The following is a 256,833-nucleotide window of genomic DNA, read 5'->3' on the forward strand; positions in this document are numbered from 1 at the left end:
CTGTTGGAAATCAGAAAACTCTGAATCAAGTGGCTCTGGTCCTTGTCTTCTTCCAGCCAGATCTGTTTTTTGCTGCCATACTTCTGAGCTTTTGGGAACACTGATACAGTTCCAGTGACTACAGGGAATGGGGATCATGCTGAAGGACAAAGAGGGACCTCCCTTGCATCTTGCCTTGAAGGGGTTAGAGAGGTATCTTCTCAAGACATTTTAGCAGATTTTGGGCCCACAGAGGGCAGGTAGGCAGGATTCCTACTTCAGGACTGGGACAAAGGATGGGTCTTCCAGGTCTGTAAAGGAGGTAAACAGCCCTTAGGCTTGGCAGAGAGAGGGAGAGGCATGAGGGGAGGCTAGGTCAGTTGCCATGCCACAGCAAGGGGTCTTTATTGGATGTTCAGGGCACATACAGGTGGATGCTAGATTGTATAGCACACCTTCTCAGGGTGGAGTGGTGCCCGGATGTCCAGTTTGTGGGTCTTGCTGTCCTTATCGATGATCTCCAGTCGCAGCTTGGGTGGACGCTTCTCTGTCTGGGGTGAGGGCAGATCAGGACTCTTGAGGAGCTGCTTGTCTGAGTCCTCCACAGTGATGCGCAGAGTACAGCCCCCGGGCAGCAGGTCCTGCTCATAGGCTGCCGCCAGCTGGTTCACCACACGGCGCTCTACCTGCAGGTGGTGGCAGGTGAAGTGGTTGTCACTGTCTCAGACTGTGCCCAGTCTGTGGCCTGCAGCCGGTATCTACCATTTGCTTGGGCAAGTCAGAGACCTTCTCTGAGCCTCAATTTTCTCATCTGCAAAGTGGGGTATCAACATCTACCCTACAGGATTGTGCTAAAGGTACACTGCTGTCAGTTACTGAGGCTCCCAGTCCCCTGCTTCAGGCAGGGTTCATGCTTGGCCATCCTCCAGATAGGAGTTTCAGTATTTTTGGTTCTGAAGGGGCATCAGCTCTGGGTATCGCCCACTCCAGCAGCAGGGGGCCCAGGCATTGGGTCTGGAGGGTACTGGGGACAAAGAGGTGGAGGTGCCTCCCTTCTCTCAGGCTCCTGTGCTCACCTCATGTTTGATGGAGCGGGCACCATAGTGCACGTTGTAGCCATCAACCAACACGTCTGCCACCTCACGGTCCCACAGCAGTGTGATGTTGTGCCTTTGTTTGGCCTGCAATGGATCAGAGAGGCCTGTCTGCGTGTGGCCCTTGCTTTCCATCTCTCACTACACTGGGCTGAGGCCCAGGACTGTGAAAGACAGTATGCCCCAGGGCTACTGGCCCCACACCAAGTGTTCCACCTTCAGGGGGAGGGATTGTTTCCTCCAGAGTTCCAGTGGACAGATGTCCCTTCCCCACCCATGGGCAGTCCCCTCTTACTCTCTTGGCCCAGAAGTTCAGTTCCTTGTTGACTAGCTGGATAAGCTCTGAGTGGCAGAAGGGAAGGAAGTACACGATCTCATTGATCCGTCCAAGAAACTCATCTCTCCGGAAGTGAGCCTGTAGGGCCAGGGTAGGGGCAGTATGAACTCAGTGGCCTGGGAAGGCAGGCACAGGAAAATTTCTGGACCCCACTGGGAAACATAGTGGCTTCCGTCTATTTGCTATGGTTAAGGCCCTGCTCCCCCAGCCCCAGGCTCCAGCTCCAAGAAACACTCTTACTTTCAGGATGGGGCGAATCACATTCTCCTTAAAGTTCTTTGAGATGGTGATCTTGTCACTCATCTGGACGTCTCCTGCAGAGACAGAATCATAAACTGCTTACTTCCCACACTCAAGGAACTTTGGGGGCTATACCTATGAGATCTTGGTCACTAAGGCTCGCTGGCCCTTGGTATGGTCTCCTCACCTCCCGAGGTACTTTCTGAGGCCCTTCTAGCTCTTGAGTGTTATAAAGCTCCAGGGTTCTCAAGTGGGAGTTGCAGGTGATGGGGAAGGACAGAAATCAGGGTCAAGGCTTGAGTTCTGACTCTGAAGAAAGTGGCAACAGGACTTATCCTGAATGGAAAGGTGAGAGGCAGAGCCTCTTGCTTGCTGAGGGCTCTACGACCCTCTAATGCGGGGAGCTGTACTGGCTGAAAAGGCTGTGCCCACTTCTGTGTGGCTTCTGACTTACTGTTCCTAAGGGTCTTAACTGTTGAGTTTGAGACTCTGGCTCCCTTCTGTCCCTCACCCTGGCTGCCTCTGTCCAATCCTCTGTCTGGAGCCTTCCTATCACCCAGGAGATTTGGGGCTTTCTTTCTTCCTTTTTTCTTTTGGTACTGGAGACTGAACCCAGAAGTACTCTACCACTGAGCCATATCCCCAGCTCTTTTTATTTTTTGAGACAGGATCTCACTCAGCTGCTAAAGCTGGTCTCAAACTTGTGCTCCTCCTGCCTCAGCCTTCCAAGTAGCTAGGTTGTGTGTGCTACCACATCTGGCAAGATTTGGGGCTTTCCTGAGTGGGGCACTCTTTGTCTGTCCCCCTCTACTCTCTGACATGGTGCCTTGTGTCTGCTGCCTACTAGGACCTCAATCCTACCCTTGTCCCAGAAGTGCCGGTGCTCAGGTTACTTGCCCATACAGCTCAGGTTATACACCATACCAAGGTTTTCAGCGATGCGGTTCCGGCTCATCTCCAAAGCTTCCTGCCTCAGCTGCAATGCGTGCTGTGCGATCTCGTCACTGGCCACATTGGAGGTCATGATGAAGATGGCATCCTTGCAGTCAATGGTCTTCCCCTTCCCATCTGTCAGTCGGCCCTGGGAAGGAATGGGGATGGTATGGTGAGGGAGCTGCAAGCCCGGACAGGCTTTAGTGCCCTCAGTACTCTTGTTCTCCAGGACACTCCCCCAGAACCCTGTGTTGCTGCCTCCCACCCTGAAGGTCAGCTGCTCCCCACTCCGGGTTCTCTGGGCACTGGACTCACAGCCTGGTAACAGTGCTCACTGCCTCGGGCAGCATCTGCTCCTCTGAGAGCACCTCTAGGCAAGATAGCACCTGCTTATAGACATCTCAGGGTGCCCAACTAGCCTTGGCATCCAGAAGTCAGTCTGATTCCCCACCCATCTCATTATCAGAATCCCACTCTGGGCAGGCTCTGTTAGGTACTGGGGACTCACTGCGACTTTAGCAAGCTCCCTGTCTAGAGAAGCCGAGACCCATGAAATGAACAATCATAACAAGAAGGAAAGCCCAGGTCACTGCAGGAGTTCAGGGGTGGGAATCTTAAGAGGGTGACTGTGAGGACTAGATGTGGTCATGTTGGTGAAAGCACCTCAGTACACCATGCTGTGCATGTGGCCAGAGCAGATGATGTATAATAAATTAATTGCTATGTCTTTGGAGCCATCCTCCATCCCAACAGAGGGAAAGCAAATTAGGTTTCTACTTTAACCACCTTGGGACATTCCTTTGGAATTTTAGCACTTTCAAGAAGTGACAGAGAAGACGTCATCTGTACTGAGACAGATGCACCAAGAAAAGAGAGCAAATGGCAGAGAGAAGATGAAGAACTAGAAGAACTATCCAAGAACATGGTTCTGTAACCAATCAGGTCAAGGTGACAGAGCCCTGCCCATTCAGCAAAGCTCAAGGGCATCACTGTACAATAGCTCTGGACAGTGCTGACAGTGATGATCAGGAATTGGCTGAGGGAAAGCAATTGAGTGCCAAGGGTGAGCACCAACAGGGCACTTCTGTTGTCACAGGTGCTCTTCTTGGTGCTTTCAGTGCACTATTTTATCATCTATTAGAAATTTGCTCCTTCAGGGCAGAGGCTGGGAACACCTCTGTGTCCCAGGACATTGCTGGGCACAGGGTAGCTGTTCAACACCTGCCTGTTGAATCCCTAAATCCTCAACACCTGCCTGTTGAATCCCTAAATCCTTGGAGGAAGGTGAGTTATGACCTCTGAAAAGAAACTGAAGCTCAGAGAGGTTAAGTAATTTTTTCTCACAGGTAGGTCTCAAAGCCAGAATACAGTACAGGGGAGTCTTGAACTATGTGACTCCAGAGCTACGCCCTTCCCTTTGCACCAGGCTACAGAGCGCATTACAATAGTGCTGGATAAATGAAGCCTTGTGTCATTTTCTTTCCCTCAACACAATTTTTTCAAAATTAGACCAAATTCAGTTTGCATCCTTTGGTCCTCACTGAGAGCACTGGGATAGGTGCAAGGAGAGGACACCTGCCTGGGAGTACCTGGGAAACAAGCCTCAGGGAATAGATCACTGAGCTCCGACTGGTGGCTCCTGCCTGAGCCAGGGATGCTGGGCCCTGCCCCAGCTCCAGCCAGTCACCATCCTCATCATGCTTTCCCCTTCCTTGTCAGGGTGGGCCTGATGCATGGCCAGCCTGGCAAGTCTAAAGCCCATGCCTGGCAAGCCTAGCCCTCCTTAGAGACAAGAGGAGACACGGTGCATTAGCTGAGCGACGTATGAGTGCTGGGTGTGCTTTCCAGTGTTGCTTTACTGGTCTAGGCCTCAAAGTTCCAAAGGGATCTATTTAGAAGAGGCATGGTGCTGCAGGTCCTGGAGCTAGTCACTCTGGTGGAAGGGGATATCTTGAGATTTTGCCACTAGCTCTTCAATCTGACTCCTGCTCATGGGTTCTAATTGCTGCTGGGGTTAATTCCGGATTGGGGCAAATCTGGGTTAGGGTGTGATGTGCCTAAGCATGTGTATAAGGCACTGTGTGTTCCACACTTACCTCGCAGAGCTCATCCCTGAGGACTGAGTTCACACTCAGTCCTGGCCAGAGCAATAACCTAGCAGCAATTTCATTCTAAGAGATCAAAGCTGTGCTCATAACTGGGCCTGAGGATGGGTCCCAGGTGGGCAAGGGGAGCAGGTGCAGTGCACAACTGACCCAAAGGGTGACTTTCAGTGCTCATCTCTCTCCTGTTTCCTTGGCAATAACGATGTGTCCTAAAGCGGGAGCTGTCCTCATCCCACCAGCAACCAGAATGTGCATATTCTGGGTGAGGCTCAAATGGTCCCCGCAGGGTTATGGAGCTGCTTTTCTACTGTCTCATGAATCCTTAAAGGGAGGAGGAGGAGATGGGTTCCCTGGGGACTGGTATCTTCCTGGGAGTTCTGCCCTGGGCTATAGGTTCTGAGGTAACCTAGAAGTGACCCAGCATTAGTCCTGTGTGGTATTTTGATGACAGCAGTAAGATTCTTGCTTTTCTGGTCCCAGGTTTAGAAGAACTGAGCTAAGTGAGGACTGGGGACTTCCCTCATAATTCCAGGCTGGATTTACTATCCTTACAACTTGCTATTAGACCCTAGTATGATGCCTGCCCCAGCAGACTGAACTGCCCTCTGGCTGCCTGTCTGCCCCACTCATTCATAACACAAGGCAGGGTATTTTGTCTGTGTCCCCTGCCATGCTCACCTTCCTGAGTGGGGGTCTTCCCTCCTTTGTGTGCTTCCCTGCAGAATACCCCCCTTTGCCGTAGCTGCACGTCAATTACTTAAGCTATTCTAGAATGGGACCACCTGGGTTCCAATGCTTAATTCCCCCTTCCAGCTGTGTAACTACAGATAAATTACTTACTCTAGTTTAAATTTAGTGCTCATGTCTATTAAATGGAGGCAGCAGTAGTTGCCTTCTTTCAGAGGGTGGTTTGGAGGGTTAGATGAGTTGCTACAGTGTATTTCTTACAAGGGTGCATGGCATGTAAAGGGCAAGGATGCGGAATATCACCACATCTCCTAAGCAGACTCCTCCAGAGGGTAAGGCTGGGTGTGGGCCACAGCTGTGACCTGAATCTCACCAAGAGGCTGGAACAGAGTGGGAGGCCTCACTGTCCCTCTATTCTCTGAGAACTGGTGGACTCTTTCACAGCAGGAGATCAGCTGAGTGGTTGGGAAGATGGAAGCAAATATGGGGCAGGGGAAGGATGCTGGGCCAGGTGGAGAAGGCAGTGGCAGCAGGGGACAGATTTAGTCCTCCTGGCTTGGTGTACCTTATGTATTGTTTGGGGAAGTTCTTCCCTACACCTATGTGACATGAGAAGCAAAACATTTCCTAGGGCACCTGGTGCTGGCTAATATTGCCCCTGTGTGGAGACGAAAGCTCAGCCCCAGTTCAGCCCTTGGCTCCTCATGTCCTCCTGGCAGGGCAAGGCCCCTTGGAGAAGGTGAAGGCCATTCTCTCCCAAGACCAAGACCAACCCTTCCCTTGGCTCACTGGTAAGAAGGTACAAAGGACTAGGGCTCTGAGGCCAGATATATCTGCAGTCCAAACTTGAATCCTCATACACTTGCTCTGTGTCCTTGTATACATCATTTATAACCTTTTGGAACCTCAGTTTCTTCCTCTGAATTAAAAAAAAAATCAGATAATTTCTGCCTTGCCCTGGCTATTGTTATGATTAGCACTAATGTCTGCTAAGACGTAAGCAGAAATCTAGCACATAAAATATACTGCATAAAAGCATGTTCTTTTCCCATTCAGAGTTCACCCCACCTAGTGGGGTACTGCAGTTTTGTCAGGGGCCTGGAACTCCCCCGAAGGATTCTAAAAGCCATAGTATTAACATCTCATCAGCAGTAACAATGTTGAGTGATTTAAAGCACTGGTGCAGACGAAATACTGTACACAGAGGCACAGAGCTGCTAGAGCCACGATGGTTCTCGGGAGTTTATTGATTCAGCCTCCTTGCTTGTCACATGAAGTCCCTGATGACTAGAGATGGGCAGTGAACTGCCAAAGCTACAAAGTCAGTCAGGAGCAGAGGGGAAACAAAAGTTCAGTGCTCCCCCAATGGAACCTCTGTCCTACTGTCCCTCTAGAGGACAGGCTGGGCAGCCATGAAATTGTCAACTATGGGTCAGTGCTGGTCTTCCCTGAGTGGCCTGCTTTGAGTCCTGTCCAGAGAGCCTCATCTGCCAAGTGACTAAATATATCCAAGGAGGAGCACTGAATAAGGATCAGACAGCCTCTGGGTCCTGGATTCCTGCTGTTCACAGCCCCCGATACCTCCAGATGTCCCCACAACTCCATCCCGCCCAGGCTGATTTTCACCTCATCAAACAGCTGCAGCATGATGGTGAGCACATCTGGATGGGCCTTGTCCACCTCATCAAAGAGCACCACAGCATTGGGGCACTGCTTTAACTTCTTGGTCAACTGGCCGCCCTCCTCATGGCCAATATAACCTGGTGGGGACCCAATAAACTTGGCCACCTGGTAGAAGGAGGAACATATGTTAGGAAGGCCTTTCTGTGCCTTTTGTCTGCAATATGGGGCCAGCATGGAAAGATGGCTTTATGAACGAGCAAATGCCTGTCTCAAAAGGTTGGTGGGCTATTTTTCCCCCCATTTGTACACCCCTCTCCCAATTCCCAGGGCTGCTGGAATTATGTCAGGCCCAAAGACCCAAATGACAAGTCATATAAAAACACCAGAACAGTCATGTCAACAGGACCCCCACATCATAGACTATCATTTCTGAAGAGACTCACCTCATGTCGCTCCTGGAACTCAGACATGTCCAACCTGATGAAGCCCTGGGTGGAAATAAGTCAAGAGGCGGGAAGGGCGTAGAGAGGTTAAGGTCATGTGGGGTAGGCACTGCTATCAGTGCACAGGACATGAGCCAGCAAGCATTTCCAGAGGGCCCCTGGTAGCCCTGCCTGCTGCGACACGCAGGCTTTGGGAGGGATGGAGGATGGCCACAGGAAAGCTGGGCGTGCTGCCCAGGGGGAGCAATGGCTGGAAGTCACGAAGTTGTCTCTGACATGTAATAGCTGGCTTTCACTGGTGCTTACCTGTGCCTGGCAATGTCCTAAGCAAGCTATGAAGGGCTTAGAATGTGTACGAGTCTGTGAGGTTAAGTGCTCTCATCATCCCCACTTTACAGATGAGAAACGAAATTACAGATTAGATTAACTTGCCCAAGGTCACACAAGCTTGGCCACCCAGCTCCATCTCTGTGCTCTAAACCATTATGTTCTACTGTCTCGTATCATCCCCATTGCCAACCAGCTGGGCTCTTGAAGGATTTTGAGCTTTGTGCTCAGACATCAATGTCCTAGGCTACAGGGAGTATAGACTCTAGTGCTCACTTAACGTCAAGTAACCTGGCTTTCCACCCTAGTTCTTTCTAATGATTTTTTTTTAGTTGTAGTTGGACACAATACCTTTATTTATTTATTTATTTATTTTTATGTGGTGCTGAGGATCAAACCCAGGACCTCACACATGCGAGGTGAGCGCTTTACCGTTGAGCCACAATCCCAGCCCCTCTTTCTAATGATTTATTAAGCAACTTTGAACAAGTCTTTGGGGTTAGTTTTCTTGGCTGGAATCACTTTAGTTTCCTAAGATCTTAGCTTGGTATTACCTACAAAGCAAGGCAAGAGCAATTAAAGCAGCATCCAACATACATCAATTGCTTATTATGTGTTAAGAATGGTGTCTAACATTTTACTTCAGCATCTCATTTAACCTTCATTATAATCCAATGGGATGGACACCATCATTGAACTAATTTTACAAATGAGAAAACTGATATACACATCATAGGGTAGAGCTGGGATTCAAACCCAGGTGGTTAGACTCAAATGCTTGCTCCTATGCCTTTCATCAGACTTCCAAGTAACTGCAATTGTTGGGCTCTGTCATCCCACCTCATGATGATATCATAGAACACCATTAGGGTCCTTCTCAAGGATTATGAACTCTAGTAATTAAAGTCAACAAAGCTGCTCTATGTAAAAGGAACACTAGAGGCTGAGAAAAAAGGCTCATAAATAGATCTGATTAAAAAAATTGTATATGGCTGGGGATGTGGCTCAGTAGTAGTGTGTCTGCCTGGGTTTGAAGCCCTGGGTTTGATCCTTAACACCATAAATAAATAAATAAATAGATAGATAGATAGATAGATAGATAGATACAACACTGCTTCCTGCTTTGTGTGGGTACCTGTGAGTACATAAGCTTAAAAAAAAAAAAAGTGTAAATGCAAAAACCATCTTGTTAGGTAGCAGGATCCAGAGGTATTAGTGTCCCTTCACAAATGAAGAAACTAAGGATCAGAGAGCCACAATTGGGATCTAAGCCACTAGCCTCCCAGGCCAGTGCCTATTTTATTTCATGAGTCATCTTGGTGAGACCCTGTTTACAAATAGGCTCTGAACTGGATTCTGTTTTTCCTTCTTTTTTTTTTTTTTTTCCTGTGATACTGAGGATTGAACCCAGGGCTAGGCAAGTGTTCTACCACTGAGTTAACACCCTCCAGTCCTTTTTATTTTTTAATTTTGGGACAAGGTCTTGCTAAATTGCTCAGGCTGGCCTCTGGGATTACAGGTATGTGCCACCATGTCTGCCATGAATCTGAGACTTTGTGTATATTGCTCCACATGAAACCTCAGGTATACTAGTTAGAAGGTAGCTTATAGCCTAGGACTCGCTTGGATTTTGTGGGTAGGCTTCAAACATGCCTATCACATGGCCAGAAAATTTCTGTTGAACATATTCTGCAATGAGTTGGTCACAGGGCTTGGTTAGCTCTGTTTTTCCTAGGAAGAAAGAAGTGAGAGGAGTTGGGTTAGGACTAAATGACTGGAAATGCATGGAGCAGGAGTGTAATTCATCACCTATGAGTTAAAAATAAAATGGATGATTTTATTGGGCTTCTCATGCCTCTCATCTCCCTATGTGAAATGGCGACAAATTGATAAGTTTACAAACTAGCCTCCCAGAGCAGCTGAGAACAATGGTGTTGAGAGAAGAGTTGAAGACTAGATTCCCCTGACAAGTGACCTTAGACAAGTCTCTTGATGCTATAGGGTCTGCTTTCTTATCTGAAAAGCAGGTCTAAGTTGCTGTCTGTGCTAGGTCCCTCACAGGATCAAATAAGACAGTGGTAGCCGGGTACTATGTGAGAAGGGAGTGAGGCACACATACAAGTCAAGGGAGCAGCCAGCGCTGAGCTAGCTATGATTTGTATCATCTCCCTTGACGATCACAACTGCTTCAGACACAGGACTGGACAGCCTGACCCTGAAGCAAGAGAGCTGAAACATCATGGAGGGCACGAGACTGAGATCTGGAACTTGAGCCAAAGAATGGCTGGCTCTAGAGGTTTGCCTACCATGTCCTGCTGCCTCCTGCGGTGAGTATGGGCGGATGATGATGTTATTTCTCTTTCTGGATGAGACATGTACAGAAGGACACCATCAGCCCACCTGTAGGACACCCTGCACTGGGACTGATCTGTCTCCCATTTTGATGTGCCAACTAAAAAATTATGTGCATCATCAGTTTTTAAAAAAGTCCCTTCTCCTTTCTACACCAGCAAGTCAGCAGATACTTTCCTTCTACTTCCACTGTGTATGAAGACATATTAAGACAGCTTGGATAAGGAGATTATAATTTGTAATTAAATATTAACCTTTCTGACAGTATTAAAATTAAACCACTCAGAATTCTTCATCCCTAATCAGGTGGTTCCTGCCCGTAACTGCATCTTCCCTAATAGTCTTGCTAGTTTATGGCCCTTTCCAGAGTGCTAATTGTTTCAATCGCTGCCAACCTGATAAATTGTCTTAAAAATGCTATTTCGGTTGAGCATATTAGCATGCCATGTGCTGCTTCTTGCCTGCCTGCATGTCAAGTGGGTCTGCTCTGGGTTTCGCTGAGGCAGAGCATAGCTGCTCGGCCAGTGAAAAGCCTTCTGCCAGTTCTTAGGAAGAAGGGGGCTCAGGAGGACATAGCCTGAGCGACCTTGTTTCTGTGGCTGCCAGGTTCTCTGGAGGGTGGCAAGAATTCAGGAGGTTACAAGTGGAATAGGAATCCAGGACTCTGCTTCTGGGAGCCACTTGGCTGGCAAGATCTAGGCAAGTCCTCATCATCTTGGTGGGGAGTGCATGGGGTGAGGCATGTCTTAGGCAACCTCCAGTGTGGGAGATCGACCTCCCTCAGCCTCATGCTAGGAAGGCTGGTAGGAAGTTTACCTTTCATTAGCTGTTTTGTATTCTCTCTAAGGATTGCTTTCTCCAGAGTGTTTCCTGTCAGCATGGACAAGAGTCAAACTGAGTAGGCTTTGGAAAGCTGAGTACAAACACACAGGGGATGAAGATGGCCCTTTCCTGTGGAAAATCTATGGCTCTGAGCCTTGTGAAGGAACATTAGAAGCAGCCAACACATAAGGCATTAAGAAACCAGGTTTCAGGGACTGGGGTTGTGGCTCAGCGGTAGAGCGCTTGCCTAGCACGTGCGAGGCTCTGGGTTGGATCCTCAGCACCACATAAAAATAATAAATAAATAAAATAAAAAAAAAAAAAAGAGAGAGAAACCAGGTTTCAAAGGTCATGCAGGATGAAAAGAAGCAACAGGAATCATCTCATTCCCATTTTCTCGGACAGCTGCCAAGACTTCCTTTGGCACAGCCTTGACTGTGTGGACACCTCCCCAGCCAGAGTGCCTGGGGAGAGAGTGCCTTAATAAACACTGCATTACGGGCATTCAGCACAACACCTGGCATGATGTGGGAACTTGACGATGTTGGATGGATGAATCAGACCTGGTTTTCCCAAGAGTCAGGTAGACCGAGGATTATTATTCTTATTTCAAAGATGAAGAAACTGAGACACAAAGAGGTTAGATAACTTCCCCAAATTCCTGGAACAACCGGTGGCCAGAGCTGAGGCTTGTTTCTGGGGGGGGGGGTGGGTACATCTTTTTGATTCTACTACTAGATTCAGAGAGCCTCAGATTTTTAAAAAAATATTTTTTAGTTATACATGGGCACAATATCTTTCTTTTGTTTGTTTATTTTTATGTGGTGCTGAGGATCAAACCCAGTGCCTCACATGTGCAAGGCAAGTGCTCTGCCACTGAGCCTCAGGTTTTTGATAGGTCTCTATGGTCTGTAGAAGATACCTCAGTCCCAGCCCTTACCTTTTTGGCATCTTTGTGCATATATTTGGCTGTCTGCTTGGCTAGCTCTGTTTTTCCTAGGAAGAAAGAAGCGAGAGGAGTTGGGTTAGGACCAAATGACTGGAAATGCATGGACTAGACAGCATGTCTTTTATAGATGGGAATACTGAGGCTCAGAGATTCTCCTCAGGTCACTTATGAAATTGCATTTTGACTTTTCTGCGGATGGTGTCGAGGCCATTTCTCTGTAGCTGCATCCTAAGAGTGGGGGGATGACTAGTCTAGAGCCAACTTGCCCTCTGAAGCCCACACAAACTTCATCCCTCCTGGGAGTGCACTGGCTTTCTTGCTCTCTGCCCCACATTTCTCTTAACTCCTATGGTTCTGTCGTTCAGTCAGACCCCAGAATCACATGCTAAGAAGCCACTGGGAGGGGATGAAGAGTACGTCTTATTGGCTTCACCGACCTTCTTTGTGATAAAAGGAAGGCACGATAATACCAAATTGGTAGCTCTGAAGGGCCATTGGGAATGGCCACTGGAAATCATTGTGTGGTACAAAAGGTCCACACCATCATGGTTGAAGGGTGGTACCTTTTGGGTTCCTACATCTGAGGAGAGCAAGGTCTATAAAGGTGTCTGAGGTGAAGATGAGACAACTAAGTCATGAAAGCCCTGTCAAGGCAATGGTGGGAGGTGGGAGTGGAGGTCTGTGAGGGTGGAGAGTGAGGAGCTAAGAATGCCTCAGACAAGGCAGCTCAACTGGCTAGAAAAATACCTAACCCATGTTACTGCAACCAGTCCTGCTGTGACCTCAGCACTGTGCTGCTCACTGGGGCTTTCTTTAGCTCCCTAAAACTAGGCTGTCCTGAATGCAGCTGGGTGCTGAGCAGTGGAGGTGGTTCAACTGTTCCCAGAGGGGAGCCTGTGGGGATGCAAGTACCTGGGCCAGGGCTAACAGGCCTGAGGCCTGGTCCTCTAGGTGAATTAGTCCTTATACCACAGCTTCCAGGGGAGGGTCATGATTCTAGCTGTTCACAACATGGCAGATGATTAAAAACTCAGAGTCCTCTTTTTGGTGGCTCTATAATTTGGAGGCAATTGCTTCTGGAGCTGGGATTTGAACTCAAGATGGGTGTCATGACCCCTGGCCCACAGCAGCTGGGGCTGTCGAGCGTGGGCCAAGCCCCTCCCCACCACCCCGCCCGTTCCCCTTCCCCAATGTCTGATTTGTTCCTGATTACCTATTCCAGATGATCCCAAGAAGAGGAAGACCAGAGGGTGTTCTTCATCGTACCAGCCATTCTCCTTCCTCCGGATCGCTATGGCCAAACACATAAGACGGGGGACGGGGAGGGAGGCAGATAAATCAATGACACAAAAGGCAGGATAATTATCACTAAGTATACAATATGTTTTACTGCTCTGCGCCCACTCAAAGTCCTCACTACCATTAGTGCTGCCTAATCTGATTAGCTGGCAAGGCCCCTAGAGACACCTAATCAGGTTAGCATGGATTTGGAAAGCTGCCCAGAGCAGATTTCGGATAAAGTTTTCCAGGATGAGCACTCAGCGTTGCCAGGGAAACTGAAAGGCGGGTGGATGGTGAATGGAGGTGAAGGGGGTGGGGGATTGGTGAAAGAGAATTTGAGAGGAACTTTAGCTTTCGCTGGCTACCCCTCTTCTTACCTATGCAAACATGAGAGGCAGAAGACCACGGCAGGTTTTAGCCATTTGGGGTGTGAGCTCTGGGCTCTTTCCCATTTGGGGAAACCAAGGTTTGGTATGCTGTCTGGATTAGGAAGTGGAAACAGCCATATGCATTTTCAGGAACTAATTGAGGGTAGTGTGGAGCTTAGAGTGCAGACGGAGTAAGCCACTTGGTCAGCATCCCTACTAACCATGGCATCCGGTGAGAAAGATCTGTACTAAGTTCCCTTGGGGTTTAACTCTGCTACAGCAAGCCCCGACCTCTTTTCTTCAGCAAGAAGAATGTAATCAAGGGCTATGCATTCAAGGTGAGGAAATGAAGTGCTCAACTACAAAATGGGAGAATCAGGCCCAGAAGCACCGCTCAAGGGTAAGCAGGGAGTGCTGCGAGGCAGAACCATAACAAGAATCACTTATTGAACATGCTGCGTGCTAAGCATAATTGGAAAATTCACCACCAATGTATTTACTCAAGACCCACACACCAATGCCCTGAAGGGTAAGTATTTTTTTAACTCCATTACACTGAGCAGGAAACTGAGGCAATAGATACATAGTACATAGAGGTACTTCTTTCTCTAAACCTGTCATCTTTTCAAAACAAAAATCACATAAGGTTTCTTTAAAAAGTGAATATCAACTTGGGTTGCATTAATGGAAACATGGCAGTCAGGAGCAGGAAGAGCCCTGTGTAATGTCAAGGTCTGTCTGCAGATGAAACATCATGTCTGGTCTGGTCTCCAGGGTGTTGAGGGGAGGGGAGGTGATTAGCAAAGGGATAAATGTTAGAGGGCAAAGCCTGGAAACTCAGTCAATCAAGAAAGAGTTGGCAGTCTTAGGGATTCTTCTGCCAGTCTTGAGGAGCCAAGCTCCTACCAGTTATACTGTGTGGCTTTCAAAGAAGCAACTGCAGATGTCAGGGAGGCCTCTTTGGAAGAAGTGGGACTATGGAGGCCTGGCAGGGTTTGGATAAGTGGCCAGTATGACAGAGGTGGAGAGATGGGAATGAACATGAGGAGCAGTGCGGGGAATCAGGTTATGAGGGTCTGGACTACCTGTCTTAGGAGTTTACCCCACGCTGTGGTCTTCCTCATTTTTTTTTCCCCCTGTGGTGCTGGGAATCAAATACAGAGCTTCATGCATGCCAGGCAAGTGCACTACCACTGAGCCACATTCCCAGCACTCACCTCTGTCTTTAATGTTGCCACCTAAAGCACACTCTGTCTTCACTCTGGTCTCAGTAGAAACAAATGAAAACTGCAACTTCATAGATGTTGGACAAGTCAATTTTGCCTGCCCTGGAGATGCTCTCTGAGAACCCTGAAAGAACTTAGAACACTCAGTCCACCTCTCTTGAGGCTAGGATCCAGATCTTCTCTAAGTGGAACTCACAGACCTCGCAGGTACCTGAACACTAGGGATGAAGCAGGGAAGTTCAAGTCTGGTTGAAGGGGAGTCCCTGGTGTCCCGGCAGAAACAGGGAGCTGGGGGTGAGGGTATCTGGAGGTAGTAGAGGTATTAAAATGGCAAAACCTAGACTTTCATGAATACTATGTGTGAACATGTGTGCATATGTGTTGGGGCAGGGGTGAGAGGGTTCACCTGAAAGGAGGTGAAAATTTGGCTAAATTGAGAATCTAGGTTGGGAAAAGGCTGAGTATGAACTCGGTTCAGGCTTGATGGGGCATCAAGTGAGGCAGGCATGGCTCAAACAGGTGACCTGGGGGGGATGGGGTTCCCCAGTTTATCATACATGAGGTTCTGATCTTGGCTCCCCCCCACCCCCAGCCCATCCAGAGCTGCACACTGCTGGGCTGTGCAGTATAACACACACCATGGAGAATGTGGAATTGAATTATGCCTGGGGCCATCTTTTTCCCCTTCTTTTCTAATAATGCACCTGGGAGAGAGCTCTTTATAATGCCATACAGACTCCACTGCACAGCTGTCCCTGGTCAATTCTGCCAGACCCAGGGCATGAGTCTGGGGTGGGCTTGATCTGGGCCCCCCATGAAACAGGTGAAATGCCAACCATTAAACAATTACAACTCTGGATATTTCTAATAATATCTGAAGAGAAAAACGGCCAAGCAGATGGAGTCCGACAGAATGAAAAATGGAAGCAGCTAGGAAGGACTGGGGAAGGTGAGCTCCAGGGTGTGCGGTGGGCAGGGTGGCTGGGGACCAAAGCTGGGGAGCCCAGAGGGTCCCATCAGGCCTGAGCAGAGGCTGGAATAGACCAAAGATCTGGATGGGCCCATGTGCCTGTGGCTGTTAAGTGCTGCTGGACTCATGATGGACCAGCAATGTGCAACTAACTCCGCCATCACTTTACAGTCTGTAAAGATCCTCTGTAGAAGTAATTTCATATCAGCCCCATTATGAGAATATAAGGCAAATAGGGCAGGAAACTGGATTCCTGTTTTATAGATGAGAAAATATGGACAAAGAAGTTAGGAAACCTGCTTGAGGTTACGCAGGTAAATAAGTGCAGACTCTAGGCTGCCCCTGGTTGACTCTCGAGCCTAAACTGGTGCTTCAGGAGCGCAGGGAAGGCGGGCAGCTATCCCTGGCTCTCTGCTGCTCTCCTCACATCCTTGTCTCACCTGGAAGAAGCTCCCTCTGTAATCTTCCTGTCTGCTTCACTCAGCCATTTGACACATGGCCTCAGGAGCCCCTGTCCTTGGCCTCACCACTGTTCTTAGACTTCAGATGGTATCAGGGCCTCCGCATGGGCAGCCCAGCCCCCTTCCCTGACCAGCCCCAACCAGGATCCTCTGCCTCCCATATGCTGGGCTGGTGCCAGCTTTGCTGGTGTCCTGTCCCTTTCCAGGTGCCTTCTCCTGGCCACATCTGTCACTACTGGATCATCTGAAAACTCACCTGCAACAACTCTTTACAATTCATTTCACAACAGCACATCTACCCCACTAATTCCTGGGTCTGCACTCTCTGGTACATGCTCATTTATAGACTGGTATGGTGGAGGGGGCAGGAGTTACAGGAATTAGCTCAAAGTCCTGTCTCTGTCATTTACTAGTTGAATGGCTGAATAAAACACTCATTCTTTTAAAGCCTCAGTTTCTTCATCTATAAAATGGAAACAGGTATGTCTCTGTGCCACCCCAATATGAAGATGAAATGAGTTAATGGTTATGAAAGCATTTTATAAGCTGTGAAGAATGAAGTAACAGTAAGAGTAAAAATAATAAAGTCATAGTTGTAGCAATGGCAGCAGTCACTAACTTTGGTATTTTATACATCTCTTTCCTCCTTATGATAATTCTAAGTGGATTCCTGAGGGACCCCTGAGACTAGCCCAACACGGTTTTAATGTTTGCTGACTAAATGAAATTATTCTTGGTCTTTCTGGAATCATAAGAGGGAAAGAGGAGTTTCTTCAACTCTCATTTTACAGAGGGGAAGAATGCAGCCGGGACCTGTCTGCTAGTGCTCCAGCTGGTTTCTACTCCCCTTGGGTGAAGAAGGCTTTCACTCCCATCTAAACCCTCTCTAGAGAGCCCTATGCACTGTTCAGCTCTTGCCAGGAGCAGGAAAACCCACAGAGAGGCCTTAAACAAGGTTTGTGCCTTTTAGAAAAACGCTGCTATGAAAACTGTGGGTTCCAAATGGGGTGGGTGGACCAAAACCAGTGTGGGAAAGCCATTTGTGCCTGAAGGGTGAGGGGAGACTGCCAGACAGTTGGGGGATGATATGATATTCCAAGAAGGCCCCAGCATGTGGAAAACTGGAGTGAAGAGTTGCCTCTTCCTCCCACCCCAGATCTTTGCCTCCACTCAGCTCAAGGCAGTGGGGCAGACTAGGGGGGCTGACTTGTGCTCCTTGATAAGTTCTAATGATCTAGCATGGAGGTTTTTTTTTTCTTTTCCCCCTAAACATAAGCTGGGGACATGACTGTTCCATGCTGAGGCATCTCCCAGGGAACCAGCCCTTTGGACTGACACTCATGGTTAAGTTCTCCTAGGGTCTAGCTACCAGCAGTGTCAAAAGGGGCTCAGACTTTATTTATTGAAGTTCAACAACCTTTATATATTTGGATGCCCAACCTTATAAACAGCTGATGGAAGTAGTACCTGACCATGGAGAGAGAGAAAGGCCCCTCAAACACAGCAGACCCACGTGGTAAGAGCAATGGAAGCTCAGAAAATGGCCTGAATTCAAGGAAGCACTGAAGTAGGGGCATCTGGGAGAAGGTGTAGGTCTTGAATGTGTCAGCAGGTAAAGAAGAAGTGGAAGGGCAGGGCAGCCTACGGAACCAGAACAGCAGAGCACAGGCAGGGACCCTAAAGCGACATGGTGAGGGTTTAGAGCTGCAAGCAGTTCTATAATTCAGGGATGACCTAGATACATTTCTCACATCAGATACCAGTTTTCAAACAAACAAAAAACCCAATCAATAAATGGGCAAAGGAACTGAACAGATATTTCACAGAGGAAATATGAATGGTCAACAAATATATGAAGAAATGTTTCAACATCACTAGCAACTGGAGAAATGCAAATTACAACTACACTGAGATTTCATCTCACTCCAGTCAGAATGGCAATTATCAAGAATACAAGTGACAATAAATGTTGGCAAGGATGTGGGGAAAAAGGCACACTCATACATTGCTGATAAAGACTGCAAATTGGTGCAACCACCATGGAAAGCAGTATGGAGATTCCTCAGAAAACTTGGAATGGAACTCCCAGTTGACCCCGATATCCCACTCCTTGGCATATACCCAAAGGACATAAAATCAGCATACTATAGTAATGCAGCTACATCAATGTTTACAGCAGTTCAATTCACAATAGTTAAGTTATGGAACCAACCTAGGTGCCCTTCAACAGATGAATGGATAAAGAAACTGTGGCATATATACACAATGGAATATTACTCAGCCATAAAGAAGAGTGAAATTATGGCATTGGCTGGTAAATGGACGGAACTGGAAAATATTATGCTAAGCGAAATAATCTAATCCCCCAAAACAAAAGCTGAATTTTCTCTCTGATATGTGGATGTTGACTCACAATGGGAGGGGATAGTGGGAGCAGTGGAGGTTGGGGGAGATGGGAATAGAAAAGACAGTAGAACAAATCAGATAAAACTTTCCTATATTCATATATGAATACATGACAGTATATCATATACAACCATATCATATACAACCACAAAAATGGAAAGTTATACTTCATGAACATATGATGATATCTCAAAATACATTCTACTGTCATGTATAATTAAAAAGAATAATAAAAAAAAAAGATAGCAGTTTTCAAAGGTAGGGCCCAGAAAGGTACAGGGCTTGGGAAGACTGCCCTTTTAGATTAGTTGATGAGGGAACTGGAGCATGAGAGGTCAGTGCTCCTGGTGTGACACATGGCTGATTCTGAGATTCTGTACATGGGCCAGACATTGACACTTCTAGCAGGGCAGTTGAGGTGGAAAAGTTTGCTTGAGGAGGCACAGGGGATTCATAGAGTTAACTGGGATTGGGTGGAATGGTACTAGGCATAGGCCCCTGGTCAGAAGAAGTTCCAAGGTGGCTGTCAGGTACATGCAGGTTGACCTGCTGCCCCAGAGAGGCTTCTTAGAGAAGGTCTGGAGAAAGGCTTGCCACCCGAGGGGTCAAAAGTCAAGCAATATGGCTGTAATTAACAATCTCACTAGAGTGTGGTTCCTTGTCATAGCACATTACAGAGCCTGACAAGGAGCCACAGCAGTAAATTAATTTCACAAACTACTCAGCATCTACTTTGACCAGATGCCATGCTTCGAATTGGGAAAATAACCAGGAGCCCACAGTGCACTGGTCCTAAACAGGGCTGGCCCAAGGAGAAAGCAGTCAGTGTGGGGGATGGGCTGGGGTGGGATGGCAATAAAAGGGCCAGAAGAGAAGGAACCACAAACCTACGGCAGCAATGACAGCAGAGATCAGCTTGGCGGCATGTGCAGGGAGGCAGAGGCAGGTGCTGTGGCTGGCCTTCTGTGCCATGTCAGGACAGCAAGGCCACTCAAGGTTTCCAATATGGGAGGGGCATTGTTAGATGTGTGTTTTCCAAAGATCAGTCAGCGAGGAGAACTGATTCTAGGGAAAGGAAAGGAAGCAAGAAGACCACTGCCATGGTTCAGGCTGCTTGTGTCTGAGCCAGGGCAATGGTATCAGGAACAGAGGGGCGAGGCCAGTCTTGATAACCTTTAAGGGGTAGAATGATAGAACTTGATATTTGGGCTGTAAGGGGTGAGGGGGTGGGAGGAGCCACAGATGAATGGATAAAGAAACTGTCTTTAAATGTCTAAATTCCTATTTAGGAGATCAGTGAATGTGAAAAGACAGCTGGCTGCTTTTCTGAGGATGATGAGGGGCTTAGAGGTGTTGGGTTCCCAGGAGGTCTGCCTGACAATGTGGGCATCTTCCCTTCCCCATAATTCACAGCTCTGGATTCTAGAAGAAGAGCCTCATTTTCTGTGCCAAGGCTCTGGTTTATCGTATGCAGGCTGGCCCTGCTTTGGCTCTGATGACCCTATGAGACCAGAGAGGTCATGGGGCCTGGGTTGTGGGGCTGGTGCTTTATCTCCTCTATTTGTAAGGTGGTAACTGTGAGCCAGCCTTGCTACAGGCCCTGCAGCTGGGGATCACACTGATAAATTCACTGTATTACTTTGCACAAATCAATATCCCAGCACTTACCAGGGGTTGATGTGACCGAAATTGGTTTCAGCCAATTCGTGAGGGTAATAAATGGCCATTTATCAAATCAATTCATTCTGCGGCACTTCTCTGGCTACCCACCCTCATGGTACCCATGGGGTGCCAGGCTCCATCAGCCAGTGCTTAGTACATATGTGATGCTATGCTAGAGGATCACGGAGGCCTGGCCTAGCTTCTAGATGCACCTTACTCCCCTGTACCTGCTTTGGTTTTGAGGTACTGGGTGCTGTGTGCCATCACAGTTCTAACCCACAGTGCCTCATCCTTTGCCTGGTCCTATACCTGCAATCACCAGGCTGGGGTCTAGGAGCCTCTGGGAGCTGGTCACAGGAAATGAACATGGCTTGGAACAGTATCATGAGACCCCAGTTATAGGGATTCTCAGCAAGATAGGTGCACAATTACTGCCTTATAAATGGAGGTTGAGCATCAGCCCTGCTCAACCTGGGCCCCAGGGGCCACTCTGTCTTTTCTAGGGTTTTTGTAGACATAGCAGGGTTGGTCTACATATGATGGCACATGGAACAGGGCCTTTCCACTGACCAGAGGCAGAGTTCAGGTAACAGAATGGAGGTTTTAAGTGGGAGGAGGCACTCAGGGTACACATTCTGACAAATCTTGGAGGTGAGGAATTGAGTCATCTACTCTTGCTCTGGGCCAACAGTAAAGACAGGCAAGATGGGTGACCCATCAGAAGTTAGTGTATAACCAAGAAAGTGGTGAGATGGGGCTGGGATTCAGTCTAGTGGAAGAAAACTGATCTGAGCTTGACTTTAGGAGCAGAGGATTCATGCCAGGTGTGGCATGAATTGCTGTAATTCCAGCAATGTCGGAGGCTGAGGCAAGAGGATCCCAAGTTTGACACTAGTCTGAATAACTTAGTGAGACCCTGTCTCAAATTAAAAAATAAAAAGGGTTGGGGATATAGGTCAGTGGTAGAATGCCCATGAGCATCCAGTAGTGTAATAAAACTATAAATAAACAAAAACAGCCTTAAGGCTGAACATTTTTTTTTTTTTTTCCTTCTCCCAGTGTTGGGGATTGAGCCCAGGGCCTGACACATTAGACAAGTGCTCTATCACTCAGCTACATCCCTAGCTCCCAAGGCTAAACATCTTAAGGATAGGGACTAGGCTGTATGGCAGACAGGAAAGAATACATGCTTAGAGTTCCATGGTCCTGGACTTGGTACCCTACTACACAGGTGAGAAAACTGATGTTTAGAAAAGCTGAGGAGGCTGAGCTGCATGGCAGGTGAGTGACAGAACAGATTGGTCAAATTAGCTCAGTAGCTCCCTGTTTCTGGGGAGTGTCATGGCTTGTGAACTTGAGGAGCTGGTGAGAAGTAGGAGGTCAAAGGACAGCAGGTGGCCTGCTGCAGAAGTGTGTAAGAAGCTGAGCGGTAGAGCGCCTGCCTCTCACATATGAGGTGCTGGGTTCAATCTTCAGCACCACATAAAAATAAATATATTAAAAAACAAAAAACACTGTAAGGGCAGCTGCAGTCCTGGTTCAAGTAGATGAGAGATTCTAGAAGGAGGTGCTTTATTAGATCTCCACCCAGGTAATCAGTGTCTTGAGTGGGCTATGCTTCTCCTCAACCCATGAGGGCTCTCAGAATCTCTGCTCCCTTCACCTCTGAAATAGCTTTGGAAAAGGAGTTGGGGTAGCAGCTGGGAAGAGATGTCTGCCTCCAGACCCCAAGGGGACAGTCTGGTGTGATCTGGCCTGCGTAGTGGGGCCCTATGCATTCATAAAAATTCTCCCCAGATCCTGTGTGTGCCAACATGACACTTTCTGACCTCTAGCTGGGGAAGCAGTTTCAGTCTATGGTCTCCTTTCCTCTGCTGATTTGGTCAGATCCCTGATGAGGGATTCACATGGGGTTAGATTCTTGGAGAAAATAATAAGCAATGTGTCAGTGAGACTGGTCAAGACCTCTCAGGGCAGTGAGTTTAAACTCCAGCCAAGCATCAGATCACCCGAAGAGCCTATTAAAACACAGATCCCAGCATCTGATTCCATAGGTGTGGGTGAGGCCTGAAGTCTGAATTCTTAAGTTCCAGGGGAGAGTGATGCTGCTAGGCCAGGGACCATGATTAGAGAACTCCTCTTAGGGGAGACTCTTTTGCTTTGCCTGGCATAGGATTCCTCTTTCCCAGCTCATACTCAGGGCAGTTGCTGTTATAGCTATGTATAACTGTCCAGCGGGCTTCACATGGGAAGGAAGGCCACAGATAAGGGTTACTGCCGCAGTCTGGCTGGGCACAAATCACGAGCCACTGAAGCAGGAACAAACTTTATTTTTAAACTGCAGGAAAACACTTCACACAGCTCCCGGGGAATCCTCCCGAACGCGCCACGAGGCTTGTCCAGGAACCCCCAGCCAGAAAAATCTCTCCCGGAAATCCCTCCTCCTGCACTTCCCCAACCAATGGGAACTCTCGGGGAATCCCCGGAAATCCCCACAAGAACTCCAAAATAGTGCGAGAACTCAAAAGTTGCGGCAGAGGCGGACAGGCAGAGGCGCCTGTCAATCAATACTGTTGGCAAAATGCCAGGGGCCATACAGACTCAGCCGTGGCTCTCAGCAGTTACAATCTGGTGTCCAGGAGCCAAAGTATAGGAATAAGGGCTTACAGGTGGGGAAGAAGGCATTCTATAATTGTTTGGGATGTTTTTCCTAAAATAGGACCAGTTGCTATTCTGAAGGGATGAGAAAGTCCTGGGCTGGCACAGAGAAACATACCTTAGTTGTACCCGCCACACCACTAGTGATGGACAGGCTATCACCTACCTCTGGGTCTCAGGTATCCCACCTTGAGAATGGGGCAGTAGGTAGAGGAACAGATGAAGGTGAGAGTTAAAATTCTAAGCACTGGAAAGCATCCTTGGGCAAATTATTGAATAATTATTGAATAAGCAATGTGTCAGTGGGACTGGTCAAGACCTCTCAGGCAGTGAGTTTAAACTCCAGCCAAGTTTAGTGTCTTATCTTGCTCACCTGTAAAATGCGAATTTGGCAGTACCAAACTCATGGTGCTGCTGAGAGGACTATTTTAGTCCTTTCAGGATATGCAAAGAGTTTATAATAATGCCTGGCATATAGATAGTACTCAACAAATGTTGACTTTTAATGTTAACTGCATCTCTCCAGTTTGGTGGCAGCAGGAAGTCCACCTCCTGGCAGCAGAGCATAAACTACTCTGCGTTTTCCTGCACTGGCTATGGTCTTGGTACTCACCAGCACCCACAGTGGCAATGGCACTCTCCTGGCCAATGATGTGCTCCTTCAGACGCTGTTCCAAGGGGAAGCGGCGCCGCTCCTCAGCTTCACGCTTCCGCTGCTTTTCCTGGTACTGCAGGGAGAGAGGGCAAATGGCTCAGGGGTGTCAGAACCTAGTTTCATTCTATCCCCCCAACTTAGGAGAAAAACACAGTCGTGGGACTACAGGGGTCCTGTGGCACAGGTCTGGTTCATGAACATGAGAGGATAACTTAGTTCTTCCCATCCTCCCCCTGTCTGTCTTGCCTGAGAAAAAAAGCCACACCTTGCCTTCAGGGAGCCCCAAGTCAAGAGCAGGCAAGGCAGGGTCTATAGACAAATGCTTCTCAGACAGAACCACTTTCCTCATGGTTTCAGAGCATAAATGCTTATCTCTAGGACAGTACCACACCAGACAGCTTGTAAGTCTCTCCACTGACTCTCTTCCGAGCTCCCTGAGGGCAGCCACTATCTTTCACTCATTGCTATTTCCAGCACAGGTCCTGGCCCAGCGGAGACATCTTGTGAGTATTTGCAAAACTAAATTTGATGACAGATACAAAGAGGAAGCAGCTATGCGGGTGGTGCAGAGGCACAGAGAAGGGAAAAATACACAAATATGGAATATTTGGGGGGATTTCTGGGAGATGGAAGGCTTGAAGAACCTGGAGGACCATCTGCTGACCAGGCAGGAAGAGCTGAGAGTATGGGCCTGACAGGAAAGCATTTTAGGAGGTTAGGAGCTGAGGAGGAAGGAAGCAGATCTTGAACTGGCAAGGAAAGACTGGGTCTACAGGAGGTTCCTTTCCCTGGAGCCCATGTGACACTGACATCTTTCTAGGAAGAGAACTGTCAAGGTAAGGCCCTGTCACAAAAGTTGTGGCTGCAGATTGTTCTTGCGGGCAGAGTGGATGAAAAATACCTGCTGCTTGGGCAGTGTTTTCCTGATACGGTAGTGACCTTGACAGAAGTTAAAAAAAATAAATAGCAAACAATCCAATTTTGGCTGTTGCTATCAGTCTGTAACTGAAAGCTCCCATCAGTCCTGGGGTTTCATATGGAGCAATAATTCGGCGCCGATCCCAGTGGAGCGACGCTTGCCGGCTGGAATCCAGAGTGTCACTGTGCAGCTCCCTCAGGCACCACATACATCACCTGGCTCTGCCGACTCCAGCCATATATCTGCCTCTTCCTCCTCCCTGCCCAGCAGCCTGCTCAGCACTTGGGTCTGTGCGCTGGAAAGCTGATGGGGAGATGCACACATTCTGGCTGGGACAGTGCTGGCCTGCACTGCAGAGTCTGGAGGGGAAGCTGGCTTGCCCATGTTTCTGGGGTACTTTAGTCACTTCTGGAAGAGGTGGCTATGGGCCAGGCACTGTACTCAGCACTTTATACACAGGGTCTCATTTAATTCTTATTGTTGTCCCCCATCTGAAATTTGACTCCTCTCTGGAGCACAATGAGCCAAGCTATGTGGCAGAAAGAACAAGCTTCACTCTAGACAGACCCGAGTTCAAACTCCATCTTATCCACTAGCTGACCTTGGGAAGTGGGTTCAACCTCCCTGAATCTTAGTTTTCTTCCTGTAACTTGGGATATACTCACCTTGCAGGAGCCTTGTGGGATGCTGATGAGGAGTAAATGAGATAATGGACAAAATACTTTGTCAAGTCTATAGGTATAAGTGGTAGTCTGGGCTGGGGTTGTGGCTCAGTGGTAGAGCACTTGCCTAGCATGCATGAGACAGTAGGTTTGATCCCCAGCACCACATTAAAAAAAAAAAAAAAAAAAAACAAATCAAAAACTAAATAAATGGTAGTCCGACTCAAACGGCTACCACAGTACCTGGACTTCATGAAGCTTTTGATAAATGTTATTTATTTCCCTTCTTCTTCACCGAATTTTGATAACTGATTGTCTAACTTGGTACTTTTTTTGGGGTACCAGATTTCTTTTGACTAATCCAATCATTTTTGGAGGTCCATGAATAAAAAGAAGCATTGCTCTGGCTTAAGCAGAAGCCAGGAGCAAAGTCCTCTGTGTGCCCCACTGCCCTACAAATGGCTCTGGAGGCTCCCTTCTAAAGGAACTTGCAGTGCAGCTACGGCAGCAATACTTACCAGGTTCTCCAGACTTCACTAAAGCCCGAGGCAGCTTATCTCTGGCTGACAGTTCTCTCTCTGGGGCTGAGAATTCTGCCTCTAGGTACTTTCCATCCACTTGTCTCTGGGGCCTCAGAGAACACGCCTTTTCCCTTTGCCCCAGGCAAAGGCTGTTTTGTTGACTTGGGTATGACCACTGGGTCCTCCCTATGCCTTCTCCAGGGAAATAGTTCTACTTCCTATAACTCTTCTTCAGTATCCTGATTTTAGGTTTTCTTGGTATCATATCTTCTTGGGCAAGAGGAAAAAGTCCTTGCTTTCTATTGGGGTGAGCATTGGGGAATGGTTACACCATGAACTGAGTTTCTCAGGCGTTTTCTAGATGGTCTTGGGAAAGGTTCAAACTATGGCCTATATCTCAGTATATCCTGATTTCCTTAAGCCTGGAATCTCAAATACCTATGCCTAGTCAGAAAAACCTCTGAAAATCAGTCTTCTTGATAAAACACTGGGATTATACCAGGTCAAAGGGTATTGCTGCATGTTTTTCTCTTAATGTTTGGCAAAGTTTGTACTAAATAGTGATTAAATGAATGAACGAATGAACAAGTGAATGAATGGCCTTGTGGAAAACTTATCAGTAGAAGAAACTAGAGAAGGAAAAGGCTTGGCTTGTGCATATTCATTTGGGAGAGGGAAAAAAGAAGGATGAGATGAGATTGGTAAGGACTCCACAACTGTAGGCTACTGTCATCCTTGGCGCTTGGAGAGATGGGAGGAAGCCTACAGGACTGAGCTCAAGGCTCTGCTTTAGTGGGGTTCCAGGTATATAGAGAAGTCAGGCAGGTAACCCAGCCTGCTGAAGCAGAAGGCAGTGGACTGAGGCACTGTGAATGGGACGCAGGAGAGCCGGAGTGGGGAGTGATCATCCTCTTAATAAAAGCCATGTACAATTAACTTCAGAAGCTCTCACCTGGAGCTGGCAGCAGCCAGTTTCCCATGCTGCATCTTGGCTGGATAATCGCAGCCACTGGTTTCCATCAGTCTTGATTTAATATGGCACCCCTCCTGGCTGTGAGTGCATTTACAGGAAAGGGCTGGGAGGCCGAGGCGAAGCCTAGTTGGGCTTGCTTGGCTCAGAGGTGGGTGGCTGGGCTGTGGGGGAGGGCTTGGGGAGAAGAGGTATGATAGGCATCCTGATAGGTGGGCATCCCTAAGGAGGCAGGTCTGGCAATCAAACTGGCAGTGAGAGGGCAGCTTGGGTGGGGGTGGTGAGTAGGCAGAATAAGACTCCAGGCAAGAATGGGATAGAAAGAGATGGAGAAGAGAAGAAAAGCCAAGTGCAGTTTGCCTCTGATGAAAAGATTAGGCCTACAGAGCCCAACTTACAGACAGAGCCAGATATGCCCCATACTCTTGACTTCCTGGTTCAGACCCTAACTCATGTCACTGTCAGGGTGTCTACTATGCCTTCAAATGGAATGACAGAAAGGACAACAAAAAGGATCAAGGGGTAACATATGAGGACCAAGGGGTGTGGGGGGTTCAACAAAGAAGTCTAGGGGTGGCAGAGTAGATGGGAACATGAGACTGGAGGATCAGAGAGGTGCCCGAGTGACTCCTAAAAGTCTACTGAACGAGCCCACAAAGTATGCATGCCTTTAGAGGAAGGCTAGACACAATGCATGTGTCAGCCCCAACATATGTGGTGACCACCAGGTCAGCATCTTGGATTCCATTTTCCTCTCCTTCTTTTGTTGCTAGAGCAATATTTTTAACATGTCAATGCCACTGTGTCACACCTCTGCAAATAGCTCTGTTGATCCTGAGATAAGACTGGTAGAGACTGAGAGGGGCATGGAGTAGCTAAAGTGAGAAAATGAAAATACGTTCTCAGAGCATCATATCAAGGGCATGTGATACTGATTCATCCCATAACTGTAGATGTTAACCTTGATCACTTGGCTAAGGTGGTGTCTGCCAGGGTTTTCCACTACCTTTTTTTTTTTTCTTTTTAATATTTTTTTTAAATTGTCAACAAACTTTTATTTTATTTATTTATATGTGGTGCTGAGAGAATCAAACCCAGTGCCTCACACATGCCAAGCAAGCGCTCTACCACTGAGCCACAGCCCCAGCTCTTTTACTACCATTTTTCCTATTTGCAGTTAATAAGTATTTTATAGGGAGAGATGGACACTATGTAAATATCCTGCCACTTCTCAAACTTCCATGCACTAGCTCTAGCATCTACTGGTGGGTCTTACCAGATCAGTATTTTGATCCTTACAACTCTATGGTAAAGTTGATAGTGTCATCATCCCCACTGTGGATATTAAGTAAATTCAAGCAAGGTTCCACTGGCAGCAAGCAAGAGAAAAAAGAACACTAACTTTTGCAGGCTGATTCTGGAGCCTGCACTTTACATCTGAGGATGAGAAAAGACCTGTTCCCCACATGCAGGTAGCTCAGAGTCTATTTAGGGAGATGAGATTTAAAACACAAATTTCCTTTTCCTACTTCTAGTCAGGGCTACCTAATGAATTTATTGAAAATAAACACCAGAGGGTGTTCTTGCCAGAAATACATAACCTGAGTTGAATCATAAGGAAACGTTACATAAACTCAAATTCAGGGACATTCTACAAAATAACCAGCCTGTACCTGTTAAAATGTCAAGGTCATGAAAGACAAGGAAAGACTGAGGAAGTATTCCAGATTAAAGAAGACCAGAGAGACCTGATTACTGAATACAATTTGGGATCCGGAATTTTCTTTTCTTTTAAGCAGAATTATTGAAATACTGGTGACATCTGAATAACATCTGTATATTATTTTAATATTAATATTAGAGTCCTAATTTTGATGATCCTACTGAGGTTATGCAAGAAAATGTGGGGTGGGAATGTAGTTCAGTGGCAGAACACATGCCTAGTATGTGAGTTTAATCTCTAGCACTGCAAAAAAAAAGAAAATTGTCTGTGTTCCTTGTTTTTTAGGAAATATATACAAGTATTTAGTGGTAAAGAGCATGATGTGTGTAACTTCTGTTTAAATGATTCAGAAAAAAAATATATTTATGAATATTATTTATGTATATGTGAATAATAAAGCAAGTGTGATAAAAATGTTTAATAGTTGGGGATCTGGGTGAAGAGTTTACAGTAACTATTGTCTACTCCTGAAATTATGCAAAAATAAAATAAAAAATATCAGGATAATGCTTCCCCTTGGAGGATGCCTAGTGACTGACAGTATGAGAGGGTTTCTGAGTGCTTATAATAGTCTATTTCTTGCTCAGGTGTGTGGTTTGTGAGTTAAGCATATATTTATGACGTGAACTTTATACAAATGTTTCCCCCCAAAAAAAGTATTTAAAAAGTTAAAAACAACAACAAAAGAGAAAATAAAAGCCACTTAGCACTGTGTCTGGCCCATAGTAAGCCATAGGGTAGAGCACAGGGCCCTGTACTGAGATGCGCGGCAGGAAACACAGGTGACAGGCTGAGTGAGGCAGGGACATGACCCCCCCCCCCCCATTTTCTCCTGTGTGCCCCACCCCTCCTCCTCCTCTATAGGACTTAGCTCAGCTCTGATGCGAGCACCCAGGTTCTCAGCCTGGAATATGGGCCCAGGGGAGCATCACATCCCCAGCTACCCCTGAAGCAAATGAAAAAATATAGAGACAGGAAATGTGCTTGTGATTCTGTCACTGGGATATGCAAATAAAATATATAGGATAGGCCTATCTGCCTAATATTCCTGCCAATTCATTCTCTGGGTGTGATTAAAATGAGCAATAAATTCCTCGTGAGTCTCGGTGGAGTGAGGATCAGGAGAGAAGATGCGGCTGGCATGCGTGCGTCCCCCTTAGCTGAATATTCATCATGGGATAGCTTCCTATATTTTTGTTTTATCTGCCATCATGTGCACAGAGATATATTTCTACCTCTCTTCCATCTCTTAGTTAAGACATGAAAATGGTCGGGGCGCCAAGTAGTAAACTATCTATTGAAATCATTCAATGTGAGAACCAGGCTACCTCCCCTACAAAGCTTGGCCTGCTCATTCTGCAAGGAGGCGGGTGAGCCACGCTTTCCTGGAACCCCACTCTGGGGGGACCCTTCCTAAGCATCAATCAGTCTGTGGGTATCAGAGTTGAAAGCACTGGTGGCTTCTCACACCTGTGGGTCTTCTCAGGGGGACTAGGGAGGCTTACGCTCAGGGACTGCTGAGAGAACTGAGGAAACCTGCAGTGAGGGGAAAACCATTCAGGGCACGTAAGGTGCAGAGATTCTTGTGTAAGTGACACACATTTTAAGAAGTAGAATGAATTTTTAAAAATGAGGCTTAAGGATAATTTTAAAATGGGAAAATCACTGATACTATTAAGTTAAAAAAAAAGAGGCAAATTTCAAATATAGAATAGGATTGTAACTCAGAGGCTTTCAAGGCTAAGCAGAAAACATAAATGCCTGGCAAGCAATGGCACAACATGGTAGGGAATGTGGCCGCAGAGTCCACACCCCCAACTCTCAGGGTTTTAAATTCACAATTTTGGAAAACTCTAGGTTGGCAAAATAAGGTATGTTTGCCAGCTTGAGACCTCTGATATACAGCAGGCTACCAGCAGGTTTAAACAAAAAGGCCATCTACCTACAGGTATGTGGATATGGCCAGAAAGAGAAAATACAGTACATGAGATCTCTGTGTGAGATCCTAATATGTACTTTTGTAACATCTTGATTTTCTGTAAGTCATCTTCTTTCTTTCTTGCTGCGTTAGTTTTCCCACCTGTGATATAGGGGTAATAAAAGCTACTCTGTGGATTTGTTATAAAATTAGAAAGAGTATATTAGAACATCTGACACAGTGCTTACATATGCTTAATAAATCTACTATTATTATAAATAAAAATACTGATAGTGGTTATGTGTAGGTCATAGGGCTAGAATGCTTTTACTAGAGATTAGGCTCAACTGCCATCTTTTCCAGGAAACCTCCCTTGATCAGTCACATCACTAATGATCAGTGGTGTCACAGTTCACTTGCTTGACTCCCGACAGACTATGGACTCTGGTAGTTGTTTACTTATCCGTTTTCTTCTCATCTAGCCCAGAACTTGGCACATGGATGTCATTCATAAATTCGTACTACATTATTTAATTCTCCTTGTCTTTTCTCTATTTCTAAAACTTCTATAATGAGACATGACGTAAATACTCACAAATTTTCTACAATGAACATAATTTGACTAGAGAGTGGTAAGCGAATGTGGAGGCGGCTGAGCTGGGTAACAGGGAGGTGCAGGAAGGATAGAAGGGGAATTGATAAGATCAGAGCGGCAGTAACTCATGTTTAGACAAAGCCAGGAGAGGAGGCCTCAGTGCCTTCAAGCTGAGTCACTATGTTATAGAAGCAGGGCCTGAACTTACAGAGGGCCAGCTGCTTCTTACTAACTGGCAGAGGGAGACAGAACCCAGGTCTGAAACAGTGTTCCTCCCACAACAGCCTGCCTTAAAGAGGAAGTTTTTGCAGCTTGGTGGAAAAATCTGAGCAGAAAAAATGGGAGGCCAAGTAGATGCTGAGCAACTGGGAGAAAGAAAAACACTGCTGACACACCGAGCTGGGGGGTGGGGTAGTTCACAGGGACAGAAACCTAGGGAGGACAGCAGAACAACCAGAAGGAGATGCACAGGGGACACCTGGACATTCAGCAAGAAGAAAGTATCAAATGCCTGAAGGGATCAAGAACATATAGGTAACAACAGATGAAATGGGCTTCCAGCTGAGAGGTCTTGGAATCCCTGGCTGGCTCTACATGCTCTTCCAGCCTCCAAGCAGCCCCCTCCACTTTGGGTCAGCTTCCTAGGGAGCTCCTCCCAGCAGAGGCATCCTAATCAGCCTGACTCTGGGCTAGCTTTACCACTGAGTGCAACCTATTCTCTTTACCCTGAGCCATTCCTGTGCCTAAATGCTGGCCCACCACCCCCCAGGCCAGATATCCCTGTTGCCTTCAGCTTTTTTTCACGGCACAGCTCCTCTAGCATCTACTAGAACGTGCTGTCTATAATTGCCCTTGCTGCTCCAGAAAGGTCTGACTCACACGGGGGACTACAACTATCATGTATTCACTCCGGACATTAGCCTTGTAATAATGTGGTCAACAACAAGCCACTTCCTTTAAACAGTCAAAATTTAAGCGTCTTTCAGTAACCTGGTTCCCTTCACCTGTGACGGCACCAAGAGGCCAGTTCTCTTGCTTCATATGGCCAGATTAGTAGCTGCCCTAACTCATACGACCTGACAAACTGTGGGTACTCTTGGCCAAGTCCGGTGCTTGTCTCTGGCAGGCAGCCATTGGGTTTAGTCGGAGAGATGAGGAGGGGAGCAGTCTCCACAGCTAAAGGTGTCAGGGACTCTTACCTGTAAGAGGATAATCTACTGACCATGTATTTCCCAATGTCCAGTAGAAGGCAATTAAAATAAAGGAAACTGCCAGATAAATATAATCATTTTTGAGATAAACAGTTGATCTGTGTTTGTATAAGAAAATTGTTGCTATGATTTGGATGAGGTTTGTTCCTTCTAAAACCTATGTTGAAACTCAATTCCCATTGAAGCAGCATTGAGAACCAGGATGTTTGGCCTACATATATCAGGTAATGAAGGATCTGGATTATTCTATTCTTGGATTAATGAATTAATGGGTTATCATTGTAGTGGCTTTGTTATAAACATGAGCTACAGCACGCTTCCTGTGTTTCACCATGTGTTGCCTTCCACCATGCTATGATGCAACAAGAAAGCCCTCACCAGATGCTGACTGGATTCCAGTGGCATATTCTTGAACTTTCCAGCTTACAGAATAGTGAGCCAAATAAACTTGTATTCTTTAAAAATAAAATAAAATAAAATAAAGGTGTCAGGGATTTCCTGAAGGCACTTGGGGAACTGACCTGGCTGTCAAGGCTGCTCCTAAGAGTGGAAAATCTAAACCAAGGGAGGAATGCACTTACTCTCTGGAATTTTACAGCTCTTTCTGGTCCCAAGGACCTCCTTGGGTGGGTTATGAAAAGCTAGTCATTCTTCCAAACTTCTTCCTTTTTCTGGTGGAAATTATTACAAAATAGTTGCTAAGGACACCAGGAAGGCAAATTATATGGTTGATGTTGTTCACCAAGAATTTCCAGCTTTCCCCTTCTAGGCTCATGGCATGATTACTCTTCTAAGCCCCTTGTGATTGGGTACGATCATGGAATTAATTCTGGCCAATGAGCTGTGAGGACAAGTAAAGGGTTCTACATCCAGGCTGAGCATTTAACTACACATTTAAGATACTTTAAAGTATCCTTTCCCTCTAGAAGCAAACAGCAACATTCCAGGGGTGGCTGCTTTGCCATTTGGGATCCCTGGATGCCTATGACGAGGAGAGCTCACCATCTTCCCCCAATAAGAATGGACATGCAGCATAAAGTAAAAATATATCTTTGTTCAGCTGGGTGGTGCATGTCTGTAATCCCAGAGATTTGGGAGGCTGAGGTAGGAGGATGGAGAGGAGTTCAAAGCCAGCCCCAGCAACTTAGCAAGGCCCTGAGCAATTAGTGATACTCTTCTCAAAATAATAATAATAAAAAAATGTTAGCCCAAGGCCATGCAGACAGTGAGTGGTAGAGCTGGGGTCAGAAACCAAGTCTCTTCTGTCTCAGTCTAGTGAGCTGAGTGTTCTGACTCAAGACAGTCTATCTGCCACACTGAATTATGGCAAGACACTTATGTCAATGTGTAGAGAAGAGGTCCTATGATCTGGGAAAAGCACAAGACAAAGAGCTAGAAACCAGGTCTTCCAAGCCCTGTCTGTCACTGAACCTACAACCTGACCTGTGGTCAAGTCTACTAGTTTCAGTTTTGATGCTAACTCACTCTGGGATCAAAGGCAAGCCACATCACATCCTGGGCTCCACTTCCCCAGGCGTAAAACAAGTCAGTTGATTTTAATTTCAGAGATTTAAAACTCACACTCACTGTAGAGCCCTGTCAGAGGCTTCCCCGGGAGGGAGGGGCCTGCTGCATGCGCAGCACTGGGCCATGGCTCCTTCAACCAGAACGCTCAATTTCCCTCTGATTTCTATGTTTATGCTTATGCTCTTTAAGATTTCCCATCACTGGACCTGATGACTTCTCAGGACCATGGCAGTTCTGAGATCTGTGATTCTAGTTCTTGGATTTAGTCCAGTCATTCCTGAGCTACAGCTTTGAGGCTGGGAGAAAGAGAAGACAGTCATATTCTCAGGGAGTTCAAAAATTTGGGTGAGAAGACTGAATTAAGATAGAGAATTTTTTTGGCTCAGATTCTGTACCAGGCTCTGGTGTGTATGTGGATGGGAAGGGTGAGGTACTGGAAAGTGAGATGATGGGAAAGATATGTAAAATGAGGCTGTGAGTATGTGAGGTCTGGAGAACACTCCTCAAGCGCAAGACTTTTTCTGGTTAGTCCTCCCCTCTGAAACAAAGCCGGAAGAACATCACCTCAAAATTTAATTTGAAAGTAGTTAATTCTCAGAAGCCAGAAGTGGACCAGGCCTCTCCCTCTCCCTGGTCAAGGACCTCCCAGGGCAGCTCCTTACTCTTGATATGAAGAGGGGCTGGATTTGCATTTAAACATAATAATCACCTAAAGAAAAGTGGCCTTTGGTGTGGAGCCTGACCTAGTCTACTTAGTGAAAGACTGAATGATGCATGTAGTGCTCACGAGCAGGCCACCTCCTTTCTCTGAGACTTACCTTGGTTTCAGAAGTCCTCAGAAGTTTCATCACCTCCCCTTCTCGAGCATAATCCAAGGGTGTGTGTCCCATTTCATTCCTCTGTAGGGGGTTGGCTCCTGGCAGGAGAAGAAGAGAGTCAGGGGCTCTGTAAGTGATCAGTGGGACCTTAGCCTTTGCTTATAGGTATTTGTGGTCCTGATTTCAGCATGAGGAATGCCCGTAGAAACCTTTGAGATTGTAGAATAATGGCAAAAACATGTCAAGCTGTTCTCGGAGAACTCTCAGTCCTCTCTGTCAGAGGTCAGGGTATCAAGGCTTCTACATGTGCATACACATGCCTTTAGAAACACACTTCCTATACAGAGAGGTTCTACACACTTGCAGATGTGTTGTACGTATACAAATACACCTAGCTGAAAATGCTAGCAAAATATACCAACCAAATACAGATTCACATACCCAACACAGATACATATAAATTCATATATATTCACTAAAATGTCTACATTTTCCAACACATCCTTACACCAATGAACACTCATTCACAATGCTGTATGAAAGGACTTCTTTCTAGAACAGAGAAGATTCCTAGTAGCAACTAAAAGGCCCTCCCTTCTGCTTGCTCTCTGCTCCTCTTTCTCCTTTAACACTCTTTTCTCTGGGCATTTCTTGCCACCAGGGTCACCTGAGCACTTTGGAAGGTTGTGGGCATCACCAGCAACCTGGCTCTGCCACTCTAAAAGCTGGTGAATGTGTGTGTGCCGGCAGGCACTTCCCCAACCATTAGATCCTATGATATGGAGACAAAGAACTCTGAGCATGACAAAAAGAAGAAGTTAGCTGGGGGCCTTGTATCTACGTTCTCTCTAAGTGCCAGCAGCACTTAAGATAAGATGGTTTAAAGGTCTACTGTGAGCAAGGCTTGGCAATTAGGGAGGAAGAGCTCCTTTGACCTTAGGCAGTGTCATAGTCTCCTTCCTGAAGCCCAGGTCTGAGCACCTCACTCCCCTCTTCAAACTCCACCCATTCCGTTCCGTTCCATTTGGCAAACCACAAGGGAACCCAGAAGAATCAGATCGGTCCTTGCCCCCAAAACCCTTCTCTCAAGGCAGGAAGACGGGAGCCTAAGCAAGCTGAGCTTTGTACATAACAGATTTCCAATAAATATTCCTTGAACTTATTTCTTGCTAGAAAAGTGTCTAGAAATAATGAAGGGTTAAGACCCAATCTCTGCCTTAAGGATAGAATGGGTTGTCTGGGATGTGTTCAAGCACAGGGCTTGGCTCAGGGTGGGTTTCCGACCACTGTTGTTGGACAGTGAAAATCAGCCTTTCTAAATCCCAGTCTGTGGAAACATTTATATCATGATATGAACCTCTTCCTACCGAAAGTCTCTGCTTTCTAAAAGACCCTATAAACTTGACAACAACAGTAAATGTTTATTAAGCATTTGCATGTGGCTGTCTGCCTGGGCTGCAGAAGAAAAGGCCAACCTCTACACAGGTGTGGAAGGAGACAGGGGAAGAGACAGAGCAGGAGGTACAATCTAGGCAAAGGAAACTTTTATTATCAATAAGAAAAAATAGTATTTTCATACATGATCCTATTTTCTATCAGGAATATAATACAAAATATTACTTGTGTTGATGTAATTCACATGCCATAAACTTAACCTTTAAAAATACACAATTGAGAGCCAGTCATGGTGGTGCAAGCCTGTAATCCCAGCAACATGGAAGGCTGAGGTGGGAGGATTGCAAGTTTGAGGCCAGCAACTTAGTGAGACCCTGTCTCAAAATAAAGAGAAGGTGGTACCCAGTACTGCCCAAAGGCCCCAAACAACATCAAAAACCAAACAAAAAACAACACAACTCAGTGGTGTTAAATACTCACAAGGTTGCACAATGATCATCACTATCTAATTCCAGAACATTTTCATGATCCTAAAAAGAAACCCCATACTCATGACCAGACACACCCCATTCCCTCTAGCTCTGACAATTGATGGTTTACTTTCTCTATAGATTTGCCATATTTTACACAAATGGGAGTGCTTAATATGTGTTTGTTTGTGTGTGTCTGGCTTCTTTCTCTTAGCGTGTTTTTGAAATTCTTCATGTTATAGTATGGCTGAACAATATTCCATTTTATTAATAAATTACACTTTATTTATCTACTGACTGAAGGACATTTGGACTACTACTTTTCCTTTTTGTCTGTTATGAAGTTTATATAGAATACAAGTCTTTGTGTTTTTTTTTTTGAGATGGGGGGGTGTCTTACTGTGTTGTCCAGATTTGCCTAGAACTCCAGGGCTCAAGCAATTCTACCACCTTAGCCTCCTGAGTAGCTGGGACTACAGGTGTGTACCACCACTCCTGCCTCTGGATATAAGTTTTCATGTCTCCTAAGTAGATACCTAGGAGTGGTGATAACAGCCGCACTGGTATTTACCAAGTACTCACTATGTGCCAATGTGCCAGGCACTGTACTCTGCACTTTATTTACATTTTATCATTTCATCCTCACAGCCACCTTGAGAGACCTAACCTACAGACATTGACAGTGATCCAGAGAAGTGAAATGACTAGCCCAAGGACACAAAGCTAGCTTTATTTGTTTGAAGCAGGAGTCCAACCCATCTTCAGATTTTCCTAACTACATGCTTTCACCAGGGAGGCTGTGACACACCCCTGCTGAAAAATCCTTCAACGGTCTTTGACTGCCTATGGGATGAAGCACAGCCTCCTCAGAGAGGAGTGGTCTTACTAACCAATGAATAATTCTTCACAAGCTCCATTGAGACTTCATGCTTTCTTTCAGATTTGCCAGCACTATCTGCGAGGCTCTGTATGTGGGATGACGTAGGACTAGCAGGGACAAACAACAGTCTATATATCTCCACTGCTCTGCAGCAACTGATATCTTTAATAGACCTTTGAGGTCTATAAAACCACTTTTCAGGTCTTCTCCGCACACCTGTGGCCAGGCCTCTTGCCTCTTTTGAAGGCTTTTCTTCCTGTCTTTAGAACTATGTCTACCTCAAGTTTGAGCCCAGCACAACTTCAGCTCAGATTAGCACACAATAGTAACACAGGCCAAGGGTTGATGGTGTGCTAAAGGAGGGACAGACAGGGACAGACAACACCGTCAGGGCTCAGGGAGGAACACAGTGCTCAGGGACTTGCTTGCCTGGCATGGCTTTCCCAGTCCATCTCTATACCTTGGGCACCAAGGGAAGAGGGCTAGTGTGAGGCAGCATCTTCCCCTCCCCACAAAGCTCCTGCAGCACAGGTGGGGCAGAGGGAGCCCCAATTAAGTGATGAAAAGGCCTCTTCTTTCTCTGGCAGCCTCAAGAAAAGCTCTGTCAACTAGATATGGGCTATGTGGAGGGGGATCAGGGATAGACCTCTAGAAGAAAAAGAAATTAGAGAAGGGAGAAAGAAAATAGAGAAGGGAAGAAAAACATGCAGGAAGACAGGGGAAAAAAAGGAGAGGAAGAAATGGGAGAGGGAAGGGGAGGGGGAGAGGAGAGAAGGTGAGAGAAGACAATAGTGAGAGAAAGAACAGAGGGTGAGATTAGCTGCTCCAAACAAGTGCTGTCAGTGATCTATATTTGCTTACAGAATGAAAAATGTGTGCCATAAACATTGGCCACTGAGTAATTTCTAGTAGGAGTCATGTCACTTCTCATAAAGGATGGGAAGGGGACAGGTAGGACATCTCTGCACCTGGGCCAGCCAGCACAGGGGCTCCTTTTAAAGCAGTGTTGGGACTGTCCCTTGCCCAGGAGGCTCTCAGGTCAGGCCACTCATTGGGGGATGCCAGCCAGGCTCCCCAAGGTTCTGGAGCCTGAGGGCAGCAGGTCTTCCCCACTTTAGGAAGGCTGCAGCAGGGGCACCATGGATAATGTCCACCTAATATTACTCCCCCATCCCCACGCCCTCGCTGACTTGACTAATTGCTGTAATAATTGATAGAACCTGACTTCTACCACTGATCGATTTCACCCCCACGACCACCGGCCACAAACCATTACATTACAATAAATAACCATGTTGGGTCTCACCCGCTTGCCCTCTCCGGGGGCATCAGGATGGCCCGTGCCCTGGCCTGACCTCCCGTTGCCTCCCACCCAGGGCCCCTTCGGGCCAAGCAGCTGGTCTAGAGGGCCAGGCCTCTGGGAGCAAGTGAGAGGGCTGGACGGAGGTGGGGAGTGCTAATCGCAGGCCATCCGTCACCTCCCACTGGCTGTCTGAGGCTGGGGCAAACACCTGGAGCACCCCAGGCAGTGTGGTGCAGGACCCTCCCCTCCTCTCCTGCTCCAGATTAGTGTGTCCCAGCTTATAATATCTGATAAATAGCAGACTGGCTTTCTGGCAGCACTGCTGCGGCTGCGCCTGCCTGCTACAGCTGTGGAAGGTCACTCATTGGGGAAATATGTTTCTGTCAGTGGTATTGAAAAAAGTTTAGTGGAGTGACAGGCCTCAATTTTTCAAATTTTATTAACTCCATCCTCTTAACCATTTGTCTTGAATTCCTTCAGATTCTGGGAGATCTGTCAATAGGACTTGGGTCAGGAAAAGTAGGATGTGGGGGGGTGGATGGTCACGGGGCTGGTGCTGGTTGGTGCCATGTAGCTGGTGGGGGCCTCATCACTCAGGGTAAGTAAGACAGTGGAAATAGTGTTGTTGGGAGAGAAGGCCTGGCCCACTGGGGCCTAGGGAGCCCACTGTTCTTCTCTGGTGCAGGCCTGCCTTTGATTTGACAAAATTAGAGATGCTCTATGTGGAAAAAGTCCTTAATGGTGAGCTCTCAACTCCCTAGGAAGATACTCCCTTCTGCTACATCTGAAACAGGTCACCTGGCTCCCCTGAATGTCCCCAGTACCCAGCTCTAAGCTCATGGCCCTCCAAGGGGTTTATCAATTTAAAGAGTGCAGATCCTTATTATGTGAGCTATCTGTCACCCCTCTCCTACCTTTGTCTTTTGCAAACCCTTGATCATCTTTTGAGACTCAGTTGGACTTCTCTGGGAAGCCTCTGTGCTGCACCCCCCCTCACCCCAGGTGGGGTCTACCTCTTATGCTGCTAGAGGTGCTCCTGCTTCTGTCTTACTGCATCAATCCCTCTGCATTAAAATCTGTCACATTCAAGACTGAGCACCTTTAGAAGTCAGGGACTATGCCTGATACACTGCCACCCTCCTGCTACGCAGCTCAAATGCTCAGAAATATGTGCCAGATAAATGAACTATGCTCTCTCTAGGTGCTATCTTCTTAGGCCATACTGAACATGGTGTTCTCGCTGCCCTAGAAGAGCCTTTCTGAGAGTAAGTGCATGACCACAGCCCTTATTTCTGAAGGTGAAGCCTCTAGCCTCTTTGTTGGTCCCAGATGCCTCCCTGCCTGGGTGGACAATAGGTCAGCTCAGGCCTAATACCCTCTGTGCACTATAGTGGGAAGTGGGGAAGGACAATTTGGAGAGAGAGGCCGACTTACTCTTCCTGTGAGGGTGTTAAAATTGGGGTGGGGGTGGCTTCAGATCTCTGTGCTGCTGGGACAAGCTTACAAGCTGGATGAGGTAGGAGATGGCTTGTCACTCACTCCCCTTCCTTGACACTATCCTGTTTAGCCCATGTAACCTCTGTGAATGTCAGAGAAGGTAATTAAGAGGATTTAAAAATCAACAGCATATGTGCTATACAAATGTGTTAGGCCATTATTATCAATAATATTGGCATACTTGCCCCTCCCCCCCAGTTCTGTGAGCCATACTGCCGTGCTAGCGATCCATTCTAACACAACTGCCATTTCCATAACTTGCCCCTTCCCTCTGACAGAGCACTGGGCTGGGGAGCCATCAGGATGAGGGATAACACCCACTGGCTGTGTGATCCAAGGCACTTGCTTTACTTTTCTGGTGGCAATGAATGCTGTTCTGCTTACCTCTAGGGGTTCTGTGAGGACAGAGTAAGATAAAAAGTTTGAAAATAATTAAATACATGATTGAACAGGGTGCAGTGTTCTCTGTAGGAGTGCTCACACCACTCTCTTTTCCACTTTTACTTCCAGCTCCTTTACCACCTTTATTCGGATTTTCATTATTTTAGCAGTTGGTTCACTCTCTCCAATTAGAAATTTTTGCTAAATATTAGAGAAATCAGCACATACCTGTAATTCTACCTATGTGGAAGTCTGAGGCAGGAGGATTCCAAGTTTGAGGCCAGCCTCAGGAACTTAGTAAGACTCTCTCTCAAAATAAAAAGAAGGTGGAGGGCATGGGTGGGAAGCTAGGGATATAGCTCACTGGTAGAGTGTCCCTGGGTTTAATCCCCAGTATTGGAAAATACAGACTATTAGAGAAATCATTTCCATGACCAGAGGTGTCAATGAAGATCAATTTATTCTTTTTGCTGGTGAGCTCCCCACCAAAGAAGTATTCAGAGACATGTTGTCTCCACCCTTATCCCCAGACTGTCCGGGTCACTCCTCACATTTGAAGTCCCAACCTTTGTATCCCTGATTACCTAGATCCTACTCATTGTTCAAAGCTTGGTGACCAGTGCTCCCCTTTCTGGGCTCCTGCTGTCCTTCCTGCTCACTTTACTCCCTTTCCTGGCCCTTGGCCTAGGGTCCTGGCCTGTCAGGTTTCAGTTTAATCTACATAGCTACTCTCTGTAGCTCCTGAAGGCCGAAGGTGAGAGAAGAGACTTGCTCAGCATATCACAGGCAACAAGCAGAAGTCCCCTCATAACTTATCTTGAGCTCTTCCCCAAAACCACACTACAGAGCACTACTCAACTTACACATGCAGATATATGCACCTGCAGATACACCTCCCCACATAATGCTTCACTGGGCACTTATTATATGCCATAGTCTCTAAATACATCCATGGATTTAATTCCTAACAATTTAATGAAGAAAGCAGGAGAGATGTTTTTTTTTTTTTCTTTCTATTTTCAAGATGACTTAAAGAAAAGTAAGAGAAAGGAGACAGACTAACATCTGTTGGGTATAAGACCTTTATGTACAGTGTCTGAATAATTAATCATACAAAGATTTTGAGAAAACAGAGGCTCAGAGACCTGAAAGAGTTTGCTCATGGTCATACAATGGATAAATAAGGAAAGATAGGATTTAAAGCAGGAACTTATATTATCCTCTCTTTTGAAATTTTATATAATAAAGAATTTTTTTTAAAAAAGAAACCAAATCTGCCTTTCCACTATAAAGTGCAATATCAAAGGCTTAATGACTCAAAAAGAGAGAAAAACCTTTCCTCCTTCCAGTATGTTCAGGTGCTCTCAGGTCAACAGAGAGGAGTTTCTTGAGGTAGGCTGGGCATAGAAAGCTTTGTAGAAAGGGCACAAAATGGGGCTCCTCTTCTTCCCACTCAAGCTTCCCCATGGTGAATGGTGACCCACATTAATTAATCTCCTAGGAGGTTGTCTAGAAGTGCTAACTCCCATGGACATGGTCAGATAGGATCCCTTGCCTCCACGAAGGCAGATGAATAAAGCTTAGGGAAGAGAGAGCTACTGCGCCAGGGCTACATTCAGCCATTTCACTAAAAACCCTCTGCACAGTTACTATAGGTCAGGGGTCAGGGGCTAGGGACTCAGTGGAAGCAGACTAGTCTTGTCCTCTGTCAGAATCCAGACAGGACAGAAACAATACAATATCGTCTGGTAAGTGTCAGGGGATGAGGAGGTAGAGATGATCGCTTCCCTCCACAAGACAGGTGAGCCATACACTGTCAGTGGGGAGATGGGAAGCACCAGCTGGGAAGACCAGATCATGTATATATACTAAGCACTTGGGGGAAAAAAAAAAAAAGACTGGAAAAGTGGAAAAACCTGGGGAAGGGAAGGTTGAAGTCCAAGAGCACGAAAACTGGGAATGGGAGAGTGAAAGCTAGAATCAGGCCTTCCAGGCATTCCCAGCTGCCCCCCCCCCCCCAAGCTCCCCTCACCCTTCAGTCCACTCCCCCAGCACTGACTAGAAGGACCAACTACATGGGGCTGCCACTGTCCTCTTCAGTGGGACCAAAACCCTTTTTACTTACTACTCAGACCTTACATTCTGTGAGTTTAGCCTCAACTTTTCCAGAACACTCTAGCCTAGGGGTCCCCTCCTCCTCTTTTCATGCAGATTGTCTTGTCTCCAGAATCAGATATATTAAGATGCTTTGTAAAAGCCTAGGAAGGGATTTGGGGTGATGAAAGCTAGGCATCAGGATGGGTCCACAGAAACCATGCCAGACTAACCACCATTTTTTTCTTTATCAGGATTACCTGTTTAGTTAGGGCAAAAGTGGACTTTGGCAGACTTTTGAAGGGATGTCTCAGAACAATCCCAGGGTTGCAATGAAGAAATGTGGGTTTGATGCTAGTAGTATGTGGAATGTCATTAAGTGATTGATGTACTAACTGGGTGGGGCACTGATGGATCATAGGTGACTTGGCGGGAAGTTTCTAGTGGCAGCAAATGGCTGTGGTCCTATTCAGCATGTTTATTTCTGACATGGATGGTCCATGCATCAAACCTGCAGATGTAATTAGGATGAGCAGGGCACCAAACACACCTGACACTAAGAGCCAAAACAAATGATATGAAAATTAACGGAGATAAATGGGAAGTCATGTATTTTGGAAGAGAGACAAACTGGAAATTGTTCTGGGAAATGTAATTAAGATAGGAAAGGGTTTAGAAGCCATGTGAGAAAAATGGTTTAAGGAACTAGTGGTTTAGGCTGTAGAAAAAACTGCTCTGGGGAACGTGCCTGCCATTTTCAGGTTTGAAAGGCCATCATGTAGAATTGGCATTAGACTCATTCTCTATGAACCCAAGGTTAATAATAAGACTTAGAAGCAGATTGCAGCTGACTTTCTAAACATCAGAACATCCAAAGATAGAATATGGGCAGCTCCAGGAACAAGTGGGTTCCCCATCACTGAAGTGTTCAAGCACCAAATGGATGGCCCCTCAGTAAGTTTACTTGTTACACTTTGTGTAGCTATTTTTTTTTTCAAGATTAACTGTTAGTATCTATTTACTTACCCATTCAATTCAAAGTTACATTTTGAGAGTCTCATCTACATATTTGGCATCACACTAGACACTAAAGATACAAAGGGGCTACAAAGACACTGTTTCTGCTCTTAGGGAGTGCCTGGTCCCCTAGTGGGGAGATGGACATGTTTATTTCAACAGTACAATGTGCCCTGAGTGTAGGCCTCAGCACCAGGAAGATGCCTGCAGTTTAGATTAAGTCCAAGGGTTCCTGTGAAAATTCACACACACATGTATTTGGTTCCTAAAGGCCAAAAATAGATCAATCAAGGTCAAGTCACTTAAACAAACTATACTGGCTGTGAGAATAGAAATGCACAATGAAACAGAATTTGAGAATTTTTGCACATGATATTTTGTTCTTACAGCCTGACTTTTGGTCTTCAGCTGGGACTTGTTTATGTACCTACAGATTGTCTTACAAGTGGCTGTGGTGTCAGGGTGAAGTGATTTAGCCAGCAGGGCTACCCAACTCTCCATTTCTTACCCACCCTATGGGGACTGCTTCAGCACAGACATAAACATGCTCCTGCCGTTACCTTATTGCACTCGTCACATGGGGAGGCTAGAAGGCTTGATTCAGGGATATGATTGGATTTTAAATCCCAGTCTCACAGGATTTTAATTACTGGTCTGGGGCAGCAGGGATAGGCGCTGGCTGCCTTTGGATGGAGGAGGTCGATACACCAGTCCACAACATATTGAGCCACAATGCCTGCAGACTCTATTGCTCTATTTAATCATCTTTTGCAAAATTTACAGTGGAACAGGAGAGATCAATACGGAATTTATCACATTCTCTTGTAAATATGAGCCAGGAAAGAGTTCCAGGCAGTTTGTTACTGAGTGGGAGGGAACATGTCTGTGTACAGCTGGGCATTAGGAGATGAGACAAAATCCATACTTCTTGGCATAAGCTACAGATGCTCAGCCAGGCCGTCTTGAGTCTGAAGGCAAGTTCAATGGGAATAACACTTATTCATTCACTCAACCAATCAACCAACCAACCAACCAACATTCCAAAGCACCTACATTATGCCAGATCCTGTGGAGGCTCTGGAGACATAGACTGGAATTCTGTTCATGAGATCACAATCATAAATATAGTGCAATGGCTCGTCCACTTACTAGGAGTGGACCCTGTGCAAGTTACTTAACAGCCTGGTGACCATGTTATGCATATGGAAAATGTAGGTAATAAGGGTCCCTATCTTGGGGAATCTGGGAGGTGGGAAGATCAGCAAGAAGGCTGGAGATTAGTCCAGGTGAGCAATGAAGCCTGAACCAAGGTAGTGGGGACAGAGGAGGGCATGTACTTGAGAGGCAATTCTTAGGGCTTGGTAGAAAGTGAGCAAGAAGTCTTCAGATTTACTGGTAATACATTCGTAAGACTGGTAGAACAACAACAACAAGACTGGTAGATGCCGTTCACTAAACATATGGGAACACAGAGGCAAGTGTACGGAGGGCTGTGTTAGATACACTAGATACAAGATGTTTACAGACTCAGCAACGTGGAGGGCTGAGGCAGGAGCATTGAAAATTTGAGGTCAACCTAAGCAATTTAGCGAGGACTTAAGCAATGTAGTGAGATCCCATCTCAACATTAAAAATAAAGGGCTGGGGATGTAGCTTAGTGGTAAAGTATCTCTGGGTTCAATCCCCAGTACCCCTTCCCTCCAAAAAAAAAAAAAAAAATGTTCACAGAATATTAAACATCATTAAAGATTTGAAAATGCTTTGTTATAATGTTTGTTATAAGGAGAATACATAGGCCATTGTGGTTAGAAAAGACATGGTATAAAAGCCATGGGATGAATGTTCAAGCATAGGTCACCATACAGAGTTGGGCAAGGAAAAGGGCAACAGCAAAATCTCCTGCCCAGGACTTCTGCTCAATACACACCTATGGTGGGGTTTTCCAAATGGCAGATAATCCTCAATATAGTGTGTGACACAAGTATATTAAGAGCAAGAATCCTCAGCTCATTTTTCTTTCTGGCAAGTTTCCTGGAAGTCATGGGCTTTCAGGAGAGCAGCCCATTTCTCCTTCTGTCCGCAATCCAGCACAGACTACCTCCAAGGTGGCAGAGTGCCCTGTGACCAAGAAGCAGCTGGGGGGCAACTGTCAGTGGGAAGGAAAGGCTCTGGATAAAGCAGAGTTTAAAGTGGACTATAAGAGCCTAGGTCCCTGCAGCCTCCCTTCCCCCTCCTGCAAGTGACAGCTGAGACCAAGGCAGCGGAGCCTGGGGTCTGGGCTGAATTTAGCAGTCATAATTATACTGCTGATGTCTGGGGCAAAGACAGAGTCTCTGCAGAAGGAAGCAGCTTTTGTCCATGCACTAAAAACACATCATCTTCAAACATGCTAATCGTATGTCTGCTTCCATCTAACAACATTGAAGGGAGGCTGAGGAAAGGGCACACAATGCCCACACATCTGGCTAATTCAGTTATAAGGCCAATCAATCTTGATGGGTTGTCTATAAAACACCAGCCACCCCAAAGGACTGAGCTGACCAGATGTTTAAGTGTCTGCTGACCAATCCCAGCATAATACCCATAGTAGGGAAGAGGGGGTAACAGGAGATGGCTTATGCTTCTGCTCACGTCTGTTCACAAAGCTAAGTCCAGCCTGCTGCTTGGAGGAGTGGCAGCACACCAAGACAGTGGCTGAGCCAGGCTACGAGAACACACAGACTTCCACTCTGAACTTCAAGAAGATGAGAAACCTTGTTTAGAGTTGGCTTTGAGAACACGTGGAGAAACAGAACCCAGTGAGATATTTTTGCTAACTGCACTTCCCATATGGAGAGAATCAAAAGTGTGGAGGGAACATCTTTGAAATGTCATCATATATTACAGACTATGGTTCTGGGCACAGGAAGTGTTTACCTGCTGATGTCTACTTTCAGCCCTCCATTAAGGCTGAAGGAATTACTCATCTCAAGCAATGCTTGTTTTAAAAACAGAAGCTCTGTCAACAAGAACTCTTTCAGTTTATGCTCCTTTCTTAATGCTCAACCACAGTTACCAATCACCAGGCAACCATCACCAAAAAATAAAAAGTGGAAGGGTGGTAGGGAAATGAGCAAGGAGAGGATGACGAAGAGACCACAAACACAGAGGGGACCATTTTGACCCACGATTCCTTGCTGGTACTAGGGATCCAATTTATCTCAAGAGTGCTTTTCCTTAATTAATTCTAAAGATTTTTTACCAGCTTTTGTCCCAGAGTTGGAGACAAACCAACTGACAAACCAGATGGATAGATTTGGGTAAAGGAAACTTCCAACATTTCAGCAAGTGGTGTGAAAGAACCACAAATTAAAAACGGGATCTTCTTGGGCATGGCAGCATATGCCTGTGACCCCAGAGGCTAGGGAGGCAGAATCAGGAGGACTGCAAGTTCAAAGCCAGCCTCAGCAACTTAGTGACAGCCTGTCTCAAAATAAAAAATAAAAAAAGGGTTAGGTCCAGTCCCTGGTACACACACAAAAAAAGTGTTTGTGTGTGTGTGTGTGTGTGTGTGTGTGTCTTTGTTGTTATACCCTGTGCCTAGGAGAGTGCCGGGAACTCAGTAGGAGTTTGATAAATATTTGCTGACTGAATAATTGTGCCCCAGTTACAACATACCAAGGCTGTGATCTTCACTTCTATGTGCTGGGAGTGGCCTCCTGAAGTTGCTGGCAATGCTGCTGCACAATATCACTGCAGAGATAGAGTCTTCTCTCTGCCTGTGTGAACACGGATGGAGTTGTGGTGGGAGGCAGGCTTATGGGCCTTATTACCACATCCAACAACCTCTTCCATCCTCCTCAGGTGCAGCAATCAATGCCAATGGCCAATCTGGCCTCTTTCTTATTTTTTTTTTCACCTTAATTTCCATAAAACACAACTTGCAGGACTGTTTCCTTTGAATTTTTCTATTCATTCTTTTGTCTCAATTATGGGTGTCATCCAAGGCCCAGTCCAGGGCCCTATCTTCTTCTCTCATTATACATTCTCCTTTAAATAACAGTTCCAATATACACGGTTTAAATCACCTCAGCAATTATCAATCCTAGCTATATGTTATAATTACATGGGAAGTGGCAAAACTATATCAAGTCAAAGTAGGAGAAAATATTTGCAATGAACACCACAGATAAAGGGTTAATATCATGGGATTTTTTCTGCCAAGGTTATGAACTGGGAGAGATGAGGGAAGAGTATTATACAGCTTGGTTACCGAGGGATGGAGTTGAACACAGTGAGGCACTTATTTAACAGGAGTTCCAAAAGTTCCTTCACTGCCTAACATTCACAGACTGCACTGCCCATGTTATAGAAGATGTTACTTCCCAGTGGTTTATGGGAGTACCTGTAAGCTAGGAAAAAGATGTGTGTATACAGGGTAAGCTGTCACTCTTCATTTTCATCTTGACTGCTGAATGTAAATAAAGCTACAACCCTCCTTTCTCTTAAAAAAAAGGGTTAATATCCTTTATATACAAAGAATTTTAGAAATCAAGAGAAAAACAAAGACCAAAAGTCCTGCAGAAAAATGAGCAAGATGCCAGGTGCAGTGACACATGCCTGTAATCCCAGTGGCTAGCCTCAACAAATAAGGGAGGCCCTAATCTACTCAGTGAGACTCTGTCTCAAAATAAAAAGGGCTGGGGACATAGCTCAGTGGTTAAGCACACCCCTGGATTCAATCCGTTGGTACCCCCCCCCAAAAAAAAATAAAATTGCAAGACATGAATAAATGGCTCATAGAAGGAGATATAAAATGGTCCCTAAACATATAAAATGATATTCAGCTTTACTTGTTATAAAAGAATAAAACTAAAACTACAAACGGGATACTATTTCTCATTCACTAGAATGGCAGCAATTCAAAAGCTTCACCATATACTGTTGGAGAAACTGTGAAGAGACAGAGGTACCCTCAGGCAGTGCTAATGTACAATGGTACAACTTCTTTTATTTATTTATTTAAATTTGTTTCACATGACAGCAGAATGCATTTCAATTCATAGTACATATATAGAGCACAATTTTTCATGTTTCTGGTAGAGTCATACCATTCGTGGCTTCATACATGAACTTAGGGTAATGATGTTCATCTCATTCCACCATCTCTTTTACCCTGGTTCCCCCTCCCTTTCCTTCTCTCTCCTTTGCTGTTATCTAAAGTTCCTCCATTCCTCCCATGCTCCCCACCCATCCCCATTATGGATCAGCATCTACATATCAGAGAAAACATCTGGCATTTGGCTTTTTGGGATTGGTTTACTTCACTTAACATAATATTCTCCAACTCCATTCATTTACCTGCAAATGCCATGATTTTATTCTCTTTTAATGCTGAGTAATATTCCATAGTGTATATGTATCACATTTTCTTTATCCATTCATCTACTGAAGGGCATCTAGGTTGGTTCCACAGTTTAGCTATTGTGAATTTTGCTGCTATAAACATTGATATGACTATGTCCCTGTAGTATGCTGCTTTTAAGTCCTTTGGGTATAGACCGAGGAGAGGGATAGCTGGGTCAAATGGTGGTTCCATTCCCAGTTTTCCAAGGACTTTCTATATGCTTTCCATACTGGCTGCACCAATTTGCAGTCTCACCAGCAATGTATGAGTGTGCTTTTTCCCCACATCCTCACCAACACTTATTGTTGTTTGTATTCTTAATAGCTGCCATTCTGACTGGAGTGAGATGAAATCTTAGTTTTGATTTGCATTTCTCTAATTGCTAGAGATGTTGAGCTTTTTCTCATATATTTATTGACTGATTGTATATCCTCTTTTGAGAAGTATCTGTTCAGTTCCTTCACCAATTTATTGATTGGGTTATTTGTTTTTTTGTTGTTAAGAAAAATGGTACAACTTCTAAGAAGGAGAAATTTGCTATAGATAACCAAAGAACATGTGCATTCATCCTCTCATCCAGTAATACCACTTCTAAGACTTCACTATAAAGACCTACCTCCAAAAATCCAAAAATGTTCATGCAAAGAAGTTATTCATTGTAGCATTATTTGTAATTGTAGAATATTAAAAACCTCAATGCTCAAACAAAGGTCAGGAATGAAGTACTAGGCAGCTATAAAAAGGAGGAGGGAAAAAAAGAGGAGGAAGAAGAGCTCTGTGAACCAATATGAAATGATTTCCAGGAAGTATTGATCAGTAAAAAAATTGACTATAGAAGAACACAATTCATAATATTATGTTATTTTTTTTTCTGTAGGAAGATCAAATAAGAAAACATACAGATATTTTATATGACAGAACAAAAGAAGGATAAACCAGAAAACAATAACACTTTTTTTTTTTTTTTTTCAGGGCTGGGGCTTGAATCCAGGGCCTTGTATTTCAGTCTCTAAGCAAGTGTTCTATCATTGAGCTACATCTCCACCCCTTTTATTTTGTCTTTTTATTCTCACTAAGTTGCTGAGGCTAGCCTTGAACTTGTGATCTTCCTGCCTCAGGCTCGAGAGCTGCTGGGATTACAGGCGTGCACCACCACACCCAGCCTAATCAGCTGACTTTGAAATGGGAAGGGTACCCTAGGTTATCCAATGTAACCACGAGGTCCTTCGAAGTGAAAGAGAAAGGTGGAAGAGTCTGTTAGAGTGATGAAATGAATAAATACTTGACTGACCACTGATGGCTTCAAAGGTAAATGGGCTACATGGAATGCAGGCAGGCTTTAGAAGTCTAACAAGGCAAGAAAACTGTCTCCTAGAGTCTCCAAAAATGAAGGCAGCTCTGTCAACACCTTTTTTTTTTTTTGGCTGTAGATGAACACAATATCTTTATTTTGTTTATTTATTTTTTTAATGTGGTGCTGAGGATCGAACCCAGTGCCTCACACATGACAGGCAAGTGCTCTACCACTAAGCCACAACCCCCGTCCCTCAACACCTTGATTTTAACCAGTGAGACTCATTTCAGACTTCTTATTTCTGAATTGTGTGATAATAAATTTATGTTATTTTAAGCTGCTGGTGATAACTTGTTTTAGCAACAAGTTATATTATCATCAAGTCAGGATACATAAGAAAAGTTACAGTGCTTGCCTCTGAGGAGGAGGACCAGGGACATGGAAGGGGGACTTCCTTTCCACTAAATATCCTCTGGCATTCCTTGAAACTATTATCTGTGTATTTTTTGGGGGGGCAGGGTATCAGAGATTGAGCTCAGGGGCACTCAACCACTGAGCCACATCCCCAGCCCTTTTTTGAATTTTATTTTAGAGACAGGGTCTCACTGAGTTGCTTAGTGCCTCATCATTGCTGAGGCTGGCTTCAAACTCGTGATCCTCCTGTCTTAGCCTTCTGAGCCGCTGGGATTACAGGCGTGCACCACTGAGCCCGGCTTATCTTGTGTATTTTTAAAAGGAAAATTTACCATGGTCCTTAAACAAACACACAAACAATAGATAACCACTTTAGGAACTCTCTACTGATTACAAGATTAAATCATCTGTCTTATACCCAAGTCTCCTTGCCCCATAACCCAGCAGGTGGCCAGTTTTCTTCACATCTCTAAATAACACGCAAGGGTAAGGTTCATTTCTGTTGCTGCTTCACTGAAAAGTTTCCCTCTTTCCTTTTGCTAGTTTGAATTCTACCTGTCCATCCGGGTCTGACTGCAGTCCCACACATTCCACGAAGCCTTCTACAATGCCAACACTGATCTTTCCCTTCCTCATTACCCATTACACTTTTTTTTTTTTTTTCCTGGCTCTTACTCTTTGTTTAGTTTAGGGTCCTGTTATCTTCTGTCCTGTGCTGTCCTCAGTGTGCCTTGTGTAAGGGCACTTTCACCAAACTATCACTCAAGGGTGCGGTCTAAAGGAAGAGCCTGTTATCTTTTTCTTTTCTATTCACTATAATGCCTAGTGCCATTTATGAATTAATTTATTCAACAAATATGTACTGAGCTCCTATCACATGCAATGGACAGTACAAGGTGCTAGGAATATAAGCATTACAGATCCATACTCTGCCTCTTGAGAACTCACTACATCGTGAAATAGAGATACATAAATCAAATAACTATAGAACTACATGCTGTGGTAAGGTTGAAAAGAATTCATATGGGATGTTTTGAGAGCAGATATTAGTGGAAACTAGAATAGGGATGATGGTGGCCAGATAAAGAAAAATTATAACTGATAAATAAATATGAGTTTTTAGATTGGCAATTAGATAAATTAGAGGGCAAAAATCAACTCAGAATCACAAAGTATACAAATGGGAGTTTTGAGACTGCAGTCCAACTTTCTTATTTTACAAACGGGGAAACTGAGACTCAGTGAGTGGGAAGAATTTACTCAAGGTTGCACAGTAGTGCCAGAATGATGTGCCTGACCCTGATATCCAGTCAGCATTTCCTATCACACAGGGCTCCATTACTTCAAAGGGAGTCCCTGAAGGGTTTCTTGCTTCCTTCTGCTATGTTTAAAAGAATTCATTTCCAAAATGCTATTCTGGAAGAGTTCACGGTCCAATCCTACATAGAACACTACTAGGCTTATGTCTAAGGGAAGAGAGCACAAGAATGTTGGGCACAACTCCTTTTGGGAAGAGCACTTTTGTTCTGGCCCATCTCAGTCTGACCTTGGGATGGGGCCTTTTGCTGGCGTTTTACAGGTGCTGGCCTTCAATTTGATATTCCCCTTTCTTAAAGCACAGTGCTGCCCTTTCCCTGTCCATTCTGCCCAAGAGCATGTGCAATGGAGAGGGTACAGCAGGAAGGCAAAGGGCAGTTGGCCCTGTCTTGGGAAATCTGAGTCACACGCAGCTGTTTCCAGGCGCAGTGCAGGTGAAGGAGAATGCAGGATACAGAACAGACCTGGCCCAGCCGATGCTGACCTCTCCTTCACCCAGGGGATCCTTGGCTTCCAGCTGCCACCATTGGCGGTGATGAGCTCATGCCGGATACCAGCCAGGCTCATCTGAAGACTGCTTGGAGCCGATTAAAGCCTTGATGAAATGCGGGTGCCCAGATGGCAGGTGGCTCTGGAGAGCATGGGCTCTGATGACCAGGCTCTCATCTCCAGCTCAACCGTACAGTGACGCCTTTATGTCCACAGGAGCTGGGAAACAGAAATACCTTTCCCTGTGGGGTGAGCAAGGATAGCTGCTCATTTTGCACAGGGTAAAGGGTTGAGGGTAGAACTCATAGACACTGAGAGCCCACGTTTGGTTCAATCTGCCACATGGACTACAATTATAATACTACAGAACATCTCTGTTCCCCAAAATGCCCCCCCGCCGATGGACTGCTGGATACCTTTGGATGACTGATGGCCATCCCTTTTTACAAGATCATCTCAAGCTAAGAGATGGCCTAACATCTACATTTCCAGTCTCAATATAAATACCACCTGTTCAGGGAAGGCATTCCTCACCCCCTTCAGACTAGGTTAGGTTCCTGTTCTGTTCTTCTTTTTCTTTTTTTGTTGTTGTACCAGGGATTGAACTCAGTGGCACACGGCCACTGAGCCACATCCACAGCCATATTTTGCATACTATTTAGAGACAGGGTCTCTCTGAGTTGCTTAGCACTTAGCTTTTGCAAAGGCTGGCTTTGAACTCATGATCCTCCTGCCTCAGTCTCCTGAGCCATTGGGATTACAGGCCCTGTGATATTCTTGCAGTGCCCTCTACTTTTTCTTAGTAGTACTTACATTATTAGCTAGTAATAATTTAGCCAATAATTGTCATTATTTGCTTAATGTCTCTATTCTGCCAGATTTTAAGCTTAGCAAGGGTAGAGTGCGATACGTATTTGTTAAAATAATAACAGAAAATCAATTTAAAGATCAGTCAGGGCAAGAAAGAGTTTACAGGTAAGTTTTTAAAAAATTTATTCTAATTAGCTATATATGACAGCAGAATGCATTTTGATTCATTGTATACAACTGCAGCACAACTTTACATTTCTATGGTTGTACACGATGTAGCCATGCACCATATGTGCAGTCATACATGTACCTAGGATAATAATACAGGTAAGTTTTTAATAGTATCCTATAAAAGGCCACTTACACATCTGGCAGGGGGCTAATCTTATCTACCACACTAGCTGGGGGGCCAATCAGGTCCTCCTGGCTTTCTGGCCTGCTCTTAGGAGGCATCACCCATCCAAGTCAATATTTTATGGTTTTGAGTAGAATGGAGGATTATCTTTTATTTTTCAACAACTTTACTGATATAATTTACATATTGTAAGGTTTGGCCATTTAAAATACACAATTTAATGATTTTTTTTAGCATACATGCAGTACATGAAGCCGTAACTACAATCTTTTCTTTCTTTATTTTTGTACTAGAAATTGAACCCAGGGGGGCTTTATCACTAAGATACATCCCCAGTCCTTTTTATTTTGAGACAAGGTCTTGCTAAATTGCTCAGGTTGGCCTTGAACTTTCCATCCTCCTGCCTCAGCCTCCTGAGATCCTCCTCTAATCTCAGCCAATGCACCCAGCACCACCATCAAAATCCACTGTTTATTTTCATCAACTCCAAAAGAAACTTTGTGTCCACTGGTGACAATCCCTCCCCAATCCTTTCCCCCAGACAACTGCTAGCATCATGGATTTTAGTAACATCTATGTCTAAACAATAAGAAGAAAACTTTAGCATTCAATCATCTGACATGATCTCTCATTTTAAAGATGAAAGAGTGAAGCCAAAGAGGGGTCAAGATCCACAGGGGTGAGATGGCAGAGCTGGGACTGACCACAGTCCCTGAGGCTACAGCCTTTGACTTTTCTGCCATGCAGTATAACTGTGTGTGCCCTGGACTATCTACCCCACGGAACTTTAAGTTCCTCGAGGGCAGAGGCTATATTCTGCTCATTTCTCTCCACTCTCTGCCCAGCAGTACCAAAACAGCAGTGATGCTTAATGTGATCTAGGGTTCTGTGACCTACTGTCATTCTGTGAACTCTGCTACCAGTCCTTGATGAGATAAATACAGAAACTGAGAGTATCTGGAAACTTTTATAGAAACTTGTCAGAGTAATTTTATGTCTGTGGAATCTAAGTATAAATTTGGGTCTGTATCTTGTATGCCTTTTAAAAATTGCATTTTTCTTTCTCTTTTTAAAATAAATTACTTTATTTATTTGTTCCAACTTGTTACACATGACAGCAGTATGTATTTTGATTCATAGTACACAAATAGAGCACAATTTTTCATTTCTCTGGTTGTACACAAAATAGAGTCAACACCATTTGTGTCTTCATAAGTGGATCTAGGGTAACAATGCCCATTTCATTCCACCATCTTTCCTACCCCCATACCCCCAACCCTTCCCTTCCCTCCCCTTTGCCCTTTCCAAAGTTCCTCCATTCCTCACATCCTCCCCCCATTCCATTAAAAATAGCATTTTTTTTCTGATGATTTATTTTCAACAAGTATTGGCTCATGACAGACTGCAAATTCCAACATGACCACCACCAGCATCAATAAAAACAAAAAGATGTCTCATAGATACTGCAAGAAGCACCGCATTAGAGCAACCCATCCCTCCTCTCTGCTGCTTCTCCTTCCTCTTGGTGTCCTGGAATCCTGCATGGCTTCTTTTCTTCCACTCACATTTGAAAGGTAGGTTCTCTCAGTCATGCCTTCAGGTCTCTTTAGTTCTATAACCTTCCATGGATAACTCTGAGACTCAGTTCAGTCATCCCCAAGATACTGACAACACTCAAATCTACATGTTCAATTCAGTCCTTTCTCTCCTCAGCTTCAGACCCATTTGTCTAATTGCTGGCTACTCATCTTGACAAGAGTATCCCAAGATTCAGTGGTCAATCGACCACTATTTATTAGAGACATATAAGTGCCATGAGGAAGGCAAAAGGGGGTCCTATGATAGGGAGTGGCAAGGGGAGTTACTTTTACCAGGTAGTCAGGGAAGGTCTCTTTGAGGAAGGAACCCTTGAGTTGAGACCTGGACGATGAAGTGAGGTGGACATCTCAAGAGGGAGAGTGTTCCAATCCCTGGGGGAGGCAGGTGCAAAAGCCCAGAGATAGGAAGGAGCTTGGCATGTCTGAGGGACAATGGAGTGCCATTGTTCCTGGAGGAGAGTGATTAGGTGGGAGAAGAACAGAGAAGAGGGTATAGAGGTCTAGGGTTTTCTGATTCTGGTAAGGAGGTTGGATTTAATTGTGGTTTCAATGGCAAGCCAAAGGAGGTTTTAAGTAGGAGAATGACACGATTTATGTTTCATAAAGATTACTTTGGCTATTATTTGGAGATAGGTTGAGAGGAACAAGAGTGGAAATATGCGAGAATGGTTGGAAACTGTGGTAATAGTTGAGAGATGATGGTAGCCTGAACTAGAGTTAAAGCAATGGAAATGGCAAAAACAGGGTTCAAGATGTACTTAAAGAGGGACAACTGACAAGACTTACTGAAAGACTTGAAATTAAGGGGGAAAAAAAGAAAGAAAGAAAGAACTTAAGGATGACTTGAAGATTCTGGGCCTGAAAAACTAGGTAGATGATGGTATCATTTAGGCCATGAGAGGATAAGAACTGGGGGAGTGAGTGAATACCAATCATTTGAGAATTTTAGCTATTAGGAGATGCAGAGCTGGAGGTAGATAAGGGGTGAAGGGGATTTTTTGTTTGCTTTGTTTTTCAAGATGGATGAGATTAAGGCATATTTTTATGATGATGCCAGTAGGAAAGGAAAAGAGATATGCTAGAGTGGCAGGCAATTAAGTGGTGAGCAAAGTCCTTGAGAAAGTAAAAGAGGAGGCAGAGGCTCGGAGCAGGATTTGGAGGTCTTCCACTCTCTGAGGCGGCATATAAATGCAGTAGACTAGTAATCATGATGATGGGAAGATGAGGCAGTTCCTTTCTGACTGCAACCTATTTTCTTCAGGAAATATGAGTGAGATGGTCAGGACGGGAAAGGAGGAGGCATTGGAAATTTTAGGAAAAGGCACAGAAAAATTGTTTTCATCCAGAATAAGAAAGTGATTTTGCTCATGAAGCACAGTGGCATGGTTGGCAACATTGTATTTGAGACTTATGGTTAAAAACACGAATGACTTGAGTACAGTTAGTATGGCTGTGTGATTTTTTTCTCCAGCAATATTCAGTTCCTTAGATATAGACATAAATTAAAATTGGCTTAACTAAAGTTCCCATCTATCAGGAGAGTACAAAGAAGAGCAAAAGAAGCAAGGAGGAATAGCTATAACACTGGACCATGAAATCCTAAACAAGGAGGGCGGGAGACAAGGAGGTAGAAAGTATGACATACAGATAAGACCAAAAAGCACACCATATAACCAGATAAAGAAATATCATTTCAGCACTTCAGAAGCACCCCATGCCCTCTCCTCTTCGAGGTTAACCGCTATCCTGACTTTTTACACCACTGACAAGTTTTGTCTATTTTGAATTTTCTTTCCATTTTGAATGGTAAATGCAGACATACAGCTAAATACTCCCCTATGTTTGGCTTGGAACCAGAATTGATGGCTTGTGAGATACATCCATGTTGCTATATAAAGCAATAAGAGTTCATTCATTCCATCACTGTGTATTATTCCATTGTGTGAACATTCCATAATTTATTTATCCATTCAGCAACTTAATAAACATTTTGGAAACTTCTAAACATCTTTCACAATAAACATAAGGTCCATCCTGTTCCTCCTCTAAATTGTAATGGTTTCCCATTAGAGGATAAAGTCCAATTTCCTTAACACAGCTTGCATCATGGACCTTCCTTCCTTACCAGTTTCTGCTTTCCATTCTTGTCTTCTGACCCTTCCAACAACCTTCTAGATCCAGCTCTTCTGAAATGCCTGCACTTGTACTGAAGTCAGACTCATACTGCATGCTTTTGAACATGTCATCCACTCTGCCCTTCTCCCTCAGCCACCGGGAAATCTTGTATCCATCCCTCAAGACTGATCTCCTACATCAAACTTTCTCTGCCTTTCCAGAGATATAAAAAGTCTTTTCTTTGTGATCTCACAGCACCTTCTATAGATCTCCATTAATGTACCAGATAACAATTCTTCGTTAAAATGTCTGATTTCTCACTGAACTATGAGTTCCTTAAGGGCAAAGGGCAAAGGCCGTGTCTGGATCATGTTTATTTCCCTGGTGCCTAAGGTGGGGCCTGTGACAGAAGAGATGCCCAGCAAGTGTTTAGTAAATGAAGGAAAAGACCTGCCTAGGGGTTATACAGGACACTGGGGCTAGAAGGGGTCCTTGAGATCAGCTACTAAACTTCTCAATTTTACAGAGGAGAAAGGGTTTCCTAAAGGAGAAAGATTTGTTGGTGGCAGAGTCAGAACTTGTAATCCTCAGTCCAGTGTTCATACCCATTCTCTGCATTGCTGGCGAGAATCAGAGTATGAAGTTTCAACAGAGCCCAGCCTGAGGCAAAGAAAGTTGACAGCTCAACATCTGGCCATGTAGACAGATGGATAGACAGTGAAGTGGAACAAGAAACAGGACTCTAAGTTTTGGGTCCTGACAACAAGTTAACAGGCTGCTAAAGGGAGGGTGTCAGGCTGGAAAGGCTCTGTCGGAGGCAGGCTGGTGGGAAACTGAAGGGCTTGGTTGTTGCTGGCTACTTAACACTGACAACTGAGCCATGCACTCAGAGAGAGGGGTCAGGAGGAGCCATGTGGAAACTAGAGAGAAAAGAGGAATAAAAGGAATCTCATGAAAATAGAAGGGAGACAGGCAGGATAGAAGGAGGAGGTGGGGGAGGGGCTGGGAATAAAATTGATCAAATTAAGTTATTATAAGTATAACTATGCCACAATGAAATCTACTATTCTATGTAATTATTATTTACCAATATAAAAATTTTAAAAAAGAAAGGAGTATGGGCTGGGGTTGTGGCTCAGTGATAAGAGTTTGATTCTCAGCACTGCATATAAAAATAAGTGAATAACATAAAGGTCCATCCACAACTAAAAAAATATTAAAAAAGAAAGAAAGAAAGAAAGGAGTAGGTAGGAAAAAATGCTGAGGGAAGCCCTGAGAAAGTAGTATTAAGCCTCATAAAGCCTGAGTTTCTAGGGTGAGGGGCACTGGTGGGTGAAAAGGAAGTGGATTACCAGAAGAAAGATAACTAGAAAGAGGCAGCTCATACAGGAGGCTCTATAAGTCCAGATACATAGGACATTGTGAGTGGGGGAGCCAGGAAGCAAAGATATCACATCTCCCTATAGTGCTTTTGGACATTTATCAGTACATCCAAAAATGTACTAAATAATGTACAGGACACTGTAGCAAAGAGAGACAAAAGAGACACAGTTTTTGTCTTCAATCTCTCTCAGTGTAATAAAGTAGTGCTGGGTAAAGTCCAGGGGACAGAAAATAATACCAGAAGGCAGGTGGCATGAGAGCTGAGGATGGACTGGTAGAAAAAAAAAAATCACAGCCTGAGAAACAAAGTCTTAAAGGGACACAAGCAATAGAAAGAACTGTTTGTGAAGCCACTGAGGCGAGAACACTGAATGGACACTGCAGGGTAGCAGAAGGTGAGGATAGCAATGGGGAAAAAATTAGGTGAGGCCAGACTAGAGCAGCTTTAACACCAGTTTAAAAAGGATGGTTCAGATTCTTTGTTAAACAGGTGAGCACTGAGGGTTTTTAAGTTAACAACAAATACTACGTGTGCAGTGCCTACCCTGTAGAATGTACACATGTCCTAATCTCCACAAAACCCCAGAAGGCATCACTCCTATTTCCAAATGAGGAAAAAGAATTTCAGAGTGGTCAGTACTTTGCCCAGGTCACAGCTACTAAGTGGCAGAGTTGATACTCAGATCATGACGCCAAAGATTATTACACTCTTTCTTTGTAGTTCTTCTCATCTGGGGTTTCTGTTTTGAACCACATTTGGAAAATTATGAGAAATGATTGTCTGAATTCTCCTAAGTGGTAAATACCTAGTTCCATTTTAGATGCCTGGGAGAGAAGTTAATTCCTTGTATACTACTGATGCCTAAGAGCATTGGGACTCAATTATTTGAAGGAAGCCTGGTCAAGAAAGGCTGTCATGATTAGAGATGATCTGCCAGCGGGATCACATCCCTGAGATGAAATGGTTACTGATGCACCCTAACAGCTTTGCAAATACTGGGCAGAGTCACCTCCAGGGACTTGGGTAGGAAGCTTCAGCCACCTCTGATTACTCCTCCTTCCAGGCATCGTGTGTCTGTCCTTCCCTCTCCCTCTCCCACTCTTCCTGTATTTGCACTCAAGTGATGAAGCAGAGCCTTCCTGCTCATAAGCCATCAACACAGGCAGAAGCAGTGACTTCACAGATGAAAACACAGAAGCCTGTATACTTATTTTTCTGTGGAGGGTGGAGGGAGAAGAGTGGCACTGGTTAATCAAAATCCTTCCAGAGAACTCTGGCGAACTCCCATTACCCTTCCTGATAAGGTTTAAGTACCATCTCCTCTGGGAAACTCTTAGTAACTGACTCCACCTCCCTACTTACCAGGCCGAAGAAGGCATTTCCTCTTCTATGTCTCCATAGCCCCCTTTCCAGCTTCCTGCCAGACTACCTACCCCACCCCCAATCATGGCCTATTTCTACATCTGTCTACTCTGACAGTTTGACAGTGTCTCAGAGTCAATGACAGTTTGCTTGATCCATCTTGGGATGTCCTGAGGCCCAGGATCTCAGAAATGGCAAGTGGCTTGTTCAGAGTCACATAACAGGACTTCAATTTAAAGCCCAGTCTGTTTGATTTCAAAGTCTGTGACCTTTTCACTATGTTACAAGGCTCCTGCCTTGCCCGAAGATGAGGAAGTGACCTGAACAATTTGCTAGTATGAGTTCAGAGGGGGAAGTAGCAGAGTAGGCTAGACCACTAGAAAAGGCTTCCTGAGAAGGCCCTGCAGCCTGAGGATTCAGATGAGAAGAGGGAACATGACATACTTTAGGCAGGGTGGGAATGTTGTTCACTGAGATAGAATTAAGAGGAACGGAATTATAGCTGCCAGGATGTATGTGATTTCTATATCTAAGTCATAATGATTACTACCTATCATGGAGCACCTCCCTTGCTGGCCAGAGGCTTTTACAGGTGTTATTAATTTTCACTCTGAATAGACATCATTTTACATATAAGAAAACCTAGGCTTAGAGAGTTAAGGCAACGTGTCCTAGGGAACCCATCTAGGAGGTGGGGAGCTGGATTTAAACCCAGGTTGACCTGACTTTGAAGCCTGAGATACCCTTTCAATTACTCCATGCTGCCTCCTAATGGGCTGAAGGGCATCTACATTATCAGGTAGATCCTGCTGCCTGAGCCTCTTTCCATGTCAAAAGGGGACTTCTGGTCAGACAGAAAGAGCAGCTACTCCTTCTAGTTCTAACCCTCTATGATCTGGGTAACCCAAATCCCTGTGGACTAAGCAATTTGCAGAAGGGGTTTTTGTGGACCTCATGAGCACATCTGGCTCCTTGTTTAGGCCTGCCTTGGATCTATGTTACAGAGAACTCCCTGCAAGTTGCTGTAGCAAAGCAGGCCAAGAAAGCTGATGGGCAGGAAGACAGAGCCTTTGCAGAAGGTCAGCCGAGGTCAAAAGACTTTGGAAATCTTACTGGCAATAGCCCCTAGGAAAGACAGCAGGATCCTACCTCTCGGTTGGCTGCTCACACACACAGGCAGACCAAAGGAGTTCCACAAGGGGAGGGAGGCTAGAAGTTGGCAAGGCTGCAGGCCCTGAGCAACCAGGGCTTATTTAGGTCTGGGAGGCAGAAATAAGTGGGTTAATGGTTTTGGCCCTTGAGGCTGGGAGGCTAGGAAGGGGGTGTAAATGGATGCTGGTTACAAGGCAGGTGGGAGAGATGTAAAGGTGGGGGCTCAGGGCATCTGTTCCAAGTCACCAGGCATGAACCATGCCCCTGGAACAGCTCAAAGGGCTAGTCTTGGCCTGGGGGGTGGGTGATGAGGTTGGAGAGAGTTTCATAAAAGGCCCTCGCCTCCTCATTTCAAAGGTATTCGATCTGGAAGGCAAGTGTGAGGGGCTTCTTATAGAGTGAACTCTCTGTCTGGGGTGGGAGGAAGTGGGGATATAAACCAAAAGACAATGGCTGGGAGTATTGATTGATGTTAAGGCACAGTAGAGAGAAACCCCATGGTGCATGCTCCAATTCTTAGCTACAAATGTCTTACCAGAGAGCTTTCCAAAGGACAAAGTAAAAAGCATCCTGCTTGGGAACATTTTCTAAGCCTCTGCTTCTGAGAGCAGTGAGTCCTTGCCCTGAAATTATCAGACATCCCAGGCACTGTCACCACATCCACGAACATCTCAGCCCTTCCCATGCCTCAGACTGGGGTAGGTCCCTTGGAGGTCAGGGTAAGGGGCCAGGCATGGATGTGAAGCCAGTACGGCTTTGGCTGATGGGAGGTGGCAAGACTGGGGATTCCTGGTAAGTCCTCCAAGTACAAGAACATTGCAAGGGCTAGATAATGATCTGTGGATACCGGGCCTGGCAGGCAAAGGTGAAAGAACCTTGGATGAATGCTGATTTTTGAAAAAGCGATCAGGTGGCAGGCAACAGTTGTCAGAAGTTACAAAGAATATCTCATTAGAAAGATGTTTCAACCAGTCAGAGGTAAAGTAAAATGGAATGGACTGCCTGGGAAAGAAGCAGGATCTCACAGTCCCTCATAAAACCCAAAGGAATGCCAGCCATTCAGCTGTTGGAGGGGTTTCTGCTGGGATGAAGGAGGGGAAACCAGAGTGGCCTAGAGGACCTCAAAGAACCCTCCCAACTCTCAGATTCCAAGCAGAATGACCCCTGACAAGTTGGACCCTAGGCTGCAGCCTCATGAATATGTCCCTAGCCAGGCGCAGTGGCACACACTTGTAATCCCAACAGCCTCAGGAGACTAAGACAGGAGGATTGTGGGTTCAGCCTCAGCAACTGCAAGGCACTAAGCAAATCAGTGAGACCTTGTATCCAAATAAAATACAAAATAGGGCTGTGGATGTGACTCAGTTGTTGAGTGCCCCAGATTTCAATCCACGGTACCCCCCAAAAAGCATCCCTGGCCCTCAAGAAGTGGCAAGAGGTGTGAACAGGTGCTCCATGCCAAGTACTCACTCAAGGGGCCTGCACCTCATATGTGCTGGTCTGGGATAAGAGGAAGCAGGACAGAAAGTAACTTCTTGAGAGATATCTGGCAGGTAACTCTACCAGACTTTGACAGGCAGCCCAGCATGAGTCTAGGGATGACAATATTACTCCTTCAACTAAAGTAATGTCCTCAAGAAGGAGGATATTCACCATTCAGCAAATATTTACTGAGTACTTACTATGTACAAGTACTATGCTAAGTAGTGGGGGCACTTAAATAAATCAGCATGGTTCCTGCCTTCAGGGAGCACAGAGTCAAGCTAGGGAGAGGGCTACTGAAAAAATGAAAACAATCTCAGATTATGATGAGTGCAGTGATGGAAAAGAATAGGATAACATGACTAAGAGTAATGGAAGGGCCCAATTGAGACCAGGGTGGGATAGGATCAAGGGAGACATCTGTGTGACTAGGTTAGCAGAGATTTGAAGGGACCTTCCCTTGTTTCCCTGGCCCTGCTCTGGAGGTCATAGGGGAAGAGAGAACACTTTCGGGGAGAGCCATAATGAAGAAAACTCATACCGCTTTCCATAATAGTTGCATAAATTTGCATTCCCACCAGCAACATATGAGTGTGGCACTCACATCCTGACTGGTGTGAGATAAAATCTTAGTTTTGATTTGCATTTCTTTAATTGCTAAAGATGTTGAACATTTTTTCATATATTTGTTGATCATTTGTATTTCTTCTTCTGTGAAGTGTCTGTTCAGTTCCTCAGCCCATTTATTGATTGGGTTATTTGTTTTTTTGGTGTTAAGTTTTTTGAGTTCTTTATACATCCTGGAGATTAATGCTTTATCTGAGGTGCATATGGTAAAGATTCTCTCCCATTCTGTAGACTCTCTCTTCATGTTATTGTTTCCTTTGCTGAGAAGACTCTTTAGTTTGAATCTGTCCCATTTATTGATTCTTGATTTTACTTCTTGCACTTTAGGAGTCTTGTTACGGAGGTCAGATCCTAAGCTGATATGGTGAAGATTTGGGCCTACTTCTCAGTTTATACCCAGGGCCTACTTCTTCTCAGTTTATACCCAAAGAACTTAAAATCAGCCTATTACAGTGATGCAGCCACATCAATGTTTACTGCAGCTCAATTCACAAGAGCTAAACTATGGAACCAACCTAGGCGCCCTTCAACAGATGAATGGATAAAAAAAAAAATGTTTTTTTAAAATCTCTCTCTCTCTCTCACACACACACACACACACACACACACACACACAATGAAATATTACTCAGTCTTAAAGAAGAATGAAATTATGGTATTTGCCAGTAAATGGATGGAGCTGGAGAATGTCATGCTCAGTGAAATAAGCCAATCCCCAAAAAAACAAAAGCCAAAAGTTTTCTCTGATATGTGGATGCTAATTCATAATTTGGGGGGGACTCTGGAAGAACAGAGTTACTTTAGGTAGAGGGGAATGAAGGGAGGGGAGAGGGCCTGAGGGTAGGAAGGATAGTAGAATGAATCAGACATTATTACCCTATGTACGTACGTATGTATATACGACTGGAGTGATTCTACATCATATACAACCAGAAGAATGAGAAATTATACTCCATTATACATGATGTATCAAAGTGCATTCTACTGTCATGTATAACTAATTAAAACAAATAAAAAAATTAACAAGAAAACCCTCACAGTTTATGCAGACAGGGTGGTACAGAGCATCACACACACACATGGGCAAAGAACACACACCAGCTACAAGAGAGCACATCACACATGTGCTTTGTCACTCTAGGGAAGTGCCATGACCCTTGAGGCATTTCTAGGTCAGGGAGAGTCACAAGGGTGCTGGGGAAATGAGGTGTTTCTGGTGTGGAGGACCTGCCAAGGACTCTCTCCCCTGCCCGCCCCTCCTCCACCATGCTCTCACCTCCATCAAGCAGTTCCTTGACAGTGCGGTAGTCATCAGCAAGGACAGCGTAGTGCAGGGCTGTGCAGCCCTTGAAGCTGGCACGGTTGTTCAGCCGGTTGTTGAAGTCATCTTCTCGTGTGACCAGAACTGTGGGGACAGCAACATAAACCCTTCCATTAGCAACATATGCTTGAGCCACCACTTTATCTTCTGTTTAGTCACTTACTCCTTCTACCTACCTACTAAACATTAAATGGCACATGCACCATGTGCCTGGCCATCTGTGCTGGGCAAGAGGAGATAAAACAGAGCCTGGTTAGTTCCACAAATGTTCACTGACATCTAATATGTGTTAGGATAAATCTTGGGGACATGAAATGAATCAACTATAGTCTCTGACCTAATCTGATGAGGGAGGGAGGCAGGCAATGAACAGAAGTTTAGAGTACTATTTGAGATAAATGCTACATTAGAGGTATAATGGGATGATATAGAAAGCCAGGGGGAGCTCAGCCTGGGCATGAAGAGAGGATCCCAGAAGATGGAGTCTGGAAGAATGAGGAGGAGCTATCCATGAGAAAAAAGTAGACTGAGATAGGGAACAGGGGCTGTTCTTAGCAGAAGAGCAACACACCTCTCTGTTCTGTCTATAATCTAGTAAGAAATTTTAATTAAAAATTTACAAAAGCAAGCAAAAATCTGAAACCTTGGAAAAGTACAAAGTAGAAAAAGGATCAATATTTAAGCAACTTGAGAAAGTACATTTAATATTTTGTATATGTCCTTCCAAATTTCATACTATATGTATGTGCATATCCCCGTCAAAATTGAAATTTAGTGTATATGCAATTTATAATCCGATTTTTAGCTTTAATAAATATTGTAAACTTATTGTGTGTGAGACACACACACACACACACACACACACACACACACACAGAGGGGTTGAACACAGGTCCTAGCACATGCTAGGTAAGTGCTCTAGGTAAACTACATCTGCAGCCCTTTTTATTTTATTTTGAGACAGGGTCTCATTAAGTTGCCTAGGCTGGCTTCGAACCTGTAATTCTCCTGCCTCAGTTTCCCAAGTACCTGAGATTACACAAGTGCTACCATGTGTGGTGACTGTAAACATTTTTTCAAGATAGAAAGAATAAGCATTTTGTGTGATCAAAGATCAAAAGCTCCTAGGCTCACTCTAGCTAAATTCCTGAGCCTCTCTCATTTGATATAAAACTAGTTTTATATCTAAAATCAGTTTCATCAATTTATAGGACTCTTGCATTGGGTACCCACACAGAGCCCTTGTCTAGACAGTGGATTAAAAGGTCACCCCATCTCTGGGGCCCTCCCTTGGGAAATGGGGTCCCACAGAGCTCTACTTGTTCTGCTTGGGTGATGGTGCTTCTGTCTGCCTAATGTAAAACTCTCTGGGTACTGTCTTATGCTCCCTTCGGAGTTGGGTTTGTTGAGGGTGGAATCTGGGTCTGCCTCCCATACCACTTCTTCATGGCATATGGCCTGCAATAGGAGGCTCCTTTCACTTCTCTTGTGATAAAGGGGTATATTCTGGCAGGAGGTGACCTTGCCTAGGTAGTCAAAAGCACCAGGTAATTCTTAAAACATTCTTCTCAGAGTGCTCTTGGAATGAAGTCTATGCATTTTCTCTCCTCCAATACTGGACTTCCTATTTAAAGTTCCAAAGACCTTTCTAACACTAACTGATTTCATTTATTGACCACCTTCTACTCTGTGCCAGGCCTGGTTACGTCACACAAACCTATCTAATTCTCACAGCTACCTAACATAGTAGGTATTCTTATTCCCATTTTATAGATGAGAAAATTGAAGCTGAGAGGTTGTACATACCCGCATTCCAGCTACTTGGGAAGATGAGGTGGGAGTTTGAGGACAGTCTGGGCAACACACACATACACACACACACACACACACACACACACACACACCCCATAGAGAAAATGGCAGTGGGAGAGTGAGGATCAGAACCAAAGTCTGAGTCCTTACTTTTTCTTCCCATCATATCATGCTGTCACCCTCATCTGGAAAATGAGGGAGTCCAGAGCCCACAAAAAAGCAGCAGATCCTGGATGTTCTAGTTCCAGCCTTGATTCTTACTCCCTTTTCTTTTCCACTCCAGCAAAGATGCAAACATTCTCTCTGCAGACCTGCCCTTACCAGGAAATGGCCTGGGGGTTGTAGCCAATATCCCAAGAAGCTAGCCTGGGTGGAAGTACTTTGAATGCCTGGCCAGAATAAAGTTGGGGGAGTCTGAGCTGGCAACCAGACCATTCTCTCTGTGGTCTACAGAATCAATGGTCAACCAGTTTTTCCAGTCCAGACAGGGACTCTCCAGATTGCTAACCTCTCACTTCTACCCCTGGGTGTTAGATGACCTTTCCGGAACAGGAAGAACAGGAAGTAAGAAATTCTCTGAGCAGCTAACATACAAGTCCCATGTGCAATGGCATATACACTTACCCCTTAAGAGCCCTTTAGGATCTCAATCAGAGATTACTAACTCCTACTCACGAATAATCTTATCAAATCACGCTAGGTGATCTTGTTTCTAGCCTACTGCAGATCAGAAGGAAATAAGAAGGCTGGGGAAGATGCTTTAGAATCAAGCAGATTGATTACAATCAAGCACTGGCCAGGCAGGGAGGGAAAAGAACAGGACAATGAAAAGCTGCAAAAGGAATTCAGAGCACAGCACCTCTAAAGGCCTTAAGGGCATCACTGAACTGCCACATAGGACATTAACTGCTAGATATAATGATGAACCTGAGGAAAAGTGATAGTTGGCTCAAGAAAGCAAGAAGGGTATCATCCATTTAAAAAAGAAAACCCATCATTCATTCAACAAACAACGTTTAATGAGCACCAGTGCAAGGTGGTAGCTTCTGGAGATACAAAAAATAACAACACATAGTCTTGACTTTGGGAAGTTAACTGCCTAATGCAAGAATCAGACCACTGAACAGACTTATAACACATCTCCCGAGTACAATGATAGAGATATACACAGGATGCTTACCATAAAAGCTAAACGACTTCAAGTAATATGCTAGGGCTGCTTTGGTTCAAATGTCAGCTTATTAACAATGTCATAGCCCAGCTAATAAGCAATGTCCATGAAAAGGACTCTTGCTCACTTCTGTGATCTCATTTTTCACCATCTCCTTCCTAATGCTCTGTCTTGATTCTGAGGTTTTTTTTTTGTTTTTTTTTTGGACACTGGGGATTGAATCCAGAGGTGCTTAACCACTGAGCCACGTTACCAGCCCTTAGACATGGGGTCTCGCTAAGTTGCTTAGGGCCTCGCTAAGTTGCTGAGGCTGGCTTTGAATTCACCATCCTCCTGCCTTCAGCCTCACAAGCCGCTGGGATTACAGCCATGTGCCACTGTGCCCGGCTTGCCTCTGCATTTTTAAAAACACTATTCTACCACCTGGAACACCATCCCATCCCCAGACATTCAGTTGTTGACTCTAATTCATTTTCAGATTTCTAATCAGAAGTCACTCCCCCAGTGACTCCTCTTAAGTGTGAGGTAGATACTGCTCCTAAGAGCTCCTCCAGTGCTACAGGCCTCTCCCAATGACAGCATTTATTACACTCTGCTGCAACCACTTGCTTATATGACTGTTTCTCTGCTACACCAAAAGCCCAACGAGGACAGGCAGTGTGACCTATTTTTTCCACAGTTGTGCCCCAGAGCCCAGCATAGTGTCTGGCCATAAATATGTGCTTGACAAATACTTGCTGGACCAACAAATAAACACAAGTTGAGTGTCCATAATTTGGAAACCAGAAATCTAAATGCTCTAAAATCTAAGACTTTTTTGTGTGCCAATATGATGCTCAAAAAATATCTGATTGTAGAGCATTCAGATTTCAGATGTTTGGATTAAAGATGCTCAACCAGTAAAATCTAGGCAAATGTTCCAAAATCCAAAAAACTCTAAAATCTGAAACATTCTGGTTCTAAACATTTTGGATAAGGGATATTCAATCTATATAACATATATAGGCAATATGTACATTAGTTTTGGTTTTGGAAAAAATAATAATACCAGCCCACAAGTATTTGCTGGCTGTTAAATAAGTTAAGCTCTAGAGCCAGACCGCTGATGTCTAAATCCCAGTTCCAAATTTCCTGACTGTGTCATCTTTCACAATTTACCTAACTTCTCTGGGCCAAGTTCCTTTATTTATAAATGGAGGAGTACTAATAACATATTCACTGGACATTTTAAGGATTACTAGACACTGAATGAAGGAATCTGAGATGGTATCTGACCTAAAGTACTTCTCAATGAATGTTAGCTATAATTCTATCTAGTCTGGGCTTCCAAAAGTATATTTTTTCCTTGGGGGGGAAAATATTTCATTTGGGAAATCCTGAATATATTCTTCCTCTGGGAAAGGCACAGGAAGCATGAGAATGTAGGTCTGAAGTCATAACCACATGTTTCATTTGGTGTTCGTCAGCAGTTTCTTGTTTGCTGGCTTTTCACCAAATCCTTGTTAGAATTCTGCAGTACTGGTGTTCTACAGAATACTCTTTGGTACTGAATAGTGCATTATAATCTGCAAAGCAGTTTAGTTTCCTTTTTTATTTCAGAAAAACTGTGTGAAGTGTTAAGTTTATGCTCCCATTTTATACAGGAATTCAGAAGGATGGCAGAATGGTAGAGGCCCATTTTGTGCTCTTAGCATTAAGCTCCTCCATACATCATCCAGTGTTAGGAGCCCTGTCCTAGATCCTAACTAACTGAAGCCACTCCTTTTAGATCTTGTACTTTTCTCAAGGTACAAAAGGTGGTTTTAGGTAGGAAATAGGTGATGGAGAGGAGTAGCATCCCTCAAATGCACACACTTACCCCACCCTCACTGAGGAAGATTAAGCAAACACACAGAAGCTCAAGGGATTCATCCAAGCCTGTCCCAGCAGCTGGCCACCAAGGTAGTGTTCTGAAGCCAGTGAACCACCCCCTTCCCAACAAAGACATCTACCAGCCTGTCTCCAGCACAGTGGGGAGGAAGGCTCAGACTCCTGCCTTCCCTCCCAGCCTGCCATTCCTATCCCTGTAGGGGTCCTACACCCCTCTGACCACAGGAGGAGTGATAGGTATCACTCTGCTTTCTTCTGCCCCACCTCTACCTTTGATGTTCAGAAGTCTATGTCTAGGTGCCATGGCCGGGTCATTCTTGGGAGCTAATGGCAGGTCTATGTTGAGGTATTCTCCTGCCCTCACAGGGCCAAGGAGTCAGTAGAGGTGGAGAGGAGTCTCTGACACCTTTCATAAAACCATGAACACTCCCCAACATCTTCAAACCACAAAACAACAACAACAACAAAACAAACAAACAAAAAACAGTACTTCCCATGATGAGAAATAGTTTTTATAAGGTAAAGTGGCCTTACATTCTGAATCTTACCTCTGCCGTTTACTAAATTCTTCTATCTGTAAAATGGACATGATAAGCAATAATTTTAGAAATACTGAATAAACATCATGGGAAATCTGATAACAAGTTTAAACATTTATTGATACTGCTTTTTCCCTTGGATTACGTGCTAGGGACACAGGTATGAACCAGCCATAGTGCCTGTAACATCACATTGCTAAATATATCAGGGGAGATTTTGAAAAAAGGTGAAAGAGGTGAGATGAGTGGTCTCCAGATAACAAAATCTTTATTTACTGCTCACTTGTATAAGTGCAAGGCAAAACTGCACTATAAGTCCCTCTCTCCCTCAGGCTCAGCCTCCAATGTTATGGAGTGTCCAGAGTGCCCTTGCCTTCAGAGATAGGACCACGTCTCCATAAAAGGGAACCTCTCTGAGTAGTAAGACAAGACTAACCCTTACATTTGTACAGCATTTTACAGCTTATAAAACACTTAAAGGTGCTCATTTCCTCACCTTCATGACAACCCAGGAAGGGCACAGAGGTCAAATATTACTATCTTTATTAAACAGATGGGGAAACTGAGGCTTAAAGGGCCTGACTTACACTGTTAGCAGTGATGAATTTGGACTAGACACAAGCCTGCCTGGGCTCTGCTCCGTCTTCCACACCGCACAGCTTATCTGCCAATGCCCACGGGCTCAAGCCTTGCATAACTCAGGGCCAGCTCAGGGTCTAGGTGAAATGATCAAGTCTCCAGGAGGATGCCTTTGGAATCTCAGCTTCCTCCCACCTGAGGACCCAAGCCTCTAGGCATAGAAGGATGTAGCTGAGGTGTCTGTCGTTAGCACTACACACAGAATCAGAGCACTGCCCCCACCGCTCGGGAGTCCAGCTGCAGTGTGTGTGGAGGGAGAGTTGTGGTGTTGTCTGAAAGTAGAGGGGCCTGGGATTCCAATTTGAATGAGCGTGTTGTCTCATCATTTTCATGCTTCTCACCACCATTCAAACCAGCATAAAGTAAATATATCCATTAATTTTCCTGTGGGAGTTCATACTATGAGAGAAACAGAGCCTTCTCATGGCAAGTGTTTTTAATGAATTGTCTCACTAAATCCCCACTGCAACCTGAGTGACAGTCATCCTGCTGCCGGGTCAGCAGGCTGCCCCTCAACCTCAGTGGGAGCCATCAGTTCTGCCTCTCACACTGGGGGTGAGGGAGGTTTTCTGTGCTGGGTCAACAGGAGACTGTCCCTGGAGAAGCTAATACTCTTCTCTTCCTTCTACAGCCTAGAAGGCCCTTCTCCCTTCTCCAAATCCTGCCTGCTCTTTAAAACCCAATTCAACAACGTATGAGTGTGCTTTTTTGCCAACATCCTGGCCAGAATTTATTATTAATAGTATTCTTGATAGCTGCCATTCTGACTCGCGTGAGATTTCCCTAATTGCTAGAGATGTTGAAAATTTTTTCATATTTTTGTTGGCCATTTGTGTTTTGCCTTTTGAGAAATGACTGTTTAGTTCTTTTTGCCCATTTATTAACTGGGTTGTTTGTTTTTATTTTGGTTAAACTTTTTGAGCTCTTTATATATTCTGGATATTAATCCCCTGGCAGAGGAGTAGGAAAAATAAACAAACAAACAAACAAATCCCAACTCAATTCAAGTTTTCCTCTCCCAGGAAGTTGCCATCCTCCCAGCTCTGCTTTGAATGACTGTATTGTGGACTGACTGTAGGTCACCATTTAGAAGTTAATTATTTATTGTCTTACAACTCTGCTTATAATACTTTCTTATGTTAGATTTTTCCCTTTTGTTCTGACTTTCCACAATTATATCTTAGGCTCCTCAGGGGTGACAGTAACTAGTTCACAATATTTTCTGTACTATATACAGCATAACTTCAGTATTTCATGCAGCTTCGGCAATGAACTCACATGAGTCTTCACCTATCCAACTACCATGAGCACACCAATACTGAGCTCCTTCAGTTTAGTTAATGCTATGATATGGACCACATGTCTCATGGGAGCAAAGATGGGCACAATGTAATGTGGCCAGGAGAGGAGTCACTCAGAAGAATCATCCTGAGAATGAGGGGAAGCTTGCCATATAAAAAGTGGAAACAGGCATTTGGGGAGAGGAAGTGGCATTTGCAAAGGCCAGAGAGTAAAAACTGTATCACTTATTTATTCAAGAACCTGGGAGCCCCTCAGCGAGCCTGGAATACCAAGTTAAGGTAGATGAAGCCATGGGTAGAGATGAGGTTGTCCAGGCAGGTAGAGCCCTGATCCTGACAGGGGTTTGGACTTAGATAATAAAAGCTATAGGCATGGTTTTTGTTAACAAATTAAACAGTTCAAGATCAGCAAGTGCAACAGACCAAGAGATAAGAGAACTGAGTTCAAGATTGGCCCTTTCTCTACATTAACTTAATATGTGGCTCAATCCCTCTGTGCCCCAAAGCTTCTTGTTTTTAAAATAGAAAAGTGTTTCTTTAAGGTAGTTCTCAGACTTTAGTGGGGACAGAGTCACCTGGGTAACTGATGCAAATATATCAATTATTAGGTCCCTGTTCCAGCCATCTGGAGTCAAAGGCAGGACCTGGGAATATACAGAGCTCCTGAGATCACTCCGAGAACCAATTGCCTCGATGGTCTCAGAAACACACAAGCCTAGCCAAACCCACCCTGTGAGGTCCTGCTCCAAGGAAGCCAAGGTCCTCTGGGCAACAGAATGTTCTCCTCAAACCCCATGTTTAGAATACCTCCTAATACCACCCCTCTCAAAAATCCCAGTTGGAATTAAATCCTACACAACACACTGCAGTCTGTTTCTTTGTTCATCCACACTTTAAGTACTTTCCATGGGCTGTGCCATGGGATAGAGAATGGGTTCTCCCCTCAAGAGCTTAAATAATATAAAAAGATTCTGTCTTTTATGGAGTATCTCTAAAAGCAAATAATTCATCATCGTGAGCCTGAGAGACTTCGATTCTAATCCTAATTTCTTCCTCTAGAAAATTACTTCATCTTCCTAGGCCACAAGCTTCTCATTGGTAAAATAGTGTACACTAATTGGGTTGGGTTGCTGTGAAAATTTGAGATGATGTTGTTTAGTAAGAATAGGATTAAACTGGTACCTAGAAAATGATAATTTTTAATTAACATGTATTCCCCTATCCTGGAACCTGCAACATATCCATATTCCTCTGCTGACTTTCACAGTCCTCTCCTACCCATCCCTGGTGGATTTATCCAAGTAGATTTTCTACTCCTCTGTTTCATGCTCCCTTCCTGCTGGTCAAAACCCTCATAAGAGGATCCTGGTGATCCTACCATGAATCCTCAGTGGGCAACATCACATATTAGAAAGGAACTTGGGTGGGGATGCTGGGATTGTGGCTCAGTGGTACAGTGCTTGCCTAGCACATGCAAGGTGCTGGATTTGATCCTCAGCACCACATAAAGATAAAAATAAATAAAATAAAGATATTCTATCCAACTACAACTAAAGAAAAATGTATGTGTGTGTGTGTGTGTGTGTGTGTGTGTGTGTGTATGTGTATGAAAGAAAGAAAGAAACTTGGGGGCTGAAATTTGTCTGAGAAGCAAAACTCATTATGTGACTTGGTCAGAATACTTAACATCTTTGAGATTCCAGTTCTTCATTCGTAAAACTGAGATATCTTCTACCTCATAAGATTCCATAGCAAACCCAATTTAAAAATGGATAAAGAATATGAATAGACATTTATCCAAATAAGATATATAAGTGGCCAAAAAGCCCATGAAAAAAAATGCTCAACATCATTGGCCATCAGGGAAATGCAAATCAAAACCACAGTGAGATGCCACTTCACACCCACTGAGATGGCTATTCTGAAAAGGACAGGCAATAATAGGTATTAATGAGGACACAGAGAAACCAGAACCCTCACACATAGAGGGTGGGAATGTTAAATGGTACTGCTGCTTTGGAAAACAATCTGACATATCCTCAAAAAAGACTGAAAACACAGAATTCTACTTCTAGTTATACTCAAAACATATGTCCATGCAAAAACATACACAAATATTTTAGAAGTATTATTTGTAACAACAAAAAGCAGAAACCACCCAAATGCTTCTAAGCTAATGAATAGATAAACAAAATATGCTCTAACCATACAACAGAATATTATTTAACCATGAAAAGGAATGAAGTAATGATACATGCTACAACATAGATGAAACACTATGCTAAGTGAAAGAAGAAGTCATTCATAAGTGACAATATGTTATATGATTTCATTTATATGGAAATATCTAATAGATATAAACCTATAGAGATAGAAAGTAGATTACTGGTTGCCAGAAATTGGGGGTAGTGGAGGGGAAATGGAGAATGACTGATAATATATGTAGGGTTTCATTATGAGGCAATGAAAATGTTCTAAAATTGTTTGTGGTGATGGCTGCACAACTCTTGTGAACACACTAGAGATCAGTGAATCATTTACTTTTCATGGTGAATTATATAGTACATAAATTAAATCTGAATAAACTGTTGTATTTTAAAATATTTGTAAGGAGCTAAGCCTACTGACCAGCATGCAATGAGGACTCAATAAATGTTAAATTTATTGTGTGTCACTTCCTTTCTGGATGCCATCCTAACTTTGGCTAGAATCACATCAAACACCAATACTGTAGAAGGGCAGAGGAACCTTTTCATACTCAGTAGAGGGTCCTAAAGGCTAAAAATCCCAAGATTAAAAGTCTTCCTCTAATATTCAGATAACTAAATATCTACCTGTTAGTCAGAAAATAATGGTTTACATTTATTGAACATTTATTGTGTGCCCCGTACTTTACAACTATTTTTCTCACAAGAACCATATTAGGCTATCATATTATTATTGCTATTTAATAAATGAAGAAATCAAGACTTAGGTTATGTAACTTTAACAAGTCACAGTGACAGTCAATGACTGAGTGAGTTTCTTCAATTGCAAGGTGTTTATTGTTTTTTCTATGTGATTACATGGCTTTATTATGTCTTTCTTTTATTTACTTACATTTTGCACACATAGTTGATGACTCACACAGCCTGATTTCCCTTTTCCTCCTTGTTTTCTAGTAATGTCTGGTTTATATATCAAGTTAGCTGATACTTCCTCTCACATAGTCTTGTGTCTTCTCAGATTTTTTTCATGTGCATACTCTTGAATTCAGCAGGTGCTCAATAAATACTGCTTTAGCAAATGGATGTTAAGCCCATCTCCCCAGGAAGAAAATAGCTTCTTGAAGGATAGACACTGTACCTCCTACATCTCCTTAGCCTTCATACAGGGAAGGCACTCATGGTCACTGATGCTGGCCTGTGGCGGGAGGACCAGCCCCTACTTGAAAATGGTTCTTTCCATGGACTGGAAGCATTCTCCTTAGGAAGAGGAGCCTGCTCACTCCATCATCACTGCATCCAGTTCAACCCAGGGCTGGCACACAGTAGAAGCTCAGAAAAGGTTTGATGAATTAGAGGGAAGATGGGTCAGCACTGGAGACACGTGAAGGGACCTAAGCCCATCTTATCTCACTCCATGAAAAGGAAGGAGAAACTGGAAAGTTTGTCAAGGAAATTGAAGAAGATAGGTTGTTGACCTCATGCGTGGCCCTAGACAGTCAGTGTGGCATCCTCTTTGGACCAGGACCCTTCTTTTGACCACAGAGCCAGGTGTGGCTTTCCAGGGACCAGGTTTCACTTTCACAAAGGTGAGGCAAACTCCTAAGAATTTGTTATTCTGTTATCTATAGATCCATAATTCTGCTTGAACTTCCTCTACTTCCCACCTCTCCCAACTCTAAGTAATAACATGCTCAGAGATTTCTGGGCCCTTCTGATTTGTCCTACAATTATCCTGAACTACTCCTCTCCCCATACTGTGCGTCATCCTAACCACTGGGGTATTCTTTTGGCTCCAGAGACCCTCTGGGACAGGCCAACAGCAAGCGGAAGGAGCCTGCCCTCTCTGCCTCGTGGCTGCTACCTGGTTGATCCAACTCGTCCCTCAATACTACCCATCTCTGCACCTGCTTGTCTCTCTTCTGCCTTCTCTTCAAGATGTTAAAAACTTGCAATAAAAAACAAATACAAAATGCTGTAATTAATAGCCAATTCCAAGCCAACCCAGCATCTCTACTAATAAACCTCAACACTTGCAAAAAGAACAATAAATTCTCCCCCTCTCTGGTTCTGAGGTGGTCTCTTTTATATACTCTGTGTGTGTGTGTGTATGTATGTGGGTAAGTGTGTCTACATATATATTTATTTTCCTTTATTTCCCATCTAGGGAGGGGCAGAATAATGAACTGCGTGCGTCAGGGAAGATGAATCTGAGATACTAGGGAGCAGTGCAGTAAAAAGATTAAAGTGTTATTATTGTTGGTTTTTTTTCCCCCATGGTCCATTGTGACAGCTCGACCGTCATCTGTAAAAAATGTCTCAGCGAGAGATAATCATCGGAAACTCAATAAAGCGTCAGGGGGAGCCTCAGCCCCCATCAATCACTGGGTGCCTGGAAAATTTCAGCCCTCTGTCTCCCTTCCTGCTATCCATATAAATGTCTCTAATATATTTTGTGTGGTGTGTGGGACCCATCCCTGATTTGGAACTTTTGATGAAAAAATATTTATACACAAAATATGTAAATCAGTTAAAAATCACAAGACTAGTTCTTAGCCACCCCATCACACATTTTCTTATTTTTATAAATGCATCAAATTTATTCTTTTTAATAAAACATGTCAATGGGTCTATCTCCCTCTCCTAGGAGATGTGTGTGTATATATATATATTTTTTAAGAGCTAAAAGATGGAAACAATTAACCTAACTGGCTGATACATTTAATATTGAAGTTGACCAAAATGCTGATGGAGTGACAGTACATTGTTCACTGTCGTGGTGACTCTGTGGTGGCTGGCACTGCTGACAGATGACATGTAGAACCACTGGCCCTGGCTGTGCAACAAGGCTCTGAGTGGGCCTGGATAAGGGTGTAGAAGAGGTAGGGACACTATTAAAAATAACTTGCACAAACAGCTTTTGGCCTGAGATTACAAAGCCTGTGGACAAGCCAGAGGTTCTTGGCAGAGTTAGTGAGGGACATATGCAGGCTCACATGGTTGTGGGGTTCTATTCAAGAACAGGGGATAATACTGTTGCATTTGACATCACTGCTCTGCTTCAGTTTCCTTCAGTGCCCACACTTTAGGGTTGCCATGAACATACAGGATCAACAACTGTCACTTGCTGCTGCTGTGGCCAGTGGCCTCATGACCACCTCCCCTGCTTCTCTATCCTGGAAGGAGTTGGTCCTACAGCATCCTATCCTGTAGGATCTTTGAGGTTCATCTCTGTCTAAAGGGCAAAATCCAAGCATCAATGATCTGGCTCATCTACTAATGCTGCATCTTTATGGCTCATCACTGTCTAAAACAGAACTTTTGCTGTATAGATGCTGCACCCTAACACATGCAACTACCAGCTAGAAACATTATAACTTTTTTATTTCCACTTCTGAGAGTTTTGGACATAGCATTCCCATTGTCCACTTAGATTCATCCACAGCTATCTAGCAGCCCCCCATGCAGTTACCTAAAAACTTTTGTTGATTTTGAGGCTCAAGTATTATTTTATTTCCTAGTGTATCAGCCAGAGTTTCTTTTCTCTGAAGTTATGACAGTACTTTTATCTGCACCTCTGAATGAATCCCTGTGAAATATTGTTTTGGTCATGTCTTCAGTCTTTATTATAAATTGCTATTCTTTCTAGCATTTTACATGTGATGATGCCTTGTATTTTCTCAAGTGCTTTCTTAAGTATGTTGATTCTTATAACAAGCCTATGATGAAGAAAATATTCTCTATAGATGAGAAAACAAGCCCAGAGAAAGAATTGCCCAAGGTCACACAATTAGGTAATGGCTAAGCCACTTCTTGGACTCTAATTAACAGTTGGCTCTTTGAGAAGAATTGTTTGCTAGAATGAAAAAGTATTTGAATGGCTCTGCCAAAGATGCTGAATGAAATTCCAAAGAGTGGACTGGGGATATGGCTCAGTAACACAGCACTTGCCTAGCATGCACATGGCCTTGGGGTTCAACCCCCAGTACCACACACACACACACACAAAAAAAAAAAAAAAGCTAAGCAGAAGATGATGAGAATGCAAAAACAGGGGCTTATATTAATGGAATTCCTTCTATGTTCTATCTCAATAAAAACAAAACTTCTGAGAACTATAGAATACTGTTCCAGGTGTCATACCTATTAAGTGTTGTTCTTTCTTTCTTTTTTTGTACTGAGAATTAAACTCAGGGGAGTTTTGCCACTGAGATAGATCCTCAGTCCTTTTTATTTTGAGACAGGGTCTCGCTAAGTTGCCAAGGCTGGTGTCAAACTTGTGATCCTCCTGCCTCAGCCTCCTGAGTAGCTGGGATGACAGGCATGACCCACTGTGCTGGTCTATTTAGTGTACTACACACCCACAATGCCATGACTTAAGCACATAGCCTCCCTAAGAGGGAAGCTTAAAGTGACAAATAAGGACTCTTCTAGAGAAGTGATCAGATGAGTTTTTTAAAACAATTGTACAAGACAGCAACTAGTACCTGTAATCTAGATAGTGCTACTCCAAAGAGTAGGAGCCTGGCAGAAATGTGAAATCTCTGGTCTACCCCAGACTCACTGAATCAGAATCTCTCTGGTAGTGGGAAGGGCAGGAATCTGTGTTTTTGTTTTTATTTTATTTTATTTTTTAAATAAGCTCTCTAAGAGATTCCTATTTCCTTGGGAGCCTCAGGATTCCCATCTCAATTTGTGCTCTCCAGAGACATCCTTCTCTCCGCTGTGCCCGGGGTAAAGCTGGATATACAGTGGTTAACTTATACACTGGGTGGCTAACTTAAACTGAGTAGATGAGTTAGTCAGGTGAGACCACTCCTAAACATGTCCCAGGGAGGGAGAGAAATATTACAGTACAGAGTGCAGTTCCATTACCGCCAGTGGGGACTCCTAGCCACCTCCTGAATTCCTGGGCACTTGTCCACTGTTTTGTGATGCGCCAGCTTGCACCGTCCTGTCCCCCATCTGAAGACAAGAGATGGGGAGGTCAGCTGGAGCAGGCCAGGACCTGCAGCCTCTGGAGCTGTGGGAAGGGGGCTCTTGGATGGGTGGGTTTGGCCTTGGTAGGTCCAACCTGGCAACACTCTACACTCAGAAGGGCCTGTGCCAACCCAGTTCTGCACAACTCCTCTTTATTCAGCTGTCACTTGGAGCTGAGAGGAGAAGCTGATTTATGGCCTGCTCTGGCCACGTTTCTGCTGTGTTTTATTGTTTTAATTGTACATATGAGAGGAACTCAGAGTACTCGCTTGCATTTCTGACAGCCCCAGACACTAGATGTTTATAACAGTTACTTACAAGCAGCCAGCGGCATCCCCGGCTGGGCGACTTGTTTACTGTTATCACTAATTTATTGCTACCTCCACCTGAGGATTGGAGCTCATCACCCACACCAGCCACAAGTGGAACTCTCTTAGAGTGGGCATGGGTGGGGTTCAAGGCATTGCAGGGAATTTTTCCAAAATTAGGGAACAAGCTGGCAGGTGATCTCCATGTTCCTTTCACATCTGTCCCATCTACATGCCTCTGCTCAAGCAATATCCTCTGCTTTAAATACCTTTCTCCTTTTTTCCCTCTCTTCTTCAACCCCAAAATCCAACTCAAAATCCCACTTCTTATAAGTCCATTACTTGCTCTGATGTGGTACAGAGAGCTTTTAGAACCTTAGAAATCACAGTGCTGGCAGGAACCTTAGAGATCATAATACAGTGACCCAAGGCAAGAATCCCTGATAGACAGACAATGGACCTGTTACCCCTTGAGGAGTTAGTTGCTCACTAACTCCTAAGCAGGCTTCTTGCCTTATACTGATCCAAAATCCTCTCCCAAAGAGAAATGCTTCATTAACTATCACTGTGTGTTAAATACATGTGATTATCCCTAATTGTTGTAACAACCCTATAAAATGTGAAGATTGAAAATCAAGGACTTAATAAGTCTTTTGCTCAAAATTACACAGCCAGTCAGTGACAGAGCTTAGATGAAACACGACTGACTGGTGGTAAAGCCTAACCTTTATCCAGGTCGCCACAGTACCCCTGAAGAACCACTCTGAGGGCTGAAGAGAATGGAAAGCACAATCAGGTCAAGGAGATTTCTATACCAAGCAGGAAGACTGACCTCTATCCATAAAAACCAACCTTGACAAAAGTGAAAGAGCCCATCATGTACTATGTCGAGCAGGCTTCATTCTAAGGAGCAGTTCTCATGTGACAGGAGGAAGGTTTCCCTAGGCATGCCTCTGAAAGGAGGGCAAAGACCTTTCTTCTTAGGCTGTGATTGTTCTGAGCAAGCAGGACAGATACAAAGTATTTCTGATACCTTTTAGTTTTCTGACCTGGATGCTCTTTTCTCCTCTGAATGAGGAACTTGTTTTCCTACTCCCTCATTTTAAATCTTTTCCTTGGGCAATTCAGTTACATCTATTACATTAACTTCCAAGCAAATGCTGGTGCCTTCTAAATCTCTATCTCCTGCTAGATTACTCTATAGAGCTCTAGACCCACACACCCAACTGTTCACTCAAATCAGAAACTGAGATGCTACCACAGGTGCCTCCTTTTCCATCAATTCTCGCAATCCAGTGAGCACCCAACCTCCTCCTCATATCTTCCTAACAACTATTTTCTCCACTCCCAAAGATCACCTATAGGAGCCACCAGAATTTTTAAGTGCATTTGGAGGGTGGGGCATGGCAGGCATCTCATCAGATTGTCAGAGGGGTTCATCATCCCCAAAAGGTCAAGAACCACTATTAATCTCTGTCCTCCAAGTCCTCCTCTACACTGTCAATATAGTCCATCTAAAATGTAAATATGAATTCAATTTTTCTTTGCTTAAAATCCTTTAATGACCTTCAGAGGCCAGTGTGAACTCCCTCCAGCTGCCATATAAGGTCTTTCCTATGTATAATACCCATCTCTTACTTCTTGTTTTCCTAAAAACTGTGGCAGATGATGCTACATGCTTTCACCCCCTCATCCCACCCCATGTCTCCACATGTGTTGTTCCCTTTGCCCAGAAGGTCCATCCTTCTTAGCTGGCCTATCAATCTTCAACTCATCCATAAGACTCAATTCAAAGTCACTTACCCTGTGACACATCCCAGACAGCAGCCTGCTCTCAGAAATAGCTCATCACTACCTCTATCAGCGCTGCCTACATCCTCTGTGCAGCTATCTTTGCACTTACCACTCGGTTCTGTGATTCCTTGTTCATAGGTCCATCTTCTTACTTGACTGGGAGTACCGCTCAGGGGCTAAACCATGTATGTTCATTTATACATTCCCAGCATCTGGCCCAGTGCCTGACACTCAGTAAATGCATGCTGAATTATAAGTACATGGAATTAATAAGCATTTACAACTGTACAGCTCTTTATAATTCATACATCTTATATTTTTCTCTTGATCTTCACAACAGTACTGAAAAGGTAGACAGGAATGTCTTCCTGAGGGTTGAGGAGGTTCAATGAAATATTTATCAGAAATTTAGTGAACTCAATGGACTTTGACAATGACTCTATGCTCCAAAAGAGAAGGACTGACCAGCCATCGTGACCTGTGATTTTCTTGTGATGCTTAGACAGAGATAAGGGAAATGTGCCTCTTGTTCTACTTTACCCTCTCCTCACACATCCCCACAAGTCCAGTAACTTCCCACAAAAAAGTCAATCCAATCCAAAGAAAAGAGAACCCCAGGATTCTAATATTTCTGTCTATTTCATCAATGAGAATGACCCAGAGCTGGGCATGGTGCCTTGCTCACAGCAGGCAGGCAATGAACAGCTGAAGGGAAGAAAGAAATGAGGTATCTTTATAGAAAAAGGGTTAAAAAGAACTAAAGATTTAGGTTGAAAAGGAATGAGAGAAGAGCCCTGACACAATTCTTGAAGACTGCCATTATCCAGATCCCAGAGCTAGAAAGCAGAGCACATGAAGTTGGAGACCAGTGCAAATCCAAACTGATATCACAGAAAATAAGAGGAACTGCCAAACTGTGGCAGACAGAGGTAGTCTGGAATTTTATTAAAAGGAAAGAAAGAAAAGAAAAGAAGGAAGTAGAAGAGAGAGAGAGAGAGAGAGAGAGAGAGAGAGAGAGAGAGAGAGAGAGAGAAGGGTAGATCTTGCAAGCTACAGACAAGTGAGTTTATCAATGATTCTTGACAAAATTCTGGAATGTATTTTTTTTTATGATCTTGAAACTTTACTTAGTTATATATTATATTCCCTGTTTGAGATTAGAATGTACCTTTTATTAGCAGTTTTTAACACTTAGGTGATTACTGGCATCAGGATAGGTTCTCTAAGAACAAGACATTACATGCCAGAATAACCTAATTTCCTTTGGAGCCACATCAATGTTTACAGCAGCACAATTCACAGTAGCTAAATTGTGAAACCAACCTAGATGCCCTTTAGTAGATGAGTGGATAAAGAAAATGTGGTATATATACACAATGGAATATTATTCAGCATTAAAAGAGAATAAAATCATGGCATTTAGGTGGAGAATATTATGCTAATATTATGCTCCAAAAGAGAAGGACTGACCAGCCATCATGACCTGTGATTTTCTTGTGATGCTTAGACAGAGATAAGGGAAATGTGCCTCTTGTTCTACTTTACCCTCTCCTCACACATCCCCACAAGTCCAGTAACATCCCCCCAAAAAACAAATGCCAAATGTTTTCTCTGATATGTGGATGTTGATCCATAACGGGGATGGAGAGCAGAGCATGGGAGGAATAGAGGAACTTTAGATAGGGTAAAGGGAAAGGGAGGGGGGATGGGGATAGAATAGATGGTGGAATGAGATGGACATCATTACCCTAAGTACATGTATGAAGACACTAATGGTATGACTGTGACTCTACTTTGTGTAGAGACATGAAAAACTGTGCTCTATATGTATACTATGAATTGAAATGCATTCTGCTATCACGTATAACGAATTAGAATAAATAATTTTTTAAAAAAAGAAACGCTTATTTGGGTAAAAAAATAAGACAAATGCTAGACATATTTTTATTTTAGCAAGAAATCTGAGAAAATCTCTTATAATTTCATGACAAAATGGAGGGACAGAGAATGGAAAAGAATTACAGCTGTGAATGTAGAATAACACATCAAAATTGTCCTGAATGTGTGTTCTAGGACTCTAGTAGTTAATAGCCTTCATAAACATTTTAATCTGAAAAAGTACATAATGGCAGAGATCTTGTTTAACTTGTCAACATCTAAAACAGTGCCAGTTCACAGACATATGATCAATAAATGGTTTTGAATAAAAAAATCCACAGAGAGCCTATTCACTAAATTTGCAGAGCTACAAAATTTGAGTTAATATTTTCGTCTGTATTTCATGAGGAAAATGATAGCCTTTGCTAATATTTTTGTTGACTGTCTACCTACCTTATGTAGGCTGGCTGGAATAAGAGCTAAAAAGAATGCAGAGTTAGACTAAAGGGAAAAATACATACAAAGAAAAGAAAATGTTATAAGAAAAGCAAAGAAAAGATCAGATCTAGAACAGGGTTGGAAACTATTGCTTATGGGCCAAATCCTGCCTGCTGCCTATTTTTGTAAATAAAGATTTATTGAAACACACACAATGCCCTTTAGTTTGTACACTGTGCATGTTTTCTCCTGTCTTAAATGGCTGAGCTGAGAAGTCACAACCAAGACCAACTGGTCAACAAAGCTTAAAATGTTTACTATTTGACTCTTTCCAGAAATAATATGTTGAATATGAGCATAACTTTGGAGAGAAATATTAGAATACAAAGCTACAAAATCTGCAGGTTGTGGAAACCAATGTGACAGCAGAAGTTGGACTGATAGACTCATAGCCCTAAGATTCTGTGAAATAAAAAATTTCCTGGCCCGGCATGATGGTACATGCCTGCAGCTCAGGAGGCTGAGGCGGGAGGATTGCAAGTTCAAAGCCATCCTGTCTCAAAATAAAAAATTAAATGAGCTGGGGATGTAGCTCAGTGGTAGAGTGCTTGCCTTGAATCCACAAGGCTATGGGTTCGATCCCTGGTACAACAACAACAACAGCAGCAGCAGCAAAAATTCCTGAACACTGCTAGAATCCTAAGAGCAAATAAGAAGGTACTCAAAGAATCCCCTCCCTCCTTCCTGGTTCTGCCTTCTCACAAATGTTCCTCATTGATTTTTGGTGCGAGCACCTGAACAGAAAAAAGACAGATCTTGCAGGTGAAGAGGTTGGGGGAGTGCTAGGTTTGAGTGAGGAAAAGTTCAGCCCATAAGTTGAGTCTCCACATATTAGGCAACAAATATAGGGCTAGTTTGGTACTCCCAAAATTCTCCTGTTTGAAACATAAAATGAATATAATTCCTCCAGCTCAGTGGAAAATCCAAGGAGGCACAAGTCACGGCCTGCACATGGAACTGTCAGATGGAGAGGAGAGAGCAGTAAAGTAACCATAGAACAGGCCAAGATTTAGGGAACATTCAAAAAAGCAGCTGAGGGCAGGCTGTGATTATTGACTATAACAGGGAAGTCTTGTGGAAGATGTCACTTCTGCACTGAAACCTTGACAGAAAGACCAGGTTTAGAGAAATAGAGAGGGAGAGAGATGGGGAAGGATGAATTCACATTTCACATGGGCAGCAGTACCCTGATGTTCTTGGACACTCCATGCCACTGACTTGAGAAACTTTCAGGAGCAGTAGTAACTTTCCTGCTGTGGGCCACACATACCCATGTCAGTCTGATGGTCTCACTGACAGCTCTGGGGTCTGAATGCATTGCTCTCCTTGTCTAACTCTCACCCAGGGTTCAGGTTGACCCTCAGACAGTCAGCAAGGATGTCTGTTCTCCTGATATCACTGCCAAATCTAAAGCAGCCCCTGCTGCGCTGCTCTACTCCTGGAAGTTTCAAAGGAATCTCAGTCTCTCTGAAAGAGCCAGAACAATTGGCAGGAAGCGGGGACAGTCTGCACAACCAAAAACTCAAATGTAAAACACTCATTTTTGTCTGTAGCCAAAGCAACCTATCTTCTCAACTCCATTTTGTGCAATGTGGACTGACATGCCTAGGTGCCTTCCAACATATAGGTGACCAAGTCCTGGCACATCACCTCTTCTGTTCCAACTATCACCCACACAACATCCCAGAAGAGGCACTCACAATGACCCCATTTTATAAGCACAGACATTAAGGCACAAAGAAGGTTCACTATTTTTCCTAGATTACACAGTAAAGCAAGGGGCCAATCCCAGAACCGGGATTGTACATATAGAAAAAGAATTATTCAGTTCAGTATTTAGGGACTTCTGAGGTTGAGGAAACCAATAAGGCTGTTTTCTAGTTCTTGGGCAGGATAAGTCTGCAGGAAGTAAAAGATGAGCAAATATATTGTTCATGAAGTTATTTAAATCTGCTCTACTGTCCACTCTTCTCAGGCTGCCCAGTTGAGGCACTTTCAGAAGAACAACAGGTGAAATGTGCCACAATTAGGTGATGAACTCAGGCTTCTGTTTCCTTTTCCAATCTTTTGAGGTGATTAAATTACAGAGCCAGAGGAACTGTGAAGGGCATGTATTCCAAGTCCTTTGAGATATCCATGGGTTCCCAGAGATAAGGGACTTGCAGAGTTGCTGGTAGTGCTGGCACAAAGCAAGATTGGTGGAAGCCATGGGAGAGAGCTCCCTGAGCAACAAGGTAGCCCATGCTTACCTTCCAAAGAATGGATTCCTTGGTCCTTGGCAGTCTTGTAAACACTGCTGAAATCATCTCCAAGATTTGGGTCAGCCCCAGCAGCAAGCAGGACCTGCACCACACTGGAAGAAACCAGAAAGACAGAAGTATCAAAAGCAGTAAAGGCTCACGAGGCAGACTCAGATCTGGAAGCATGTTTGGGGACTAAGTCTGTCTCTGCTCATGTGAGTGGTACAGAGGAAAGAACACAACTCTGGGAGTATAAAAGACAATGCAGGAAAATAGGTTTTGAAACTTATCGGTAAGAGGTTTGGGACAAATTACTCAACACCTTCCTAAGGCCCAATTTCCATAAATATGGGTTACGAACTTATTCATTCAATAAATACTTATCAAATGCCTACTATGTCTTAGTCACTATCCTAGATGCTGGGGTCCATGCTCATATGAGGCTGACAGTCTGCTGGGAAGAAAATTGCAAAGCATAAAATTAAAGTTAAGTGTGATAAAGATTGTGATGGGAGAAATACTATGTGCAGAAAAGGGGGAAAGGGGGGGGAATCAAGGAAGGCCTCCAAGCAGAATGTCACCAAGAGAGCAGAACAGGGATTTCCAGCGCTTGCTGCATGCGCCCCCCCATCAATTTGAACTAAACTATTATCCATCTGTGAAAATAGATTTCACAGAAGATGATGAAAAAAAACAGGTGAAATATTACAGCACCTAAGTATAGCAGAAAAATAAGAAACACTTCCTACTGAAGGTAGGAAGATCAGTTTTACTTTATTCCTGTCACCCACTCCCAAATTGAGGCAGCACAGAATGGAGATATATCTTTCATGTGTGGGAAGGAAAGGAAACTGAGAACTCGTCATTGCCTTGAACCCTGAAACCACTCCCTCTACTGTGAAATTCAGTACCATACAGTCCCCATGGCTCCAGACTCCAAGGCCAATACCTTAGGAAAAGTCTTCACGCCCCGATGCCAAGCCAAGTAACACAGTCCCAGGCTCTAAGTCCGTCCTGCTACAGACAGGGTTTGACCTATGTATGGCCAAGCCAACCTTAGCAGCCCCAGGCTTCAGAGCAGCCCCAGCACCAGGACAGCTCCCACAGACTCAAGCACTAGGCCCACCTTGCAGATTCATTATCCAGGATTGAGCTGGACCCCAAGAACTTGGACTTCTGGCCTGCTCTAGCACCCTTAGAGCCTTAGTCATCAGGTGGGCAGCGTGAGACCCACACTCCATGCTTTCTTAGTACAAGGATAGCCTCTGCAGCTCTAGGCTCCAGCCTAGCCCAGAGCCAGGCTGGTTCATACAGCCAAAAGCTTCAGGCCTATCTCAGTACTAGTAAACACAAGTACCAAGCTTTCCCAATCTTAGTCTGGTCCCTACAGCCCCACACTCCAGGCTGGTCTCTGAAGCCCCACACTCCAGCAGATCCAGAATGCAGACCTAGCACTAGCCTAGCCCCAACAGATCCAGGTTCTAGGACTACCCTTGTGGACCTAGGTTCCTGGACCTAGGTTCCCCTAAAGTCCCAGGACCTAGATTAGTCTTCACAGACCTAGCCTCTAGGCTAGCACCTGCACACCGAGGCTCCAGAACAACATCCATGATTCCAGGCTTTAAAACAGACTCAGTAGAGCCAGACTCTATACTTTTCCAGCACCATACCAATCCTAGATTACAGGCTGTTCCCCATGGACCTAGACTCCAGTGGATCCAAGTCTAGGCCTGCTCTAGGACAAACCCTTTAGATTCCAGGAACCAGGCTGAATCCCATGGACTCAGACCCTGTGGATCCAGGTGCCAGGTTCATTCCAGTGGCAGGCCAGCCCTTGCAGATTTAGGCTCCAGATCCACCCCAGTACAAGGTCAGTCCTTGTGGACCCAGGTTTTCAGGCTAGGCCATGTAGATAGAGGCTCCAGGCCCAACCAACTGACCTTGGTGTCAGGCCTACACACTTACTCAGGCCCCATGTCACCCTGCCTGAGGGCTCCAACAACAAGCCCACCATAGACTGCACAGGATGGCCTGCCCAGAATCTCTGGAAGAGTTGACTGGAGAGGGGCTTTTACAGAAAAAGCCAGTCTTTAAGATTGAAATTACTCCTTATGTCTTTCAAATGTACAGCCAGCAGGTTGAGGCTGCAAACTCAGTGATATAGTGCTTGCCTTGCATGTGTGAGGCACTAGGTTAGATCCTCAGCACCACATAAAAATAAATAAATAAATAAAGCAAAGGTATTTTAAAAAATGTGCAGCCACCAATTCATGGCCATAAGGATCAGGAACAATCAGGAAAATGTGACCATCACCAAACAACAAAATAAAGGAACAGTAAGTAATCCTACAGGAGTAGAGATTCATGATCTGCCTGGCAAAGAATTTAAAATAAATATTTTAGGAACCTCAACAAAAATCAAGAAGGTAGAATGTATTTTCTCTTCTAAACTTGTTAATTCTGTTCAGAGAAGCAAACCAGTGAAATAGAAAATGATCAAAATAAAAAATGTCACTCACATTGAAATTCTAAATAGCCAAATCTGGAGCTGAAAAATACAATGAATAGAATGAAATGGAAAATGCAACACAGGGCACCAGCAACAAAATGGATCAAGCACAAGAAAGAATCTATTAGCTTAAAAAAGAGAAAAAAGAAAGGATGAAGAAAGTTTACAGAATTTATGGGAAGGCATCAAAAGAGCCAAATTATAATAGTTCAAGAAGGAGAAAAAATAGACAAAGTGGGTAGAAAGCCCATTTAAAGAAATAACAGGACTAGGGATGTAGCTCAGTGGAAGAGCACTTGCCTACCAAGTGCGAAGCCCTGGGTCAATCCTAACACTGAAATTAAGAATTAAAAAAGGCAAAGACAGGATCTTGAAAGCAGTAAGAGAAGAGGCAGTATACAATAAGGCTAACAGCAGAGTTTTTGGCCAAATCCTTGCAGGTCACAAGAACAGTGGTGAAGTAAAAGTAAAAGAAAACAAACAAACAAACAAACAAAAAAACCCATGAAGGCCATGAAACTTCCTTCAAAGAAAAAACTGTCAATGAAAAATACCATACTCAGCAAAGCTGTCCTTAAGATATGAAGGTGAGTTAAAGATTTTTTCAGACAAACAAAAGCTGATTTAGTATGTCATCACCTGACCTGTCTTATAAGAAATGCTAAATTCTTATTCAAATTGAATTGAATTCAAATTGAAAAAGAAAAATGCTAATAAGTAACACAAAAACATATGAGGTATAAAACTCATTGGTAAAAATAAGTATACAAATTCAAAATAATACTGCAATGGTGATGTTTAAATTATTAATATTTTTAGTATGAAAGTTAAAAGACAAACTATTAAAAAAACAATTATAAATTTAAGGGATACACAATATAAAAAGATGTCAATTGCAACATCAAAACCAAAATGTATGCGGGGATGTGTGGGATAAAAGCTCAGGGTTTTTGTATATGATCAAAGTTAAGTTGTAATCAGCTATAAACAGCCTGTTACGAAAAGCCTAATGGTAACCACAAAGCAAAAGCCTATAGTAGATACAAAAAAGATAGAAAATATTAAAGAAAATCACACAATCACAAAAAATACAGCAAGAGACGAAGAAAGGCACAAAGATCTACAAAACAACCAGGAAAAAGAAAAAAAAGAAAAGAAAACCAAGTAGCAGGTAAGTCTTTACCTATCATGAATTATCTTGAATGTAGATAGATCAAATTCTCCAATCGAAAGACAAAGAGTGACTAAATAGATTAAAAAACAAAACCTAAGCATATGATGTCTACAAGAGACTTACTTCACCTGAGGAAAACACAGAGTGAAGGTGTGAGGGATGTAAAAAGATAGTTCATGCAAATAGAAATCAGAAGATAGCAGGAATAGCTGTTTATAACAGATAAAATGCATTTTAAGCTGAAATCTGTAAAAAGAGGCAAAGAAAGTTATTATATAATGATAAAGGGGTCAGTTAATCAAAAGATTTAACCATTATAAATACATATGCACCCAACATCAAAGACCTGTGTAATAAAACAACTATTAACAGATCTAAAGGGAGAGATAAACTATAATATAATAATAGGAGGGGACTTAAAATACCTCACTTTTAGCCACTGATAGATCATCATTGAGATAATCAATATAAAAACACTGAATTTAAACGACACTTTATACCAAATAGACCTAACAAAGTACACCGAACATTCCATCTAATAGTAACAGGATACACACTGTTCTAAAAGTGCACACAGAACATTCTCTAGGCTTAAATCAAACCAAGTATCTTTGTGGATACAGACCAAGGAGAAGGATAGTTGGGCCAAATGGTGGTTCCATTCCCAATCTTCGAAGGAATCTCCATACTGCTTTCCATATTGGCTGCATCAATTTGCAGTCCTACCAGCAGTGTATGAGTGTACCTTTTTCCCCACATCCTCGCCAATACTTATTGTTGTCTGTATTCTTATAGCGGCCGTTCTGACTAGAGTGAGATGAAATCTTAAAGTAGTTTTGATTTGCATTTCTCTAAGTGCTAGTGATAGTGAACATTTTTTCATATATTTGTTGATTGATTACATATCATCTTCTGAGAAGTGTCTGTTCAGGTCCATGGCCCATTTATTGGTTGGGTTATTTGTTTTTTTGGTGTTTAGCTTTTTGAGTTCTTTACATACCCTAGAGATTAGTGCTCTATCTGATGTGTGAGGGGTAAAAATTTGCTCCCAAGATGTAGGCTCTCTATTTACCTCAGAGATTTTTTTTTTTTTGCTGAAAAGAAACTTTTTAGTTTAAATCTATCCGATTTATTGATTCTTGATTTTAATTCTTGCACTATAGGAGTCTTATTAAGGAAGTTGGGGCCTAATCCAACATGATGGAGATTAGGGCATACTTTTTAAACAGCATACTACAGGGACACAGCCACATCAATGTGTATAGCAGCACAATTCACAATAGCTAAATTGTGGAACCAACCTAGATGCCCTTTAATAGATGAATGGATAAAAAAAAATGTGGCATATATACACAATGGAATATTACTCAGCAATAAAAGAGAATAAAATAATAGCATCTGCAGGTAAATGGATGGAGTTAGAGAAGATAATGTTAAGTGAAGTTAGCAATCCCAAAAAACCAAATGCTGAAGGTTTTCTTTGATATAAGGAGGCCGATTCATAGTGGGATAGGGAGAGAGAGCATGTGAAGAATAGATGAACTCCATATAGGGCAGAGGAAGGGGGCATGGGTTATTAATGATGGTGGAATATGATGATCATCATTATCCAATGTACAGGTATGAAGACATGACTTGGTGTGAACATACTTTGCATACAACGTATGAAATAAAAAATTGTGCTCTATATGTATAATATGAATATAATGCCTTCCATTATATATAAATTTATATATATAATGTCATATATAAATTTTTAAAAATTAATTTTAAAAAAATCTATAAAATTCAACAGAAAAAAAAAGTATCTTTTTGGACCATAATGGTATAAGCCTAGAAATCAGTAACAGGAGAAAATTTCAGAAAATTCATGAATACAAGATGAATCAAACAATATGCTCCTGAATAACCAATGGTTCAATAAAAAAATTAAAAGGGAAATTAGAAACTATCTTGAGACAAATGAGAATAAATGAGATGCAGCCAAAGCAGTTCCAAGAGTGAAGCTAATAACTAATAAATGTGCTGATTGAAAGAAGAGAAAGATTTCAAATAAACAAACTAACATCATACCTCAAGGATCTACAAAAACAACAAATTAAGCTCAAAGTTAGAAGAAAGGAAATAATAAAGACTGGGAAGAGGGGGAGTAAATGAAATAGAGACTGGAAAAATGACAGAAAAGGTCAATGAAATGAAGAGTTGTGTTATGGTTTGGATGTGAGATGTCTCCCAGAAGCTCATGTGTGAGACAATGCAAGAAGGTTCAGAGGAGAAATGATTGGGTTCTAAGAGTTTTAGCCAATCAATGATTTAATCCCCTGATAGGGATTAACTGAGTGGTAACTGAAGTGGTAGGGTATGGCTGGAGCAGGTGGGAATTAGGGCGTAGCTTTGGTGTATATATTTGTATCCAGGGATGGAGTCTCTCCTTCTTGATCATCATGGTGTGAGCTGCTTCCCTTTGCTACCCTCTTCCTCCATGATGTTCAGCCTCATCTCCAGCCCTGAGGAATGAAGCCAGCCTTCTACAGAGCAATACCTTGAAACTGTGAGCCCTCAAATAAACTTCCTCCTCTATGGTTGTTCTGGTCAAATCTTTTAGTCACAACAGCAAAAAAAGCTGACTAAAACAAATTGGAAAAGACAAGTAAAATAGATAATCTAAGAAAAAAGGGAGAACACTCATATAAATAAAACCAGAAATAAAAGAGGAGACATTATAACTGATGCCACAGAAACACAAAGGATCCTAAGAGATGACTACGGATAATTATACACCAACAAACTGGATAGCCTAAGAGAAACAGATAAATCTTAGGCATATTCTACCTATGAAGACTTAATCATAAAGAAATAGAAAATTGGAACTGACTAAAAACAAGATCACTGAATCAGTAATACGAAGTCTCCCATTGAAGAAAAGCCCAGAACTTGATAGCTTCACTACCAAATTCTACCAAATATTTGAAGAAGAATTAATACCAATACTTTCTAAACTCTTCCAAGATCTGAACAAGAAGGAATATTTCCAAACTCATTTTATGTGACCTACATTACTCTGACACCAAAGCCAGAGAAGGTTACTTACATAAGAAAATTACAGGCCAATATCCCTGATGAACATAGAAATAAAAATTCTTCATAAAGTAACAATTAAATTCAACAGTACATTAAAAGGATTGTTTATATGACCAAGTGGGATTTATCCCAGGAATACAAGGAGCGCTCAACATGTACAAATCTATATAAGTAATATATCACACTGACAGAATGAAAGACAATACCTATATACTCATCTAAATAGGTAAACAAAAGGCATTTGAAAAATTCAACATTCTTTCATGATAAAAGCTCTAACAAAATAGGAACAGAAGGAATGTACCTAAACACAATAAAAGCCAGGTATGACAAACCCACAGCTAGCATCATAGTCAAACACTGAGAAAGTTTTTCCTTTAAGATCAGCAACAAGACAAGGATGCTTATTCTCACCATTCCATTCAACACAGTATGGAAAGCCCTAGCTACACCAATCAGGAAAGAGAAAGAAATAAAAGGCACTCAAATTAGAAAGAATTTAAATTGTCTGTTTGAAGATTACATGATTGTATATTCGGAAAACCCTAAACATTCCTCAGGGAAAAAAATTGTTAGAACTAATAAATGAATTCAGTAAAGTTGCAAGATATAAAATCAATATATAATCAGTAAAATTTCTATACACTAACACCCATATGAAAAAGAAATCAAGAAAATGATCCCATTTACAATAGGTATAAAAAATAAAATACTTAGGAATAAATTTAAGGAAGTGAAAGACTTATATATTGAAACCTATAAAACACTGATGGAAGAAATGGAAGACACAAATAAAAGGAAAGATATATGGTACTCACGGATTGGAAAAATTAATATGTTTAAAATGTCCATACTATTCAGTGAACTACAGATTCAATGTAATCCCTATCAAAATTTCAATGACATTTTTCACAGAGATAGAAAAAAATAGTCCTAAAATTTGTGTAGAACCACAAAATACCCTGAATAGTCAAATCAATCTTGAGAAAAAAAAAACAAAGCTGGAGGTATCACATTATCTGACCTCAAAATAGATTACAAAGCTATAGTGAAAAAAAAAAACAGAATGGTACTGGCCCAAAAACAGGCACAGAGACTAATGGAGTAGATAAAGAGCCTAGAAATAAATCCACACATTTATGGACAATTGACTTTCAACAAAGGTGCCAAGAACACACAATGGGGAAAGGACAATCTCTTCAATGAATACTGTTGGAAAAACAGAGTATCCACAAACAGAATGAAAAGATATTCTTGTCCGAAAACATATAAAAACATCAACTTAAAATGGTTTAAGCAAGGGACTGGAGTTGTGGCTCAGTGGTAGAGCACTTGCCTAGCATGTGTGAGGCCCTGGGTTCAATCCTCAGCACTGCTTATAAATAAATAAATAAAATAAAAGATCCATTTACAACTAAAAAATATTTTTTTAAAAAAATGGATTAAGCAAAACCTAATAATTTGATAAGACTTGAAACTACCAAAGGAAAACACAGAGGACAAGCTCCGTGACATTGGTCTGGGAAATGATTTTTTTATATGACCTTAGAAACACAAGCAACAAAACCAAAAATAGAAAAATTGAATTACATCAAACTAAAAAGCTACTGCACAGCAAAGAAAACAACTGACAGAGTAAATGGACAACCTACAGAATGGGTGAAAACATTTTTAAACCATACATCTGATTAAAAAAAAATCTAATATCTAAAACATATACAGAACTCAACTCAATAGCAAGATATAACCCAATTAAAAATGGGCAAAAGACCAGAATAGATTTTTCTCCAAAGAAAACAAACAAATGATCAACAGGCATATGAAAGAAATGTTCAACACTACTAATCTTCAAGAAAAAGCAAATTAAAATTTACTGAGATATTACTTCACCCATGTTATAATGACTATTATCAAAAAGATAAAAGAAAAATGTTGGCAAGGATATTGATAAAGGGAACCTGTGAACCCTGCTAGTGGGAATGTAAATGAATAGTCAATTATGGAAAACATGGAGATTCCTCAAAAACTAGAAACAGAACAACAACGAGTTAGCAGTCCTATTACTGGGTATATACCCAAGGGAAGTGAAATCAGTATTTGAAAAGATACCTGTATATATTCACAAGAGCCAAGATATAGAATCAACCTAAGAGTCCATCAGCAAATGAATGGATAAAGAAAATGTGGTGTATATGTATTGCCATTCCGCCTTTAATAAGAAAATCCTGTCATTTGTGACTGGGTGAATCTGGAGGACTTAATGTCAAGTGAAAACAAGCCAGGCACAGGGGAAAAGCACCACGTGATCCTATGCATGAAATCTAAAACAAACCTATAGAAGCAGTACAGAATGGTGGTTCCCAGAAGCTGGGGCTAGGGGAGGGAGGTTTGAGAGATGTTGGTCAAAGGATACAAAATTTCATTCAGATAGTTGAAATAAGTTCAAGAGATCTTATGATGTAAAACATATACAAAATAGTGAGATAATAACAATGTATTAACCCTTGAAAACTGCTGAGTAAATCATTAATGTTCCCACCACACACACACACACAAAAATGGCAAGTAGGTACATTAATACACATTAATTAGCTCAATTTAACCATTCTACAATATAAACATATTTTAGAACATGTTGTGCATAATAAATAATTTTGGTCAATTAAAAAAAAAAATGAGTAGCCAGGTGCCTTCAGTCCCAGATATTCAGGAGGCTGAGGCTGGAGGATCACTTGAGCCCAGAGCCCAAGACTTCCAGGGTAGCCTGGACTACATTATGAGACCTTTTTATTCCCTCACTACATCTGCCACCCCCTAGCAAAAAATAAAATAAAATAAAAATAAAGAAAGAAACAAATGGAAGGAAAGCCTCTCAGAGGAAGAGATCTTTAAGACTTGAAGCAGCTAGCCAGAATAGGAAGGGAGTAAAGTGGAAGGACACAATACATCCTGGAGGCAAAAGATCACAATGCTTTACTGAAGAAGGAAGGAACTCGAGTTGAGAGGATAACAGTGGGAGATGAAGGCAGAAGTGACAAGATCATATATGTTTTCTTCCTCATTACAAAAAAAAAGTATATATTTTTAAAAATTCAGACCATATTAAAAGATCAAAATTAAAAATTGAAGGTCTCCCCTTTTATCCATCTCCTTAATCTAAATTCCAAGAGTAACTACTATTTATAGTTTGGTGGATTTCTTCCCAAACCTTTGCAATTAGAAAAAAAAAAAAAAAAAAATCACTCCAGTGGCTTTCTGAGAATGGACTGTAAGAAGTAAAACCAAAGGCAGAGACTCCACAGGGTTATAGCACTTGGCCTAAGAAGTATTCCATGTATGTAGCTTCCCTTCTTTTTTCTTCTACTATGTAATGTTCCTGCTAATACTTTCTTTTTCCTCCCCTCTCAAATAAAAAAAGAGTTCATGTACACTATAATAAACCATAAAATACTGATAACCCAAAGAAAGTGTTTTAGACTACATAACATCCTTCTAATTTTTCAATGAATATTTATTTACAAAAATGGGATCATGTATAAACTTTCTCTCTGAATACAACCCTCCATGTATTAAAGTCAACAACACTGTTTTACATGGCTATATATTATTCCACTATAAGATCATCCTTTATTTAACCAATCCCCTATTGTAAAACATTGTTTTTAATATTCCAATGACACAATATCTTGGATTATTTCCTTTGGATAAATTACTATGAGACAAAAGTTCTAGGTTAAAAGTGTAAGCATATTTAAGAGTTCTGCTAAATGTTACTAAATTACTGTGGTTATTCTGCATCTGATCTAACAAACTTAGGTAAGTCTCTTGTGTTTATTACATTACCTGAAAGGATTTAAAAATTACTTTCACAGATAATTTATCAAGAATATGGATTAAGAGCTCAATAAAAAGTGAGAAGGGTCTCTAAACAGTTAAAATCTATGTTTAAAGTACAATGCCAAGTTTTCACTTGGCGCCCTTTACTCTTAGTTTATATACAGTTTGGAGTATGACTGGCATTAATCTTCTGTTTCCTAGAAGGTTAAAAGCCATGTGTGGCTCAGAGGTTAAAAATACTAGCTGTAAAATCTGGGACAATTTGAACATTAAAATGAGTGACAGTAATGGATTGTAGCCCATTACGATTGTACATGTTTAATTTACATAATTATATTTAAAACACATCAAGTAAAATAACTTTCTATAAATCTACACTGAAAATAAATTATTAAATAAATGGGGAAAAGGGAAATCTCTTCCTTACCACAGAATGACAACTAATTATTGTAGAAGAACGATGAAATCAGATAATCATCATTTTACAACCTCATAGTAATAATCAGGAATAAGACATGAATTATCATATGGCTATATTAATGCCTAAAGAGTGCTTAGAACAGTGCCTGACATATAATCGCTGTTCTCAACAAACTTTAATTATTATCACTATGTACTTGACCCTATGGCTGGGCTTCAGGAAGCCAAAGGAAGTATGAACTAAGACACTTAAATTGGAAAGACATTTTATAACAAGCACAGAGAGACATGGAGTCAAATCAAACCTCTATTATTCACTGATGACATGATCTTGGACAAATTACTAGACCTCTGAGCCTCAGTTTCTTTACCAGAAAAATAGAGATAATGATGCTACCCTAGCAGGTTGTGAAAGAATTATGTAAAACTCATCATGCCTATTACATTTAAAAAAAAATTGTTCTCTCCCCCCTTATATGTACACACACACACACACACACACACACACACATCCTTTGTCTATATAATCACAGCAACAACAATACAAATCTGTGCCATGGGTGGGATCAGATCTCTACACCTGGCTATTTCCAGGATGTATGTTGGCACAGCCCTTGTTAAATAGGATAGCTCTTCTATATTCTGCACAAGTTGATATGTTTTAAAATCCAAGTGAGAAGAGTTTGTCGATCTAAACTCAAAGGGACATAATTTGGTTAATCCTCAGCTGCTGTGTCCAATCACTATTCAATCACACCCCTTTTCCATGGCAGGCTGTCCCTCCAGGCAGACAGTGTCACTAACTGTGCTACCTGTGCTTCTCCAGGTTCGTGAGTATTGATTCCATCTGTCCAATTTGCAGGCTGCAAGATGTGTCCAAGCAACCATGTATGCTGCCCTCGGCCCTGGAGGGCAGACAGTGGTCTGGCAGGATGGGGAGAGGAGAGTGACTAGGATCGGCCCTGGGGCTGCTAACCCAATCAAAGGAAATGGGCAATTCACTTCACAAACTTGGAGGCTAAAGAGGGTTAGCAATCCCAGATAGTGACTCATTCTGTAACCTTAGAGAAGATTCCTTTCACTTTTAATAAAACTCAAAAGGCAGCAGCCCATCATGGGATACAGATAGGACTAAAGGAATCATGGCTACTCCATTGCCAACCATAACACTAAACACCTTGTCAGATGACTTAAAGGTTTTTTTCTCCAACAGCCATCACATACAAAGCATCAAATCCAAAGCGATCATGGCCTTCTTGGAGACACTAGAGCACTACATGAGTATGGTTCACAACTATCTTTGATGACTGAAAGATGCTCACCAGAACTAGGGGCTACCTCAGGACAGAAAAATAGTAAGAAGCTAGCAAGGTTAGAGAAAATACAGGAAGATGGCTAAAAACAGGGTTAGCAGTAGGCCTGGACTAGGAGTTACCAAGAAATTCAGTCAAACAGAACCAGGAGCCAGGCACCAGCCAGCAGAGGTGTCTGTAAGACAGAGTAAAAAACCAGATCAGTGGAGTAAAACAGTAGATTATAAACTAAAGAAACAGCCAGAAATCAAGGAATACACTTGGTATGAGAAGCAATAATGAACAGTAAGGAGACATTAGAATTGAAGTAGTTTCTGCTTCTTTTGCTTTCTGCTAAAGCAGAAAGAAACGTATATGGGAAAAGTGATGGACATGGGGAGGTGGTGAGAGAACCCACCTGGCTGACATGTGGAGCACAGGATCAACAATAAGAATAGAAGCCAAGGCACAAAGGTAGGCAGGCACTGCTATCAGAGTGATTCACTAAAGGACAAATGAAACTCTCCTTTGTTCTGGTGATAGCACACTGGCTGCCACATTGCGGAATTAGATTTAGGTTTACTGCCTTAAATTCGAGTAGCTAGTACCAAATGGGCTGTGGTATAGAACTAGGTTTTTGTGGTTCTTAACAGCTGGATTAAAGGAGGCAGAGTACACTATTCCACTCAATTATGTTTTTCCATAACAGAAAACATCTCCACTCAGAACTACTCCACAGGTACTCACTGTGCAAAGGCTTAGGAAGATTGGCAGTTCTCTTGAGCCAGCTCAGGATGTGGCCTCCAGTGAAGATATGCCTAAAAAATGCCACTACCAACTTCAAAGGCTAATCCCCACTTGCCCTATTTCCCTTAGTAATTTGGGGAAGCAGAGAGTATCCATAGCTCAAGAGGTGTGCTATATTGCCCCTCACTTCTCTATCAGTTCTCAGGTAACTAACAGACAGTAGCACTTTGCTTCAACTCACATTTTAACAGAAATGCTAAGATTGGGAAACCCAATCAAAAAGGGAGACAAGGACATGAATCCAAAAATGGATTATAAGCCCGTGATGAGATACTCAAACTTATTTGTTATTAGAGAAATGTAAATCAAAACAACAAGACATTACTTTAAATTCAACATATTGACAAAAGTTAGAAAGCTGAAAAGTGCCAACTAGGGATCTGAAACTCTTCATGCAGTATCAGGGTATATAGACTGGTACAGCCATTCTGAAAGCCAATCGTGGAGCACTTCACCAACTAAAGCACCTTACCCTGTGACACAGCACTTCTGCTCCTGAGTATTTATTTCCCAGAGAAATTCTTATGCAGGTCCATAAAAGGTAACACAGAGACTTCATCACAGCCTTTGCAGCAGTGGGGAGTTGCAGGCAATCAAGTGTCTATCACTGGGGGAATGGATAAATTAAATGTGGAAGCAACACACTATGAAACAATGTGGCAGTAAGAAGCAACAGGCTGGATATATGTGCAGCAACAGGCTTAGATGATTTTTTTTTTTTTTTTAAAGTCTGGAAATGTAGCTCAGTTGGAGGGGGCTTGCTTAGCACAAGCAAAGACCTGGGCTCAATCCCCAGGACCACACAAACAGTATGGCAGGGTACAGTGGTGCATACTTATAGTCCCAGATTTTCAGGAAGCTGAGGCAGGAGCTTGAAGCCAGCCTGGGCAACACAGTAAGACCACATCTTAAAATCAGTGAATTAATCCATCAGTGAATCAATAAATAAAGGATTCCCAATGCCCTTCCATTTATACCTTAATTGAACTTGACCATTTGTTCCAGAAGGTTATTCTTTCTAGGAAATCTCTCAATTATAAAACTTCCCATCTGGCGTTGGGGGCTGAAGAATTAAGGACCCAATAAAAACAATGAACTCCTTGAAGTATACACCAAAGCCCATTGAAAATGTCACTCCCCTGCTTCAACTGGTTGGTGCTCATTTACCTTCAGAGCGCCTTACTGACATCATCAATGCAACTAAGCCTTCTGACTCCCAGCCTGGTTCCTCTCCTTCCTCTCTGCCCGACACCCAGTACTCACCTCCATAGTATTGTATCATGATTGCCTGTTTACTAGTATTAGTTTTCCCCTACCAGTCTATGGGGCAAAAGCTGTGACTCAAACTTATTTCTCAGTTCCTTCCTAGCACCTGGATCATAGTAAGCACTCAATAGATGTTTTCTGAATGAGTGCATGAATGAAAAATAAGTGAAAGAAATCACTATTTTTTTTTTTTTTTGGATAGAAAATGAGAGGAGGGGTAAGGAAGGTGCGCAGTCTTCTCCCATCTGAAGGTTCAAGCTAGGCTGGCAGATAGTTAGCTGTAAAACCTCCAACTTCCTCTCCTGGGCTACAGGAAGTTCCCAGACAAAACTGAGAAAAGGAACAGGAGGGTGGTCCTTAAGTGGCAGCTCCTGAGAATCAAGGAACTCCATTTGGAGCCACAGCCAATTAATGCATTGATCGGGCTGTAACTAGTTTAGAGTGGAAGCACATGTTGGAAAGCTGGCTGGCACTGACCTCAATGAGCTCTTCCTTTCAGGACAAGCGGGGGTTCCAATGCACTGGAAGGCAGTTACATTGATCCACGTTAAGGCAAGGAAGTCTGTGGTGTGAGCTGAGGTGGGTGATGGGCCAGGCACGTGTCAAAGACGGCTGGCCAGTAGCTGGAGTTGGTGAAGCAAGGAGGGCAGTGATCCCAGCTCCAGGTCGTCCCCCACACAATGTTGAGCTTCAGAAGATGCTTCTTCTCCTCCTCCCCTTACCCACCCCCACATCTAAAGCACAGTGTCACTATGATGAGTGTCACAGGCCTGAAGACAAAGAGTGACCTATTCTCAACCCAGTGCACACCTCAATGAGGGGAAGAAGCCAAGAGGTCACAGTTCAGGAGCTTTGCTAGAAAGTCAAATGAGCTGTATCTCATTCAGTAACCTGGTCTATTGGCTGGTCAGGAAAGCTGGGTGGCCTGACTAAAAGCATTGGCATGTGTTAACTCTAGAAGCCTGGTGGCATGGGAGCAGGAGCTGGGGAAAGAGAGGGCAGGGAGAACAGTTTCCTTAGGAAATGAATTAAGGATTAGGTAGCAGGCAGGGTACCCTGTGTCAAAATGTGATTCAATTTCCTCAAATGAGGATAAAAATCTTTATTTACTTACCTCAAAATCAATAATCATTCATAACCATAAAGCAGCCACAATATGTTAGATGTACAATGACTTCTTCAGAACTTTGTTAACAACTTGCAATGAGATATTAGTTCCATTTTACAAATGAGTAAATTGAGGTTCAGAAAGATAACATGAATTACCCAGTGTTCACATTAAGTAAGTACAGGAACCAAGATTTAAATCTCTGGGTCCAAACCTGATGCACAATTCCCTAAGCCATATAGGTGCTCCCCTATATGACCATCCAATAGTTTGTTTGACTACCCCAATGTTACTGAGCCCCAACTATGTACCAGGCAATGTGGAAATTTCAGATGATAGTTAAAGCAAAGCAGGTCACAGCTAGCTGGGATAAAAGGGAGTATGACTGAGATGAACAAGGGTTAAAATCAGTGGTGGACCCAGACAAAGGTGATGTAATTAGGGGCAAGGTTCAAGGAAAGTATTCATATATTAAATAAAGAGCCAAGCAATCAAGATCACCATCATCACAGGCTTTCCAGGACAGTCCCAATTTTGTACACTCAACCTTGCTCTAAATATACTTCCATATTTTCCAATCTTTTATAATGTGTGGCCAGAAAATCTGTGGGCCAATGTGGTCAGAACCTAGTTGTTAGGACTTCTTACTACAACATAGGCCTAGATTAGGATTGCTCTAGGCAAACAACCCATCAAAGTATGATGGGGCTGATATATCTCTTAGACTGGGTGAAATTAACAACAACAAAAAGAATATTAATAATAGCTGCAGATACCGATTATGTACTTCCTATATGCAGAAAGTTAAATGCACTAGCTAGTTTTATGTGCATTTTAAGCTTTGCAGTGTAGCTGTTATTATTATTCCCCTTTTACAGATTAGGAAACTGAGAACTAGTAAAAGATAAAGTGAGGTTTTTTTTCCCCCCTCAAAAAAATCAGCAAAATTTTATTTGGTTCCATTCTTTCGCCATTCACAAAAAACAGAAGAAAGCAAAATGTTTTGAGTTTACAAAGATAAACGACCTCTTTACCCAGAGATCAAAACCTCAAATGAAAACAAGGAAGATAAAAGTACCCTCTCAGATAGAGTGAGGTGTATATCCAAGTATCGTCTCATTCCAGAGCCCCTGTTCTTCACTACCATGTTACATCAACTAGACTGTGTGCTCCCCAAAACATGGGCTGTGTCTTGATTTCCTCACGCACAGTGTCTTTATAGGACAATAGTATTTACTGAATCAATTCTCTTCTGGGACCTAGATGATGTACTGTTGACTCACGAAACTTTAAATTAGTTCCTAGGCTTTAAATTTCTTAGAACGGCTAAGTATTGCACCTTGGATTTTACAGTTGGTTTTTGGTTCTAATTATTGACTACTCCCTTTTTTGTTTGTTTGTTTATTTGTTTTTGGTGATGCTAGGGATTGAACCTAGTGCCTTGCACATGCTAGGCAAGTGCTCCTCACGGAGCTATCCCACTAGCCCCCTGTTAATTTTTATCAACACAGATTTAACCATTGCTCTAGCCCATTGAGATAATTTTTTTATATCCCCAATTCTTTCATCTAACATATCAGTATGTCTACAAGTTTCATTTAATCTGCCAATTTGCTTGGTACTTATCAATGACCTCAATGAAATCAGTGATATAACTACTTAATAGAACAGAATCCCATGGCTCACCACTTGAGTCTGCTCTCCAGTCTGCTGTCCATTCATATATAAACAATGAACCAGGTCATTCACCATTTATTAATCTGACTATTCTATTCCCCACATCATATTTTATTCATGTATATGTTACAAAAGACAGCCAAATACTTTGCTGAAACCCAGGCACATCCACCATATCTACTGCAGACCTCTGTCCCACCAGCCTGGCAGCTCTATTGAAACAAGCAGCTTATGGCACCACTGCTTTTAAAGAAAATGTCTTTTAAAGAAGAGGTACAGAGCTGGGTACAGTGGTTCATGCCTGTAATCCCAGCAACTTGGGAGGCTGAGGCAGGAGGACTGCAAATTTAAGGTCAGCCCTCAGCAAGTTAGTGAGATCCTGTCTCAAAATAAAAAATAAAAAGGACTGGGGATATTGTTCAGTGGTAAACCACCCTTAGTTACATTCTCAGTATTTAAAAAAAAAAAAGGTACAGAGCAGGCACAGTGGTGTATACCTATAATCCCAGCAACTTGGGAGGCTTGAGGCAAGAGGATCAGAATTTACAGGCCAGCCAAGCAACTAAATGAGACCCTGTCTCAAAATAAAACTTAAAAAGGGGTGGGGGATAGCTCAGTGGTAGAACACTCCAGGGCTCAATCCCAAGTACCACAAAACAACAAGAACAACTCACTCTAAAAAGAAATGACCATTAGCAAAGAGAAAAGAGAGGCAACAGATAGAAAGAGGGCTGGGGATGCAGCTCAGTGGTACAGCACCTGCCTAGCATGTGTGAGGCCCTGGGTTCTATCCCCAGTAACATGAAAGAAAGCAAAAAAGAAGACATACGTGTCTGGAGTGCATCACAGTCCCTAGAAATGAACAGCCTTCCCCCAACAGCTGAACCAGATGAGAACTGGATGCTTTCCTGTCCCCAACTGACACTTTCTATGAAGAAAACACTAAACACAGAACCCCAGAACAAGATAAGGCACTGGAGTGGGGGAAAGGGTACCCTGAGATTGTCACTTTAGGCAAATGAGCTGGCACTGCTTTCCAGGGAGCAGTATCTTGGGTTGCTGGAGGTCAAGGCATGCATCTGCCAAACTAGAAACGGGTGCATGCTGGAATTGGAATATCATTACTACAAAACAGGATTATCATGAACAACGATCCCAAATGGGATTAGAAATGATTCTTTGTTACTCAGAGATAATCGGCCATAGCAGCCGTGGTGGGAGAAACGTCAAACCCAGTACACTTTTCTGGGGGTATGATGTTGGCATTCTGGGCATGTGGCCAGCACCCTCACCCACCCTTCCTTGCTGGGAAATACTGGGCACAGTCTTGCTTCAGGCAGATGGCCACCTGGGACAAAAGCCAGTCCCACATCAAGACACCCTGCTTAGGGGTCCCATGTTCTAGGCCCAGCTTCTTAGATTTAAAAAAAGAAAAAAAAGGATTGGAAAAAGAAGAAGAAACAAAGCCCTACTGATTCTGAGTCACCTGCGAGTTATTGATGAGAGACAGGTAACATTCTCACTTAAACAAAGGTAGGCTTACCTGCAGGCTATTTACTCTTTCTGGGATGACCTACACTAGGCAGCAGTATCAGTAATAATAATTAAGGCTCTACTACTATAGTACTATGCTACTATTAACTAAAGTGGTACACTCTCAAAGAGTATTTACTGTATGGCAGGCACCACTCTAAATGCTTTACATGTATCTACACATTTAACCCTCAAAATAGTCTTTTGAGGTAGATCTGCTTATTATCCCCATTTTACGGCTGAGGAAACCACCAGAGAAAAGTGAAAGAGCTTTCCAAAGTACCTAACTAGTATGTAGTAGAGCTTATATTTGAACCCAGGAAGTCTGGCTCTAGAGCCCACAACTGTTCCATATGCTAGACTGTCACAGCCAGACAGGGCTGTGGCCAAGGTTAGTTATAGTCTTTCCTTTGCATTCTCTGGTCCCCAAACCCTGCAGGTCCTCCTACTAGCTCTCCCTGCTTTCTCACCCTTGTGAGCCTGTGTTTACACTCATCCTTCTTCCAGAAATTCCCTCTGCTCTCTACCTTTATCAATAAAATTCTGTCCATCTTTCAAGGTCCAACTCTTTAGAAAGGGACTCCTTTTGTGTCACCTCTATATAGCATGACCTCCCCACAGCACTCTGTGGTTTTCTTTGTGGCACTGACCATATTCTACCACATTCTGTGATCCAAGTAGGACTTGTTTTATCTCTTTCTATTAGCTTTTTGAGAACAAGAGTGGTTTGTTTTTAGACTTCTCAAAATCATCCAGTACATAGTGGGTCATCAAGAAACCCTGAATGAGCTGATTTGACTCCTGGTCTCAGCATCCTTTGGCCCATCCATGGGCTTCCTCCCAACCTTTGTAGAGATAGTGTAGTCCAGTGGTGAGAATAAAGGTTTAGGGTTCAGTCAAATCCTGGGTCCCCCTTTTCACTTACTGGACAACTCTGGGCATCTCTGAGCTTCATTTCCCCTATCTATAAGACAGGGATGATAATACCTCCCCCTTTCAGGATTGCCCTCAGGATTATAGCCACCACAGGAAGAACTCACATGGCCCTGACACAATCACAAGGCACCAATCATGATAGCTACCATCAGAATATGGTCTGGAGATCAGAAAGCATAAAGTGCTGTCTCCTTGGATAGAAGGAAGCACCACTCTGCTGCATAGGCTGTGGACTCTACACCCCTAAGGTAGGACCTCCATGTGGTTAAGATCCCTAAGAATCCACATTCAAGCACAGGTGCAGGAGTGCCCTACCTGCTTTGCCTCTGGCCAGCCAACAATAAGGGAGAGCTTCCCAGGGAAGCTAACAGAGGTCTAGCTGCAAGGACAGCATCAGCTCTGGTTTTATGATCACCTGTGGAGCTGTTGTGTCCCAGAAAGAAAGGTCCAGAGAACCTCTCCTGCACGACAGCAATCTGGCTTGGGTTACTGGTTTCTTAAAGATAGGGCTTAATGCTCCTCTCCTCTTGGTAAAGTGGAGGGAAAACAGCAAATGCTAAAAATAAATGGACTGCTATGAGAGAGAATTAAATGGTCTTCAGCCAAGGATGGCAGCATTTTAAAATTAACAAAGCCCAGGTACCACATCCAGGAAGGCCTTGGCAAATGCGTGTTATCCACTCATTAGCTCAGTTCCTTGGGGACCCGGGCCAAGCAGGGAAGGCAATGCCGGGAACCAGTCCTTCCGATGCGATGCTGATGAAATGTACTCCGGGAGCAGAAGCAGGAGGAGGGAGGGAGATTCTCATGGGGAATTTCAAATAGTTCTGGTGCTTCATGCTTTGCCTGCAGTTCCTACCTTCTCCAAGGCAGGAGCCTGAGAAAGGAACCAGCAAGCCCAGGTAGCCTCAAACCCGAATGTCCCCACATCACCATTCTCTTTATGGATCTTGGTTCTTGAAACACATGGATCATAAAATAGGGGTTTTCCTGCTGGCAGCCTAAAGGTAAGGATCCCAAGAACGATGTGAGAAAGGCACATTTGCAGTCCTGCACCCCAGACTTTCTCCTTGCTGGAATGAAGAATCATAAACTTTGTGAATTTATGTATGCACACTGTACATAATTTGTAAGATAAACTTTATCACTATTCATCAGTTATGATACACTTCATGATGTCACTGATAGTGTGAATTCACAAATCTTCATTCTGTTCGTGAATACATAGTACACTAATGTGAGATACCATCAACAATAAGAATTGAAAACATTCCGGGTGATTGTTAATAATATGAACTAATTTTGATTCTCAGTATGCCACTGGTTGTAATAATAATGAAAGTTGGGAGAGGTATGGCAGCTTTAAAAAATTGTTTTTAAATTCAGGTAATTGAAATATCACTTATACACAGTAAAATTCATCATTTTAAAGATATGTAACTTAATGAATTTTAATAATTATACAAAATCATAAACCACCACCGTTATCAAGACTTTGAGCTTATCAGAGCACATCCAAGTTTGTACCACACAAGAAATGTGTTGCATGGGTTGATTGGAATATTTCCATTACCCCAAAGTTCCTTTACATTCTTTCCTTCTACTCCAAAACCCAATCACTAGTCTGATTTCTTTCTCTAGAGTACTGCCTTTTCCAGAAAATGTCAAATAAATGGGATTTTATAGTAGATAGCTTTTTGTGTTGGTTTTAACTTAGTATAAGACTTTTTAGATTCATCCATGTTGTTGTATGTATGAATAGCTGCTTTTTCTTAGTGCTGAGTATTATTCTATTGTATGGATGTACCACAATTTGTCCATTTGCTAGCTGATGGACACTTGCAATAAATATTTGCATACAGGTCTTTTTTCTTTTGAGCAAATATCTAAGAGTTGGTACTGCTGGACTACATGGTGAATATATGCTTTAATCTATGTAAGAAACTGCCAAAGTGTTTTTTAATGTGGCTATACCATTACACGTTCCTATCAACAATGGATGAGAATTGTTTTGAATCCTTGTCAGGACTTGATGTGGTTAGCTTTTCTAAATTTTAGCTACTGAACTAAGTATGTTGTGGTATCTCATTGCAATTTTAATTTGCATTTCACTAATGACTACTCATGCTGAATGTCATCTCATGTGCATACTTGCCATCTACTACTTCTTTGGAGAAATGTCTGCTCAAATCTTTTGCTCAGTCTTTTTTTAAAAATTGGATTGTCTTTTTATTGTTGATTTGTTCATTTTAAAAATATATTCTAGATACTATCCCTTAATCAGATAGTGTGTTTTGAAAGCTTCTTTTTTGAAGTACTAGAAATGAGAAGGACCTGAATCATACTACTTTTCTTCTACACCACTATTCCCTGCACATATTATCTGATGAAGGGAATAGGAAAGACTTAAACTTCCAATTTATAAATACCCTAGGGCTACTGGACAGCAGTATTTGGTATTTGCTAAAAAAACTCATAAGACTATTTTTATCTCCACTCCAAGCACCCAACCATCACTAGGGCTTTGAGGAAAGCTACATCTGGAGAAATGACTGTCCTACAAACAGCTTTTGGCCCCCCAGGCTCTGCACCTCCCAAAGCCCTGTTCTGGTCCACCAGATTCCTGGAATGGTCAACAGTCGTCACACTCCATTGCTGGCCATTGTCCATTGGGAAAGGTAGGAGGCTCCCAATCCATCCCTCAGTAAAAGAGCAAATAGTGGGGCCTGTGGCTGCTTGGACATCAAAGTTGAGCAAACAGGCCTGGCAGACCCTGCTTCTCCGCCTACACATCCTGCAAATGCCATCTGAAGGAGCTTCCCCAAGGGGATCATGACTTTCAGCTTGTCATAGCATACATCAAAGTTTGCACCACACACGAACTGGGTGCCTGGGTTCGAATCAAGTCGCCCGAGAGCGGATACTCAGTCATTGTGTTCAGTTTTAATCCTGTGTTTTCCCAAGTAATTAAGCCTTCTTGCTTATGAACTTGTGACTAAGTAAAGCATCACTGAGAGGTTGTAACATCAAAGTGCCTTCCACCGTCTGTCCATGTTTAGTAAAATTGGATTTCTTTCTCTTCTTAAAAAAAGACTAATTGAATTTAGCTGAAGGCTGGGTATATTTGCACTAGCCAGTGAAGGCTATGCTAAGTCACAGTGATCATCCTGGGACCCTGTGGCTTAGCCTTTAGCTAAGGTAGGTCAAAGTGCAACACAGAATGAGGCACCCAGACTCAGGCTAAACAAGTGCCTTGTGGCATGAGGCTTATGGAGGGCTCACTGTGGAGAAAGGGGCCAGGCCTCAATGACTGCTGCTTGAGTCAATATTACACCCAAGCTGTTACTGGGGCTGGCAAAAGGGCTGTCCTAGTAGATTGTTGGAAAATCTTTGGCAGAATGGTTACTGAGGACAATGGCCACATTACTCCAGTCCTTGATGTCAGTAGTCGAAGTAAGCTTCTTAGGGCAAAGGCTATGGTTGCTTATTCTCTGAAAGCCCCATGGCCAAGCACATCAGCATCTGACACAGGATAGTTCTAAAAAATGTTTGCTGGATGCATAAGATAATATAAAAGATGTCAGAACAAAGTTCTGACCAAAACTCTGTAAGCCTTTTTTGTCTTGTCAGGAAACTTCAATGTAGATTAATATTCAGTTTCTCTATCTAATTTATAGTGAGTACAGCATAGTACCATTTACATGAAATTATAATGCATATCCATAATATGCATTATCAATGTCTAGAAAGACTGAATTCAGGTGACTGTCACTTTCTTCTCTATACCGTTTTTACAAAAACAATGAACATATTTTTGGAAAAGAAAACCTCTTGTTCAATCCTGATACAATTATCTTTCCTTTTACCAATACAATTTCTGATCTTCATCCAGTTTTAACTCTCTTGTGTATATTTCTATTTCTATTTAAGTCACTTCAAACTCTCTTTAGAAATAAAAGGGAATATATTGTAAGTTGTTTCTGCGTTTTTAAAAATTGACTATTCAAAACTAAATAAAATAACAAATACATAAAGAAATAAAGTTTGTAAAAAGTTAATCTTAAAGATTTGAGGATATTGTATTTTATATCCTTAAGGACTTAAAACATTAAGCAGGAACATGAGGGTGAGGTGACTGGGCTACTCTTGGAGTCTCTCTTTGAACTCAGGGACTGACAACATTCTAAATGAGGTAAAGGTTTTCTGCTTTCAGCCTCAAATCAAGGGGTGCTACCCTTCTGTCTTCCCTTCATCCAAACCCAATTCAAAAGCCGGTGGCATTTCAGGTCTGGCCAATGTGATTCCAGAATGATTTGGGGATTTATTGGGGAGAATCAGTACAATTCTAACAAGGAAAAACAATAGTATAGGCCTACACACCCTGAACAATGTACTCCTGATACTCCCCTTTTCACAAGTTCTACATTTCCCTTTTTCCATAGTACTTCTTAACAGTTTCATGTCTTAAACAGTTTAATTCTGTATTATACCTATTGTTTATTGTCTGCTCATGCCTCACTCCACCCAAGAACCACAACCAACAGACAAATGAGCTCTGTGTTGGTAAGGATTTTGTCTGTTTATCACTGATGTTATTTCAAGTACCTACAACAGTACTTAATAGTAGGGGCCCCCAAAAGTTTTGTGATATGAATACATAGATTCAACCCAAGAGCGGATGAGGTAGTTCAGTGGTAGAGCTCTTGCCCAGCATGTTTGAGGCTCTGGGTTGGATCCTCAGCACCACATAAGGACAAATAAATAAAATAAAGGCATTGTATCTATCTATAACTACAAAAAAAATTTAAAAATTCAACCCAAGAATATGCTCAGTTCAATAAAACTTTGCTCTCCTTGAATACTGGAAGAAAAGGAGGGCACAAAGTGCTTTAAAAATTAGTTATTTGTTCTAGGAACCAAAGCAAATAAATATAAGCCAACACTCTCACTTTGCTCAACAAGCATCACTGATTTGCTAATGCTCCTGGATAAAGACAGAGCAATCAGTTAAACCAACAACTCATTAGATTCAGAGAGAAGTGTCCCCAAAAGCACATCTACTAGTTATCTGATCACTAATTGACAGTACTCTTAAGTGTATTGTTATTTCCTATTCAGTCTCAACTCTGAAAATACTATACCCAGAAGGGAACATATCTCCTCCTTTATCACCAGCTACTCCTTGTAGATGGAGACATCTGAAAGCTAGGGAAGAGGACTGGTGACTAGGGTGGAGAATGAGTGATGGAGAATAGACTTGTGTAGACAAGTCTAACATAGCAATAACACCGCACCGTTTATAATCTGTAGCACACAAATTACCTAATGTAATTCTTTTTTTTTGTGGTACCAGGGATCGAACCTAGGGCTTTGTACATGCAAGGCAAGCATTCTACCAACAAGCTATATCCCCAGCCCATCTAATGTAATTCTTAAAAGAACACAGTGAGATTCTACTCTGCTGACAAAGAAAGTCGCTTTACTTCCATTTCTTTTTCCACTTTAGACTGTGAGCTCTCCAAGGTCTCTGATTATCCAAAGACCTAGCACAAGGCCTGACTCAGACAGACATTTACTAAATGTTTGTAGAATTAATGTATTGTGGGCAAACAGGTGTCCATGTAGTTCTGAAATTCAACTGAGGATCAGATCAAGACTGGATTTCAGGTCTCTCAACCACAGAGCCTTTTTGTATCAATTATCTTTTTTCCACTTTTTGAGTGTGAGTGTGTGTGTGTGGGGGGGTGCTGGGGATTGATCCCAGGGCCTTGAGCATGTGAGGCATGTGCTCTACCACTGAGCTATACCTCCAGCATATACCAATTATCTTTTAAAGAAAAAGTGAGTGCTTGGAGCTAAAGACAGCAAATAAGGAAACGGAGTGACTGAGAACAAGTTCATGATAAAGAAATAGTGAAATAAATCTATTTCAAGAACAGCTAAGTTTCTTGGATAATCTGAGACAGTTCACCCCTATACTCTTAAATTCAAGTTTTGCAGCTTTCCTCCCTATTTAGGACCCTTTCAAAGGTGGCTGATATTGGCAGAAAAAGGCCTGAAAAACCTTGAAGGGAGAATTAAAATTGGTACCCCCAATTATGAATTTCAGTGGCTGCTACTAAAGTGCTCAGTCTGTTTCCTTTGAAAGCATCCCTTTTTGAACATTTAAAAACAATTTTTGTTTTGAGATAGGGTCTAAGTTGCCCAGGCTGCCCTAGAACTTGGAATTCTCTGGCCCCCAGCTTCCCAAGTAGCTGGGACTACAGGTGTGCACCACTGTGCCCAGCACTTTTTGTACTTAATTCCTTTGCACAATCATAGCTACAGTGAATGTAGACTTCATGCCATCAGAATTATATCAACCCTGGGGCAAAAATCAGAACAAATTGGGATGGAAAGGCAGTGTTCAGCAATAGTCTGTGCTGTGGCATGAAGAAACAGCAGTGAGATAAAGTACACAACACCTATCTTGCAAGCCATCAGGCCAGGTTCTAAGACCTGTCTGTATGACTTCCAACAAATCACTTTTTCTCTTTGGGCTCAGTTTTCTCAGTTTGGAGATGAGTATAACAATACATATTCTGTGGGGTGGCTGTGAAAATTAGAGATAACTCCTGATGCAAGATGCACCACTTTTGATTTTTACACAATACCTAAAACCCTAAAGGAATGGGCATAGGTGGAAAGTAGCACAACCTTAAATAGGAGGGAAGGAAGGCCCCCACATTTCCTAGTTTCCAACAGAACCTCCAAAGAAAAAGCACCTAGTGGAGCCATTGCTAGAGAAAGTGACTGCCGGCTTCTTAACATGGATAGTCTATAGACAGTAAGAACATGATGATAACCAACACATATACACTTAACCATTTACAACAGGCTTTCAAACATCTGGATGCTAGGATAATGCAAATGACCTTGCCTAAGGTCACAAAGCCAATTAATAATGGAATCAAGATCCAAAGTCACACCTTCCCTTTCCACATCCACTATCCAATCCAATGCACCAGGTAAAGTCTGGAACCTGAGACTCAATCATGTCCCTGCCTCTGGATAACACAGCAAGGGGAAGGCAAGGGTGAGAGAGTGGTCAGGAACATAGCTTGCAAAGAGCTAGGGAGGCTGTGTGGAGGGAGATTCTTACCTGTCATTTCGGTTGATGGCTGCCACCATGAGTGCTGTCCAGCCAAGTTTGTGCCTCGTGTTGACATCTGCACCTTCTGATAATAGCCTGAAAAGAGGCAGAGAAAAATTTTCACAAACATGGCCTGTGGACTCTTTCTTGGGAAGCTTTCTTTGACTCACCTGGGCTACAGCTCTGCCTCCTTCCCCTTAATTTCACTTTGCCTAACTTAGAATGCCTACCCATGTGTCTTATTTAGGTGATTCCCAGTTTACAAATGGATCACATTTCTCAAGTTTATCTGTATTGTGGCTGTTTGGAAACTGTAAATCTTTCAGCCTGAGGAAAGATGGGAAGAACATTAGAAATGCTAGATCAGGTTCCTAGGAAAGCCCACAGAGATCTTATTTTAATCTATGCATCAGCACCTGGCATATAGGAGGAGCTCACTAATTGTCAAGTAAATTAACAAACCCAGGGTTTTAAAGTATACCACTAAAAATCTGAATTCTGGGTCCCCAAAACAGGAGGCCCTGTGGTACAGGGTAGAGATGGGGAATATACAGAACCATTGATTACTCAGCACCCAGCAGGAGCAGGAACTGCCCCAGGCACTCTATACTTATGAGTTCCTTGCTCTCCACATAAGCTTAAGGAGGGTAAAATAGTATTATTTTTCATGGATAAAGAAACACTCAGTGAGGGAAAAAAATCACTCAAGGTCGCACAGCTAGTTTAGGGGCAAGTCAGTGACTGAAATCCAGGTTGGTAATGACTTTATAAGTGGACTCCTTCTGAACAAATCCCTCACCACCCTTTCTCCAAAGACATGTTGGCTCCATGAAACAAAAATGGCAAAGCCTAAATTGCTTTCAACAAACCAATGGCATGTGCTTTGCTCCTGTGCTGAATTCTGGATCCAAGTGAGGTGAAGACATGGAGTATGCTCTAGGGAAGCATACAAGCTAGTGAAGGGAGGACTCAGGATAGCAGGAAATCAAGGACTAGCACCAGCAGAGGAAGAGACTGAAAATTGAGACTATGATTCACCCATCAGGCAGGATGTCCTTATGAGGGACTAGTAAAAGAGGGTTAAGGGAGCTGAGAGGCTGTCTACACTGCAGTGGGTCTAGCCAAATGGGCACTTGGCAGAGCCCAGAGGCTTTGGTCTGAGTCCTAGCATCATTCTTATTCCACAGTCTGTAGTAAATGCTCCTCTGGACCAAGCCAAATAAAATGTCTATGCAGCTAAAGTAATCAAGCAAACAAGGCTTGGAAGGATGGTAAGAAACACTATGTATCTGTCCACTCATTCAGCTCTGAGGGCCATGTGTCCTGATGCAGTGACTGAGACAGGTATTGTTACGGCCTGAGAGGGAGACAGCCCACCGAGCACAGACTACGCATGTCAAGAGTGCTACGAATGGGGTCTAGAAGTTGTAGGAGCACAACAAGGGAACCCACCCAGCCTTGGTGACCAGAAGACCTCTCAGGGGAGGTGATGATAAAAGGGAATTAGCCACATAAAACAGGATCAGGTGTTCCAGGCAGAGGTGCAGCCTGTTCACTCAGAGAGCAAGGCCAGGGGTATATGAGGTCCTACAAGAGATGTGGTACACCTGGAACCCAAACTGTGAGGGAATAGTTACAGGAGGTGGAGAAACCCTCACCTCTCACCTCTGGTTTGGGGATTTCTTTAGATGAAGACCTGGAGCCTTATACCACATACTGTTAAACTTCTTTTATGAGGAAACAATTTCCAGTAGCAGTAGATGTTAATTAGGCTAAGAATCCTGGGGATGAATTTTCTGTGAGACAAAATCTAAAACCCCCTCTTCCTAGGTCAGCAGACCACATGGTACCATGGAAGTGTGTGATTCTGAAGCTTCAGAGTCTGGGCAGAGTTCTGATCCTAATTATAATGTTGTAGAAGGCCTCACTTCTCTGGTCCAGAAAGGGTCAGAAAATCAGGGCAGGCTGAAGAAAAAAAGAGGTTTCTGAGCTGAAAGACTAGAACTCTGCTGAAAAGAATGGGAGAGTGTAGGGAAGAGGGAGGCAAGTAATACCAGTCAAGGCAAAAGGAACAGGATGTGATAGAGAAGCAGGGAATGGACGGACATTCAATGACCAGCAGACAGATCCATCTGGATGACAGGTCACAGCAGAGAAGCAGACAGCTGCTGAGGCAAGCAGAGCAGTCACAGGTCCTCAAACACTGGTCTAGGTTGGGCAGCCAACATAAACCTTTTTGAGTTGTGAACTCTTTTGAGAATATGATCAAATTTCTCTACAAAATAGGTGCATAGGAGCACACACACATTCAAATATTATTATTTTACACATAACATCCAGGGGTACAAGCCCCCATGAAGTCAATATTGGGGCCTAAGATAAAAATGCAGTCTAAAGCATTGATAAATGCCTGGCAAGCATACTGCTGTCCAACATCCTGAATCTAAGACAGGAAATCACAAATCTCCCCTAGCAGCCATTTCTTGTGGAGTCACTGAAAGAGCTTCAGAATCTTCCTCAACACAGGTCCCAGTTACCACTGCTCAACTGAAGCTGGCAATAAAGAAGAAACCCATTTGTCATTCTTTAGCCTTTTACTAAAGACAATGAGGCTGTCATTCAAGATTTTGGGGCAAAATTAATAACAAAATTAACCTAATAACTTAAGCAGGCTGCATTTGAAAGGGAGTGAATAGCCAGGTGTGGTAACACACTCCGGTTATCCTGTGATCTCAGCAAATTTGGACGCTGAAGCAGGAGAATTGCCAAGTTCAAGGCCAGTCTCAGCAACTTAGCTAGATCTCAAAATAAAAAAAATATAAAGGTCTGGGGATGTATTCCAGTAGGTAGAGAGTCCCTGGGTTCTATCCCCAATAGCACAAAAATTAAAAAAAAAAAAAAAAAAATGAAAGGGGATGAATAGAAAATGAGGAAAAGGGGACGAGTATAATTCACCAAATATTTCCTTGCTGCTGTCCCAGGGATACCCACTCAGGTAGCCACCATCTCCCAGCCACCAAAAACAATGCTCAAAGCACATTCTCTTACATGTCCCCTTTGGAACTGTGTATTTCCTTAGGACATGTACTGGGAGTGGGATCCCTAGGTCATAGGCTGTGTGAGTACTTAATGTGGCTAAATAGTGCTAGAGTCCTCTACAGGATAGCTGCTGCATCTGCCCTCCCACTATCAGGAAGGGGTATTCCTGTACACACTCTCCCTGCCAATACTTAGCAGTAGCCAATCCCAGTCTTAATGTGTACAAAAGGTATTACATTATTGTTTTAATTTGTGATGATCACCAGGAATTTTGTGCTACTGATATGAATATTTGTGTTTAGAGGCTTTCTTTTCTGTACATTGCAGGGTTTTCTTTTTTTTTTTAAAAAAGGGATAGCTGGCAGAGGCAGCTTCCCTCAAATTGCTAGCATTTCAATGAAAGAACACAGGGGAGAGTCAGGAGGCTTAGGTTCTAGTTTCAGCTCTGCCACCTATCATTCTAATAGCCTAATCAGGTGTATCATCTTGCCAAGCTTCAGTCTCTTCATAGATGCACTGAGGATCACAATCCCTGTCAAATCCACATGAGTTTTGGGAAACAGCACTGAAAAACTCAGAAAAGAGCTCTACAAACTTGTGAGGTCATTCACAGAAGGCAAACCATGGTCTTCTTCAGTAAGACTCCGGCTTCCAAACCCTGCCCAGGTTCCTGGCTGAGCATCATTCTTTGCAACATTTTGGGCTTGAGATTTGATGGAAAAAATCAACAACCCTGGAGTTCAAGGGCTGGAGTCCAGATTCTGGCTCTGTCACTTACTAGCTATGAAATAGGAGACTTGTGTAAGATGTTTGTCAGGATTGAGAGACACCACAGAGATACCACATGGTAGAACTCTGTAAGGAGTGGTGCACCTGACAAACTGAGGGAAGACCAGAGCTAACTTTACCACCACCACAGCAACTTTTCCTCTTACAGAGCAGGGTAGGCCCTTCCCCTCTTTCCCCTCTGTGTAGAGCAGCCCAAAAAGTTAGAATTTCACAATCCAGGTCTCCCCCATTTCAATGGTTGCTTTGCAAGTGAATGCCCAGCGGGCAGTCATTTCAAAGTCCCAGGCAGCTGGGGGCTGGCTGCCTGCTGAGCATGGCTGAAAGGCCTCTGAGGCCTAAGAAAGCCACCCTTGCTCTCCCCTGTGATTTTCACCAATGGACAAAATGCGGCAAGTGAATTGCTCTTTTAAAAAGAGCAATGCTTGTGACAGAGCACGGTGTCTCCGAAAAGGTTAGGATTCCATCATCCCTGAGATGATGAGTAGAATGCTTAATGCAGGCTGCCACTCAGGGCAGAACAGCCTGGGCTGGGCTGGGAGTGGGGGTGGACACAGCAGGTCTTTCTGGGCTGACTCCACACTTGTGGAAGGCCCTTCCCTAATGAACTAGCTCTCCTGCTTGGCAGGGCAGTGGAGGGTGAAACTCACTGGAGGTGGCTTCAAGAGAGCACAGGAAACCACAGAAGAAATCCAGAGGTGGATCCCAGCTTTTGCTTACCTCTCAGGCAGTAACATAGGGAAGATCTTTGAAAGAGCAAATTGAGACTCTGCCACTTACTACATGAGAAGCCGTGGGACAAATGAGTGACCTACCCAATCTGAACTGCACTCTGTTCCCTTGTGTAACTGATAGCTACTGATCCCTGAGCCTGTTTCCACATCTATTAAAAAATGGAGATGATCCCACTAGTCTTACTACATGTCATATTAGGGTGCCATGAAGAGTGGATGAGACAAAATGTTTGAAAACACGTGGTATGCAATAAAGCACTGTACAAATAGAAGAGCCCATACCATTACCATTTTCCAGTTGGGGTTTACACCATCTTAAAGAAGAGACAGGGGGCTGGGGTCATGGCTCAGCAGTAGACTGCTCACCTCGCACGTGCAAGACCCTGGGTTGGATCCTCAGTACCACATAAAAATAAATAAAGTTGAAAAAAAAAAAAAAAAGAAGAGGAGGAGATAGGGTAAACTGAATAATATACAAAAGAACTTGGAATACAGTGCAAGCTGGAACTTATCTGTGGATGGAGAACCATCTAAAATCCCCCAAGCAAGAGCAGTGGAAGAACAAGGAAGGGTTCCCTAGCCCAAGGGTTGAAGATTACACAGGAGAGGAACAAATCCCAGGAAAAACCATGAAGGCTGCTTCCAGCCAGCAGGGATCCAGATGAGCCAGCAGGCCAGAGACCAAGAGGTAAATTATCACCTCTGATCTGAAAAGGAGAGATGAGTCAAACTTTCACTTTCTGCTGTAAAAGCTTCTGTATTGTGTGGAGTTCAGTTGTTTTTATAACAATGACCTTTCTTTTACTTAAAAAAAAAATAACTTTGAGGGGAAAAAAAATCCTATACTTTCTAAGAAGTCATGTCTAAGATGGCCATGTTGCTGCCACAATCCCTTGTGCTAACCTGTATCAATACAGTCATCATACTGTTCACTTAGATCACTCCCCAGGAGCAAGCATGTCCCTTTAGAAATGACAACCTAATTCCTGGGCCTGCGGTGGCAACCGGTACACAGGAGGGCTTGGGGTGTGAATGAACATATGTCTACAGCAGTTGCCTACATCAATCTTGCACCACTACTTCTGGGCCTGTGTTGGAAATCACCTGTCTCATAACGGTATGTCTACCTTGTCCAAAGAACTTAGGCTCCTCTGCAGATGTAGGAGGCTCCTCAGTCTCAGGATTGAGGACACCTGTGGACACAGGTCTGAGGGCTGGAGGTCATGGATTCCAGTCATGGTTCTATAAGTAACTAGCTGTGTGGCCTAGGATAAAACTGTCTCTGTGGACCTTATTTTTCTCTGCAGTCAAACAAGAGAATTGAATGAAATAATTTCTGAAATCCTAACAGTTCTAAAATCTAAATTCTAAATATATGTAGCATGAAAATGAAAACTGAGAAATGGATTCCTAGTATACATGCCACTCAACAAGACTTTCAAAGAAAGGCCAATCCTCAGGCTTGTTATTTGAGGGAGGGAGGGAAAGAGTCCCAGACAGGAAGATAGGAGCAGTTTTAAGTAATTCTGGCTAACTAGCTTTTCCACTCAGGGAGGGAGGTACCACTTGACTTTTATTTCTTTCTTTTCTTTTTTTATATGACCAATCAATACAAAGCGGCCAGTGAACTTCAATCATGCATTGTTCCAACTGATTTCCGAATCCTTGGCATGAACCGGCCCTCAGCTGCAGCTGGGGAGGGGCTGAAGCATGGGGAGCCCTGTCCCACCTGCATCAGAAGCCTGGAAGCACTGAGCCATGCAGACTCAATCATGATCACTATCTGGGCAGCAGGACCCTGGCTGGAGCCTTGCAGAAGGCCCTGTTTACAGTAATAACAGCACCAGGCCCACTGTCTGAGCAGAGGCAAGGTGCCCAGGGGCTAGAATCCCCAGGCAGCCTCCATCTGTGCCTTATCTCCCAGCTAGGCAAGACTGGGGGCGGGGAACTGGAAAGGCTGCTTCTCAGAGAACACCAGCCTGGGCCAGGGGACTTTAGGCAGGGGGCCTGGTGATCTGACTACATAAACACAAAGCCTCTCTGGCCTCTTTCACATTGGCTACTTGAACTGAATACCTTCTTCTGAGGCCCAGCTCAGGACCTGTCTTCTAGGAAGCTCTCTAGATGCTCTTATTCCCAGTGAGACTGCTGCCCAGCACTCTGTCACACTGTGCTACATCCAGGGAAGTGGGTAAGCAGTGAGAGGAAAGAGTCTTGTATGTACACAGCATCTATAACAAATGTAGGTGCAATGTACTCACACACTTCATAATAGGTTATTTCCTATCACAGAAGTTTCTGAACTTGAAGAATAACCTGCAGAATCAGTCTACTTTTTTCTTTGTACATACAAATAGGTTCAAAAGGTCTCCCCCTTGAAAAGACTGACCCAGATAGGAAGTCTGCATTTGTCTCTGGCAGACTGTGTGACTGTGAACAGGTCATCTAACCTTTCTGAACCTCATTCATCTCACCTTATCAGCCTGCCAGACCCAAAAACAAGGGTGCTGAGATGACCAAAGTAAGTAATATACATGAAACCACTTATATTTTCAAAATGTTACCTGCTGTGATAACAATTGTTCTACTTGTTCAAAGTCACACAGCGGAGGAGCTTAGTCACAACCCCAATGAACACTTGCTGGGTTAACTGAATAAAGACCAACACCAGATGACCATTCTTTGACCCATCTCTCTTCCAGAAACTTGGTACTCATTAGAAAGCACAGATGATTCTTTTTTAAACTTAATTTTTTTCAAACTTAATGAGCAGTTACAAAAATAACACCAAAAAACCCTTCATATATCCGTCACTCATCTCTTCTTTACATTTGCTTCATTTGTTTTCCTACTCACTCCTTTTTTCCCCTTTTCCCTAGCCCATGTGAGAGTGAATTTCAGACATTATGTCTCTTCTCTCTCTCTCTCTTTTTTTTCTTTTTTTTTTTTTTTTTGGTACCGGGGATTGGACGCAGGGGCACTCAACCACTGAGCCACATCCCTAGTCCTTTTTTTAATTTTATTTAGAAACAGGATCTCATTGAGTTGCTGAGGCTGGCTTTGAACTCATGATCCCCCTGTCTCAGCCTCCCAAGGAGCTGGAATTACAGGCGTGCACCGCTATGCCCAGCAACATTATGACTCTTTACCCCAAAATACTTTAGTATGTATTTCTGAGTACAAGAACATTCTCTTACAGAACCACTAAACCAATGAAGATCAAATTCAAAACATTTAATACTGATATATAGTTGCTTTTCTGTATCCCAGGTTCTGCCCTCAGGGATTCAATCAACTACACATAGAAAATATTTGGAGGGACAAACTGCATTTATACTGAACATATAAAGACTTTTTGTCATCATTATTCCCTAAAAATATAACAGCCATTTACACAGCATTTATACTGTATTAGGTATTATAAGTAATCTAGAGATGACTTTAAAGTATAAGGAAGGATATGTGTAGGTCATATGTAAATACTAGGCCACTTTATACAAAAGACTTGAGCATCCGTGTATTTGGGTATCCATGGGGGATCCTGGAACCAATTCCCCATGGATACCAAAGGATGACTGCATTATTTTTATCTAATATACTCCCTATATTCAGATATCTTCAATTATGCTGATATTCCTGTATAGCAATTTCTCCCCTGTGATCCAGATGCAAGCCAGGATCAATATTGGGATCAAACACTGCATGTGTCTTCAGTTTCATCTAGAATAGTTCCTCAGCCTTTCTGAGATTTTCATGATAATGACTTTCCCCCCCTTACAAAGGCAAGTTTGTTTGTAGAATCCCCTTCAATGTGGATATCAATTTCTTGAGGTACCTCTTCCTATGGTTCGTGTATTCATTCCACAAGCTTTTCCTGAGGACTGTCTGTTTCAGGGCTCTGAGCAGGGTGCCAAGGGTACTTTGATGGATTCTGCATACCCTTGCTTTGGAGGCATTTACTGGACAGTTACACACTCAGCAAACAGCTAAAATATAAGCAAGGTCCATGTGTGAGCACAGGCCAAAGCAACAAAGCCACAGGGATAACTTCCTGGAGGCAGAGCTATTCCAGAAAGGATGGCAGAACACAGATTCCTCTAATGATCTCTTGGGATCCTTTCTAGGGCAAACATCTCTGCATTCCTAGTCAGATGTGCAGTGACTGGGATTGAATAAAACATGAAAATCCAACTATCCAAAGCCATAACTCAGGTGATAACTCAGGACACCCTCACCTGGGTACTTCTGCGCAGGACTATTTGCATGTCCCAGAGACTCAGAAGTTACCTTGGTAACTTGGTGAAAATGAAAGGTCTAACCAGACAACTGAGGTATGGCAAAGGGCTATAGGCGCCACCTACTGGCCCCACAGTGGGTTCAGGGCTGGAGCAAAGGGCAGTGAGACACAATAGTGGCTCAAACTTTTCAAACTAGGTAGGCATCTGAGCCACCTGAGCCACCGTCATGTTCCAGAACCCCACAAGATTTTTCAGTAAATAGACTGTGAAAAGTCAATTATAATTTCTGGCCCCTGAGGGGATGGCAAAGGTTGGTTTCCACTCATTCAACAAAACTCAAGTAACATCTCCTTGAAGCCAGCCCACGAAGGGCACCTCAACAGACCAGACATGAACCTTGCTTACACAGAGCTTTGAGGCAAAGCTGGGGGAGAGAAAATGGCAAAAAAAAAAAAAAACAACAAATAATGTAGTAAGTGTCAAGAATGCTTGAGAGATATTTGCATAGGATCAGCAAGAACAGCAGCATGCTTGACTCTTAATGTCTAGCAAAGCTCTCAAATGATGGGGTTCAAGAGTTTATGTTTCTTGAGCTGCCTGCTATGCCTCAGGCACTTGACATTTATGATCTCGTTTGATCCTGTGAATTAGACAAGAAGCTTACATCTCACAGAGGGTAGGTGACTTCAGATTCCATGACTAGTAAGTGGCAGCTTGGGACAGCAGCCCATACTCTTTAAGGAACCACACTGCCTTCCAAGGCACACAGCCCATGTCACTCCTTTCTTCTCACATTTAGCATGGGACAGTGCACCACAGTTATCTGATGGGACTTCAGTTGACAGAAAATAATAAAGAAGGAAAAGCCTTAAGTGAGAAGGTAGTTATTTGCAGACGGAGAAACTCTAATTAGTTCTATTTCCTAAAAACTTCTCCCCTGGAAGAGATTTCTTCTAGTATCAGGATGAAAAAGGCCCAGCCTACCTTTCTTCTTGGCAGTCTCCATACTACCACCAACACGTTCATATTCATGTGGCAAAACCATACCTCAAATTGGCCTTGCCTTTGGCTTAAAGCAAGCTTGGCAAACAAATCCGATTCATGGAATACAAGCTACCTAGGTCCTCAGGAAGCTTAACAGAACCTAGGAATGTAGTGCAGCTGCCAAAAGCAGCAAATGGAAGCTCAGGCCATTTTCATAGAAGCGTAAGATCTCCAGCAAAGGGATGACTGCCCTGTCCTCGCAACAACAGCCACACCTCCTGGAATTCAGAGAGGGCACCAAAACATTTTAGGGAATCAGGCTCATGTAGTTTGGAGCACTAGCTCCTAGTATTTAAAGGTCAGGAATAGGAGAACAGAGCCAAGTAGTCCTGGAGCACAGTGCTAGGACCACACAAGGGATGATAGTCCTCCATGTAAGTTCCACACCAGCTGCTTTCATACACCGTTACTTCAGAATTCATCACAAGATAAAGCCATTTTCTGTTAAGTAAAAGTGCCTTTACTTACATTACCAGTACTTCCCAGAAAAACCTTTCCACAAAGCTGCTGCTTATGTCCAAATGCTCTCTATCTCTAGGCACAGACTAAAGGTCACCTTGTTGACAAAGCCCTACCTTCTTATATGTACTAAATATAATTCTCTTCCTTGAAAGGCAGAGATCGTCATGATATATTTCGTATCCTCCCCAAAGCTTAGTGAGGCATATTGTTCATGACAGGTCACTAGCAACGAATAAATGCCAAAGAAGATACACAAATAATCGATAAGCATATTAAAATGCTCCACAATACACCATCAGTGAAATGCAAATAAAAACCATAATGAGATATCACTTCAAACAAATTAGAATGGCCACAATAAAAAATATAGATAGAACTAGTGTTAGAGAAGATTTGGGAAACTGGAACCCTCTTACACTAGTCTTGAGAATGTAAAATGTTGCAGTCACTTTGGAAAATCAATTTGGGGGTTCTTATAACATAAACAAGGAGTTCCTAAATTACCCAGCAACTCCACATCTATGTATATACCCCAAAGACATGAAACCACAGATTCACATAAAAAACCTGTATGCAAATGTTCACAGCAGCCTTATTCAAAATGGCTAAAAATTTACAACTTAATATTTGCAACTGAAAAATGGACAAATCAAATGTGACAGACATACATGGAATATTACTCAGCCATAAAAAGGAATGAAGACCTGACAACATGCTACAACATGGATGAATCTTGAAAATGTTATGCTAAGTGAAAGAAATAAGACACAAAAGCTATATATTGATAATTCCACTCGTGTGAAATGTCCAGACTAGGCAAATTGATAGAGACAAAGTAGATCAGTGATTGCCAGAGGTTGGGGGACCAGGAGAATGAGATATGACTCCTAATGACACTGGATTTTTGTTTGTTTGTTTTAAGAGTGATAAAATTTTCTGAAATAAGTCTATGGTACGGTTGCACAATCTTGTATTAAAATTCATTGAACTGTATACTCTAGTGTCAAATTTTCTGGTATGTTATATTTCAAATGAGAAAAAGAACGAATGAATGCATGTTCAACCAGAATCTACTTATCTTAGAAGGCAGAGAACCCCTCAGACCTAGTGGTGCCCAAGAGGACTAGATGCTGATCATCAGAGAAGCTACTAGTGGATATGAATAAGCAAAGGAAGTAATGCTGGAGACAAAGTGTTGGGATCCTGTCTAACCCAGGTAGTGGATATGACTGAACCACGGGGTCTGAACTGGGAAAGGATCCTGCCCTGCAGGCTGGATTCTGAGCTCCTGGGAAGTCCAGGGGCTTCCCTCAATTGTTTGTGCTTCACTTCCTATTACTGCTCACTGTCCATCTGCAAAGGATGGTCAAACACACAGACTTCCCAGGAGGCCTGGGTGCTATCCTCCCAAACAAAAGAGCATTGAGATGGAAGGCTCAGCCCAGCCTCAAAGAGGATTCTTATGCAACCTTCCTGGGCCTCCCATCCACATGAATGGAGGCTCTTGGTGACCAGTCAGTCTGCCCAGCTGTTGCCTAGAGCTGTGCTCTCCTGCTGGGCAGCTTTTGGAGAATAAACACGTTTCAATCAACCGATCAATCAACGGGTAGGGTCAGACTATCTGTATCATGTGCCTTCTGAGGCCCAGCCAGCCAAGTGTAACATGCTATGGTGAAGCAGGTGCTAGGGTGCCATCCACCTTGCTATGACAGGGCTCACAGCCTAGGTGAAGCAACTAGAGATAGGCAAAAAGGCAACTCACTAAACACGATACTGTACAGTTCAGTCTCTAAGGTCCATGGGAATTCTGATACAAAAAGATCAACACACAGTGAACTGTAGTGAGAAAAGTACTTACATGTTTAAATCACGACTAGCTGTGAGGCCATAGGCAGGCACTGAATCTAATCTGCCCATGCATTAAATTTTCTCATTTAAAAAATAGACAAAACACAATCTGTTCCACAACACTGTGGCAAGGAACAAAGGTATCTAGCAGTCAGCCTCAAGTCGAACAACTATTATTACTAGCGTAAAGTTTCTGAAAGAGGAAGGGCTTGAGGTGGGCAATGTAGCACCGATAGGACTGAGATAGACAGCAGGATGGGGTGGACTGGAAGATGCAAAAGTTCACCACCGCAGTCTACATTTGGCTCAGTGGGAAGCCAGAATGGGGGGGGGGTCCTCTTGGGAGGGTGAGAAGGCCAAGTGTGGCTGGTGAAGGTTAGGGACAATTTGAGGAAAATCTGTATTGAGGGGAAGACAGACAAGGAGTCGGGATTTGACAGTTTTTCTTCAGGAACCTAGTGGATTCCCAATAAGCCAGGCAGAAATGGTTTTCCCTTTAGCTAGAAAATACCTAAAAAATTCCTAACAGGAAACTGGATCCTGGGTAGGCCACTCTTAAAATGAAGGGACGGATTACTTCCTAAGTGGGCAACTTTGTTTTTTTTTTTTTTTTAATTTGGATTTCTTTTCTTTTCTTTTGCAACTTTGGTTTCATCATCTGTGAAGTGGGCTGTTATATGTAGGGATGTTGTGAGGCTTTAGTGATAAAAGCCTTACCTAGTGCTTGACACAAAGAAGTCATTCAAAAATAGTAGCCACTGTTCATAATATTAACAATGTTATTAAAATATTTCACAATTGTTAAAAACTGTTTTGTGTTATTACATATAAATAAATAAAAGTAATAATATATCCAAGAAATTGTTATTAGATATATTATAAACACTAATTAAAATTCTAAATATATATGGTAAAAGCCGTGGTAAACTAAGCAAGCTCAGCTATGCGTGAGTTTTTTTGCCCATCTTAATATTCACTAACAGTCATCAGTTTGGGGAGGTGTTTCTGAAGGCTTACACCAAAAGCTAAAAAATGTAGTGAGTAAAAGCTGAATATACAGAAAATTTACAAAACCGAAAATTCTGCCCATTATCTTAATTTTATTAATTACGGAGAAAACATTGTGTGATTAAAAACACTAAATAACAACACCTACTATATACTGAACACCTGCTCTGTGCTAGGCATGGTACTAAGTAGAAATTATATGCATTTTCTCATTAACTCCTCACAGCAATGGTGTGGAGTAGGTCAATCATCATCCCCACCATGCAAATGAAGAATCTAAGATTACAAAAGATCAGGTAATTTTTCCAAGGTCACGGAGCATAACTCCAGTAGCATAGCTGGGATTAAAATCTTGTTTTGTCAGACTCCAAGGAACTTAACTGCTGATTTCTGCCAAAAGCCACTTGGGCAGAACCTCAAGGAAGTACCATGTATTGCCTTAGAAGAGGAACTCTGCTCCTAGGACCAGTGCTCAGAAGGGTGAAGAGTGAAGAAAGCTTGACTGTTTTCAGTCATCTTGGACTTCTAACTGCCCCAACTTCTAGGAAAATTCCTTGGTGAAAAAATCCAACTGGTTTCAACCTTGCTGACAGGATCTGCATTATAGCCATGATGGAGCTGAGACTTTATAAAAGAGCAGCTTTTGGGCCACAGCAATGGTGGTAAGGAGACAGAGCCTGGCAACCACCCCTCTGCTGGGCCTTGGGGGATTGCAGCTTTATAGCCTACACTGCCTTGAAGGGCAAAACCGTGCCCAAGACGATGCAGGCGCCTCTGGGAGGCAGGTACTCACACTGGTTCCTGATGTTTCTCAGTGACTGGAAGGGTTGCCGACCATCTCACTCCCCCAGCTCTAACTCGGCTCCACTGCTGACAGAATAAAGACGAAGCTCCTCCGTGTGGTGTCATGTCCTATCCCGCCTGGCTCCAGGCACCTTCCTCTAGCTGCAGTCCCATAGGCCTTTTTTAGTCCTTTGCAATTGCCATGCTTCCTCCTCCCACAGGGTTTTAGTAAACAAAGGTTTCTTCTGTCAGGAAAGCTCTTCCCATCTTCTTCACCTAGGAAACTCTTCCTTATCCTTCACTTCAGAGCGCAAAATCCCTCTGGGGAGGGGAAATCTTGGTCGTTTGTCACAGTAGCAACTTCACATTTGTAGGATAAATGTCTGACTAGGCTTTAAGCTCTATGAAGCAAAGCCTGTACATATTTTTGGCTGACCCCTAACTGATCCACCTAGCAGAGTACCATACATAGTAGGTGTTATTTGTTTAATTAATTAATGATTAAACCACTTCATTGTTACATTTTGCTTATTTCCAAGGGAGGTTAGTTCTCTGTTTATTTACAGGTTTGTTTACTTAATCAGAGGTACTGGTAATTGAAGCCAGGAGTACTCTTACCACTGAGCTACATCCCAGCCCTTTTAATTTTTATTGTAGACAGGGTCTCACCAAGTTGCCCAGGCTGGCCTCAAACTTGTATCCTCTTGCCTCAGCCTCCTGAGTAGCTGGGATTACAGGGGTGTGCAACTCTCCCTGGCTGTTTACAGTTTATTACAATTGTGATAACTAGTAAAGTATATGCTCTTCCATTTACAAAACATTTTCAACAATATTCAACATGTCATTCCTAATTATTTACACACACAGTGCTGAACAACACAGCAACAGTACTGAGAGAAACAAGAAAACAAACCACCTATCTCAACAGAAGGTTATTAAGTATTCACAGAGGAAGTATAAGGAGCTATAGGAACACACAGGAATTTGAATGTGACAGTGATGACCCAAAGCATGAATGATTTTTTTTTCTTTCTTTCCTTTTTTTTTTTTTGTTGTCATACTGGGGATTTAACCCAGGTTGCTAAGGCTGGCCTTGAACTGGGATCTTCCTGCCTCAGCCTCTTGAGTGAGATTACAGGCATACACATGAGACCTGGAGGTATGAATAATTTTGAATCCAAAATTGTTTACCTGCCTGGGACTCTCAAGAGAGCCAGGAGGACGGTCAGACAGGTAGCATTAAAGATAGTTTATAGTGGAGGCCTCTGAGGAAGTTAAAAATTTAGCCCAAGGTCACACAGTCCAGAAGTAGTAGGGCCAACACTGGAGGTTCAAGGGCAGGGTTAGGCTCCCCCTTGAGTGACATTCTGCTACTGCCAAGCCCATCACAACTTGCTATGGCTGTTCTCTGTTCCTACGCTCTACCAAATACACAACTTTGGGCTGCTGGGCTTTAGGGCAGCTGACATTCAAATAACGTGCATGAGGGCTGGGGGTATAGCTCAATAGCGGAGCACTTGCCTAGCATGCACAACGCCATGGGTTTGATCCTCAGCACCCGGCCCCCAACACAAAAAAACCCCCCTGTGAGTTACACCCTTCCTTTAAAAAAATTATGTAATAATCTTAAGACGCTGTAACTATAGACATCGAATTATAGGAAATGATGTCCTTAAGGCCTTGACCTCTGGTCTAGCCTAAAACAAAGGTTTCAATCTACTGCAAGGCTCAAGGACATTTACATATTTACTGATTAAGAGAGCAGGATGTTTTGGTTGCTCTGATGCCGTCATTAATATCTTCCCATCCAGCCAAAACGATACAACAATCGATAAACAGTCAGCCTCTCAGAGGCCCAGAGACAGCCAAATGCATTTACCAGCCAGGGCTTTTGTTAATTAGATAAAATCCTCGGATCAATGTGTAGAACGTTTACCTATGCTGTAGCTAAACACATTCTGGACACCTCAATCCTGTACATGGACAGCAAGTGCCTCAAGCTGGAGCATTTGGGGACAAGAACCAACCCAAGCCATGGATACAGAGCTGGAATAAATGTGTTTATCCCTCAACACAGGCGCTTTCTTTTTTTCCTAAGTGTAAACCCAATCAGAATTTTTTCCCCCAAAGCCATCTAGTAAACCAGTTTATGCTGTTATGAAGTCCTTTATTTTTGAAAACCATCAAGCCAGAAACCAAAATAGGACATCAAAAGAATCTCTTAAATGATAATTAAGATTTTGAAAGGCAGCATGGTAAGTATCATGGGCAGAGTCAAAAGACCCATAATTCAACTGCCTAGGTGACATTTCTATTTGACTATCTCACCAACATGTTAAATTCCACCTGTTTAAAATTGAACTCATTATCCTTCCCTTATTCCCAACCCAGTCTTCCTCCAGGATCCTCATCTCAGTGAATGGCAATGGCATCTACACAGATGATCAAGCCTGAAGACTGAAATTCATTAACACTTTTTCCTCCCTAGTCAATCACATCAATCCTATTCATCCATACAATACTTACTGTACTAGGCACAGACTCTAAGCTAATCATCACCAAGTTCTGTCCAGATAACTTCTTCCATTTTTGCTACTAACATCGTAGTCCAAGTTACATCATCTGTCTTGACCATTCCAGTTTCTTTTCAACCAGTCTTATCATCTTCACCATGGCTTTCCACCAATCTGGTCTTCACCAAGCAACCAGATGATCTTTAAAAATTACAATTTACATCATGTGTACCTATCTGTTAGTCTCTCTCACACATGCACATATGGCTTAAAATTCCTCAGAGGTAGCCCACTTAGAACAAAAATAAAAACTGTTAACATGGTCTAGAGACCCCGTGTGGTATGATCCTTGCTTAACTTTACAACTTAATTTCATACCACTTCTCCCCCTTGTTCTCTGGAGTCCAACATATTGGCCTTCTCTTGATTTAATTTCTCCACATCTTTTCTTAATTCAGGGCCTTGTACCTGCTCTTCCTTCTAACTAAACTTCCTTCCACCTTTCTTTTTCTTTATTCTTCAGAGTTAACCTCAATCTCATTTACTCAAAAGCTTTCCCTTACTGATACACACTATGCCTCCAAGAAGTCTCCTGTATTCAAGGTTAGACCCTATAGTGTCTTGTACTTCACTTTTTAAAAAAACTTTAACTAAGAAGAAAAAAAAAAATGGGATATAATTTACATACCATAAATTCCACCCATTTAGAAATGTGCAATTGGATTGTTTTTAGTATATTTAGAATTGTTCAATCACAACTACAATTGCACTCTAGAACATTTTCACCACACCAAAAAGAACTCTGAACCCACTGGCAGTAATTCCTCAGTCCCTTTTTCTGATCTCCTACCCGGCTCAGCCATTACTTTATTTCCATGAATTTTTCTGAACATTTTATATAAATAAGATCATAAAATACATGGCTGCTACAGCCAGAATGTTTATGACCCCCCCCCCCCAATTCAGGCAACAACCTACTCTCCAATGTGATAATATTTGAAGGTGAGGCCCTGTAAAGGTTAAGTAGGTCATGAGGGTGGAACCCTACTAGATGGGATTAGTAACCTTATAAAAGAGATGGGGTGGGGGCTGGGGTTGTGGCTCAGCAGTACGGTGCTCACCTCACATGTGTAAGGCCCTGGGTTCAATCCTTAGCACCACATAAAAATAAGTAAAATAAAGGTATTGTGTCCAACTACAACTAAAAAGTAAATATTTTAAAAATATTTTATAAATATTTTTAAGTGGACACAACATCTTTCTTTTACATTTATGTGGTGCTGAGGATTGAACTCAGTGCCTCAAGCATGCTAGGCAAGTATTCTACCACAGAGCCACAATCCCAGCCCCCCTAAAAAATAAAAGAGAGATCTCAGAAAGTTCCCTTATGCTTTCTGCCACGTGACAACACAGCATAACGGCCATCTGTCAAGCAGGAAGTGGGCACTAAAAAAAATATCTACCAGAGCTTTCCAACCTCCAGAACTGTGAGAAATACATTTCTATTGTTTATAAGCCACCCAATCTATAACATTTTGTTACTGTAATCCAAGACTTCAAGACAGTAGACTTTTGTGACTGGCTTCCTTCACTTAGCATAATGCTTTCAAGGTTCATCCATTTTGCAGTATAACAGTACTTTCTTTCTTGAAATTGACAAATAACATTATGATATATGGTTTTATCATATTTTTATTTATCTACTCATCAGTTAACAGACTGACTTTGAGGTTGTTTCCATTTTGGGGATGTTATGAAAAATGCTGCTGTGAACATTTACGTACAAATACATTAATGTCCATGTTTTCATTTCTATGACCCAGACTTGCTGGGTCATAAAGTAACTCTAATAGGTTTAACATTTTGAGGAACTGCCAAGCTGTTTTCCAAAGTGGCTATACCATCTTTACACCCCCTCTATAGCATGTATGAATATTCCAATTTCTCTATATCCTTGACAGCATTTGCTTTTGACAATCTTTTTTATTATAACCATTCTAAAGAGTACAAAGTGGTATCTCACTGTGGTTTTTATTTGCATGTCCCTGACTAATGATGTTGAGCATCTTTTCATACGCTTGTTGGTTATTTGTATATATACCTTGAAGAAACGTCTATTCAGATCCTTTGTCCATGTTTAGGTAGATTATTTTCTGTTTTGTTTTGTTTGCAGTACTGGGCACTGAACCCACAGGCACTCTGCCACTGATCAACATCCCCAGCCCTTTATATTTTGGGACAGGGTCTCTCTCTCTCAGAGTCTTAAACTTGCAATCTTCCTGCCTCAGCCTCCTGAGTAGCTAGGATTTCAGGCATGTGTCATCATGCCCAACTAGGATCTTTTCACATTCTTTTATTATTATTATTATTTGTTCTTTTCACATTAAAAAAATTTTTGTAGTTGTAAATGCATAGCATGCCTTTATTTTATTTGCTTATTTTCATGTGGTGCTGAGGATTGAATCCAGTGCCTCACAGGTACAAGGCTAGTGCTCTACCACTGAGCTACAGCTCCAGCCTTCTTTTTACATTTTTGATGTTAGCCTTTGAAGCACATAAGTTTTAAATTTTGATGCAGTCCACTTTTTTTCCCCACTTTGGTTGCTTGTACTTTTGATACCATATCTAAGGCAGGTTTGCCTAATCCAAAGTGACAAAGATTTAATTCTATGTTTTCTTTTAAGAGTTTTACTGCATTAGCATTTACATTTAGCTCCATGAATCTTTTTTTACATTTTAAATTTATTTATTTATTCTAATTTTTTATACATGACAGCAGAATGCATTTCAATTCATAGTACACATTTGGAACACAATTTTTCATGTCTCTGATTGCATGATTGTTTTTAGTTCATTTCTACGTATGGTATTAGGGTCCTCTTTTCTTACCAAGGGAGATTTAAGCTTATCTAAGTATTGTTTTTCACTGGTTTGGTCAGAAGGAAATGTGATCTCCACCTGAGAAGAGTCTTTTGCATATGCCTACTCAGTTGTCCCTGTACCATTTACTGAAAAGATAAACTTTATTTCACTTTTGAAGTACATACTTAGAGTCCTCTGGCTCCCAACTGGACTGTAAGTACCAATAGGACAAGGATTGTACTGGTCGTGTTCACTACTGTGTCTTCAGCACTCAGCCAACACCTAGTTCCTAACAAGCACTCATTAACATTGGTTGCATAAATTAATAATTACTAGTAATAATAACTCTACAATTCACAGGTTCTAGCTATTATCATCTCCACATGACTTAGACTCATACAAGTCAGGCATTTTGTGCTTTGCTTTGCTTGTTCACAATTTTTTACTCATGTCCTCTTTTCTTACCAAGAGAGATTTAAGCTTCTCAAAGGCGGAACTGGTTCTCCTTCTTCACTGCTGTTGCTCCGCTCCCTACCCTACCCAATTCACCACAGGGGTAGGCACAGAGAACATGCTAGACATGAGGGCAACTGAGGTCCAGTCAATGGATGCCCTTCATGACCAGATCCCTACCTATCTCCAGTCCCTTCAGCCTCAGACTGTGATCTTGTGACAAACAATGCACAATTTCCCCTTCCCACACACCCCTTGGTTGTTCCTTGCCCTGGTGCTACCACTGGTGCTGTCCCTTTTGCTCGGAATGCTTTCCCCCTCTATTTGCTGAACACTGTTGATATTTTAAGATCATGTGCCATTTGCTCAAGGAAGCTTTTCTTAACCCCCCAGGCTGATTAGGGACACTTCTGCACTGCAGCAGTCCCTGCACTTTCCTGTCTCTAGTACAGATCACACTTTTGCCAAAAGATCTGTCACTGAGGTCAGGAATCATGCCTGCTTGGGTATCCCCTGTGCCAAGGAGAGGACCCAACATATGGTAAATGCTCAGCAAATGTTTATCAGATGAACAAATGGAGAGAAAGGGCAGAGGGTAGAGGTCCAAGACTGATACCACCAAGTCTCTTTCATCAGAGGCTGGGCTGATGAACAACTGAGTTAGCTACTTAGCAGAAGCCCAGCTTCTCCACTGCTAGTAGAAGAAAATAGGCAGGAATGTTGTTTTTCACTGGTTTGATCAGAAGGAAACGTGATCTCCACTGGAGAAGAGGAGTCCTCAAATGTCTCAGCCTGAGCCCAGACAGATGTGCCCTCTGTTTCGGGTGAGTGGCTCTTCAGTTCAGAAACCAGGTTCAGGTTTGGGCTGAGCCCAGGAGCAGGGCCACCTGCTCACTGTCAACAGGTAGGATAGGGGCCAGGCTTCCACTTCTGAAGTGCCAGGACCGGATGAACTTACAAAGTTTAAGTGCCTCAGGGAGGAGGGAGGGAGGGAGGGAGGGAAGGAGAAAGGGCAAAGAGCCCCAGCCTCCCTTTCATGCAACCAATGGGGAGGCAACCAGTGGGAGTAAGGACCTCTCGCTTCAGTTACACTGAAATGAGTAAAGCATTTGAGTTCTCCTGTGCTAGCACATATGGTAAAAGAGACTTTTAGGGCACCAGACTTTGTTCCTGCCATGGTGAGAAACACAATCCTGTGGTTTAAAGTAAAATGTAGCCCATGAAACTCTTAACAAAGTGTGGTGAGTGGTAGGTTCTGCCAACCCCACACATCATTAGCCAGATTCACATAAAGCAAGTCAATGGTGCTCACATATCAGTGCCACTGTCAGAAGATTGGCTTGATGGTCACACACTCTGTGAGGATCTGGGATCAGTTCCTGATTAGGTCAGCATGTGGACTTCAATGGTTTTCCTGTGTGGACTATCTACCCCTCAAACCTGATGTTCAGCCCTGCCCCTCCACCCTGACCTCCAACTTCTTTTCTAGATTGCCCTCCTGCTACATACTGGCATGGCCCTTTTTATCCAACCCTCATAGTCTTCCAGAGCAGAGGGAATGGTAGAGTAGGGGAAGGAAAATATAACACCCAGCTGAGAGGAATCCAGGAAGGTTTCACAGGGAGGCAGCACCTGAACTGAGCCTTGAAGGCTGCCAGAACTCAGGCAGATGAGCACTGAGCACAGATATGCTATGTGGAGGTCCCACGTCCAGGACCCAGGGACTATAGACTCTTGAGTGTTCTAAAGAGGAGGATGAAGCACTTCCTCCTGAACAGTACCTATCCAGAGCTCTCCTGAGGCTCTGGACTGGAGAAAGGAGATGATGGAGGTCAGAGTAGAGACATACACAGCAAGAATCCCAAGACAGCATTGAAAGAATAGAATATTATTCACTAGATCCTTCTTTTATTCCAAATACTGAATCAATGACCATACCAATCAAATATATGGTGTCTCAATCATGTGTAAATTAAAAAAAAATTCTATTCCGCTATAGGCCAACCTAATGGGCAGAGCTAAGGGTCAAGGCACAGAGGAACAAATAAGTAGCTGCATGAAGCAACTGTGCAGAGTCTAGGGCACAGATAGGCTGCGTAAAACTTAAGGTTTCCTTCTAGTGAGGATGGTCAGGCCATCCCTATAATTACCTCTTCCAACACCTGCCCTGTTAGCGGGAAGAACGGTAATTGGTGGGTTACTTATCTGTTTGAGACCACAGCCAGATTACCACCCTCACCCCACACACCTATAGGGCCCAGCAGAGGTCAACTCATTCTTTCAGAAGCAAGAACTGCTTTGGTGAGGCAGGAACAATGTGCTCTCAGGCCTTTATCACCTTGAATCTGTCTTATTAAAACTGTCTCTCCACAGAGCTGTCTTCAGCTTTTCCCCATTCAGTTCATCCTTTAGCTCTCAGAAACAGTCCTAACCAAGCAGGGTCAGTCCCCTGCTCAAAAACTCCCATGTCTCCCCACTGAGGGTCTGAAAACCCTCAACCTGGACAGGGCAGGGTGTGCACATTCCAGCCTCTCTCAAGTCACCTTCCCCCTTTCCCCACACCCTGCACCAGCTCCACAGAGTCCCCTGGCCCAGCAGGCAGCCAGGCTCGCCTGCCTCTGCTCAGTCTGCCCCTGCTCTGTGGTGCTGTGCGAGATAGGGGCTGCAGGGAGGGTCGGTGTCTCACTCATCTCTGACTTCCTCACGTGCAGTGAAGGGAGATTCTGACCGAGTCAGCCTGACCAAGGGAGTTGGGGAAGAAGAGGGAGGAAAGCAAGCTAGAGACCGGGGACCTCCATGAAAGGGCCCAAGAGACACTGTCCACACCAGCAGGAATGAATGTCCAGAAGAGTTCTCTGGGCTAGCCAGGGGGAAGCAGGCACCTTGCAGCTACCAACAGGTGATTCCAGGGTCAGCAAGGGCCAGTTTCCACCCCCTTGTTTCCCTTCTAATGCGGCAGAATGAAGCAGGGCTCATTAGTTTCTGGGGGAATGGAGATGCCACACACAGCCTGCAGTTATGAATGGCTCTTATAATAACAAGATGACATCTGTGCTTGGTTTTTTAAGATGCATCATCGCATGTTTATTAAACTATTGCTCCATCATATTTATTTGGCTACAAAACAACTCCCAGCCCATACTTTCAAAAGTGGTTTATTAAAAACTAAGCTTTGAACATTAATACTCAAAAGCACCCCTGAGAATCAATAATAATGCTGCAGATAAAATGAAAGGGAATCAAAGCAGTAAGTCTTGGTGGGGCCGTGGCTGCCTTTCAGCACTCTCTTATACATTTGAGCTGCTGAAGCGGGAAGAGCACCGAGTGTCAGTGGTACTGGGGTACAGGGATAGTTGCCCCAAACATCTAACTTCCTAAGATTTGGATGTGATGGTAGAGAAAAGGGGGTGTCCTATGGCCACCCAAATCTACTCAAAGGGCCAAAAGAGGTCAAGATGAGGGACAGAAGGGGTCAGTAGTTTCTTCAACCAGTGGCCCTTAGCTGACACACTCTATGCTGTCCCCAGTCTCAGCATTATCCAGGACAGATTCTGCCCTGTCCCTGGCACCAGAATGAGCTTTGAGTTGAGTCCTGTCCCTGTGCTTAAAAACAAGACAAGCCTCAAATACAAAACTTCATGGCCCCAAAGGACTAGCTGAGTCAGTGAGGCTGGAGAACAGCAGTCTTCCCCTGGCAGGACCCAACATGGGCACCCCAGCCGTGAAGACAGGCCTTTCTAGCCCCAGGGCCTCTGGCACAAAGGTCTCTTCCAGCTTCCTTTGAAATCCACAAGCCTCTCTCTATGGGTGCCCACCTGCACCCCACCTAGGCAACAAGCAGTAACATGTGCCTCTTCCACAGAGGAACAAAACAAACCAGATGATCCAGAGGAGGACCAACAGGATGTGGAGGGAAGTCCAAATAATCCCCGCAGAAGACTCAGGGATATCTGGGAGTTTCCTCCCTACCTAAAATATGTAAAGGCTGACCCTGGGCCAAGGGAGTTCAGGTGACTCTGATGCTACAGGGAAATCACAGGGGACAGTTCACAGCTTAAGAGTGAGGACTTCTTCCAAGGCAAAGTCATCACATGAGGAAGGGGCTCACCTGCTCAGCCCCTCTTTGGGGGAGAGCAAGGCCTGGGGGCCAACACTCACCTGCTGACCTCCTGAACATTGTTGGCACGGGCAGCTTCCATCAGGGCTGCATCTGAAGAGAGAGGGGGCGCTGATCAGATGGCTGGCCAGGACCTTCTCCTCAGGGCTGTTTCATCATCCCCTCCCCACCTGGGCTCCACTGCTAGCAATCTGACTTCCATACCTTTCTCTAAGGGAGCCCGAACTCTCCATTGCTCTCACCACACAGGGGATGTAGGTAAACTGCTAGCTCCACACCTCACCTGGGTAAATACTTAGAATAAAAATATCCCTGCTCTTCATAGCTCTAAAACTCTGTGAAAGTGTATTTTCTATTACTATGGTTGTTATTATTAATCATTCCCTGACCTTGTCTCACTCTTTCCCTACTTCTTAGCCCAGTTCTGAATCTTGATGTCACAGGTCACAAACCAAACAGAGGGAAGAGAATGGACAGCGGCAGGCAAGGGTGTAGGCCACTCTACAAATGGAGAAAGCCTCAACTAGGAATCATTGAGACCTGGCCCCAACCTATTCACCATCTACTTACCATGGGCCCCTTTCTCTCAAAACCACAGGTTCCCAGACTACAAAGCAGAGACAATAATCTTTACCATGCCAGTCTCACAAAGATGCTGAGACAAAATGATGGTTAAAAAGTCTGCAAACTCTTTGGGGCCAAGCTCAGAGAAGGAAAGCTCAAAGCAGAGGGGTCAGAACCCTTAGACTCACCAGGCCTAGCAGAACAGCAATGTGCAGCTGGCAGGCTGTTGGCATCACCTTGTGGCCACAAGGAAGAACTGCCAGACTTGGAAAATTTCAAAAGTCAACAGTAAAGGCACAACTCTTTCAAACAGTCCAATACTAAATGCCCCATGGAGCCCTCTGTGCCCAGCCTAGTTCTGAGATAGTGGACTGACTCCTACCCAGCCCTACTTCAGGAGCTCTCCGTCCAGCCACAAGTCAGCTAGTGAGATGTGGGAGAAACAAGATCCGGGCTGTAGTTCCAGTTCCAACAATTATTGTTTTAGCCAACTCCTGAGCCTCAGTTTCCTTATCTGCATAAGAGATAAGATACCCACCTTATCATACATATGAAAACCATTCCAGACACTGGTGCCTTCACCTACCTCCTGGCCTACATCTCAGGGCCAGGTCTTTCCTGCTTACCTTATATGACTGTTCTTCAAACACACATCAAATTATGCTCAGACAGTCTCCAGCTAGAAGGAAAATACCCCTTTCTCAAAAATGGCTCTACCCATTCTCCCCTCACTCTGCAGATAAAAATAGCTTCTCCAAAGTCCCAGTGAGTAAGAAATGTGCCAATTAAAACCAGGGCCTCCTGGCTTTTGAAGGGTCCAGTTCTACTACACAGCGCTGAGGGATTTAGCTCAAAACCCTGAGTCAGGGGACGGGGTAGCTGGCAAGTCAGAAGGGTTGGAATTGTTCATGGTTTGGGTTATTATTGAGTTTTCTTGGGGAAGTTCACAAGAACTTCTTAGGCAAGTCTCTAGTTACTTTCCTCCAGTTCATCTAAACACATTGGCCTCTGGACATTCCCTGCTTAGGAAACTTCCATGGCTCTCCATAGCATACAGAAGAATCCCAAACCAATACACATCCCTCCATCTGCTCTCACCTCATTCCAAAAACCTCATCCTCCACCCAATGGCCACTGCTAGCTACTGCACACACCAACTACTGGCGAAAGCCTTTGCATGGAATACAACCCAACTCAAGACATATTTACTAAGTAGCCACTGGTGGGCAAATAACACATAGGTGTTAGAAAAACTTGATAGTATCAACTTGAAAAAGAAGATAAAATGCATTCCCTGCTCTCAAGGGGCTTACCATGTCACTCTCTTTTTCTTTCATCCCCCGCCTCATCCTGCAAGCTTTCCTGGCCCTGCTAGCCCTCTGCTCCTCCAACAACACATAACACCACTCAATAGCTCTGTACACTGAACTACCTGCACCATCCCCTTAACTGACTTTCATGTTAAATTAGAACTTACCATATACCTCTCTCAAAACTAGGCACAAGAAGGTATCATCCAAAATTGTGACAAATTACAGAATCGTAGCTGCCTAAGCTAGAAGAGCCCTTAGAGTCTATTTTAATGCCCTTATTTTGTAGAGAGGTCCAATGAGAAGGAGCAAGAGTTCATATTCATGAGGGGAAGAATTAGACCCAAAACAAGATCCCTAGTGTCCTCCCTGCTATTCAAAACACTTCCTTTACAGTTGTCACATCCTACTGAATAAACAAATGTAAGTCCAGGCAGTCCTCAATTCTGCTCCAAGGTCTCAGAGTTTGGAATGAATCTATGGACAATGTGCCTCAGTACCTTTCTTAAGGACAACTGAGAACTAGAGTGGTTGGGCTCAGGCAGGCAAGAAGTCTGGCTCCCCACCCACTCTCCCGGCCCCTGCTTAGCTCCATGAACCCAGCTGAGAGGCCAATCTGGGTCAACCACATTGACAACCCCCCTGCTCTTGGTCTCCAGGGATCCAACTTCCTTCTTCTGCCAACTGTCCCACACGGCAAGATTGACTCAAGTCTGAGAACAGGTACAGCAAACCCTAAAAGACTAATGCCACTGCACTACAGGAGTCAAAATAACAGTACTGTAAGTACTGAAAAATCATCCTTCACTATAGGTGTAGTCAGTGAGGCCAGAAAGGAGCAAGGGATCAAACTGGCACTGGAATCAAGTCTCTTCCTTTCTCGGGCCATTGTAGGCAGACAACTTCTTTACAGCAGTTAGTTCTTGCCCTTAAAACTGCTTGTGGCTTTCTGGAGACGTTTTGAAAGACAGAATATCAGCCCACAAAAGGACCATGCTGTAATCAGATGTTTAGTCCAATGCCCCCATTTTACAGATACACAAAATGATGCCCAAAGAGAGGAGACTGACCTATGATGGGAGATTATAGAATTCCGAGTTGGTGAGCTCTCCAATGCAACACCCTGCCCCTGAAATCAGATGATGTCTGGTCTGGGTCCTTCCAAGACTGAAGATATGCAGGTCTAAATCGATAAGCACCTCCACCCTCCAAAGATGCGGATCAGGACACTCCTCCCGCATCTCCCTTCCTTGAACCTGGCCCCATAATCACCTTTGTTGGACGAACTCTTGCTGTAGCAGTGAACCACCAGTGCTGTGGCGAGGGCCCACATGCCCAGCCCGGCCCTGTTAGAGACACCCTTCCAGCTGTCCTGTCCCGGGAGGGTTTCTTCGGGGATAGGTAGGCGTCCACAGGGGGCAGCAGACAGGAGCTGGTTCTCGGTGCATCCTCCCCGGCGCCCCCAGGCGGCTGCCCCTCGACCAAGTGGTAATGCCGAAGATGTTCCGGGGCGCCCCCCGGCGGCCGCTCTCAGCCACTGCGGCTCCCCGCGTCTCCTGGTGGTTACGCTCCGGCCGGAGACACCTCCGTGGCTCTGAAGCGTTGCGGACCTGAGCAGCCGGAGGAGGAGCTGCGGCGCCGGCGCCGTTCTCCTCAACACCAGGAACCCCAGCATCATGACAGCTGCTTCAATAACCCCCTGGTGCCGGCCCCTGTGCTGGCCACGACCAACATGGCTGCCGCGGCACGTTCGAAGACGCCGCGAACGGGGTGGGGCTGCGCACAACCTCACGGGAGTGGTAGTCTGCAAGCCCTAAGATCTTTCCGCAGGCGGAGATCGAATAAACTACATTTCCCAGAAGGCAGCGGAATTGCGTCACAAAGTCGGCTGATTGAGAGGAGCCCGGGGCATGTGGGGAAATGGAGTTCAGAGGGAGGGGCGCGGCGAAAAGAAAAAGGCTACGATGGGGCGTGGCAATTAGAGTTACAAGATTGCAATCTCAGAACTTCTTTCTTAGTTTAGTTGAAACACATGATGCAATTTTTGACCAGTATTAAATTAAATAGGGGTCTTCAGCAGATACCTGTTATGAAACTTATTATTAGTTCTTTTATTTCATTTCTCATTTGGGCGACTTTTCAAAAAGATGCCTGGGGAAACGGGCATCCTAAAATAAGGACACCTTTAATTTACTTACCCACTCACACTGCCTTTCGCCTGAAGCGTTGACCTCTGACCCTGATTTCCAACTTGTATCATTTTTAGAGAGTTTTCACATGGGCTGTCTCATCTGATCCTCGTAGTGGCTGCGTGTGGGGAGTTGGGCAAGGACTGTCGTTCCCGTCTACAACTAAGAGAATTTAGGCTCAAAAGTGAAATGATTTGCCAATAAATCACCTAGACTAAAACTCACTTAAGTTATGGTGTTAACATTTAAATAAAAAAATAAAATAAAATAAAAGGACAAAGTCTTCTGACTCCAGGTCCATGCTTCCACAAACACCTGTATCTTATCTCTTCCTTTTTTCCAAACTGAACCCACAGTAGGCAAAGAAGGAAAGTTGTCTTTGTGCCAGTTCTATTTCTTCTACGTGTTTTTTAGATCTGCACCTACTTCACATTGTCAGAGACGTCCCTGATCATTCCAGTAAAGACAGCAACCCAACCTGGCCCCATCTTTCCTATCCTATTTAATCACCACCTGACATACTAAATATTTATTTTTTCATTTATTTATTTTCCCAGGACAACATGAACACCATGCGACAGGGACTTTTTTCCCCTTCACTTTTATAACAGTAGCACCCAGAATAATGTCTGGAACAAAAGAGGCACTCAATAAATATTTCTTCAGAGAATGGATTGCTTTCACTTTAGGGGAAATGAGCATGAGTGTTGGCTTTCAGGCAGACCTGGATTTTAGTTTTGACTCTTGCATTTACTAGCTATTTGACCTTAGACAATATCCTTTAACTTTCTGATAGTCCAGATGATTGTTTGTATTAAATAAGATACTATGTAGAAAACTCCTAACACAGTACCTTGCTCACAGACGGTCTTGAAGAAATGGCTGCTTTTATTGTATTCTTTGCTCTGGTCCGGCATCATACTCCTATTCTAAACCTCCTCAGGTGGTATTGCTTACTTCCAGGTGGGTTAGTAAGACAGGTGGAAAATAGCTGTTTAATGAATGAATGAATGCTTTTAAAGACTCTTCGTATTTTAATAGATTCCATGATATCCTTCTTGTTAGCCACCCATTCACAATAGCAGTGTCACCATCCCTGTTTTGGACTACTTCTGCCTTCTGAAGTGCACCTCAGAGTGCGCAGAGTTCAAACTGTCTTGCTGCAGACACAACCCAGCGCTCTTCAGCTTACTTAGTGTGGCATAGTTTTTAAGCACTTGCCTATGGATTCCCTCATTTGAGTTTCACAGAAAATGTTCATGAGGGGTACTCAGTCTTTGTAAGAATACAGAGGTTAACTATCAATGTCTGTGTAAGATGCATTCAGCAAGTATGGAAACATGCATTAGAATCAGCTGGGACTCAGTGACTTCTGGATGGTCAATAACCAATTCAAGGGGCTGGGGTTATAGCTCAGTGGTAGAGCACTTGCCTAGCAGGTGTGAGGCACTGGGTTCAATCCTCAGCACCACATGAAAATAAATAAATAAATGTATAAAAAAATCAATTCAAAAACCCTTAAGTTATGGTGTTAGCATTTAAATAAAAAAATTAAAAGGCGCCATATCATTTTATTTTAAACTTCAAACAACATTGGAGGTGACAACTCGTGCTAGTATTGTAAAAGACATTCACTCCAAGATGACTTCCTTTTGGTCTGAGCAGAAAGCAGAGGTTTATGTTAGGTTCCAGTTACTCTACTTCAGGCCTGAGCACCCAGCTCTTGAATTGGAAGGCAGAGAACTCAAGTTTCATTTAGTTTGTAGTTAGGTGATTGGGGTGGGATTCAGGAGGAGGCAGAAAGTGGAGAATCAATGCAGGGACCTACCTCTCAAGTGGGGTGGAAGATCACTCTGTCCCACCCATTCTATGGAAACAACTTTTCCTGAAATATAAAACCACACACACACACACACACACAGTTTAACACAAAGGAGTGAATAGACTGTTGCTGGGTTTTTCACTGTGGAGAAGGAAGTTATAAATAAGGGAATAGAAAAAGCTAGGATTAACCTTGCAATATTGAATTGGAATCAGAGGTATCCATATAAAACTCATGGTTTTAAAGTATACAGATAGATCAATATAGAAATATAGATATGTAAATATGTATGGGTTATAATATATTACCTAGCTTTGTCCTCTGAGAGGATCTAAAAGCAACAACACCCTAGAAACCAAACACACCTACACCATATCTAAACATCGTTCAGGAACCAAGTACCCCTGCAAAAATGGTTATTTTCAGGCCCGAAGCAAGGAAAATATGAAATGAGCCAGGAGCATCTTATGTGTCAGAAAGTAAAGGGAGGCTCAAAACCAGATGCAACTGTAGTGACACAGTTGTCAATGTTTATAGCAGCTCAGTCCACAATAGCCAGGCTCTGGAACCAACCTAGGTGCCCTTGAACAGATAAATGGATAAAGAAAATGTGATACATATACAAAATGGAATATTACTCAGCCAACAGTAAATGGATGGAACTGAAGACTATCATGCTAAGTTAAATAAGCCAATCCCCCCACCCCACCCAAAAAAAAAAAAAAAACAAAGACCAAATAGTCTCTCTGATATGCAGATGCTAATTCACAATAAGGAGGGCAGGGGATGGGGAGGGGAGAATAGAAGTTCACTGGATTAGACAAAGGGGAATGAAGGGAATGGAGGGGAGATGGGAATAGGAAAGACAGTAAAATGAATTGGACATAATGTTCCTGTGTTCATATATAAATACACAACCAGTGTAACTCCACATCATGTACAACCTCAAGAATGGGAAGTTATATTTCATGTATGTATGATATGTCATACATTCTACTGTCATGTACAACTAAAAAGAACAATTAAGAATTTTAAAAAATAGATGCAGCTTCATGGAAAACCACAGGAGTCAACGTTGAGGAGTTGCTAATGATATTAACTGGGAGCCACTGTCTGAAAAACAATGACAGTATAAGGATTTTATCTACAGAGTAAAACAATATCCATGAAGTCATAGTGATATAAACAATCAAATAGATAAATAGATAAATGAGGAAGGAATAGGAGAAGAGAGAGCTCTTCCTTACAGTAGAAGTTCAACTGATAAATGTTGGAGGGGTAGGGAAATAAAGAATTACCATTAGGCAGATACCACAGTAACAAATATTTCCAGACAAGATTTGCAGGTGAGGCTATAATTAGTTTCAGGAGAGGCAGGGTTTGTATAGTCTTAAAATATCTCCTGTGAGATATTTATCAACTACAAAAACTTTACAGTGGAGAAAACTGCAGATGTCAAATTAACCATATGATCAACACAAATCCATATTATTTTTTTCTGATAAGGTGTTTTTATTTTTTATTTATTTTTTTTTTAAATTTTTTATTGTTGGTTGTTCAAAACATTACATAGTTCTTGATATATCATATTTCACACTTTGATTCAAGTGGGTTATGAACTCCCATTTTTACCCCGTATACAGATTGCAGAATCATATCAGTTACACATCCATTAAGACAAATCCATATTGAAGGACATTCTACAAATAACTAATGTAATATTTGTATTAATTTTCTATTGCTACATAACGAGTCATCATGAATTTATTACTTAACAATTTAATATGTCATAATTCCCATGGGTCTAGAGTCCAACATATTTTAACCAAGTCCCCTCTTCAAGGCCTCACAAGGCTAAAATCAAGGTGTCAGCCAGCTGTATTCACACCTGAAGGCTCATCTAGAGAAAAGTACTTTTTTAAACTCCCTTGGGTTGTTGGTAGATATTGTTTCCTAGCAGCTGTACAATTGAGGTCCCCATTCTGTTGATAGGTATAGGCTACTGGGGACCTCTCTCAGCTCCTAGAAGCTATTCTCAGATCTCTGCCATGGGACCACCTCTTGTAGATAAAGTCACACTTGTAAGCAAGTTGTCTGACTTTAGGAGGGCCAAGTCATTTTTAAGGGTTCACCTGATTAGATCAGGCCCACTCAAATAATCTCCCATATAATAAGTCAAAGTCAAATTAATAGGTGATGTAATCAAAGGAGTGAGATACATCATATTCATAGGTTCTGCTGGCACTCAGGGTGTATACATAGTATATAGACCCAGAAGTGGAAGTGTTAGGAGCAATTTCAGAACTCTCCCTACCACCATATGCTTCAAAAGTGTCAAATTCATGAAAGACACAGAAACTAAGGGGCTGTTACAGACTAGAGATTAAGCAGATATAAAAACTAAATGTGTGTTTTTGGAGCCTTTGTCTAATATAAGATAACTGTAGTTATGTGGGTTTGTCTCTGTGTCTTCTATTCTGTACGGTTGGTCTACAAGTCTATTTTGGTGCCAATACCATGCTGTTTTTGTTACTATTGCTCTGTAGTATGGTTTAAGGTATAGTATAGTGATACCACCTGCTGCACTCTTCTTGCTAAGGATTGCTTTAGCTATTCTGGGTCTCTTATTTTTCTCTTATTTCATGGTTGCTTTTTCTATTTCTATAAGGAATGTCATTGGGATTTTGATTGGAATTGCATTAAATCTGTACAGTGCTTTTGGTAGTATGGTCATTTTGACAATATTATTTCTGCCTATCCAAGAACAAAGTAGATCTTTCCATCTTCTAAGGCCTTCTTTAATTTCTTTCTTTAGCATTCTGTAGTTTTCATTATAGAGGTCTTTCACCTCTTTTGCTAAGTTGATTCCCAAGTATTCTATTTTTTTTTTAAGCTATGGTAAATGGGGTAGTTTTCCTTGTTTCCTTTTCAGAGGATTTGTCACTGGTGTACAGAAATGCCTCTGATTTATGGGTATTGATTTTATATCCTGCTACTTTGCTGAATTCATTTACTAGTTCTAGAAGTTTTATGGTAGAATTTTTTGGGTCTTCTAAGTATAGAATCACTTCATCAGCAAATAGTGCTAACTTAGTTCTTCTTTTTCTATTCATATCCCTTTAATTTCTTTTGTCTGTGTAATTGCTCTGGCCAGTGTTACATGAACTATGTTAAACAGAAGTGGTGAAAGAGGGCATCCCTGTCGCGTTCCAGTTTTTAGAGGGAATGCCTTCAATTCTTCTCCATTTAGAATGATGTTGGCCTGAGGCTTAGCATATAGCTTTTACGATGTTGAGATATGTTCCTCTTACCTTAGTTTTTCTAGTGTTTTGAACATGAAGGGGTGCTGTATTTTGTCAAATGCTTTTTCTGCATCTATTGAGATGATCATAGGATTCTTTTTTAAAAAAATATTCTCTAGTTTTAGGTGGACACAATATCTTTATTTTTATTTATATGTGGTGCCAAGGATTGAACCCAGTGCCTCACACAGCCCAGGCGTGCATTCTTCCACTGAGCCCCCTGGGAACTGAGAGAACGTTGTAAGTTGTTTAATCTGTCTGATTAAGCCTGTTTCTCAACTTTTTTGGGGGGATTGGCTTAAATAATAATAATAATAATAATAATCACAACAACAGAAATTTTCTTTCTCCAACTTTTCCTCCTCTAAATTATTGTCAGGTGTTTTAGTCACAGCAATGAGTGGACTAATACAATGAGGGATATAGGAAAAATGGAGGAAAAACTGACATGTACTAGGATCTACTATTCAATTTATTTGTTGATTCATTCAATAGAATATTTGTTGAACATTTACCATACACATATGAGGTAGCACATTATGTGGTTTTCTGGAACCAACTCCTTGAAGGTATGGCCCATGTCTTATTATCCTAAGCACCTTGCACAGTGTCTGGCCAGAGAAGGCATTAGTATTCTTATTTAATCCTGACAATAATCACGAGGTGGAAATCCCTCCACCCTATTTTTACAGACAGAGAAGCTGAAATCCGAGCGATTAAGTGATTTGTCTATGTCATGCAGCTAGTGAGTGACAGTTCCCAGCTGCCAATCCTTGCCTGTTCCAAAGCCTCTGCTCCACATTATGGGTGGACATCCTTAGGTTCAAAGGTCATTCTATGGCATTAATTCAAATATGAAATTTACTTTTAAAAAACAGGTAAAACACTTAAGTTCTCAAAGAAATCTCATACTTGTAGGGCTGGTGTTGGCTAGAGCCCCAAACTCCCTCAGGACATTTCAGTGGAAGTCCTTGAGGATGCTTTTTCTAGAAAAATTTTCAGTCAGTTAACAGCAACAAAAAGATATAGTTAAAAATATAATATTCCTTCAAATATCCAAAATGACAGATATACCTTGTGATTAACCAGACATGGAAAATTGTGCTGTATATGTGTACTATGAATTGAAATGCATTCTGCTGTCCTATATAACAAATTAGGATAAACAAGTAAATAAAATTTTTAAAATGACAGATAAATATTCCATTCTGGTAGTCTTTGTGAGTGAAAGATTTTGTCTTGTTGTTTTCTTTTTGCAGTGCTGGGCATCAAAACCAGGGCCTCACATGTAAGGCAAGGGCTCTACCACTGAGCTACAGTCCTTAAAGATCTTTTTAAAATTTAACTTTGTGTCGAGGGGCTAGTGGATTGGCTCTGAAGGCATGGAACTGAAGACATTCCTACTGATCCTGCTGTGGATGGCCACGTTCAGTCTTTTGTGGAATAACTGAGATGAACTGATTTATTAATAATAATAGCAGCAAGTTTTATTAAGTATTTGCTGTGTTCTGGTTACTGTGCTAAATAACCTACGTGCATCAGCTGTCTATGTAAATGCTCTTGGGGGTACATATATTAGATTATCAAATTTATACTTTAAACATGTGAAATTTATTGGATGAAATTAATAATATTTCAATGAAACTTTTAAAAACTATGTGATATATCTTACCTCTCACATTGGGAATCATACTGTATATATGATATTTATATGTTTGTGTATGTAAATATTTTATGTGCATAAAATTATTCTGTGACAAGTTTGTGAAGAAAAAGACACTTGTATTGTTGGTGGGAGTATAAATAGTTACAACCTCAATGGGAGGCAACTGATCATATCAAAATTCTGGAATTTAAAAAATAGCTCTACCTGCATATGTGTAAAATGAAGAATGTTGTGATGTGATATATAATTAAAATAATTTCCCTTGGGTGGATAAAAAAATGGGTTGGGGTATAAGGGAGAGAAATAGGAAAAAAGGAGAGTTTGCTTTCTACTGTATACTTGAAATTTGTACCACACACACATAATTACCTATTCAATTCAATCAAACAATCAATCAATCTCTATTTTAATATTCATAATCTCTATTGTTCTATATTAATATTCACTAACTTCTGGCATCAAAGAGAGGAAGCACTTTTAATCTAATGCAGACTGGCATATTATTATTACTTTTTTTTCTTGAGTAGAACACTGACATCTTGTGGACTTTTAAAATAATGCAGCCAAATATCATTGAAATCGGCATTTTCATCATCTCATTCTACTCCACTTCATTCCTGTCAACAAATAATCAATCAATACCCATCCTGGGCTTCTGTTCAACTTTAAAGCTTACAAGCTTTCAATAATATTCAGCCTCATTTATTGAGGACCCCGGGGCACTCAGTACTAAAACCGCAGTTGTGAACAAGCCATGGAGCTCTGGAGACGTGTATAGCCAACAGGCAATATCAATGCACTACCATCTAGATTGTTCCCTGGGAGTCCATGATAAGATTAAGAGTCAGGGAAGACTTCCAGAGGGATGAGATTCTGAGCTGAGCTCTGCAAGAAGAGCCAGAATTGACCAGATAAAAGAGGATGTACTTGCTGGTGTAGGGTTTAGCACGTGGAGAATGGGGTCACACTGGGTAAAGGGAGGACATGTGCAAATTTGCAGAGGTAAGAGTGCAATGCTCCCTCCTCCATGTGTGTTTGAGGAACAGAGTGTTCTGTGTGGCTGAGGGGTATAAAGATAAAGGGGCTTAAAGCTGAGAAACAGGCTTAGTCAGACAGATTAAGCAACTTACAACGTTCTCTCAGAAAGTTTGTGGTGCATAAGAATTAGAACCCAGGACTAAGTGACTGCTTCCTCTTATTCTCACCGTGAAGATTTTGTTTTGGGTCTTTCCTGGGTCCACATCTACTATTCTCTGCCTCCTGGTTGGGCTTGAAGCTGAGCCCTCTGCCCTCCATCCCTCTCTTCTGCCCTTTCACCTTCTTTTCCCCTTCCCTCTTTCCTTCCTTCTTTCCCTTCCCTCCCTCTCTCCCTCCCTTCCGTCCTTCTTCCTCTCTTCCTTCTTTATTGCTTGTTTTCTGAAACCTTGGTACTAAGGAGGAGAGAAGGAAGGCTCTCTGGGTCACAAGGTGATAAGAAACAGTCCCCCTGATTTTTGGCTCACATTTGTCATGTTGATGTACAAAGGTGATAGATGACAACGACTCTTGCAGCAGAGTGTCTCTCTACCTCTTCAGTTTAGTGTGGCCGTGTGGAGTTTGGGGTAGGTATGGCAGGTGAACCCTGGCATTAAAAACTGTACTGCTCAGTGGCAGCCCTCTGTCTGCCCATGTGCCAATGAATGTGTGTGTGCTTACTGAGTGCTTGCTAAGAGCAAGACTCTCTTTTTGCTGATCATGCCATGTTCCTTGCACTCCAACAACAATCTTTTTTTTTTTTCCCAACAACAATCTTATAGGGAAGGTATTATCTTCACCTGACAGGTAAGAAAACCCAAATGTGGAAAGACCAAGTAATTTGGCCAGTGTCACCCAGCTTGTAAATGACAAAATGAGAGCTCTAGTAGTCTGAATCCAAAGCCCAGACTTTTTTTGTGAGGTGTGGGGGATTGAACTCAGGGACACTCAACCACTGAACCACATCCCCAGCCCTATTTTGGTATTTGATTTAGAGACAGGGTCTCACTGAGTTGCTTAGCGCCTCTCTTTTGCTGAGGCTGGCTTTGGACTCTCGATCCTCCCACCTCAGCCTCCTGAGCTGCTGGGATTACAGGTATGCATCACTGCACCTAGCCCAAAGCCCAGACTTCTTTTTTAAAAAAATTTTTATAGTTATAGATGGACATAATGCCTTTATTTTATTTGTTAATTTTTATGTGGTGCTGAGGATCGAACCCAGTGCCTCACACATGCTAGAGCAAGCGCTTTGCCACTGAGACAGCCCTAGGCCAATCCCAGACTTTTAACCACTACAAAATCCCAGCTTGTGGAAAGAAACCAAAGTTTTATATGTAACAGACATTTCTTTGAAGTTTGCCTGAGGTACAGAGGAAGAGAACCACAAGCATCATCAAAACTGAAGAGGCAGTGTAATACATTGCAAATTGGGGCACAAGGGTGCGCTCCCACATAACTGAATCAAAACCACAAACAAATGAAAAGAGGGGAGGGAAACTCCAGGCCAGAAGGGTTTCCAGATGCTCCACTTCATAGCTGGCTCTTACTTAAGAGCCCTTGGGATGACCATCCCGCCCCTTCTCCTAGCTTGAAAGGGCTCTGATCTCTCTGATGGACAGGCATGAGGCAAATCCCTTTTTCCTTTGTTCATCAGAGGTATTTGACAACCTTCAAATATAACTTCACTAGAAAGATGACTGAAGAACAAAATCTTAAAAAGCAAAGGGGCAGTTAAAATTCCAAAGCACAAATTCTTGATAGTAAGGGAGCACTTATTCCCTGACCTCCCATCTCTGTCTGGCCCAGATGATGGAGTAATCTATTTAGCCTCTTGTCACAGGATGGGTTCCCTGGAGGCAGAAGCTGATATGGATTTGGAGGTGCAAGATGATTATTGGGATCAACGCCTGTGAAGAGAAGCAGGATTAGGTAGGGGAAGAAAATGAACTGTGATACAGACCTGGCCAGTGTTGGCCAACCCAGAGTCACTCTGGAGTATTGATTGTCAGGATGGTGCTAGGTCACACCGAAATAATGAAGTCTTTGTCCCCGCTGTCTATGTCCTCCTGAACTTTCCTAGCTCAATAACTACTAATATCTGCTTGTACAGACCCTGAAAGGGCTGACAACTATGATCTCTGTGTTTGGGCAGCAAGTCCTTCCTTGAAGGGAGATCTGAGAGCTGAGCACTATATTCCCATGACTACCAAAATGCTTAGCATTGTTCATTCATTGATTGATTATTTAATATGCTATGTGCTAGCTACTGTGTTGGGTGTTGGCAGACAGGAATGGATAGATACAGTACTGAAGTGGAAAGAGATCCTGTCCTCTAGCAGAGGAATCACATAACTATGGTGCAGGGCTGTGCATGCAGAGGGCAGTGAGTGCCAAGAACAGGCTCGGGGCTCTAGCTGGGGAGTCTATACTCCGGGTTCCTCTAAGTTGGACTTTTCAAAATAGTTGTTCCCTTTCAAAACTACTCTAAGATTTCATCTCACTTCAGTCAGAATGGCAGTTATCAAGAATATAGACAACAATAAATGTTGGTAAGGATGCACTCATACATTGCTAGTGGGACTGCAAATTGGTGCAACCAATCTGGAAAGCAGTATGGAAATTCCTTAGAAAACTTAAAATGGAACCACCATTTGACCCAGCTATCCCACTCCTTGGTCTCTACCCAAAGGACTTAAAATCAGTGTCCTATAGTAATTCAGTCACATCAATGTTCATAGCAGCTAAATTCACAATAGCTAAACTGTGGAAGCAACCTAGATGCCCTTCAATAGATGAATGGATAAAGAAACTGTGATATATATATATATATATATATATATATATATATATATATATATATATATATACACACACACAATGGAATATTACTCAGCATTAAGAGAGAATAAAATTATGGCATTTGCAGGTAAATGGATGGAGTTGGAGAATATCATGCTAAGCAAAGTAAGCCAATCCCAAAAAATCAAAGGCTGGATGTTCTCTCTGATAAGTGGATACTGATCCATAATGCGGGGGGGCAGCATGGGAAAAAAATGGAGGAACTTTGATTGGGCAAAGGGGAGGGAGGAGAAGGGAGGGTGCATGGAGTCAGAAAAGATAGTGGAATGAGATAGACATCATTACCCTGGGTACATGTATGACTGCACATATGGTGTGATGCTACATCATGTACAACCAACAAATGCAAAGTTGTGCTGCAATTGTGTACAATGAATCAAAATGCATTCTGCTGTCATATATACCTAATTAAAATAAATATATAAATTTTTTTTAAAAAGTAGCTCACATTCTACTCAGTTCTCATTTTCTCCCCGCCCCAGTGCGATCTGTGTCCTTCCCTTCCATTCAATTGAAACTGTTCTCTGGGAATCCTTCCCTCCATCTCCATCTGCAGAGAGGTTGCGTGCATCTTGGTCTCTGAATGTTGTGCTGGGTTCTGTTGTCTCCTTGAGTTGGAAGGTGCTGAGGGGTGGAGGGAGGAAGTCGTCTCTTTCTCTTGAATATTACTCAGCTGTACTTAAAGAGGCCAGAAGTCTAAGAGGTCAGAGATAGAGGGAGTTTGGAGCAAGGAAGGGAGGTAAGAGGGGGGTCTTTGAGCCTTAGAGAACAAGCAGCATTTTAAAAAATGAGCTATCCTCTGGCCTCTAGCAAGATTGCATTTAACATTTCAGCTTCATTCACTTTCAGATGAGCAAACACTTCCTGTCCTGCAGAGGCTTTGTGTTTAACAAAGGAAATAAGTCAAGTAAAGAGACAAGTTTGTAATTCTTGGTGATAAATGTTTGAATGGATACAATATCAAGGTGCTATAGTTGCCCAGAGGAGAAAGAAGCTCCCCAGGAGACCTAGAAGCAAGCTTCCCAGGGGAGGAAACATTTAAGAAGGTATTAGAGAATAGGAATTGAGAATAGGAATTGAGAATTGGAATTGAGAAGTCAGTGGTTTTCAAAATGTGGTCTATAAAGGGTAGGGGGCCCCCAAAGCTTTGAAGAGAATCTACAAGGTCAAAACTAACTTCCTAATAGTATTGATATAATTTGGCCCTATTCACTGGGTTGACAGTTCCCTGGTGGTACAAAAGGAGATGTGGGGAAAGCTCCTGGGAAATCAGCATGAATCAAGCAGCAGCCCCAACCATCCTAGGAATCACCATAAGCTTCCCTGCCACATGCTAGCAGTAAGAAAATAAAGGCCAGTTGTTCTTTAATGTAGTTTTAGTGATGTTGTAAAAATTACTAATGACATTAAAATTTAACCTTTTTTAGGGTGCAAATGGGTCCTGAGTGAAATCTTTGAAAACTGTGTTGGGTCAAAAGATTGGCATTTCCATCAAGGTGAGCAGGTATATAGATAGATAGATAGATAGATAGATAGATAGATAGATAGATAGAAAGAACACTAAGTTATGACATTTCTGTTGTTGTTGTTATTATTATTGTTGTTGTTATTATTGTTATTATTATTATTATTATATAGTAGATTCTATAGAGAATCTACTGTTCTGGGCTATGAAGAACTCAGGTCGCATGTATGGATTGGAGGTAGGTGGGGCTCAAAGGCAGGCAGGAATTAGAGTGTAAAGCCCTCATAAGCAATGTCAAGGAATTTAAAATGTACCTATGGCAGAGCTGATATAGGTGACTGGTTATTGTGATGGTATAAAGTGGGTAACAGGAGGATGTTTAGCCCTGGAGATCAGAAAAACAGGCCAGATCTGAGGGTGAGGAAATGTCCTTGAGGAGCTGGGATAAGTGGAGAGAGGACCTGAAAATCTCCTGGAAGTTGAATATAGAAGCAAAAAAGTGATTAATTTGTAGCAGAATCTTTCTTTTGCTGTTGTGACTTATATAGGAAAGGGCTGGGAATACAGAAAATGTTTTGGTGCTGTGGTGTTTGCAAATATCCCCTGTATGGGAAGGTGCTGTGACTGCTTGAGTAGAATAAGGCAGAAGTAGCCCTATGCTAGTGCCCAGACTCAGCTCTGAAGAGACCGGTTGCTTCCACTTCCTGTCTCTGGAAACACTTGCATGTGGAGTGAAGCCACCACACTATGAGGAAGTTAGAGCAGACCCAAAGAGAAGTTCATGTAAAGAGCAACCAAGGTCCTCGGCCTCCAGCTCTAGCTGAGCTCCTAGATGACAGCCAGCCCCAACTTGCAGGGCCAGGTGGGCAGTCCATCTTGGAAGTGGATTCTTCAGCCCACCCAGCTAATGTTGTGTGAGCCATTTCCATTAAACACTGCCCAACATGCAGATTCATGAGCAGAATAATTATTGTTGTTGTAAGTCATTAAGTTTGGGGGTAAGACTATCTGTTGGTGACTATCTGTTGTTTGTTGTACAGCAATAGATAAACACACAGCTCTACAATTGGCAGGAAAATGAGGAGATGTGAGAAAATATTTGCAATAGATAAAACTAACAAAAGGCTTGCAGTGTGTTTTAGTCTGTTCAGGCTGCCATAATCAAATACCACAAACTGGATGACTTAAAGTACACATCTATTTTCTCAGACTTTTGGAGGTTACAACTCTGTGATCAAGTTGCCAGCAAATTAATTTCCTAAGGAGGACTCTCTTCCTGGCTTGTAGATGATCACCTTCTTATCATATTTTTTTATGACCTTTCCAGAGAAAGGGAGAGCTCAGGTATCTCTTCTTCATTTTATGGGGACACTAAGCCAGAGCCTATGACTTTACATAGCCTTTATTATTTCCTACAGGTCCTACCATAATCGCAGGTTAGAGCTTCAACGCAGAACTCACAAGTTTACAATTCAGTCCTTAACAATCTAGACTATAAAAAATAAATCTGACAAATCAATGTTTTCAGTAGGCAAAAGACTTGAGCAAGTACTTACAAAATAAGAAATCCAAATGGTCATAAGCATATAGAAAGTGATGTATTTTATGAGTTATTACAGAATTGCAAATTAAAACATGTTACAACTACACGCCCACCCCGCAAAAACTCGGACAATACCAAATAAGGGCCCAATGACAGCTGCTGTGCCAGATACTGTCTTTGTTGAAACAGTTTACTTTGGTCTCTGACACTTGGTATGTGGCTTCTGATCTGTTAGATGTGTTCTTTTCAATCACTATCACTGGAAGCAGTTTGCATCAGCAGGGCAAAGACATCAATACACATTCACTGCCTTGTCCCAAAGCTATATGCCGTTAGTATAGGGGACCAGCATAACATTGGTCCCCTATACTAATGGCATCATGCTGACTAGTCCTGGGTAAGAGAAAGTGTCAAGTATTCCAGATGTTCCTAAAAAAGATACATGGATGCCATGGGTGGGGGCAAAAAATAAACCCTACAAAGACTCAGGGGTATACTACATTTACAAAATTCTTAAAAGTCCAATAGTCTAAGGAACACTAAAACATTCTTCCAAAATAAAATACAATATACTACACCAAGTAATCCCATACCACCAAGAAAGAGGCAGTGTTTCTGTGGTCCTCTTTGGATTTGATGAAAGCATACATCATACTTAGGAAAACTGCTGATTCATTTATCAAGTGACTCAGAAGGATACTAGTTTTAAGTGCAGCCCTAGGGAAATTTCCTATCTCTGGAAATATTTGCATGTGGAGTGAAGCCACCACACTATGAAGAAGTTAGAGCAGAAGCTCCTTGGCCACTTAGCAGAGAAATGGTATATTTGGGAACAGTCCAGAGAAGATTCTAAGGTATGAGTAAGTTATATGAAGGAGTGGCTGGTTTTTACCCCCCACCTCTATGGCATTGAAGCCTTTACCTTAATTCACACATGCAGCCTCATGGGATTTTTTTTTAAAAACCAGTTGACAGAGGAAAACAAACTTGATCCAGTTTATGGTTGGGTGGACTTGTTTTTCCAGCCAAAACTAGACAACTGCCACATTGATACTTCACTAAGATGGCCCTGAAAGAAGGAGCAATGAGTTATATACTTTATTGTCATTTTCTTTTCCTTAGTGGTGCTGGGGATTAAACTCAGGGCCTCATGCATGCTAGGCAAGTGCTCTACCATTGAGCTATATTCCCAGCCCTTTGATTGTTGCTTTGACTGGAGAAAAATATCTTGAGGTAAGAATATACATGAACTCCCAGGCAATGGAGAATAGTTTAGCCAGTTGGTCAGGGGCCTGGAAAGATCAGAGTGAGAAAATTGCAGATAGAGTGGCCTAGGAGAAGAATCCTATGGGTGGATCTATGAAAGTGGATAAAAGTGAATGATCTATGTGGCTTGTGTTAATACTGTGGCAGTGTCTACTACAGAGTAGCATTCACCACAGAGAAAACACTCCTCAACCAGGTGTTTAGAATGACTCATCTGATAAAAGTCTGCCAGGTCTGTCTTATGTTATAATAGGCCCAGGAATGAATAGCCACGGTGGCAGGGATGGAAGCTATGCTTGAGTCCAGCAGCACAGGGTCTGAACCAGGTTGCTCGGCTATTACTAATGATGAATGCTTGCTGTGTCTGCAGGAGTGACTAATACTGAACATTTGAGATGGTGTCATTCCTTTAGGTCAGCAGCCAGCCTCTATGGCAAGATTATTACTAGGGGTCTCCGTTGATAGAGGGGGAAGTGATTTCCTTTTATTGAAATTGACACCTATTCTTCAATATTTGCCACTCTTGTCCTGAGTGCCTTTCCAGCACCACTATCTATAATATCAGCTTGAACTTAGAAGATGCCTGATCAACTGACATGGGATCCTGAATAATCTTGCCTCATACCAAAGGACCCATTTCATTGCAAAGGAGGTGTATACAATTATCACAATGTCCGCTGGTCCAACCATGTATACCCGAAAGCAGCTGGTAGAACACAATGGGGAAATGGTTTATTAAAGGCTCAGCTAAGGTGCAAGTTGAGGACAGTACTGTGTGGGCGAGGCACAGTCCTCCAGGATGAAGTGCATTCACTAAACTAATAGCTAGTACATAAAAATGGAATAAGATAAAGATCCACCCTCTCACCATTGCTCCTGTAACCAACCCCAAGTGTTCATTCATCCCCTTAGCCTTAGACTGCTGAGTTTTGGGTTTTCCACACAAAGTGGGGGCACAATAATAACTCCACTCAATCTGAATCTATGACCATGAACTTTGAGTTCCTTATGCCTGTAGACCAGCTGGCACTAAAAACTATGCTCGATGGGGTGATTGACCTGAATTATTCTAATGAGTGAAGGTAGCTGCCACATAATAAGGACAGTGGGGAGAATGTCTATAATGCTGGGATTCCATAGTATTTCCATGCCTCATAATAACTTTAGATAAGCAATGGCAGCAACCACCTCCTGACAAGGACAAAGCAACAAAGAGCTCAATCTCCTGAGAGATGAAGGTTTGAATCACACCAGGAAGGCAGGCTAGATGAGATGGAGTGCTGGAATGGAGGTGTGCACAGTAAAGGAGAAAGAATAATATCAATTACCACTGGGGAATAGTTTAATATAGGGTGATTCCTGTATATTAAGTCTCTTACAGCCGTGGCAGCTGGCTGCCATCTTGAACAGGGTGGATTTAACAGTACGGATAAAAGCTACAAAGGGGATGCCAATGGTGCAATAAGTAACTACACCAGAGTCTATGGTGCCCTGTGTCACATCTCCTTAGCTTCCCTCTCATTTTAGCCATTACTGTAGTTACAGTTCTCTGTGACTGCAAAGTCATCTTATGCTGACAACATCCCACCACAAGCTGAAGTCTACTTGTATCATCACTTAAATGTTTCATTTTTTGATATTTAAACTCTACTCGACCCCAGTGGTAATTAAGATTTGCTTTTCAAATGGAAAACAGACAGCAGGAAAGGGCATGGTTTTATTTTGAACTTCTAAGGTTCTGTGCTGATTCTCTTTATAGGGATGGCAGGAGCTCCCCATAGGACTTCTCTGTGACAGAAACTCCCCATACCATGGAGTTTGCAGGGTCTCGTGACCCAAGGGTAGCTTGCAAACTTAGACCTGATGTAGAGACTTTCTTTCTCTAAGCTCCACCCTGTAAGTCTTGTGGATTTCTTAGTAAATGTGTTGGCACAACATGTTCAAACATAGTATATTTTGCCTCCAAAATCCAATTGGGTCTACCGAACTTTGTGCCTCTTTGTTCATGGTGGACAATGCAAGCTAAAGCAACCTTTCATTTAAAAAGCCATATTTCAACATACTCCAAGCCTTTGGCCCCTAGAAACTTACCCACCTATGTGTCAGATTCCTGAATTTTTACAGAATTTATCACCCATTCTCTGGAATGCATACATTCTACTAAAATATCTGAGACGTTTGATATTTCTGAATATCAGGTCCAGTTAGCATAATGTCATTAATGTAATGAACCAGCATGACATTCTTTGGGCTATAAAGATAACTGAGGCCCTTTCTATATTATGTCAGAAAGCAGGTAGTTAACACAGTCCTGAGTTAATTAGCAAAGGAGTATAGCTGTTATGCCACACAAGGGCAGTTTGCTCTTGAGTTGAAAAGAAAACATTTTCCAGATGCCAGGGGCTACATGGATTAGCCTCAATAAAGGCATCACATCTATATTACACCTACAGTTGATTTCACTACCTGATTATGTTTACAATAATCCATAGTCATTCTTCAAGATCCATCAAGATTTTGCATCCTCCAAAAGGACAAATTAAACAAGAGTGTGGTCAAATAACACGCATCTTTCAAGTTCTTTGGTAATCTCCTCATGAGCACATTGTTATTGTGGTATTGGGTGGGTTTTTTTCTCTTTCTCCAAATAGCTAGAATACATAGTGTGGGCAACTATAAGTATGCCCCTGACCACCATGTCTCTCAAGAACCCACTGTGGGGGCTGGGGATGTGGCTCAAGCAGTAGCACGCTCGCCTGGCATGCGCCGGGCTCTGGGTTCGATCCTCAGCACCACATAAAGATAAAATAAAGATGTTGTGTCCACCAAAAACTAAAAAATAAACATTTAAAAATTCTCTCTCTTAAAAAAAAAAACAAAAAAGAAAGAACCCACTGTGAAATTCACATTTCCAGTAACCTGCCCAAACATGTTCCTATTCCTGTGTGTGTGTGTGTGTGTGTGTGTGTGTGTGTGTTGGAACTGAAGCTGTGACCATGGTTTGGTGACTCTGGGCTCCTCATGCCAGCGAATCAGCAGACAAAGCAAGCAATTTCTGTACTAGCAGGGGTAGTCAATCCTGACTCATGTGAACAGCAAAGGCTGCCATTTTATAATAGAGAAAGAAAGAGTACATCTGAAATTCAAAGAATTTTCTGCTTCTCTCACCAATAAGAACTGAGAAATGGTAATTGCAGTGGGTGTGGCCTGATGAGAACAGGACAAGAGGGCTGAAGGTCTGGATCATACCACCAGGCCAGTAACCCAGACCAGCCAAAGTGGTGACTAAACCCCAGGTGACTAAACCTACAATGATTGGTAGCTCTCAATTATGGACATGGATATCAATTACAACAAGCTGTAATAAAGGGATTTAACTGGCTTTTATAACTCGTTTTTTAAAAAATTTTGCACCTGGCCATCGGCTTGAAGAATTAAACTTCATTTATTTGGGAAAAAGTGAAAGCAACACTTTTTCTTAAACAAGACACAGATATAAATGGCAACTAACAGATCCACATGGTGCAAAGGACAGATGTGCAAGATCAAGTTCATTTGTACCCAGATGTGTTCAGACTGACCAGCCCACTTCTTCTCAGGGATTGAGCTATTTACCCCCTATTCTGGCTGAATTTGCCCCTGAGATGGCTCATTTCATCCCAGTGTCTAGTCTCTTCAGCCTGCCCTCAGGGTTGAGGACCGGGATTTAGCACTGCCACTGCCTTAGGAGCCATAGCAGCTCTAACACCAGGTCTGACCTAGAACCATGAAGGCTCTGGCTTCCCCAGTGACTTCCCAAAGTGGTCAAGTATACAAACTGCATAATTAATTCTCCATCAAGATGATTTTGACCAATGGAAGAAAGCACATGAGAAAGAATGAGAAGGGAAGGAAATAAATGGCCTCCTGCTGGATTGTTTATAGATGCAGGGTTTCCATCTGACCTCTCTGGAGGGGTCCCACGAGCAACCCAGTTGGATAATCCCATGAAGATGCTGCCCATTCAGTAAAGCACACTGTGTAGTTTTGCCATCCGGACCTCCCTGCCCAACTGCCCCTTTGCCCTCTTTCTTTTTTCTTTCCCAGTAAAACATCAGCACATTTGCTTTTCTGTGACTGACCCCATGTCCTAGGGAACCTGGGTAAGGAAAGTGATATGGACAGAGAATAGGATACTTGAAACTTGAAATTGTGGTAGAATTGGAATGATGTTGGAGTGTTGAAGAGAGTGATCCAGTAGCTAAAATCTTCAAAGTCTGGGGGAAGTGGGAGAGATCCTGCATACAGAGGGATCGTGGACAGCATTGTCTCTTCATATTAGGGAGGAGGGGGGGGTGTTTGGTATTAGCAATGAGGAACAAGGGGACTCACATCTCGGCCCAGTGGTACAAGGCTGTAAGAGAGCAAGCAACTATCTCTTGAGAGAATTGCAAAGAAAGAGAATTGCAGAACAAGAGAACGAAGAAAACATTTGAGAAAGAGGGTGAGGATGCAGAACATTCCATTGAAGAATGACTTTGAATTTTGGGGCTACATAGTGGAAGGTTTCAAGAGATGAGCAGTTATGGAAGATGGGGTCAGGAAAGGTGGCATACAAGCTGAATGGTGATTGGAGCTATGGAATGAGGGATGATAACAGAGGTGGCTACATGCAAAGGTCAAGGGCCTAGTGAGATTTGTCCTGATGGCCCCAAGGAATAGAGTGATGGAGCAGCTGCTAGTGTTCACAGGAGGGGTGGCTGAGCTCTTCCCAGAGTATCTATGTTCTGGGGTCCGTCTCTGCCCTGCTAACAGAGCAGGGCGTCCCACAGGTGTGGGAGATGGATTCTGCTAGGAGAGCACAAACTCCTCGCCCTTAACTTCTGTGGACAGAGGAACCTCCAGGACAAAGCAAGTATCCTCTTACTCTAGCTGAGCAGGTACACTAGCCCCGCCCATCACCATCCCATAATCACTGGGTGTTCTCTTCCTGGTGAGATGGTGGTTTGTTGGTGTTAGGCTGGGCTGTCTGTTTTTCCTGCTATCCTTTGATTATTATTTTTTCCCCAGCACTTCCAAAGTCTTGTTCACCTATAGTTACAGGTACCAGGCACAGCATTAGCAAAATCCAAAAGTCTCTGCTTACAGAGCTTACTATTTTCACGATAATAACCTGTTATCTTTTTGCTTATCTCTTGCATTCCGTGGCATTTCTCTCCCAACTCTGTAGATCCATAATCGAAGGTGAGGACAGCTTTAGGACCTGATCTTCATCTCAAGCACAGTTTAGTGCTTGAGTATCAGACCCTGTCAGCTGCTCGGGGGTGATCATGTCCTGAGGTTCTTGCATGCCATCCATGTCATAAACCCCAGAGTCCTCACTCACCATAATCGTGGAGGCTTCATCTGGCACAGCTGCCAAACCTGCGGGCAGGATTGTACCGCCCCAGGTGGGAGAAGGGCGTGGCCCCGGTGGGCTCCAGCCCCTCGCACTGCGCATGCGGCCAGGTGGAACCAAAGGATAGAGATTGGCAGACTGGATTCTGACAGGGCTGTTTTTCTTTGCTTGCACCTGATGCATGTCTCTTATTTTCTAAGGCACCATTGAACTTACATAAACTTTCATATCCTTTTATTTTTTTCTTTTCGTTCCCTCACCTATTTTACATAACTCTTTGATTCTTTTTCTTCTTATGTAGAAGAGTCTATTTTTAATTGCTTGACATTTCTCTTATAACCTACTGTTTTCTTTTTCTGATGCACTGTCTCTCCCTCTTTTACCTTAACTGACTTTGCACTTGTTTGCACTTACAGCTGGCTCAGACTGTTTCTCACTTTTTCCAAGTAACATGCAGTCCTCTTCTCCCTGTGATCCACTCTTTGAAACGACTTGATGACCAGTACACAAAAAGTAGATTTATTGATTTTGCCCATTTTATTTCCATTAATTAAGCTTGGTACCTTCTCTTTTTTCAATACAGTAGATTTCTTCTCAGCTCAATGTGGCCCCTTTAATATTTCTCAACCTTGAACTTACATATTTCCATCTTCTATAGCATTATTCTTATCTACAAAACCACCCTGAAATTCTATAAATATTCCCCCTTTCTACAAGTATGCTCTTATTTTTATAAATATTTTCTAGTTTGATATTATCTAAGATTTTTTTCCTCCCCAAGCTTGTTCCTAAAGTTTATATTTTGGCATTTGATCAATGTGTTAGTTTTGTTTTTCATCGATGTGACCAAAAGACCTGACAAGATCAATTACAGGAGGAAAAATTTATTTGGGCGCTCATAGTTTCAGAGGTCTCAGTCCATAGAAGGCTGGCTCCATTCCTTGGGGCTTCAGTGAGACAGAACATCATGGCAGAAGGGTGTGGCAAAGAAAAGTAGCCTGGGACATGGCACCCAGAAGCCAAGAGAAAGAGAGAGCTCTGCTCAACCTGGACAAAATATATACCCCTTAGGGACATCTTGAGGGACCTACCTCCTCCAGCCACACACCATCTGCCTACAGTTGTCACCCAGTTAGTTAATCTCTATCAGGAATCAATTCTTGTAAATAGGAGACGAGGAGGGAGCTTCAGGCCTTGTGGCCCGATTTGTGGATAGGCTGAGCTAAGATAGCCAATTCCTGAGAAACTATTAGAATAGAAACAGTGAAAAGCAAAGAATTATAAGGAGGGATTTTGAAGACATTTTCTTAGATAGGGAGGACAATGGTTTTCTAGAAAGGAACTTGGCTTTTATCACCTCTTCAAATTTCCTAAATTCCCACAGATATTAAATTTCTTGAATCCATATTTTCCCCAGCTCGGTCTCTGCTTGATTCCTCCGTCTTTCCACTCCGATCAGGGCTGCTGTCCATGAGACTTCATCCCTTCATTATCCTGCTGGCTTCTGTCCCAAGTCTTCACCTTTGTTGGCTTACTCACTTGTTTTGTTTGAGTGTATCCTCAAGTAACTTCCTTCTAAAGGATATGTTGGAGGTAAAAATTCTGGTTCTTTGTTTGTCTTTAAATAAATTTAGTCTACCTTCACATTTGACAGAAAAATTTAGTGGGATATAAAATTAAATATTGAAACCTTTTCCCTCAGACTCCAAAGGCATTATTTCATCTTCTCTAGCACCTAAGACTACAGTTTCACAGGTCCATGCGAGTCCAAGTTTCAAGTCTAATTTGGAAATAACCTTTTAGTCTTTCATCTATGAAATCTCTTAGTCTTCTCTTTGCCCATGGTTCTGAAACTGCACAACAATTTATCAAGATGTAGGTTCTTTTTATTCACATGAGTGGAACTCGATAGACCAGCCCCCACCCCTGGGTACTGCAGTGGAGTCCAGGGCTTTGTGCATGCTGGCATGTGCTCTACCACGGAGCTACATCCCCAGCCCTGATGGATCTTTTTATTTTGTGATTTGTATACTTTATCTCTGGTAAATTTTCCTCTATTATCATTCGGATAATCTCTCACCCTGATTTTATTCACTTGTAATTTCTATTACACTAATGTTGCTAGTCTTTTTTTCCTCATCTTTTCTTTTAACAAATAATTCGGTTATTTATTTTGAATAAAAAATGGCCAACTAGTAGCATATCTGAGGTTATTTCACATGTACAAAATTTCTATTGTGTGCAGCATTACATATTCACAGCAACGTTATTAGACTTTAAATAGTAAATCATACAAACAAATGAGGAGGATTGAAAATGATTTTTCATGTTTTCTACATTCTATTGAGTTATTTATTTTATCAATTAGATGTTTAGTTCCTAAAAGCTTGTTATTATTTATTTTTTATCATCAGCTTTTGGTTCTGTCACTATTTCTTGCAGGCTTTCAGATATCTGGCAATATTTCGTTGTTTATTTGAGGAGTAAGCCATAAACACCTTACTGGGACTCTATGAGCCCCTATTGGGTTTGTTCAGAAGATGGGTTTATTTCTAGCCAGATTTAGTAACCACTGACCAGTGCAGATGGGGCAGGAGAGGGTACAAAGTGGTACTAGTGTTCAATCTGCTAAACTTCCATTTGTTTCCTAGTTTTCATGTGTGCATCTTCTTTCTTCCTGTGACTGTGCCTGGTGTTTCCGAGTCTTAGGGTTCTCAACTCTCTCCCCTACTCCCTTGCACATTCTAGGCAGCAGCTTCTGGCATCTGCTTCACCTTGACTACTTCTCCATCCACCTCCTTTCTCTTAGAAATGTGTTAAAGTTCTCTTACATTGATTACCCCCCCCCCCAATTGTTTTCTCTTTGCAGTGGGCATATAATCTTTATTTTATTTTCTGTCACATAAGGGGTTCTAAGATGGGAAAAGATACAAACATGTGTTCTATCTTGAGCCAGAGTTGAAAGAAGCAGAGTTGACTCAAAGAAAAGCAATAGAAAAGGAGTCCAACAATATAGTACCATCTTGCATCTTAGAAGAAACCCTGTGCATGCTTCATTGGAAGATGGATGTGACTTACAATGAGTTTGCTGTTAAAGGCTGTTCCTGGGTCATGGCTCAGCTCTGTAGGTCTCCTGTTCTCTCTGTCATGGAGAAACCCTTAGGAGAAGGGCTGAGATGAAGGGATAATACCAATGGGATGGATGTAATATAGACCACATTGACTTGATTTGTGACCGGGACTCAGACATTTTAAAGGATCCTCTCTAATTCTTTCCATCCATTCCATTCCCACCACTCCTGACATTCAACTGGGCTCTCTTTCCCAAAGCTTTTTCCATCAGAAGAGGGGAATTTATCATCAATTGGCTTATTTCTCTTAGGACTTAGTCATGATCTGATACTTATTTGCCACAAAGATTTAACTTTGTTTAGGGACACCAGCTTAATGAATTAGAATGTTCTTCTGACTGTATCATGATGATTTGTACATAACAACTTTTCATTCTTGATACATGCTGAGCCAAGGCATGCTCATTATTTAGATTCTGGACATTGTCTCTATACTAAGGAATACTATTTGAAGAAAAGAGCCCCATGCATAGGATGAAATATTGTGCTGTGAACTGTTAAATACAATCAATGAGAGTATAAGTTATAGGTTATAGACTACTAAAAATATAGATTATAGATATAAAATTTTGGTAAATGATATAATTATAAAGCAAGAACTGTTTTAGACAGGAGTAAGACTCCATTTTGCTGCCTTCTATTAAAAAAATCTGTTACAAGAGCTGTTTCTGAGAAACTGAAATGAAATCCGTTTTCTTATAAAAATTGTTTTTCTCTACTTTGTACCCCACAAATACCCTACTCAGGATTAAACGGTGGTCATGGTGAGCTGCACACTGGGTTTGAGTGCACTTGTGGGTCTACATGACTTTGAAATAGATTCTTGCCCCCACTGACTCCTGCTCAAACTCAGGACACAGTTGTCTAGCACCTGGGAATGTAATTCACTGAATTGCAAAGCTGATTGCCTCTTTTCTAGCTTCTGAACTTGACTGCTTGCTAACTGGCAAATTCCAGTTCTGCTTAGGGCTCACAGGTGCTGCTTACTGTTGTTTTAATTTCTGTGATTGGCTTACTTGCATACACTAAGGAAAGCCCCTGAGTTGTGGTTTTCGTCTTTAAGTTCCCAGGATACAGGCCAGGAAATGGCTGTCTTTCCACAGAGCTTGAATCTCTATGTGTTGGTGACAGTCCCTGGCCAGGTAAATAAAGCTCTCTTTGATTTGAATTCGGACTTAGAGTGTTTTCTGAAGCGACTGACCATAAAAGAAACTGAGTTCACCTTTTAAAATGCAAACCTTCAAGTTTATTGGTAGCCATAAACAGAACTTTTTGAAATATTTTTACCCTAAATAAAGTGGGTATTTACAGAGAGAACTCTGTTACTTGTTACTGTGGATGCTTCATACATGTTCACTGGCTTGTTGAAATATCTTTTGTTCAGGTCAGGATTCATTCTAGAGACCAGAATAGAGACAGAAACTAGAATAACTACTCATTATGCAGGTGGCATTAACTACTGTAAGGTGTAGGGAGATGAGCCTAAGAAGCTGAAAAGAGGGGAAACCTGTTGTTGGTGGCTTGGAAGAGTTTAAAGAGTGATCATTATAGTTTACCTAATTTTTAGTTCTATCTGAAGTTGACTCTGGTTCTGAATTCATTTAAAAGGTCACTGTACAGGATGTTCAGAGAACATTATTTTTAACAGTGGAAAACCAAAAGCAGCATGAATGCCTAATGCTAGAAAAACAGTTACTGGAGGGAATAATAATGTAATCTTTTTAAAAATAGACTTTTTTTTTTTAGAACAGTTTTAGAATTACAGAAAAATGGAGAAGATAGTACAAAGTGTTCCCATATGCCCTGGACCCAGTTTTCCCTGATTGACATCTCGTATTAGTGTGGTACATTTTTTACTCTTAATGGACCAATATTAATACCTTATTATTAACTGAAGTCCATACTTTATTCAAATTTCTTTACTGTTAAGCTGAACTGTCTGTTCCAGATTCCCATCCAGGATGACACACACATTATATTTAGTTGTCATGTTTCTTTAGTCTCTTTCTGACAGTAGTTATAGTGTAAGTTTTTTTTTTTTCTTTTTTGTACCAGGGATTGAACTCGGGGGCACTCAACCACTGTGCTGCATCCCCAGTCCTATTTTGTATTTAATTTAGAGACAGAGTCTTACTGAGTTGCTTAGTGCCTTGCTTTTGCTGAGGCTGGCTTGGAACTTGTGATCCTCCTGCCTCAGCCTCCCAAGCCACAGGGATTATAGGCATGCGCCAATGCCCCCTGCATATTGTAGTCTTTCAAACAATGAATATGTAAAAGAAGTGAACATATTAATATTTAGGAATAAATACTAAAAAGAAATATAAGTAAATAAAAATATTGTGTTAGGGTGATAAAATTATGGTTGAAATTGTACATTTACATTTTTAAAATCATATTCTAAAGTTGTTTAATTATAAGTGCTTATTTTTCTCCTTTACCTCTCCCCATCATATTTATAGTTTTTGGCTGACAGATAAACAGTCTGCATACATCAACCCCAAAACAGCAGATGGGAATGCACGAGTAGGCCTATGGAGCTGGGCATGAGCTCTGGTTGGGTGCTCTGAATTGTGATTACAATGGCATTTCTCCTGCTCTTACCATCTCCTCCCCATCCCATCATTTTGAGACTGAGATAAAATAAGCATTTATTGCCCCAAGTTTAGATAGGGAAGATTCTTTTCCATTTTTGAGCCTAGAAATCTAATTCTTCAGTAGGCTGCACGATTCATTGATCTAGTTGGGGACTAAACACCATGTGGATCTTTATTTCTTGATTTTTCTTTCTCCCAGGCAGGACACTTCCCCCTTTGTTCCCCTGACTCTACCAAATAGAATGAATGGACGAGTACAAGGGAGTTTTAGGCTCTTATGCCCAGGCTCTGCTGGGATGCTCTGCTACTCAGAAAAGAGGAAAGGATGTGGAGAACAGACCAGGTTTTCCAGAATCTAAAGAGTTTTGAAGCCATTTGAGGGAAGTAGAAGCCCTGAGTAGCCGAGAGAGACCAGATAGTCACCAAACTTCTATCTTCTTCCTGGGCTCACATCTGGGGTCTTTTTCCCAGCCTCCTCTGTGGGAGGGTATGGCCATAGGACTGAGTTCTAGTCTCTTCTCACACAAGGAATGCTGGTGAAACAGAAATAATCATGTTCATGCAACCCACCCCTCTGCTGCTCAGCACACACCCCATCTTTTCATCTATACAATTCCAGATGCCCAGGAACATAATCCATACACCACTCAAACTCATTAGTGAGTGACAATCCAGTCACATATCACTTTTTTTTTTCTTTTAATCAGGGATTGAACTCAGGGGGTGTGCATCCTCAGTTCTTTTTATTTTTTATTTTTGAGACAGGTTCTTGCTAAATGGTTGAGCCTGGCCTCAGACTTGAAGTCCTCCTGCCTCAGTCTCCCCAGTCACTGGAATTACAGGGCTGCGCCACCATGCCCGGCTACGTGTGATTTTGCAGCCAGCTCCAAGCCCAGGATCCCTGGCTACAGTCTGTATCCGGTGTGCATATTAAGCTCTCAGGGTCTGACAGTTCATGGACTAAGTAATGAAGGTTTCCACCTCCACTGAGCAGTTAAAAAACAAAAAGTTAGTCTGTCACTGGCACCACTTCATTTCTGCAGTCAATTTCTGTATTAGTCAGATCTCTTAAGTGACAGAAATACACGGAGTTTGGCCAAGTGAGATAATCTTGAAGCCAAGAGGGTTGTGACATCTTAGCATTTACACTTGGGATCTTCAGGACTGTTTCATGAAGGCTGAGAAACAGGGAAAGCTGTTAAATGGAGAATCTTGCAATTTCCACTGAAAACTACTACATTCTCCTCCTGAGGACCCGCTGTACTTCCTCATTGGGTTCTGTGACACCTTTGAATTTTTATAATAAATTACCATTCCTTTCAATTCCCTGATTCCTTTCTGGCCTAATTAGCTTGTATTGATTTTCATAACATCTAATTTAAGAATCCTAAGAATGCTGGTGGTGCAAAGTTTAGAAACACAAGAAAGGGAGGCATCTGCTAATGATTAGAAGGTTTTGTTGACTTCCCTGACTCAAAGGAATGGATTCCAAGCTGATATATTCACAACTCTTTCATGATTTCCAGTTTTCTTTTTCTCAGAGTGTGATAATCACCTTTTAGAAATTCCTCTATGGAGATTTACTTAAGAATGATAGTTTTAACCAATTAACATTTCACTAGATTAAAAGATCCCTGCTAGAAAGAAAACCTAGCCCCTGATCCAGAGTTTTAGGTTAAGAATTTCCACCATTTTTCTTTCTTAACTTCCTCATTCCTGTTTCAAAGGGCTGCGCTTCTGGAATATGGGTTTGGTAGCACATAGAGAACATATTGATGGCTTAGAATCTGAACACTAAAAAAATAAATACTAATTATTTTTTAAATAAATGACTTCTTGCAGTAGTGAGGGAATTTTTTTTTCCTGGATCATGGCAAAGGGAAAGAAAAGAGGGAATGACCCTGGGAGATGTGCAGCAATCAATGGAGAGGACTTAACTGCTGAGTAGGTGTGAGACGTGAGGGACCGTTGAGGCAATGAGAACCCAAGGCTCCATCTGCAGCATGGCCATGTGTTATTGTATCATTAAAATCAGGCATTAGATCATTTTTACCCTTTAAATTGGCAAAAATTAGAAAGCTAATTAATGCTAAGTGTTGGTAGGGGTGCAGTAACAGAGGAACACTCATAGGCTGTCAGCGGCAGAGCAGACTGGAACAGCCATTCTCGACAGAAACCTGGCAGGACTCATTAAAATAAACATCTCATGCATCTTCTTATCCAATTATTTCTCTGTTGGGCCTCCAAGGGAGATTCTCACATATGTCAAAATGGGAGGTGTATGAGGGTGCTCATGGCAAGGTTTTTGTTTTTGAAGAAATAGTAAGTTAGAGGTAATTTGCTTACCCATCACTGGGAGACAAAAAAGGTAAAAATTTTGAGACGTATTGACTGGAACATTACATATCAGTTAGAAGCAGTAAGCTAGGTATATGTCCAGCACTGTGGTTAGATCCTAGAAACATAGTGGTGAGTAAAAAAAAAGAAATAATTAGCTCTGGCACAAGGCCATTCATATAAATCAAAATGCATGTACCTAACACAATACATTTTTCAAGATATATACAAATAGAAAGTTATGCATCAAATATATTAGCGGGGTTGCCTACTTTGGGGAGTGAGGAATTAGAATCAAAGAAAATAAATAAGTAAATTAAAGAAAGGAAGTGGGGTGCAGTGGTACACACCTGTAACCTCAGCAGCTTGGAAGCCTGAGGCAGGAGGATCACTAGTTCAAGGCCAGCCTCAGCAATTTAGCAAGGCCCTAAGCAACTTAATGAGCTCTGTCTCAAAATAAAAAAATGAAAGGTGGGGATGTGGCTCAGTGGTTAAGTGCCCTGGGTTCAGTCCCTGGTACAAAAAAAAAAAAAAAAGGAGAGGATTTGAGTGTGAACTGAAGGTATGTAGTGGGCTCAACCTTCTGATCTAAACAGTGAAAGAGTTGAATATCCCCTGACTACCACTGGGATTCAAGGAGCCCTTAGAAGACCTGCTTTATAAAAAGAAACACATATGGCAGAAAGGAAGGCAGAGAAGCCTTGCATGTTGAGAAGGTGTATCTGACCACGTGAATATTCACAGAGCTCAAGGATGGACCTGATAAGATTTATTAGGTGCAGATAGAGGGGAGAGGCAGGAAACGTGATGGGAATAGGATTCAAATTTCCTGACTGGATAAAGGAACAGATAACAGGTCCCTGAAATATGTCAAAATTAGCATACTCAATAACACTACTAATTTAAACTAAGAGGGTTTGGAGATTAAGGAGAGTCGGCAACAAATAAAATGCAGGTAATTGAGGGTACCCCAAAATGATCATCAAATTCATTTTGATTTATGCAATCAAGTCATTAAAATAAATGCCCATTTGTAAGGGGTTAATGCTCAGAGCAAGGTCATGGTTCATTTTGAAAGTAGAAGTATATTTTTTCCAAGATAAGGAGAGCCACAGCTCTGAAAGAATCAGGACACCTGGCAGCTCTTAACTGTAGAATATGTGGGATCTATGAATAAGAAACTGGAGCCTAAGTTACCTAAGTTGTCTTCTGAAAATGAGAATTTAGGGGAAGATGAGGGAAAAGTTGATGTCTGGGGAAGTGGTGTGGGAGTGAAGAATCAAATTCTATACTTGGCCAGAAATATTCCAAATGGTGATATAACATCCCTTTAGAAATTCTAAAATGCAATCATATCATGTAATTATCCCCTGAACCCTGGGGCACCTTTGCTGGCTGCCTGAACATAGTCTCTTGTTAAAATGGTGAAATCCGGTCCCTTAGGACAATTGATTAGCAGGAATATTTTATTTCCCTACTCTTCTTGAAGCTCCTATTCAAGTTCCCCTCTGTCAATCACCTACTCTTTCCTTTAGTCAGATTTTTATTGGAAATGAAGCCTATGCAATCAAGTCATTAAAATAGATGCCCTTTGTAAGGGGTAATTCTCAGGGCAAGGCCATGGTTCTTAAATTCTCCATGTCCATTTAGACTCTGATGAAACTTCTAAAGGTTAAGTTTGAGTTCAGCATGATGGGTGTGGGTATGAAATAGAGCACTCAGAAACTTCAAGATGAGAAAATACTGAAGAACAGGAACCTGTCTCATTCGCTGTAGGTCTCTGAGCCTGCCTTGGCATCTAACGCACAGAAAGTACCAAACAAAGCAATGACTGCAGTGCCAATGAGTGTTATCTCATGTCTAAGGGTAGGAATCCACCCACAGCCTGGAGTAGGGCTAAAAATGCAAGTGAGGTGAAGTTGACTGTGGGGAAATGGGGTACAAAAGCTAAAAACCAGGAAGTTTCTAGGCTTGGAATATGGAAGATGGCCAAGGATTAGTAACTTTCTAATTTGTTATGAGAAATACCTAAAAATAAGGGGTTTATAGAACATTCCTAGCAAAAGTAAAAACCCAAAACAGGTTTAAATCATAGGTCCTGGACCATTATGGAAATACCAAAATAATGACTCCACAAAAATTGCAATGTGCATATTAATGAATAAAGATAATCCAAAAGAAACACACGGACATTAAAATAGTTCTGGAGATAGAGTGAAGTGATTTTAGGTGAAATTATAATCAATTTGAAAAATAGTATAAATGTAACTTTAAATGTTTAAAGAAAAAATAATTCACTGAACTTTCACAGTGTATATAGTCAGCGAACATAAATTACCTTGAAAAGGGCACATGGGAGTCTACATTCAGACTGCTTCTAGGTTCCACCACTGGCTCTGACCAATGGGTAGAACATTTCATCTCAATTTTTCACCTCCCTCTCCTTTATCATTTTTTTTGTGGTGGGGGGGCGATGGATACTGGGGGTTGAACCCAGGAGCACTCTACTACTCAGCTACATCCCCAGCCCTTTTTATTTCTTGAGACAGTGTTTTGCTAAGTTGTTCAGGGTGGCCTTGAACTCACAATTCTCCTGCCTTAGCTTTCCAAGTAGCTGTGATTTCAGGAGTGCTCCACCAGTTTTTCCTATATCATTTTGAAGATGAAATAAAATGGATGCTGGGCCTATCAAGTTAGACAGGGATCCTGTTCCATCATCTTGGAAGTTAGGAGGAGAATGTTCTATAGCACCATAGGGACAAGTATCTAGGAACAGGTGGAGAATGAGTAAATATGTCACTTTTGATTTTCTGTTTTGTTTGTCTCTTCCCCCAATTGGTTCTGGAACACCTACTTTTTTTCCTTTTCTTTAGTCTCAAAACACATTAATTAATACAAATAGATGCCTGAGGAGTTCCAATACTTAATATCTGATCTGATCGAGCTCTGTTGGAAAGCTCTTCTATGTTTAAGTTCTGAATAGCTACGAGGAAAGGAATGATCAAAGCAGGCAGGGTTGCCTTGGTACTGTTGTTCAGTCTGTACACTGCCTAAAAATGCCTGCTCTAGGGAAATGCAAAAGGGCTAAAACTCAGTCTCTAATTCACTCCCTAAGGTGTGCCCATGGGTAAGGGTACAAGGGGTAGCTCCTTCACAGGGAGCTCCATTTTCTCCTTCAAAGAGGTGGTCTTCTTACCAGGTTGTGATGCCCAAGGGCTTTGTCTGCTCATAGGAGGGCATGTTTATCTAACTAGTTCAAATAGAAGAGGCTTCTTCCATTTCCTCAAGGCACACACTGTCTTGCCCACCCAAATTCTACAGGCTGGATGCACTGGGGAATTAACATTCCCTGGGATGTCCTCAACCAATGACTGGTGGGAGTTGTTGGAAAAATTACCACAGCCCCCTGCAAAGTGTATGTTTTATATCTTCTAGCAGAATTTCCCTGAGATGAAGCTCTAGCTGCTCCCTGTGGCAGATGGCTCACTAACACACCCTTTATTGGCTGTCTTCTCTCCTCTAGGTCACTTGCCTATCTCTGCCATAGTGGCCCTGCACCTCCAGAATAAACTCCTTGAACTTGACCTTACAGTCAGCTTCTGGAGACCTCCCATGAAGACAATGGTGTGCCTAAGTTGGGAATGAGAGCAAAGTGGGTCAGGGGAAATTTCTGGAAGGACTGAGAAATCAGACTGAAAGTTTAGACTTGATTTAGGAGATAGTTCAAATGCTGGGTGATAGATGAGTGATATATTTTTCTTACAGTGTATTATTTTCATGTCCAATTTATTAATTCCTAGGTTTCTACAAACCTTGCATTATCTGTTGAGTTCTGGCTAATAAAATCTTGCCTGAAGATAAATACTGCAAACTTCTTATCTTTCAGTGGCTAGAAAAAAATGACATTCTAGGGAGAGAACTGTTATTAAGGAGCAAGAGAGATAAAATTCAGAGCTATGAAACCATTCCCAAGGCCTCGTTGGAGAAAGATGAAGGTAAGAACAGTCACAAGACTCAAGCTGCCGGAAGAGGATTATTATTTGTAGCCATTCTGTTCAATATTATATATCCTAAAAAAAGGTGATTTTTTAAGGTGATCAGAAAAGTCTCCTTAAAAACACGAGGTATTCAAAACTTTAACATTTTTTCCTATGGTGGGAAACTTCACCTCCCAAAGCATTGCATAATTGGTTGTCATGGGAAACTGTATGGCTGTACCTGGTGCCTGCAACTCCCAAATGTATATAAATAACTTACATCCTTTTGTTCTGCAGAAGACTCTGAGGATTCTATATATGATTCTTCTCATTTAGACCAAAATAAAACTAAGAAAGTCAGTGACTCTGGCAGACTCTTTGTCCTAAGACAACACATTCGAGCAATTTAAATTAGAAACTTGGTCAATGTAGCATAGTCTCTCTGCCTTATAGGCTTAGAAACCCAGATCCATGGTCAATAGAGGCATTTCCTTTTGTTATGGAAGTTCAGAAACCTAGAATCATCTTTAACATGTGAACTCTTGTTAGCCAACTTTTGCTATATTTAAACACACCAACAACATGCCAGTTTGTTAGTTCACAATGGAACTCGTTCCTGCAGGATCCTCTAAGTGCTCATGTTCTTTGATCAGAGCACTTTTGCCCTGTGCTAACCAAGGAGCCAAATTATAACCAGAAGTTTGTCTGGTGTGCATGAATTAAAACAAAGGAGATCTGGTAACACTCCAATCCTATTCCCAGGATCAGAACATCTGATGGATTTCTTGGTTCAGAGTTCTCTCTTCACTGAATGACATTGTGACTCTTTTCTATATTTATGTAGTACCAATAAAACCCCTTCTCATGGACACATTATTTCTTTAGATATATATTTAATACATTGAATCAGCACAAAGGAATGGGTTCTTAATTATGGGTTTTATGAACTGGATATCTTAAGATTCTTGAGCACTCGAAAATTGAATGCAAATTTTGTGCCTGTATATTTTCTTTGGAGAGGACTCATAGATTTTATGAGACTCATAATGTTACTGGTTATCCAAACTGGCTGAAGAGCCACTGATGTAAATAAAGTCATGCCAGTCCCACTGGTGTGATTCCCTGCTTCCCATTAGGATGACTTTTCTGCTTTCCTGCTCTGACTTGCTGTTCTGTTTTAAAGCATTAACTCCTCTAGAGCATTCCTATTTCCATTTTTGCAGGATGAGAGGAAAGTGGGAGTTCTTCCTAATAATCACGAAAGATTTGATAGTCAGAAATTGAAGGATTATTCTATGTGGAGTAATCAGTATGAGCCCAAAGAGAAGTGTCCTGCCCATCAGAAGCTTAGATGCACTTTAAAAAATTTACCCTCTGGTGCTGCTTGTAATCTAAGCTACTCAGAAGATAGGCACGAGGATGCAAGTTTGAGGCCAGCCTGGGAAGCTTAGCAAGACACTGTCTTAAAATGAAAAAGCAGATATAGCTCAGTGGTAGAGAGCCCCTGGGTTGAATCTTCAGTACTGGAAAAAAAAATTCAGCCTCTGTTATTTTGAAAGTTTTAAGCTTGAATTCTTGTAGTAGTTAGCCAGTTCAAGGGTCAGAATGAGTAGGGACTATTGCATTACTGCTAAAAGCTGTAAAGTGTGTGTGGAATGAGTTCTAAGTGCTACCAAAAAAAGAAGATGGGATGTAAATTTGATAGGTATGAAAATATCAACAGTTTGGGCATGGTGGGTACATGTGTGTATACCCAGCAATTCAGGGAGCCAAGGCAGGAGGATTACAAGTTTGAGGCCAGATTCAGCAACTTAGTGAGCCCTAAGCAATTTAGTGAGACCCTGTCTCAAAATAAAATACTTTTTAAAAAGGGCTGGGGATGTAACTCAGTGGCAAAGAACCCCTGGATCAATCCCCAGTACCAAAAATAAAAAATAAAATATCAACAGGAGTATGTTTACAGAGACTTGTGTTATAGTATTTGCCTTGAGTGCCCAAAAGTGTCTCTGCCAGCTTACTTGGTGAGTTTACTGAAGCCTGGACCTAGAAATGTTCTACAGCAAATAAGGTTTGATTTTCCTGTAGACAGGAAAATCAAAGTGGATGTAAATATGCAATTTCTTCACCCACGCCCATCCACCATCTTGAGAAGGCTCAGAGGGCCTCCATTTGCCATGGTATTAAGCTATGAGTAGGTGATGGGCACCCCTGGAAAGCAATACTAAAGGCGGTAGTGGGAGACCCACCTGAGAACTGGGCTTCCTGATTCCAGTGGGAATAACAGGATCCTGGATTAGCAGAGGCCAGGCAGTGTCTCCTAACTTTGGAGTCCAGGAAGGTGAATTACCATGAAAGGTTTCAGGGAAAGAAGGGTTATTGGAGTGCTTTGACTATAAGAAATCTGTGGTATCAACTAATTGATCATGAGATTCTTAGGAACGAACAAATGGGCTGTCTACTAAGGTGTGGCTTTACCTATGTAATTAGAAGACAGCCCGTCAATAGAGTGGATTTACTGCTTCATACCTAATTATCAAACCAGGCCAGCTCATAGGCCTGCAACCTCTTGAGTGAGAGGAAGACCAGGTCCCATTAAGGAAGGGCCCTGTGTTATGGCCACAGGTAAATATGGCGAACTTTTCTTCAAGCCTCCTCCAGAAGGCCTGCAGCCTCTTGCTACAGTGGCTACATTGGTAGAGAAAATACCTATACTTTTTGGGAATCATTACTGGTTCTGTGTTGCCATTTGCTGGGGGTACAAAATGCCAACTGGGTTTGTTGGTCAGAGTGAGGTCTTATGGAAATCCTGTGATAAATGGAGACTTGACCTCAGTCCATCTCCACAGTGGATTCAACAGGTGCAATTATTTCCCTAATTCCTTATATTTAAATTAGACATACTTAATAGATGGCTGAATTCCCCCACTGGTCCCATTGTTTATTGGCTTTACTTTAACCATCCATAGGGTCTATATGGGCTCATGACAAGGATGGCCTGCAGAAGAGATGTGTAGATGGGTCTGTTGGAATGGACAAAGACAGTTGTGTCCCATAAAAATGCCCAACAGAGTCATTCGTTACAATTGGGTCACTCAATAAACAGGTGGGCAAGATAACTGGTCATGTAAGATGGCTCCTTTTCCTATCCACCTCAGGGACTGTTCAACAGGTCAGATATAAAGTGGTATATGGAATAGATGGTAGTATGCTCAAACTTAACCACATGTAATTCCCTCACCACCAGGCTTTAAGCTCTGATGTTTGCCCAATTGCCAACATCAGAAGATAACACCCAATATGGTACCATTCCCTGGCAGGAATAGCTAGGTATCTGGTGGTAGACCAATTTCATAGGAACTCTTTCTTCAATGAAGATAGAAATTATCCCCATAGGAATAAATGTTTTTCCAGAATTTTCTTCCTTGATCCCAATGTTTCAGTCAGAATTTTCATTCAAAGATTTATAAAGACATCATCCACTATGATCCCCCCATACAATTATTACTTTTAACCAAGAAGCAAATTTTAAAATTAATTAATTTATTTAAATTATATATATATATATGACAGCAGAATGCAGTTTGATTCATTGCACACAATTGCAACACAACTTATCATTTCTCTGGTTGAACATGATATAGTGTCACACCATATGTGCAGTCATACATGTACCTAGGGTAAGAAGTTAAATAGTAAGAAGCTTTATAGTAAAAGAAAAGTGGCAGTTAGGTGTGGTGGTACACAACTGTAATCCCAATGGCTTGGGACACTGAGGCAGGAGGATCACGAGTTCAAAGTCAGCCTCAGCAAAAGTGAAGTGCTAAGCAACTCAGTGAGACCCTGTCTCTAAATAAAATACAAAACAGGGCTGGGGATGTGGTTCAGTGGTCAAGTGCCCCTGAGTTCCATCCCTAATGCCCACTCTCCTCAAAAAGTGGTAATAGGTTTATACGTGGAGTTTATAGGTTTTAAAATATATGTTATCACTCAGAAACAGCTGGCTTAACTATGGAATGACCAGTTATGTTGCCAGCAGGATGAAAACACCCTAACAATTTCGGAAGCAATACATACTTTAACCAGCAACGAACATGTGATGTTTTTTTCTATAGCTAATACACATAAATATAGGAAGAAAGAGGGTGGGAGTGGCACTCCACAAATACATCAGTAATCCAATTAGAATATTGGCTTCTTGTTCCCACAGTGTTGGCCCTGGCAGATTTAAAAGTCTTAGTTTCTAAAGGAGAAAGTGTTTCCAACAGGAAACACAGTTGTGGTCTCATTAAGTTGAAAGTTGAGACTGCTTGGCCACCATTTTGATCTCCTTATGTCACTGAGCCAACAGGCAGAGATGTGGGTTACACTGTGGGTGGGATAACTAATCCTGATTAATAAGGAGAAAATGGAGTGTTGGGTGTTTTACGACAACGTGGTCCAAAGAAGTACTAAGGAGAAACTCTATTTTTTTATACCAGTTATTTTATTTTAAGTTGACTTCACAATCCAGGTACATGTGGCCTAACACGAAATGTTCAGAAGTGGAAATCACCTTGGTTGGTCTGGGAAAGACCCATAAAAAGTCAATCTAGTCTAGGGATAAAAAGAGAAAACTTGATCTTTTTATAGGTCACACTGGAAAGATACAAGTAGAGAGGCTCAGTTTATGATTTCTACCTGCAATAATAAAGACTTCTAGAACAACTGCAGTTCAGAAATGGAGTCAGAGCAGGGAGAGCTCAGACAGTGAAGAAACTTACCACAAATTCTCAGCCTCATCCTGCTGGTCTTCTCTACCATTCTCAGGTTCTGTAGTGCTTCAGATTCTGATGAAATTACGCCATATTGTGTTGGGAAACAAGACCACAGAATTAAAGATGGCAGTCCAAGCCTTTTTTTTTTTTTTTTTTTTGAGGTACCATGGATTGAACCCAGGGATGTTCTGAACTACATACATAGCCTTATGTATTTCTTTTTGATACTGCGGATTGAACCCAGAGGGGCTTTACCACTGAGCCACATCCCTAACCTTTTTTATTTTATTTTATTTTTTATGTTGAGACAGAGTCTTGCTAAATTGTCGAGGCTGACTTTGAACTGTGATCCTCCTGCGTCAGCCTCCCAGTTCACTGAGATTATAGGCGTGCGCCACAGCTCCCAGCTGAGTCTATCATTTAATAAAAGCTTTACGCAAGAAGAAATGGAAAACACTCACCAGAGGGAAGCAGTCCCCGGACTTGCCTTGGGAGGTATGTGGTTTATAGTTTCCAAAAAAAGAAGCTCCAAGGTAAAGCAACTTGTCTGAATACAATATTTGAGACACATTGGACAAAACAAAGGATCTGCCATTGATGAACTTCTTGCTGGGACTTACATAAAGTCGAAGGTGTCCAGGATGCAGGTGTAAATGCAAATCTGGGTTTGGACCTGAAAATAGTAGTTGACAGTCCCTAGAACAGAAAGGACTCACTAGCAATGCACCTGATGCTCAAGCCTCACCGTCTTCTGTGAGACAGCAGTTTTAGCCATAAGACACCTTTGGCTCCCAACTTGATGGCTAATGGTACAGGTAATGCTCCCTACCCCTGGACCCTCATTCTACTGAGAGCTACTCTTCCTCCATATCTCATGAGAAAAGAAGAGCCCTGGGGTAGAGAGATGACTAAGGTCTGTTAGAGACTGTGGATCCTAAATAACAAGATTTTTTTTTAAATGATAAAGCTAAATAACAGCCACAACACTTAATTATTCATAGGACAATCAGTATGTCTCATATGTGAGCTCTGACAGGAAAATGTGAAATTTATGCTGAACAAGAAGCCCATGCTATGAGCAACCTCCCACACATGCTGGTTTCTCAGTGTACAGGTCAAGGGACACAGCTCCTTCTTCAGAGGTGACCTGCCAGACAGACCTAGGCATGGCTGGTGACATTTCAGTCAGTATGTGGGCTGTATTGAAGAAATGGGGGACATGAACCTTAGCTGTCAAAAGAGAAGCTGGAAGTAAATGACAAATTTAAAACTGAATACAAAAGGGCAGAGGAAAATGGAAGAAACAAACAAAACCAGAATAAGCAATTCAATGAATTCCTTGGAATAGCTTCAGTGGCCTAGCCTGGGCAGACTGCAACAGAATTAGCAAATCTGTGAGAGAATTCCATCAAAATCCGCAAGGCTTTCAATTCAAAGCCTTCCATTATTACTTGACAGGAGCTTTTCAGTTCCACACTACAGGAAAGTGCTGCACAGTTTATAGAGGCTCTCACACCAAGTTACAGTGGGAGAGGAATTGTACATTTTGAGCAATTTACCTCACATCTTTTTTCTCAACAAATAGCTACTCATCCACCATAATTTAGTGGAAAGGCTCAGGCTTTGTCATCAGAGTCTTCTTAGGAGTTTCTATTAAAGGATATACTTTGGGTCCACACAAAGACAAAGTGCTGATGTCAGGCTATAAAGTGTTTGCAAAATGTCACCGTATTTTAAAAGGCTAGGAAAAATACAACAATATTAATTTTGAAAATAAAAAAAAAATGTCATAATTTCCACTATTTCCCCAAGTGGTTCATGTGAGTCTGTGTCTGTGTTGGAGACGGAGTTGGTGGGGTCATTATGAAATAGAAGAGGGTGCTCCCCTGCAGAAACCCCCACAGCAGAGAACAATGGGCGACCAGAGACCACTGCTGAAGAGTCTCAGGTTCCTAAAAGGACAGGACTACTGTTTTGGAGTGGAGAACAGAGCTCAGGCTCAGAGACAGGGGGCCATTTCTAGTTCAGCCAAATTCCAGTTCCCCCCTGCTGTGCAGAAAGACTTGTGAGACACCAGGTGGAATGAGCCAGGGAATGTACAGGTGTGTCAGGGGCCAGCCATATCAAAGCATCAGAGGAGTTGGGAGGCCTGCTGGTTCCAGACAGAAGGGCGTGGCTGCTGCAGAATCCAGGCAAGAGATGAAGGTGCCTGAACTGAGTGAGTGGCTGTGGTGCTGGAGGGGCCTGGGTTCTAGGTCTGTCTATAAGCTGTTTCTTCCTGGGGGGAAGACAGTGAGAGGTGGACACACTGAGGGGTGTGGTCAGAATACAGGATGGGGGGACCTTGAGATTTCAAAGGTGGGGTAATTTCAAGTTCTGATGAGATTCTAGGATATTTCCTTGGACATTTATTCCAAAATTTCTCTGGGAAAAAAAATAATAGCACTCTAAGACACAGGAAATGAAAAACCTAAAGAATTTTTCCAGGGGAGCTTGGCGCATTCCCAAGCTGCTTTGCAAGCTTTCAAAAGCCACAGTAGACCTAACAGGAACAAGATGGTCAGGTCAATAGACCAGCAGAGGAAAGATGCTGCTGACCAATCAGATCAAATGATTATTATCAAATATCGATGAAGAAGCTAGATTTCATCAAGAGGAGGAACTCCAATTAGCATGTGAGTAAAACTCATGTTCTGCAAAGTAATGTTGGACAGAAGAAGAATTAATTGGTCTTTAGGATCAGAAATGCCTTCAGGGGTGGAGAAAAACAAGCCAGAGGAGCCCTAGGCCCAGACAGGAAAGGCTTCTCTACACAGAGAAGCACCAAGTGCAATGTCACTCAGAACTGAAGGCTGACAGCCCCAAACACAAACACCTGGAGGTGAGAGACTTAGTGGCCCATCAGGCTTGACAGCTGCAACAATGTGTGTCTTTCTTGGGCTGGAATTTTTAATAGGGAGGGAAGGCACTGAAGGACAATGTCCTTGGGATCATTTAGGTGTCTCTGAAAGTCTGTAGGTGGGTGGAGGGGATTCCAGCTGGGAGCCCAGAGGAGAGGGTCCTGGGGCCCCTCTGCCTGGTTTATTGAGGTAAAACTGGAAAGGTCTGAGAAATGTTCTGAAATATTTATGTTCTGAAATATTTCTTCCCTTTCCAGACAGAAAAGAAGACCCTGAGTGCCTGGTTCTCCTGCCTGGTTTCCTGCTGTTCCTTGTGAATGTAGTCTTCCCCTGCTTTCTGATTGTCTATTTTCTTCATTGTAGACAGATACAAAACGAAGGACAGAGATCTGATTGCTACCCAAGTTTGTTATAGCAAATATTGGGAAACATGAGAAATAGAATTTTTTTTTCTTAGTTCAGTTACTGCTTTTTTTCCTGCATAGAAATCCAGAGGATCTCTTAATTGAACTATAATATTATGTGACCCATTTTAAGACTTTCTAGCTAATGAGATGTAGGTCATGTTTAAGTCCTTCAATGTGATTAATACCTATACCCTCTCCTCAATAGTATGAAAAATACACATTGTGACTGTAAACAAAAGTTAAAGAAATAAATGATAGGTAATAATGTTTCCCTTCTATGACTTTAGAGAGTTCTATGGGCTATGCTAGTTTGGGGCTAGGGTCTTCCCCAGATTTACCTGATTCTTGAGATGGAAACTAGTGATACCTCAGTTGACGGCATTTTCATGAGTTTTCCTGATGTTTGGAATGCCTGGATAAGATCCTGAGAATCATCCTAGACCAGGGTATCTTAACCTTTGTGCTAATGACATTTGGGACTAGATAATTTGGGAGGGGGGTCTTGCGCATTGTAGGATATTTGGCAGCATCAGTGGTCTCCACACGTTATTTTCCAGTACATTCTTTCTTTCAAGCTGTGGCAACCAAAAACATTTTCCGACATTGCCAAATGTCCCTAGTTGAGCTTCTGTCTTAGACAAATCCATTTGCCTTCCCCAGTGAATATATAAGTGGTCACCAAGTCCTAGTGAGTCCACCTTCTAGAATTATCTCTCAAGCCTATTCCCTCTTTTGTTTCCAGTGTTCCTGGCTTCTAAGGGCATGCAGAGGGAGGTGTGTTCTTTTTTCCCCCCCTCACTTTTTTTTTCCCATTGGTGCATTATAATTATACATAATAGTGGGATTCGTTGTTACATATTCATACATGTACTCAATAGAACAATGTAATTTGGTGATTTTTTTCCCCTAGCACCTGGCCTTTCCCTCTGCTGGGAAGAAGGTTCTTAAGGTATTAAGGGAGCCAAGAAGGGGAAACCTAGAGCAAGTTATTATTTGTGCCTGATGCTGCAGTAGGAGATGGCAGCCACTGGGTGGCGATCGCACAGCACCAACTCTGGAACAGAATTGTGCCTGGATCCAGGGCCCAACATTGTCCTCTAAGCAGCAGCGGGGCATGACTGGCAGGACCAATTCATACTATTAGGCACCATCTATCTACAGAGTATCTACTGTGTTCAGGGCCCTGCAGAAGGTGCTTCACTCATAATAATAGAAGCACAGTTAAGCTTTACTGAACATTTATTTCAAATGACACTGGGTTCTGTGTATTGTGTGGGCTGTCTTCTTATATATCCTCACAATAATCCTAAGAGATATAAATATTATTTTTTAACTATCTAATAATTTCAAAAACAATAAGACAGAGATACATTGGAGTTAGAAACTTGAAAATTCATATTTAGTTCTAAAAATGCTCAACATAGTGTACTGGATGCACACTATGTGTCAGGACTTCTCGTAGGCATGAGGTGATATTCTTAACTCCATACTGTAGGAGAGAAAGCAGATCTCAAAGTGTTAGGGTTATACATAGTCCACGTTTGCACAGCTCACCAAATCAGTGTTTGAACTCAGGGTTATGTGTCTCAGCACCTTCCACTGTATCCAACTTGGAACACAGAGAAAGGGATCTCCAAGCTCTGCCTCCTTTGGCCTCTTTGCTGTCCTGCTACACAACAGGAGTCTTGCATGCACTACTGTGCATCAGGCACTGTTCTGAGCATACAAAGGTGAATAAGACACACCCAGACCTTGCTTTCATGAAGCCCACAGAAGAGGAAAAGGAACAGGAAAGATAGCTGTTTAAACAACTTGGCCAAGGAAATGTGAATAAAAAATGTGTCCAGGGCTAGAAAGGAGAAGCACAAGACAGGAAGTTGTAAGATTGTTTCAGGGAAAGCCAGACTTGTGTAAGAAGTCAGGACAGGCCTCCATGGGAATGGGACATTTAGACTGAATTCTTTTCTAGCCTGGAGGCTAGAAAAGAACTGTTCCCTAATAGCCGGAAGGGTGAAGAGTAGTAAGAGATAAATAGCATGTATCTTGGTCTAAGTACTTTTGGATACCAGTATGAGCTTTGAAACCAGGCAGCCTGGGTTTGAATTCTAGGTCCACTGTGTATTGGTGGTGTCACTGGGCAATTCCACTTTCTCTGTGTTCCATTTCATCATCTGGAAAATGGAAGCAAAATTGCCCCATCCTTTAAGGCTGTAGTGAGGATTATATGAGTTAATACATGTAAAGCGCTTAGCAGAGCACCTTACTTGGTAAAGGCTAAACTACTAGTAATTATCACTGTCATATAGTTTTGCATGTTAAATTTGTATTCTAATCTCTGAACTTTGCAAGTAAGCATCTCCCCAAGTCATTAAAAAACTTCAGTATGTTCACACTATATGAACATGCACGTGTAAGACCATGGAAGAGCCAGGCATGGTGGCACACATCTGTAATCCCAGTGGCTTGGGAGGCTGAGGCAGAAGAATCACAAGTTTGAAGCCAGCCTCAGCAACTTAGCAAGGCTCTGTCTCTAAATAAAATATAAAAAAGGGGCCAGGGATGTGGCTTAGTGGTTAAGTGCTCCTGGGTTCAATCCCTGGTACCAAAAAAAAAAAAAAAAAAAAAACATGGAAGAGAGATAAATGCCTCTCAGAGAGAAGGTCACAGGACTCATCCACATTTCCTTTATACAACTTTTTATTGCTCCTCTGGGAACAACAGCAACAAAGAACAAATCAACCTAAAAAGTAGAATAGAGAGTCCAGCAACAGACATAAATGTATGTGTGGGATTTATGACAAAGACTACACTCCAGTTTATCAGCAATATTTTTAAATAAATGGGCAGATCATGTTTTTTAGCAGCACAGTTGACAATGGAACCAAACTTAGGTATCCAAACTATGGAACTAGCCTAGGCATCTATCAACAGACAAAGGGATAAAGAAAATGTGGTATATATACACATTGGAGTTTTATTCTGCCATAAAAAAGAGTGAGATTATGTCATTTGCAGGAAAATGGATGGAAGTGAAATAATATACTCAGAAATAATATACTTCTCATGAGGAAGAAAAAGGCAAAGAAAGGTGAGGGAATCTCAAGAAAATCCAAGGGAGATCAGTAGAATAGGGGAAACGCCCCAGTATCCCAAAATGAAACAAAACAAAACAGAAAAACTGGGAGAAGGGAGGAGAGGGTGGGGAAAGGGGAAATACTGGGGAATAATATTGGTCAAATTATATTGTTACATTGTGTCCTGTACAAATATGTAACAACAAATTCCACCATTATGTACAAATATAATTCATCAATAAAAATATGGAAAAAATTAAAATGCATTGATGAGATAACTAAGCTGAGAAATAGAAACCTTGACACCTTTTCCCAATTATCAAAAATTAATTTAGTATGGACCCTAGACTTCAATATGAAACTAAAACAAATCAATCAAGTTTCTAGAAGAATACAGATGGAAAACATTTCTTTAAAAGAACATAAAAGGTTGATCAGTTGAATTTCATTTAAATTAAGAACTTCTGTTAGTTGGCTGCAGTGGTACACACCTGTAATCCCAGTGACTCCAGAGGCTGAGGCAGGAAGATTGTTCAGCAACTTAATGAGACCCTGTCTCAAAATAAAAAACAAAAAGGGCTGGGGATGTAACTTAGTGGCACCCCTGGGTTCAATACCTAGTATCAAAAAAAAAAAAACAAAAAACAAACAAGCAAAAAACCTTCTGATCATCAAAAGTCAATATTAAGAGAGCAAAAAAACTAGGAACAGATATTTGCAACATGAATCATTCTAGGCTGCTTATATTATATGTATATAAATTAAATTATATATGTATATATTTTACACTGGAAATTGAACCCAGGGGCACTCTACTATTGAGCTGCATCCCAGCCTTTTTCCCTTTTTATTTTATATTTTGAGACAGGGTCTCTCTAAATTGCCCAGGCAAGATTTGTGATCTTCCAACCTCAGCCTCCTGAGTAGCTGCCATTACAGGCATGTGCCGCCATACCCAGCTCAAAATATCATATATTAACATCAATATACATATATACTGCATACAAATATATGATAGATCTGAAAAATTTGTCAGTCAGCTTTTTGCTACTATAACAAATATCTCAGATAATCAACTTAAAAAGAGAAAAGATTTACTTTGGCACATGGTTTCAGTCCATGATTGACACTATCACTTTGGGCTTGTGACAGTACATTATACAGCAAAGCAAAATTGCTCACCGAACGGACAAGAAGCAAAAGAAAAAGAAGGGGCCACGGTATACTATCCCTTGCAGACATACCCCCAGTGACCCAAAGACCTCCCATTAAGCCCCACTTCTTAAAGGCTCTACCACCTTCCAATAGTGCCACAGCAGAACCAAGTCTTTACCAAGTGGACCTGTGGGACAGACTTAGGATACAAGCCTTTCTCACCAATGAGAAATAATGAACTACAAACATGATACCTGAAAATCATGAATGAATCTCAAAGATTTAATGTTAAGTGGAAGAAGCTAGATATAAAAAGTTCAAATTCTATGATTCTATTTATATGACATTCAAAAACAGTAAAAACATATGTATGGCAACAGATATCAGAAGAGTGGTTACTTTTGGCGTAGGTACTGATTGGGAGAAAGCACAAGGGACTCTTCTGGGATGCCAGAAATAGTCTTTATCTAGATCTAGGTGATCGTTCCATAGGTAAAATGAAGTTATAGAGCTTAAAATTCATGCACTTTAGAGATCTAAGTTATATTTTTTTCATTTATTTTTTAGTTGTAGATGGACGTAATGCATTTATTTCATTTACTTATTTTGATGTGATGCTGAGGATCAAACCCAGTGCCACACTCGTGCTAGGCAAGTGCTCTACAATTGAGTTACAACCCCAGGCCCTGTAAGTTATATTTCAATTAAGAAATCTTTTTAAGTCTTAGAAATAAAATTAAAAAGAAAAGTAACCACATAAAGAAATAAGATGCCATCGGCAAGAACTAGCAGAAGTGACATCAGAAGAGATTCAGAAGGAAGGAGTCAGCTGCTGCATGTGGCCTGGCAAAATGGCAGCTGAGCTCAGTTCCTCCAAAGTTATAAAAGCCAGAAAACTCAAGACAAGGAAAACTAACAAGGCCAGTGATTTCAGTGATATAGCAAATTGGCCAATACCAGGAGAATTAGTGAACACTGGAAGAACCTTTTTGCAGTCTCAGCGTGTCAACAGCCAAGGAAATAAGAAGCCACAAATCAGAAAAGAAAAAGTAAAGAAGGTTGAAAAGAGAAGTAACAGTGAAAGAAAAGAAAACCAAGAAACACAATTAGATGGTTCTGTTGAAAATGTCAGAGAGGATGAGGCTCAGTGAAGCAATCAATGAAGGAGAGGTTGGAAGAGAAACAGAGAAAAGAGATGATCAAGAGGCACATCCAGTGTAAGGAGGGAGGGGATAGTAACCGAGGTCCTTTTAGAGGCTGAGGAAGAGGACAGGCAGAGGAGACCTTCACGTGAACTTTGATTATTTGAATGGTGACTGAGAGCATGATGAAAGGACAAATCGGCTGTATCAAACAGAACTTAACCCCCCAGGGTGACGTATTACAATGACGACACAGATGTATGGGTGTATCCTGTGGAAGAAACACTGCCTAATGATGATGAGAGACCAGAGAACTGCTGCTGTTATTCAAGGAGCTGCCTGCCCTTTTCTGTGTGACTGCACTTAGGCCCCATGGGCTACTTTATTTGCAGGGGAAGCTAATTATTATCATTATGGAAATACTGCAAGGTTCTGTGTTTTGTTTCCAAGTGTACTTGTGACATGTACTTGTGTCCATGTCAACAAAGCAGAAAAAGAGAGGACTGAGTAGTGTTTCCCGGATTGCTAGGTTTTTTGGGGTTTTTTTTGCTATTGATTTGTCCTTAACTACGGTGAATTACATAACTCACATGTTAAGATATTGCACAGGGACTGTAAGATTTATTAATGCAGACGCTAAAGGAGCAATAAATTTAAGAAATGAACAAAGATATTTTGTTCCATGACTTTTCAAAATGTACTTTTGATACATCAGTATGAGTCCTGCCCTTCGGTGAAGCATTAATTGATGGACAGTTTCACAGGTATTTTTATCTTGTACTCCTTTGTCAGTTCTGTGCTTCTAATGCCAGCAAGCAATTTGGGTAAGTGTTTTTAAAGTTGAAGAAATGTGACATTGTCGGTGTTTGTTTTTTGAAGATATAATGACCAACTGTAAAAGTTAGATTTTTTCTTTTTTATTGTCTAAACTTGGGTTCCAAGATGACATTTTAAACCAGTTTATGAACAATCACTGGGGAGTTGGATAATATAAATACTTTTCCCACAGGATGGTTAATTTAGGTCAGTCAAGTTGATGATACCTGTTCATTAACCATTTATACATCATTAATAAAATTATAAGAATAAAATAATAAAAAAGAAAGAAATTCAAAAGAAATCTCAGTAATGACATTGTCAGACATAACATGTTTCATAATTTTGATTAAACAACAGAAATGCTTTAAAACATGTGCAGGGAATAAGAATTATGTAATTATAAGGAGTTACCAGGTAAACTTGGAAATAAAGAAAAAATAGACTTTTTAGGAACACAGTCAGAAAATGATGATAATTAAAAATTCAATATATAGGTTTCCCTGAAGATGGAGTGCGTGTAACCATCTCCATTCATCCTATTAACTACAACTAAATCCTCATTTATGTAAAATAAACAAAAGACTCTGAAAGAAGTAAAGAAGAAGGCAGACCAGGTAAGGACTTTCGTGGAAGGAATGATACAGTGATGAGTTCCTTTCATTTTCTTTGTACCTCATGTATCCCAGAAATGCTAATGGGCACAGACTCCAAAAGCCTGGACTAAAGCCTGCTGTGTCTAGCCAAAAAACCAGAAAAGCAGCAGCATAGAACTACTGTACTCCAGCCAGACACCAAACACGCCTGCAAAGGCCAAGCCGGGTGGTGTGAATGTCTCCACCCAGCATCCTGCTGGGGAAAAGTGAGAGAAGACCAAGTTAGGAGCTGGGACTTTCATCCCTGCTGAGCAGTAACAAGGCTCTCACCCTATTGCTGGTGCCAGGGAGAATGGGGGTGGTGGTGTCAGGTGCTGATATCCCATTTCCACAAGGCAGAAGTGAGGAGCCCTCCTCCATTCGTGTAAATGGAGTGGAGGCTGGAGACAGGGTGGGGAACTTGTACTTCTACCTGCTTCTGGCAATAATGAGGTGGTAACAGCTCCCACACACATACCTTACATTGTTGGAGAAATATCATAAAAAAACTCCAGCTGAAAAAGAAGGTTTAAATAAGATCCTAAGTCTCATAATGCCTATATTTTCCATGTTTAAATAGAATATCACTTGTTATCCTATATTAGTTTGCTCAGGCTGCCATAACAAGACTGGGTACTTAAACTGAATTTATTTCTCAAGTTCTGGAGGCTGAGAGGTCTCCAGATGAAGGAACTGGGCAGTTTGGTTCTTGGTGAGGGCTCTCTCTCTTCCCTGGCTTACAGATGACCGCCTTCTCACTGGGCCCTCTGTGGCCTTCCCTCTGTGCTCAAATAGAGGGAGAGAGGGCAAACATTTTGGTGCCTCTTCTTATAAGGGCATTAAACCCATCAGACCAAGATCCTACCCTCATGACTTCATGTAACCCTAATTACCTTTCAAAGGCCCCATGCACAAATGCCATCGAATTGAGGTTAGAGGTTCAATTTGTGAACCTAAGGAGGAAGAAACATTTCATCCACAATACGAATCAAGAATCAGGAAGATCCTCAAACTGAATTTAAAAAAGACAACTAATAGATGCCAATAGCAAGGTAACAGAGATTTTAGAATTATCTGACAAAGATAAAACAGCATCATAAAAATGCCTTAATGAGCAATTATGAACACGTTTCCAACATAAAAAACAGGATATCTCACAAAGAGAGTAAAGATATGAAAAAGACACAAGTGGAAAATTTAAAACTGAGAAATATAATAACAGAGACTAAAAGTCACTCAGTGGACACACTCAACAGTACAGTGGAAGGGACAGAGAAAGAATCAGAGAACTGGAAAACAGAACATCGGAAATTACCCAATCTGGGGCTGGGGATGTGGCTCAAGCGGTAGTGCGCTTGCCTGGCATGTGTGCGGCCCAGGCTCGATCCTTAGCACCACATACAAACAAAGAAGTTGTGTCCGCCAAAAACTAAAAAATAAATATTAAAAAAATTATCTCTCTCTCTCTCTCTCTTAAAAAAAGAAAAAAGAAAAAAAAAAGAAATTACCCAATCTGAACAACAGACTGAAAAAAATATTAACATAGACCGAGGGCTCCCGAAGACTATTACAAAAGATGTCATGTAACATTTGTGTCATGGACTTCTAGAAGAGGAAGAAAATGGTGGGGCGGAAACATATGTGAAGAAATAATGGCTGAAAAATTTCCAAATTTGGCCAGAGGCATAAATCTACATAGTTAAAAAGTTGAGCAAATCCTGTAGGATAAAGCTAAAGAAACCCACATCTACACATATTGAAGTTCCCAAAACTAAAGACAAATTTTTTTTTTTTTTTGTACAGAGGATTTGAACCGAGATGTGCTCTACCACCCCAGCCCTTTTTATTTTATTTTGAGACAGGATCTTGCTAAATTGCCCAGGCTGGCCTCAAACTTGTGATTCTCTTGCTTCAGCCTGAATCTTCTGCTGGGATTACAGGTATGTGTCACCATGACTAGACAAAGAAAGAATCTTGAAAGCTGCGAAGGAGAAATGACATCTTACAAGGGTGAAACAATTAATGACCACACATTTTGCATGAGAAACATTGGAGGCCAGAAATTTGAGTAATTTTATCTGTTATGGTTTAGATGGGGCATCCCCCCAAAAGCTCATGTGTGAGATAAAGCAAGAAAATTTAGAGGTGAAATGATTGGGTTATGAGAGGTTTAAACATCTCAGCACCCTAATTCCCTGATAGGGATCATATGGTGGTGACTGTAGGCAGGTGGGGAGTGACTGGAGGAGGTGGTCTCTGAGGGTGTGTCTTTAGGGTTTCTATTTTTTTTTTCTCATTGAGAAGAGCTCTCTATGCTTCCTGGTGCCATGTTCCCAGTGCTTTCCTCCACCACACCCTTCTACCATGATGCTCTGCCTCATCTCAGGCCCTGAGGAATGGAATTGGCCAATTGACTGAGACCTCTGAAACCTTAAGTGCCAAATAAACTTCTCCTCCTCTAAAATTGTTCTTGTCAGGTCTTTTGTTTACAGCAGAGAAAAAGCTGACTAAAACAAAATCAGGTCTAATAGACTTCAGAGCAAAGAAGATTACTGGAGACCCAGAGGATCAGGAGCATCCTGTGATAGAGCCGACCGGTGTTCTTCAAAACTATCAAGGCAATAAAAAACAAAGACAATCTTAAAAAGTAAAACAGCCAAGGGGAGCCTAAGGAGACATGACAACAAAATGTGTTAAGATATCCTGGTGGGAACCCCAAACCGAAAAAGGTCATGAGGTAAAAATTAGGGAAATCTGAATAAACTATAGACTTTGGTCCATAATAATGTATCAGTAAGGTCTCATTAATCGAAACAAATATACCAACTAAAGTAAGATGCTCATAACAGAAGAAATTTTATGTACAGAATACACAGCTTCCTGCATCATCTATCCAATTTTTCTGTAAACTAAAACCTATTCTAAAAAATTAAGTCTGTGAATTTGGGCTGGCTCCATTGGTAGAGTGCTTGCCTTGCATGCCCAAGGCCCTGGGTTCAATCCCCAGCACCACAAAAAAAAAAAAAAAAAAGTAAATTAAGTCTGTGAATTTAAAATAAGTACTATTATCTCTTGGATATTAGAAAAAATGATGGACATTAGACAGGGAACTGCACCATTCTACTCTCCTGGTTCTCAGGACTTCAGGCTCAGGTTGAAACTAAACCACTGGATCCCCTGGGTTTCCAGCTTGCCACTCATTCTGAAGATCTGGGGACTTACCCACCTGCATATTCACATGAACCAAATTCCTTACAATCCATCTACCTACCTACCTACCTACTACCCACATACCTCCTTGTAAACACATTCTTTTGGTTCTAGTTCTCTGGAAACCCTGACTAATTCAGTCATGATATACCAAATCAAACAGAGATATATCCAAAAAAGGAAAATTATAGGCCCAGTCCGCTCATGAATATGAATATAAAAAATTCTTAAGCCATTAGCAAATCTAACTCAAGAATACACACACACACACACACACACACACATACACACACAAAAAAATTGCCCATTGCTTTGTTGAATTTAACCCAGATATGTAAAGCTGGTTTAATATTAGAAAATCCCAAAGGTAAATCATTGTATTAACTAGTTAAAAGAGAGGGTAAAAAAAGGCATATTAATATCATTGGTCAGAAAAATCCTTTGCAAAAATTCAGCTCTCAATCATGATTGAGATTGCAGAAAAATAAGAATAGAATAGAAAATTTGCACCTTTAAAAACATTTTTATTAGTGCATAATAGTTATATATAATTGTGGGGTTCATTTTGGCATAGTCATAAATACATATAGTATAATTGTTCCACTTCAGACTCCAGTACTACCCCCTTCTTTTCCCTCCTCCTTCACCCATCCAATTCCTCTAATCTATTAGTCTTCCTCTATTTTAATTATTTTTAAATCTGCGCTTTTTCTTAAACACCCAGAGAAGCCTCATTCCAAATGGAGAAACTTAGAAACATTCCTCTAAAGCCAGGAAAGGTACACCAGAACACCTATTATCATTATTTTTATTTAATATGATGTGGGAGATTCTAGCCAGTACAATACAACAAAGAAAAAGGATATTAAGGTCAAAGTGTTGGAAAAAAAGGGCAGAGAAATGTCACTGTTTGAAAGTAACAAACCCAAACAAATGTGCTGATAAGTTATTAGAAATATTATAGCCGTTTATAGATATCAGATCCTCAAGTCAGTTGTTTTTCTATACACTAGCAGGAAGTAGCTAGGAAATGCAATTAAAACAAAAAAGAATACAGGTGTATCAGAGAATATTAAGTCCTGAGGACTCATAAATCTACCAGAAGTTTTTCAAGATCTCTACAGAGAAAAATCTTTATAAGGATATCAATTTCCCCTAAATTCATCTGCAAGCTCAATGTGATTCCAATAAAAGCCCCAACAGAGTTTTCATGGAACTTGATACTGATGCTTTAAAAATGTATATGGAAAGAGCTGGGATTAGCCAGGGCATTTCTGCAGCTGAAAGGAGGGGGAACATGGTGCCTGGGGAAAGAGAGAGAGAGGGAGGAGAGATCCAAAAACCCACAGGAAGCTTGGGAATCAAGTTTCCCAAAGGAAATTTCTCTCAGCTACCAGTCAGTGGACTTACAGGTAGGAAGCCAAGATATTATCCACCTCATTTTGCTTTATTAGAAGAATGACGTTGAAAAAGGAGAGGAAGCAGTCAGAAGAAACACTGTGCTACCCACAGTTCAGAGGATGCAGCCAAACCTCAAAGCAGTCCAAACTCCCTGCCTGTGGTTTCCTTCTTCTGTGTAGAATTAAGGTTTGCTGGCTGTCTATCTGTCAAAAACTTTGTGCAAGTGTGGAAGAGAGATAAAGGCAAAGCTAAGCTTTCGGTATTTGTAAATGAACCAACTCAGAACATCATAAAAAAGAAAATAATTTAAAATTTCACTCCTAAGTCCAAACATCCCAACACAAAACTATTTTTAGTTCCAGTTTCTTTATAGTCTTAATTTCACATACAAATATAAGCACCTACATTTTTGCATAGTCATCACTTTAGAGACTACATAGTATTCAACTGCTAACTGCTTCTCTGGTTTTAGACATCAGGCTGCTCCTGACTTTTAACACTGTTCCAAAGGACGCTCTATAAACATTTTTGTGCAGTCACATTCTCTTTCATTTCAGAACCAGGGTCATAGAGATTGAGAAATGTTCAAAGTTTCTAGTAATTACCTTTTCTCTCCTCCAGATATTCATAGGGCCTATTTCCCAACCTCTCTGGATACCATCTCTCTACTGTTTACTTACTGTTATTTGCATAAGTACAATTCCAGCTTCTAGAATGAAACCTAACCATTAAGAGTTACTTAAGCAGTTCCTGCCCAATAGTCACTGATTAAAAAAAAAAAAAAAAAACATGAACGCAGGGCGTGGTGGCACATGCCTGTAATCTCAGCGGCTCGGGAGGCTGAGGCAGGAGGATCACAAATTCAAAGCCAGCTTCAACGATGGCGAGGTGCTAAGCAACTCAATGAGATCCTGTCTCTAAATAAAATACAAAATAGGGTTGGGGATGCAGCTCAGTGGTTGAGTGCCCCTGAGTTCAATCCTTGGTACCCCCCCCCCCCCCAAAAAAAAAGAACATGAATTGCCATCAGCCATGTGTCATAGAGGGCTCCTGCCATGCAAGTCTCTGAATTCCTTAAGGTAGAAAATATTTCCTAAATTTTTGACTGTGGTTGTGTGCATTGAGCTAAAAAATAGACCCTTAGCTCACATACTAAGTCTTGGGAGAAACAAGCCAAAGTTTGGTAAGCTACTTTTCATGGAAAAGCTTTGAGAGAACAAGACCATAAATGAAGATTCTCCTTCAATGGATAAAAGTAATTGGGAATGGTATGACAAAGTGTGGTACAGAGGATCCATCAAAAACATCTGAGCCCTGGTCACATGTCAGAGTCCAGCTCCAACAGGGGGTCTCAGGAGACAAACAGATGGTAAGGAGTCAGCGAAAGGGGGTGGAGAAACAACACAGACACAAAAGTGATGGTGCTGAATCCCAATCTTTACTTGTGAAGTTAATCATATATACTTTTCATTTTGGCAGGCTCACAGTACTTTGTGGTTAAACCAGGAATTATTATTATTATTAATTATTATTAATAATAATTATTATATGATTAATAATAATTATTAATTATTATTCAAAGAAACAAAGTATTAGGTAGCTACAATTAGAATACAAGAATGTATCTTGGCTTATGCATAAGCAAGCATTTTTCCTTTCAGTTCGCGTTTTGCTTTGAGCTGTTTCTGCTTAGTTAACTTTTAATAATAGTTGGAAATGTCCCAGACTATTGGCCTATACCTTGACTATTCTTTCTTGACTTACTGACTATAACTGGTGCCATGGTTACGGCAAGTGGTTAACTTGAAAAGAGAGGCTATTAATTTTAATCAAACAAGAGTAAGAGCACAAACCATTGTGCACAGGAACAAGAACAAGTTGCCCAGTACTAAGCACTAATCTGTCTTCTTAACATTAATTCTTCTTCTCTAGATTTTAATTTAATTTCTCAAAAACTTCCTTGACTGTTTTTCCTACAGGGGTTTTTTAATTAAATGTTAACAATTTATGCTCCACAGCTGAATCATTGCATTTAGAGCAAACAGATCCATTCTTTAGAAGCAGTTGCATTAATTGGGAAAGTCATGTTTTTTCCTTCATACTTAATGGTCATATGAGAAGTCGCAACTATATTTATTAAAGGAATACAAAAACAAACCAGCCCATTCCCAGAAATATACTGCGCTCCTCCAGAGGATGGACGCCTGGCGCCATCCACCTCAGTAGGGCCTTGCCATTGCCTGAGTCAGGGGAGGGGCGCAGCAGTCACATATTGACATTACTCTAACTCATTTAAAGAAGTTGTGCTTTGACCCAACCCATCTCCCCTGGCTTTTCTCTAGGAAAAGAACGTTGAGGCCCATGCAGCTGAGTCAGAACCAGAAATAGCCACTAATGTGTATTGACTCCAGGGAGAAGATGTCTGCTCTTGGCCGCTGGGTGTTGGATCACATCTAGATAAAGTGCAAATAAATAAACCCAGTCCACATACCCAAAGCCCCCAAGTCAGCTCCCCATGGTTTTATTATTAAATATAAGTGAATAGACATTTAAGCGAAGTCTGCAAGATTAAGGAGAATGAATGATATAAAACAAGAACAAGATGTTATTATATAAAGTGAAGAAACTGATGGGGACATTAGCAATCGGGGAGGACAAAAAAGTGTAGCAGTCACAGGAACATGGAATACCTATGCACCTTCCTGTCAGCTTTTCTGTGAACCTAAAACTGTCCTTCAAAAAATTTTTAAAATGTTGAAGGTTTGAGAGGGAGATAATCAGAAGACAAGAATGCAGTCTTGGACATTAAAAATGTTTGCCAAGTTTTTAATAAATTCAATAGAAGATTGGAGACAAATTCATTGTGAATCTCGCAGGAGGTAGAACAAAGACAAGGAATCAGAAAACATGAAAGAAAGATAATAGAAATAGATAATCAATCCAGAAGGCTCAATCTCTATTAAAAATACTTTTTTAAAAGAGAAAAACAAGGACAAGAAATCATCAGAGAACAAGAAAAGAAATTTTCCAAGATGTTAAAAAACAAGTATCCTTATCAAACAGGTCCACCAATTTCCCAGAACAAAGAATTGAAAGGTTCACATCTATATATGTTATTGTGAAATTTCAGAAATCCAAGAATAAATATAAGATTCTGAAAGCTTACAGAGGGGAGCACAAGTAAGGGAAATAGAGGCCTCCAAAAGATTAAATCCAATGGAATCCATATCCAAATTTTTTCATGAATAGCTTGGAAATTAAAAGAAACCTGCAGAGTTCTTTCAAACTTCTGAGTGGAAATTACTTTCAATCAATAATTTTACATTTAGCTAATCAATGTCAGGTAAGGGGTGGAATAGAAACATTTTCAGACTTGCAAGATGCTATTCTTCATACCTCTTCTTTTGGAAAATTACTTAAGATTGTACTTAAACAAGTGAATTGTCTAGCCTGGGTTCTAATTTATTTGGGCATTTGATCACAGGGATCAAGAGCATGTGATAGTGTGCAAGAGAGGAAACAGGAACACCAATATAGGGGTGAATTATTGAGGTGCCCTTGTGAGTGACTAGTTTTGCTATCCCATGTGACCATGTTAGAACCCTTTTGAAGCACAATCCAATATTAGCCACTTAATGAACAGAAGGGGAAAGTGTGGATCTATTGAGTCCTGTCTGCCATTTGTCAAAAGTTCCTCCACAGGGCATTAACTTCCCTTTGCTCCTGGGTGGCGCATATGTGAGTGTGTGGTTTGTACATCAGTTGACTGGGCAGGAATCCAGAGCCTGGGCTGGAGGTATAGCACTTGAGATCCTCTAATACCCTCTGTTAAATCCCATCCATCACAAGTCTTTGCAGCTGCCATCTCTGCAAAGATTTAGCATGAGAAGATTAGAAAAGAGCTACAATTCCTGCTGCTGCAGCTGGTCCCAGAGCCATAATTGATATTTATCATCTCTTTTTAACACCCAATAAAGTGTCACAATTATTGCTTTTCACAATCTTATGTTTTTTTTAGAGAATCTATAAGAAGAAAAAACTGTATTTATATAGTATTTTATATTAAGCTACATGTTTACCATTTCCAGTACTTTTTCTTTTCAGTACTGGGGATTGAATCCTGGGGTGTTTTACCACTGAGCTACATCCCCAGCACCCTCTGCTAAGTTGCCCAGGCTGGCCTTGAACTTCTAAAACTCCTGCCTCAACCTCCAGCGTCCTTGGGATTACAGGCATGTGCCACCATTCCTGGTCAATACTATTCATTTCTGCCTTTGGATCTGAGTTACCTTCTAATGTCATTTTCTTATTCAAATATAGCTTTGTTCCCTCCCTCCTCCTTTGAGCCATTTTACTAACATATATCATGTTTTTATATAAATTCAACAATACAATTCTATATTTATTTTTTTTTCAGAGTAACAGGAATGAGCTTTTTAAAAGGGCCAGGAAAGGGGAAAAAGGAACACTCTCAAGGGAGAGAGTGGGTCCTCTCAGAGAGGAGAAGGATGGTGTGTCCCTCCTGCTCTCCAGTTTTATTGGGAGTCCCAGGGAAGTTTCCAGAGAGTCCTATCCAGGTCCACTTTTTGACCTTTGAGTGACAGCATAGGAATTGCATGGACTGCCTCCAAGAGAGGATGGTGCAGTGTTCACAGAATTGGAGATTTTAAGAAAATTGAGCCCCCCTGTTTTTGCTTCATTTTATTGCCCCCTTAATCAGTTTATTACCCTTTGAAGCTTCCTAGTGAGGGTCTTGATGTTTTAGTTGCCAGGGTGATTGGGGGTTGTGATAGTTTTGTGATAAGGGAAGTCTAGGCCACTTGGTAGGGTATGACATGATCTTGAAATAATAGTTTGTTTTTCTTTTAAAGGGGATATAACTGTGGCTGGGGAGGTTTTGACATACTAGGTCCCCATTTTCCAAGTGCTTACCTATCAGATAAGAATCCCTGTGGTTTTCAGTCACCCTTCATTGTCTTTTCCCTGCTAACTGGTTCATGCCTGACTAGCTAACTAACTGTCCTCCCAACCCCCTTAAAGACTTAGGTCTCTAAATTCTTTTAGGGCAGTTGGGCATGAATTAGACCTGGGTGCTGCCTGCTGAGATAGGGTGAAGTTGGGGTGGGGAGTGACTGAAGTCCTTGTTCTCCATCAGATGGGGCAGGGAAAGTTAAGGATATTTAGCAACAGGGCAGTCCAGAAGTCCATGATGACAGTTGACAGGTGACCAGATGAGACCTACATAGGGCAGGGATTATGCGCCTGTGCTTACATGTAAATTAGAGTTCCCACTGATTTGAGTCTTGAGTGAGGTTCCACAGTGATGATCTGTTGATCCACACATAAAAACGAGAGGGTAAGAGAAAGGAAAAAGTTCTCTTTACCCTAACGTGTGTTGCGGTTCAAAATCTCATGATCATTGTCCTTCAGATTCTACACGTGTAGTGCCCTTATCAAGAACCCTTCAATTACTCATAGGAGAACTTTGCCCCGAAAAGAATCAAGGATGAAGGCTTCCACTCTTACCTCTAAGGAGGTAAGAATTCAGCATCTGAGTTCCAATCAAGAGATCTTTTGGTCCTTACTAGAGTGAGTTCTAGCCAAAGGAACACAAGATTTTTTCCTCTAGTCACCAAGAATCTGAGGTGGAGCAGAGAGGTTCAGAAAAAGTTGAATGGAAAAAAATAACAGAAAGTAATTGGGGCCATTGATGATAACTGTGTGGTAAACACCAAATGTCACAGGGCAGTGGTCTGTCACAAAGCTGCAGCAGTGGGATACCCCCTCTTCAAACCCCAATTCTTGTAATCATGCCAGAAAGATTTTAGACACTTCACTCAGAGTAAGAGGCATAAATTTATTGAAGAGGTGGGAAAAGGGAAAGAGTACATCCTTAAGGAAGAGAGTAGGTCCTCTGAGAGAGGAGAAGGACCTATATGTAATGTTTTATGCAACTATTCTTTGGGTTTTGTTTTGTTTTTTTGGCATTAAAGATTTAACCCAAGGACACTTTATCACAGAACTAAATCTCCAGCCCTTTTTATTTTTTATTTTGAGACAAGGTCTCACTAAGTTGCTTAGGGCGTTGCTAAATTGCGGAGGTTGGCCTCAAACTTGCAATCCTCCTGCCTTGGCCTCCCAATTCACTGGAATTACAGGTATATGCCACTGTACCCAGCTTGTTTCTTTTTTTAAAAAAATAGACTTTATTTTTTTAGAGGAGTATAAGATTTACAGCAAAATTGGGCAAAGGGGACAGAGATTTCCTATATACTCCCTGCCCCTAAAGGTACATAACCTCCTCCTAATTCAACAATCCCAATGGGTTACTAATGATGAAAAAAATACTGTAATTCAAATATTTATCTGTGTTACTGAGTATTTTGGTGACCCCTTAAATTTTGTGTCTGAGGCAAATGCCTCAATGGTCTCTTCCTGGTCTCAGCCCTGGTATCCCTCAACACTTTTCTTTAACAGCATTTTCAGCTGGGTGTATGGTCCCCTCTCCCCATTCTTCTTCCCCAGAACAAACACTGTATTTCCCAGCTTCCCTGAAGTTAGGTGTAGCCATGTGAAGAAGTTTGGGCTAATGAGCTATACAGGGCAGTCCTCTAGCAGTCTCAGGATCGTTCCCAAAGATTTAATTCTATATAGGAAGATGGGACATAATGGGTTAAGAGATGGTGAGTGCTCATTCTTTCTTCTTTATTTTCCATTCCCCATCAGGTATCTTGGAACACAGAAACCCCAATTTGCCCCTGGAATAAGAACCCACACTCCGTAGGATGGAGTAATCATGAAGATTGAAGGCCGGGCCCCTGGTGTCTCTCTGAACAGCCACCCTGCCCCCCAATACCTGCCTCCTGACCCATTTGTGTGAGAGAAAAACAAATGTCTGCCCGTTGCTGTGCTGTGTTTTATGCCACTTTCAGCCAAACATTAGAAGACGTAAGCACAAAGCATAAAGGCTTCCCCTAAAGCTGACCTGCCCCTACTCTCAGGAGGGCCCAGTCTTTCTCCTTTTTTTTTCCTTTTTGGTACCAGGGATTGAACTCAGGACCACTCAACCACTGAGCCATATCCCCAGTCCTATTTTGTATTTTTTATTTAGAGACAGGGTCTCACTGAGTTGCTTAGTTCCTAGCTGAGTTGCTGAGGCTGGCTTTGAACTCGCGATCCTCCTGCTTCAGCCTCCTGAGCCACTGGGATTACAGGCATGCACCACCATGTCCTGCTTTCTCCTTCTTAAGTTAAAATAATGGTGATCTCTTTCTCATGGAGGAGAATCTGATGGATGAAATGATCACTGGGTGATATGGGGGGGCCAATCTGAAAGCAGGTGGTCAGTTTACTAAGCTAAGCTTTGATAGGGAGAGGCAGACAACCAGCATTTGACAAAGTTGGTCAGACTGGAGTTGACCTGAACTGAGCATGAACTTTCCATACTGCAACTTGTCTGCTTCATTCTGGGTCCTGCACCCTATGTGGGCCTGACCACAAACCACATGGCCTGCCTTGGCCTGCTATGCTTGATGCAGTTCATAAGTCTATGACTTATGAACTACTCCCAGCAGTTTTTAGCAGCCCCCCTCCTCCTTATCCCGTAGTCATGTAGCCCACATTCTTTTGCTGCCCACCCTCCCCTGAGAGGTCTCTGGCTTAGGCTTTGAGCATCTCTGGCAGTGGCCCTCCTTGGTAAACTCAAGTGTGCGATTCTTTTCCTTGATGGTAATGGTGCCATGATTCAGCCGAAATGTCAACTGCCACTCCAACTCCACTGTCTTCATTCAGATATTAACACCAGCTTCTTTAACCCTTTGTGTCCTTCCTTGCTGGGGAGATCAGAACCCAAGATTGCAAGTCACAATGCCTATCCCACCGCTCCCACCACTGTGGTCTGTCACAGCACGATAAGGACTTGACTTTATTTCCTCCTTACTTTGTCCTCTCCTTCTGATTCTCTGTCTTTTCTTTCTGACTTTCTAAGTGAAATTAAAGATTCCGAGTCTTTCCTGGGAAACCTTGGTCCCCCAGGGCCCTTAGCCCACAGGTGTTCATTTTGTTTCATGGGAACTCAGTCTGACTTCTGTCCCTCAGATCTCGCCCTCAAAGGGTACTTGCTCCACTATTGCTGTTCTAATTCCATCTAATTCTCCAAGATGGAAATATTTTACTAAAAAACAACTTAGAATTTCAGTGATCTCTCTGGAGGAACATGGGGTTTTTCCAAGTTGCCTCATTCTGTAAGGAGATTTTGAGTCCTGTGACTCAAGATCTCATTCAAGCAGTGATATGCTAATATTTTTTGATTCAAAGAAGTAGAAAAACATATCTCCCACAAAATTTTAAAAACTCAAGGGCTCTTGAGGAGTTCAGAGGCCCCAAGAGCAATCGGAAGCAAAGAAAGTCAATTGGCCAGGCTTTGGAGCACACACCTGTAACTCCAGTGGCTGGGAAGCCTGAGGCAGGAGGATCACAAGTTCAAAGCCAGCCTCAGCAAATGTGAGGTGCTAAGCAACTCAGTGAGACCCTGTCTCTAAATAAAATATAAAATAGGGCTGGGGATGTGGCTCAGTGGCGGAGTACCCCTGAGTTCAATCCCTGGTACCTGCCCCTCCACCCCCAAAAAAAGTTAATTGCAAATAGGCCTACTGTTTTTTAGTCTTTGGTTTTTTTAAATATATTTTTTTGAGTTATACATGGACATAATGCCTTTATTTTATTTGTTCATTTTTGTGTAGTGCTAGGATCAAACCCAGTGCCTCACACATGCTAGGCAAGTGCTCTACCACTAAACCCCAGCCCCAGCCCTAGGCCTACTGTTTTATCCACTCACAAGGGCTTTGGAGATTACTCAACAGTTGCTTGGTCTTTTACAGTCCCTCCCTGGAAATGTAGATCACATACACATCAGGGCAAAGGCCATCGTACAGGTCTTCTCCACAAATATTGGTGGGAATACTTCAGCCCTCACGGTAAGCTTACCCCATCTGCTAGAAACCAGGTTAAAAAGAAAATAAAAGATGGGACAAAAACAGGATATGAGAGCCAGCTCATTATATGATCTAGTGAGTTTTGTTTTATGTTTAACCCATAGCTAGAATTTTAGAATTGAAGTTGTATGTTCTCTGTGTCTACCTGTATCTTTATGTATATACCTGTGTATATGTTATATATGTGTAATATTTTCCCATCTGTGGATGATATTACTAAGTAGGATTATAAATTTATTTAAAGAGTTTATTCTGATTGGTTTAGAGATAAATAAACACACACATACAAACACACATAATATTCCTAAAGTTTCCATATATTGGAATAGTACTACTTTCAATATGAAAAAAAAAACTTTCATAAAAACTTACTCAAATGTTTTAAGAATTCCAGTTCACTTAATTTAGGTAATTTCACATAATTTAGATCATTTCTAAGTAAGATAAACTATTGGAACATTAATTGCTAGATATGTATATATACATATATATGCATACATAATATATGTAAGGTTTTATATATATATATATGTATACATAATATATGTAAGGTTTTATATATATATAATAATACAATTCCTCAATGTGGCAAGAATAAGTATATTCATTAACCTATCTGTTAATGAATATACTTATTCTTGCCACATTGAGGAATTGTATTATTATAAAGCAGAAAGCTAATAAAAGCTATGATAGGTAGCTGGGTGCACATGCCTGTAATCCTAGTGACTCCAGGGGCTGAGGCAGGAGAACCAAAGTTCCAGGTCAGCCTGGTCAACTTAGCAAGACCCTGTCTCAAATGAAAAACAATATAGGCTGGGAACCTAGCTCGATAGTAGAGCACCCCTGGGTTCAATGCCCAGTACCATACACATAAAACAAAACAAAACACAGTTATTTTAAAAACCTAGATGGTAAATTACCCTTCTGGCTACAACTTGTAAATAATCAGGCCAAATCTAGTGAGACCAGTCTTATTTTGTGATCAAGAATAATGTCCTTTGAGATCATCTTTAATCAGAAGGGATAACTTTAAGAATAAAATTCAGTAGAAAATGTTGATACGTCCTTCTGGATTATCAGATTCTGCTTCCTTTAATTGTGTTTACAATATTTTTCCCATTTGAAAATTGCAGATGACTAATGCATATACAATCTCTGTCTTATCTGTTAAAAACATAATTGACTTCTACTATGGGAAAAAAATTTTGTTATCTACCTATAAATTGGACTGGATCCTATACCATGCCCAAATTGTTAACACTTAACCAAATTTTCAATTCTTTCAGTTTCCTTCAATTTGTGTCTATTACTCTCTGAACTAACTTTTCAGTTTTTCTCCCTCCTTCGTAACTTAGCATCATTGAGAACTAAAATATAACCAGGTACAGTGGTGCATAACTATAATTCCAGTGTCTCAGGAAGCTGAAGCAAAAGGATTTCAGGTTCAAGGCCAGCCTCAACAACTTGGTGAGACCTTCTCAAAATAAAAAGAGCTGGGAATATAACTCAGTGGTCAACCACCCCTGAGTTCACTCAGTACCCCAAAACAACAACAAGAACAAAAAGCAAAAAAGCCTAAAACCTCATAGCTCAGATCCTAAGGACTCTAGATCTCCCGTCAATGATCTTTTTTCCCAAGATCTAAAGAAGCATTACAAGATAGAGCCTTTGATATATACTTCTAAGGCCTCATCAACTGCAGCAGACCATGCATGGACCAGATTTCCACCTGACCAAGCTGCTTTGGGTCATTTAGGAAGTCTGGAAAAATGCTTGGGTCACTCATGTGCTTATTTGAAAACTAATCAAGTCAGGTACAGTGGCACATGCTGTAATGCCAGCAACTCAGGAGGCTGAGACAGAAGGATTGTAAGTTTCAGGCCAGCCTGGGCAACTTAATAAGACCCTGTTTTAAAATAAAAAGTAGAAATGGTGGGGATGATGTAGCTCAGTGGTAAAGTACCCTGTGTTCAATTTCCAGTACAAAAAAAGAAAAGAAAGAAGAAAGGTAATCAAGGGCAAGGGTATAGACAATATCATGAAAGCATTCATATTTTAGCTTCAAGAGACAAGTGGTGCTGCATAATCAAAAGACTTTCAGCTGAGCAAGGTGGCGCATGCCTGTAATCCCAGCAGCTTGCGAGACTGAGGCAAAAGAATCATGAGTTCAATGCTAGCCTCAGCAAAGACGAGGTGCTAAGCATCTCAGTGAGACCCTGTCTCTAAATAAAATACAAAATAGGTCGGGATTTGGCTTAGTGGTTGAGTGTCCCTGAAGGATTTTCATCCACCCACCACTTAGAATGCACTAGACTAGATGCCCTCCAGGTTCAACTGCTTGATTTTACTTTAATATGACTATGACACTTTATATTCATATTTCTCTTTATCATTTTAGACATCTCACTTTTTAAATGCCTAGTCTGAAGGCTCTTTGCAAGTATGCCCAAAGATGGTCCAATTGGTCCTCTGGGAGCAACATCACCGAGAGAATTACTTTGAATCTATTTTCCTTAACCCTAAGACGTAAAGAACAGTCCCTCTGAGCCTGTCTTGAACAAGAGGATGCACGGACAAGGCGGATCAAACTTTGTGCTTACTAGAACAGACTAAGCATGAACTGAACTTGATGTGAACTTCCCATACTATAATGTGCTCCCTCTAAGCGTCTGCTTCCAACTCACATGCCTAGCCACAGTGTTGTTGCCTACCACTATCAGTTTTTTTAATGTTGAATGCAGTTGTTAAGTTTTAAACTTCCTCCACCAGAATTTTTTTTTGCACTTCCTTCCTCTTTTCACAGTCACTTTCCTCTTTCTCATGGCCTCTGAGAAAAAGTTTGGCTCACCTACTCCTTCTCTGAGAGGTTTCCAGCTTAGGCTTTAAGCATCTCCCTAGTGCAATAGTCTTCCTTAATAAAGTCTTTCCTTACTAATGTTCAGATTTGAATTCCTCCTGCTCCTCACTGACCACCCTGCTTTACATTGCCCATAGGATTTTGTGCCTTTAATCCAATACCAATTGCTGGGGTCATGCAATCATATGCTTTTGTCCAAAATATCTCTATGGGACTATAGAATATTGTTGCAACATTTTGGCACCATTCATAAAGAAAAGGTCAGCACCAGACATTGAAGGCTGTACAGCATCAAGATTGTTATGTAGATTCGAGCATAATGGCACATGTCTGTAGACCTAGCTACTCTAGAGGCTAAGGTGGGAGGATCACTTGAGCCCAAGAATTTATAGCTAGCCTGGGCTACACAGCAAGACTCTGTCTCAAAACAAAAAGAGTTAGGTTTCTCACTTGTAAGATCTGAGAAAATGATTTGCCTCCAAATATACTCTAGCATGAATAGATTTTCTTCTTCTAAGTTCTATTTCTGTGACAGTTCATTACAAAACCCAATGACCCAAAAGTTTACAGCTAGTTTTTGTGGACCCTCCTTTTTTCTACCTATGATGGAATAGGGAATTTTAGATTTCTGGCAGTATGGTCTGTTGTGGTGTTTTGTTTTGTTTTTTAATCTAAAAAGTCACCAGATGGCTGGGTCCATTTATCCAGGAAACCAATTGGTTCACTACAAGGATATAAGACCAGGAGAAACTGGTAGTTTCCCAAGGAAATTGTGTACAACATCAACGATGTGGTTATATGCTTTAGCTAGTTTCTGAGCAAACTATATTCATGTGTTGAACTCATAGTAAGCAATGACTAAGGATGTGAACGTGATCTTAAGAGCACTCACCTCTCTGTCCTTCGCTTTGACCTAATCCTCTCAAATGGCTCAAGCAATTGATAAACCCAGCCTAATTCCCTCTTAAGATTAGGAGCCATCTTGCCACAAAGGCATAAAAAGTTAATTTCTGCTTTACTATAAATTACTGAAATTTCTAAACTTGCTTGGAATGCCTGCCCTTGCCTTCAACTCACCCATGCTTGGCTTTCCCTGACCAGATAGCAGCCCTCTCTGAAACTTTAGTGGCACCTCATAAATTCTGGCTTTCCCTGGCCAGATAACGACCCTCTCTAAAGCTCTAATGGTGCCTCATAAATTCTGATGTTGGGATCTAAATTGACTCCCTAAGTGCTGAACCATTAAACCTACTATCTGCCTTTGTGTTATGCTTGTCAAAATTCTGTTATCTGTAAGCTCTCAAGATACCTCCCCTTTTTGCAACTTTCTGTGCTATAAAGCTGCACTCCTAGAGAGCTGGGGTGCTGTCTTCTGTTCCCACAAGTTTGGGGAGAGACAGCCCCGTATGGTCAGAATTACAAGCTTGCTTTAATTTGATTTCCGTTGGAGTCGGTGATCTTTTCTTTGTGTCGTGGTTTAACACAATCTGTAAAACCATATGTCTGGTGCAAAGATCAACCAGCAAATTCTGCTTTTTTGCAGGATCTCCTTGCAAAATACACACATCCACACATCCCAATCCTATGTAGAGGGGACATAATGGTCTTACCTTCTAGGTATAGAGAAAGTAAAAGTTTCAATAGGAAAACACAAATTATTAGTTCATAAGTTATTTGTCTTCCCTTTCCAATTCAATCAGAAACTGAAAGCACAACTTTCTCAAGAATAAAAGGGTCACAGCGCTGTCTTTTCAGGTACTGCTATTAGAAGACCAAGAGGATTGAATCACCCAGGATCAGCAGGAGATCAGGTACCTGACAATTCTGTAATCCTAGCTACTCTGGATGCTGAGATAGGAAGATCACTTGAGCTCAAGAATTTGTAGCCAGCTAGGGCACACAGCAAGACCCTGTGCTCTGAGGAGGAAAGAGTCTCTAGAGTTCAGGGATCTAGGAATGTCCCCTGAGGAGAGACTAGAAATAGAACTGGGCTGGGAGAAAACCCGAGGACTGGGGTGACTGTGGTAGTAGAGGGTTATGTGTCAAAATTTAATGCTACAAAATCAATTCTGGGCAAAAAAAAAATATCCCAGGTAGGGAGTTGGGCTCATTTCTGGAAAAAGAAAAACATCTTGAAGGACAGACATGTAGCATATCTACCCTCCAAACACTTAAAAACTTATCCAAGATCATATACTTTGCTCCCAGATCCTTGAGGAAGTACTGCTGGTATCTGTGTTCCACTTGGTCCCTTATACAAAAGAGCCTTTCCCTTCCTATGGCTAGTCAAGCTTAGATTCTTCAAGCCAGAACAAGAATATGTTTAATTTCCCCATTTCCCTCCCAAATTCATGCCCACATTAACTTCTAGTATCCCAGTTGAACTTTAAATGGAGACTGAGAGTCGAGAGCCAGAGACTTCATTTCCCAGTGTCAATCACCTGAGTTTAGTGCACAGGAGCTTGGATGTTTAATGAAAGAAGAGTCCGTAGGCCTCAAGTTCTTTGTTTTAATTTAGGATCTTTAAGATGGAGAGCACTACTTCAGTGATTAGGAGAGACACAAGATGGAAAGAAAGATTTTACTACTGATGGGCCCTGGGTGGTACACAAGACATCTGAAAGCCACACTCATGGAGGTCAAGGTCAAGGAGTGCAGACAGAGTGTGTGTGCATGGCAGGGAGAGACTATGGGACAATGTCAACATTGGGATCCAGGGAGTTATCCACACAGGTTTTCTGAGAAGAGTTTTAATTGGTAGGTTTAAAGCAAAAAAATGTAAGTGTCAAGAGGCTATGACCAAGATGTGATACCGCAACATATCTGCACAGTCCATATGGGGTATGAGGGTCAGCAGAGCCAGTCGTATGTTGTACATAGCTGTCTAATAGGGAAGAGGTCACAAGGCCTTGTATAACACAGATATCCGGACTAACTACATTGAGGAACTGCAGAAGAGGTAAGTGTAAAACTAAAACTGAGTTAAGGATAAGTGAACCATGCTCCTGGTATGACAAAATTAAACTTATATTCCAAATGGTGGGGTGGGGAGATGGGGCATGGGGAAGAGAAGCTTGAAATTCATGCTTATCAGTTCTCAAAAAGCCAGCTGTATCCCCATCAGAATCAACTAGGGAACTCATGTAAAAATATGGAATATACAATTTTGAGACTGGGGTCCAGAAATCTCTATTGCTAATAAGTGTCCCAGAGAAGTTCTTAGGCAATTTAATTTCCAGAAGCTCTGTGACTAGGAAGGAGGGGCTGCGGAATTATTTTAAGGTATGTCAAAGCAAAGTATTTTTCTCATTAATGATGTTTCTTCTACTCATAATTCACTCCAAATCCTCCTCCAGAAGGAATTTCGGAGGAATTTAAGGAGGATAGCTAGGGTCCTGAAATTCCTTAAAGAAGATAGGTAAGCTTTTATAACTTTGCCTTAAGATCAAAAAAGTGATGGATATATAATGTAGAAAATTAAATAATTAACTCCACATAGAGAGATGTTGGATAAATGTTAGTATTTATTATTTTAATGCTATACAATTTAAAAATCCTGATTCAACTAACAATGCTAGAAAAGCAAAATCAAAGTATAAGAAAAGGTGATGAAACAATTAAATTGTTATTAGGGAATATGTGCAGATAATATCAATTTACATTGGATTTGTGTGTGTGTGTGTGTGTGAGAGAGAGAGAGAGAGAGAGAGAGAGAGAGAGAGAGAGAGGGAGAGAAATATGGGGATTGAACCCAAGGGCACTACCACTAAGATAAATCCCAGTTATATTTAGGTGGTTTTTGTTTTAATTAATTAATTTATTTATTTATGACAGGGTTTTGCTAAGTTGCCCAAGTGGGCACTTGTGATCCTCCTGCCTCAGTCTCTCAAGTAGCTGGGATTACAGATGTGCCCCACAGCACCTGGCTAGTATTTAAATATTTAAAGGAAGGTTTTTTCATAGATTCATAATATTCAGACATAAAAAACAAGTATTTTTTATTGTTTGTTTGTTTATTTGGTGCTAAGGATTAAACTCAGAGCTTTATACATGCTAAACACACACTCTACCACTGAGCTACACTCCCAGTTTTTATAATTATAATGCATTTCAATTTGTAATAGATTACAGTTGAACATCCATGTGTGTTAATCAGTTTTCCATTGCTGTGACAAAATACCTGAGAAAAATCTATTTAAAGGGAGGGAAGTTTTATTTGGGCTCATAGTTTCATCCCATAATCAGCCAGCTGGCTCTATTGCTTCTGGCCTGTGGCGAGGCAGAACAGTATAGTGGGGAGCACATGTAAAATAAAGCTGCTCACCTCATGGCAGCCAGGAAGCAAAAACAGAGGAGAAGAAACCAAAGTTCCAATATCCATCAAGGGCATAGCCTCAGTGACCTTGCTTCCTTCCACTAGGGCCCAACTCTTTTTTTTTTTTTTTTTTTTAATTTTTTATTGTTGGCTGTTCAAAACATTACATAGTTCTTGATATATCATATTTCACAATTTGATTCAAGTGGGTTATGAGCTCCCATTTTTACCCCATATACAGATTGCAGAATCACGTCAGTTACACATCCATTGATTTACATATTGCCATACTAGTGTCTGTTGTATTCTGCTGTCTTTCCTATCCTCTACTATCCCCCCTCCCCTCCCCTCCCCTCCCCTCCCCTCTTCTCTCTCTGCCCCCTTTAATGACATTCGTTTGTCCCCCTTGTATTATTTTTCCCCTTCCCCTCACTTCCTCTTGTATGTACTTTTGTATACCTCTGAGGGTCTCCTTCCATTTCCATGCATTTTCCCTTCTCTCTCCCTTTCCCTCCCACCTCTCATCCCTGTTTAATGTTAATCTTCTTCTCATGCTCTTCGACCCTACTCTGTTCTTAGCTACTCTCCTTATATCAAAGAAGACATTAGACATTTGTTTTTTAGGGATTGGCTAGCTTCACTTAGCATAATCTGCTCTAATGCCATCCATTTCCCTGTAAATTCTATGATTTTGTCATTTTTTAATGCAGAGTAATACTCCATTGTGTATAAATGCCACATTTTTTTTATCCATTCATCCATTGAAGGGCATCTAGGTTGGTTCCACAGTCTAGCTATTGTGAATTGTGCTGCTATGAACATCGATGTAGCAGTGTCCCTGTAGCATGCTCTTTTTAGGTCTTTAGGGAATAGACCGAGAAGGGGAATAGCTGGGTCAAATGGTGGCTCCATTCCCAGCTTTCCAAGAAATCTCCATACTGCTTTCCAAATTGGCTGCACCAATTTGCAGTCCCACCAGCAATGTACAAGTGTACCCTTTTCCCCACATCCTCGCCAGCACTTGTTGTTGTTTGACTTCATAATGGCTGCCAATCTAACTGGAGTGAGATGGTATCTTAGGGTGGTTTTGATTTGCATTTCTCTGACTGCTAGAGATGGTGAGCATTTTTTCATGTACTTGTTGATTGACTGTATGTCCAAGGTTCCACCAGCTCCCGGTAATGCCATCCACTGAGGACCAAGCCCTTAATTAACCCTTGAGACTTTGGTGAATGATTAAGATCCAAATCACAGCACCATGTATATATGGCTTTTGCATAATTCTTTAACCGCATAATACTAGTGAAGAAATCTAAATTGTCACATAAAATCAAAATATGTTAAGCTCAAATTTTATATTCTATAAAAATGCACTTATCACCACAGAGACAAATATAAAATTACTTCTTTTATAATTAAGGGGAAATGCTAACTTTCTAGTTCCAATCTCATTTTAGTTCTTTTTTTTTTTTTTTTTTTTTTTTTTTTTTTTTGGTTTAACAGCATTTAATACAAAAATTTCCATGTTAAAAATATAATTTTTAGAAGAATAACACCCATAAAATATGCTAATTATTTAATCAAAGAAAACAGTGTGGTTTGTTCAAATTTGACTCCCATAATTTTGATTGCTCCAGAACTGGGGCTTACTCTATGACAAGATTAAATTTGGCAAAAAAAAAAAAAGTATTTGTTCTGAGCATACCATTCTTAGTAGATCATTCAGGATATGCTAAGATTCTGGTACACTATTTTAATTCATCACAATATGTTCCTGTCAGTTACAGCTCCCCAATTGCTTTTGGGGGGATTCTGTAAAATAAAGACTGCCTCAAATATTAAAAGAATTTTTAGAATTAGTCATAAACTTCAGTATTCTTTGTCATCTCTGAATTTCTACAGTGGAAGAAATTGGAAAGGTGCCATTACTCAAATGTTTTTCTCTCATAAACAAAGTAAACATTGGTCTTATTAGTATATAATTCTTTTCTACGAAATATTTGTTCTAAATATTTGTTCATTCCATCCTGATATCATGTTGAAGGAAGTTTTTAAGTATCCATGAGGGTAGTTATTGTATGCAAACAAAGGTGACCCTGAGGTCAACTCTTACTTTAAGTAGTTGGTTATAGTTAGTTTATGCTAATTGTTAATTCTATTTTTTTTTAAAATCCAGAATGAATACAGGGTGGGACAGTCTCCATTGGGTTACTGGAAGTCTGTTATTTCAAGGGTGTTTCCTAAAGGCTCAGGGAATTGGGAACCATGGTAAGGAAGAAGAGCCAGGAACCAAGAGCAGCTAACCATGTTTTATAGCCTCTCACTGCCATTCTTTTTTAAAAATATTTTTTAAAGTTGTAGATGGACGCAATACCTTTATTTATTTATTTATTTTTATGTGATGCTAAATATTGAACCCAGAGCCTTATGCATGCTAGGCAAGCGCTCTACCCTTGAGCAACAACTCCAGCCCCTCTCACTCTCATTCTTGAGGTCTAGATAGAGCATTGTCTAATGTCAAGACCAGCCAAAATTCCTTGGAAATTAACACAATGGGCTTAGAGTGTGTAATGCCAGACTCTCGTGGGACCCCAATCAACCTCCAAGAGCCGAATGCGATGCAATCACACAAGAGTCTTTATTGCAAGCTGGAGCCTGGACTCACAACCGTTTCCAGGGAGTGAGTCCTGGTTCTTTGCTCAGTGAGATTTTATAGGTTTTGGGGGGATATTCTATGCGTCACAACATCACACCAGCAAATCATTTCACATCGCGGGAAAGTCAAACAACAACTCTTAACATTCATTAGCACATTCAATGGCGGGAACAAGTTGGGTAGGGGTGATTGGTTAGTACAAGAGGGGGATTCCTTTGAATTGATTGATTTAAGCCAATAGGGGTGTATGTGCTTAACTACATGGTTTCCCAACATGTTATCAACTACCATAAACTACTGGGGGGTCATCTGGCATCCCAGGTATTTTCCCTGTCTCATGCTGATTGATGGTTGCTAGGGGGTTGCTATGGGTCCTCACCTAGCCTAACTGAGTCAGGGACACCTGGCACCGCAGATCTCTCCAGTTATTTGTAGACAAACAACTCAGCAGGGTGGGTATGTGCTTAGGAGTGCTCTGTGGGTCTTTCCAAGGACAAGGGTCACACCCCCTTCCTTAGGACAGGCCTTGAGGTAGAAGCTTGTTTCTCAAAAATGGAGTCACATCAGTTTCTCAAGTGTAGAGGACAATTTTCATAATTTGCCAAGAACCGCAAGCAGAAAAGAATGAAGCAGTGTTATCATCATACCTCATTCTTTGACTTGCCTTACTGAGTGTGTATATCTCCATCCCTCAAAAAGAAGTCAAAAGTAATGAATTTTCATTAATTATAGTAATTTATAAGGTAAATTGATTGTATTGGTCTGTTGCTATATCTGTTTTATTTCTGTTGCTCTATCAAAATAACTAAGGCTGGATACTTGATAAAGAAAAGATGTTTATTCAGTTCACATTCTATGGCTGGAAAGTCTGAACATCATGGTATCAGCAGGAACTAAGTGGGGTCCTGAAACAACTGCATTAATCTCCTCAAGGGTGATGTTCTCAATGACCTATTTACCTCCCACTAGGTCACCTCTTCAAGGTCCCACCACCTCCACACTACCACTCTGAGTGCTAAGCCTCTAGCACATGACCCTTTGAAGGACAAATCATATCCAAATCATAGTACTTACTGATGATGTAAAGCTGACAAGATCAGGACACGTTCAAAAGTCTTGATTTAAGGGCTGGGGCTGTAGCCCAGTGGTGGAGTGTTTGCCTAGCATGTGCAAAGCCCTGGGTCGGATCCCCAGAACTGCAAGAACAAACAAAACAAAATGAACAACTGAAAAATCTATCTCATCTGTAGTCCCGGCTACTTGGCAGGCTGAGTGAGGAAGGAGGCTCTGCTTCAGCCCAAGAATTCAAGGCCAGCTGGGACAGTATTGTGAGACCTTAGAAAGAAAGAAAGAAAGAAAGGAGAGAGAGAAAGAGAGAGAGAAAGAAAGAGAAATATTGGAAATATTAACTTGAAGTTGGAGAGTGCCAGGTTAACAAAACTTGGAGAAGAATTTTTTTAAGCATCTGTGAAAAGACTCAGAATATTTCTCTAAGGGAGAATAAAATGTTAGGTCCTAAGAAATATCTGCTCCCATGTGATCTGTTTCTCTCATTGGAATTTTACATGACTTATAGCTTCGCCTGTTATCAGGATTAATTGTTTCAAAACTAGCTCCCTACTGGGGGCGGGATGTTGGAGTCACCTCCTCCCTGGTGCAAGATCCTGGTAGAGCTGTTTACAAGGGATCCTGATTAGCTGATCAAGAAGCAGTGTGAACAGGAGCCTGGACTTCTGGATTCATTAACAGAATGAATAGGGATTTATCAACAGAACTGGGCATCAAAACACAATAAAACTATTTACATCTAACTTACATGGCTTTATGTTTGTTTGCAGCTTTTAAATTGTGAACTTGAAGATAACATTGCTTCTAGACATGGCAGTTTATATCTTCATACTAACTTGTTGGCTAACACAGCAGGTAATATGTACTACCCCTTCTCCACCCACATCCTGTTGACCTTGCTTTTACCTCATATCTTTGAGACCAGATAGTTCCCAGAGTTGAGTTTATGGCTAGAGTCAGTGAGAGAGTATGAATCTGAAAAGTAACTTAAAAATAGTATCAGTAAATGTGGGAAGCCATCTGTGAAATACAGGAGGACCTTCTCTCGCTGTGGAAGCCACGGAAGGATAGGCCTAACACTGGGAACTTCCTGTGGCTCTCTCTTTGAAAGGTGAGAGACCATCCAATGCATATGACCTTCCCCTCTGCTCTGCTAGAAAGATCCCTCACAGTAGCACCAGAGATGGGAGTAACCTGTTAGGAACAGCCCACCTGCCCCCACCTTGATCCTATTTTGGTGAAGAACATTCTCTAGAATTTCTTTGATGTCTTCCAATATAAATAAAGCAGGGCTCCTTTGTGTTAGAAGCTGGATCCATCTGGTCTAGTCCATTTGCCTGTTCTGCCCCTGCTTTTGAAACTACTTTCTGTGTTTTTTTCCACCATTCTATTTTTCCTAGCTTTTATTTCTCAGCCAGCCTGTTCCACTGAGGGGAACCCCATTCCCACCCACTACGTGGGATGTGGGCGGAAAGTAAACAAAACAGTCACAATGCTCAGCTTTTCCTTTTATAACACTCATAGTGTAATAAGAATGTGTTCATGTATGCTCCATATATGAGCCCTGTGATGGGAATATGTGAAATCTCAGGCTGAGTAAGAAGCCTATTTTGTGGGTTCTGATAGCATCCCAACATGCTCCTTCCTCAGCAAACTAGTCAAAGGACTCTCCTTCCCTACAGGTGACCAGCCAATTAGTCCTCGACATGGCCAACAACGCATTTGATGATCAGTATGAGGGCTGTATTGAAGCAATGGAGGAAAAGGCACCCCAGCTGTTAAAAGAAGAGCTAAGCATGAATGAAAAATTTAAGAATGAATGGGAAAATGCTAAGAAAAAATGGAAGCAAATAAAGTCCAACATAAACTATTCAGAAAATTTCAATGATTTCCATGGAACTGCTATAGTGGCCTACACTGGGAAAATTGCAAAAGATTTTAACCGAGCTGTAAGAGAATTCAGACTAAATTCAAGTGGCTTTCAGTACAAGGCCTTCCATTATTATTTGACAAGAGCTCTTCAGCTTCTGAGGACATCCCAGTGTAACCAAGTTTTTAGAGGCTCTCATACCAAGTTTTATTACAGTGGGGCCGGTAGTGTACGATTTGGGCAATTCACTTCATCATCTTTGAATAGAAATGTAGCTGTTTCTCCAAGATTTCTTGGTGCTGATGGGACATTGTTTATCATCAGAACCTGTTTGGGTGTTAATATCAAAGCATTCTCTCTCTACCCTCAAGAAGAGGAAGTGTTAATACCAGGGTATGAAGTATATCAAAAGGTCACAGTAAAACAAACTGGTAAAAATCACAATGAAATTTCCCTCGAAGCTCCCCAAAAACGAAAGAGTAACTTCAATTGCTTTAATTCTACTCCAATTCACAGCAAATCAGACATCAATTTCAACAGTTCAGGTGAGTCTGGGTCTGCATTGGAGGTGGGGTTTGTGGGGTCATCATGAAACAGAAGAGGGTGCTCCCCTGCAGAAACCCCCACAGCAGAGAACAATGGGCATCCAGTCCATTGCTGAAGAGTCTCAGGTTCCTAAAAGGACAGGACTACTGTTTTGGAGTGGAGAACAGAGCTCAGGCTCATAGACATGAGGCCATTTCTAGTCCAGCCAAACTCCAGTTTCCCCTGCTGTGCAGAAAGGTCAGAAAGACTTGTGGGACACCAGGTAGAATGAACCAAGGAATGTACAGGTGTGTCAGGGGCCAGCCATATCAAAGCATCAGAGGAATTGGGAGGCTTGCTGGTTCCAGACAGAAGGGCGTGGCTGCTGCAGAATCCAGGCAAGAGATGAAGGTGCCTGAACTGAGTGAGTGGCTGTGGTGCTGGAGGCGCCTGGGTTCTAGGTCTGTCTATAAGCTATCTCTTCCTGGGGGGAAGACAGTGAGAGGTGGACAAGCTGAGGGGTGCAGTCAGAAAAGAGGATGGGGGACCTTGAGATTTCAAGTGTGAAGTGTTAACTGTTAATTAGGTTCCAGGACATTTCCACAAAAGTAATTGGCTAGATTGAAGAGCAAGATGGATAGCACTGGATTGAGGAGTTGAAGAACTGAAGATTTTGCACTGAGAACAACTCAGCCCTAGTGTATAGGGAATGAGCCTAGGACACTCACAGGACTAAAGAAAGAGAGGCAGATAGATTGGGGCACTCATTGATGAAAGCGTGGTGCTGGGCAACAGCAAGACCAGATTGGATCTGAGCAGTTTCAGTCAGAAAAAGGAGGATATATATGGATGAGGACAAAAGTGACTATCCTGCCAGGTGTGGTGGCACACTCCCGTAATCTCAGTTACTCAGGAGGCCGAGGCAAGGGGATTGCAATTTGGAGACCAGCCTGGGTAATTTAGCAAGACACTTTCTCAAGATAAAAAATAAAAAAGGGCTGGGATGGAGCTCAGTAGCAGAGCACCCGTAGGTTAAATTCCCAGTCCTCCACTAATGCCCTCCCAAAGTGACTTCATCCTGGATGTAATGTACTTGGTTTATCTTAAGTTAATAGCAAAGTGTTAGGAACTTCCCTGGAGCCAGGAGCCAGTTGTAAATTTCCACAGACCGCTCTAATGACTCTGTCTACATATAGTTTGCTGAGAAACTATGTAAAAAAAACTAAGCTTACCTTGGAGCAATCATGACAGTTACAACTCAAGATGGCTGCAGTCATGTCAAGTTAAATCAATACAAGTGGTCCACATGGTAGACCACATGTAGAGGGACAGTGCCTGGAATGATGAAGGTAGAGTTGGTAAAATCAGGAGATAGGAACCTCAAAAAAGACATACCAATAATGGTTGAAACTGGTTACAAAGAACACCAAGAAAGCTGTCACCACTCCCAGCCTCGAGATGCATAAGAAGAGCCACCACGAGCACTTTCCCCATCTTTTCCCAAGTGGTCCTGGCTTTTAGATCTCTATGCATTTACACCAATCATTTCTTGTGGCCTGCAGTCTCTCTTCTTTGACTACATATCATATTTGATCCAAGCTAAGACACCATCAATTTCAACATGGTGATTGTCTTCCAAGACCTAGTTCCAATATCACTTCCAACAATAAGCCTTCCTTGATACTTTCAAGGAAAATTAAATCCTACACCATTCTCTATGGCATAGGTTTGGACTCAGACCACCTCAATGATAATCTGGCTCAGCAGCGCTAGTTTTATGACTTCAAGCAAGTTGCCTAAGTAATCTGTCTCTGAATTTCCTCATTTAATGATGGTATACAAATAACAAACACTTGAGTAGTATCACTGTGAGAATGATAAGATTTTTAAGATTTATTGCCTGGCACATAGTTTTGCTCAACAAATACCTCCTTTTTTTTCTCGTGGAGAATCTTGTCCACATCTCAGCCATTTTGCCTCATAATGGAGTATGACTTACCATTTATATGATAATCTCTTGCTTATAGCCTGGAGACTTTGTCCCTCCTATTTACCTGCATTCAAGACCTGCCATGGGCTTGACTTGAATCAGGGTTCCAACATATATTGATGCAGTAAGTTACTTTTTATTGAGAGGCCAGGAGTCCAACCAGAAGTGGATCTGGGCTGCAGAGGGACTAAGCATCCAAGAAATTTAAACCAAATTTGCTCTTACATTCTGGAAATCCCTTCAAAAACCAAAAAGATGTCCTTGCAGTTTCTCTCTCCTTGGTATTTATTTTTTTTCTTTTTACCATTTTTATTGGTACATTATAATTTACATAATAATGAGATTCATTACACCACATTTGTACATGTGAGTTACATAATTTGTTCACTTTCCTTCCCTGGTACCTCTCCATTTCCTCCTCTCCTCCCTCCCCCTAATCACTTTCTCCCTGGTATTTCTCCTCTCTCCCCCTAATCACTTTCTCCCTGGTATTTCTGACTACTTCAGGAATCCTGGGAAAATAAGAGGAGAGGCTAGTCAGGTTAAGTGAGTGCCTAGAGCCCACCTTCTAGGGTTTTGACATGTAGGTGAAGCTCTGAAAGTTAGGAGGCTATGTCTTGAGAAACTCCACACTGAAACCTTTCCTTCTCTCCCTCCCATAGGCCCTGTGTTCCTGCTGCTGCTGCTACTGCTGCTTGCTGAGCCATAGCCCTTGGCCTGAAGTCTCTCTTCCTTGACTACATATCAGATTTGTGAGCAGGATGTTGGAGGAAGGACAAGGATCAGAGACTTGACTGGGTTCTCCAATGTCAGCAGTATTGGGAAGGGTAGGATCTTTTTTTGTAGTCCGCTTTAGTGCTTGTGTCCCTCACAGATATATGAGGAAATTACTAAATCCCACTATAAAAGTGAGCATACGGTCTTCAAATTTACTGCCTGAGATAAGTTCCTGGTGTCTTGACACTTTGCTATGGTTACAAATCAATATTTGCATGCACTGTCAGCAGTGACAATCTCTTTAAAATGCAATTTGTGATTAATGTTATAATCTAAAGAAATAAACCATTCATAATCACACCTTGCTTTTCTGTGACTAGGTTTCTCTATAGATTGTATTATGCTCAAGAAACTCTCTTAAGGCATTAGATCTGATGCCAGAATTTTTACAGCTGAGAAAATTCATATTGCATATTTTTATAGATATGTTTGTGGGACTGATTGACTGAGCCATAAATATGAGGGTTGTCCTAGATAAATTCCTCTCTCTACACTACTCCGCCAAAAATGCATGCAATTACCAAGCCCTGTCAATTAACTTTAATAATCATTCTCAAATCTATTCCTTGCCTCTTGCCTACTCTGATCATCTTTGAGAAAATGGAAAAGCCTGTTGTGAGGTGTGGATGGAGCGTGAAATCTAGGCAATGTCCTAGCCAAGGGTGGGTCTAGCTAAGATGCACAGAGCTTCTCTCACTCCTCATTCCCCACTCTCCATGCCTGAAAGACTGCACTGCCATTGCCTACCAGCTACTGAGATAAACTATGAAGACATGGTAAGTAATTCCAAATAGTATAATGGTGCAATAAAATCAAAATCATTGGAGAGAATAAAGAGGTAAGAAAATACTCAGGCAAACACAGGAACAAGGTATATGGCAGGGATGGCCTTACAAATCACGGAAGGAAACATGAGGGTGTGAATGGAGTTAGGACAGCTAATTGTCTACATAAAAAAAAATGAAAGAAAAGAAATAAGAAATTGGATTGGACCCCTACATTGCATAGAAAGCCATTGTTTTGGACTTAGCTGCTTCATGAGGCCCAATAGACCAGATCAAGCCAGAATGGAGTCACTTTTGCTGGATGCCTTATAATCAAAATGAACTTTGAAAGGCACCAGTTTTCTGACATCTAGGAGATTCACAGTAACCAGTCAGAAGGCGCCCAATTTACCTGACCTAGCATGATGAGGAACTGTCCACTTTTTTAATTCTATAAAGAAAGTACCTTCAAATAACCAATATACTTTTTGTTCCCTATTTATGCTTTCTTTAGCTCTTTCCTGCCTGTAAAACCAACCCCCTCTGCTGTTCAGCTGATTAGGATATCTTTTATTTTTTTGGTACTTGGGGCTTGAACTCAAGGGATCTCTACCACTGAGCCACATCCTCAGCCCACTCCTCGCTTTTTTTTTTTTTTTTTTTGTACTTTTTTATAAGACAGAGTCTCACTAAGTTGAGGCTAAGGCCTTGAACTTGTGATCCTCCTGCTTCAACCTTCCTAGTCTTTGGGATTACAGGCATAAGGATTGTGCCCAGCTCAGAATATCCATTCTCTTTTGTAGAATGAGATGTTGCCTGATTTCAGTAAAAGCTAATTTGTTTTTTAAACTAAATCTGTTATTATTTTTTCAACATACCATCCGTGAAAGTAATCCTAAGGAATGTAAAGATCTAAATGTTAGAATAAACCTCCAAAACTCTTATAAAAATATAAAAGAATATTGGGCTGGGGCTGGGGCTCAGTGGCAGACCACTTGCCTAGCATGTGTGAGGTACTGGGTTCCATCCTTAGCATTTTATTAAATAAAATAAAGGCATGCTGTCCATCTACAACTACAAAATTTTTTTTTAAATATATAGAAGAATATTTGTTTTAACATGAGAGCAAAAGGAAAAAAGATTTATTTCCCCTCCATGCCTAAGATCCTGGGATCTTATTACTTCTGCCAAAAATGACGTCATCACTTTTATAATATCTCATTGATCAAAGAAAGTCACACAGCCATCTTCAACTTGAAGAAGGGCTTTCCAGGCACCCGGAAAGAGAAGAGAGGAGGAAAATTTGTAATAAAACCCGTTGTTTGGGGAAGTATATCTTAAGACCAAAAAACAAAATAAAGAGAAACACAAATAAATTTGACATAGTAATAACAAGATGAATAGCCAAAATTTTTTGGGTACTTACTGAGTTATCGGGCACTTATTCAAAGCATTTTACATATTTATTCATTTAATCTTCACAATAACCTCATGAGGTAAGCTCGACTCTTTCCCATTTATACCATCGAGGCTCTGAGGAGTTATGTAACTAATTGTCAAAATAAACAAAATAGACATAAGAAGCAAGGAAATAGAACCTAAACTATGGCAGGTCAGGTCAGGGGTGTTGAAGGGCTAGGAGGGGTTATGCTAAGTAAGCAGCAAAAGCTGGGCTTCCAGATAAGATAGAGCTCATGGGTCTGCACTTCATTGGTTAAAAGAAATCCTATTGTTTTTAATTCAGGAAGGAGTGCCTAATTATCATTTGGCCTACAGGGGTCATTAAAAGTTCATGATTCTTCATCAACTTTAGCAGGAAAAAACAGGTGTGATGAAAAAAATGTTGGGTTTTAGATAAGTCCCAGGCGAATGCTTTCTGTAGGTCAAAACTTCTCTTACACTGTGAGGAAAATAAGTCAAAATCAAACACATAAACTTCTGAATAACAAAAGACGCCAGAATCAAAAAACAAGAAGGAGGCTGGGAAAGGATCTTTGTGAGATTTATAACATGTAAAGAATGTCTGCAAATCGATTTTTTAAAAATAGAAAAATTAGAATAATATATGAACAGACAATTTACCGACGAGAAAAATCAACCTTTTTTTTTTTTTTAATGCCAATTGCGATTGAAACACAAATCGAGGCAACCATGACATATTACTTCAACTCTTCAACTTTAACATGGGCTACTCGATCTTATCAAGCTGTTGCAATTTAAGCAAAGTCTTCTAGCTTTTGTCAAATCGAAACTCTTGAGAATTGACAGACTTTCTGAAATATAGGGATTTTATTGAGGCTTTACAAATGCTAAACAGCAAAAAAAAAAAAAAAAAAAAAGACCAGTTCTGGGAAAAGTTCCTAAAACCATTGGCAATAGGCCCGGGCAGCAATTGGAAACATGTCCACTGGACCTAGAGCTTAGAGTATCTTTGTATAAACTCTGAGGAAGGAAAGTCTAAGTAGTTTACATTGACCTTCATTGGCTCTGGAATGGCAGGATAAGGCTATGGGACAGGAGGATTGTTCATAAGTAGAAGCACCTGCTTCTGGAGTAGTTGGGGTTAAACATCTGGAGGGTTTGTAAATCAACAGGGTTTGGTGGCCCTGGTGGTCAGCCATGAAGGGATTGAAGCTTTCAACATAAACAGTCTTTTTGGTTCTTTGCCAGCAGCTGTTAACTGATTACCTACTTTGTCTTATTTCTTCCCTTTTCTATTCTCTGGCCCTTGTGATTAATCTCAGAATTTTTCTTTTATCACTTTTAATCTGCATAAGTTTCGTGTCTCTGTTCTCATGTTTTCCTTACATTGTTTATTTAATATCCAGATGAGAAGGGTTTTTATTTTTTGCGACTAGGGAGTGAACACAGGATTTTTTGAGACAGGGTCTCACTAAATTGCTGAGGTTGACCTACAACTTGTAATCCTTCTGCCTCAAGCTCCAGAGTTGCTGGGATATCAGGTGCTCACCACCATACCTGGCCAGTAAGAAAGGTTTTGATGCATCCTTTAAGTCTGCCACCTATGAAACATATAAACAGTATTGCAACCTTAGCAATTATTTCCACATCAGTGAGATATTTTGTATGACTTTTGTTCAATTCAAGAATGCAAACCGGGCATGGTGGCACATGTCTATAATTCCAGGGACTTGGGAGGCTGAGGAGGAGGATCATAAGTTCAAGGCCAGCCTGGGCACATTAGGGAGACCCTGTCTCAAAATAAAAAATAAAAAGGGCTGGGGATATAGCTCATTGGTAGAGTACCCCTGAGTTCAATCTGTAGTATCAAAAAAAAAAAAAAAAAAAAAAAAAGAGAGAGAGAGAAAGAGAGTGTATAAAGGCACATTCTGTATTTCACACATTGTTGAAAGAGTGGGGTAAGACCAGTAAGACCAGGCATGGTGGTGCAGCTCTGTAATCCTACCAACTTGGGATGCTGAAGAGAAGAATCCCAAGTTCAAGGTCAGACTCAGCAATTTAGTGAGACCCTCAACAATTTAGCAAGACTGTCTCAAAATAAAAAGGGATGGGAATGTAGTGGTAAAGCACCCCTGGGTTCAATTTCCAGTACCACAAAAAAAGAAAACTGAAAGGTTGGAGAGTGGGGAAGGATTTTAACAAGTAATAGATTATGAATTAAAACCTGAGAGTTTATCTAACTTTTTGTTCCCTGATCTGGTCCCTGATTATCTCAGTTACATGAACTTTAAAGTCAGAATGAAAAAAACTCATGAATACATTGGGGCTCATTCAGTAGGAGGGCTACAGCAAAGTGGAAAAAATCTTTTTTGTAGGATTCTGATGTAATCACATTCTTAGCCTTAGGGCTGATGAAGGCCAGAGGTCAGTGATACATACCAAGTGTTTTATCTGGTAGTTACAAGGATATAAGGTCAGATACAGAGATGGGTAGTAAATGATTATTAACAGGAACTATAGATAGCCCAAGATAACTTTGGCTCTCCATCTGTAACATTCCATCTCTCCAGAACCATGATATTCTTGTCAGCCACAGTCCAACAGTCTGCAGGTCCTTCAACATAACTGAGGCTTCTTCAGAGAACTTCAATTCACAGCTTTTAGTTAGTGTGACCTTGAAATCCAAGCCTGTGGCGATGTCTGACTTCTACTCTAGCCCTTCCAAACATTGTATTGAATTGTATTTCAATTCCCTGTATTGAATCCCTTTCTGTCTGAGGTGCCTAGAGTGCTTCTGTTTCTTTCATAGAATCCTAACTGATGCAACTGGGCTCCCTGCTTCTGCTCTTGCCCACCAGAGTAGCCCCATGAACTCAAGACACAATATGCAATTTCTTTGCTCAAATCTGTGAATGGCTAAAAGCCAAAGTCCTTCCAATGCCTTAAAAAGGCCACATCCAAATTTGGTATTCCATAAACATTCTGATCTCATCTTCCACTGCTCTCCAAATTGCTTGCTCTGCTCCAGCTACACTGATCTCCTTATAATTCTCTACTGTGCAGGCACTCATTGGCCTCAAGGCCTTTGTTTTGTGTTCCTGCTCCCTGGCACTTTCCCTAGATATCTGACCAACTTACAAAGCTTATTTCAAGTCTTTACTCAAAGACCCCCTTCTCAGTGAGATGTCCCATGTCTGTGTATGATTAGATTACTACCCTCCTGCACACCATCCCCCTTTCCTGCTCTTCTTTAGCACTTTGCAGTCTAAAACATCACGCATACATTTCTGACCCTATTTCATATTGCCCCCTCCACATTGTTGATCCTATAAGGTTTTTGTCACTATAGCATTTACTACCTTCAATGCTATAAATGTCTCCCAGACTCTGGAATCTGAACTTCACAAGGACAAGGATGTTTGTATGCTACTTCATTGGTATACCCCAAGCACTCAGAACAGTGCCTGGCAGGTAGTAGGAGCTTAGGAAATCTTTATTGAATAAAGAAATTGTCTCCATTCTGTGAATGAGAAAACTAAGACTTAGAAGAACATGTTTCTTCAATGTACCAGCCCCAAAGAGGCAGATCTGGAGTTACCCTGAGACTGAGAGCTGCATTATTTAAAAAAAAAATATTTTACTATTTTTAAAAGATATTTTAAATACTTCAATATAATTTTAAAATATTTTATTAAAGCATGGCCTACATACAGAAAAGTGCACAAATCATATATGTTCCACTTGATGGATTTTCAGAAAATGATCACACCTGTGTAACTATCACTCTGAAAAAGAAACAGAACATTACTAGTGATCCAGAATCTCCTGGGACCCCCTACTCTGGGGGCATTAGAAAAGTAACTACTACTCTAACTTTCAATTAATTAAGTGTTCAATTAGTTAGAGATTAATTTTGCCTGATTTAAAACTGTATATAAATGGAGTTGTATGGAATATATTCTTGTGTTTTGGTTCATTCACTAAAAATTACACTTGTGAGACTCATATTTTCACATATAGCTGTATTTTATTCATTTTTATTGCTTTATTATATTCCTCTGTGAATATGTGAAAATTTAGTTACCCATTCTATTGGTGATGGGCCTTTTGTTCTTTCTAAACTTTGGCCATTAGGAATAATGTTGTATGTATAATGAACATGTTGTATATATTGCACACATGTGAACACATTGTTATACATGTCACTCATTTTTGTTGAGTATATACTTAGGAGTAGGATTGCTGAGGACATGTTATTTATAGAGTTGTCCCTATGTATCTCTGGAGGATTAGTTCTCCCCACCACACCAACATCTGCGGATGCTCAAGTCCCTTGCATGAAATGATGTATAATGGGTATATAACCTATTCACAACCTCTTGCATCCTTTAAATCATCCCTACATTACTTATAATACTTAATTCAATGCAAGATGGGAACAGTAGTTATACTGTATTATTTAGGGGATAATGACAAGGAAAAAAAGTCCATGTATGTTCAGTACAGTTGCAGTTTTTTATGAATATTTTCAATTTGCTTGTTGGTTGAATCCATGGATGTAGACCTTGTTATATAAACAGAGGGCCCTAGGCTGAGGATGCAACTCAGTGGTAGAGTGTCTGCCTGGCATGCACGAGGCCCTGAGTTTGATCTCCAGCACCACAATACAAACCAACAAACAGAAGAAAAGAAAAGAGGGCCCACTGTATACATAATGTTCAATTTTAGTAGATCCTGTCAAATAATTCTCCATACCCTCTCTGGACCTCAATTGAGAAGCAAGTTATTTATCCCTGTGTTTAAGAGATTCATAACAAGCTATAATGGTGGGGTACACGCTCTCACAGTGATAACACAGGTGGCAATACTGGAAGCCTTGGCACCTGTGTGGTGATTAACTTCATGCGTCGATATGATTGGCCAAGACGATGCCCAGAGAGCTGGAAAAGCAATATTTCTGGGTTTATCAGTGAGGTATTTCTTAAAGAGATTAACATTGACTCAGTAGATGGGTAAAGGAGATCTGTCCTTACCATTACAGGTGGACACCAAAGGCAAACTCTTCCCCCCTCCTTAAGCTGGGCCATCCATCATTTCCTGTCCTTGGCTGTAGAAGCTATTGATTCTCAGGCCTTCAGGCTTAGGAACTTAAATTAACCCCCATTGTCCTAAAAAATTTTCTCTCTGGCCCTTAGGCCTTTGACCTCGGGCTGGGAGTTACACCATCAGCTTCCCTGTTTTCAGGCCTTTAGATTCAGACTGAATTGTACCACCTGCTCTCTCAGGTCTCCAGGCAGAGCATGGGACTTCTCAGCCTCCACAATTGGATGAACTGATTCCCATAATGAATCTATGGATTCTATTTTCTGGAGAACCCTAGTTAATATAACCTGTGAGCCATTTTTGGGAAGACTTGATAAGGTGCCTTCCAATGGAGTTCCAGAGATGTATTCCTTTGACAAACACAGGATCTCCGTCAACAGTTTTTTTTTTTTCCCCATTGCTCTGTCTATAGAGGTCAGTTGGTAGGTTGCACCTAGAATAGAATGTTTTGATGCACATCATTCGTGCTTTGAAATGACACAACATTATCTGGCCTACAAATGCTCTGCCAACGAGTGGCCATGGAGAGTAACTAGAAATGGCATAGACACTTCACAGCTGGATCATTTGGGGAAAGTCTTGATCTTTCTTTTGTAGTAGATGCCATGGTATAAGAGCTATGAGATGGGTACCTGGCCATTCCAGTCCAGTTTCTGTACAATCCTATCCAGTTTATCTTTTTTAGAATTCCATTTTGAAGTTTCTCTATCTTCTCTGATTCTAAGTAATGTGAGCCGCAAAACATTTATGAATCAATAAGGTTTTACAACTATTAATAGACAAAGGTAATCCAAGTTTAAAAATAAATCTTTAGAAACTCTTGGCCAAAAGACATAATATCAATTTGGTGCCCTAGATTCAGTTTCTGGTGAAGGCCTCCTTGCTGGCTTATAGGTAGCCATCATTTTGCTGTATCCTATATGGTAGAAGGAGCTCTCCAGGGTCCCTTTTATAAGGACATTAATTCCATTTGTGAGGGCTCTCCCCTTGTGATCTAATCACCTACCAAAGTCCAACTATCTAATACCATCACACTGTGGGTTACATTTTTAACATGAATTTGAGCAAACACAAATATTTTGCCTACAGCAAGTAGTGAGAGGAAATATTGGATTTTTTATTTGTTTATTTTTTAAACAATTTTCTATAGTCTGGAAGTACTCAAAAACATAGTAAGAACTGATACAAATACAAACAGACTTTTGAGAAGTGAGACTACAGATTCAGAAGAAGCAACATGTTTGCTACCTGAGTCAAAAATAAAGAATTTTTGCTACATGTGTTAACAGCAGACAGCATCACCCAAGATCTTTGTTTTTTAAATCATTAACTTTCATGTACCTTGTATCAAAACCTCATGCTCAATACACAAAAGAATGTCTATCAAACACATTCTCTCAGCCTCACTGACCATTCCAGATACTGCAGAAGTGAAAGGTCCACCCTGGTTCCTGTGGATGCCCTTCTCTTCAGGGGCTTCCTGCCTCTAGTCATCCCTAATACAGAGACATGAGGAGACTCCACTTTGCAATTACACCTGTGCAATCCAGGAATGTGGGGAAGACAAAGTTCCAAGAGGAACTCCTCTCAACCAGTGGAGGACAGGAGTCAAGGATAAGTATTTCCTGTTCGACCCCCAGACAGATGGTTCTGAGACTCAATTCAGAAGGCCACCACAGTGCCCAGTGGCAATATGTTTAAATGAAAATATCTAGTTTTTAAAAATATCATGGATAAGATCAAGCACATTACAAAGTCACATTATGGATGCATCAATTAATTTATCTTCCTAATTTGAATGTTTTGAAGACCAAATGTGCCTATACATAGAAAATGATACATAGGGTAGACAATTTTGGTTAACATATTCCTTATTTTCTCTGCATTTTAATTTCTTTAAAAGTCTCAAAATAATAGTAGTAACTTATTAACTTAAAATTTTACCATTTATGGTTCAGAATCATTTACAGATCTTAGAAAATATACTAATATATTTTCTTATATCTTATAATCAACCAATATCTGTTGATTATAAGAATTTATAGAAGAAATATGGTAATAAAACATTATCCATTTAAGTAGAGTAACTGTAGATGCTCATAATTTTTAATATTATACAAGTTCCAAAAGTATAAGAACTAGTTTATAAAATACTGGTGTTTAAAATAATCAACTAGCTGAATACTCATGTTTACATTGACATATTCTTGAATATTAGTGCGAGTAATAATAATTGGAAAATTTAGAAATTCTACTTGTTTATCTTTTCCAAAGATTAAAAATTAAATTCAAAGTCTTTCAGAAATTAAATACCACATTTGCATTTTTACTTAGGTGAAATCATCTTTTAGTCATCTTTTAACGAAAATTCAAGGTATAGTTTATTTTATCAAAGGGTTTGCCTTGATAAATAATATAAGAGCACATAAGTTAACATTTAATTTCTATTTATTTACTTTTCCCTGCTGCATCCTTTGTTTAGAGCCCCACCTGTAAAACCCCTAATTGTAAGGCCATTGTTGCAAGAGACACTGTGACAAGATGGAGGCGGAACTCCATTTGATAAAGGTTGTACAGTAGCCAGATTTGATGGCTTTTACTTCCTTCTTTTCTCTTTCCTCCCCAGTTCCAAATCACAGCAAATTCTGAAAGAGCAGCTAATTTCAAAGGTAATCTGCTTTACCCAGCCCCACTCTTGCTCAGGGGGCTTCTGTTACACTTATTTGAAACAAATCCCTCAACTGAAAAGGATCACATGAAATACACATTGGCTTCTAGAACACACTCTTCCCCCTGAATGTGCTCATTCTCAGGGGCACACGCTGAAGTAGAATTCTCGGAAGCTTCTTGGTCAAACAAAACCGACATCCTTAGGACAAACAGTGTCCAAGTTCTGAGGGAAGAATTGCTTGAGCTGAAACAGTAGGTACTCCCAGTAGGCCCACACCACAGAGTGGGGCCACAGAAGTCCTTGTCCTGTGCCATTGGGAAAGCTGAACTAATTAAAATACCAGAGACAGACTCAGCAGAAGCCATCATTTCTCTCTTAGAATTAAGACAACTAAATACTTCCAGGTATTTCCCTAGAAAATGAAAGAGAGAGAGAGGGCGGGGGGACGGGGGGAGAAGTATTTGGGGGATAGGCTGGTTGAGGTGGCTGTGTGCAGGAGAGGGTAGCAGAGGTCCTAATCACAGAGAAGTTTTGAGTACAGGTTAGAAAATACTCTGGTGTTCTTTTGAGCCAGCAGACTAAAGTGTCCAACCCTTCCCTGAAGGCTGACACTTACTAGCTCCTCCAGGATGTGTGGCTGCTGAGTTTGCTCATTAGCATTTCATAGTCTGCAGTAAGCAAGTGCAGCCACCAGGGGGCAAGATGCACCTTTAACCCTGGCCTTACTGAATACCAGAGGGTCCTGGTCTGGTCTTTGAAGGTGCATCTGGAACTTCACATCTCAGGTCAGTACCTTGTTTCCCTTGACTTGTGAAAGAGGTGGATCATTAAGATAAAATAAGGGGAAGACACCCTGGAAGAGACTAAAACTAAGAAGCTGAAGAACAATGTCAGTGTTCTGTGTACGTGTTGTCATTCACCCATAGAGTCTCCAGGTACTTTAACAAGGACCAAATGACTTTAGAAAAAGGAAACTGGAAAGGAAATGAGGAAACGTGGGGATTCTCAACAGAATTCATTGTGCTGACTCTTTTTATGTTCATTAATTTATACCTGGGTCAGGGCATCCTGTGCCAGACCCGCCAAAGGAAATCCCACAATCCGCAACTTCGGGGAAGCACCTGTGTCAAAGTTGCACTCAGGCCAATTAACAGCATGGTTCAAGGGCTTCCTTATATTTATTTTATTGAGTGTAGTTGGTATGCCATACCTGTGGGTTTTACATCTGTGGATTCAACCAGCAGCAGTTAAAAATTCTGGGAGAAAAGAAACGAAAGGAAAGGAGGAAGGGAGAGAGAGGGAGAGACAGAGATAGAAAGCATGTGCACATAAAATACGAAAAAAAAAATTATGTCTGAACTGAAAGTGCACAGATATTTTCTAGTCATTATTCCCTAAATAATACAATGTAACACTATACATAGCATTTACATTGTATTATTATAAGCAATCTAAAGATGATAAACAGTATACAGTCAGGTATGATGGCACATGCCTTAATCCCAGAGATTCAGGAGTCTGAAGCAGGAAGATGGCAAGTTCAAGACCAGTCCCAGCAATTTAGGAGCTCTAAGCAACTTTGCAAGACCCTGTCTCAAAATAAAAGAATAAAAAGGACTGGGGTGAAGCAAGCCAGAGACCCCCACCCAGGTGACCCTTGCCATAATTAAGCTTCTCCTCTTGTCAGATCAGCAGGGTGTCTGCAAAGCTTACTGTGGTTGAAGTTTCCTCTTTCTTGAAAATGCCAGGTTTGCACACAAAAGGTGTGAGTTAGTCTGCAAGCTTGTTGTACGCAAAGATATTATCTCTATTTTCTTGGTAAAAACTTGTCTTTGGTCTAGAGGATGGAAGAGAGAGCACTTGTTATGTAAAACCTCCAAGGCCCTCCTCCCACTGGATATAAAGTTCAAAGAATTTCCAAAATCTTTGTTCAGAGAAAGAATTCTTAGGCGAGAGCCACCTCTGAACCCTGCAGTCAATAAACTGCTTCTTGAAAATTCCTCAGGTGTCCAGCCTCTCCTGGCCTACTTCAGGGGGTCTGTCTGGGGTTGTAGCTTAGTGGTAGAGTGCTTGTCTAGCACATGTTACTGAGTTCAATCCTCAGCACCACCTAAAAATAAATAAAATAAAGGTATTGTGTCCATCTATAACTAAAAATATTTCTTTAAAAAAGGGGGGCTGGGGATGTGGCTCAGTGGTAAAGTGCCCTGGGTTCAATCCCCAGTACCCCACCACCACCACAAAATAAAAGTATACAGCAAGATTCATAGGCTAGTGAAAATGCTGCTCCATTTTATAGAAGGGACTTGAGCATTTTGGGGGTCAGAGGTGGGTTCTGGAACAATTCCCCTGCAGATACCAAGGCATGACTATAATAGAATCCTCCAAACCTTGATTAGAAGTCTCAGTATTGAAGGGTTTTTTTAAAATCTTCCTAACTGCCAATTTTGACCTAATGTGAATTGCACATTATTGGGACTGATCTTCATATTTATTTTGTAACTCAGCAGGAACGTTGAAGCTATTAAACCAGAACTTAGGTTTTTTTTTTCTTTTTCCATCTAAAAATGTTTAGAAAAAAGGGCTTAGATTTGAAAACAAGAATAGTGTTTAAATTTGTATTAACAACTTAGTTTATTTCTCAAGGTTATTTACACATTCACCATTCTATTTTATTCTTAAAAGAATATAAAGTTTACCTTTTATCCAAAGGCTTTAATACTCAATTGAGTAGTTTCATTTTTTTATCACTTGGAAGTTTTAGTAGAAACTGTTTAAAAAACTCATCCTTTTGAAACTAATTTCTTTAATCTTTTTAAATGTCTTAACATAAATTATAGAATGCCATTTACAGGCCAAGTTTCTTTGTAAACTCAATGTTCTGCTATTTGGAAGGTTTTCTTTTATTGTTCTCTCACCCTGGAGGCCTTTTTATAAAGTGCTGGCACATTTGAAGCATTGGAGGTGTGGCTTGGTTTCTTAATTTTTCCCACAGGGAGACATTGAGTCCCTTTATCTTAGATTTATATAAGCTCTCAGTGGTATCTTGTAAGCAATATAAATAGAAATTTTACAGGGGTTGGTTGACATGATAGTTGTATTTTCTGCAAATCTACAGAGTAGGCCTAATTAATTCCAAGCTGTCTCTGATATCAAACTCATTTCTTTGTCGGCAGGATATACAGACCAGCCCTGCAGAGCAAGCAAGCTGAAATATCTACTGTTTCCAAAATCTCCTAGAATTCCCCACCCCCATCCTCTCCGTTCATACCAACTCAAACCAATGCATCTGGACCTTTGCACAGGGCTGGGAGTCTCTCACTCAACAACAGAAGAAATTATTACACGACTGCAAAATTGGAAGATCAAACAGGAGAATTTTTCCCTTAAGAAAAAGAAAGAAGAAATCTTGCAGACGTCCAGAAAAAGTCACTCAAGCTTCCAGGAAGCAACATACACATATTTATCCTCTAGGGGGCAGGAGTTCTCTGTTTCTGGTGGAAAACACTTCACTGGTCCGGAGTTTTGCCTCTTGGAACTGCTAGGGAAACTTCACTTAGCTGGGTCTTAATTTGAACAGAAAGAAAACATTCCAGCTTCGAATTAGAGAAAAGTCTAACCCAGAAACTAGAAGTACTCATTCCAGAAGACAGAGGCACAAAGCTCTTTCAATCTGCTCTGACTGCTGGTGAGCTCACAGATGCGGCTCCACATGTGTGCTCTCAAGAATGCCTGGCAAAAGCCACAAGACACAACCATCCACGACAGCAGGAAGCAGCATGGCAGGTTTTTGCTTCGGATGCCCTGTTGATGATCTAGCCAGCTGTTCCTTGATGCCCTTTTCTGAGCTGGTTAGAAACATCCCAGAGATAAGCAAGACCCAAATAAATTGTCTGTCACTGCCTGGGTTCTCTTTCAAAAACAGTGCCAAACACAAGGAGCTGCCTTCAGAAAACTCGTTTGGGAGATGATTGCAGGGTGCAAGAGTGAGGAACTTGTACTGTGCCAGCCATTCCTGTCTGCTGGGGACTGGGGAGTTTGCTAAGATTTGAGACTTTCACTGCTAAAATTGGAGAAGTCTCAAATAAATGAGGGATGAGTTGGTTGTGCAGGAACTGGGTGCTGTACTCAAAGGAGGTCAGCTGGGCAAGGCTGGGCTCATGTGTTATTAGATCCCACAGCATAGAGGGCACCTCAGAATTGTATGCCCGCAGGATGGACGTGGGGAGATTTGTCCACTGGTTTCCATTCTCCATTAGTCAGTTTTGCTCCTTGGGGGCGTTCATTCTGCCCACACTCAGGGTTCCTGTGCCTGAGTGCCTGTGAACTCCCACAGGCATTTCCCACTGAGGCTTCAGAGAAGCCCTGGGTGGAAAGTGAGAGAGACACAATACAACTGAGGAATAGCATTGTGACACCTACACAAACCCGATTGCTGCAGCAATGGCATTTGGACTGATGGGGTGAAGTGGGCCCAAGAAGCGTCCTATGCATGAAGGTTAATTTCACCTTCTTTTGGTTGGCTTATCGTTGAGCTCAGTATGGGATCATCAACCTCTGCTCTTAGCTTCCAGTTAATTTAAATGAAATAAAGTTCTCAGATTCTTTATTTAAATAAGAAATCCAGCAATGTAGTTTCATTTCTCCTTGTGTATATGGAGGAAGGTGCCGTGCCAATGATCCCCTTCTCACTAAAAAAGGAAAATTTGATGAGACAAGCAATCAAATCACATGCTTGTTGGAGATTAAAAAGTCTTACTAGCCCTGCACAGTGATGAATGCCTATAACCCCAGAGACTTGGGAGGCTAAGGCAGAAGGATCTTAAGTTTGAGGCCTTGGCAAATTTGCAAGATCCTGTCTCAAAATTAAAAATAAAAAAGGCCTGGGGTTGTAGCTCAGTGGTACTGTGTCCCTGGGTTCAATCCCCATTACAAATAACAACAAAAAAGCCTTACTTTTGGTGTTACATAATACAACCTGGTTATGTCTTACAAACATCACTTGCAAAATTCCTTTTTGGAAATCATATTTGCAAGGATGATTAATGTGTATTTTCACTTCCATAATTCTTTCAAACCTTTTATTATGGATAATTTTAGAAATAAACATAAGTAGAAGAGCATAATGAAGAGCATCACTCTTTTTCCATCTCCTTCAGTTAAGAAGGCAAATGGCAGCAAGCAATAGAAAGCCTGTTTATATGATCCTAAATAAATAACAGCACTGTTGGGATCAAATCACATAATGTCTAGACATATATAGTCCAGGGCTGATGGAGAATTGAATAAAAATCTTCAAAAATTAAGCACCTTTTATTGTTTAATACTTTCATCTTCAGAATGTGATTACAAAGTGGCTGCCAAGCCTCCAAATTTCATATCCTTGTTCCAGGAAGGAAGAATCCAGAAGGACAAAAGTACCAGATGATGTGCCAAGGGCCTCAGGTTTCCTTTGAAAACCTTTCCCTGTGGCTGTGCCCAGCAACTTTTACTGAGATCTCTCTGGCTAGGACAGAATCACCCGGTTTCTTCTGGCTGCAAGGGAGTGAGAAAATCAAGTAATTTTAGCTGGGGACAAATCTACCCTGGATTAGATCAGGATTCTGCAGTCAGGAAGAAGGAGCCACTGTGCTTTGCCCCTGCTTTTCTCTATGCTTCAAATGCCTTCCTCTTCCTTGACCACTCAGGTTATTCCTTTATTCAACAAATATTTATTTAACATTCACTGCGTGCCAGTCTCAAGGCCAGGTCCTGGGTCTTGAAAGAGAAATAGTTTTTGTTCTTGAAGCTGTCCTGGTCTAACATAGACCTAGAAGTGACAATGTGTGATATCTAAACTTGATAAATTCAGAGTCACACAACACATTATTTAAAGATGTAGAAGTGACCCCATGAAAGACATAAAATCAGAATTTTTCAAAGGGGTTGGTTGCCCCTGGAGACCAGCCTGGAGGGGGGAGGTGTAGAGCTGTAGGTTTTCGATACCATTATATACTCCATGCTCTTCTGTGCTGCTTGGGATTTTTTTTTTAACCACATATCTACATAATTTTTAAAAAATATTTTTTAATTCTTAAAAATACTTCTGTAAGTCTCTTTGTGCAGAGAGAATTGCTGCCATTGGGGTTATGTTTTCATGAGGTTCTGTATTTAGGATTGCTGGTACAAATTAAAGAGTTTAAATGGAGTGACGCGTGTAAACCAGCATGCACCTCGCAGGCCCTCAGTGCACATTAGCAAGAAACAAATAAATCACCCCATGTTTTGTCCAGATTCCAGCGCCTTCCCCAGAGCTGCCATAGGGAAGTGTGGCTCTCTTGATGACATTCCACTGGGTCTTTTGCAAATACAAACGGTATTGTAGTGAGCGGACTTGAGCCAAGGTCAACTCAGCTTTTGGCAGTGTATATTTGGGACAGATTCCTAGAAATGCATGTCATTTTGCTAGATGTTGCCATGCTTGCCTTCCACAAGGATGAAACCATTTTCTGCTTCTCCCACCCTGAGTGAACATGCTTTTTTTCTCTTGGCCTCACCAAGAGAGATTATTCCTTATCTGATGGGTAGAAGTGTTCTTTCAATGGAGGTTTCTAGATTTTTGTTTGTTTGTTTGTTTTGTACCAAGGATTGAACCCAGAGGTGCTTAACCACTGAGCCACATCCCAGCCCCTTTTTTATATTTTATTTAGAGACAGGGTTTCAATGAGTTGCTCAGGGCCTCACTATGTTGCTAAGGCTGGCTTTGAACTCATGATCTTCCTGACTCACCCTCCTGGCCGCTGGGATTACAGGCATGCACCACCATGCCCAGCTCAGTGGAGTTTTAATTTCCATTCTCTTCTCTGATACTTAACATTTCTCTTAGCCACTGTCCACTCTGAATTTCCTTTGCTCACCCACCACTTTAGCCAGTCTAGCTGCTTACCATTTACTCCAGAAGGCTCCAGCCTGTGGCTGCCTTGCCCTTGTCAAGACAGGTGTGCCTCAATTGCCCATTCATGTCATTACAGAGTGTAGAAGCACCAAAATGACCTCAGAAATTCCCTGAGCTGCAAACCTTCTCCTTCTTGCCTCCATTAAGGGTTAGATTTTTATGAAAATCAGGGTTGCCTGCACCCTGCCAACAGAGTAGATCCATGTTTGCCTCTGAACTGGAGAGGCAAAAGCATGGAGACCCAAAGGCATCCAGGAATCAGTTGTAGCTTCAAATCACATGGAGAATTCCCTTGTCCCTTGGTGGAAGAGATGCCCCTCATCCCAGAAACTAGGACTTCTCCATCCACCAGAACCTAAAGCTGGAGAAATACAAAACAAAACTATAATTGGGTCACTGGACATGATAATAAGAGGAGTGGCTTCTCCATCCACCTTTGGGTTCCTGGACCTCTGTATTCCAACAGGTGGAGACAGAATTCCCCTGACAGACAGTGGTTCAATACATATTCCTCATCCTCCAAGACAGTGGGATAGAATCTTGACCCCCACAAAGTCAAGGCTAGCACCCCATCCAAGAAGATAGCACTTTCCCTACACCTTTCAGGCCAGGCTAATTCTAGGTGACATTCTATAGTAGATTCTGTGGGAAGAAGCCCATTGCCACACCTTTGTCACCATCAAGCCAAGCCAGGCCTTAGGCAACCTCATCCTCAGGCAAAGCTCTCTTCCTTTCTTTGTTAGAATTCCAACTACTTGGGGCTGAGGCTATAGCTCAATGGAAAAGCACTTGCCTTGCATGCGTGAGGCACTGAGTTCAATCCTCAGCACCACATAAAAATAAAGATACTGTGTGTTCATCTACAACTAAAAATATATATATATAAAAATATTTTAAAAAAAGAATTCCAACTACTTGGTAAATGCATTGGAATAGTATCCTCCACATGGCATAAGCTGCATCCTAAATCCAAATACCCCAACTGATATGCATATCTTGCTTAATTAGGCAATGAGAGGCAGAGTCCTGACCCAGGAAACCAGAAACGCTGTCAGCATCTACACGATGCTGGCACAACCACTGCAGCCAGAGAAGGCAAACCACAGTCAGAATGACTTTAAATTCCTATAGGGAGCAATCACTCTTCCCTTCAGGTTAGAAGGGTCCGATGTAGTCCACTTGTTTGCTCTTGTCCTGGGATGGAACTGCACTCTGGACTCTGTCGCTGGCACGTTAGATAATTGGCAGAGGCAGCTGCAAGACTGGCTTCAGTGAGTGGGAGCCATGCTGTCGGGCCAGCGCATAGCCTCCATCCCTTCCAATGTGACTCCTCCATTCATGGGTCAGTTGCTGGCCCTAGAGTGGCTAAATCAGAGGCTGGCTGCCATCTGCAAAGAAATTGTCCTGTCTGCAAGCCTGTGGAGCACTTCCTGAGATGGATGCTTCCTAGAGAACACAGATGTGAGGCACAAACATCTGCACATTCAGTGCCCATCCCTGTAGGTCCATCCACTTGCCTCTATCCCAGTGCTCCATTGAGGCAGTTCTCAGGCCCTTGGAGAGCCACGGCTTAAGAGTAAGAGTCTATCTCTACTTTAGGTCACTTCTCACCCCACAGAATACTTACAACTAAATGCACTGCTATTCATCCACTAGTAGTATCTCCTTTCTATGCCACCTGGGGCTCTGATGGCAGTAGTCTATTTTCCACTCACATCAACCTACAGGTGAGACTACCCATGCATAAGCCAGGCTGGGATGCTTTCTCCCTCCATCATCTGGTCATAGGGAAGACCCAGGAGGCCATAAGTGTGAGCTGCAGGTGCAACAGATTCCATGAGCAGAGCTCTGAGACACCTGTAACTCATTTGTGCCTCAGGCCTGGATGTACCATTGCCATCTTGTGACAGATTGCTACTGAGCCTGACTGACCTTATCATGACTTCATGGCTGTAAATACTTAGCTCATGATGGACAGCTCCAGTCTCATAATTACTCCGTGTCTGTCCCTCAGTCAATCTCTGCGGGGCCCAGCAGCACATCAGAAGCTGCTCTTTGAATGCATAGTTCTCTGATGCAGAAGGCATGGTCTAGCTAGAGGTCTATGCCATGCATCTCCCGTGGAGGCTAGCCAGAGATTCCTCCCATCTCCATGGATCCTTGTAACACTGCCACACAACCTTGTCCTCAGGCAAAGCTCTTTGCTTTCTTTGTTAGAATTCCGACTACTTAGTAAATGCATTGGAATAGGATCCTCCACATGGCATATTCTGCATCTCAAATCCAAATACCCCAACTGACATGCATACCTTGCTTAATTATATGGTGCAATAACTTGTTCTTTACCTTAGAAGGGAAATCCCAGCATACCTCAAAGTTGGATTCCTAAAACCTTCACTTATATAGTAGGTTCCTGAATCTTTATAAGGTTTATCTCTCATCCTCTGACACATGTATCTTATTAGAATATTCAGAGTAATGCCATATTCCTGTTTACTAGGTCCAGTTGGTTTGATGACTTAACACAGTGGACCAGAGCGATTTGCAGAAAGTCAAGATGACCAAGGTCTTGGAAGACTATATTGTGACAGAACTTTCCAAAGGTCCCAAAGTACTCTATGCTCTCTTTCCACCATTACTTCATTGCGCATGCACCTGCTTCTCTGGAGGATTCTTCCCAGCCCCTTCTACTTATATTTAAAAACCATTTCAATCTCATATGTCACTATTTCTGGGCAGCCTTCCCTAACTACCCCCACTAGGCAAGTTTAGCTTCTCCTCATTCCACCTCTTTCCATGTACAGACAGACCATCAGAGCACACAGCATTAAGATGATTGCTCTACCTCTGCCAGTCTTTCACCCCTCCCCACCAGACCAAGTGGTACTGAAGAACACGGGCTGTGCCCTCTGTATCTGCAGCTATCAGTGTTTGAGTATGGTCCAGAAATTACAGCATCTCTCCAGGGACAAATAAATCTACCCTGGGTCCTGCCTGAGATGCTGAGATTTCAGAATGGCCAGAGTTAATGACAAGCCTGATTTTTCTCTCTCTCTTCCTTGTATAGAGTGTAATCATGGCAGCAATCCTGACTGATGGACTGATACACTTTTTGTCTCATTCTCAGACCGCTTTTCCTTCATCCCTTTAACTAGAGGCCAGAGAACCTCAATAGTTGGTTTCCCAGACTCTCTTGTGTTTGGGTACAGCCACATGACAAAGCATGGCCAGTAAAGTGAAGCAGAGGTTTTCTAGAAATTTCTGGGAAATCTTTTGCTTTCCTGAGCAAAAAGATCCATCCACTTGCCTCTACCCCAGTGCTCCATCCAGGCAGCTCTCAGGCCCTTGGGCAGCCACGGCTCAGGAGTAAGAGTCTCTCTCTACTTTAGGTCCCCTCTCACCCCACAGAATACAACTCAATGCACTGGGGAAGGGCCAGTGCAAAGGGGAGGGGCCTCACATGAGGAACATCCCCTCATTGTGTTGGCCTTCCCCTTCCTCCCATCTTCCTGCATGAAATACAGACACAAAGCCTGAAGCCTCCTTAGCCATCTTGTACTATGAGGCAACCAGCCAGCCCACTGAGGGTGGCAGAGCAAAAAGCCACAGCAAGTCACAGTCTCGGATGGCATCTCAGAAGCCCAGCCCAGCCCTGGGCTGCCTGCCTCCAGACCTCTGCTTACTTAAACAATCACCTGCTTGTCATCCTGGAGCAGAAAGCATTCCTGAGAACCCACAGGACAGCGAGAATGACGGCCAGAAGAATGTTCTAAGTGGAAGTCATTGCTGGAAGCAGTGTTAAGATAAACCTATTCGTTTATGGCTATGTAGGGCTTGTTGGTCGGTTTCCATTCAGCTCTGGGTTCTGTGGGGAGACTTGGAAGCAGAGATGCAGCCTCTCTTCAGGTGTTCACAGTCAGGCTGGAGGTGGTCTGAGGGAGTGACAGCAGCATGTGGTTAAGTGCAGGACTGAACACAGCGTGGAAGGGCTCCTCAAAGGGGAAGGACCTCACATGAGGAACATTCCCTGCAGGATGAGGGGCTTGAACAGGCTTCAGAAGATGAATAGGATGTGTTGGCTTATCATTAGCACTGAGAGGCAAGAGGGCTAAGGAGGTAAACTGCTTGGCAAGCCCCCAAGGATCCGGTGAGGCTCACTAAGCATTACTGCTCTTTTGATCCTCCATAGAAGGTGGTTTAGAAAAAAAATATGTTCTCCCTCTCAGATTCATTTGTTTAGCAAATATTTATTGGACCTGTATTATGGATGAGGAACTGTAGGGGCTATGGATACACCTGTGGGCAGAACACACTCAGAACCTGAACCCCAAGAGCTTCCCTTCTAATGAAGGAGACAGATGATAGATGATAAATTAAAAACAAAACAAAAAACCCTGAAAGCTGGAGGGGACAGGGTTAGCAAACTCAGGCTTGAGCAGCTTCCTTCCCTGCTTTTAGGACCCTGCCTTTCCAGATCCATCATACATCTAGGTTTCTGTTGCCCTGGTGATGCATTAGGAAACCCTGTTTCCTTGTTACCTAGGAAATGGTGGGCTGGACAGGATGCCAGCTATGGGGGCCAGGTCAGCCACTGCATCAGAGGTGGCTCCCTGTCTCCTCAGCCTGCAAGCCGCTGCCACCAAGACTGACCATTCCCTTCTGAGGCCCCCTTTCCCCTCCTCTCCATATGCGCATGTGTGCATGGTTCCACTCTGTATTGCTGTCATTCTTCCTAATGTGTGGTACCATCTTGGCTTCCTCATAGAAGCATTCAGGCCACAGCATTCTGCTCTGTTTCCAAGGCAGGTGTTGCTCCCACATCTGAAGGGGTCTTTGCTGCTCCAACGCTCCTCTTCCTCCAGGATTGAGCTGATCATCCCAAACTGGGACTCTCTAAAGGGTAGAAGAGGCATTATTAATCACATCAGACAACAGGCAAACCAAGACAGTGGTCTTCCATCCAGGCCTGGTGCTCACCTCCAGATCGTCCCTGTGTCTGTTAGATCAGTTCCCAGAGAGTGTTCCTTGGAACATCTGGGAGATCTTCAGAGGGAAGGGACTTCAGAAAAACAAAAACAAAACAAAAATCCACATTGAAATGATTTGAAGATACACTGAATTAACTCCGGATAAGTAGATTTCCTTTCTGCAAGACCTCCCAAGATGAATATGTATTGGTAAGAGGATAGCAAGTTGTGTCTCCCAAGCCCATTTGACTATGGGTTCCTTCTGCAGAAAGAATCCCAGGGAATTAGCACACTTAGAGAAATGCTATCTTAGATTAATGGAATTGTTCCCAGAGCTTATATTTATCTCTGTCCTAGTGTTTCATATTGATCTGAATACTAGGATGGAGATGAGTTCATACCTAGTTCTGCCTTTTCCAGCTGAGTACCATTTTTCATCAGGATGCTTTTGGCCACAAGTAAGTAATGGATATCAGTAGGTATTATGGTTTATTGCTCTTATAACAAGAATTCCTGAGTTAAGTGTTTCCAGCACGAAATTGTCTTCAATAACCCCAGTGTTTTCTGTTTCTTTACCTGCCATCTTCAGCATATGGTTTATCTTCTTTCATGGTCACAAAATGGCTCTGGCAGCTCCAAATATAACACACAGAAACAAAGGCATCCAGTAGAAAGGCATTTCCTCCAATATATGTCTTCACCATTTATTCTTAGCAAAAGAAAAGTTTTATAGATGTCCACTACACACAAACCTGTAGAACTCTTCTCAGGTCCTAAAGGCTAGTAGGGTAACCAATCTTACCAGTTGCCCAGGACTGAAGGATTTCCTGGAATGCAGAATTAATAGTCCTAAAACCAGGACATTCCTGGGTAGGGAATGAACCATGTTCCTGCCTTCGTCATTCCATTAGGGAATGGTACTATCACGATTGGGTTGAACTAATCAGAAGAGGAGGAGACTACCTTTCCTGAATATGGAACTTTGAACACTCAAACAATACCTATTTTCTCATGGTAAGGAAGAGGAGGAAAGGCTGTTGAGGATGCAATCAACAGGACTGCAAAATAAGATATAATATTTTCACAATAGGCCTGCAAAATAAGATATATCAGGGCTGTAAAATAAGTTATAATCATTCTCTTCTCATGATGTTGTTAAAATCAGATCAAATGACATATTTTTTACATAGAGAATCAATAATAGTATCTTTTTTACTGAGCACTGACTATGTGTAATGTTGTGTGCTAATAGCATGACAAGTGTTAAAGACATTATATGTGTCATATCACACATCTGTATAACATCTTAGGGAACAGGGATGTAAACCCCATTTTACAGATGTTCCATAAAGACATTAAAAAGGTTAAATGATTTACTGAAGGTCATACAACTAGTAAATAGTAGAGGTAGGCCTCAAAACCAAGTCTGTCTGACAGCATGATGCCCCTATTTCATATATATACAATTGCACAAATATACAATTGCATTCTAATTCTCTTAAATATGGCACCCTGGGGGCTGAGGATATAGCTCAGTTGGTAGAGTGCTTGCCTCACATGCACAGGGCCCTGGGTTCAATTCCCAGCACCACCAAAAAAAAATTATATATATTATCCTGAGTATGATGTCCATGGTAATTCCCAATCATTCTGAATTCATTTTACTCCTCAACAATGCACATTGCTGAAAGGGAGGAATACTTGTTCACTTTTATAAAGATTATTATATAAAATACAAAATCCGAAGATACCGTTATCCATTATTTTAAAAAAAATGTACATTACCCATTATTAAAAAAAATCCCAAGATACAATCACATAAGCATGTGGACCTTCATCCTGCACCAAAGCACATATTCCAAATTATAGTTGTCTTTAGGCACATGACCAAAAGGATCATGAGGTATATCCTTATCAATGACCAGTTTCTCAGTCTTGCATAGATTCAGAGCCCACTTTTCACTCCAGATTCTTCCATAGCTGAACACTCTGTGTTAATAGTAGTTTCAGAAATATCTCAACCTTGGTTAATCTTTGCTTCAGTTCTCCTGCACTGACTCATACTCACCCAGGATTCAGGCAAACTTTTTCTGTAGGAGGGCTACTGTCCTGTTCATTCAGATGACCTTCTCTTTCAGTTCTGTAGGCTCACTTCTGATATTTGCAATATTTATATCCAGTAAAGCATCTTTCATCAAGATTTGCTTCCCGGCTGGGGATGTGGCTCAAGCGGTAGCGCGCTCACCTGGCATGCGTGCGACCCGGGTTCGATCCTCAGCACCACATACAAACAAAGATGTTGTGTCCACCCAGAACTAAAAAATAAGTATTAAAAAAAAAATTCTCTCTCTCTCTTAGAAAGAGATTGATCATTCTTAAAAAAAAAAAAAAAAAAAAAAAGATTTGCTTCCCTTTCTCTTCCAGAAGGATTGGTATCTAGGTACTCAGACAGCTTCCATAAGGTCATCTTTGATAGAACAAATCTGAGTAGCAAATACTTTTTTCTTTTTCCTTGTTTTAAACAGTTTTTGTTTTTGTTTTTGTTTGGTACCAGGGATTGAACCCAGGGACACTTAACCACCGAGCCACATCCCTAGCCCTTTTTATATTTTATTTTGAGACAGAGTCTTGCTAAGTTGCTAGGGCCTCAGTAAGTTGCTGAGGCTGACTTTGAACTTTCCATCCTCCTGCTTCTGCCTCCCAAGCACTGGGATTACAGGCATGCATCACTATACCTAAATAGTAAATACTTTTTAATATTTGTCACTCTGGTGCCAATTTTTCTGCCTTTAATGTTAAGTATGCTGAACTCCCCAGAGGACCTGCCATTATTCAACCCCATAAACTGAGTGATTCCATCATCTCCTTCCCTAATGATGTACCTCCCTCATCCAATATCCCCTACCTTGCAACTGTGATAATCTTCAGGACCATAGATTTGTGGTCTTACTCTACCAACAGAGCAGCTTCACAGTCAGCAAAAATGAGTACCTTTGTTAATGTGTTTCAGTGAACACTGAAGGCTATTTCTGCTCTCAGTTTATCAGGTAGCTATCTCAAGACTTCTTTCTTGTCAATTGCTTTTGGGTTGTTGTTCCACAGGCAGTTGAGCCATTTAATAAGGACTACATTCATACTGGAAATCATAGAACCAACAATAGTAGCAAAAATTAATTCTCCAAAATAAATTAATCACCATGAAGACACTCAGAATCCCTCACAGGAGGTGATATTTTGCCAAAGAGTCAAAGTCATTGTAAACTAGTAAAAGCATGTTTTCTAGCCCCGTGGCCAAATTCAGGATTATTAACATCTGGATAGACTCTTCCAAAGCCATTCTAAAAGCTTTGGAAATGGAGTCGTACACACACAAATTCAAGGAGATAAGGACAAAAAGCATAACGAGCTCAGAGATCCTGAAGAGGTTTGGATAGTTAGTCATCGTTTCTGTTCTCTGGGAGAACTCAAACATTCAAGAAAGCCTTAACATTCTGTCTGATGTAATTTTAGGATAGTTACATCCCATTTTAAAATACAGAAGATCAGTTAGTACCCCTGAAAAAACATCAGGTTTAAATTGCTAGCCTAATTTTTTTCTTTCTGAGTTTAAACTCTTCCTCCACCAGCAGTCCTTGTTCTAGGCAACAGGGACTGTTTGTACAAACGTTGCAGTTCATACAAACATACCAGGAAGACAGCCTACATCTGAAAAGAAATCAAATATGAGCCAGATTCTAGGTCATTAGACTGAAGTTAATCAAAACGAGCTCCTGCAATAAGCATAACCCAGTTGTACCTTAACCGGTAAGCTGGTGCCTGCTCTGTTAGTTTGGCTCCTTGTTTTGTTTACCTCTGCAAACTTTTCAAAGTCTGGCCAGGAGCAGCACATAGTATGCTTTCAAAAAATGTGTCAGACTATCTGTGCACAGTGGCATAGACCTATAGTCTCAGCAGCTTGGGAAGCTGAGGCAGGAAGATCACAAGTTTGAGGCCAGCCTGGGCAACTTAGCGAGAATCTGTTTCAAAAAAAAAAAAAAGGGCCAGGATGTAACTCAGTGGTAGAGTGTTACTGGATCCAATCCTCAGCAGTCCAAATAAATAAATTTGTCTTGAACTAATTAGTGCATTAATCAATTAGCTAGTACAGGTTACTGTGAACTCCCATAGGGCAGGATGGCTTTCTTAATTTTTCTGTACCACCCTGACCCCGACAGCTAGCACAGGGCTGGGCCTGGGGAGATGTGTAATGACCACGCTCTGAGTGACAGATGACTACACAGCTGACAGATGAGAGTGCTTGTTGGAAATCCTGGTAAGGGGATGAGACAAGTAGAAGAAGAAAGGGGTGAGGAAAGAGCCAAGGGAGAAGATGGCCCAGGGTAACTCCAGCCTTGGACTGTCTGGAGTAGAAAGTACAGGTTGCACCGAGGGTCATCCGCTGTGAGACGGGGGCTGGGCTTCTGTGCGCTTATCCCAGATGGTCTTCAGTGATTGAACTGTTTTGCCATCTGCATCCACGATGCCACAGCTGGAAAATGATGGTCCTCGTTTCTCCTCCTCCCTCCAATCCATCTGTGCTCTGTGACCTGAGGGACTCATCCCCTGCCTTACTCACTGTCTTGTTTCCTAGAGCTGCTGTAACCACAGACTGGGTGGCTTTAAACAACAGCTATTTATTGCCTCACAGCTCCAGAGGCTGAAATCTGAAATCACAGTGTTGGCAGGGTCATGCTCTCCCTGGAGGCTTTAAAGGAGGATCTTCGCGCTTCTTCCATCTTTGGGTGGTTGGCAGCAGTCCATGACTTTCCTTGCCTTGCATCTCAGTCTGCTTTGTGCTGCCCTGGGACTGAGACTGGGTAATTTATAGAGAACAGAAATTTCTTTGACTCACAGTTCTGAAGGTTGGGAAGTCCAAGATCAAGGGACTAGCATCTGGCAAGGGCCTTCATGCTGCATCATTCCGTGGCTGTAGGCAGAAGAATGAGAGTTTAAGAGCAAGAGGGGGCCCGACTGGCTTTTACAACATTCTTGCAAGAATGAACCCCATTCCACAATAACAGCATTAACTCCCCTTGTGACCTAAAGGACCCCCTCTCAACACAGTTGCACTGGGCATTCAAATATTAACACATGAATCTTGGGGGACACATTCAGATCATATAAGCTTGTGGCAGCTGTCGCAGCACACGACTAAACCAGTCAGGGTCACTCCAGCTGAACTGGGCTGGCACAAAATACCTTTTTCTTTGGGTTCTGTGATGGCTCCTCTGACCCAGCTCCCCCAAAGGAAACAAGGAAGGCAAGAAAAAGAGAAAGAGCACGCCTCGATCCCGGGGTTTATTGGGGGAGGCTGTTCCATGGAATATTCTATTCCCAAAAGGGAGAAGGGGTAGGATTACAAAGGAATAGGTAAGAGTGACTCAACCCCAGAAGGTGACGCCTACACCTGGAGCCACACCTTGTTATCCAAGCTGGGGTAACGCCCAAGGTACTGAAGGCAATAACTGGTCAGAACCCGGCGCATCAGGACTTAAAGGCATCTGCATCCAGGGCAGCTCCCGACAGGCAGCATCACTGCAATCTCTGCCTTCTTCCTGTGCATCTGTGTCCCTCTCCTTTTATAAGTCATCAATCACTGGATTTAGTGTGATCACATCTGCAAAGACCCTGTTTCCAAAAAGAAAGTCACCTACATAGGAACTGGAGGTTAGGGTTTGAATATATCTACTGGGGGAGGAGCAGACACCATTCAACCTACGACCAATGCTACCAACCTCTGGAATGCCCCCAGACTCTTCTGCTTGGAACTCAAGACTTTTCTGCCCTTTCTGAAACAAATGGCCAAAGCCTTCTTCCTGGGATGTCCCTTCTGACATCTTTACCCAAAGATGAAGCTCCGCTCCTTCTTTCCCAGAAATGCACTTTGCAAAGCCCTATGTTTCAGACAGCTGCAGCTATGACAGTGGGCAGTCCCTCGTGCCTGTGCTCACCTCATCCTCATGACAGCCTGCAGAGGGTTATCCTTAGTCCTACTTCATAGACAAGAAAACGGAGCAAGGAAGTGGCAGGGCAGGGATTTGAATCAGGCCTGCCTGACACTGGAGTCCACACCCTTCACCACTGTGTTCTGCTGCCCCTGGCTTCCGTGTCTGCCATGCAGCAGGAGGGGCTGTGTGGAGCACATCTAGCAACTTAGAAGGTGTATTGGAAAAGCTATGAAAAGATAAGAAAGAACACAAAATTGGCATCCTGTATTTTGGTCACTAGGAGGACTCAGATAAGGAATCACAGATCACGTGAAGAGATGAAAACAGGTGTTTAGGGGCAGGTGTTTTGTTAAGGAAGAATTTCCATCCATGATCTTTTAAAATGGATTTGATGGCGATGTCATATAAACTGTGATTCTTTTCCTCTGTCCTATGTCTATAAGCCTCATTCATGGTGAAAATCATTTTGCATCCTCTAGCCTGTGGTGTCCTGGAAGCTAGTTTGGTTTGATAGATGTTCAGGACTGGTCACGCAAGCATGATTCCACTGTGAACATGATTTCCTCTGATGGGAGGCCTGACTGTTCAATATGCAGGCTGGTTTTACTGAGCACCCTATTATCTTCAGCTGAATGGAGTGACTCTTGCAGGCTGTGATCGCCACTGAGATACTCCTGAAGATACACAGGCCAGCCCTAGGCTTCTCTGTAGATGTAATCTCTCTGATTGGATTTTTAATAATAGTGACTAACATTTCATTTAAGCATTCAGTGATTTTCTTGCTGAGTGCATACCATCAGGTGTTACATCTGGGTGCCATAGAGACAGAAATAAACAAACAGTCCCCTGTCAAAGAGCTCAGGGGACAGGTAATGGCAACCAATTCAATTTGGGAGAAAGTGCCCTGGCTAGGATCCGTAGTTGTACATGCCACACAGGTTCAAGCAAGAGATGAGGCCCAGGCTCAGTGTTGCCCAAAGACAATAGTAAGGGACAATGTGTCTGTCCAGAATGCCCAACCACACCTCAAGAATTTTCTAGTGGATACTATCTCATCACCTTACCACCTATAACTTTAGCACCTAGGTGAGGTGCTAGATCTTAGAATTTCCTCATGGGTATTCATGGAATATCCAGACACCTTCATCACAGCTCCTTTCTAGATGATTCTACCTTGCCTGCATGCAGTCATCAATGCCCATGATGCCCTTCCACCTCCATATCTTATTGGGGGCAACTTCTTGAGGGAAACTAGGCTGCACAAGAAACCCAAGCTATAATGGAGACCAGGAAATGTCATTTTAGTTTTCCAAACCTGTGTGGGGCCCAAGGTTGGTGACTTGAGAGACCCAAAACTGCCATCCCTGGAACAGGGGAGAGAAACATGGGTCAGAAAATAGGAGCTGGTACCCAACCTTGCTCTACCTCTAGATCTTTGTGTGATCTTAGAAGTTCTTGACCCTTTGTGGATATTGGTTTCCTCAGATGACCCTGAGGATGTTTTTTAAGATCCATTATGTGAGGATTCCTGCCAACTGAGCTTCTGGGCCTCAGTTTCTCTCCCCAACAAAGAGACAATATTACCTACTCTTTCTTGGGAGGCCCTCCCAGTTAAGAGATGGTTTTTTTCTTCCAGCCAACACCAAAGAGATGAGGAAGCCCCTGGCAGTCTTGGTGGCTCCACTTGGCTGCAGCTGGCACAGGTGTCTGCCAGCCTGAGGACCACCTGCCCCACCTGGCCTCAGGTGCTATTTGGGGTGGGAACTGGGCACAGACTTTGAGGGAGGAGATGGACTCACAGCTTTGAAGTTTGAGTCCAGGCACCACCAGTTCCTTGCTGGGTGGTGTTAGGTAGATTAAATGACCTCTCTGAGTATCTGTTTCCAAATTCATATAAAGGGATTGCTGATAATAAATAAGTTAAACACAGGAAAATCCACAGTTTAGGCTTGGATGCAGGTTGTCTCAGCTCAGGTCATTCCCTCCTTTCTGCCCCAAGCTTGGGGCTTCACTGTCATGATACTGGCTCTGGACACCTTGGATGATGCCTATGTGGGCTGCAGGAAGCCTGGGAGATGACCCAAGAGGAGGGGAGCACTCACAGGGGGAAACCCGCCCTGCCTCTCCCCACCCCTATTCCCCCAATACAACATTCTCTCCACCCCACCCCAGTCAGCCTCCAAGCCCATTGCTGACCCACATCAACCCACCCAACACCTGAACTGGGAGCTGAACCAAGCTCATGGACAGGCAAAGGGTCTCAGGAGCCTTTAGGAGGCGTTTCCCTCCAAGCTCCAGATTTCTACCTGACCCCCCTCTCAGCTCTGCAGGGGAAGGGGGACTGCTGTCGGGCCCCCAGGAAGATGGTATTCCCAGGTGTGGACTGTGTTCACTTTGCACTTGGGAGGATGGGGGCCTCTGCCCAACAGCTGTCCAGGCAGGGGCGGCCCTCACGCCTGGGATGCCGCATTCTTCTCCCTGCAGACCTGCCTTAAAGCCTCCATCGGGGCCCTGTCCATCTTCCCAAGAGAGACTAACCCCTCCAACCTGTGTGGTTTTGTGGTTACCAACTTCTCCCGCCAGGGGGCAGGCATGGAGCCCAGTGACCCTTCAGTGCACCCAGCAGACCTTAAGCCACTTCAATTGGGTCATCCTCTTGTGAGCTCTCCCCAAGGTCTGGGCAAGTGGGTCAACCTCCCTCATTTGATCTTCATGAATTTACTCCCCTACTCATCCACACACCACTCACCAGACCCCTCTGCTCATGAGCCTTTTTATCCCCTTGCCCAGTCATGCTGGCACACATTCCTTCAATGGCCCACTTACCCGTTCACTCCTGCACTTACTGCTTGGGTCATTTGCTCATTTCTCCTTCAACGGGTTTTCCTCTGCCTGGCCATCCACTTCTCCCTCCATACACCCCGAAAGCATTGACAGAGGCTTTCGGCAGGCCAGGAATCAGGCACTGTCTTCAACTCTCTGCTTCCAGAGACAGATAAATTCTCTAACAAGAACAAACGGGGAACTCGCAGAAGACTGGGGGACGCTGTGCACCTCCTGTGCCTGCCTTGTTTGTTTCTCTGGACCTCAGATGCAGAGAGTGGAGCTATTCCTACGTTTCAGTTCACTGTCTTGACCCATCACTGGCCTATCCAAGGACCTGATCTTATTTTAATTATTCCTTTTTTTCCTCATCCTTCCTTCTCTTCCTCAAAAGTAATCATGCACTTAATGTCTAATATTTCTTTTCTCTTTTTTTTCAAGCAGGACTAGGGATCAAAACCAGAGCCACATACATGCAAGTTAAGTGCTCTAACACTGAGTTATACCTCCAGACCCTTTTTCCTTTTTAATTTTGAGACAGAGTTTCACTAAGTTTTCACTAAGTTGTTGAGGCTGGCCTCCAACTTGCAATCCTCCTGCCTCCGCCTCCCGAGTAGCCAGACTGTAGGTGGATATCACCATGTCCTCATGTGAATTCTTGTAAAGTGAAAGTCATAATTCTGAAAACCTACATTTTAATTATGTAAATTGTACTGTATGATAAATCTCATTCCCTTTCTCCCTTTTTTTTCCCTATAATAGTTTTTTAGGATTCATGTTGCTATATGTACATCTATACATTCATTATTCCTCCCACAGGACTCCATGATGCACATACACCCCATTTTGCCCAACAACATACTGGGTCCTCAGTCAGTGTCCTCATTTTTGTAGCCTGTGGTTTCTCTGGGATACAAATATTCATATCCAGGAGTGGCACTGTGGGTCACAAGGAATACATATACTTAATTTGAGTGCTGCTATCGAGAGAGCTGCATCCGTCCTCATTCCCAATGACAGTGTCAAAGCTCCAGTTTCCCACCTCTGTCCACAGTTGACATCTGACTTTCTGATTTCTGCCAGTCTAATAGATAGAAAATAACTTGTTTTTTTCCATTTCTATTTCTCAGAAAACCAGTAAGTTTGAGCATCCTTTCCAAGTCCTTTGAGTTTCCTTTTCTATAAATTACTTATTCAGGTGATTCCCTCCCCCGCCCCTCTTTTATATTTCCTTCTACTGGGGTTGCTGTCTTCTTGTGGACTTACAAGAATTTCTCATATATTGCAGATATTAGCCCCTTGTCAATTTTAAACTTTGCAAATAACTTCTCCCATTCTATCAGCTGTCTACTAACTTTATCCATGATATGTGTCACTGACCAGAAATCTACAATTTCAACGTAATTGAATTCATAAATTGCTTTTCATTACAGCTTGCCCTCAATGCTCACAAAGCTAGTCTACATTTCTTAGTACTTTTTACTTTCATATTTTGTCTATAATCCACATAGCATCCACCTGTATATATGATATTAAATAGTGATTAGTTTCCTTTCCTTTCTTTCTTTTATTTTTATTTTTTGGCAGCACTGGGATTGAGCCCAGGACCTCGCCCATGCTAAGCAAACACTCTATCACTGAGCCACATCCCTGGCTATTTTATTTTATTTTGAGTCTGTAAGTTGCCCAGACTGGCTTCGAACTTGTGGTCCTCCTGTCTCAATTTCTCTAGTAGCTAGGATTACAGGTGTGCACCACTGTACCTGGCTCGGTTTTCTCTTTTCTTTTTCTTTCTTTTTTTTTTTTTTTAAATATCCTGGTGAGTTTTCTCAACAATCCACTCTTTCTCTAGGTTCTGCTCCCACTTTTATTGTGTAGTATCATGGAATTCCTATTTACATGTATGTTCCTCTCTGAACTCTCTGTTCTATTCCTTTGGCCCATTAGCCTGCTTGTACCAGTAATCACTTTTTAAATTACATCCCTCTTTACTGTCACTTTTTTAAAATTAATTTGCTATTCACAGACTTTTCTTATTCCATATATATTTTTAGGAGTTTATTGAGAGGCTGGAGAAATCTAACAAGAATTTGAATAGGGATGGTATTGAATATCTAGATTACTTTTGGGAGAATTAATTTATATCAATATGAAATCATCCCATCCAGAGTGTGGAATGTTTTTCCATTATTTAAATAATCTCCTATGTTTCCAATCAGAGTTCAAGATTCTGTCCTAAAGATTGCATCGTATTCTTGCCTGAGTTAATTTCTAAAATGTTTTATAGCTATTGTGAGTGAAATACTTTTTTTTTTTTTAACAGAATGGGGTATTGAACCCAGGGCCTCCCACATGCTAGACAAGCACTCTACACTGAGCTATATCCCTAGTTCTTTCTCTTTAAATATTTGTTTAGTTATAAATGAACACAATACCTTTATTTTATCTATCTTTGTGTGGTGCTGAGGATGGAACCCAGGGCCTCACATGTGCTAGGCAAGTGCTCTACCACTGAGTGACAACCAAGTCCTACCCAGCCCTTTTAAAAAAAAAATTTTTCCATATATTTTATTGGTACATTAGTCTACATAATGGTGGAATTTGTTGTTATATAGTTGTATATGTACACAATATAACAATATAATTTGGCCAATATTATTCCTGAGAATTTCTCCTTTCCTTTCCCTTCTGCCACCCCATGGTCCCTTTAATCTACTCTACTGATCTCCCTTTAATTTTCATGAGATCCATCCCCAACTTTCTTTCCTTTTTTCCTCTCTAGCTTCCACATATAAGAGAAAACATATGACCCTTGACCTTCTGAGTAGGCCCAGCCCCTATTTTTAAGTTGTCTTTTCTTGTTGGTTCTTGCCATTAAACAGAAAGGCTACAGGTTTTTAAAGCTGCTTTTTTTAATATTTATTTTTTTAGGTATAGATGGACACAACACAATGCCTTTATTTTTATGTGGTGCTGAGGATCGAACCCAGGTCCCGCCCATGCTAGGGGAGCGCTCTACCGCTGAGCCACAATCCCAGCCCCTGATTTTTATCTTAATGCCAGCAACATTGATGCTCTCTCAGTTCTGTTTGTCTATTAATTCTGTTTGTTTTCTAATAAGCTGAATGTATCATCTGTGAAAAATGACAATTTCATCTGGTCCTTCCAAAATATGCACCTCTTCTCTTCCTTTCATTAGAGCATTGACCGGGACCTCCAGCCCTGAGCTAAACAGTATTGGTGATAGTGGCCATTCCTGCCTTATTTTTGTTCATAAGAACAACATATTGACTAAAATGATTTAAATGATGGTTGAAATTTTTTGGAATATTACCTTTTCCAAGTTAATCACCATGTAATCCAAGTTTGTTGAATTTTTTTAAAAGCACACATTAATATTAACTATAGTAAAGACTTCTCCCACACCAATTGAAATAATCATATGATTTTTCTCAATAAGTCTATTAACATTGTGAACTACATTGGTAGGTTTATCAAGATGAAAATTTTTCCATCTGATTATGATACATCTTAAAATATGCTGTTGCATCTGGTTAGCTCGTATTTTATATAGGATTTTTGCATCTAAATTCATAGGCAAAAATGGAGCTAATCTTGCATTATCTATTTTTTGCATTATTATCTCATTTGGAAATCAAGGACAGGTTAATTTTATTAAATGAGCTGGCAGCTTAACTTTTCTTCTGGAACAGTTTATATGAATTAGAAATCGATCTGAAAAGCTATTTGGAAGGGGAATTTTTTTGAGGAAGGGAGGCTGTTGACGACAATGTCATTCCTTTAATACATATTTATCTATTCAAGTTTTACATCCTGTAAATTTTCTATTTTTCTAGAAATGTATCTACTTCATCCAGGTTTTCAGATTGTAATTTTTTTCTTCACATGGGACTAGCAATGTGCAGAGGTTATGGTGGGGTGTAGAGGGAGGTACATCTCACACAATGGTGCAAACACCTTTCCATCATGCCTATGAACCACAAAAGAATCTGTAGTTATTATGTTTTTTTATTATCTCTTTTTCCCCCATGTTTTTATTTGTGCATTATAATTGTACATAATGGTGGGATTTGTTGTTATGTAGTTGTACATGCACACAATGTAACAATATAATTTGGACAATATTATTCCCTAGTACTTCTCTGTACCCTCCCCTTGTCCCTCCCTCTAGTCGCTTTCCTCTACTGATCTCCCTCCCTTTCATTTTCATGAGATTCCCTTCACATCTTGCTTTCCTTTGTCCTCTCCTGCTTCCACATATGAGAGAAAACATATGACCCTTGACCTTCTGAGCTTGGCTTCTTTCACTTAACATAATGGTCTTAAGTTCCATCCATTTTCCTGCAAATGACATAATTTCATTTTTCTTTATAGCTGAATAAAAACCCCACTGGGTATATATACCACATTTTCTTTATCCATTTATGCATTGGTGGACATCTAGGCTGGTTCCATAGTTTGGCTATTGTGAATTTATTATGTTTTGTATTATGTTTTTAACCTCTCTGGAATCGGTAAATATTGTCTGGGTTTTGTTCTATATTTAGTTCTTTCTTTTTGTGTGTGTTTCTTTTAGTGATTAATCTTGTTAGGGTCAATCTTATTAATCTTTTCAAAGAAACAGCATTTGGCTTTGGAACCTTCTGTAATTGTTATTGCTGATATTCTCAAGGTTATTTATTTCTGCCCCATGTTTGTTTATTTTTTTCTTCTTTTTTTGCTCTCTTGTTCAGCCTCTTGAGTTGAATGCTTAACTCATTTATTTCATTCATTTTTAGAGTCTTCTTTTCCTGACAAATGAATTTAAAGATATTTTTTTAAAAATACATTCACTTGTCATTTGAAATAGCTTTGGTCATTTCACAAATGTGGATGTGTAGTAAGGATTTTTTAATAATCTAATTTTAAGAATTTCATACTTTCCATTGTAGTTTTTAACCCATGGATAATTTAGTAATATGCAACTCAATGTCCAGATACATGGTAATTTGACCATTAGTTCGTTATCAATGTCCCTTTATATCTACAATAGTATTATGATCAGAAAACATTGTGGCATACTGATCCTTTGGAGTTTTTAGTCCTCCATGTTGCCTCATAGAGGATCTCTTTTTCAGATATTCTGTGTATGCACAGACCACATACTACGGAGGACGTGCGTATATTCTTTGGCTGTGCCCTTTTGCATTCCAACCAGAAATAAATGTGGTTGAGAACTCTCATGATAACCTGATTCCTTCTCCTTTCAGGTGATCTGCATTTCCCCTTGGGAAATTTCAGAATTTTCTCTTTATATTGTTGGCCTTAAATGTGTGTATGTGCTTGTGTTTTTCCTTTACCTCCCCTGATTGACATTCTCTGATCCCTTTTAATCTTAGGTCTTCCAATTTTTTGCCCTCTCTTTTAAGCTGCTTATTATCTGGACGTTGACACTTCTACTTTTGACATCTCTCATATTTTCTCTTCCTCTATTTCTTGATTCATTTCCTATTGCCTATGTTGACAGAGTTCCCACTTGATCCTCAAAATTCACTGATCATTTCATCTATTGCCTTCTTTACTCCATACCCAATTCTTCTACTTCGTTCTTTTTATTCTTTACAAATGTTTTCTTATTCTTACTTCATATTGCTATTATCTTCTCTTGCGTCCTTAAATAAATTGAAAGCATTTAAATGCAGATCCCATCTGTTCCGGAAAGTCAATCTCAGCTGTGTTTCTTAGTTGATGTACTCTTTCAACATGGTGGCCAGTGTTTCCCTGGGGGGCATCATGATTCCAACTGGTAATGTGGACTGGGGGTGAGCTGAAGGCAGGCCCTGGTCTGTATTGGGATCCTGACTTAAAGCAGGTGAGCACCAAGCACCACGCAGACGAAATCGGGCACCTTCTTCTGCAAGCACCTTCTCTGACTGTGACCCTCCTGCAGGGAAGCAGCATCAAGAAGAGGCATCTCCGTGAAGGTGCAGGGCTGGGAGGGCAGGCAGTGATTGTCCAAGGCAGCGTGGGTGCCTCCCCCAACCCAGCTCCTCACTTTTCTCTCTCCCTACCCCAATCCACCCCAGAGTGTTGTTGTTAGTTCCTAGAATCCCACACTTCCCATTCAGTTATGTGATTTCTCCAGGGATAATTTAGGGACTGAGATGGACAGCTATCTCGGCAGGAAGTCACCACACTACCCATTCTCACATCTGACCTGCCAACCTCCAAATTTGGCTCATTACTTCCTGTATGGATTCATCCTGGCCACCTATACCCGGATTTCACTCATATGCAACTCCCCAGAATGGGGCAGCCTCCCCACCCCCGCCAGAGCACCTTCCTATAACCTGAAGGTCTCCAGTGGGGCGCATCATTCCAGTTTATGGTTATGAACAGGAAAACTAAGACCAGTGAAGAATTCTAATGCTCATCCTGCCAGGAGAAAAAAGAAATCCCAAGAGGGATTGTGAACAGAGCCGAGGAGTTCAGGTGCCAGTCTGTGGTGACAGCTCTTGCTCTGTATTTCAGGAAAGAACCTAGAAGTGGTAACTTTTGTCAGATGAGAGGACCCCTTTGACATCCTTGATCTTCCCCACACCCTACAGGCTGTCTCCTCCCCTCCTTCCTGGACCCCTTCTCCCTGACCCAATACTCCCTTCTCTCCCCAGGTGTGGTCCAGACCCTGGCCTTGAGGGCTTCCCTGTACCCCCTGGGGGCCCAGCTCCTGCTCAGAGGCCGCATCTCATGCCTTCTCTTCCCTGGATCTGGCACCATCCTAGGAGGCCACAATGAGGCAGTGAAAAAAAAAAATCTCTCAACATAATCTCACTCCGTCTAGCCACCTCATGCCTTCCATGGCTCACTTCCCCTCCCCACACCCAAGACCTTCACCCCAAATTCCCCTCCCCCCTGCAACCCTCCCTCACTCCTGTCTCAAGGAGACTGAGCCCTGGGAGGCTCAGCAGCCAGGGTGGACTGAGGCCTTTTGCACAGCCCCTTGCAAGTCCCCACCTCCTGGCCTGCTTTTCTGGTCTGTCTGTGGTGTCCTTTACCTCCTCTTCCACTTGGCCTCCCCACCCAAACTTCAAGATCCTCTAAGGGCCCCAGCCCCCTCCTGTCCTTCTCTGCCTCTCTCAGCTGGTGAACACAGGACAAGACCTTCAATGCTCCCTTGCAATTATTTAATTCACAAGAAAGGTGGGTGGCCTCAATTCTGCCCACACCTGATCATAGGCTGACTCTGTTTTCCCAGGGGTCCTTCTGCAGAGGGAGATCAATCAGCTGGTGGACACTCCCAGGGGACAAGGGGTCCAACTCAGGTAGAACTGATGGACTTCTGTCCTGTTCAGAGAGCACCTATAGAGGCAGGTAGACTTCTGGAAGCATTTCCCATTGTCCCTGGGGAATGTAGGCTGTGTCGAATGTGTGTAGTGGAATCTGTGTAAAAGAATGATCATATGAGGCTGTGCATGTGGGAGTGTCACTGTGTGTGTGAGTATGAAGGGGCTTACAGGGGTGAACCCGAGCCAGACTATCTCAACATCTCACCCCTGCCTTCTCTGACCCCTGGGGAGATTAGGATTGCAAGTGCTGGGTGCCACCTACTGGACATGAGCTGTGCTACAAGCCATAAGCCACTTTCGCTTTCTCCCTGCCCCCCAACACACACCCACCAGAGTGCACTTTTCTGATCCCAGCTCTTGCTCTGCGACTCAATCCACTTGCTTGTCACCCTGCTCCCCATGACAGTCATGCAGAAACTGAAGACGGAGACCTTGTTCTCCTGAGCTACCTTGTTCTATCCTAGAGAAAGAGCCCTTGGAGGGGAGGCAGACAGGCAGGGCTCACATCCTAGCCTTGGCAGATTACTTAACCTCTCTGAACCTCAGTCCACTTAGCTACAAAATAGGCTAATAGTGTCTACGACACAGAATCCTTGTGAAGTTTAAATAAAATGTAAAATGAAACCATTAAGTTGGGAGGGCAGGGCAGCTACTAGAAGCCAGTGGGGTTAGACTTGGGTCCTCTCAGCTGGTGAGGTGAGGGCTGCCCACAGGCTCTGGCCAGAAACATAGCCTTCCCCCTATCTGTCCTCTGCCTCTTCTCCTGGACTGCTGCCCTGATCAACCCAGACAGCTGCCCAGTCCACCTTTCCAGAGAGCCCAGGCCCTGCCAGAAGCTCCACCTCACACCAGGGTGCCATGAGGATGGTGCTAAGCAGCCACCCAGGGCTCTTCATGGGCAGGCATGGAGCCCACCTTCCAGAGCACCTCCCAGTACTCTCTGCACCCCTACCTCCACCCCCCATCACCAAGTCCCGCCAATCCAACCTCTCACAGTCCTCTCCTCGCCCAGCCCAGGGCAGAGCAGCACCCACAGAATGATCCCTGCTCAAGCTCCCTCGCAGTCACTTCTCTACTCTCCAGCAGGAACTTTCTGGAGCACTCAGAAACACAGAGGGGGTCCCTCTCCTGCCAAAGGCCTGGCCCACAGAGGAAAGGCAAGCTGCACAGCCTGGCATTTTGACCCTTGGGTGTGAGCTGGCCTCTTCTCCCTCCTGCTGTCCGTTCCTCTGCAGGCCGCAGCTCCCTTCCCCGCGCCTTCACTGTGCAGTTCATGTCCCTTGTGCCTGCAGGAGAGCATATCCTCTTCTTCAAATCTCCCTGTGGTTCTTCCCAGGATTATGATCCTGCCTGAGGCCCCACAGCCCGGGTATGA

At 42.2% G+C, this 256,833-nt stretch overlaps 2 protein-coding genes and 2 pseudogenes across 3 annotated transcripts; 1 reads left to right on the top strand and 3 right to left on the bottom strand.

The window, feature by feature from the left end:
• Nucleotides 1-355: 355 nt before the first annotated feature.
• On the bottom strand, nucleotides 356-140,088 carry Clpb (ClpB family mitochondrial disaggregase). The gene is made up of 16 exons (XM_027942617.2): nucleotides 139,624-140,088; nucleotides 136,519-136,570; nucleotides 112,600-112,686; nucleotides 85,828-85,931; nucleotides 64,541-64,669; nucleotides 34,443-34,540; nucleotides 23,537-23,651; nucleotides 13,105-13,182; nucleotides 11,883-11,938; nucleotides 7,442-7,486; nucleotides 7,002-7,163; nucleotides 2,575-2,731; nucleotides 1,651-1,724; nucleotides 1,369-1,488; nucleotides 1,056-1,160; nucleotides 356-665 (listed from the first exon to the last, which is right to left on the bottom strand). Exons 1-16 carry the CDS (start codon nucleotides 140,027-140,029, stop codon nucleotides 417-419), a joined length of 2,037 nt encoding a protein of 678 aa, XP_027798418.2. The 5' UTR covers nucleotides 140,030-140,088; the 3' UTR covers nucleotides 356-416.
• Nucleotides 140,089-201,330: 61,242 nt separating this feature from the next.
• Nucleotides 201,331-217,742, top strand: LOC114098613 (T-cell ecto-ADP-ribosyltransferase 1-like). Of its 2 annotated transcripts, XM_027942864.2 has the most exons (5): nucleotides 201,331-201,362; nucleotides 205,996-206,051; nucleotides 213,050-213,134; nucleotides 213,962-214,694; nucleotides 217,327-217,742. In XM_027942864.2, exons 3-5 carry the CDS (start codon nucleotides 213,090-213,092, stop codon nucleotides 217,371-217,373), a joined length of 825 nt encoding a protein of 274 aa, XP_027798665.1. In that variant the 5' UTR covers nucleotides 201,331-201,362; nucleotides 205,996-206,051; nucleotides 213,050-213,089; the 3' UTR covers nucleotides 217,374-217,742. The 2 variants fall into 2 exon arrangements, with proteins under 2 accessions (XP_027798665.1, XP_027798666.1); XM_027942865.2 differs by lacking the exon at nucleotides 201,331-201,362 and having other exon boundaries at nucleotides 205,990-206,051.
• A 20,877-nt stretch (nucleotides 217,743-238,619) lies between these two features.
• Nucleotides 238,620-246,491, bottom strand: LOC114098604 (cyclic nucleotide-gated channel alpha-1 pseudogene; annotated as a pseudogene).
• Nucleotides 246,492-252,012: 5,521 nt separating this feature from the next.
• On the bottom strand, nucleotides 252,013-252,122 carry LOC114098660 (small nucleolar RNA U13; annotated as a pseudogene).
• Between the last annotated feature and the right edge of the window lie 4,711 nt (nucleotides 252,123-256,833).

Source organism: Marmota flaviventris, chromosome 9 (assembly GCF_047511675.1).
Source record: "Marmota flaviventris isolate mMarFla1 chromosome 9, mMarFla1.hap1, whole genome shotgun sequence".
In the NCBI taxonomy this organism is placed as follows: Eukaryota; Metazoa; Chordata; class Mammalia; order Rodentia; family Sciuridae; genus Marmota; species Marmota flaviventris.

Excerpts from the sequence above, each read along its gene's own strand:
- Clpb (XM_027942617.2), bottom strand. The coding sequence starts at position 140,029 with ATGATGCTGGGGTTCCTGGTGTTGAGGAGAACGGCGCCGGCGCCGCAG. Across the intron at positions 7,164-7,441 it reads AGTTCCAGGAGCGACATGAG|GTGGCCAAGTTTATTGGGTC; the intron begins GTGAGTCTCTTC and ends TCCTTCTACCAG. Across the intron at positions 1,725-2,574 it reads CCGCATCGCTGAAAACCTTG|GAGACGTCCAGATGAGTGAC; the intron begins GTATGGTGTATA and ends CTGTCTCTGCAG.
- LOC114098613 (XM_027942864.2), top strand. The coding sequence starts at position 213,090 with ATGGCAGTTTATATCTTCATACTAACTTGTTGGCTAACACAGCAG. Across the intron at positions 213,135-213,961 it reads CTTGTTGGCTAACACAGCAG|GTGACCAGCCAATTAGTCCT; the intron begins GTAATATGTACT and ends CCTTCCCTACAG. Across the intron at positions 214,695-217,326 it reads CATCAATTTCAACAGTTCAG|GCCCTGTGTTCCTGCTGCTG; the intron begins GTGAGTCTGGGT and ends TCCCTCCCATAG.